The following is a 288,358-nucleotide window of genomic DNA, read 5'->3' as shown; positions in this document are numbered from 1 at the left end:
CTCTAGGTGGGAAATTTGTCCCATGGAAAAGGACATGAGCATAGGGATAGGAAAACTTTGTACCATTTTTGCAATGTCATTACACATAACTTCTTAGAAAATTGCTGAATAGAATATTGAAAACCTGGACCTGTATATAGTTTATATGCTAAGGTTTACTCTTGAAAATATAACAAAAGACCATTGAGAATTTTAAAGGTACTGTGGAAAATAAATATGACAAATCTCTATGATAAATAGGATAACATGTTACGTTTGTGAAAAAATTACTTGAGCATGATTAAATTCACCTAAGGTTCTAGTCTTGTATGTATAAAATATAAAAACACTGAAGTTAAAGACAAACAAGATGATTAATACATTAATCACTTAAATTTTGTTGATCCTTCTCTATGTATCTATGTTCATGTAATCATTTTCACATATGGTCAAGGTGCTTAGTTAAGTATGACTTGTTATGTGTGAATTCTGGAAAGCCTTCTGCTCACTGTATTTTGTCTTAATTTGAGCTCCAGAATCTTTTTTTTTAAGTTTTTATTTAAATTCCAATTAGTGGGGAGCCTGGGTGGCTCAGTCGGTTAAGCGGCTGCCTTCAGCTCAGGTCATGATCCCAGGGTCCTGGGATCGAGGCCCGCATGGGGCTCTCTGTTCAGCGGGGAGCCTGCTTCTCCCTCTCCCTCTGCCCCTGCTTGTGTTCCTGCTCTCGCTGTCTCTCTCTCTGTCGAATAAATAAATAAAATCTTAAAAAAAAAAAAAAAAGAAAAAGAAACATTTAAATTCCAGTTAGTTAACATACAGTGTAATGTATTAGTTTCAGGTTTATAGTATAGTGATTCAACACTTCCATACAACACTCGGTGCTCATCACAAGTGCACTCCTTAATCCCCATCACTTATTTAACCCATCCTCCCACCCACCTCCCCTCTGGTAACCATCAGATTGTTCTCTATAGTTAAGAGTCTGTTTCTTTTTTTAAAATTTCTTATTTAAATTCAATTTAGTTAACATATGGTGTCTTATTAGTTTCAGAGGTAGAGTTTAGTGATTCATCAGTTGCATGTAACACCCAGTGCTCATTACATCAAGTGCCCTCCTTAACGCCCATCCCCCACTTACCCCATCCCCCCTACCCTCCTCCTCTCCAGCAACCCTCAGTTTTTTCCCTATAGTTAAGAATATCTTGTGGAGGGGCGCCTGGGTGGCTCAGTCGTTAAGCGGCTGCCTTCAGCTCAGGTCATGATCCCAGGGTCCTGGGATGGAACCCCACATTGGGCTCCCTGCTCAGCGGGAAGCCTGCTTCTCCCTCTCCCACTCCCCCTGCTTGTGTTCCCTCTCTTGCTGTGTCTCTCTCTGTCAAATAAATAAAATCTTAAAAAAAAAAAGAATATCTTGTGATTTGCCTCCTTGTTTTTATATTATTATATTTTATTTTTAAGAATCTGTTTCTTGATTTGCCTCTCTCTTTTCCCCCCTTTGTTATTTTGTTTTGTTTCTTAAATTCCACATACGAGTGGAATCATATGGCATTTGTCCTTTCCTCACTGACTTATTTCACTTAGCATAATACACTCAAGTTCCATGTCATAGCAAATGGAAATATTTCATTTTTTATAGTTAATATTCCATTACACACACACACACACACACACACACCACATCTTTTATTTCATAATATAGTTACATATGACAAAACCCAGGATGTTTTGCAGCATGTTCTGGTAAGCAACTCTAATTCTTCTTGCTGAAGTTTTGCTGTGGGAATAGTGTCTCCCGTTCAGTCTGAATTCACTTACTGGTGCTCCATATTGTTCTTAACCCAACCAGATGCTCTAGAATGTGTTTATCAGTAAGATCATTCTTAATTCTTATTCTCCTTCCTCCTCTTACCCTTCTCCTTCTCCTCCTCCTTCTTCTCCTTCTTTTTGCATCTGCACACTCATTCAAGGTATGTTCTAGAAGAATTGGGTGTTGATCATTTGCAGGCTGTGAAAGAGTTTATTTCCTTCCAATGTGTTTTGTAAAATGTTGCCGGTGCTCTACAAACTTTTGAACACACTTCCTTATAGCAAAAAGTTTATAGGATGTGTATGTTTCATTTTTAAATTGTATATATATTCTGTTATTAGCTAATATTTCTAGGAACACTATAAACTTAGACTGTAGTTCAATAATTATGATTTTAGATAAAATTCCTTTTTCCCATAATCTTCTTGATTATTTTGTATGTTTTGGCTTATTTCTTTTCATCATTATTGTTCTCACCATGCAAAAAGAGTTTAAATTAGGTACAGTAAAGTGAATAGGTTGCAATTTTTTCATATTTAATACTTGGAACTATCCTTTTTTTGTTGTTTCTTCCCATAGATCTTTTCAAGCCACATGTTCATTTTTTAGGATCACTCCAGTTTCAACCAATTTGAATAGGAAAATTACTGTTTTTTACATTATACTGACAATGATTTGTGTAATGTCTTTAAACAGTATTACTTTAGATATCTTCATTCACAGATATAGTTAGAAAAATGTGAGATATTAGGGGCCACAGGAAAAAAAAATAGCATCAGTCCTGAAGAAGCACCATCTAAGGAGTCAAATAATTATGTACAATAAATGTAATATAATAAACATTAGAAAGAGATAAGTCTCAGGTAAAATGGAGGCATCCAAGATTGGTCTTTAATCCAACAAAAGACTAGAAAATAGTGCAGTGAATATGGACAACAAGACATTCCAAGCAGATGGAGGGACACGTGAATTAGAATTAAGGCTGTAAGAGCAGAGCACCACACAGAATTGATCAACTTCAAATATTTCAGTAGGACTCTAACAGGGGATTCAATGTGAAGACAGACAGAAGATAAGGTTGGATAGAATAGAGGCCAGTTCATAAGGAACCTTCTATAGCATGCTAAGGATGTCAGATCTTATCTTAAATTGTACTGAAAGTCATTGAATGGTTTTAAGTAAGAAGTTACTTCATCAGATTATTTCTTTTAAAAGGATCACAGTGTACAGTAATGTGAAGATTGTATCAGAGAGGAAAACAAGTTAGGAGATATTTTAGAAAATCCAGATAGATGTGTTCTATGGCAGGAGCCTGATGTCTGAAGAATGGGAAAAATGGAATAAATCAAAGAGATACAATATTTTTAAAGAATTAATCCTATATAAATATTTTTTAAAAACAAGGATGTAGATAGAGCCAGAGAATAACGGGAAAAAGTAGTATTTGGTTAAATTTTATGATAGGATATATTACATTTGAAGTGTCTAAAAGATATTCAAATGTAGAACAATATTTAAAGGAATGAATGAATGAATGTATGAATGAACGAATGAACCAACGAGATGCCTAATAGGCAGTCAGATATATGTGCCAGGATTCCACAGAATGTTCTAAGCTTCAAAAAAGTTTTGGTTGTTATTAACTTATTGGTGGCATTTCAATTAGTTGGAGTGGGAGACATTATCAAGGGAGATTATTGAGTAGTTACTGTGTGCCTGATACTATCTTAAGTATTTTTTGTTTATTTCCTAATTTAATTCTTATGATAAACCCTTTAATTTCCAGATGAAAAAACAGAATAATGAAGCTGATACTTATGTAGACAAAAGCCATTGAGATAGTTGTCTCTTTTCATAATCTGAGTAAATTTAGCCCTCTGGATATAATAAATAGACTATCCTGGATAATTTGATTTGGGCTTAGCTTCTTGGGGAACTTAGAATCTTCTGATGCAATAATCAATTTATAGGAGTTGTAAACTGGAAAAATATTTTAATCTGCAAGTCATTGTTAATGGTCAGTGTGCCAATTTTTGTTTTACTGTACTTTTTTATTAATAAGATTTTGCTCACAGATTCTATAAATGTGTTCTACTTATTGAGATATAGAAATACATAGATAGATTAATAAATTTTAACCTGATATAGATAGATGTTTTTACTCTCTATCATTATTATAGCTTCTAAGATTCTAAGGGGGATAATTGTTATCACTTGATTCTCCTGATATTTGGTTCACCAAACATAAATAATTACAAAATTAATGGGTAAGAGGAAGAGAAAGCAAGGGGCAAAGACTGACACTGGAAGCCACTGAAGAGCAGTATATGTCAAAACTGAGGAGTATGAAGTTACAGATAAAAACAACAGGATGGCAAACTCTAGCCCTATAGATTAGTCTTCTCTCAAATCACCCGGTGATAATGGAAAAGAGAAGGCTATAGTCCCAGTTCTCAACCTGAGGTGATGTTGCCCCATAGGGGACAATTGTGAATGTCTGGAGACATTCTGGTTGTCATGAGTAAGGGAAGGAGTACTACTGATATCTACTGGATAAAATCCAGAGATGAGGCCAATCATCCTACAGTGCATAGGACAGCTTCCACAACAAGTAACCATCTCATCCCAACTGTGAAGAGAACTCTATAGTTCTCTATATTGCTATAGAGAAACACTCTATAGCCCAAAGGTTCAATTTGAAAACAATTTGAATAAATGTTCAGTCCAAAATAAATGATTGTCATCAAAATTTTTCAGCCAGAAAATGAAGTTCTTTTTTGAAATTTTGTTTTAATCCTTTGTGAATTATACACCCCCTCCAACACAAAGATCGTTAGAAACTAATAGAAACTAAACCATCAGATGATACACTAATGGTGAAAAACATTTCTACCTGTAACAAAAATTATTTTATTATTTTGTTAAATCAGAGTTTTTAAGTGAAGTTTAGGAAATAAGTTTGAAGAAGATGATGTCAGGAATTATTCATATTTTCTTTTCTTTATTTATTTTTTATTAACTTCAATTAGCCAACATCATTAGTTTTTGATGTAGTGTTCATTAATTGCATATAACACCCAGTGCTCATCAGATCACATGCCCTCCTTAATGCCCATCATATTTTCTTTTATTAAGAACTGAAAGGACTACAAAGGACTGCAATTCAATAAGTAGAATAGTATGTGTGTGAGAAGTAACTGCAATACAACTTACTTGTAAGTCAATAAATTATACAGAAAGTTTCATTTTTGTTTTTCTTCCAGAGTCCAGCTATTCATTTCCATTCAAAAAGAACTACCTTCCTCCCCAATTCCCTTGGAAACAAATATTTTGTGTGATACCACCCCCAAATGATGGCTTATTTTTTAAACCTTAAAAAAATGCTTTTTGCTTAAATGGTGTAGTTCTTTTGCTTTTGTTTAAATGGTGTGTTTCTCTGCAGTCTGCAAATAATGGGGAAATGAGCAGAAGGATAATCATTTTGTTGTGCTTGGTTATTGAATTATTGTAATTATTAATTACAAATACAATTACAATATTAATTACTAAAACAGCTGTTCCTGGGTTGGAAGTTTTAGGCTGAGGGAATGATTGCTGCCAGAAAGGAGGCCCACAGTGAAGTGTAAGTGCACATGCCTCTTCAGGAAGGACCACTGTGGTATAATAATGAAACGGTCCAGGTGCCATGATGGGGGTGGGGGGTAATGAGAACAATATTCAGACACCAGAACTATATTATTTCTAGTATTTAAGCTCTTTTATTAAAAGTAAAACTGCAGAGATTAGAATCCTCTAAATATATTCTTAACATTAAAAAGAGACTGAACTATGATCATATTAAAATAGTTTTCTTATGTACGTACATATCTATCTATTATATATCCATCCATCCATCAATCCATCTACCCACCTATCTATATATTTTTGTTTTAACCACACAAATGAGAAACTGCAATTACTTCCATTTTTTTTCTCTTGAACTCTGAAAAATAGAGGATTTTTTTTTAATATAGCTCTGCTTTTTACTTGCCTTACATTCCATTGGAGTTATAAGGGATTAAAGGAGTTTTATGTGACTAGAGAAGCAAAGAACCACCTCTTTTGTTTGTACTAGTGAGAAAAAAATCTGAAAATGACTTATCTAGGAAAAAATTAAAATTGCCATCATTTCAAGTGATGTATTTCCTTTAAATAAAACTTATCTCTACTTTCCAAGATTTTTTTTTATTTTTTGGGTCCTTAGAAGTTAAATCATCTACTGGTAGTATTGACTAGACTCCTAATAATTGAGTTTGAATTTTTGTATTTATTGTTTTGTAAAATGAAAAACAGAATGGGAAGCCAGAAGAACAAGCTTTATTTGTTCAGAATTTTTTAATTTCATATTTATGTTCATAAGAAGGGATGTTTGCAATGAGGAGCCACAGAACTTCAAAATTTGAAGGAACGAGCCTTCAGGGAATAGGTTGCCTTTTGTTGCTAAGCTTTGGGGAGAGTTGGATATTCATTTCAGTCATCTGGTCTCTTCCAAGACCAGGGCTATGTTCTAGAGCCTTGATAACTAAAATTCTAAGATATATATTATAACTCAAAGAGGCTATAATAAATTCCTATAACAAAAGTTTGTGCTCTTTTCAATTTTCTATTAATTAAGTTGAATTTTGATTTTAAAAAAATGAGTAATTTTATTTAGCTCCATGAGAAGATAACTCTGCTGTCAAGAGACAAGTAATGCTCTCCTTTTGGCATCGCTTTTCTGCTTCACTGTCCCCATTATTTCTATTTCTCACTCTTCCCATGGGTAACATCCCATTGGGATAAACTTTGCCTCTTTTTGCTCAAGCCAATCCGAACAGTAATCTTGGGATCATGTAGATTTAGGTATTAAGCCTCTGGGAGGCAGAAAAAGGTATAAAATAATACTTGCATTTTAGGTGATTTATTTTAGAAAAATATGATGACCACCAGAACTTTAGAATCTTAAACTAAACTAAACTAAACTAAACTAAACTACACTAAACAACCATCAATAGCTAGTTGTTCTTTCTACATGGGACTCACCTTTCCCATGATCCCAGTTTTCTCACTGTCCAATTTCTTACAGCTCAGATGTTGAAAGTCTCATTCAGTTACTTTTAGTAGTATCATTTCCTATGAATCAAATTGAAAATAAAATGTGTTACAAATATATAGAACCATGGACTTATTTCAAATAAAAACAAAAGTATTATGTAGAAAGCTTTTATGTGAGTTTTATTCATATCATTAAAGCAGAGTTGCCCACCTAACTTAGGCCTAAATTGTCTTTAATGTAATTGTATTACCACTTACATAGGAATAGGAGATCAGGTCACACCTCATTTATGACCCTATTTATAGAGTTAAAAAGGGCACTTGTAAGTACAAAATCTGAACTTCATGATCTGCATAAAGTTATCTAATAAACACATCTGGTCATATTCAAAACCTCCAGTTTCTTTTGTTGTTTATAAATAAAATGGTGACGAAACAGGTTTTGCCAAGGACCGATATTGCCTCAAGAAGAATTTAGCTATCATGAGTCAGAGGAGTTAGTTTATGAACTATCTGTAGAATTTCCATTTCCAAAGGTACATTACACAAATCTCCAAGGTTACATGCTCTCCAAGGCACATTAGTAAATATCGGCTAGGTTTCCATTTTCCTGACAGAAACAATTACAAATGCCAGGCAAGAATAATTTCACACAGAGAGTTGAGGCAACTATCAGAATTCTCTTAGGTAACAGTTGCAAATGTTTATGCTAATATTATTTAGTTTTTTCCCTTTTAACTTAAAAAATATCAGGCTATCGAATTCAGTGTATTTCTTTTGTTGTCAGTGTAGGTCTAAAAAAAGAGAACGCACATTAAAAAAAAGGTTGGAAGCAATCTTATCTTCGATTCAAAACTGTATGTTTTAAAACAAAATACTGCAGTATGTTTTCACCAGGGAACTCTCGTATTCCCTGTTTCATTTCAGTAATGAAGAGAAGAGCTGCCATCTGGCCATTTCAAATGTATGGAGTTTGTGCTTCTATATATAAATGACAGCATATGGAAAGGGAGGCTTGCAATTGAATGCCCTCATCTAACACATTACTTCTAACTTCTAAAAAAGTTAAGGAAAACCCGAAGTCATTTCAATCTATCAAAAAAACCTTCAACATTCAAGAGTATACTTTTAGCTTACTTGATAGTTTTTAGCTTACTTGATAGTTTCTCTTAAAAATAATGACACATTTGTGTATTTTTTTATCCTCTTCTGCCCAAGACCCAGTGATACTAAATTAAAAATTTTAAAGGTATTAACATAGAAACATAAAGAGAATAGCAGATGGAAATTTTCAACAGAGTTTTGAAAAGCAGAGATAGAGCAGTAGAAAGGAATTTATCAGGGCAAAGGAAGCTACAACTAAAACCTAAGAAGAAAAGGTAAGAGAGACCATTCACCCTGCAGAAAGCTAAAAATCCAAACCAAACAACAACAAAAAACCTTGATCTTAGAACTGATAGGCAGCATAAGGTAAAAAATACGAGAATATATTGAAATATTGGAACAGCCAGTTTCCCTTCCAAGTCTGCATGCAGGCGCTGAACACAGGCCAAATGACAGAAGCTTATTCTTCAGAGAAATTGAGTTGGAAGGAGAGAATCTGAAAGTCTAAATGACCAGATCTTGCCTCTCATCCCAGATGTATAATACATATTCTTCCTAGTCTGCCAAACTCCCTGCCTCACTAAACAATTTTTTTAAGAAAAGCACCATGGAAACAGATATGATGTAAGAAACAGAAGAAAAAAAATTAAAAATCCTTAGTGTAATACAAGGAGACATTACATTCATTAAGAAAGCAATGTCCTTTTTTTTTTTTTTTTTGTAATTTAAGAGTAATTTAATAACCCATTTGTGGAGTTCAGTGTGACCTTCTAGCCATTTTTCCAAACCAACTTTAATTTTTAGAACAGTTTTAGATTTACAGAAAAGTTGTGGAGACAGTACAGAGTTCCCATATACCCCGTATCCAGTTTCCCCTTATTATTAATATCTTACATCAGTAATGTACACTTGTTACAATTAATGAACCAATATTGATACATTATCATTAAATAAAGTTCATACTTTATTCCAATTTCCTTAGGGTTTTTTTTCCCCCTTATTTTACTTTTTTTAAAATTTAAATTCAATTTAGTTAACATATAGTGTGTTATTAGTGTCAGAGGTAGAATTTAGATATTCATCAGTTGCATATAACACCCAGTGCTCATTACATCACATGCCCTCCTTAATGACCATCACTTAGTTACCCCAGCCCCCCACCCAACTCCCCTCCAGCAACCCTCAGTTTGTTAATTATAGTTAAGAGTCTTTTGGAGGCACCTGGGTGGCTCAGTCGGTTAAGCGTCTGCCTTCGACTCAGGTCATGATCCCAGGGTCCTGGGATCAAGTCCCACATCAGGCTCTCTGCTCTCTCTGCTCTCTCTGCTCTCTCTGCTGGGTGGGGAGCCTGCTTTTTCCTCTCCCCTGGCCCCTCCCCCCCGCTGTGCTCTTTCTATCTCTGTCTCTCCCTCTCTCTCAAATAAATAATTAAAAAAAAGAGTCTTTTATGGTTTGTCTCCTTCTCTGTTTCTGTCTTATTTTATTTTTCCTTCCTTTCCCCTATGTTCATCAGTTTTGTTTCTTAAATTCCGCATATGAGTGAAATCATATGATATTTATCTTTCTCTGACTTATCAAAAACAGTGTTAAAAGATGTACAAAAGGGACTGTAATAGTCAAAGAAATAAACTCTTTGAAATTAAAAATATGATACTTATTTTTTAAAATTTTATTTATTTATTTGAGACAGAGAGAGAGAGAACAAGCAGGGGGAGGGGCAGAGGGAGAAGGAGAAGAAGGCTCCCCACTGAGCAGGGAGCTGGACAAGCAGCTCAATCCCAGGACCTGAGCTGAAGGCAGATGCTTACCCAACTGAGCTACTCAGGCGCCCCAGATAACTATTTTTTAAAACATATGTTAAAAGCTAGGTTAGAAAATACAGTAAAAAAAATCACAGAAAGAGAAACAAAAAGTAAAGGAAATTGAAATTATTAGGAAAAAAATATTCAGAACATTAATCTGGAGGATCCAACATTTCTAGAAATTTAAGACAGAAAAAAAACCAGAGGAAACATTAAGGAAACATTTTTTAAACAAAGTAATACAAAGTTTAGATTATTTCAGAACAAAGAGATTTCTAGATTGAAAGTATGTATCAGATGCCCAGGAGAGTGAATGAAGATCTATGACGAATACAGGGCATTCTGTAATTAAGAACATAATAGGTAACAGCCAAGAGGAAGAAAAATCAAAATCAAAATTTACAAATATATAGTAATGAAAATCAGAATGACATTAACCTTTTTTCCTAATAATACTGAAAAGTAGAAGCTATTAGAATAATATCTTCAAGGAAATGACTTTCAACCTAGAATTTTATTTTTATCCAGAATATCAATCTAGGGTGAGGACAGAATGACAGAAAAGACTAAAAATAATTATTTCTTATACTTCATTTCGAGAGACACTGCTGGAGAGTGTCAGGCCAACACTCAGAGAGTTAGCGCTTCATTTTGGCTAACACCACTTCCTGCTTTGGAAAATTTTGATTTGATGATTTCCCTTTCTTTATCCAGCTATTTAATTTCTCATTCTGCACTGATACCTATCGTAAAATGCTCTGACTCCATAGACAAATTGGATTCAGAGAGACTATGTCCCCAGGATTTGTCAGTAAAGTGCTCTGATTAACTATCTGGAAAAATCCTTCCCCCTAGGCAGGTGTCAAATAGATTCATATATATTAACAGTGGACATGCATCAAATTTTTTTAAAGATTTTATTTATTTATTTGAGAGAGAGAGAGAGAGAGAGCATGAGCAGGGCAGAGGGAGAGGAAGAAGCAGACACCCCGCTGAGCAGGACAACTGTTGTAGGTCCACCCCAGGACCCTGGGATCATGACCTGAAGACAGATGCTTAACCGACTGAGCCACCCAGGCATCCTATCATCAAAAATTTTTTAAAGTATATTCTAGTAGCCCTTAAGAGAATCAAAGTACCCTTACCCTGATTCCATGATCACCAGAAAGACTTCAGATAAACATGTAGCTTTGTCTATGACCTTGCAGAAACACTGATATTGCAGTCTGCTTTATAGTATATATTTCTTTGTAAGTTAATATATTGGAATACTTGTTCATAAACATGTACATGAATAAAAAGAAACTCTCATGAGCCACAGATAATTTTTTACAACTATTATTTTATTTTTTCAACTTTTATATTTTAATTCTTCAAATGAATAGCTTAAATTCATTGGAGCTACATTTTTTTTATCAACCACTCTTCATTAGCTCCACAGAGTATATTAACACATAATATATTAATCTGAACAGGAATCTTTTCTTTAAGATTTTATTTATTTATTTGCGAGAGAGAGGAGAGAGAGCGAGCACACAACCAGGGAGAGCAGCAGGCAGAGGGAGAAGCAGGCTCCCCACTGAGCAAGGAGCCTGATGTGGGACTCGATCCCAGGATTTTAGGATCATGACATAAACTCAAGGCAGACGCTTAACAGACTGAGTCACCCAGGCGTCCCCGAACAGGATTATTTTAGAGATCTAAATGAGCTTGTAGAACTTGTAGCTTGTAGATCTAGTGTATATCAATCATTAAAATAATTTATATGCAGTGGACCTTTGTTGTACCTGCACAACAGGCCAAACACTATTCAGTGTTTTGTTTTTACTATCTAAGTTTGATCCTACCAGCAGCAACCCTTACTATGAATCTGACTTTCTGAGACTCACTTGAACAGTTTCTTTCCAAAGCCTGAGAAAGGGCCCTAACACTGTGTTATGTAATCACATATTTTGGTAAATTTTGCAAAAGCAAAATAGTTTAACAGCCATCTGATAAGAGAATTTTTTCTTTCCAACAAAAAATATTATCTGTCAAAGTTAGCCTGAGTGTCTTAGTGGTGACAGAGTGGCCTGAGCATCCTGGTGATCCAGATAAGGGGAAGTTGAGCTGAAGATACATCTGGTTTGCAGTGCCTTCTTTATATAGATAAACTATTGTTAACTAGCTATTCTGAAGTAGGATTGGCTTCCAGAAATACTCTCACTGCCCACTTTACCAACTCATGAAACATTGTGAGGGGAAGATCTTGGAGAAGACATTGAGCTATGGAGATGGTGGGGGAGGAACAAAGTTGGAAATGTACAAAGCCAGATGATGGTCTATAAAAAGTTCTTCCAAATCTCATAGACCATATAAAAATTTGTTGGAGGTTTTCCCATATTTGATAATACCAGTAATTATGAATTTTTAAAAAAACTAAATCACTGATAATAAAAAAATGATAAACTGAGAAGAAAAATTAAATTGCTCTTCTGTTTTCTTTATATATAATATTACAAAATCCTGGTTATAGTAAGGAATAATAAAAAGTATTTGAAACGAAACACTGAAGGAAAAATACTACAGAGTAAGTGAGGCAGTTAATTTTTTTTAAAATTCTATTATTTTTCTAAAATGTTGATAAAATATCAGATTATAAAATTTATAATCTGATATTTCTTTCTCATTAGAAATACACTTATTTTTGTATTTAATTCTTTATTTATAGTTTTGTATTCCTTTTCTTAAAGGAACACTCCAAAATGCTGTAAGCTTCAGGCCCAGAAGATCTGGACCCACCTCTGCTTATAAGGTAAGTGTTATTGTTACTATTATTATAACCATTATGTCTAGTTTAAGAATGAAAAACTGAAGTCTTGAGCTATAATGTAATTTCCCTCTGTTCACAGAGCACGTGAACTCAGACTCCATCCAAAGTAGTCTGAATACATAGTCTGTTCTTAACCAATTACACACTAACACCTCTCATACTATTTGTGAGGCAATTGCAGTGGGTCACATCTAGAAGTGTTCTCCCTATCCCCTTGGTTTCTCTAATATTATGTGGTCCAATTCAGCCCAATTAAAAAGTTGAATACCTATGATATATAACACACAGTATACTAAGTTTATAAAACTAGTGAACTAGGTGTATAAAAATAAACAAAATATCATTTATCCATGTTTTCTAGGAGTGAGCATCTTATCAGGCAAAGAGAACTATAAGGAGATAATATTCGTGTAATATCATGAGTATCTAACGAGATATTCACAAACTGTATTTGGAGTACATTGGAGGTTCGCTTGACTCAGTCAGAGTGAGGGATTATGATGGGGTAGAGCTGGATTTAGTAAAAAAAATTCATGCAATATATGACTCTTTGGTTGAATTTTAAAAGGCAACCAGGAGGTGGCCAGGTGAAGAAGAAAGGAGTTGGTCTTACAGGCAGATGAAACATCACGTTTAAGGGAAATCAAAAACGAAAAAGAAAGCGTAAGTTTTGTTTTAGACTTGTTATATGTGAGTTGATTTTAAGATAATCTACTAGACGTGTTAAGCAGACAATTAAAGATGACCTTTGGCTATAGCTGTAAGTTTGAGATCTAATGTTATTCTGGTAGCAGCTTAAACTATAATTGTAGAGGAATTCACCAGAGCAGCACATAAAACAAGAGAAGGCAATCTCTGAGAATACAGACTAAACATATAATAAAATATAAGGGAAACACAAAGGGTGAACCTTTAACAACATCATGGAAAGACTAATTCAAAAGCTGGGAGCAGTCAATGATTAGTGCAAAAGAGAAGGCGAGAAGTATCAGGAGGAAAGTGCATCCACTGAATCTGTATTTAGGCCATTGGTGACCACAGCTAGACTGTGTTAATGAAGTATGGTGGGGCACCAGATTCTCATGAGTTGTGATGAATGAATGAATTAAAAGTATAACTCTTAGTCTAAGTTTTTTGAAGAGGGCGCCTCAGTGGCTCAGATGGTTAAGCGTCTGCTTTCGGCTCAGGTCATGATCTCAGGGTCCTGGGATGGAGTCCCGCATGGGGCTCCTTGCTTGGCGGGGAGTCTGCTTCTCCATCTCCCTCTCCCTCTCCCCCTGCTCATTCTCTCTCTCTCTGTCTCAAATGAATAAATAAAATCTTTAAAAAAAAAAAAAAGTTTTTTGAAGAGAGAATTGGAAAATGTAGGGTAGTAAATATGTATGTAAAGTTCAAATATTACCCAACAAGAACACAATATTTACTTGCCAGGCTCCACTCTAGCCCCATCTGCTGTATAATCATCACATATACTTTGTATTAACTTGTTATATATGTAAGAAATATAAATAAATAGATAGATTTGTCTTTAGTTTATTAATTTATTTAGATGTCATCCACAAAAATCAAACATTTTCAATATCAATTTATTTCCAGCATATATATAGACACTTTTTTTCATTTTCACTGATTTAACAAATACATCTTATATGCTTATTATATATCAGGCAGTAGAGTATAAGTTCTTCAAACAATTATTTGAGCAATTATTCTTTGTTATCTGCTATGCACACAATAGAATGCCAAACTCAATCCAAAAAATGTGAAGGCTTTGATCTGAAAAAATGGATAAAGACAAAGCCTGAGATAATAAATCCATGGTGGATTTTAAAACATTAATTTAAAAAAGTTATCTTAATCTTTGTATGTGTGTTTCTTCGACTGGAAAAGTTTTTTTTCCCCATCAATACTATAGATATATCAACTCAAATAATATTTTTTTTCCTCTGATTTCCCCTGAGAATTTTCTGAAGTAGAACTTTTTTTTTTTTTTTTTTTTTTTCAGTTTTGGTCTTGTTCCCAGATGCTATCTTCTAAAAGTCAAACAAATCAATACAAAGCTTTACTTGAATAGTCTAACTTGAAGTCATCAGGAGTGAAATAACTAAGATAAGAGCTACCTGCTTGCCCCATGTAGAACAAATATTTTTCCACTTAGACTTCTGCCTTTTCAGTGTTTCATACATTATATATAGAATCTGCTTAAAAATTGTTTCAAAGACAGAAGCTACTGATTTCTTTATTTATGGTTTTACTGAGTTTGTCCCATTAGACATTAAAATTGACTGCTCCTATTTCTCCTCACCCTCCTCTCTTCATTTCTCACCCCAAGAGTTTTGACCTTGAGTTCAATTTTCAAGACACTCTTGTTAGTGATTCATAGTACATCAAAAAAGAAAATAGGTTAAAAATTTTAATAGCTATCTCTGTCACAATTGAATTTCATACCATTCTATCAAGAGTTAAATGAAAAAATAAGATTTTGATGTTCATAGTAGGAAGGATAATAGTTTTACCTTCTAGTGGCCTCCTACAGAACATGCTTAAATGAATGCATTTGTAATATGGAGTGAAACTTCATCTGTGTTCTGCATAACTGCATCTTGGCTTTAGATGATTGCACTGTGGGACGTGAGAAGGAATTTTGAAATGAGCAGCCTGTTTCCTACAGATAAGTTTATGTGTCCTCCTTATCATCATGAAAAGAAGTTAAAATAATAGCTACCCTATAAACAAAATGCAAAATTTTAAATCCACTCTTGATTCTACTGGCTTTCAGTTCCAGTTCAGGATTGTAACATTGCACTATGTAAATCTGTGCTGCATTAAGCTCAGGCAAAATTCTCAAAATGTTTTAAGCACGATTTATAACTTGCACTATGTTTCCGAATGTTTTCATGATTCTGACATCTGCATATTTATGCTTAAATAATCAGTGTCAGTATAGATATAGCTCTATAGAGCTGCCAAAATAATCAAGGTCAAAATATCAAATTTGAGAAGGTACACAATTTATTTTCCCATCCAAGAGCTTTCCTGACTAAAATAGTTATGTAGCTTTTTCTTAAAGCAATGTGGGGGCTGTGTGTGTGTGTATGTGTGTGTGTATGTGAGGGAAGGGATAATCATAGGTGAAGAGCCCAGAACTTATAGTCAGCTATCAGATCTCTATACCCTAACAGTCCTGTTCAGGCATTCACCTGTTTCTATTCTTACTTGTATGCTCTTAGGCAGCTGTACCCTGAGAAAACTTCATTTCCCAAAAGACAGAGTTATTGGGCCAGAGTATCTGGATATGGCAGTCCCCTTGATGCCTGGTATCATGATTTTCCCTTTAGATTCCTTTATGCCTGTTACTATTGCTGAAAACTTGCTTAAAAGTCTGACTCTGAGGTCCTGGATTCCTGACTGAGATCTATTCCCATTACGATCATATTCTGCCCTTGGTTTCCAGTTGGGAAAAAGACAAGTTAGAACTGCTTCTTTCTTACTCCCTTAATGTTTGTTCTGCCATTGGCCTTCTGTACCTGACCTCAAAAATTTAGAAGTCTTGGATCCTAATAGCTATAGGCTTTGTAACCAATTATTTTCCTTGAATGTAAAGCCTAATGCAGACTTCTGTTTGGTAGTAGCCATTCTGAACAAATTCAGACTTCCTCCATAGCATTCCTAGCAATGGGCACATTCTATTTCAGCACATCAGATGCTTAAGAGTTCATTATATTTTAAGGTAACTCATTCCTTCTTGAATAGTGCCTCCTTAACATAGCAAGTATAATGCTTAGGTTATCTAGATGTGCCAGTTGTTTTGTTAAATACACACTCTATGTATATTCATCCATTATCGATTTTTATATGCATCCTAACACACACACTGGAATGTGCACGATCCATCTATGCTTGGGCCTCTTATATGCAGATGTTCTGGGAAACTTAATGGATACCAGTTTTTAGGTGAGGAAAAAGAGTACTCTATTGGAAAAAGATGAGTACAAGTTGCAAAGAAGTCAAGAGAAGTAAGCATAGTTGTGATGTGATTTTGGAATATAGGTGAGTTTCAGTGGGGTGGAACCCGGAGCCGACGACCAAGAAAGAATTCTTGAGACATCTTTGGTGCAAAATGGTGGTTTATTAAAGCAGGGGAACGGGACCCGTGGGCAGAAAGAGCACTGAAGGGTAGCTGACTATATACTATGGGGTTGGGGGAGGTAAAGAAGAGGGAGGTTTCGAAACAACTTTCACATGTTAAAGAAGTCTCATGGGACAGAGGCCTTGCCATTGTCAAGTTAAGGTTGTTTACCCCTCTAGTAAGGCATTAACAGTAAGCTAGTTGGGAGCTTCCTGGAGGAACATTACACTCTGCTTGCTCAAGTATCTGGCTGCAGGTTATAAGGGCATTTAATTGTATCTACGTTCCCTTCTGGAAACTAGACCATTGATAGAAATGCTTTGATCTTGTAAATTGCTAAGACGTTTGTAAACTGAGGGAGACTCAGGTTTGCAGGATGGTGGTCTCTACAGGTTAACTATTTGTTTTTCCTTTCCTTAGCTTTAGGACAGCCAGGAGTGCATGAGGAATGTCACATAGATCCCTTGGCGGGGGCTGGGGGTGGGGGGGAGTTGTGGGGTTTCTGCTTTGTCCTCAGCTTGCCTTCTGTTCCCTCATCAGTTGCGGGACCTGAAGGTCAGAGTGCATAGTGCTAGGTACAGCATGGGACTGTAACTGAACTGCCCAGACATAGCTCCTTGGCACTGCCCATTTGCCTTGGGAAAGAGAGAACTGTATGATAAAACTGAAAGATCTGTGTTACCAGAGATCCACACAACTATAATGAGGACTCATCTCCCAAAGAACAAGTTTGAAAAAGTGGTATTATGTCCTGAATTGGCCAAAGTGATTATATATATTGAAGTCAAGGATAATTCAAAACCACCACATGGGCAGCTCAAGTTTTATATCTGCCACACAACTTACTTGTTTTCTAAAAATTAAAATGGCAGGCCTGCACAAGAAGATGTTTCAATAATGCCATCTATCAAGGCACGTCCTAGCTTCTGATGGGTAACTAAGAAAGGTAGACTAGCCCAGTTGCCTGATATGGGTAGCACTGATGCAGAGTTGTGAGCAGAAGAAATTGACAAGACAGGGGTAGCCAGGACAGGCAGTAGAGCAAACTGCAGGTGTGAATTCTTGCCCACCATACCTTCAACAACTTTTGGAATCCAAGGAAAACAGATCAAAGAGGAAGCGCTGAGGTCCTAGCTCAAGGAAATGATTGTTACTTATCCAGCAGAATCATGTACCAATTGTATGCATATGTATGTACACACACACACACACACACTTTTGTCATACCACTTCACTCTACTGCTCAAAATCTTGCAACAACTCCCAGTTTCACTTAGACTGAAAGCCAAGATTCTTCTGATCTCCTACATAAGTTGACCCTACTTACTTCTTTGCCTTCTATCTGCTCTTCCCTCACTGATTCCACTCCGACCCTACCCCAAGTCTTTCCTCAAATGCTCCCTCCTTATTGAAGCCTATCTTAACTCCCTTCTTTAAAACTGCAGCTGCTCTACCCCAGCAACTGTCTCAAATCCCCATTATCCTGTTTTACGGTTTTTTGTTTTATTTTGTTTTTACTGTTGTAGTTACCACCTTCTAAGATACTTTATTGTTGGTTCTCTGCCTCTTCCTAGATTGTTAGCTCCTTGAGGGCAGAGATCTTGGTTCACTGACATCTCTGAGGAAACTGAACAGTGTCTGGCCAGACTTAAGTGTTCAGAAAAGCATTTGTTGTATACATGAATAAACTAGAGCTAATGGTGAATGATTTTCCCTTTTTGGTGGCCTTCTGGGATGTCATAAATTTTCTTAAAGTCCTTAAGTGATGGAAGGAACTGGAAACACCAGGCAAGCAGCTTCAGCCATGGTAGTGGCAGCCCTTAAAAATGAGAGCCCAGAAATTTCAGGGTAGGTGAGAGGTTGGCTCCAGGCAGCAGCTGATCTGGAAAGCAAAAGTGCTTCAGGAAGAGAAAAGGCAGTCAAAGGTACTTGAGGGATGGGAGTGGGGGGTGTGGAGCTTTGTTCAATTCACATGCAATAAAATTGACTTGTTTATTGTGTTTACTGTTTGTCTCACCCCATTAGAATTAAAGCTCTAAAAAGACCAGGATTTTTGCTGATTTTGTTCACTAACATAGTTCAGTACAAGGACTTTGTATTTCCAAATTGGTGCTTAATACATGTTTGCTAAATTAAGACAAATACTGGATCACCAATGGAAATTACATTCCTGAATATTTTTTTGCTCTCTTGTGTGAATATCGTAACCAAAAGAAGTTATCTCATCAAGTTACAGCCATATGGGCTAAAAAGGGGAAGAGTTTATCTCTCATTTTGATATTAGTGGCTTTGTTAGACAGAAGAGAAAAATGAGCAAAATTAGAAGATGCTTAATTACTGGAGCTACCCAAGGTAGAATAATTTAGCAAAAATGCTGAGTACAAGAACAAGGACTGTCGTCTTAGTTTTTTTTTTTTTTTTAATTACTTTAACTGTTACATATGAAGAAAGAGAAAAGAAAGAAAGGGAATCTGTCCAAGGCCATTAGAAGGGAAATAATAAGTAATTAATGGGGCCAAAGGACACCATTAAGACTCTATATGCTACAGCCCACGATTCACCACAGCACATGAAAGCCCTGTTTGTCCATCTCTAAATACTCAGAATAGCAAGGTTTCTGGACTTAAAATGTTAAGCTCTTAAAAAAAAAAAAGTCTGACTACACACAATATAGGTAGCTCTTTAATTTATTATTATTTTAGGGAAAGTGAACACATGCATAAAGACTAGCCAAGAAGGGAAACATTCCCGAGGTTAAGTGCCACCTGAGCAAGACTAGGGTAGATGCTGAGTTAAAAGACTACACTGGTTCTGGCTCTCACAGTTGTAGGGTCATGTCAGCTTAAGGTTGAAATTCTCACCATCTGTAGATTGATATGATGGAGGATGAAATGAAAGAAAAAGTTGCAGTCTTGGTGTTACACAGTAAGAAAATAATTACAACAATCAAAATCTTTATGTCTTTCGTGTATCTCTACATTGGCTATATGACTGAGAGCCTGGAGTATTCTAAAGGTGCAATATACCATAGAGACATTAAGACAGGAATAAAAAGATATACAGGGGTCAATGGATTGATAGTGATTAGCTGGAATGTATTTAGATAGTTTACTTAGTAGAGTAAGCCCTATGCTGAACAAGACTTTTGGACATCATTCTTACTTATATTTTGCAAAATAAAAGTAAAGTCTCACTCTCTATACACCACACACACACACACACACACACACACACATGCGAACACACTCATTCCACTTCTAAAGTTAATATTATCCCAACAGGATTCTCCAGATTAAATTACAACATATTTAATCGGGGTACCCCTCAGTGCAGAGAAGCAGAAGAACCTGAGGAATTTGAATCTCTCATCCCTGAATGTAATGTAGGAGGTGAATATCTGGAAGCACACAGAATAGCATTCCAGGTAACTCTGAGAACAGTCTTGGAGGGCTTAGTGTCTAAAGAAATAATTTAAGTGATTGTTATTAAAGAATTACTGATTAACACAAATACCTCTGTGCCCTGTAAGCCAACTACGTTCTCTGTATTGGTAGAGTGGAATAAATCAGACCTTATTTAGATATATGTGAAGTATCACATTTTGGGGAAATGTGTTAAAACAGTGCTCTGTTCATGTTGCCCTAAATTGCTATAAAGAGAGCCAGGACTTGCAAAGCTAGATTTGAGGGTTTGGTATTACAAGACCCAGATGGCTGAAGGGTCAAAGAGAAGACAGTATATATTTATCATGAGGCACTTTATCTGCTTGAAAATAGGAGCCCTTTATAAATCACAACAGTGTTTAAAAGGATAGTTTTAGAAATAAATTATCTGGAGGTGCTTGTTGTTGAGATACCATAATAGGTTTTGATTAAACTTTCTAAAAGCATTAACAAGAAGGCTCCAAAATGCTGGTCTGTCTAGATGACTGTAGCAGAGATTGGTTAGGTTTTTATCAATCTCTTTTTATTTTCCTTCCTGGAAAGGTTATTACACAACTAGACTACATTCTTCTGCCTCCCTTGCAGTAAGGTATGGCTATGTGGCTGAGTTTTAATTCACAGAATGAGAATGGACATAGTATTTTCCACATCCGACCCTGGTGGGAGCATACCTCCCATGTGATTCTCTGTACTCCCCTTCTCACCCCATGAGATGCTGACGATCCAACAAAAAACATTGACATCAAGGACATGGCAGAGGCACAGTTGGGAGGAGCTGGGATGCTGAAATCATTGCATGTAAGATCACCCACCACAATTAAATGTTATGTGAGCTAAAAAGTAGGCAGCTAATAGGTTAGGTCTCTGATTTTTGTAAAAATTATGTGTTTAAAAAGGCAGAAGAAACTAGAAGGATGCCTATAAAAATTCTGATGGACAATTGTCACCGACAAGTTTGGGAAACCTATATGGGGTGTTATTCAAAGAGTACAGTGACCTTCTCCATCATATGATTGTATGGTGCCAAGTTGGGCAAGGTGAGGCAGTGTTGGTCCAATTGTGACTCTAGAAAAATCTATAATATCTCAAGTTAGAAAGCCCAAGTTTTCCAAGTAGAGAAGATGACCATTATCTCTAGGGAAATTACAATTTTGTTCCTGAGTTTAGCATAAACTACACTGATGTAGTGAATATTTAACTGGTTTTTACTATTCAGCATTTAAGTACCTTTCTATTATTATATGTCATGATATCTCTGAGATAAACTACAACATATTTAATCTTTACACAAGGGTAAAGTAAGTGGACCTTTTCGTCTCTCCCGTTCTCTGTAGTTGCATTTTGCAAAGGGCCACCTGCATCCTTCTTCGTACATGCTCTGAACTGGACTATGTCAGTATTAGTGAAACAGGTTCTAACTTACATCTCTCAGCAATTTATGAAAGCCTCCATGCCACTCATGTCCTATCAAGTGGCTACTTGACATTTTGTTTTTGCAGTATGCTTTACAGAAAATAGAAATGCAAATATATGTGCTAAATGAATCATTATTTATCAGATGCCAGAAGTAGAAGAATTTAGAGTAAGTGACATTCAAATATTTTACTGTCCTATAAACTGTTTTTTCATAATGTAAAATGGATTAACTGTCTCTGAATTCTGAATGAATTAACAAGAATGCACAAGAACTGTTTCCTCCATGCCCTAAGACATGAGAAATCATATATATTCATTTATAAAATAACACATTCAAAGCAGAGGGGAAAAAGGTATGTTTCTATTTGCCCCATTAACATGATTTATTTCTTCACTATGGAATTCTTTACAAGGACAGACATATTTATTATTTTTTTAATCAGAAAAAAAAGCAAGTCAAGCTTATCTTCTCTAGAATCACAGGCATAGAGTGTTATACTAGGTTAGAGTGAAATGACAATTTAAGAGTCCATGTTGAATTCTCTGAATAAAAATCCAAATGCAGGTCAACACTTAAAACCCATGCCACTTTACTATTGTGCAGGAATTTTCAACCCAATTTAGAAATTTTATCCTACCAAGCTAAAAGATGTTGCATTGGAGAATCTCCAAATAAACCTGTAATTAATGTTCCCGGAAATACAGATGCTTTATTTAGTGGGGTCTAACACAAACAAACAAACAAATACACCTTTTTTTTTTAATCAATCCATAAAATTGTAATATATTCCTGGAACATGTATTTTATGAAAATAGTCAATATCAAAGAGAGTGCTAAGCTGTGTGCAAAGGTACATGCTGTTACCATAATATTTTAGACATTTTAGAGCACATATCATCATGTAAGGGTAACTAACCAACAGTATTTCAGTGGTATACTGATGTTAAAGACTCACTCAAGTGCATTCAAATTAATGCTTACTGAAGTTTCACTTTGGAGGGGTAGTTCATAAGAAGTCTTAGAATCAAAGCACAGATAGCAACGAGAGAGACCCAACTATAGTTCCCCTCCCACCTTCACCTCTTCTCCAATTAATTCCCTGAATGGCTTCTTTTCAGGCTCTCATTTGTTTCTCTTTTTTTCACTTGAGATTAGAAGAATCTTTACCACAATGGTTTTCAATAATTAAAAAGCTTATCTTTCTGAAGCATATGAAGGCACCTCTTCTCTTGCTTAAATATGAATCTCATGATTAAACCTGTCAATAGTCTGAGCTAAAGTCCATATATTCACATGCCTTTATTTTTCGTACTTTGCTGGTTAAATTCTAGGAGCAGAATTGAGAACCTTTATAAAAATAAAAATAATTTCTGAATTTAAAATGATTAATCACTAAGGAGAAAAGGCTATCCCCTAAAATAATATAGCATGATAATTTAAATTCCGACAGTATATTGGAGATATTTTTCATTCATTCAGCATCCTCGGATCTTGTACACTAAAATGCTATACCTAGTTCATGCCAACAGCTTGCTATGAAAGAATTAAAGGAATCAAAATATATTAGGTTTCGTCCAGGAAAACAATGTATTGTTTAGAGCATGTCCTTCAGCATTACCTGATTCTCTTTTTGGTTTTGGTTTTGGTTTTCATTATCTTTGAGCTATTTTACAACTGTGTAAGTTGTAGAACGAGACAAAACAAAATCTCATGGTATACAGATAATTATTGCCCATAGAAATTCAGTTTGTCTAGTGAAATGCAAGTGATGATTGCTCTGTGGACATGAATCATTTTTGCTGTTTTGCATTTATTTGTAAATTCACTTCAACATCTTTACCTGAATATAGAAGTGTGGTACTTTCAATTCAGTTTTGTAGTATCTTACTGGATCCTTCATGAACAGAGTTAAATAAAACCATTGACGCATGGGCTATTTTTTGCTATTTGTGTGTCACAGATTCTTTTTGAATATCTTTCATCTTTTTATGAATCTGAATTGCAAGTCGCAATGATTTACCATAGAATGTGTTCTATAGAATATATCCCAATACATGGCCATCATTGAAGGACAGTGTGGGTCTTGTATATTTACTAGATCCAACATTTCTGTGGAGCATATATTCTGTAAGGGAAAGAGTTATCTTGAAAGAGTTTTATTTATTTTTTTAAAGAGATTATTTATTCATTTGACAGAGAGAAAGAGAGCACAAACAGGGAGAGCAGCAGACAGAGGGAGAGGGAGAAGCAGGGAGCCCCATGTGGGACTCGATCCCAGGACCCTGAGATCATGACCTGAGCTGAAGGTAGACGCTTAACAAACTGAGCCACCCAGGCACATGAAAGAGTTTAACTCAAGAGCAGAATATCCAAAAATCGCCAACACAGTCTTCATAGCATTTAATGAGAACTTTGTGTTCTTTTCTACAACTATGTATTAAAGTATTCTCTCCTTTCAGTACAATGAATTCTCTGAAAAAGTTTATTTCCTGAGGCAGAAATCCTAAAGAGAGTTATTGAACCTACAGAGACCATTGTTTACCATCTTACACTTCTAGGTAGAGATGCATTTTTCCAGAATTGTATTGGGTTAATACTAAGTTGTGTGTTTTTTGGAAAAAAAAAAAAAAAAACACACATCAATAGCTTCACATTCCTATAGAAGTTATTAAGTTTATGTGAAAAGTGTCTACAAGTCTACTTCAGAAATAGAGATTTCTATATCATTACTTGATGAAGATTTTAATAAATTGCTGAAGTTATAGTGCTGTTAATTATTAAGTTTGAGAGTAGCAAATGTAGAGGGCTTTATGTTTTGTCATTCAGTGAATCTCATTTATACTTCTCAAAAATTCATTCAACAAAATAAATGCATGATCTTTATATTTCTTGACAGAAAGATGTTTTTAACAATACAGAGAGTGCTTTCCTATAGCTTTTGTAATCTAAGTACACCTGCACTCCATAGGGTGCAAAAATCAGCCTTTTCCTAGACAGTTTGTGAAAAGTTTTTTCTCTCTAAATAACTATACATTACTAAAGTTGTCACATGTAACCCACCAAGTATTCAGTGTTTCATAAATATTTATGTAATCTAAATTAATACATACTATACGCTATTAGGCATCATAAAATGTTTTTTTTATGAAACCAATATAAGATTAAGGAAAAAGTCCTGAGGTATTAGTTTATTGAGCACCTAAAGTGTGTCTGGACCTGAATTAGAAGTGAATGACACAAAATAAAATAATCATGACTTTCACCTAACAGAATCTGAAGTCTATACCTTCTAGTGGGGAGAATTAAAAGTGCACAAACAGTATAATACAATAAGATACAGGTTTGTGTAAATGTACATATGCGTGTATTGGTAGCATGTGTGCGTGTGTGCATGTGCATCAGAGAGAGAGAGAGAGACAAAGAGAAAGTGCTTAAAATGTTGATACAGCCCAGGAGGGTGACCTCATCTTGTCCTAGAAGTTTGGAGGAAGTTTCCCAAAAGGAGAGAGTCTCAAATGGAGACTTTGAATTTGTTTGGGAGGCATGAAAGGATGGATGCTACAAGCATTATGAACACTACAAGCATTTTCCCTCCTGGAAGTAGGAGGGAAAATATCACACAGGTACACAGATATGGGAATGTGATGGCCAACAAGGCAACTGGACCTGGAGACAGAGGACAGATCATGAAAAAATCATAAAGGCATAGTGATTTTATCTTATGGTTAATGGGGTAGAATGGACTGTTTCTTTTCCAAACACAGCAACTTAGGGAAATCTCTTCAAAATATGTCCCACATCCTGAGATCTGACCAGTTCCCACCACTGGAATCCTTTTCAAACCACTCTTTTTCACCTGGATGACCACAATGGTTCACTCACTGGTCTTCCTGCTTCACTTTTGTGCCCTTAAAAGTCAGTTCTCCACACAGAACCACCAATGTCCTTGGCAGACCTGTTTTAGAATAGGTCATTCTTCTCAAAAACCTGCAATAGCTTCTCCTCTCTTGACACACAGTCAGCTAGAATTTCACAACAGGACTTACTAACCTTCCTAAATTATCAGGCCTCTAGTTGCCTTCCCCAAACTTATTTATTCCTGCTTTTCCCCATACTCACTCTGATCCAACTGCAGTGACCCTATGCCATTCTCCTGACATCTAAAGACAGCTTCCACCAAAAGCTTTGATCCTGGCTGTCCCCCTGCCTGGAATGGTCTTTGGCTAGACATCTTCCTGGTTCATTCAGACTCCTTATTTTTGTTTTTGTTTGTTTGTTTGTTTGTTTGTTTTAAATCAGTATTGATTTAAGGAGTTTCATAGCAGTTCTGTGTGATGATTTCAAAGAACAAGATAAAATATATCATTCAGCAGTCATTTTTTTTTTCATGCGGACACAAGGAAATAAAAGCCACTTTTAAGAAATGCAAAAAAAAAAAAAACAAGGTGTAGGATATCCAGCATGTATGTATCCCACCTCCAAATTGAAAATCATATTGCCAGTTGTCCAAAATGGCTCAGATTTAAAGTTTGTGCTATGAAATTGTGCAAATATGTTCTGTGAAGGATTGGAGAAAACCAATGCACTACTATAGTATTTAGCTTCCTAAATTAGCTCTACCCACAGATAGGCAACACATTTGAGGTTAGCCTCACTTAGCTATAAACCCCACCAAGAGAAGTTTTTAGTTTTTAAGTTTTACAGTTTGATTTAAAAACAAAACACAAATTTCAGACTCTCCTCAGAGTCCGTCTCTGACTACCTTTTTTAGAACAACAGTCACTTGGGTGCTCTTGATCCCCTTAATTTTTTGTATTGTTTATTCTATTTTTTCATTACCTAAAATATTTGATATATATAGTATATCTATAATGTCTACAATTTAAAAATATATTATATATCTTCCCCTGTAGAAAGTACTGTGAGGTCTGATATGTTAATTTTATCGCTCAAATCCAAACACATAGAAAAATGATTGATGCATAGTAGGTGCTCAATAAATACTTTGCTGAATGAATAAGATGGATTTGATTCATGATTCTATTATGTGAATGTTTGTTTATTTGAATATTGACATATATATATATACCCCAAAATTAAATAATCACAATTCAAACACCATTTCCTTCTTTTTTTTTAAGATTTATTTATTTGAGAGAGAGAGAGAGAAAAAAAGCATGGGGGCTTGGGGAGCAGAGGGAAAGAGATTCTCAAACAGACTCCATGCTGAGTGTGGAGCCCAAAACAGGGCTCAATCTCATGACCCTGAGATTACAACCTGAGCCGAAATCAAGAGTCTGATGCTCAACTGACTGTGCCACCCAGGTGCCCCATATATCATTTCCTTTTATTAAAACATATCTTACTTCATATTATGTTTTTAATATTATGCTTTTAAAAACACAAAGGGATTTTGTTAGTTATAAGCAATATGCATAAGGAAAGTAATCAATATTTTCCTGGTTGATATTGCTTTTAACTGACCTCTTACAGGGATGGACTTTCATGTTTTGAATATTAACACTCGCTGAGTAATAGACAAGCAGAGATGTATCAGAAATGGATAAAATTTCTTCATAAACCATTAGAAATGGATGAAATTTCCTTTGTAAATCTATTCATCAAATTTTTTGCTTTTAGAAGACTTAGGGTGTGATATTAGCATAGAACATTTTGTTAAAACACAGTAAATAGGGCACCTGGGTGGCTCAGATGGCTAACCGTCTGCCTTCAGCTCAGGTCATGACTCCAGGGTCCTGGGATCAAGTCCTGCATCAGGCTCCCTGCTCTGTGGAGAGCCTGCTTCTCCCTCTGCCTCTGCCTCTCTCTCTCTCTCTGTCTCTCATGAATAAATAAATTAAGAAAATCTTAAAAAAAAACCCACAGTAAGTAGTTTTATTTTCTCCATTATAAAGTAATAATTAATAATAATGGGACCAGTCTTTGAAGTAGTTCACTGGGTGATATTTACTCAGAGCACATTTCAATGATACTAAATGATATATTTGGAAAACTTGAATGTCTGAACTTCAAAGATGAATAATAATTTTACTTTCTTCTCCCTGGTGTTGTGGCTTGTTTTATATCATTGCTGTTATTTTCCCCCATGTTCTGATCAATTACCCTCTCAGGTGAATTGTGCACCACCAGGTTTACCTTTGCTTTGACTGTACTCTGTCAAAGATTTTGTTTCTGTTTAATATAATGTGTAGTTGTTTCTACAGATACCTGCTTGTTACAGTTTTTATTGTCTATTTATTAATAAAATGTTGTAATCAACTACAACTTTCAAATATCAGTACTTTTTTCATCCTTTTTTTCATTAATACATTAATGGCTGACCTGAAGTGGATTTAGATGAAATTCAATAAGATACAGCAAGTTCTTAACCTTAATATGTAATTAATGTTTACAACAGATAATTCCCAAAATGGAAGTCATCACCTACATTTGTAATCAGAGTATTTCCAGCAAAGTTTCGAAATTATAAAACATAAAGTTCTATAAAAATGTTTCTATTTTGGTTTTATATATGAAAAATTTAATGATAATAATTAAGACTCATGGAGCGTTTTCTGTGTTACACTGTGCTTGGTACTTCACTTAATTCCCATTTTGCAGATAATAAAATCAAGATGGAGTTAAGTAGCTAGACTAAGACCAAATAACTTGTTAATAGGACAATCTTGATATGAACCTTCTTGTGAACTTTGGCAGTATGATTTCAAAACCTGAGGTCTTAACCACAAACTCACCAGTCCGTGGCCTTTAGACGGTGTCATGAACCAACCAGGAGCTGACCCTTTATGGGTATAAGGAAGAAAAACAGGAGAGTCACAGTAGCTTCTGAAAATATGTACTTTTCCCTGATGATCACCAGTGTCCTTTAAAGATATCCAATGGCTATTGGAAATAGTGTATGTCAAATATCAGGCACAGGGTATTCAAGATAGATTAATTTCAGAGTTAACTTAAGGAAGCAAGACCAAAACTGATATAATGACTTATACTACCATTATCTGTTAAATGGAAAATTTTATATAGTCTCTCCATGCCACTGTTAATTTCTTCTATCTATTTTAAACAGAGCAGTAAAAGTGCACTTTAAGGGGTGCATCTGGGTGGCTCAGTCAGTTAAACTACCGAGTCTAGGTTTCTGTTCAGGTCATGATCTCAGGGTCCTGGGATCAAGACCCACCTTGGGCTCCCTGCTCAGCGGGCAGTCTGCTTCTCCCTCTTCCTCTGCCCTTCCCCCTGTTCATGCTCTCTCTCCCAAATAAAAAAAAAAAAAGTAAGATCTTTAACAATTATTCCTTCGATGTCTTCTTACTGCACTTAGGTTAAATATGCATTTCTTAACCTACAACACAAAGGCCTACCCACACTTATTCCTGCTGCTGGCTTCCTTCCTGTACTTTGGCACTCTGGCCTTCTTTCAATATACCAATATTTGAGCCTGATACTCTTTCTTCCTGGTCCACTTCTTACTTTCTGCTAACTTCTACTCAACATGCAAATTTAACTTTAAATGTGGAGCTTAATCTGAGTAGATTTCATGAACTATCTTTTCTCAGAAAGATTAGATCTCATAGTCTCCCACAGTACCTTTTTTCTTACAGAGAACTTATCAGGATTTGTAAGTATGTGTTTATTTGTATGTTTCTTGTTTAATTTATATCTCCCTTTCAAACATATAAGCTCATGCAGGCATAGTCTTAGAGTGTCTTGACTGTAAGCTCATAGAACTCACCATACTGCATATATCGACAAGTACAAATCCTTAGTAGGTGTTAAATAATATATATTCAATATTTAAATGGTGTAAGTTTAATATTTTAAGCACTCTAAACCTTTAGTATCATCTTTTGTTTATATTATATGTCTTTCTAACCTTGGTCTGCATGCACTGGTAAATAGAATCATTGAATACACCATAACTTCTCTCTTATGATTCATAATCTATACTGCAATATGGTACTAAAATTAGTTTTTAAGCAATTAACAAAGAGGATATTTTAACCATTCCCGTGTTGACTAGAAATACTGTCCCAATATCATCAGTATCATCTGGGAGTTTGTTAGAGACAACAAGCTTGGGATCCACACAAAACCTACTGAATCAGTCTCTAGGAGTGGTGACTAGATTCTGTATTTTAACTGAGCTCTTTGGATGGATCCTATGAACACTAATGTTTGAGAAGTACTGCTCTAAACAAATTTATGTTTTTATGAGCCTACTTATTCACATGCATTTATTAATTAAGCCATGCCTGTAATGTCAAGTCATGGCCCATAAGCTTCAGAATGTACTATAGAAAATAACTTTTCAATGAATTAAAGAACAGGAGCATTTTATTATCTGGCCTCTATCCATACCAAAATGAATGAGGGAACCAGTAAAACATAGGAGAAACATAATTATTTTGCTTAATTTCCTCATGTTGCCAGTTGATAGCACCTTTATCATTTCTACATGAGCTCCATCATGTGGCTGAGCTTTGATCCTTTTTTTCCTTCTAGTAGTTATACAGATGATTAAATCATGAATAGAAAAATTAATGCTTTTTCAGAGTTCTGTTGCTGAAAGCGATTCATAATCATGCTTCCTTTGTTGTTTTTAGTTGTTTCTGTTAATTTTTTTGCCATTATGATTTTAAAAATTGAAAACAAGATGGATAATTGGTGCTAGAAATGTAGGACTAATGGTTCTTTAGTGTCATGACCTTACACTCCCAATTGGGTTCTAGAAAAGTCAGATTACAATTCCTGTAATCACTGTGCTTTGAAATTGAAGGTTCCCCAAGTGAATGTCTTTTTTTAATGAGATAAATGACTTCTTTCTGCCTACCCACCTAACTTATATCAGGGAAAAAACAAATAAAAAGAGTGTGTAAGAGTTTTGTATTCTTTTGTGAAATGGTCAGTTAGATGTAACCATAGGAGGGAGAAGAGAGCTCTAAAAAACCCACATCAGGTTATTATACTCATAGATCTAGAAACAGGAGGCCTGGCACATCATGCAGGACCACGTAAAGAAACCACCAGGGTGGGCAGGAAGCAGAAGACAGGATCTGGGGGAGAGCTAGGGCTACAGCCTTTATTGGGCTTCCACAGAAAAGGTAAGGCAGGACAGGGTAAACATATTAAGACTGGCTAGTTTGAATAACTGTGGAAGGCTTTAGGTTATGGGGGTGGTCCCTACTTGTCCGGCACCTAGTCCTGGGATGAATGAGGTAGGGAAATATCGTTTCCTGGGGTGAAAGTACTTTGTATATCAAAGGCATGCTCTTGGCTGGGTACTTTTTCATCTCCAAGAATTAGCTAGCTTAGAGAGGGGCAGTCCTTCCTCGGATAGAAAGGATTTTTCAAATGTCAAAACATCGTAATATACAGAAAATTTAAAATATTTCTAATACATTGCATGTATGTGTGTATACCAACACCAATGTTTCTGCGTGACACTCAATCACAGAAATAATACAAAAGGACTCCAGGGCGCCTGGGTGGCTCAGTTGGTTAAGTATCTGCCTTCAGCTCAGGTCATGATCCCAGAGTCCTGGGATCAAGCCCTGCTTCAGGCTCCCTGCTCAGCAGGGATTCTACTTTTCCCTCTGTCCCTCGGGCCCCCGCTCCCCCCCAGACTCATGTTCTCTCTCTCTCAAATAAATATTTTTTAAAAATAGTATGGAAGCATATATGATGGAATTTATTCAAAAATATTTTTCAAAGGAAGAGGAATAAATCTAAACATATGAAGCACCAGTTATATAAACATAAGACAGTTATATAAATATAAGACAGTTTCTGCCATCAATTTGTTCTAAATTAATTTAAAAAGTTCAAAATTTACTATAAATCACGATACAAATGTGTGTTAGAGTGAGGATTTTGAACTTCTCCAGTCCACAAAACTTTTAATAGGTTTATAGATCTCATTAACCACTTAACCAAAACACTTACACCTCAATTGCTCCTTATCCTCTATATCTCATTCCTTTTCCAGTCTTCATGTGAAAATATCACCATAATTAGAGAAATGGTGCTTCATTGATGACACACAAGAGAAGTATTGTCAGCAAATATCTATAGTGAAACTTTAGTTAATGAAAGAAATAGAAACCATAAATTTGAAAAGACCACAGAATCATTCTCCATTGGCAAGGTATTTTCTGTATCTATATTTAAATATCATCTTATTATCTATTGCAGAAATAAATTATGAAACAAGCTAAATTCTATAATTCTATCTTAAACATATATATTTCCATTTTATCACAAAATGAAAGCTTTTGTGATGTTCTTCAGGTTTCTATAACGCCTTTAACACAGCTTTGCTTACCATTGTATGCTAGAAAAATGATTTTAAAATCAAATAGGTAGGGGCTCCTGGGTGGCTCAGTCGTTAAGCGTCTGCCTTCGGCTCTGGTCATGATCCTGGGGTCCTGGAATCGAGTCCCACGTCGGGCTTCCTGCTCAGCGGGGAGCCTGCTTCTCCCTCTCCCACTCCCTCTGCTTGTGTTCCTTCTCTCACTGTCTCTCTCTGTCAAATAAATAAATTCTTAAAAAAAAAAATCAAATAGGTAATTCATCAGTGTTACACAATTCATAGCACTTACCATAGCACATACCCTCCCCAATGTCTATCACCCAGCCACCCCATCCCTTTACCTCTGAAACAAATAATACATTATATGTTTAAAAAAAAAAGAAGAAGATAGCAGAAAGGGAAAAATGAAGGCGGGGAAATTGGAGGGGGAGACAAACCATGAGAGACTATGGAGTCTGAGAAACAAACTGAGGGTTCTAGAGGGGAGGGGGGTGGGGGGATGGGTTAGCCTGGTGATGGGTATTAAGGGGGGCACATACTGCATGGAGTACTGGGTGTTATACACAAACAATGAATCATGGAACACTCCATCAAAAATTAATGATGTAATGTACGGTGATTAACATTAGACAATAAAATAAAATTTAAAAAAGTCAAATAGGTAGATTTCATTTCTCTTGCCTTTGAAGGCTGATGGCTGCATGAATAATTAACAGTTCATAAATGAAGTAAAAAAAAGAATAATTTAAAATTTCTAAAAGATTATCATGTAGGAAAAAAACTAGGGCGCCTGGGTGGCTCAGTTGGTTAAGCGACTGCCTTCTGCTCAGGTCATGATCCTGGAGTCCCGGGATCGAGTCCCGCATCGGGCTCCCTGCTCAGCGGGGAGTCTGCTTCTCCCTCTCCTACTCCCCCCTCTTGTGCTCTTTCTCTCTCTCACTCTCTCTCTCAAATAAATAAATAAAATCTTTAAAAATAAATAAAAAAAAGAAAAAAAAAGAAAAAAAAAAGAAAAAAACTAAAATTATATATGTATTGCTAACCTGAAAACAAAGAGCCACAATGAGAGGAAAAGGAGAGTTTATTTGGGATCAAAGACTGCAATTTGGGGGAGTGTATAGAATCCCAAATATTGTCCCACTTATAGAGTGAAAGCGAGGTGTTTATGGGGCAGAGTGGCAATTATATGTGTTAAGAAAAGAAAAAAAAAAGCTAAACTACTTCTTGTGATCAGGATGTTCATTCTCCAGCTGACTTCTCAAGCAACTGCTTGAAACAATTGCTGTTTTGCCTTGTCTGCAGGTCGTGGCCCAGTTCAAACAAAGATGGTTGAGGCAGTTTCTCTGCCATGGCCTCTTCAGCTCCATATTAAAATGGTTCTAAAAATATAAATAAAATGAAATAAAATAAAATGGTTCTAATCACATCAATTTTTCACAGAATATGTAAATAATCTGTATATGTAAAATATAAATGTTATAATCTTCTCTTAATACCATCTGCCAAGAAAAAGAAGTAGTCACAATATCTCCAGGAACCACAATATTTCCAGAGTATCTCTTCTTTACGTTTAAAGTAGAAATAAAGAAGGAACAAACAGCCAAATGTCAATTCAGATTAATAGTAATCTAGGATCTTCGCTAATGTTAAATTCAGTGTATGTGGTGTCTAATTTATTTTCTGATAGTTTGTTTTTGTTTTTGAAGAGCATTATCTTATGCCATTTTAGTCTTTAAATTCTGCCTCATTTCCAATATTTTAATGTTTGCTTTTCCATGTTAGGTAAAGAAATGTGAGCTGAAAATAAGGACATGGAAGAAAGACTTCTTGACCCTCACATTTCTTCCTGCTGTAACTCCTTAGGTCTCTTTGTTTTCCATTAATTATGAGACTCCTATCAGAGATTCATATTCTTACCTTTTGTCTTTCTACAAACTCTTAAGTAAAAACATGAAGTATTTATAAGTCTCAATGTACCAAAAATAAATAATATAGAAAAAGCAACTGTCGGCACGCTGAAAAATTTCATATCTTTATGTGAATCCATTTGTAAATTCTTTCAACTGCAACCATCATTGGACATTATATTAAAATATAAGCTATTAGATTGCCAGATTGGTTAATATACTTAACATCAGTGACTTAAAATGCTCTCCAATAATATACCCCTAGAATTCTTAAAAAGAATACTCTATAATCTAGTACATTTTATCAGGTAAATACTATAAGAATGACATTTCTAAAATGCACTCCTTATAAAAGTAAAAATATTCCTCTTAAAGACTATTTTTTAGCAAGAGGTCTTCAAATGCAAGTTAATTTCTAAGTCGTGTCGTACATATATGACATATAACAGTTTAGACATTTAAATACTACACATGTCTACTTTTTAGAAGCATGCTGCAAAAATAAACTAAAAGACATTTACCAGTCTCAACGAGAGCAAAAAGGGAATTAAAATATATACAATAATTATTTTGTAACAGCAACACATTATAGGTTTTAATTGTGGTTGTGAACTTATAGTTTATTTGATAAATAAGAAATTTCCTTACATTTTCTAGCATAGTTTGGCAAAAGAAAAACATGTAAAATAACTCAAAGAAGTTAACAAAATTTAGATGAGAAATTGAATGTGCCCAGAATAAAGTGGGACTTAAAGAGTAATAAATAAGAAATAGGGATGCCTGGGTTTCTCATTGGGTTAAGCGTCTGCCTTCGGCTCAGGTCATGATCCCAGGGTCCTGGGATCGAGCCCCCACATCGGGCTCCCTGCTCGCAGGGAGGCTGCCTCTCCCTCTCCATTGGCCTCTCACCCAGCTCATGCTCTCTCTCACTGTCTCTCGCTCTCTCAAATAAATAAAATCTTTAAAAAAATGAAATAATTAAATATTTGTTGCAGCATTATAGAGCATATATTCACTGTTTGCTCTTTTGCAAGGATATTCATCAGTCAACTTATATATAAATTGATTATATTATTATTGCACTCAGAATAGTTTTAACCTATTGGCATCTAAATACTAATACAATTTAACATGCAGTATATAAAGTAATTGATAAAAAATTAATTATCATAGTAGTAACATACAAAAACCTTAATACAGATGTAGTATTCCCATATGTACTGGAGAATAAATTATGGATTGGTTTGCCATATTGCAAAAATCTGCACTATTATCTAAATTAAGAAATCAGAACAAGTAAATTGCTACATTAACCTTTTAGAATTACAATTTAATTATTCTCTACACACCAGTTCACATTTATGCAAGTTTTTCTTCTGAATTAATAAGTCATTTCATTTAATTGCTCAAATGGTGTTCAAAGTTCTGATTTTTACAAGCACACTAGTATCAGTTTATTTTGGGAAAATTAATATTTTAAAAATTCTTCTTTTCTAAAAAAGCTACAAGTCATTTGCCAAAAATCACTGACAGAGCTAAAGATAAATGCATTATGGTGTTTTACAATTTTTCCTGGGAATTAAATATATAATACAGACATGAGTTACCCCATGTATAAGAATTATGCTCTGTAGCCTTAAATTCCATACTATTTTAATCAAATATTTAGATAAAATTATTTATTCAGTCATCCCTTGTAATATTATGGTCCTATATCATATACCAGGAATAAATAGCCTCTCTTTGAACTGTTCATGTTTTGTCACTTTTTTCCACTTAGGTTTTTTTTTTTTTAAATTTTATTATGTTATGTTAATCACCATACATTACATCATTAGTTTTTGATGTAGTGTTCCATGATTCATTGTTTGCGTATAACACCCAGTGCTCCATGCAGTACGTGCCCTCTTTAATACCCATCACCAGGCTAACCCATCCTCCCACACCCTCCCCTCTAGAACCCTCAGTTTGTTTCTCAGACTCCATAGTCTCTCATGGTTCATTTCCCCCTCCGATTCCCCCCCGTCATTTTTCCCTTCCTGCTATCTTCTTCTTCTTTTTTTTTTTTTAACATACAATGTATTATTTGTTTCAGAGGTACAGGTTTGTGATTCAACAGTCTTACACAATTCACAGTGCTCACCATAGCACATACCCTCCCAATGTCTATCACCTAGCCACCCCATCCCTCCCACCCCCTCCACTCCAGCAACCCTCAGTTTGTTTCCTGAGATTAAGAATTGTATCATATGTTCTCACTGATATGAGGAATTCTTAATCCACTTAGGTTTTATAGTAATTACTAAAAAATTCATGGACATACCAGTCCTTTGCAACTTGACTACATTGCAAATAAAGCTTGACCCTCAAAAAGACTTACTGCTTGATTACTGGCTCCAATTTATGTTTTCATTGTTCATGAATCTCACACACACACACACACACAGATATGAAATTAAGAGAAACAACCTTCTTCCAACTGTTACAGTTGCTTCCAGTTCCTTCCATCTGTGGTACCCACCCAGATTGTAGTGGAAGGTATGTTTGGGGTAGAGTTAGACTTACCTGAGTTTGAATCCAACTCCTGTAAGTATTAACTTGGGGATCTTAGGTAAATCATTATCTTCCTTGAGATCCCATTTCTTCATGATAAAATACAGATTGGGGTGCCTGGGTGGCTCAGTTGGTTGAGCATCCAACTCTTGATTTCAGCTCAGGTCATGATCTCACTGTCCTGGGATGGAGCCCCACATGGGGTTCCATGTTCTGTGAAGAGTCTGCTTGAGGATTCTTTCACTCTCTCCCTCTGCCCCTCGCCCTGCTCACGTGCTCTCTCTCTCAAATAAATAAATAAATCTTAAAAAATAATTTAAAAAATATAAATAAAATTCAGATTAGAATAGTCCCCTTCATAGAATCATTATAAATTTGAGCTTGATTCACTTGAGAGCCTTTTGTCCTTGAGGTGTTTCCTATGGAATACCCAAGGCTTTCTTATGATTTCCATAAGTTTTGGGGAGCTTTTATTACTTCTACCTCTAGGAATCTCACTGCATACAAGTTATTCTCTTCTTCTTGACAGATTTTAAAACAATTCTTTATTCTCACTTCCATATTATTTGACAAATATTTTTAGTCGATTTAAAAAAAATAAAGATAACCTTAGTATGGTATTTTGTAATTTAATTTTGAACACCATATAAAATGTGCATAAGTGACTTCATAAAAAGGTGGGAGGTTACAATCCTTCTTAAAAATCTTTGAGTGCTCTGGGCGCCTAGGTGGCTCAGTCGGTTGAGCGACTGCCTTCGGCTCAGGTCATGATCCCAGGGTCCTGGGATCGAGTCCCACATCGGGCTCCCTGCTCTGCGGGGAGCCTGCTTCTCCCTCTCCCACTCCCCCTGCTTGTATTCCCTCTCTCGCTGTGTCTCTCTCTGTCAAATAAATAAATAAAATCTTAAAAAAATATATTTAAAAAAATAAAAAATAAAAAAAAATCTTTGAGTGCTCAAATATCACATTAATTTACTCTATAAGCCTTATGCTTCTGTTATTGTTCATCAGCTTGTTTTTAATCTCCTTTCTTCTCTTTTGTCTTTCATCCTACCAGACATTTTTATTTCCTAAGCAGGCAGCTATTTATTTTGTGTGTGCTTACCTATGCATGTATTTATCTTTGTATGAATTTATTCAATCCCTTCTAATCTATAACCTCAGTGCCAACATTCCTACCAGCAGGTATTTTCTGGACTAAACCAAGACACCTTGTTCATTAAAATAACCTTTGGTGCCAAATGTTACAGGATAGATTTTGCAATATTCCTACTGAATACATAAGACATAATTAAGATCATTATAGCAATATGTGGCATATAGTCATTATTCAAAGCAAGTTATCCCTCTTCTCATTTATAAATAAACCATAAAATCTATATAAATAAACCAGAGAATAGATGAAATAACGTATTTCCTAGGGATGAACTCATTCACAGATCACACCTTTTTTTTGGCCAGTAAATACTTAAGGGCTACAAACCATTTGTACTCAGTGAGCTGTGATTGCACATAAACATAACTCTATGAAGTTACTTCAAAAACAAATATAGTAAGTTTATTCTTTAAAACCAATGAAAATAAAAACACTAATTGATTTGAAAGATAGACTGAAGATGACTTCCGATTTCCCCCATCTCCTAGTATTGTACCTTTGTACAATCCCCTCCCCTTGGTTAAAAATGAGATCCATGACTTGCTTCTAACTATAGAATATAACAAAGGTGATTGCATTTTTTAAGATCATAACTTCTCTCTTACTAATGGACTCTGTTGACTCTCACTCTTGCTGGCATTGATGAAATAAGCTGGGCTATGCAGAGTTCAAGTGACAAACAATGGAATGTGGTTTGCAGCTAACAGCAAGCAAGGGACTAGGAATCTCAGAATGATAGTCTTTGAGGGTCTGAATCTTGTCAACAGCCATATGAACTTGGAAATGGATCTTTTCTCAGCCAAACCTCAGATGAGATCACAGCCAACACCTCCTTGATTGCAAATTTGTGAGAACTTGGTGGGGAAAACCCAGTTAAATCATGCCCAGATTCTTGACCTACTGAAACCGAGAAAATAAACTTGTGCTGTTTTAAGCTGCTAAATTAATGGTAATATTCTTATGTAGCAAAAATGAGATTCACAGTATCTCAGTAACAAAATAAGTATTTTAAAAATATTTTAGTGTGAAAAATTTCAAACATATATACAAAAGTCAAAACAATTATACAATGAATGCCCATATAAATACCTCAGCAATGCTCTCAACAACAGTCATGACTAACATAGATTATGGAGAATAACATTATACTATGAGAAGCCAAAAAAAAAAAAAATAGATGGCAGAGCTAATTAAATGTATACTTACAGTTTTTAAATAACCCAGTATTTCCTTTTTTTTTTTTTTTAAAGATTTTATTTATTTATTTGACAGAGAGAGACATAGCAAGAGAGGGAACACAAGCAGGGGGAGTGGGAGAGGGAGAAGCAGGCTTCCCGCTGAGCAGGGAGCCCAATGTGGGGCTCGATCCCAGGACCCTGGGATCATGACCTGAGCCGAAGGCAGACGCTTAATGACTGAGTCACCCAGGCGCCCCAACCCAGTATTTCCTAACACATTTTAAATTACTCAATTTTATTAATTTCCATGAATATTTTTCTCTCAAAAGGATAGGTTATTATTAGTAAATTATTGAAAAACTAACAAAAATATTTCTAAGATTTACAAATGCTGTTTGACACATACTTTGATAAGAAGAATATTAGAATCAATTCTTATCTTTGGAGAAAATTAAAATTCTACATTTTTTTCTGAAGAGAAAATTTTTGCCAGCATGGATTTCATTTCGTATTGAAAAGACAGAAGCAAACTGGTGATATTTTGCAATTATCAAAGTTGTTTATGAATAATTAACATTGGGAATACTGAATAGATATCAGCTATCTTACGGTCATGAACGATATAAGAATGTAATGCAATCACAATCCTCATGTCCTTCTGATCTCTTTTCCTCTAAATTTGATTTCTTTAGAAATCATGATTTTAAGAGAAGATGGTAGCATAATAAATGGATGCATAGATTTTGCTCTTAATAATGCAAGTTTAAGTCTAGCATATTGTAATTTTAATCAAATTTCTTATTTTTAATGTATTATTTATGTGTATCAATTACCTCAATTTTTATAAAATCCATTTTCTAGATATCTCTATTCTTGCATTGCAAAATTAGGTGCTGACTGGAAAATTTAACAAAACAGAGGAAGTTCAAATATATGGCCATATGTGTGCTTTAATGATTAACAGATTCTGAAAATGTCTGTTTTCCATATGGTTAAAAATGTAAAGAAGTTGTATATATAATGGATTTAAGCAAGTGGAGTTCAAGTATAAGTAAAACTGCAAGCAAGAATTCTAAAAGGAAAATGCATCTGATATCTGTTAAACAAACTAAAGTAAGCATGCTCAAAAGGCCTGAGTTAAATTCTGAAGAACCAAATTAAACTTTGCCCAAAGTTGCACCCTCTATCAGAAGTTCTGAGATAAGTAGCTAACAGTTGAGCGAACCAAAGAAGGACAGAGCTGAATTCAGATATCAGCAATACTGCTAAGGACCGAGTAAGACTATCATTAAGTGGTAATTCTAGCCTCCCTAGCTTCCCTAAGAGTTCATTTTACCTGCAATACATCAGCTATAGAGACTTGAGCAGAGGCATATTTAGTGAGGATTGAGGATGATGTTGAAACTCAGGCATTATTGGGATGCCTGGGTGACTCAGTCGGCTAAGTGTCTGCCTTAGGCTCAGGTCATGATACCAGGGTCCCGGGATTGAGCCCCTCATTGGGCTCCCTGCTCAGCCAAGAGCCTGCTTCCCCCTCTGCCTGCTGCTTCCCCTGATTGTGCTCTCTCTTTCTCTCTCTCTCTGACAGATGAATAAATAAAAATGTTAAAGAAAAAGAAACTAAGGCATTATTACACAATTAAGCATGACTGTAGATCATGGCCTCTATAGACTGGGTGCCCCTTCATTAATATCAGGACTAGGCAGATACCCTGAGCACTTCATTTGACTCACCACCAGAGGCAGAGAAAAAGAATAAGAAGAGAGAGAATAAATTAGTCTTAAATTGGTTGGGTTTGAATATTAAATTTGAATTAATTTTACCTAAAAAAAATTTAATCCAAAAGTGACAGAAGAGTCATGCTTATCAGGTAGAGTTTTATTTTCTTTTTTTTTTTCTTAAGATTTATTTATTTACTTATCTGAGAAAGTGAGAGAGCATGAGTGCACAAGTGAGAGGGTGCAGAGGGAGAGGGAGAAAGAGAGAAGCAGACTCCTCACTGAGTGGGGGACATGAGCCTCCCTCCCCAAAACCTGAGATCCTGACCTGAGCCAAAATCTAGAGTCAGCTGCTCAACTCACTGGCACCCCCTGTTTTTGTTTCTTTATTTATCCTCATGAGAAGAAATGGCAGTCCCAAAGCTAAGATGAGATTTTATTAAATTTTTATTTTAAAACAAATTTTAAGTCTACATTTATAAATTTTGACTATAAATTTTAACTTCATCATATTCACTAATAATGTGTATACTTATGTGTATGTGGGAGATAAATTTATTCAATAGTCCCACATCTCTGAGGCATAAATATAGAAGAGTTTTATTTTTCTCCACCCCTGTCTTTCAGTCATGATTTGTTCAATCTTCCTCTCCCATACTGTAGTATCATTTGTGGGAGCTCCCATTATCAAAACATTAGACAAGAATCTTTAAAGAATTATTATGCATAACAGTCAAACACTGGAAATAACAAAATGCACAATAAGTGACTGGCTAAGCCTTTTGTCGGTTTATCCAGTAATTGCATAGTGACTCTTGCGCAGGGCATGTGTGGAGACTTTGCAAGGCTCCTGTGGAGTTCCCCTCACCAGAGTCTCCTGATGTGAGCAAGGCTTTCACAACACACTGTCCCCTCCAACACTGGAGGAGTCACCTTTCTGATTGTTCTCTTCTCCTACAGACTGGAATATGGGGAGAAAGATGTTTGGTAGAGTAGAGCTAGTTCTACCTCCAAGAACGCCCTTGGGCACGGTGCCTGGTTCCCATGTTTGGCCGTTCCATAACGCCTCTCCTTAGACACAGAGGCATTTAACGCATCATTCTCAGTTTTGAACCTTGTACTCCATAGGGACAATAACATTCCCCTGAAGATTATACACACACTCACACATGCTGTTTCCATATGGTTAAAAATGTAAAGAAGTTGTATAGATAATGGATTTAAGCAAGTGGAGTTCAAGTATAAGTAAAACTGCAAGCAAGAACTCTAAAAGGAAAATGCATCTGATATTTGTTAAACAAACTAAAGTAAGCATGCTCAAAAGGCCTGAGTTAAATTCTGAAGAACCAAATTAAACTTTGCCCAAAGTTGCACCCTCTATCAGAAGTTCTGAGATAAGTAGCTAACAGCTGAGCGAACCAAAGAAGGACAGAGCTGAATTCAGATATCAGCCATGCAGTAGTTTTCAACCAGGTCTGATTTTGCCCCCCTCCGAACATTTTGGCAATGTCTGGAGACATTTTCGATCTTCCCAACTGAAGTGGACAGCGCTACCAGCATCTAGTAAATAGAGAGGGAAAAAAAAAATGTTGCTGAACATCCTACAATACACGGAGCACCCTCCACCAAAGCAAAGAATTATCTGGTCCAAATTGTCACAAGTGTCAAGGCTGAGAAACTCTGAGTTACGGGAAATCTCTGACTTCAGACTTTTTAGAGAAACCATAAATTCTGGAGAGGTTTAGAAAACCACACTCAGAAATATGGCACCTTGTAAGGGTGAGCTTATGTGAAATAAACATGCCATGCAATCAAGCTGCAGTTATTTACAATGATTGTAGGCACTGTCTTCTCAACCTTCACACATCAAGTCATTTCAATAAAGCCTGTACAGTTTTTGTGAGAAGTAATTACAACCAGAAGTGATAGCAAAACCATATTCTCAAAGGACAGTGTTGTATGGTAACCTAATGATGCAGATAGAATATCATTTACTGCATTTTAAAAGAATTATGAAGAACACTGCCAATGACATTATGTTATGTCCTTTAACATATGACATAATATTTTAAATATGAAAGAAATATAGTATCTTTAAATGATGCAAATATAAAACTACTTATTTTCAAAATTAATTTAAACCCAGGAAATGAGTGCATTTACTTATGCAAAATGTACAGATTCATTTCAAAAAGATATCTTTTATATTTTGACCAGCAATAAATAAGTTTTAGAAGGGAATATATACCCCTAATACACCAACTTCTGTCCCACCCGCATAAAGAAAATGTTATTCAGTAATTTCCCCTTATTGAAAAGAATATACCCAAAGGATTTTAATATTAACATATTAAGTAAATGCCACTTAAAATATACATCTATTCACTAATTTGACAAATATTTATTGAGTTCACAATTAAACAAGCACCACGCCAAGTGCTGAAGACACAGCAATGAACAGGGAGACATATGTCCTTGGATATAACTCTCTAGTGTCTACACTAAATTGTTTACATGTAGTTTTAATGAATACTGAGCCAAAATGAGCTACCATCATTAATTCCATCCACACCAAAACTACGTTATGTATAGTGACTACTAATTTCACAAGATCACTGAGAAAAACAAAATTTCAAATATGCATGGGTTTCATATTCTAGAAATGATATTTTATTTTTTAGTTTATCATCTAAATTGAAAATAAAGATTTTCAGCAATTCATGTATTTATATATATTTATGTTATATATAATGTATATAAATATAAATTTATGTATGTTTATATATATAAAAGGGTAATATTTTAATAAGTTTTATTAACAATCTTTCATGCTTAAAAATATAGATCTTGAACATGTACCTAGGAAGCAATAAATATTAGGTAAATTAAATAAAAGCATAGAGATTTCCATCTTACAGTCATTTGCTTTTGAGTCCAGATTTAAAATGAGTGAAAGTTTTTACCATCTATTTACTATTTGTTGGTCAATCTTAAGTGAATTGGTAGTTTCAGTCCGGCTCATTCCTCTCTAACTCAGGTCATGTTAAAAAAGAGTGACTGTCATTAAATTGGAACTAATTAAGACCCATAGAGGTCTAAGTATCTGATTAAAAGATGGTTGGGTCACATTGATAAATTAGCAGGTTAGCTTGCATGTCACTTTTAAGGTTGGATATCATGAAAATGTCACAGAACTTCTGCTTGGTAATTTCAGCCTCTTTTTAGAAAATTTTAAAAAAATTTTTTGAAAAACAAAAATGCCTAACAAAGAGACATATAAGAAAGTTTCGCAAAACAGGTAATGATGTGCTTGAAGCAACTTAGATACGTGCTATTCATCCTAGCCTATGAAGTCATAGTGCATTTGCATATATAATTCACAATACAAGTTGCTGAGGTTATAATGAGATATCCAGAATCTCTTTCATCTTAGACTTTATAGATTAGTAGAAGGAATAAGATGATTAAGTACAGAAAGGTTATATACAAAACTAGAATACAGGAATAATTGGGAAGACATGGTGTTACATAGCATCTCCTTTATTCATTTACTCAATAAGCATTTAAAAATATCCTATAATGTCATCCTTAACCACTAGTTCGTTATATTATCATATTTCTCAGAAATATTTTCCAGAAATAATAAACTTACATATGTAGGTGATTGTAAGAATTAATTACAACTAGAAATGATAGTTACACTATGTCTTAAAAATGACTGTTACATAATATGTATACCTAAAGCTAGTATTACCCTGTATGTTAACTAACTGGAATTTAAATAAAAACTTTAAAAATGATTGTTACATATATATGTACATATATACACATACATATTTATATGCATGTGTGTGTGTGTTTTGTGTGTGTGTATGCATGTGAAACAAATCAGTGAGATAACACCGTATCTATTTCTCTGAACACTGCTGCATGCTCTCATAGTGTGGAATATTTTGCTGGATAATGCTGGCCAAGAAATGTTTGGGATGGATGTTGTCATGCCTCTCCCAGACCTCCGCTTAGGACTGAAGGATTGCTGGGAAGGCCTCAGCTGTCAGCCTTCTAGGATGAGTCAGGCCACATCTAGACTTGGGAATATAAACCCCCCTGGCTCTTGTCCCAACTGGGCATAATCTTAAAGGGTCCTCCTCACTTCAAAAGCTCTCTGTGGGGCCGGCTGAAGTTTCTGTCAAGATTCATGACAGACAACTTCTCCCTTTGCCCACTCCTACTTCTTTCCCTTCCCTTTCCTGGTATTGATCCCAGAAATGTCCCCTAATTAACCACCAATAGACTAATCTCTGTCTCAGAGTCAGCTTTCTGTGGAAACTGCAACAGTTTTAGTGACGATACGGCCAATAATCTTCACTTCTTAGTGCTCTGTTGTGCTGTCCTGCATTGCATGAATTCACCACGGTTTGATGATGGCCTCTTTTAAGGCATTTCTTTACATATTTCTTAGAGAATTGTTTAGATCCATAACAGATGATAAAAGTTGTTCAACAGGTATTACACACAGACCCACAAGATGAAATAAAAAGTATCACAGTGGATGTGAAAATTAAGTTTGTAGGGTCTGGAATCTTTCAATAAAATCATTGAATAAGCAGTAGTAAAGATAAACAGGCAACAGGGATTTGTGGGAATCCTTTGACATTATGAAGAACATTATGAACATCAAGCAACTTGAGAGGAGTGACCAATACTTATACAAAGGAGAGTTGGAAGAAACTCCAGCTGGAATGACATCAGGCTCCAGGCATTTTGAAGAGAATAGAAGAGGGAGTTCAATGGGCCAGACCAGAAGAGGATGGCAACAGACTACTACTATTAACCCTAAATTGCACTGATTCAGTTCGTACTTCCATAGTTCTAAGACAGGATGACCTATCTTAAAGAGCATTTGTCTTTGTCATACAACTACTAAAACAAAACAAAACAAAAAACCTTAAAATTTTGGACACATTGACCAATATAACAAAGTATTTGCCTTCACAAAACCCATTAGTTCCAGCCCATTTCAAGACTAACACTTAAGTATTAAGTTCTCTTAGAAAATTATTTCATCTTAAATATGCATGTTCATTGTTTTGTATAGTTTCCATGTGGTAAAAATAAATATATTAAAACCCTTGGTATAACACAATCCGCTCAATATATGAAGCTCTCTTCACTAATGATGGAATTAAGTGATGCCAAATTACTGAAAATGTGTTCTTCCAAAAGCACCATCTGGATTCTTGACAGAGAATTGGCAGCAGGAAACTTAGTTCTTAAATTTAAGAGTACTCTTGGGCCTCTAATCTGGTTAGTCCATCAAAAGTTATGTTAACTAACAAAAAGATTCACTATGCTTTGGTTATGTAGCATTCTTTTGTCTTTTATTTTTAGAAAACAATGTTAGCTGTTAAGTGAAAGAGATGAAATTTTCAATCATTCACCATATTCTGTTTAGTACTGTTGGTCCCTAATATTTTGATATAGAAATTCTAATATATATAATACAATTAATTCATTCAAACTTTATTCATTTAGCAAAACTCCTAAACCTGTAAGATTTGAGATCACTTCATTTTTTGTTCAGCATTATAGGACCAGCACCTAGAACAGTGCCTGACACAAATTAAGCACTCTATAGATACTTTGAACTTATGAACAAAACCACAATGAATGAATGAATGAATGAATGAATGAATTCATCTTTCTATCTCCTATATTGAGCTCTGCTACTTGTGCATTACAAGCATTTTCTTTTCAACTAATTAATTTAATAAGTGAACATGAGATAAAAAATTAACTATGACAAAACAAACCTTGCTCACCAAGTATGAAGAAATGTCTTTAGGCAAGAGTTGAGCTGAAAGAGTCTCATTGATTATATCATACATGTGCAAAAGTTTCATCTTAAATTGCTTAGAAGGGTTCTAATTTCAGTTTAACCATATTTAGAAAAAACCTAACCATACATAATAATGTCTTAGCAAATTTTATTTATACAACGACTGTTTTTTCCCACAGGAAAAAAGAAATAGGAAAAAAAAAAAGAAAAAAAACCCTAAAGCAAATATAGTTTGAGTTTTCTCTAAAACAGAGGGAATTTTATATTGAGCAAATCTTAAGTAGAAATTTCTTAACTAACTATTGTATACTATGAGTTAATAAATCAAGGTCCAAAAAGTTATCTAAGCAAGGTAAGAGAGAAGGTTCTCCAGATTTGGCACATATTATGTCTCCTGACTTTGCAAGGTCAAGACAGAAATAGCATTAAAAAAAAAAGAAAAGAAAAGAAATAGCATTGAGAGGGACAATTCACTATTGCTACAGGCTCTTAAAGAAATAGTTTAAGAACCAGAGTTTAGAAGCTGGTCCTCAAGATTAAAAGTTCCAACATGATGATTCCAGAGCTTGTTTGTTCTCTAAGAAATCTATTTAAAATAATTAATTTCAAAAGATGTATACATAAATTATAATGCTAACTACTTATATTTCACTCACTGCCAATTATGTTCATTAAACTAAATTTACATTTACACTGTATTATTGTAAAAAGAAAGTCAAATTATTAATAAAAAGTTTAGGCAATATTGGCACAGTTTTCCCAAGACAGATAAAAGAGTAGTTAGTTTTCCCTTGACTCTTACAGTATACCTGTACTCTAGTGGGCCATTGTTTTGGTCCCTTGCCCTTTGGCAAGGTGAGGCTGAAAATAGCTTTGAATTCTAGCTCTTTGACAGTTTATTTTAAAGATCTCGGCAGGTTATCCCACCCCTCTTTTCTTAGATATGTTAAGACAATTAATTAAGATTAATTCCTTGCTAGAAACTATTCTTACATTGTCTTAAATGCCCAGGGCTCTAAAGAACTGAATTCTTCTTATACACTTTATTTTTATTGATTTCATTCTAAGTTTAACACTAAGTGTTAAACTTAGTTTAAAATTCTGAGATATTTTATATGTAAATTTCTTGGGGGTACTTTTAATATAATCATGGCCTCCACAGGGGCTTCCATTTAAAACCATAGACTTTCGGGCGCCTGGGTGGCTCAGTTGGTTAAGCGACTGCCTTCGGCTCAGGTCAGGATCCTGGAGTCCCGGGATCGAGTCCCACGTCGGGCTCCCTGCTCAGTGGGGGGTCTGCTGCTCCCTCTGCCCTCTTCCCTCTCGTGCTCTCTGTCTCTCATTCTCTCTCTCTCTCTCAAATAAATAAATAAAATCTTTAAAAAAAAAAAAAAAAAAAAAAACCATAGACTTTCTTCAGATATACTAACCTCATCTAGCAAAAACAGTTTATATTTTAGTTCCCTTATTAGTCCACAACAATTTATATTTATACATCTTACATAAGACATGTAAAAAAAGAAATTGTTCTTGTTCTAGCATGGCTACTTGTTATTTTTAGACTAATTTCAATATCTCTATTAGATTGTTAGTTTCCTAAAGGCAGGGACTTTGTTTCATTATATTATGCACTGTAGCACTAAGCAGAATCTCTTACTACCTAATAGTAGCAACAAAATGCAGAATGGAATTAACTGTTTCATCAAAATCATCCGTTGCTTTGACACATATGTGAAGATGATTTTTTCCAAATCCAAACAAGACAAAAAATGTAGTCATTTGCAAGTATCTTACGATTCTACATGGGCAACACATAGTTTTTGAACAATTTAAATCACTTCCACAAATTCTGTCAACCAATGTCTAGGAAAACAATGCATGGCAATGCCCTGTAGACTTCATTTGATTCTTTTTGCTTGGAAAGAAATGTTTCATGGTATATGGGTTTTTATCATTCAATAATCTGTCGATTTATTTATTATGTAAATAAAGTTAATTCTTATATTTAAATAAATCCATGAACATAGATTCTTTTTTTTTCTTTTTTTTTAAAGATTTTATTTATTTATTTGAGCCAGAGAGAATGAGAGAGAGAGAGAGAGCATGAGAGGGGGGAGGGTTGGGAGGGTCAGAGGGAGAAGCAGGCTCCCTGCCGAGCAGAAAGCCCGATGCGGGACTCGATCCCGGGACTCCAGGATCATGACCTGAGCCGAAGGCAGTCGCTTAACCGACTGAGCCACCCAGGCGCCCAATAAATCCATGAACATAGATTCTGAATGAAAGAGCAAGAGAAAATTAAAACATAACTTTGTAAGTGGGCTTTGTAAGTGTCAGGACTTTTTTCTGATCCTAGATACCCAAGTGCAGAGAAACCAATTTTATACTTCCTTGCAGAGGAAGAGTAAATTGAAATTTACCACTTGCTGAAAGGAACAAGCAGCAGGTCAATGAGACCTCTCTATAACAGGCAACCAAATAAAAGTCAGTGGGTGCAATTAAAAGCATTGAAATTTCAAGGGAACTGTGTGTATCTTTAAATAAACAAATCAATAAATGGTACTTATTTTGTGAGTTTGAACTGGTTCTAACTGAGCTAAAATGATCTAAGATACCAGATTGTTTATATATTTTAAACCATTTTTTCTCTAGTTCAAACAGCTACAAATTATATAAAATCTTTGTGATATTTTTATAACAAAATCTCAGTACAGACTGTATTAACTAGTGAACTTCCAAAAATATTTAATTTCACATCTACTTTACAGTTTGGCTTATACTGGAAGCCCCACAAACAGATTATATTATAAAAATAAAGCACCAACCAAATAAGCTTGCACTTGAAGGATTTTACTCTGAGAAAACAACCAAATAATTAACATTTATACCAATTAGAGTTCATAAATGACTTATATTCTCAAAGTACAGATATTGTGTAATCTTTTGATATCCAGTTCAGTGATATTCTAGACTAGAACTGTGAAAGCACAGCATTAATTAAGCTGATGGTGTTTCTGGACTTTACCAGTTTGGGGTTTAACGTATAATTCTATTTGTATTTAATCATATGTTTTGTTAGGTATTCTTGGTAAAAGAGATATTTTTCTGTTCAAATACCATTTCAAACATGACAAAGAATCTATGTAATAAAAGTATTCATATATAAAGCAGTCTTTTAGAAAACTTCCATTTTGAAATTAAAGAATAAGATGTCTACTTAGGGCCATTATAAAGTAGATGTATCTATAAATGAGGAAGAGTTAACCTCTTGTAATTATAGCTAACAGTCCCTTCTTAACTTCATACTGATTTTCTACAGAGTAAAAGAGAATGGAAGTTTGAAGGGAAAACCTGTTAAATGGATTCCAGTAATACTGAAATTGAAACAAGTTCAATTCTATTAGTGTGAAATCCTTTGTAAGGAAATTTGGATTCAACTCTAGAAAGGTTTAGATTGTTAACAGTATCAGTAAAATAGACCTATAAATATAAATTCAGGTAAAGAAGAAAATTTCTGTGATTAAAACATGTAGAAAAGTTCAAATATATTATGCTGGCAAATCTGGAGTAAAAAGTCTATGTAATAGATGGGTACCCTTTATGTGTCCCTTTTTAAACTTCATAAAAATTTTCAATCACATAGGAAAGAATCATATAATAAACACTCACATACTTATAATCTATTCTAGATTGATCAATTACAATTTGTTATATTTGTTTTTCCCCAAAAATATTTATAAATATATTACAGATATAATAACATTTCACCTCTAAATATTTCAGTGGCTAACTCCAAAAAAGATATATTTTTTATTTTTATGTTATGTTAATCACCATACATTACATCATTAGTTTTTGATGTAGTGTTCCATGATTCATTGTTTGCATATAACACCCAGTGCTCCATGCAGAATGTGCTCTCTTTAATACCCATCACCAGGCTAATCCATCCACCCACCCCCCTCCCCTCTAGAACCCTCAGTTTGTTTCTCAGGGTCCATCGTCTCTCATGGTTCGTCTTCTCCTCTAATTTCCCCCCTTCACTCTTCCCCTCCTGCTATCTTCTTTTTTTTTTTTTAACGTATAATGTATTATTTGTTTCAGAGGTACAGGTCTGTGATTCAACAGTCTTACACAATTCACAGCGCTCACCAAAGCACATACCCTCCCCCATGTCTATCACCCAGCCACCTCCTCCCTCCCACCCCCCACCACTCCAAAAAAGCCACAATATAATATTCACAACCAACACAGTTAAAAATAGTCCCTTAGTATCACAAATACTCGATCTATATTCAAATTTGCACAAGTCTTTTACCAAGTGTCTTTTACAGCTGGTTTGCTTTAGTTAGAATCCAATCAAGGCCACCAGTTCAATTTATTGTGATTTTTCTCTTGTCTTTTAAAATGTGTAACAGTTGCTTCCTTTCCTCCACCTGCTGCTTTCACTGTAGAGATCAGACAAGTTGTCCTTTGGGTTACACTGTTTTCTAGATCTGTTAGACTGTTTATTCATGTTGTTATTCTCTGTAGTTCTGTATACAGAATATAGACCTATCAAATAAATCAGACTCAGGTGAAACATTTATGCAAACTTCCTGTGTAGGAAGTTGTGGAAGCCAGAAGAGTGATAACTTATGGGAGGAGGGATTGGTGAGTTGGTGACTGTATGGGGAGATTTGTGTGGTGCAGATAATATTCAAGTTTGTTCTAGATGGTGGTTATACAGGATTTTTCACATGTGAACATTAATCAAGCTATGAACTTTTAATTTGAAAATGTGTGTTTTACGTTTTTTTTTTTTTGAAGGAAAAATGAATATCACACACTCTTCCATTCCGTAGCATCATATTCACGATGGACATAATGCTTAGTCATCCCAATACCATTGCTAGAATTATCCCATTGAAGTTGTGACAGCCTTAACTCTCCTTTGTAAAGTTACATATTTTTTTCCCCTTAGGAACAGGTAGTAATTTGTGGAGTGATGCTTTGGTGCCATAAAAATATCCAGTTTACCATTAGTCTTCCATCTAAAAATTTTACTAACCATTGATGTTCCTTGCCTAAATCTATGAATTCAATGCCTTTATTAAGGTTAACGAAGTGGTGCTTTTCCTCCTATGGAAAGTTCATATACAACTTTCCTCCTATTCAAAGTTCGTATACAAATACAAAAGCAACTATAAGCCACCACTTATACGTATCAATCAATCTTAGAAAGACGCATCTTACATGTACATACATGTACACATACAAGAACATATGTTTTAATTTCCCTCCTTATAAACACCCATTATATTATACTTTTACATTTTACATTTTTTATTCAATAATGCCTTATGAAAACTTCTCCAAGTCTATTGGTATGTACAGCTCCAATTCATCATTTTTTATTGATACAATCATTTATTCAACTATTCTTTATTTTTCCCACTTTATGTGTCTATCAACAATCTTGAAATTTATATACTTGTGCATACATGCTTAATCCTTGAGCAATACATATATTTTAAACATATTTTTGACGTTTTCATCTTATTTTCAATTAAAAAAGGCCATATGGAACCATCCACATTTCCTCTATCAGAGTTTGAGAAAACATTTTTATCTTTACTCAACTATTACAAAGTAATATTTTATTATTTACTTTGCCTGAACAATAGCTTCAGAACTTTCCATTTATTTGCAGAATATTTCAATATATTTGTTTGTGATTAACCTGGACATATTCCTTGTGTTTCTTTTCTTTGATTTATTTATACTTTTTTACTCAATTGATAGGGAATCTCTACAAACCCATTGTATAACAGGAGAAACTTCCCGTGTCTGATTCCATATTGCTTCTATTTCCCTTGCTGCTATGACCTATAGGTTAGAAACCTCAGCTTAGCCTTGCATGTAGGCACGTTAATCATTGAAGGGATTTTGCATATAGCTAAGATTTGCAAAAACTGCTCTTTACCTGAAACTTAGCTCACCCAAGGAGATAGGGAAGTAACCAGAACAGTCATTATCCCAATTCCTCCAAAACTGAAGAATGATCATAACCCAAGAGGGATTGAAACTGTGCCTCACAGGGTTAATGAGGTTGGCAGAAAATTTAATGCTTGTTTTTCAGAGAACAGTTTCCCCCTAATCAGCTATTGTGTCTTTTCAGACCCCACTAACAAATCCACTAGCTGTCTCTGCAGAAGCCTGGACTGAAGGTCAACTGATACGGTTCCCACCTATGAACAAGCAAGGCCTTGCATTGCTTATCTAAGAAAATGAGCCCAAGACCCCACCTAATTTATACCAGCTCTTGGAGCAGCTCCATAGTCCCTTCTCCTTGTCCTAAGTTAAGCTCCTGATATCAGGGGCTGAATTTTGCCTCATTCTGGTGTCAAGTTTCCACCCCAAAGTGAACATGGGATGTATGTTGCATATATGTTTGCTCAGTGAACATGCTCCATCTTTCCTCATGAATACTCAGAAGTGTCCTCACCCTTTTCATCAATTTGTTTATTTACTTTGCATCACCCTTCATCTATAACTCTTATCTATGTTTTGTTGTTTATTTTTTAATAATAAAACTCCTCAAAAGAGTTGTTTGTGCTTGCCTTTCCCAGATTCTGCCCACCTACCCTCTCACCCATAATAGTCAACTGAATATATTTTTCAAGATCACCAGTAACCTCTCTTTTGTTAAATCCAGTGATGATTCTCAGCCCTCATCTGACTTGACCTAAGAGCAGCATTTAACAGTCGATTCTCTGAACCTCCTTGATCACTTTACTTTATATGAGATAAACTTTTTCCTAGATTTTCCTATTGCTCACTCATTCCTTTTAAGCCTTTGTTGGTACCCCCCTCATCTGTCTGAGTATATTAGAGGGCCCAGGTGCAGTTCCCAGACCCCACCCCTTTATAACTATCCTTATTCCTTGGTAAACTCACAAGTTCATTGGCTACAAAATCATCTATAAATTCCATGATCCCTGTATATTTATTTCCCCCCAAAGTCTATTCAAATACACCAGTCAGAGTGGTCATTTTAAATATAAGCCATATCATGATATCTTTCTGTCAAAGTTCTTAAATGACCTCCTATAGTCTCAACTAGAGTCAATAGATTTAATGATACCCTATATTATCCTACCTGATCTGGTCTCCCTCTTGCCTCTCTGGCCACATCAACTAGTATGTGCCTCTTGGTCTTCCCTCAAATACTTCAATATTCAATTCTCACCTCCTCTAAGCCTCCACAAAAAGTTACCCTCTCAGTAAAGCCTTATCCAAATACCTTTTACAAAAAAAGAAGAAAAAAACAAACAACCCACCACACAGTACCATGACAATCACTATTCATTATCACACTGCTCTGTTTTCCTCCAGAATATTTTTCATTTTCTCTGTATGTATGTGTGTGTATTTTGTGTGTGCATACATTTCACTACTCCTTCCACCAGGCTACACATCCCATGAAAGTGAGGGCTTTATGTATTTACAGTTGTATCCTTAGCGACTAGATGAATGTCTGACACACAGTGGGTGCATTAAAAACATTTATCAAATGAATACATGAATGCAAGGAAGATTGGATCAAACTGTACAAAATTTTTGGTTTTGGGAGAAAGCAATTGGACTTTACTTAGTAACCAACTGGGAGTTCTCATAGATTTTTATGAGACTGATGCACTACCTACTGCACTAACGAGGCATCTTCTCATAGATCTTTAAAAAAATATTGACATATTATGCTTTAGAATATGCTTGAGAAAGATCAACCTGGAGTGCTCTCCAGGATAACATGACAGGCAGTGAGGCCAAAGAAATAGGAGGCAGAAGAAAATTTTGCAATAGTTTATTGACTAGGAAGAATCAAACAGGTGGGTTATTCGAATATTAATATATATAGGCAGAAAGACACTTCAGATATGACTTAAAAATCATTACTGAGATTTTTGATAACTGTACTAATACATATGTTTTAATGGATTTTTCAAAATTGTGTTTTACTTTTGAGATCAACATTCAGAGCAAACTCTTCCTGAAATTTTTGTGATTAATATCTCCCTGAATCCCATATGGTTCAGAAGTTTCAAAGCATTTGATAAAAATATCTATGGATTAGTTTTCTTAACACATCTGCCAATGTAGCGCAAAACCTCTGATTTCCAGCAGCCTATGCCCTGCTCAAGCAAGCTCTTGTTGACCCTTTCTCTTCCCTTCACCTTCACGACCTCCATTTTAATTGGGTTTTCAGCCCTGACAACAGACATCTGGTTCTCAGCCTGCCCATTAATCTGAGGGCTGCACTCCTTAAACTGATAAAGTCTAAAGCTCATCAAAGGGCAACATTTAGATGAACCAACAGAAAAGCTTTTATTAAATAAAGGCTAGAGGGATCCTATTTAAAAAGATAATAGAGCTGTCAGTTTTCTTGATAATTGATGTACTTTTCCATAAAAATCCAAACCCAAGTTATAGTCATAAACCAAAACGACTATATCTATCTATCTATATAGAGATATAGATATATGTATTTTGGTTTGTCTTTTAGTGATTTATTTTGAAAATACAGACTATGTGTGTGAGTGTTCTGAATATTTAAGTTCTGTGGCATATAGCCTGTGTTCTCAGTGAATGTCTAACAAATTGAATAAAACTGAGGTGGAAAAAAATGGCTAGCTTATCCTATAATATTAGATGTCAGTAATATTGAAAGCTCAGTCCCCTTCATTTTCATATATCATATTTCAAATTATCCAAAGGGTAGAATTTTTCAAAAAAGACAGTGGACGCCAAGAAACAAATGGTATAGGGCATTGGTTTCCTATCATGATATGCGTCTTGAGAAAATATAATTATTAGCTAATTGTAATTTAACACAGTAAGATTTCTACGTGCCTTTCTTTGTTCATTTCAATGCCACATTGTTCAGGTCTGTATTCTACTAGAAAAATGCCATAGTCCCACTACCTGTCTGGTTCTCTGACAACAAAACCTTCAGTATATACCAAACTGCAATTTCTAAAATTTGATCAGATGATCATATCATTCTGTGGCTTAAAAATCTCCCAGTAGCTCCCTTGAAGAGGTCTAAGAATATGAAAACTTTTTTGATAAGGAGATGAGTCTCATTCCAAATCATGCCAGTAAATACATAATGAAACTTCCTTAGAGATTCCTAAATGGACAATACTGTTTTACACTAACCCATACGCCATTCTTGTTCTGGAATGCCCATTTTGTTCTAGCTTAATTCTTATCATTTTTCCAACAAAGCTCAATGATCCACCTCTTCCAGAAAGATTTCCCTGACCCTGAAGTCAACGTATGTGTTCCTCCACTGGAGGAACTGTCCGCTGTCTCCTGTGACAGGTCCCTGGTCAGATCTCCATCACACCTTGCTTATCCTATCCTTTCAAAATGTTTACCTTGTCCTTCTCCTAAGTGGCCCTGCTACTTTATTCCTAAATCCTGGCACAGTAACCGACATCACAATAAACTTTGAATGTATTTTTGAACAAACTAAAGGCAGGATACTTGTTAATTAAAGGGAAAACAAAAATTCTTTTTATTTTTTTTATTTTTTTATTTTTTTTTAGGGAAAACAAAAATTCTTGACAAAATATTAAATGATAGGAAATTTAATTAATTTGATAATATTATGATGCTTTTAGGTTGGTGCCTGACAAATAGTAAGCACTCTATCAATGTTAGTTCCTTTACTTGTTTATTGATTCAATAAATATCCATTGGGTATCTACTACATGGGAAGCTCTGTTACAGATGCTAAGGATAGAGTAGTAAATAACACAGCTGAAAATCCTTCATAGAACTGACATTTTAATAGGGGGAGACAGAATATAAGAAAAGTTAGTAAAAAAAATAGATAAGTAAATAAGCAGTTTGCTCAATGGTGATAAATGTAATGGAGCAAGATAAAGTAGGGGGTGGCTTGGGGAGTTCCTCCCTGAGAGGCATTGCAGTTTAAACAAGTGAGGTCAGTGGAGAAGAAGATATTTGAGCAAAACTGAATGAGCTGAAGGGGGGGCCCGGCAGATACCTGGGGAGGAAGGACCCAGTTAGAATGAACAGCGAGGGCAAAGCCCTGAATATGGGTCATGGGCAATGAACATAAACGCAGAAAAACGTCTGCCCTTGTGCCAGGGGTTGGGGGAGAGATCAAGTTCCTGGACACAGTGAAGGTGTGGAGGCCAGAATCATGTGGGAACTTTGGGACCATTGTTAGAATGTTGGCTTTTACTTTAAAAGCCACAGGAAAAACACTGGAGGGGAGGAGTGGCCTGACTTCGATTTCAAAAGCATCACTCTGCTTACTCAGAAATATTACTAGTTTTTGTGGCAATAGGAACTTATACTTTAGTAATGCAGCTATTATCTCTTTATAAAGGATATATTCAATTTTTTATCTTTTCACTTAACAGTCTCTTTGCGATTTTCTACTACTTCTTTGGTTGCACCTTGTAAGTGTCCTTTGCTGCCCATCTTTTTCTCAGCTTCTACCTACTGGGGTGGCCCAGGGCTTATTCTGTATTCCTCTGGTTCTTTTCTTGCCTCTATTTACACCAGTGGTTATAAACTAGGGGGGTGACTTTTCTTGCCAGTGGATACCTGGAAATGTCTGGAAACAATTTTGGTTGTTACAACTAGAGGGGAAGAGATGCTACAGACACTTAGGAGGTAAAGGCCAGGGAACATCTTACAATGCACAGGAGAACCCCCCCAACAGAGATTTTATCCGGTTCAAAATGGCAAAAATGCTGAAATTGAGAAACCATGGTTTACATGTAATCCAGTGGTGTTCATATCCTGATAGCAAATTATTTTTTTATTTTTTTATTCTTACGTTAATCCCCATACATTACATCATTGGTTTTAGATGTAGTGTTCCATGATTCATTGTTTGTGCGTAACACCCAGTGCTCCATGCAGAATGTGCCCTCCTCAATACCCACCACCAGGCTAACCCATCCTCCCACCCCCCTCCCCTCTAGAACCCTCAGTTTGTTTTTCAGAGTCCATCGTCTCTCATGGTTCGTCTCCCCCTCCGATTTCCCCCCCTTCATTCTTCCCCTCCTGCTATCTTCTTCCTTTTCTTTTTTTTTCTTAACATATATTGCATTATTTGTTTCAGAGGTGCATATCTGAGATTCAACAGTCTTGCACAATTCACAGCGCTTACCAGAGCACATACCCTCCCCAGTGTCTATCACCCAGCCACCCCACCCCCCCCACCCCACCCCCCACTCCAGCAACCCTCAGTTTGCTTCCTGCGATTAAGAATTCCTCATACCTGATAGCAAAATTTATTTTTTTTAATTTTTTTGAAGATTTTCTTTATTTATTTGACAGAGAGAGACACAGCAAGAAAGGGAACACAAGCAGGGGGAGTGGGAGAGGGAGAAGCAGGCTTCCCACCAAGCAGGGAGTCCGATGCGGGGCTCCATCCCAGGACACTGGGATCATGACCTGAGCCAAAGACAGATGCTTAACGACTGAGCCACCCAGGCGCCCCCTGATAACAAAATTTAAATCCCATCAAAACCTGGATGATTTCCTCATTTCTATCCCTATCTTCAACTCCCACCTGTGCTCTAGACCCATATAATTTGTTGACAAAAAAGCAAGTCTATAGACATCCCAACCTTAACACATCTAAAATAGGATTTGAGATTTTCCCCCCAAACCTAATCTTTTCCCAGCTTTCTCATCTTAGTAAATGGCATCATCATCTGTCCAGTTGCCCAAACCTTAAAGCAGAAGTCATTCCTGATTTGTTATTTCTCTTATAACCCAAATCCAAAGCATTAAGTGCTTTAGATTCTGCCTTTAAAATATGTTCTGGGGACGCTTGGATGGCTCAGTTGGTTAAGCACCTGCCTTCGGCTCAGGTCATGGTCCCAGGGTCCTGGGATCAGGTCCTACATAAGGTTCCTTGCTCAGCTGGGAGCCTGCTTCTCCCTCTCCCTCTACCTGTCGCTCTGCCTACTGTGTACTTGTGCTCTCTCTCTCTCACTTGCTTGTTCTCTGGCAAATAAATAAATAAAAATAAAATCTTAAAAAAATAAAAATAAATTAAATAAAACAGGTTCTGAATCTGCTCAATTCTTACGACCTCCACCACTGCAAACCTAGTCTGAGCACCACCCTGCCCTAAGAATAAGGCAATGACTTCCTATCCTTTGCCTTTCATCTTGTCTCCTGATAGTCAAGGGGGCCCCACACCCACGGTGGCCAGGGAGATGTTATCACGATATAAGTTGGGTCATGTCCCTCACCTACTCAGAGCGATCCTGAGGCTTCCCATCTCTCAGCATGCAGTCTGACACCTTACCACCACCCCTGCCTGGCTGCTGTTCGTAAAGCCCAACCCCCTGCCCTGTCTAGCTCACTGCCATCTTGCCACAGATTGTATTATTGCTATTCCTCAAAATACCAAGCTCAGTGCTTCCTCGGGGAATTTTTACTTGCTGCTTTCTCTGACAGGAATTCTTTTTGCTCAGAAGGCCAACACACATTACTCTCTAACTTCATTCAAGTCTCTCCTCAAATGTCAGGTTAGATGCTCCCGGAGAACAGTCTGCCACCCCACACCACACCACTATTTCCTTACCAGCACCACCCCTCCCCCACCATCTCTCCTCCTAACACCACTTCCTCAGGTCCTATTTAATATTTACTTTCTTGTTTACTCTCTCCAACTAGAACATCAGCCTCAGGAGGCCAGGGACCATCTCTCTTTTCTTGGAAATACTCCCAGAAACTACAACAATCAGTTTGGCACATTATGGAACTCAATAATATTCGTTGAAGGAATAAATGAAAAAAAAAAAAAAAAGGCATCACCTTTAACTATTCCTATTTATAAAAACAAGTATTCTACAGATGCCTTAATTATGATTGTTTCTTCTTCTTTGCCTTCTATATCTTGTGTCCAGTGCTCACTCTGACTAAATATGATTAATAGCAATTTTCTTTTATATTTTAATCACTTGAAGTATATGGTAATTTATCCAAATCTGGAGATGGTAATTTATCCAAATCAAATCATCTTCCATGTCTCTCCCATGAGATAGGTCTCTGGCAAGTTCCATGGATACTATTCCATGACCTTAAACCAAAAACTATTTTTTACTACATTTTTGCTATCAAATTAAATAAGATTAAATTAAATTATAATTATACTTCAACATGAAAATGTAAAAAAATATTTTTAATAAGGAAATTGAATTTTCTTATTAAGATAGACTATAACATTTTAATCTTACATATTCCCCATAGGAATAGTTCCTTTGCACTTGATACTTAGAATGCTGCATATAATAGTCACAGCACAGAAAATTAATTGCGGCAAGATGAATGGAAGTAGCAGCATAGATAAAGAGTTATTAAGAAAAATACCCTTTTACAATTTATTGAACGCCACACATTATAAAAGAATTTTCAGGGGCACCTGGGTGGCTCAGCCATTAAGCATCTGCCTTCTGCTCAGGTCATGGTCCCAGGGTCCTGGGATCGAGCCCCTCATTGGGCTCCCCGCTCTGCAGGAAGCCTGTTTCTCCCTCTCCCACTCCCCCTGCTTGTGTTCCTTCTCTCGCTGTCTCTCTCTCTCTGGCAAATAAATAAATAAAATCTTTAAAATAAAAAAAAAAGAATTTTCAGAGGGTGTCTCACAAACTTTTTGTTCATGGCAATTGTGTCATAAAGTAAATTTGTAAGGAGAGGACAGAAGGAGTAGTCAGTGGGCAGGGTAAGACTCCATGTATTCTCCAGAGTTGGAACCCTTGATGAGGCAAATCAGAGAAGAATTTTTCTGCCAGTTTCCAATTTCGATGGCCTGGTGCTTGATGTATTCAGTGCTTCACCTGAGAGAGGGTCAATCTGAGAGCAAGTGGGACAGTGATGCTCAGTGAAGCTAAATTCAGGTGCAAAAATGCTTCCAGATATTTCATATATTTCTGCAGAGGGATGAACATGACTAAAACATTAATCCATGTGGGTGTGGGTGAGGTGCTTAAAGTTGCCTAAGAAAGTATATATAGAAACTCTCTCTCTGTATATATACTGCATGAGTTCAGTATATATTTTAGATGTTAGCCCCTTTTCAGATTACTTGAAAATATCTTCTCCCATTCAGTAGGTTGCCTTTTCATTTTGTTGACGACTTCCTTCACTGTGCGAAAGCTTTTTAGTTTGATGTAGCCCCATTTGATTATATGCTTTTGTGGTCCTTGCCTGAGGAGAAAGATCCAAAAAAACATTGCTAAGGCTAATGTCCAACAGCTTACTGCCTATGTTTACTCCTAGAACTTTTATGGTTTCAGGTCTTACATTTAAGTCTTTTATCCATTTTGAATTTATTTTGCATATGCTGTAAGAGAGTGGTCCAGTTTCAGTCTTTTGCATGTAGCTGTCTGGTTATCCCAACATCATTTGTTGGAAAGACTATCTTTTCCTTATTGTATATTTTTACCTCCTTTGTCATAGATTAATTGGCCATATAATGTGGGTTATTTCCTGGCCATCTATTCTGTTCCATACATCTGTGTGTCTGTTTGTATCCCAGTACTGTAGTTTTGATTATCATAGATTTGTAGTGTAAAGTCTGAGAGCATGAGGTGTCCAGATTTGTTCTTCCTTATCAAAATTGCTTTAGCTATTTGGAGTCTTTTGTGGCTCCATACAAATTTTAGGATTATTTGTTCTAGTTCTGTGAAAAATGCCATTGGTGTTTTGATAGGAATTGCACTGAATCTGTAGATTGCTTTGGGTAATATGGATATTTTAACAATATTAATTTTCCCAATCCATGAGCACAGAATATCTTTCCATTTGTTTGTATCATCTTCGATGTCTTTCATCAATATCTTACAGTTTTCATAGCACAGATTTTTTTTTTTTACCTCCTTTGTTAAATTTATTTCTAGGTATGTTATTCTTTTTGACACAAGTAGGAGTGGGATTGTTTTTTCTAATTTACTTTCTGATAGTTCATTATTAGTATATAGAAATGCAACAGATTCCTGTATATTAACTTTGTATCCTGCAACTTAACTGAATTCATTTATTAGTCTTAACAGTTTTTTGGTGGAGTCCTTAGGGTTTTCTCTATATAGTATCCTGTCATCTGCAAATAGTGACAGTTTTACTTCTTCCTTTCCAATTTGGACACATTTTATTTACTTATTTACTTATGTTTCCTTTACCTAATTGCTGTGGCTAGGACTTCCAATACTATGTTAAATAAAAGTGGTGGAAATGGGCATCCTTGACTTGTTCCTGATTTTAGAGAAAAAGCTTTCAGTTTTTTACTATTGACTATGGTGGTAGCTGTGAGTTTGTGAAATATGGCCTTTATTATGTTGAGGTACATTCCTTGTACGCACTTTTTGAGAGTTTTTATTATAAATGGACATAGAATTTTGTCAAATGTTTTTTTCTGCATCTATTCTGCATCATATAGTTTTTATTCTTCATTTTGTTAATGTGGTGTATCACATTGATTGATTTGCAGGTGTTAAACCATCCTTGCATCACTGTATTTAATCCTACTTTATCATGGTATATAAGCCATTTATTTTATTGTTGGATACAGTTTGTCAATATTTGTTGAGAATTTTTGCATCTGTGTTCATCAGGGGTATTGGCCTATCATTAATTAATTCATAATTTGTTTATTTATTTATTGTGTTTTTGTCTAGTTTTGGTATCAGGATACTGCTTTCCTCATAAAATGAGTTTGGAAACATTCCTTCCTCTTCAGTTTTTTTGGGAATAATTTGAGAAGAATATGTATTAACTCTTTTAAAAATATTTGGTAGAATTCACCTGTAAAGCCATCCTGGACTTCTGTTCATTGGGAGATTTTTTCTTTTCTTGATAAATCTAGCTAAAGGTCTATCAATTTTGTTTATCTTTTCAAAGAACCAGCTTAGTTTCATTTCTTTCTTTTTTTTTTCTTTCTTTCTTCTTTTTTTTCTGCCTTTCATTAATCCACTCTCATCTTTATTAATAATTTCCTTTCTAATGCTAACTGTGGGTTTTGTTTGTTTTTCTTTTTTTCGTTCCTTTAGGTATAATATTAGATTGTTTATTTGAAACTTTCTTTTTTCTTGAGGTAAGCTTGTATAGCTATAAATTTCCCTTTTAGAACTGCTTTTTCTGTGTCCCATAGATTTTGGAAACTTGTGTTTTTCCATTTTTATTTGTGTCAGCATTTTTTTTTTTTTTTGCTTTTTAATTTCCTCATTGACCCATTGGTTGTTTGATAGCATGTTGTTTAGTCTCCATGTGTTTGTGTTTTTTCCAGTTTTCTTGTAGTTGATTTCTAGTTTTAAACCATTGTGGTCAGAAAAGATGCTTGATATGCTTTCAATCTTCTTAAATTTATTGTTACTTGTTTTGGGGCCTAATGTGTGGCCCATCATGGAGAATGTTCCATGTTCATGAAAAGAATGTGTATTCTGCTGTTTGGGGGTGGGATGTTCTATATATGTATCTATTATGTACATCTGGTCTAATGTGTCCTTAAAGTCCATTTAAGGTCATTTCTTTCCTTGTTGGTTTTCTGTCTGGATGATTTATCCATTGATGTAAGTGGGGGTTTAAAGTCCTCCACTATTATTGTATTGCTGTCAATTTCTCTCTTTATGTCTGTTAATATTTGCTTTATATATTTAGATCCTCCTGTGTTGGGTGAGCAAATATTTACAAACATTATATCCTTTTGTTGATTGAATACTTTATCATGGTATAATACCCATCTTTGCCATTTTTGCAGTCTGTTTAAAATTCTATTTTGTCAGTGGTGCCTGCGTGGCTTAGTCATTTGAATGTCTAACTCTTGGTTTTGGCTCAGGTCTTGATGTCATAGGTGTTGGATTGGAGGTCTGCATTGGCTCCATGCTCAGTGGGGACTCTGCTTGAAGATTCCCAGCCCCAACCTCTAATAAATAAATAAATCTTTAAAAAAAAATTGTTTTAAAGTCTCTTTTGTCTGATGTAAGTATTGTTTTTCATTTCCATTTGCATAGAATATCTTTTTCCATCCCTACACTATCAGCTTGAAAACTGGATAAATAGAGCCTCTGTAACAAAGGACAAAGGGACAGCATCAAGATGGGTAGGAGTGGCAAAGGCAAGGTAACACCAAAAAAAGAACCCTCTCCCCAGGAGCAGCAATACACAATTGGGAGGGATCTCAAAAACATGAAATTTCTCCCTGAGGACCAAGAGATTAGATCTCCATGTCAGGCACTCCAGTCCTTGGATCTTGCACCAAAGAGATGAGCCTCCTAAAAGCTGGGCTTTGTAAACTAACAGGGAGTACATCCAGGAAAACCATAAATCTATAGAAGATGGAGAACCTGCTCTTAAAGGACTTGTATGCAGTCTCACTTTCCCTGGGACCCAGTGATAACACACCAGTTAGAAAAGAGCCTAGAACATAGGTGACAAAGATCCACTTACTTGTCCCAGGGCATCTGCCCAAGAGGCAGGAAGCTGCTGAAACACTCTCTGGGAATGGAGACACTACTGGGCTTCATTCTTAAGATCACATTCTGCCTGGCTAGTGCTGATGCTAATGGGTGCCATCTTGGAATTCTCATTCTAACCCGCTAATTCTGGCAGGTGCACCTGTTGAGAACCTGTCCACTGCTTCTTGTGGCATATTGGATTTCATGAACCAATAAAATCTATCATATTACCTTTATTTTCTACATTACACCAAGAACCAAGAGGCCACAACTATACGGAATGCAGATAATAGATAGCTTAGGATTGTTAAATGACCTGCTTAAAGTCTCATAGACAGTGAGTAATAGTCCTGGAATTTAATTCACTCTCCCCACCACCCCCTGACTTCTAGTCTATAGCATACAGAGTTACCCACTCTGGCAGCCTCTCCAATCTCTCCTCTCTATAACTCTGTCAGCCACTCTGATCTTCCTGCAGTTCCTTTAGCACACTACTTACTCCCCTGCCTCTGGAACTTTGCACCTGCTGGTGCAAGTAGAATGCCCTTCTACTGGATGTCCATAGGGTATACTCCTTTACCTTCTTCAAATTTTTGATCCAAGGTCACCCTCTCATAGAGACATTCTCTGACTACTCTAAATTGCAACTATTCTTACTCTTATTCACTCATTCTTTTACTTTTCCCACAACACTTATCATCTTGTAAGAGATTATGCCATTTGCTTATTTTGTTATTATTTATCATCTGTACCTCACAACTACTAGAAGAAGGAGATCAGATTTCTAAAATCTTTTTTCCCACTCTATCACTGTGGCTTTGAGCAGTGCTGAGCACAGAATAAGTGTTCAAAAGATACTTTTGAAATGAATGAATGAAAAAATCCTTAAAATACTAATAACAATGCTTTTTATTAAGTTAGTTTAATGCTTATAATTTTGACTGGTGCTAGAAAAAATTAAAAACAAGTAAAGGGAATTCTATAAGGAGTTAAAACAACATGGCCCCAATATTCATCTTTAGTATGGATTGGCTTAATTCAGTGAATAAATTTAGAACAGGGGTTCCTAACTTAATTTATGTGGATCTTCACGGACCTCTGAGGATGGAATTCAGGGGTCAATACATTATGAATAAATGTGTAAATTAAGCAATATGCTTTTAGCATATTTAAGCAGAAGAGTCCATCAAAAAACTGGCCACAAGAATATTTCTGAATACATTTCATCATTCCAGATACCCTTCCCAGCAAAACACTGCTCCCACTGGCCTAGCTTTATAAAAATTGGATATGCCTACTACACAGAGCCAGCACCTCACAGTTTTAGACATACTGTGTGCATTTATGTATGAAGTCAAATGCTATCTCTACTCTGATGGAAATTATGATATAGTTCATATTTATAAAAATGAGCCCTATTGTGGATAATTTTTAATAGTAAGAAAAATAAATATGCAGTATAGATATTTCATTGGCTTATCGAACATTATTCTTAATGAAGTCCTTTAAATATTGAAATTCCATAACTAGTTTAGTGTTCCATGCACATATAAAATCTGAATTAGTCAATGTGACTGTTTTGAAATTTGAGAGAAATCTAGTATTAGATTACAAATAAAAATACAGGATAGCTGTCTCTTTTTAAAATGTGATGCAGTACTAGCATAATTTAAATAATTTTCATTTAGAGGATCATTTATTTCCCCTAGGATTTTATGAATTCTCAGTTAATATTACCACCACAATGAAGATGTAGAGAGTGAGCTCTAGAGTCTTGGTCAGAATGGAATATTAAGTGAACGATTTTCATGGAATTAGGATTCATAACTCTATGGATTTGGCTACTTGGAGCACTCTGGCCTGTCACTCTTCATAAGTACACATAGTAGAAACCACACCGCCTCTTTTGCATAATACTGTACTTACATATTATGTTGGGCTTGGATTCATCACGTTTTTAAAGAAGTAAATAGAGCAAATATTATTTTTGATACTTTATAACTGTATTTCCCCAAAGTCCCATACTCGAATGTGACTCCTGTGGGTCTTAAAGACTGTGAATTGAATGTGGGTTAGAACTAGAATTGCACAGTGTGATGAAGCACCACCACGGGCAACGGGAGGGGACCAGCACAGCGGGCTGCTGGTAGTGGAGCATCCAAACCACCCAAGATTTCGGAAGACCAGAAAGAGCTGCATCCTTCAGAGGAAGCATATGGAAAGCCTGTGGCTGAGGTCAGGAATCATGTTGTGAGGCAGCATTTTCAGGACCATCTGTGTCCATATGCTTTAAGAATATGTCCCGGGGATAAAAGATCTATAGAAGTGTTTTTGGAAATTAAATGGTCAGTCTCAGGGACAGAAAAATCTACAAGGTATGGATTATTTCTGAAACATCATCTTGCAAAAAACGCTATGTGTTTTGTTTTGTTTTACCTTCCTGGTACCATCTTCCATCCCCTTCTGGAGTGCGAACAAATATATACAAATGAATAAGATTATTGTTTCAATTCAATCTTTAAAAATGGAAGAGACATGGGGCGCCTGGGTGGCTCAGTTGGTTAAGCGACTGCCTTCAGCTCAGGCCATGATCCTGGAGTCCCAGGATCGAGTCCCGCATCGGGCTCCCTGCTCAGTAGGGGGTCTGCTTCTCTCTCTGACCCTCCTCTCTCTCATGCTCTCTCTCTCTCTCTCAATAAAATAAAATAAAATAAAAAATCTTTAAAAAAAAATGCAAGAGACATTTGCCCACAGGAAAAAAATGAAATGTTGTATGCTATTCACAACACCCTAAATGAGTTTATTTCATTTTATTAGGTTCAGGAAATTCCAATTTAAAAAAAAAATTGTTGACATATTTAAAGGTAAGATAGATGTGGACAATGTTCAGGAAGGTAATAACAACAATCAGCAAATGAAGAAGGCTTTTCTGCCTTAAACCCATTTCCAAGGGACCCTAAATATGAATTGTGATTCAGTGTCCACGACTGATGTTTAAAAAAAAACAGGCAATAAGTTTTTTCTCTTATAATTTCAAGAATAGCTCATTTATTCAGAGGTCAGATTGTATGCCATCCTGGTCTTCTTCACAGAGAGTGGGAGAAAAACTTTCAGCTCATAAACATTTGCCACAGAGCCTTCCTTTATAACAGAATGGAGGATGTGGATTTGAGTAAACAACCTGATTTCCTGAAATGACATAATACCGAAACCATCACTCAGGATGAATGCTACAGTCTTTTTTGTTTGTTTTTTTGTACATCAATTAAGAAGGAGAAGAACACCAAATACATTTTAGAAAGATTTCCAACAAAAGCAGTTTAGTATTAATAAATAAACTGATACTTGAGTTTATTTACCTAATTGTCTACTTCATGTAGTCATTTTTGCAATAGGGCTGTGACATGACAGTTGATGTAAAGTGAGCAACTGACCAATCACTACCTGACCAGTCAGAAGTTTAATCCAAGCCTATTTGAATTAACCAGGGAGCCCATTTTGAGTGAATAAGTCTAATATTTCTAGGAATCAATTCTTGCTTCCTCAAAATTAATATGTAGGTTTGGTTAATTTCTTTGTTTCCTTCTAGCCCAAATATTCTAAAATTATGCAACTTCAGGGAACAAAAACAATGAAATTCAATAGTTCAAATAAGATGTAAAATATTTTGAGCCAATACATTTTTGAAAATTTTCAGTCCAAAGATTCAAAATACAAATAAAATAGAAAAAACAATCTGATTACTTATTAAGTAATCAACATTAACAAATTCATCAATTTCAGTTTAACCTGCAATTACAAAATGGAGATTAATATGACTTTGGACTTAGTGAGGAAACAAAAAAAGTAAATGTGAATTTTGACACAACTGGGGAAAATTCTTCCTTTGTACTTTTGAATTACAGGTCAATAACAGTAAGAATGGTAACCAGGCAAATAGAATTCTATTAAATGTCATGTTATTGCCCAATTCCATTAGACCACCTGAGATATTTAAAATAAGCCTGAGGCAGGAAAGGAGCAAAATTAAGTCATTTATCTTTTGACTAATTTGTTCGTGAAACAGACGGACTCATGCAGGGCTCCTTTCAGATAAAATATACCAAATGCTTTCCTGATGTCCAAAGTCATTTTAATCTACATATTTCTAGTTCATAATTAACTGTCAAAATTATGATATTTTATTTAAGAGGAACCCTATTGAGAAAGAATCTTATGTTAGAAATTTGTGTTTTTTCAAAATTAATTTCCACAATGCCCAGGATAGATAATAGAATACCTTTGAAATCAGACCTACACATGTTGACTGTGTTTACTCCCCACTAACAGAGTTTGTTTTGTCACCTACTAAGTAGAATCTTGACCCCAATTTATAATCATCCAGATCTCTGGAATTCTAACTATAGAAATAAATGTCTACAAACCTAGAAGTTAGGGGGACAAAGGATGAAGAAAATGTCATAACTTTGGTTTTGGATAATTCTTGTCAGTTAGTTGCTATTGGGTGAAAATCCTACTAAAAAGAAATGTAACCACAATAAGATACCATTTCACACCCACTAGAATGGTTGTTATTTAAACAAAACAAAACATAAAATAACATGTGTTGGTGTAGATGTGGAGATATTGGAACCCTAGTGCACCACTGATGGGAATGTAAAATGGTACAGCAGCTGTGTAAGATAGTATGACAGTTACTGAAGAAATTCAACATAGAATTACCATATGATTCAACAATTCCAGTTCCAAGACTCAAATGGATATTTGTACACTCATGTTCCTAGCAACATTATTTGTAATAGCCAAAGGGTGGAAGCAATCCAAGTACCCATTGACACAGGAATGGATAAAGAAAATGAGGTATATACATACCATGAATTATTATTCAGACTTAAAAAGGAAAGACATTTGGATATATGCTATATCATGAATAAACCTTAAAAACATTACCACAAAGGAAAAAGCCAGTCACCAAAGAGCTTCTTGTGAGGTTCCTAAAGTAGTCCAAGTCATAGAGACAGAAAATGGAGTGGTGGAGTTTCCAGGGAGTGGGCTGGGGCGGGGGCGAAGGTGGGGGTGGGGAGTTACTATTCAATAAGCAGAGTTTCTAGTTGGGGAACACGAGAAAGTTCTGAGGATAGATGGTGGTGATGGTTGCACAATAATATGAATGTACTTAATGCCACCAAATTGTACCCTTAAAATGACCAAAATGGCACATTTTATGTCATGTGTGTTTTTTAAAGATTTTATTTATTTATATGTCAGAGAGAGAGAGCACAAACAGGGGGAGAGGCAGAAGGAGAGGAAGAAGCAGATTCCCCACTGAGCAGGGAGCCCAACGCAGGACTTGATCCCAGGACCCTGGGTTCATGACCTGAGCCCAAGGCAAATGCTTAACAGATTGAGCCACCCAGGTGTTCCTGTCACATGTATTTTATCACATATTTTTAAAGGAAGAACTATAGCCAAGAAATTATAAAATGCTTTTAAAAAAAAAGACACAACCTAACAACATATACTGTTTCTAATACATACCTCATGTCATTATCCTAAAAACCTAAAATTGTTATAGATCTTTCAGATTCTTTTTTTTTTTTAAAGATTTTATTTATTTATTTGACAGAGAGAGTGAGAGAGGGAACACAAGCAGGGGGAGTGGGAGAGGGAGAAGCAGGCTTCCCGCAGAGTGGGGAGCCCGATATGGGGCTCGATCCCAGGGCCCTGGGACCATGACCTGAGCCGAAGGCAGACACCCAACTGACTGAGCCACCCAGACGCCCCGATCTTTCAGATTCATTTAAAAAGAATTTTTAGATGCAAAAACGTATGCAATAGAAAGAGTTTGTTTTGTTTCGTTTTGTTCATTTTAGGTTATAGGTAGTGCTTCCAAGGTGATCTTTACATTTACTAATTTTTCTAAATTTGTTTCTCTGCTTGTCTCAAGTTTATGAACATGCCCTTTGCAGCCATAGTTCAAGTCATCAAACAAGGCACAAGTGAAACATCTTGTTCATTCAAGGAAATATGTGCGTGTGTGGATGGCCTTCTTTTACAATGCATCGGTCTGCTCCCAGCCTAGTCTCTGCGTGTAGACCTATTGCACTCTTCCTAAAATTCATCTTCTGATTTGCAAAGTAGATAATGTCACCTGACTAACTTCAGACGTATATTAATGATCTTTTTAATTTATATTTTGAGAAGCTGAAAAAACATATATTGCCAGTAGGAAATCCGTTCCCTATGTAGGCATGTTTTACTGCCTGCAAGATGAAAAGAACAACTCTGTTTTTTCATGAAGCACATCTGATTTTTCTACATATTAGGAATAAGTAAATCTAGATAAATGAGCACGTAGCAGAAAACTGGCTTTCTCCTTTGCCCACCAGATACAAACTTTGCTTTTAACTTTCTCTATTCCTTATTCATTTTTTGATATACATGTTCAATAGGGGTTTAAATCCTTTCCCAAGCTTCTCCTTTATCATGTTTCTAATTACATAGCCTAATTGCTCAGAACCTTCTAAAGCTTGTGAAGTTTTTATTTTATTTTATTTTTTATTGTTGTGTTAATCACCATACATTACATCATTAGTTTTTGATGTACTGTTCCATGATTCATTGTTTGCGTATAACACCCAGTGCTCCATGCAGAACATGCCCTCCTCAATACCCATCACCAGGCTAACCCATCCTCCCACCCCCTTCCCCTCTAGAACCCTCAGTTAGTTTCTCAGAGTCCATCGTCTCTCATGGTTCATCTCCCCCTCTGATTCCCCCCCTTCATTCTTCCCCTCCTGCTATCTTCTTCTTCTTTTTTTTTTTTTTCCTTAACATATATTGCATTATTTGTTTCAGAGGTACAGATCTGAGATTCAACAGTCTTGCACAATTCACAGCGCTTACCATAGCACATACCCTTCCCAGTGTCTATCACCCAGCAACCCCATCCCTCCCAACCCACCCCCCACCCCAGCAACCCTCAGTTTGTTTCCTGAGATTAAGAATTCCTCGGGGCGCCTGGGTGGCTCAGTCGTTATGCGTCTGACTTCGGCTCAGGTCATGATCCCAGGGTCCTGGGATCGAGCCCCACATCGGGCTCCCTGCTCAGCGGGAAGCCTGCTTCTCCCTCTCCCACTACCCCTGCTTGTGTTCCCTCTCTCTCTGGGTCTCTCTCTGTCAAATAAATAAATAAAATCTTTAAAAAAAAAAAAAAAGAATTCCTCATATCAGTGAGGTCATATGATACATGTCTTTCTCTGTTTGACTTATTTCACTTAGCACAACACCCTCCAGTTCCAACCACGTCGTTGCAAATGGCAAGATCTCATTCCTTTTGATGGCTGTATAATATTCTATTGTATATATATACCACCTCTTCTTTACCCTTTCATCTGTTGATGAACATCTTGGCTCTTTCCACAGTTTGGCTATTGTGGACATTGCTGCTATAAACATCGGGGTGCACATACCCCTTTGGATCCCTACATTTGTATCTTTGGGGTAAATACCCAGTAGTGCAATTACTGGATCGTATGGTAGCTCTATTTTCAACTTTTTGAGGAACCTCCGTACTGTTTTCCATGATTCATTGTGCATAACACCCAGTGCTCCATGCAGAACGTGCCCTCTTTAACACCCAGCTTGCATTCCCACCAACAGTGTAGGAGGGTTCCCCTTTCTCCGCATCCCCGCCAACATCTGTCGTTTCCTGACTTGTTAATTTTAGCCATTCTGACTGGTGTGAGGTGGTATCTCACTGAGGTTTTGATTTGGATTTCCCTGATGCCGAGCGATGTTGAACCATTTTTCATGTATCTGTTGGCCATTTGGATGTCTTCTTTGGAAAAATGTCTGTTCATGTCTTCTGCCCATTTCTTGATTGGATTCTTTGTTCTTTGGGTGTTGAGTTTGATAAGTTCTTTATAGATTTTGGATACTAGCCCTTTATCTGATATGTCATTTGCAAATATCTTCTCCCATTCTGTCGGTTGTCTTTTGGTTTTGTTGACTGTTTCCTTTGCTTTGCAAAAGCTTTTTATCTTGATGAAGTCCCAATAGTTCATTTTGGCCCTTGCTTCCCTTGCCTTTGGTGATGTTTCTAGGAAGAAGTTGCTGCAGCTGAGGTCGAAGAGGTTGCTGCCTGTGTTCTCCTGTAGGATTTTGATGGACTCCTGTCTCACATTGAGGTCTTTCAACCATTTGGAGTCTATTTTTGTGTGTGGTGTAAGGAAATGGTCCAGTTTCATTCTTCTGCATGTGGCTGTCCAATTTTCCCAACACCATTTGTTGAAGAGACTGTCTTTTTGCCATTGGACATTCTTTCCTGCTTTGTCGAAGATGAGTTGACCATAGAGTTGAGGGTCCATTTCTGGGCTCTCTATTCTGTTCCATTGATCTATGTGTCTGTTTTTGTGCCAGTACCGTACTGTCTTGATGATGACAGCTTTGTAATAGAGCTGGAAGTCCGGAATTGTGATGTCACCAGCTTTGCTTTTCTTTTTCAATATCCCTCTGGCTATTCGGGGTCTTTTCTGGTTCCATACAAATTTTAGGATTATTTGTTACATTTCTTTGAAAAAAGTGGATGGTATTTTGATGGGGATTGCATTGAATGTGTAGATTGCTCTAGGTAGCATTGACATTTTCACAAAATTTGTTCTTCCAATCCATGAGCATGGAGTCTTTTTTCCATTTCTTTGTGTCTTCCTCAATTTCTTTCATGAGTATTTATAGTTTTCTGAGTACAGATCCTTTGCCTCTTTGGTTAGATTTATTCCTAGGTATCTTTTTTTTTTTTTAAGATTTTTATTTATTTATTTGACAGAGAGAGAGATAGCGAGAGCAGGAACACAAGCAGGGGGAGTGGGAGAGGGAGAAGCAGGCTTCCTGCCGAGCAGGGAGCCCGATGTGGGACTCGATCCCAGGACCCTGGGATCATGACCTGAGCCGAAGGCAGACGCTTAACGACTGAGCCACCCAGGTGCCCTATTCCTAGGTATCTGATGGTTTTGGGTGCAATTGTAAATGAGATCGACTCTTTAATTTCTCTTTCTTCTGTCTTGTGGTTGGTGTATAGGAATGGCCCTGACTTCTGTGCATTGATTTTATATCCTGCCACTTTACTGAATTCCTGTATGAGTTCTAGCAGTTTTGGGGTGGAGTCTTTTGGGTTTTCCACATAAAGTATCATATTATCTGCAAACAGTGAGAGTTTGACTTCTTTGCCGATTTGGATGCCTTTTATTTCTTTTTGTTGTCTGATTGCTGTGGCTAGGACTTATAATACTATGTTGAATAGCAGTGGTGATAGTGGACATCCCTGCCATGTTCCTGACCTTAGGGGGAAGGCTCTCAGTTTTTCCCCACTGAGAATGATATTTGCTGTAGGTTTTTCATAGATGGCTTTTATGATATTGAAGTATGTACCCTCTATCCCTATACTCTGAAGAGTTTTGATCAAGAAAGGATACTGTACTTTGTCAAATGCTTTTTCTGCATCTATCGAGAGGATCATATGATTCTTGTTCTTTCTTTTGTTAATGTATTGTATCACGTTGATTGATTTGCCAATGTTGAACCAAACTTGCAGCCCAGGGATAAATCCCACTTGGTCGTGGTGAATAATCCTTTTAATGTACTGTTGGATCCTATTGGCTAGTATTTTGGTGAGAATTTTTGCGTCCATGTTCATCAAGGATATTGGTCTGTAATTCTCCTTTTTGATGGGGTCTTTGTCTGGTTTTGGGATCAAGGTAATGCTGGCCTCATAAAACGAGTTTGGAAGTTTTCCTTCCATTTCTATTTTTTGGAAGAGTTTCAGAAGAATAGATATTAATTCTTCTTTAAATGTTTGGTAGAATTCCCCTGGGAAGCCATCTGGCCCTGGGCTTTTGTTTGTTGGGAGATTTTTGATGACTGCTTCAATTTCCTTAGTGGTTATAGGTCTGTTCAGGTTTCTGCTTCTTCCTGGTTCAGATTTGGTAGTTGATACATCTCTAGGAATGCATCCATTTCTTCCAGATTATCTAATTTGCTGGCATAGAGTTGCTCATAATATGTTCTTATAATTGTTTGTATTTCTTTGGTGTTGGTTGTGATCTCTCCTCTTTCATTCATGATTTTGTTGATTTGGGTCATTTCTCTTCTCTTTTTGATAAGTCTGGCCAGGGGTTTATCAATCTTGTTAATTCTTTCAAAGAACCAGTTCCTAGTTTCATTGATCTGTTCTACTGTTCTTTTGTCTTCTGTTTCATTGATTTCTGCTCTAATCTTTATTATTTCTCTTCTCCTGCTGGGTTTAGGCTTTATTTGCTGTTTTTTCTCTGGCTCCTTTAGGTGTAGGGTTAGGTTGTGTACTTGAGACCTTTCTTGTTTCTTGAGAAAGGCTTGTATTGCTATATACTTTCCTCTTAGGACTGCCTTTGCTGTATCCCAAAGATTTTGAATAGATGTGTTTTCAATTTCATTGGTTTCCATGATTTTTTTAAAATCTTTAATTTCCTGGTTGACCCATTCATTCTTTAGTAGGATGCTCTTTAGCCTCCACGTATTTGAGTTCTTTCCAACTTTCCTCTTGTGATTGAGTTCTAGTTTCAAAGCATTGTGGTCTGAAAATAGGCAGGGAATGATCCCAATCTTTTGGTACCGGTTGAGATCTGATTTATGACCTAGGATGTGATCGAACTGGAGAGTGTTCCATGGGCACTAGAGAAGAATGTGTATTCCGTTGCTTTGAGATGGAATGTTCTGAATATGTCTGTGAGGTCCATTTGGTCCAGTGTGTCATTTAAAGTCTTTATTTCCTTGTTGATCTTTTGCTTAGATGATCTGTCCATTTCAGTGAGGGGGGTGTTAAAGTCCCCCACTATTATTGTATTGTTGTCAGTGTGTTTCTTTGCTTTCGTTATTAAATGCCTTATATAATTGGCTGCTCCCATGTTAGGGGCATAAATATTTACAATTGTTAGATCCTCTTGTTGGATAGACCCTTTAAGTAGGATATAGTGTCCTTCTTCATCTCTTATTACAGTCTTTGGTTTAAAATCTAATTTGTCTGATATAAGGATTGCCACCCCAGCTTTCTTTTGGTGTCCGTTAGCATGGTAAATGGTTTTCCACCCCCTCACTTTCAATCTGGGGGTGTCTTTGGGTCTAAAATGAGTCTCTTGCAGACAGCATATCGATGGGCCTTGTTTTTTTATCCAATCTGATAGCCTGTGTCTTTTGATTGGGGCATTTAGCCCATCTACATTCAGGGTAACTATTGAAAGATAAGAATTTAGTGCCATTGTATTGCCTGTAAGGTGATTGTTACTGTATATTGTCTGTGTTCCTTTCTGGTCTATGTTGCTCTTTGCTTAGAGGACCCCTTTCAATATTTCTTTTGGGCTGGTTTCATGTTTGCAAATTCCTTTAGTTTTTGTTTGTCCTGGAAGCTTTTTATCTCTCCTTCTATTTTCACTGACAGCCTAGCTGGATATAGTACTCTTGGCTGCATATTTTTCTCATTTAGTGCTCTGAATATACCATGCCAGTCCTTTCTGGCCTGCCAGGTCTCTGTGGATAGGTCTGTTGCCAATCTAATGTTTCTACCATTGTAGGTTACAGATCTCTTCTCCCGAGCTGCTTTCAGGATTTTCTCTTTGTCTCTGAGACTCGTAAGTTTTACTATTAGATGTCGGGGTGTTGACCTATTTTTACTGATTTTGAGAGGGGTTCTCTGTCCCTCGTGGATTTTGATGCCTGTTTCCTTCCCCAAATTAGGGAAGTTCTCTGTGATAATTTGCTCCAATATACCTTCTGCCCCTCTCTCTCTTTCTTCTTCTTCTGGGACCCCAATTATTCTAATGTTGCTTCATCTTATGGTATCACTTATCTCTCGAATTCTGCCCTCGTGATCCAGTAGTTGTTTATCTCTTTTTTTCTCAGCTTCTTTATTTTCCATCATTTGGTCTTCTATATCATTAATTCTCTCTTCTGCCTCATTTATCCTAGCAGTTAGCATCCCCATCTTTGATTGCACCTCATTAATAGCCTTTTTGATTTCAACTTGGTTAGATTTTAGTTCTTTTATTTCTCCAGAAAGGGTTTCTCTAATAACTTCCATGCTTTTTTCAAGCCCAGCTAGTATCTTTAAAGTGATGATTCTGAACTGTAGATCTGACAACGTACTAATGTCCATATGGAGTAGGTCCCTGGCAGTCGGTACTACCTCTTGTTCTTTTTGTTGAGGTGATTTTTTCCATCTTGTCATTTTGTCCAGAGGAGAATAGATTAATGAGAGAACAAAATGCTAACGAGGTAACAACGTCCCCAGAAAATAGACTCTAAACAAATCAGAAAAGACCTGAAGCCAGGGGAAAAGAAAGGAAAAGAAAGAAAAAAGAAAAAGAAAAAGAAAAAGATAAAGATAAAAACAAACAAAAACAGAACAAAACAAAACAAAAACAGAATATGATCAAATATGATCAGGCTGGTGCATAGATCAGTGCCACACAGTAGATTTTGGGTGTATTTTGGTCTGTTAGAAGAAAGTGCCTCCCAAAATTTTAAGGAAAGAAAAACTTATATATGTACAAAAATAAGGGTTGATATGATGAAGGGATGGAATATGTCTGTAAAGATGAAAATTATAAAAAAATTTATAAAAGGAATTGATAAGAAGTTGTTTGAAAAAAGAAAGAAGAGGATTTAAAAAAAAAAAGGAGAGAATGTGATCAGGCAGGTGAGTAGAACAAAACCGTACACTAGAGATTTAGGGTATATTTTGATCTGTTAGAAGAAACTATCTCAAAATTTTAAAGAGAGAACAACTTATATATATATATTTTTATAAACTTATATATATATATATATATATATATATATATATATATATATATATATATATATATATATATATTTATATATGCCAAAATAAGCGTAACTACTCTGAAGGGATAGAATATGACTCTAAAAATGAAAAATAAAAATGTTTTTTAAAAAAGGGATTGATAAGATGTTGGTTGAAAAAGGGAAAAAGAAAAATTCAAAAAAAAAAAGACAGTTAAAAAAATTAACTTTGAAAGACTAAAGAATCATGGTCAAAAAGCCATGGATTCTATGTGCAGTATTCCCCCATTGCTGGAGTTCTGCCGTTCTCATTGATCGGTAAACTTGGTCTTGGCTGACTGTTCTCGCTGATCTTCTGGGGGGAGGGGCCTGTTGCCTTGGCTCCCAAATATCTTTGCCGGAGGCAGAATTGCCCCGCCCTTGCTTGTCTGGGCTAAGTAATCTGCTCGGGTTTGCTCTTGGGAGCTTTTGTTCCCTGCAAGCTTTCTGTACAGCTTTGGAGGATAAGAGTGAAAATGGCGACCTCCCAATCTCCGCCCTGGAGGAGCCAAGAACTCAGGTCCCCACTCCTCAGTGCGCCCCCAGAGAAAAGCCGTCAGTCACTCCCATCTCCCCAGTCTCCGGCTGCACTCCGTGCTCACCCGGCCTGTGACCGCGCATTTCTATCTCTGGCACCCGACCCCGTGTGGAGTCTCCAAACCCAGGAGATCCCTGTGGTGGGCTTCTGCGCCGCTCCTCCCGGGGGAGGAAGGGGAGTCTCCCCGGATCTGCCGCTTGTTGGTCCCTGCTGGAGGAGCAGTGGCCCAACTGTGCCGCGGATCACGGTTTATGGCAACCCCGAGCTGAGAGCCCACGCCTCGGCTCCGTCTCTGCAGCTGGCTTCCCTGCTCCAATACCTGGGAGCTCTGCCGCACTCAGGCACCCCCGGACTTTCTGTGACCACAAAGGTCCTGAGACCACACTGTCCTGCAAGTGTTCCACCCCGCGCTTAGCCACTGGAGTGACGTCCCTGAGCGGAGCAGACTTCTAAAAGTTCTGATTTTGTGCTCTGCTGCTCTATCACTTGCCAGAAGCGGCCGACAGAGGCCCCCTCCCCTGCCGTCTATCCTCCCAAATATCGCCTCGGATTCACTTCTTCACACATCCTACCTTCCAGAAAGTGGTCGCTTTTCTGTTCAGAGAGTTGTCGCTATTCTTTTCTTTGATCTCCTGTTGAGTTCATAGGTGTTCAGAATGGTTTGATCCCTATCCAGCTGAATTCCTGAGACCAGATGAAATCCAAGTCTCCTGCTCCTCCACCATCTTGCTCCACCCCCCAGCTTGTGAAGTTTTTAAATGGTTTTCTTTAATTATGATTCTTTCATGAAGAAAATGCAGCTAAACAAAAGTTAAAGCTGCACATTGAATATCTGTGTTCAAATGTCAAAAGAAGGAAATAAAATGTTTGCTTTAGAAACATAGCCCAAGAAAAGTGATTTTTATAATGATCTCGTACAGGCCACTTGATGGTATAAAAGACTCAAGATTCATGGTGACAAATTGATATAATGAAAAGATTCATATACAATATAAATAGTACAGTATATATGCTAGAGCCTGTTCTTTTTTGTTTCCATAATTTGCACATGCATACAGTGTCGGAACAGTAAGAAAGGATTATTGTATATTTTTGCTAGATGCTGTTTGCCCAGTATAGAAATTTAGAACCCTAATTCAGATCTGAAGACAAAGACAATTATCATCAGCAGCAAAGGTATGGTTGGCATCTTCCTAGTAGTTAAGCTTCTGTCTAACTGGGTTCTTAAAAAACTTCTGTCTAACTGGGTTCTTAAAAACATTACTGAAAAAAAAATTTAAAAAATGGTGTGCTGGGAAAACATTATTTTATATGCTTGTGATTTTTTTAAGGTTTTAGTGAACAAAACTATATATCTAAAAAATTATTTTACACATAGTACAGACAAAACTGTGTAGATTCAAGCCAGGTATTGGAATCAGAATTTGGTTTGCTTTGGAATGGCATAGGGGTCCATTTATTTCTAGAGATTCTAATGATAGCTGGAGGGCCAGCAACAGATGCAGGGATGCAGATAAGAAGCATGTGACAATGTTCCTTTAGGGATTGGCATCTGGGAATGTGAGCCCAAAAGGCAGAGAGAAGTAGAGTATGAAGTTGAGCAGAAAAGCAGAATGAAAGAGCATTAGGATTTGAGAAAAGAATGTCAGGATGAGATTGTCTGAGGCAGTACAAGTGGAAATCAAGGCATCATATGAACAAGTTTGATAAGGAAATAGAGAAAAGAGAACTGGGGCAGCAGTTAGTTAAGGTGTAGTGGGCAGATTCAGTTGTGATGGAGCCACAGAAAGGTACAAAAATAGAGTTAACTGGCAGAATTAATAAGTAACCAGGGACTACATAAGTATTGACAAAGAGACAAATCAGTGTCAGAAATGTCTACTGACAGGAAATGGTTTGCCTGCACAAGGAAACTGGAGGCCAGCTCCGAGGCTAGCCCCAGGAGCCTGAGTCAACAGTGCCAGACACTGCCCCGTAGGGAACTCTGATCTGATGACCAGCAGGGACATGAGCAGGGAAGCCGCCTTCCTGAAAGACACCACTGTGGGGCAGAGCAGAATGAGCCTCCCTTCAGCAGCAACAAACCACTGATGCACCACTGGATGGCACATTTATGCAAGCAGCAAGCAAAAAAATCCCTTCCTCGGGGTGGACTCATCCCCACAGTGGTTGGGCAGAGCTGATTGCAAAGCCCGCGTAGGTCCTTGCCCTGGTGTCTTTGTGCAATGCCCACCAACTGCCAGCCGTGTGAAGCATTCCTACCTCAGGTACAGTTCCTACCATGTGGGCTCTAAATGGGATCGACAGAAAGAAGGGCTTCATTCTTCTCTCACTTGTTTATTTAAGAAATACTTACTGAACATCTGACCTGGTCTAGGTATTTTGCGTGACTATAATCCAGGCATGAGTCAGATCAAGCCCTACTTAAAGGACAAGAACATGGCCCAGGCTAAAGCTGGTGAGGATGGGCAATCAGACATAACTAGCCTGTGGTAGAGTGGTGTTCCATCCATCCCGCACCATCCAGAAAACTATGTAGACTTCTGTATGTAAATGCATTACTAAAAAAGAGAGAGAATGCTGATTAAAGAATGAATACTTTTCTATTTCAAAATTTGGAGTAGAATTTATAAAACACAAAACTGTCAGAATTCCCACATTTAGACTAAGTATGTTTTAATTTACTCTCATAAATTACTGTAAAATGTATTATGGTTCTGGGTTCTGACATTACCTCTGTTTAGCCATTTAAATATAAGTACTGCATGTAATGCTCTTAGATTTCAGTGTTTGTAAGTTCCTTTCCAGCTCTGTAGTCCTTTGTTACAAACTCCATTTGTCTATCTCATGTCTAAATGAAAGATAATATTTATACAGCACTAATCATGCTGTCCTTAGTACTTAACATGTAGTGACATATTTAATCCACTCGAAAACCCTGTGAAAGGGCCAATTTACAGTTGAAGAAATTAATGGAGAAAGGGGTTACTGACAGCTGCGAAGTGACAGACGTGTGCATGCAGGAAACCTGTCCTCACTGTCCTTATCTAAGATGCCACTGCTCATCAGATTCCTTAGGGAGCAAAAAAAAAATTTATCCAAACATCAGTACAACTGGAAACCTAGGACGTAAAATAAGTGGAACTGCTGAGATGCTTCAGTAGAGGAAAGGGGTTTAGGGTGGGGGGGCCGGAAGCCTAGACTTCTTGCCTCTTTGTCTGCCCTCTCCCAACCCTCCATTCTACAGAGAAGCAATTAAAAATTACCAGAATAGATTCAAAATAAATGATCTCTAATTCAAGTGCCAATATTTTGACTCTATAACTTTAGAGAGCACACACATTCACTTTTGCTTAAAACCTACTTACTGCTTTTTATACATCTATCCGGGAAGCAAAACATATTAATCCTATTTTATAGAAAAAGATAGTTTTGCAGATTCTCCTTGTCAGCATGAAAGATGAATATTATTGTGTAGTTGTGCTTGCTACATTGCAATTACTTTCTCAGCAGTATATTAATTAGTAAACTGCAGTAGTCTAGAACTCTTTGATGCTAAGTAATGAGATTAATAATAGATTTCTATCAACCCTCCCAAAGCTACAACAGGCATCAAATACTTCTAATCTTTATTGCCTGTATGTGACATGAAAAAGCTCTTCATGGGGACCATCATGTTCAGCACACAATAGTATCTAGTGCTTACAAGGGTAACATCTATGGGAACAGCATCCCAATATCCCGCTTTATACCTGGTGTGCAATGGACCGGCTTGTTTCAGTTATGTACATAAAGTTGCAAGTGCTTTCCTGTAGGAGTACTTCCATGCTAGCTGTAGCCTGATGGATTGTAGCTTCTCAGAAATACAAGCCTGCAGGTTAGGAGGCGCTGGACACACAACAAATAACGTGTGTTGGGAAATATCTATTGTAAAAAGAAAATATCAAGAATTCCTCTTCTTGAGGCATTCATAATTTTCTGAAGAGAAAGCTGTTTTGTGTGGAGCAAAAGTAATGGATCATAGAGATATTATCTAAAAATTAAAGCTGGACTATGTATTATAAATCCTTACATGTACACAGAGAAACACTCAAGTCCATACTCATTGTGTATATGGTTCTTCTGCCTTGTACAGTTCAAGCATATTCGTTTCTTTCTTTAAATGTCTTAGCAATCCTTTATTTGACCAGTGGAATGTACCACCATGTCTACTGACACACAGAGCTTCCTAGTCATGTCAGAACCCCAATAGACTTGCCTTCTCCTAGGGCCCCCCTCTGGTGAAAGACCCACTATAAGAAATTGAACTCCTACATTCTGAATTATGTCTCATGACTACTTGAAACATGGGCAATGCAAACAGGAATTTTAAAGCTTTGCCCTTTTCAGTTTCTTACCAAAATATGAGGAGTGATATCTGTGTACTGTAGATGGTCCTGCCACCAATATCTAGAGAGTATCTCTGGGTATTTGTTTAAGATTATATTCACTGACCACTACTCATATAAATATATATAACTTATAAAAAATGAGTCCATTTCAGGAGATGCTTGGCCAAACTCTCGTTTGTAGACGTAATGCTCCCAAACATTCATAGTATGCTAAGATTTTTCTTTCTTATAGAAAACTATAAGAAAAAAAAACTATTATATATAGAAATATCTATGTTTATAAATATATAACAAATTGTGAATATTAACTACTGTTCTCAAATACATTCCAACAAAATTTCTAAGCAACTTTCTCAGAAGGATAAATTTCACTTTTGCACCAAAGGGAACATGTGATGTTTGTAATGTTCCAGAGATATATGTATGCACGTATTATCTGTTAATGCCAATACTATAGATTAGTGGAGATCTGCCTCCTGAGATGACCTCAAAGAAGCTGAAGGAGTAATGACTAGACCTTTTTGATGCCTGTTCTTTCTGTCCCAGAAGAGGCTATAATAAGGTTCAGAATATTACCCTGCTTGAAAATAAGTGCTCATATCATTGTGGGCAAAAGCATGGTATGATCACTGACTATAACCAGGGACTGTGAGCCATGAGAAATGCATGTGAATTGAAAGATTGCAGTTATGTGTGGCTTGGTGTGTGTTTATGCGAATGTGTGAGTATGTGTTACTATGAGTGAGTGTGTGTGAGTGTGCCTCTGTGTGTGTGTGTATAGTGAAATTGGAATAATAAAAACCATAACTCTTACTAGAATGAGAGAGTCTACACTGCCTTCCCTTTCTTCTACATCCTCCCTTTGACATGGTGGTCATATTATTGTCCCTTAAGATTAGACTGATACAGTTAATTTAATGAGAAAACTAACACCACGATTTTTCAGAGCTAACTTAGTATAATCTTCATTTACTATTATGCTTTGAGTTAGGTGCATTAAATTGGCAGTATTAAGTGCACTAGAGTGTTCTAAATGTCTGCTAGGTTGCCATGTGACAGAAAGGGACCTAAGAAAATTTTCAACCTGTGAGATTTGAAGTGCATTTCAAGAAAGAATGGGTTTTATTATCAAGTCACATTCCTCAGTTAAACAAAGATCCTCTTAAATTCCAACTGTTCTCTAAGCTAGAAGTTAGTCTTTTATAAAAGATTTTTGTTGTTGAATTCCCAGTATGGAGGTGTTCTGTGATGTCAAGTACAGTTTACCAACTTTAGGGCTTTGCCTGGGATGTATATTTACCAACTTTAGGGCTTTGCCTGGGATGATGAAACTGTGATAGAAGGTTCTAGTCCAATTTCAGGGCTAGGAAGAGCCCCTCTTTTCTCTTCCCTTGCATACTGATGGCTGATATTCCTCAATTTTATATGATGATTTCCTCTAAGGCAAGGTTAAGAAACTTTTGTGTCATTAGAATTTTAAATATTGAACATATCTTGAGCTCTAAAATAAATATGTATTTTGTTTAGTTTTCTATAGTTTATTATATTAACTCTATTTACACAGAAACTTCTTTTTAAAGAACTATAGATTAATATCTCTTAGAAAACTGATATTCTGAAAACTGAGTTTGAGAAATTCTCCTTTAAAGCTTTGTCTCCTATTGAAATGCAATTGAGATTACCCATTAAGCTGCACCATTTCACTAACTATAAGTTCTATTTATCAAATGTTTTCCTAACAAGTTTCAAAGAAGGGAGGAAGTGGGAATATGAGGACACTGATGTCGGTAGAGAGTTAAACTTTGACCTAGTGTATAGTTTTGTTTGAGCACATTCTTGACACATGTGGTCAAAAGAATATATTTTAAATCAAGGCACAGAGCATTTTGCTCCCACCAGGGGCTGTGGATATTTGGAAGCACATTCAAACAGATCATTGATGTACTGAAATCAAAGAATTCAGTGGTTTTCTGTGTGGTTTATTAGTATTTGTGTGAGTAACTTTTCTGCATATTAACATTTTTAAGATTAGACTGATACAGTTAATTGAATGAGAAAAGTATCACCTGAGAAAATTTTCAACCTGTGAGATTTGAAGTGTTTATGTAACAGGAATATCTTAGGTAAATTATAACATTTTGAAAGTAAAAATCAAGGACTTCTGAATTATGAGGTTTAGTCATGATCTTATAATCTTAGTTTCTGAATTATTATTACCACCACCATATTGTCTCTTCAGCACCATGATCGCTACACATTTTCCCTTGATTTCCCGGGATCATATAGTCAGTGGTTGTTATGAGGTGAATTATATCTCCCTGAATTCCTGTGTGGAAGTCCTAACCCCCAGTACCATAGAATGTGAATGAATTTGGTTATAGGGTCTTTAAAGGGCTAATTAAAGTCCAATGAGTTAACTAAGGTGAGCCCTAATCCAATTTGACTGGTCTCCTTATAAAAAGAGGTGATTAGGACACAGAGGGATGACCACGTGAGGACACAGGCAAAAGACAGCTATCTGCCCAGCCAAGGAGAGAGGCTTCAGGAGAAACCAAACATTCTGACACCTTGATCTTGGACTTCCAGCCTCTAGAACTGGGAGAAAATAAATACATTTGTGCTTTTTACCTCAGCCAGACTGTGGTATTCTGTTACGGCAGCCTTAGCAAACTGATGCAGTGATTATACAGGATAATTTCTACTGACCCCTCCAAATGCAATCTCTATACTTCTCTTGCTCTGCAGAAGCTAATCTTCATGAACCCTGATCAAGGCCTCCCTTACCCAGTGACTTCAAGCAGGGTTCAGGGAAGGAGCTGTGACCAGGAGGAGAGTAAGATATGACCATTATTCTCCTGGCTTCTGGCGGGTGTCTTCAGGTACCTGGCCCTCCTTAGAAACTCTAGCTCCAATTCAGCAGTTCTTATAGCTTCAGTTTACTGGCTCAGGTTTCTAACTAACTTCCCTTCATTTGCCCAAAATCTAAGGCTGGTAGGACTCCCGTCTGTAGCTCCCTGCTTGTGGTATTTCCCTGTACCCGCCCACACCTTTGTGCGGAGCCCCCTTATTGGCATCCTCAGTAACCCCATTTGAGCCCACCAGGCGCTCCTGCCAGGGCACTGAGGCAGCAGTTTAGTGGATGTGAAGGAAAACAGTCTACACTTAGCAAGACCAGATCAAAAGTAACGTTACCCCATTAGAATACATACTTTATGGTAATACATTCTTTTTTCCTATTCCTTTATATTGAATCTGATAGTGCCTTAAATAGATGGTACAATCAATGAGTAATTAGTGAGTAGCTATCTTACAATACCTTTTAAAGATGTTCATCTGCTAGAGTTGATGCTTTTAATCTCCTAAACATAATTGCAGGTTACTCTAAGGAATCAGAGAGGCAGAATTAATGTTAGCATTTCTTAATTCACATGGTCTCAAAACGTTTTCTCATTCGACCTCACCCTATTGATCTCTTTTTTTCCTACAGGGGTTTAAAAGTATTCACAAATCTAGAAATTGGAGAAAGTGAAAAATTTGGTTCAGTAAATGTAGTGTATATTAAATATCATTTATGTTGAGGAGATCCTTGAAGTTAAAACTATGTTAAAATTATTGTACTATAAATGGTATGAAATAATTACCAAACATACTCTAATACGCAAATAAATAACCAATTTTAAACTTAGGTAATTTCTTCATCAGATTTCAAGATTTTTAAAATTTTAGGTTTTTCATAAGCCATTTGTCAATATACTGTGCTAAATATTGATAATAATTGTACTTATGCTGCCATCTAGACTTTAAGGTAAAGCATTGCATGCAGACTTCTTAGTATTGGATGAGTTGATGCATAAAAGAGAAATGATGCAAAAGAGGATTATCTGGCAATATTTGGTTGCATTAAATTTAACAAACTGTTGAAAGAATTTTCATAAGAAACTTACAAATAAATTCATTTAATTATTATATAGTTTACTCAAGTTTAGTTTATTAGTTAACCTTTAATGGAAGAGGAAAGAAAGGAGAAATTTATATGTAAAAAGATGAGGCAACCCATATGATTTCAAGAAGTTTTAAGTAGAATAAGCAACACTGTAAATTAACATGATCAAGTAAGGTTTCTAGCAGATGTATTTACTCTTTTAACATTGATCTCTGCAATTAAAATTAATCTACAACCATTAATTGCTCTCTTATAATATGTGTGCCTCCACTGTTAAATATTCATAAATTTCATTGGGAAGCCTAGTGTGAAGCTATAAATGTCAGGCTCTGGAGGGAGTTGGCATCAGGTTCAAATCCCAGTTCTGACACTTACAGGCCATGTGAACTTCAGCAAGCTGTTCAGCCTGTCCAAGTGTCATGTTCCCCATCAATAACAAGGAGATAATAATACCTGCCAGGTAGGTTTGTTTTGAGGGTTAAGTCTGATGACATGATACCTATGCTAGACACAATGTTCAGGACATTTTACCTGACAGCCTAGATACCATCTGTCTCAGCATTCAAGCCAGGAGTCTCACTGAATTTCTGAGAAATGCCGCAGTCCTTCCCTACACTATCAGAAAGTTGCTTTTCATATTTAGCATGTATTATCTTTGCTGTTTAATTTTCTGCTTAGAAACTTCACCCACACTTAAAAAATTCAGATGTTGCAGAAGAAAAAACTGATTGATAATAGATACATGATAGGTAGGTAGATAGACAGACAGACAGATATAGATGTATAGTCCCTCACAATTCTACCCTCTCATCATCCCCGAAAGAAATCTACTATCAAGGCACAATGTGTATGGATCTCTTTATTTTTATTTTTCTATACATCTGCTGGCATAGATTTTATTATCTTTATACTAACAAGATTATTGTGTGCATTATATTGTAAGCCGACTCTTAACGGTAACTCCCTGATCTGAACTTCATTGGGTTTGACACCTATTCTAGCATGTTTTCACACCAGAGAATTAGATTTGATTTGAGAAATACTGAAAAATAATGCAAAATATTGCTGGAGATTTCTTAGAGAAATGAAAGTATCCCCAAAGTACCAATCCTCCTTCAACAGCTGCCTGCCTTCTCTTGCTTGCTCTCTCTCCTCCAGGCTCCACGGGTTCCAGGCTTTAGCTAACCTAACCTTGCCTCTGTTCACAAGTAACCACGTTGCCTGCCACCTTTTTCCTTCCTTAGAGCAATTTAGCTCTATCTTAGCTTATCTCAAAAATAGAAGATTTCCGGTAGATTCTGCAGAAAATGCCAAGGATCTCAGTGTCAAGGGTAGGGAATTGTAAGTATTTATTTTCTTGTTTTTATTACATTGCTTTTCAACAAACTTTTTCACTTAAAAGTATTTCCTGGGTAGTGTAACAACCAAGGTCTCCACCAGAAAAAGATGGTAGACTCAATGGATTTCACTTAAGACCTCTGTGTAATGAGAGGAAACTTCATGGAAGTCTGGAGAGAATTGAAGGAACACGCAGGGACAGTTAATGCTCCAGAGAATAGCAATGCTGAGAAGCCATGAGAAGACGGAGGCCACTTGGCCACGGGAAGCAATAGTATTACAGATGCCCAGAGAAAGCTTTGAGGCTATTCTAGCTTACATTTTAACCTTAGAGCTTGGCCAGTGCACAGGTTGGAATGAATTCCTTGGACTTTGTCTCATCCTACTTCTCTTAAAGAGAACCTAACTAGACAATGAAGCACAAAGCTGTGTAGAAAAAAAAGGTGAAGAGATAAGGGGAAGGAAAGGGAAGGAGAGGAATGGATGCTTCATATAAAGAATATACACAGATCTCCTTCAATACATGTAAGACATAGAGGATTTCTTCCCAGCAATTAGTTCTCTTAGGACTGGAAGGCAGAAAAATATAGTCTGTCTTCTGCTTATCGTCTCTTTTTTAAATTTTCCTCTTTAGTGAGCTCCAGATTATTTCAAAGAAAATAGGTCTGTTTCTTAATAGCATAAATTTAATTACTTTACATCCACTAACATGGGCTTGGTATAACCTAAAGTTTAATAAACTGAATTGAATTGAAATCTATATGAAATAGATTTATAAAGAATTCATGTATTCTTAATGTAAACAATGAAGCACAGCACTATTCCAAATTCCTGAACATTTATACATGCAGGTTATTGAACGTATAGTATATAGTGTGGCTGAATGCCACATGGGCACTCTCTTTGTAAATAATAGCAGTTTACTTAAATGTCCACTCTAAATGAATTATTTTTAAGAATGCATCAAGTAGCCATTGTTATGCATCAATGTCCATCCAAACTTAGTGGCACAATTTATTACTTCTCATAATTCCCTTGGGTTGTCCATCTGGAAATTTCTTCATCTGGTCTTGTTTAGAATCACTCACATGGCTGCAATCATCTGATGGCTAGACTGTGGCTGGAAGCCTCATCTGCATGTTGAGCAGTTGGTGCAGGCTGTCATCTTGGGCATCTTTGTTTTCCTTCACAGGCCCTCTTATCCTGCAATAGACTAGACTTCCACACCAAATGACAGTTTTGAGTTCCAAGAGAGTGAAATATCTAGCCTTGGGAGTAACACATTGTCACTTCTTCCACATTCTATTGGTCAAAACAAGGCAACACAGGTTCCAGAGAGGAAATAGGATCCATCTTATGAAGTAGTTACACAGCAAAATCACATTGAAACAGGCATGCTTGGTAGAGAAGATTTTGTCATCTTCGCAAACAATCTCCCACAAAGACCTTACTGGTCATTTAGCAGTATTATCCAAATTGATAAGTTCTAGCCGATCCTTTTTATACAGCTTATATTGTTCCCCACTCCTGTGAGCTTACAGTAATTCATGCTTATAGCTCAGTATTGACCACCATACTCTAAACTCTCAGTAAAATGATGAAATGCTTTATCTTTGTAATAAAAAATCTGATTCCATTATTTGGTATTTGATTGTCAACAGCAGATAAATCTTCCCTTCCTCTTCTCCCTCTGTTCCATATCTGGCCAAACTGATAGGAAAGCTCAGGTGTTCCCTCCTTTGATGGTAATAGGAGTTTCAACCGACACAAGTGTCTAATGACACAGGAGCCCTCAAACCTTGCCCCATACCCCAAACATCATGAAAATCCCAAGCCAGTCACATTTCCCTGTCTTCTCAAGCCATTTTGGATCCGCTTTGGAGGCCTGCCCTGTTCTCCCCTAGAAATCTTCAGTATATAAGTAATGAGAGCTTTTGGGGTGTGTGTGTGTGTGTGTGTGTTTCCAACCATTTTGATAGCTGAACCAAATTTTGAGTCTTTTTTTTTAAGATTTTATTTATTTATTTATTTATTTATTTATTTATTTATTTATTTGACAGAGAGAGACACAGAGAAGGAGGGAACACTAGCAGAGTGGGAGTGGGAGAGGGAGAAGCAGGCTCCCCGCTGAGCAGGGACCCCCAATGCAGGGCTCGATCCCAGGACCCTGGGATCATGACCTGAGCCGAAGGCAGATGTTTAATGATGGAGCCACCCAGGCGCCCCCAAATTTTGAGTCTTAACAGTGGCCACAGCTGTTGGCATTGTGAACAGTGAGATGTGCTGCTTTGTGCTCCATTTGCTGAATTCTGCCTAAGTTGGATATTTTGATAACTGACATTTAGGGACAAGAGTTTGAGATTGGATGCTTCTTATTGTGGCTCTGGATCATATCTCTATTACCAGACGAATCTGTGTGCCTTAGATTGATTCACGTGTCTTGATTTCAATATAAATTGTGACTAACCCTAGACTCTAGGAAATGACCCTTATCCTATGACCAGTTGGTTATGTGTCTCACCAGGCATTGGTCCCTGTTTATAGAGTGTTCTGTCCAATAAACAACCCACTGGACAGTCATTCATATGGAGGGAGAACAGCACTATCTGAAGAGCAGTCATTATTTGAAGATTTGAATTATTAAGGTCCACACTCCTAAGGGATAGATGTCTTATTAGGAATCTACAAAATGCCTTTGCTCCCTCTACTGCCTATTCCTCTATCTCCAGAAAACACCCTTATCCTAAGGGTTATAGGGAAAGCATATATAGCAACCTTGTGGCACAACCAATGAGTTTAACATTTCCATGAGGGAAACCTTTACCCCTGATGATGCGGATTTGAGGCTATACGGAGGAAGGAATTTATAAATGAGTGCAAGGTAGAGGAATTCCCTCAAAGTTCATCCAGTAAACTCCAGAGAGAGAGGTTGAGGGAGATGTTGAGGGAGATGGGACAAAGTAACAACAACAACAACAACAACAAACAACAAACAAAAAAACGAAAACAAAACCCAGAAACTTGCATACAGGTGAAGGAGGAAATTAAAAAAACAATCACAACAACAAAAAACCAAACCTGAAACAGAGGTCCACAATTTGACTGAATTAGAAATCCAAAATTTACTAAAAGAATTTATATAATAAAAAGATGAAAGGGTAATGATTGGCTTGGGCACATCTACAAAATACATCCTGAATTAACGTTAATATCTGATGAAATGCACCAATTGGAAAACCTTCATGGCCTTAGTCATTAGTGGGGCACAAATTACAGTTATATCTGGGATTCCACTAAATTTCAATGAGGTATTCCTTATAATCTTGGGGGAGTTAATGAATATGAAATAGAGGACAAACAAGTGTGCCTCACCTTGGCCATTGGAACTATTGTCTTATCTAAATTCTTATTATCATAATACCCATAGTCCTAAAACATTGGGTAGTGAAAACAGACAATGTGATGCAATGAGTAATAAATTAAAACCAAATTTTTGGCACTTACAAATTGACTTGACAACATCAGACTCTCTGGACCCATACTTTGCCCCCCATTAAAAGTTAATAAACTCAATGTAAAGTAAAATAGGATTTTCAAGGATTGAAACCCATCACACAAGACCTATTTAGAAAAGGAGTGATTATCTTCACAGACTCTCCATTTTAAGAGACCAATCTGGCCTGTTCTTTAACTTGGATATAATAGAGACTCACAGCGGATAGCTATAACCTTAATGCTCTGTTCCCACCCATTCAGGTACCTATATGATGCCAGAGGAGTTCACCACTCTCTTTAACCCCTTGATTACCTGGAAATTCCCTTGGGGTAAACTGAGTGAGCAGCAATGAGAGCTCATACAATTTACTGATGGAATTACCACTATGCCCTCTGGAGAGCTACTGCTTCTTATTCCTTAACTGGGATAATCCCAATAAAGGATAAACACAAAGGTCAGCAGTTGGCCAGATATCAAGTAATCATCTTAGCACTGATGCCCTGGCCAGCAATCAGCCTCATCTGCACATTTTTACGGATTCTTGGGCCATTGCCAATGATTTTGCTGTCTGGTCTGGCCCATGGCCGTAATAACAATTCTTTGTGTGAGGTTGCCTAATTTGGGTAAAGAATTCTGACAATTTGTTGCTGTATATCTATCAAAATCCAAATCAAGGTTACAATATCTCTGTATATATTCAAGTCGCCATACAAGTCCCCCTCAGGACACTTCTTATTCTCTCTGGAGTTCCACATCAGTTCCACATTATCAGTAGTGACTCATTTTATTTCCCAAAATACACAATGCTGAGTTCTTGAACAAAGCGTTCAACAGAACTTTCACTTGCCTTCCTGGCATTTGGCTGCAAGCCTCCTAAACACAATAATGACTTATTTAAACAAGTTCTTACTCAACTGAATAAGATATAGCACATTTTTATTATCAACCGAACATCTGGTGTGAATAGTAATAAAAGGCTGATTCCATCTTTTGATGTTTGAGGGCTGCCATCTTTTAAGCTTCACCCTGTCCTCTTCTCCTTCTGCTGAATATCTTGGCAAGTCGATAATAAACTTTCGGTGCTTCCTCCTTTAGTGCCTGTGGCAGTTTAAAGTCACACTGGCTTATGCCAGTGTGGGAACTCTCACTTCACTCTCACTTGCTAAACACCACAAAAACTCCAAGCCAGTCTCTTTCCCCTGCTCTTTCAAGCCATGCTCACACTAGCTTTGAAGGCCAGCGCTGCTCTTCAATGAACATCTCATTACGTGGGTAATAAACCTTTTCAGATCCTTTTGGCATGTGTGTGAGTGGCATCTTTAGCCTTGACATCAGATCAATTTTGGGGTAGAAGCAGGGGCTATCCTGTTTCTTCAGAGAGACTACAACAATCTTAATCTAATTTTTAGGAAGACAGTGTGATTTGGTGAAGCAACATAGACTTTGGAGTTAGACAAACATGGGTTTTATTTCTTTTTTTTTTTTTTTTTAATTTTTATTTATTTATTTGACAGAGAGAGAGATAGCGAGAGCAAGAACACAAGCAGGGGGAGTGGGAGAGGGAGAAGCAGGCTTCCTGCCGAGCAGGGAGCCCGATGTGGGACTCGATCCCAGGACCCTGGGATCATGACCTGAGCTGAAGGCAGACGCTTAACGACTGAGCCACCCAGGCGCCCGACATGGGTTTTATTTCTGAATCTGCCACTTCTTAGCTAAGTAACCTTTGAGCAAGCTGCTTAACATGTCTCCAACTCATTACAAGACATGAATAAGTATTTCCAAGATCAAAGAATGTAAAGCAGATGTGAAATGAACACTCGTGTAAATAAGGAAGGACTCAAGCAAGATATTCCTGTTTATATGTTTGTCACATTCATTTGATGTTTATATCCTGATTCTGCATGTAAAGTTGACCAAATTCCCAATGCCATGTTAAGAAAGAGATTCCATAGGACTAATAATCTTATCTTCATATGGTCACCAACCTGAAATAGTTTTCCTTTCTGGCCTTCATATTACCTATCCCATACCTGCCCGGTCTACTTAATCACTTCTATGTTTTCCTTTTAGTCCCCAAATGCAATAAATACCTTTTTTAAAAAAGATCTTTTTAAAAAAGATTTTATTTATTTATTTATTTGAGCTAAAGAGAGCAAGAGAGAGGAGAGGCTCCCTGCTAGGCAGGGAGCCCAATGCAGGGCTTGATCCCAGAACACCAGGATTATGACCTGAGCTGAAGTCAGACACTTAACTAACTGAGCCACCCAGGTGCCCCTAAAAAAATATATATATATTTTTTTTCACATTGTGCTTTTATAAAAGTGCTTAACTCACTTTACTTACATGGTTGGACTACCGCACAACTTTCAGAGACTATTATGATTTATACAAGTTAGTCAAGAAGCCATTCTCTAATGGTGGTAAAAGAAAACTCTTCTACTGATGTGATATAGAAAAATGACAAACCATGGGCACATCCTTTTGGTAGCATTCAAAAAGAAAGAGCTTATTGGTTAAGAGATAAGACTGTATTTTAATCCTTGTACCTCTCCTTATTAGCTAAGACTTAAGGCAATTTACTTAACTCTTTTAAATTTAGGTTTCCTCATCTGTAAAATAAGAAATATAATTGTGCCTACATAGGGCTGATTCAAGAATTAAGTGGAATAAAGCACCAAGTGTTCAGAACAAAGACTAGCAGGTAAGAAAATGTATACAAGTTGTCATTACTACACAGTGTGAGAATGAAAACTCTCCCTTAAGAGGAATGCTTACGAGCTCTCCCAGGTTTCCTGCTATGATACTGTATTTAAATAAGGTAGGAGGCTGATTCTTCTATATACACACATCTGATTACATCAGAAATACAGGATTAAAGTTATTTTCCTTCTTTAGTTTGGATAATGTACAGCTTTTCCAGGCATACACTGAATACAGACATTATCTGATATACTAGGAAAATAAGATACTATGGAATGCTCAAAGCAGTGGCATTTAAGGATGACTACTATGATTATAACACATAAAATGGGTGTAGTGGTTTTAAAAATGTACATACAAGGGCACCTGGGTGGCTCAGTCATTTAAATGTCTGACTCTTGATTTCGGCTCAGGTTGGGATCTCAGAGTGGTAAGATCGAGCCCCCATGTTGGGCTTCATGCTGGGTGTGGAGCCTGCTTAAGGTTCTCTCTCTACCTCTGCCCATCCCCACTTGCACTCTCTCTCTCTAAAAATAATAATAATAAAAATGTGCACACAAATACTTGAAAGTGTTTCCCTTCAAAAGATGACTTTCTTCTTCTTGAGCGTGGGCTGAATTTAGTGACTCACTTCTAACGAATAGAATGCAGCAGGAAGATGCCATGTAACTTCTGAGACTAGTTATACAGACAACACAGCTTCAATTTTGGGTTCATTCACTTTTTATTCGACCAGTTACTCTGGGGAAGCCAACTGCCATGTCATGACAGGCAGACTTCAGAGACACACCTGTACAAGGAACTGAAAGTCTCTGAAAAATAGCAAGAAAAACACTGAAACCTAAAAACTGCCATGTAAGTGAGGTTGAAAGTGATCCTCCACCAGTTGAGCCTTCAGATGAAACAACAGCCCTGGCTGGCAGCTTTACCACAACCTCATGAGACACCATGTGTCAGAGGCCCTCAACTCCATCAATCCCTGGTTCCTGACCTGTGAAACTGAAAAATAATAAATCTTTGTTGTTTTAATCTGCTTAGATTTAAAGGTAGCTTATTATATTGCATTAGATAACTAATACAGATGAACCGGAGGTTGCTGGATTAATTTAAGTGTGAAAAACTAGAAATTAGACCAAACAGAGGCAGTACAAAAATACTTTTTATGAAGATTAGAAATAATCAGCATATATATATGTATATAGTATATATATGTGCATACATTATATTAGAATGAAATGTATATTATATTCATTATCAGAAAAAGTTATTAGTAAATAAATTAATTTTAGTGTCTGACTGGGTGAAGTAGAGGTATGGAGTTTTGAGCCTAGAAGAAATCACAATTACACAAATTGCTGACCCAACTTGAATTTAAAGAATCATAGCAGCTCTCAGTTTCACATTGAGCTGAATCAGCAGCTCCAAAGACATAGGCAGCAACTTCAATAATTTGTACTGAAAAGACCATAATATATGGCAAATTACAACCATGAATTTGTGAACAAATATACCCCATACAATAGTAAAATGTTGCTATAGACTCAGATCGGGGACATTTCAAGGACTCACTAATATAACATTTATCTGCCTATTTTTAAAGGAAAATAATCCTGGATATTTGACAACAAAGGATATTCCATGTGTGAAAGTTATTGAAAATTTGGAGAATAATGGCCATAGTGCAAAAATGTGACTTGTATTAGAACATGTATGGTAACTTGACATCATAAAACTATAAAATGAATGATAAAACTTTAAAAGGAGTAACTTCTAATGAGGAAGAGAATCATCAGTTCATAAATTTTATGGTTCCTTCAATTAGGTTGTGGTTGATAGAGCAGGCTGAAGTTTAAAACTAAGGACTCATGACATCTGTAAACATGAGAAATTGCAACTAGTGTTGATTAGACAATCTCCCTTAACATACGCACACATATGGGCACCTGGGTGGCTCAGTTGATTAAGCGACTGCCTTCGGCTCAGGTCATGATCCTGGAGTCCCGGGATCGAGTCCCGCATCGGGCTCCCTGCTCGGCAGGGAGTCTGCTTCTCCCTCTGACCCTCCTCCCTCTCATGCTCTCTGTCTCTCATTCTCTCTCTCGCAAATAAATAAAATCTTAAAAAACAAACAAACAAAAAAAAAACATACGCACACATAAAATATACACATTCAAAAACAGCCTCACCATATTTTTGTGAACTGGATAGTCCTTACTAGGAAATTTAATATTTGTTCCTGGACAGAGGTTATTGTAAAAGTTTTCCATATCCTTATAGTATCATTTTTCTAAGTAGAGATTTTAAGAACCCATGCTCCTGGGGACTTCCAGCTTTTAGGGGCATAATTCTGTGCATACAGTGTTGCAGATTTTGCCAAAGTAACCCTACATTCCACAACAAAGAATAAATTAAATGCATTGAAGAAAATACCTATTTATTGACACATGACTGCCCATAATATTTTAATTCACACTATAAAGCTATTTTCCCATTGTACAATTTTCCATGTGAATATAATTTTCTATAATTTAATTTTTTAATAATTCTACCAGTTAATATGTAATCAAGATGGTTATTTCTTTTTGGTAAAGTTGGAAATAAATGTTACCATTTTTTTTCAAGTACTTTGTGGAGCCATTAGAATTATAAATAAAAATTATTTATGAGACAAATATGGAGAGCTCATATAATATAAAGGAAAGCCTACTTAAGATTCCAGAAAATTTAAAATCACACCATGTATGTCCTTTCTAACTTTTTTAAACTTCTATTTCTCATGAAGAAATATAATAAAATCTATGCAATGAAAAATATTTTTTTTCTTGTCTTCTTGGGCCTCAGGGTACATCATTGACTTTGCTGAAAATTTGAATCACATGTTAATGGAAGAAAAATGTCAAAAAATATAAGGAATGGTGGCAGCTACTGAACAAAATAAATCAGGTTGAGTCCTTGGAGATTGTAGCACAAACATAAAGGATCTATGGAAGGTTGAAGAATTTAGGATCTTTTCTTCAGACCTGGGTTTGAATTCCAGGCTCTCAGCTAAATACCTATATAATCTTGAATGTAACTGTAAAACATTCTGAACCACAATTTCTTCATCTGTAAAGTGGAGATATTAAGAGTACTCACTCCAGTAATTGTTGAGTATATTAAGGAAGATAATATATTTGAGGCACTTAGCATAGAACCTAGCGATCAGTATATTGCTGGCCACTGTGTGTGTGTGTGTATGCGTGTGTATAAAATTTGTTGGCTATTTAATTATTATCACCATTATTAGTAGCATAATTAATATTCTCACAATCACCAACATTAAAATAGATATTATTGTTGATATTGAATTTATAAGGAAGCTGAGGTGCTGAGAGTTAAGTAATTTGCTTGTATTTCCACAGCTAGGTAGTGGTAGAACCATGATGTGATTTCAAGTTTTCCTGACACAAAACTCATGTTGTTTTAATGTACCATAACACCTCACTCTCTCCTTTTAGCGGCAGAATAGAATCCATAATTCCTCCGTAGTATATAGCCTAGCCAGGCTGATGGTGAGGTTGCCAGAATAGATACAAATTACTCAGATAGTTAATCTTTTAAGTAGATAGACTTTAAACTACCCTGAAGAGTGACCAGAAAATTAAGGTAGGATTATATATAATATATATTTCTTTAAAGTCAAGATGAATGACAAGTAAGATATGCCAATTGTTGCACTGACAAAATAGACAGTATCATGGCAGCTTAAAAAAATCCAGAATATATATTTATAATAGTCTTTTTCACCATCTGTCTCACAAGTGTCAAACTTGGCTTAAGTGTCTCACACGCATAGCTGGTGACAGGCAGCTGTGATCCATCTGCATACAGGCCTCATGCCAGTGGCTTGACTGGGACTAATTTGAGGAGCCTCTGCTCTAAAATATTCATTTTATGGCTAATAAGTATTTATTCACATGTGTGTTTGTGTGTGTGTGTTCAAAATGTCTCATAAGACAGTGCCATCAGGAGAATAAAAAGAACTAGAATTTTAGCCTTCCTTCTTGCTTCTTGTAGGATACGGCTCTAAATATTGTAAGCACAGTTTGCTCAGTTTTAAAACAGTAATAATAAACTTCCCATTGGATTGTTGGATAAATGAAATAACACAAATAATTCACGAAGCACTGTGTTTTGCACATAGTAAATACTCATTAACTACCATTACTATTATTCCTACTACTATTATTGTTATTACAACTGGCACATAATGCAAGGAAAATTCCTTGAGATAGAAAAATACAACAAAATCAACTAGAGGCCAACTAAGTGGTTTATCATAAAAATAATGAAACCAGAGGAAAATAAGCGTATTGTAACTGAAAGTGTATAGCCTTTTAGGTATACACCATAGGAGAAATCACCAAAAAGTCAATAAAAATCAAGGCGTAAAAGACAAAACTTCTGCCCACCAAGAATTAACAAAAACGAAATTAAAAATAAATCTTAGTTGATAAAAATTATTTGAAACAATAAAAGAAATTCCTAATACCCTTAATATGTCTTTTCAGCTTTTCAATATCTTTTCAACTAAGTAAAACACTGAAAATTCCATTTGCTAAACAGCAACATCACATGAAAAGACAATATTCAGAAATATTAAAAATCACTGTTAAACACATGAAAATGGATATCCTAATTAATAAGGAAAGATAGTCAAATTAACCCAATGATAATTTATTTTCATTTTAGCAATTAGCTATTGTCAAATGATATCAAGATGGTTTAATATACAGTAGATCAGTTTGTTAACATCTGCAGGTTATGACTATAAATCTGGCAATATGTATCAAGAAATTTTTAAAAGTTAGCCTGGTGGGGCACCTGGGTGGCTCAACTGGTTAAGCCTCTGACTCTTGATTTTGGCTCAAGTCATTATCTCAGGGTGTGAGATCAAGCCCCACAATGGGCTCTGTGCTGGGTGTGGAACCTGCTTAATACTCTCTATCTCCCTCTCTCACTCTTAAAAAAAAGAAAAAAAAAAAAGGTTAGCTTGGTAATTTAACTCCTAGTAATCTACCATAATTTAATAGCAATTCAGACAAATGTCTGTTTCCTAAATGTTGATCTCAGTATATTTTCACACCAAAAATTAGAAACAAGTCAAATACCCATGACTATGACATTTACTTAATAAATCATTTCATATAAATTTACATTGTTCCATATTTACATTGCAAAATATAATTGCTAACAGTCATGAAAAATTATAGGTGAAAAAATATTGCAATATGAAAGTGCTGGGAAGAATTGTAAGACTAAAAGACCAACTTCCTCCTGCTCAACTCCTACTCACATCCTGTGATTTAGTAGCTCTCTGCAGAAGGGGAAATGACAATGATACAGGCTCTGGCCCTGGGGAGCCACACTCAGAGGTTCTCAGGATAAATGGAGAGCAGAGCTCAAGCCTACCTGGGCCCCATCACCAAAACCTCCTGCTCTGGGGCCTGCCAGCCCAGCCTCCACTAAACCCCTCTTGGCTCTCAGCAGCCTGGACTTCATCAGCTTAGGTGGCATGGCCCCACCTTCTCTAGGACCTGGCCATTGCTGCCAACAACAGGCGCTGGGCACATCTGTGAGGCCAGGCTTGCCCATCACTGCTGTCATTAACAGTGATTGTGGAATTGCAGATGATTTTTACTTTCTTACTTCACATTATTTATTTTAGACTCCTTATGAGGATCACAAAACTACTTTATAATTAGGTGAAATGGTGGGTTAGGTCTATAAAAACTATGCAATCAGAATTGGAGTATCATGGGAATTCTGTACATTAAAGATCTTTTTGAAAATTGATGTTGATGATTCTTATTGTCCGAGTTCTGATGTCTAAATGAGAAAGACTGTTGGACCCTAGAGGAATGAGTAGTCAAAAGGCGACAGAACAAGGACAGGTATATATGTCTTCATTTGTCTCCAGTGAGAGTCAGTTCGTCTCCAGCTTGAACAAAGAGGAAACACTGATGTTCTTACAAAGGGGGAAATGAAAGAAAATCTTTGACTATTTTTTTCTGAAAACCAACATAATGAATTGTTTGATTCTCATATGCTGCATAACAATTATATGCAGTGACAAATTGTTTCTTGAGATTGGTTCCAGGTGCTGCACCTGATGCATAATAAAGGAACTCAGAGAAAAATGAACAGTTTTCATTTTTATAAGGATAATGTAAACCAAATGATTAGAACATCTTAAATCCACTGCACTATTTTCCTCTCTCTCCTTTTCTCTGTCTCTCTCTCTCCTCTCCTGTTCTCTCCAATTAAGGCGATTTAGTCATGACACATTTTCCTTTTTCCAAAAGAAATGTGTATTAAATAACAAAAGAAAACTATTTTAAAGATGTCAGTTTTTAAAAGGTAACAGTAAATGACACTTATTCTTTTTCAGAGAGAAAATAATTGCTTTAGTTGGAGAAAAGGGGAAAATTCTACATTGAAAGAAGAAAAGGAAAGCTGTGATCTAAAGGGACTTGTATATCAGCAACGATCAAACACCTGCTGTGAAAAATATGATTAGATAGATAGGTAGATATGGATATAGATTAGATATAGTCACACACACACACACACACACACTATATATATATATATATATGTATATACACACACACATATACACACAGAAATACATATGTATGCATATGTATATACATATTTCCTTGATGTATGATACATATATATATAAATATATACATACATATGTTTACATACATATATAAAAATATATATTATATTAAATTTTATATTATATTATATCTTCCTTGATAAGTGTTAATAAATAGTAATCAGATGGAAAACTAAAAGGCCTCATTTTATAATCACTGGGGAGGACAACAGTATGATATTAAAGATATCTCATCATATGTGTTTGGAGAATTAACAAAGCAATAATCATTTCTCATTTCATTGCAGCATTCACCCTTCACCAGGATGACAATAAGAAATTATAACATGACTGTTTGCAAACGAAGCAAAAGCTCATTTGGTAAGGTTTAAAGAGTAAGGCAACAACACTAAACCATTACTTTTGTACTGGAACTCCTTGTGTGGAACTTATTCTTGTTTATGCTGTGAAATGCAAGGAAAAGAGGAGAGGAAGAGAAAGAGAGAGAGAAAGGCAATTTTTTGTGTCTCTATTGCCCTTCATTCATTCATTTTTATATTCATCAAGTATTCTTGGAGCTCCTACTACACACTGGGCACCCTCCCAGGCGCTGTGGTCCTTGCACATGAACTAAAGCACGTGGGAGTAATTACACTCCTCCACTCTGCTTGCTCTTCTTTCTCTGATGGGCACAACTCCTACAAAATTAACTCAGATAGATTGATAGGGAAAGTCACTGCTTTTAAAAATTCTATTTATATCTAAGTTATCCTCAAAGAGGAAGTGTGTTTCTAAAATCTTTGTTCTGGGGCGCCTGGGTGGCTCAGTTGGTTAAGCGACTGCCTTCGGCTTAGGTCATGATCCTGGAGTCCCTGGATCGAGTCCTGCATCGGGCTCCCTGCTCAGCAAGGAGCCTGCTTCTCCCTCTAACCCTCCCCCCTCTCATGTACTCTCTCTCTCTCATTCTCGCTCTCTCAAATAAATAAATAAATCTTAAAAATAAATAAATAAATAAAATCTTTGTTCTACTCCATACCACTTAGCCACTGAGTGTCCAGTTACTCTATTATTTGGATTCTGTCTAGCACAATGAAAACTTTATTTGGAGAAAGGAAAGATGAAGTTGTTTTAGCCTGCATAGATGCCCAAAGCACTTTTCCTGGATATAAAAGATTCAGTAATAAAATCAGTCAAAGAAGTGGGAGTATTTCTTTATTTATGTTGCTAAATTTTATCTTTTTCTTTTTTAAATAAAAACCTTTGGCAGATGAAGGGGGTGCCTGCCAAGTGATTAAAGACAAATGAATAAAAAACTTAAGGATTCTTAAAGAAAAAAAAATTACTCTGAAATATAAGTGACATTGCTATTTGCCATTGAAAATATTTTTGTTGTTTTATCAAAGCCTAACGATATTTTAGTAAAATATTTGAACCAGGGCTCAAGATAACCAAGCCTCCTTTGTTCATTTTTATATTCATTTACAAATATATATTTTTTTAAGTTCTTCTTGTATCTTCATTAATCTTCTAGGCAGTGGGAACAGAAAAGTAAAAAAAATAAATAAATAAAACTTAAAAGTCCCTACCTTCTACTTGGGAAGGACAAATAATAAACAGTATAATAAACAGTATTTCAAACAGTGGTAAGTGATCATGAAATAGAGTGCTGGCATTTACTCTTTTATAAAAGATGCTCAGGGAAGATGGCACTGCTAAGGGGATAAGTGAGCGGAGATCTGAAGGAAGTGAGAGAACATGATGTGGGGCTATCTGAAAAAGACCATCACGGGTTGAAGAACAGGAGCCTCAAAGCCCTGAATGAGGAGAGTCTTCAGTGTGTTCCTGATATAGCAGGGACCGGTGTGGCTGGAGTAGAAAGAACAAAAAAGAAACTGTGCATGATGAAGTCAGACAGATAGGTATTGAAGATGGAGTTCAGATCATATAGAGCATTTGATCATTATAGAAACTTAGACTTTTACAGTGAGCGAAATGAGGAATAAATTAGACCGTTTTGGATAGAAGAGTGGCATAACCAGCCTCCTGTGTTAAAAGATTCACTTGGGCTGCTGGGCTGGAAATACACTGTGCCTGTGGAGAGAGGATATTAGTTTGAGAGCCATTAGCTCAGAGATGGCATTTAAAGCAATGAGGTAGATTTAATCTTAGCATTTCTAGTTACAAAGCAGGAAGTCCCAAGTGACTATTGCTCTCAGGCTATCAACAAAAACATACTAGAGTTACATACTTTTTGTTTGTGTGTTTGTTTTTACCAATTAACAGCTGAAGATGCATAGAAATCCTAACATTTTGTTTCATTTAATAAGTCAGAAAGGTGAGAATGCATCAATATCTAACAAAACTAAATTTCAGTGATATAAACAGTCTACAGACAAATCAATGTACAGATTCAGAAAGCTCAGCTAACCCCAAACAGATAATGAGAAAAAAAAGCATACCGGTGTTTTATGTAAGTGTGGAATCACTAAGTTGTAGTGCTTGAAACTAATATTACACTATACGTTACCTAACGAACTTAAATAAAAACTAAAAAAAAAAAAAAAAGACATTCCTAGAGACACCATAATCAAACTGCTAAAAGCCAATGATAAAGATAAAAATTCTAAAGTAACAAGAAAAAAAATGCACATTGCATAAGGGAACACCAATGCAAACAGGTGTGGAGTTTTTGTCAGAAATCATGGAAGCTAGATGTCACAGAATGCAGAAAAAATATATGAAAAATTTCATATCTATTCATGATTAAAATTCTAAGCAAGCAAGGAATAGAAGGGAACTTCCACATGCTGAAAAGGAGCATTTACAAAGTATATAATGATGAGTATTGAACACTCTCCTTTCTCCAAAAATTTGGAATAAGACAAGATATCTGATGTTACCTGTGCTATTAAAATCATATTAGAGGTCCCAGTTACTGTAACAATGCAAGGAAAAGAAAGAAAAGCCATAACAAAATAGGAAGTTAGGCTTTATTTGCAGATGACATAATCATTTAGATAGAAAATCTTATGGAATCCATATATTAAAAAAAAAAAACCCTCCATAACTAATATGTGAATTTGGTAATGTCATAGGATAAAACTTTAATACATAAAAATTAGTTGTTTTTGTAATATTGACTGCTTTTTTATACAAGAATCAAACAATTATAAAATTGTAAGCTATTTATTTCACATTGGCTTCATGAGTATAAAATACTTAGGCATAAGTTTAACAATTATGAAAAACCTTTTCATTGAACAGAACAGAACTCTGCTGAGAGAAATTGAAGAAGACCCAAATGAAAAGGTATGCCATCATCAATTGCGAAACTTAATATTATTAGGATACCAACTCTCCGCAAATTAATCTATTGATAAAATTCAACACTAATTAAAATTTGAACATTTTTTGTGACATTAACAAACTGATTCTCAAATTTATGTGGAAATTCAATTCAGAATACCAAAATAATTTTAAAAGACAAAAGAGAATTGTAGGAATTAAGTTACCCAATTTCAAGACTAGCTTTAAAACTGTAGTAATCAATAGAGTATGGAATTAGTGAAATAATAGACATATAGATTGTGGAATAGAAAAAATAATCCAGAAATCAATCCATATATGTATTGCCAATGGATTTTCAATGAAGGTACCAAGGTAATTCAGAAAATAAGACTTTAAGATTTGCATATGTTTTACCTTATTCATATAGATGGTACTGAAACTCTGGATATTTGTATGGAAAGAAATGAATATCAAAGTATTTGCCTGTGCTATACATAAAACTAACGTAATTATTAACTTAAAATTACCTTAATTATCAGCTGGCTTTAAAATAAGATTATCTTGGATTATCTGGATTGGTCCAGTGTAATTTCAAGGGTCCTCAAATGTGGAAGACAGAAGCATACGAGTAACATCAGAGTGATGAATGTAAGCAAGACTTGACTAGTCATTCTTGGCTTTGAACATGGAAAGAAGCCATGAACAAAGGAATGTGCGCAGCCTCCAGAAGCTGGAAAAGGTAAGAAAATGAATTCTCCTCTAAAGGAATAAAAAAAAACCTTCATAGCACTTTGATTTTAGCCCAGTGAGACTCATTTTGGAATCTGACCTCCAAAACTATATGATAATAAAAAAATGGATCATAAGATTAAATGCAAATGCTAATACCATACAACTTCTAGAAGAAAATGTAAGAGAAAATCTTTTCAACCCTGCAGTAGGGTAGCATTTCTATACAGAAACTTCTTCTCAGTAATCCTGACAAAGTATATATATTTTTCCAAGTCCAGAAATTAGAGAAAAAAATCAATTGAAAGATTGAAAAAAATGTATTATAATTCTAAAAGTATGAAAGCTTACCAATCAACATAAAGACAAAATGTGAAGAAATCCACTAATATCAAAATGTGGAGAAAAAACAGAAAGCACTAACATATGGCCATAAAATTCAAGGCCAATACCTGTATGAACTGAATCAAGAACATGTAGGAGAGAAGCACTCACTCTGCTCATAGCAGGTGCCATGTTTTATATGTGTGTGTTTGGTTCTGTCTGTTGCTAACAGGGAAACAGTCTTGCACATAAAATAACTTTTAATAAGTTTAAGGGCATAGCATACCTTTTGCAAACCCTGAGTAGTGTTCTAAGAAGTAATGTATTTGGGGAGAATAATGTCTTTAAATTGGCAATTTCCGCAAGTAATTTTGTATGACATTATTAAACTTGCTAGGAGATCCATGTGTTGCATTATTTAAATGCTATATGGTAATATCCACAGGTGGTTTTCAGTGTTTGGATAGTCACTATAGACTTCACTTCTTTCTCACTCCTTTAAATGAAAGTATTGCAAAGTGAAAAAGATATAGATACTATTGTGGAATACTCCAATATGAATTGGAAACTATTCTAAACTCTAAATCATCAAAAGTAATACTAACTTCAATGGCAAAGCCAAATCAAGACAAGCAAACAACAGTTTCATTATTTAAAAAGGAAATAAGTTTATGTTTTGGGAGACAGTTTTCCATCGGGTTCTCACGTGTAGACATTAACAACAACTAATTTGCTCCCAGTGGCATTTTCAAGTATTTTTGTATAAGCAAGCAGGCAGGGAAGATAGAAATATCTTCCTCACCAAAGATTTGTTTTGCTTAGTTTCCCAGGATACTAAAGATAAGGATCTCCCCCCCACACCTTGAATAAACTTTGTAACATTCCAAAATAATAAAAATAGTTATCTCCATCAAGAGTTGCATATATCCTTATATTATCAGGGTAATAGAGATGATGTCTCTCTGGAAAGGAGGATGGACAGATCGGCTTACAGCCTCCCATATAAGATCAGGCTCTCTAATATCAGCGTTCCTCTCCTGTAACACACTCTATTGTATGCATACTCAGCAGCTAGCTTTTATCACATCACCCTGGAGGAATCAGGCTAGGGAGACTGACCCAACAATGGTACTTTGGCTACTACTATTGCTGTGAGTAATAAACTGGATTCTTATGCTTTCTATCAATATATACTAAACTGTGGCAAGCTAACTGATTAGATTGCAGGCAATGAAACCCTCAGATATTTTACATGTTCTCAAAATACAAAAAAACACGTATTGTAACACTCAATTTGAAGATTCTTTGTATTTTTTTTAATTTTAGAATAAAGAAAAGAATTTGAAAGGAGTGTGAGAAAGAGTAACCAATGCACTAGGAGTTCTACCAAGAGAGTGGTGTCCTGGAAAGACAAGTTCAACGAGTACACTCTGTAAAATGTTGCTGACAATCATGTGAAATATGGATGGAGATCTGATCACCAGACGTAGTAGTACAAAGGTGATTAGTTACTTTGGCAAGAACTCTCTCAGTGGAGAGATAGAAATGGAAGACTAACCAGTGTGGGTTCAAGAGGGAGGAGTAGAACATAGAGTAACCAAAATGGATATTCTCATTTTAGAGTTGAAGAAACTGAGGGTTAGGAAATTTGAAAGACTTTATCCCAAAAAACTTCTTCAGTAACTAACGATGTTAAGAGAATCTGGTTCTGCCAGATTCTCTTTCCATTATAGCATGCAGCCTACTATATGGAATGTTAGAGCTGTCAGGGTCTTAATTCTCCAGACAGATGAGAATTTAGAAGTCATTTGTGAATTAATAGCACTATTCTGAATTATGATTGAGATGGACTCTGCATTGGCTAGCTATACTTTTAGGTTAATGAAGATATATTAGATTTAAAATGATGGCTAGGTGATTTACATTTCAATTGACTCTGGGAATTTAGGGTTTATTGCCTGGGGAAAACCTTAATTCTCATATATTATGATTGACTGACTACTCCATTGTTAAGGGGATATAATTTGATTTTAGCTAGGTCTTACAATGCAATTTAGCTTTTTTTCTCCTTAAGTGTCCTTCTTTTTATGTTATTATTATTATTTTTAATGTAGAGTAGTATCTATTTTGGTCCTTGCATAAATTATGTGCCAGAATGGCCATCTCAAACCTCACAGCTGCTCTCCAATTCCAGAGAGTTTTGTTTAATGCAACATCTGCCTTGTCTGTCTTGTGCTTGCCCATGTATTAATACTCAGCTTTGTGCAGCTCACAGAATCTCTCAAGCATATAATAAATAAGTTCCAATGAATTAGAACCTTCTGCTTCAGCTGATATTAGTTTTTGTTGTTTTGTTTTTCTCTTGGCTAGTTTAAAATTTCTGCTGTTCTCTCAAAACAGCTCAAATAGTCAAGGATTAAAATTAGTTTTTAAAAGGTTAGTGTTGTTTTTTTTTCCTCCAGGAAACTTCAGCATCCCCTTTCATGTAATAATAACTGTTTAACAAGTTTAAAAGCTTGTTAACTGTTTAACAATAACAAGTTTAAAAACAAAAGATTAGAATATGATTATGTTGTCACCCCACTAAAAATGATTTTCATTTCATAGTGAGCTGGAATACACTATATTGAAGTTATTCTGAAAATCAGAATTAAAATTTTTAAATTTTATTATATTTTGATAAGTATATAGTTTCTCACTACACACTATAAAACAATTAAAAACCAAAAATATAGGGGCACCTGGGTGGCTCAGTCGTTAAGTGTCTGCCTTCGGCTCAGGTCATGATCCCAAGGTCCTGGGATTGAGCCCCGCATTGTGCTCCCTGCTCCACGGGAAGCCTGTTCTCCCTCTCCCACTCCCTCTGCTTGTGTTCCCTCTCTCACTGTGTCTCTCTCTGTCAGATAAATAAATAAAATCTTTAAAAAAAAAACACCAAAAGTATATAAAATATGGTTTTCCCTCAATGGAATTTCTATCCAAAGAGGAAAAAGTAAAAAGATGAGGAATACATTATTTTCATCTTCTGTAAGACAGATTCTATGTGACCATTACATTTTTTAAATCTCCAGGGAAAATAAATTAAATATTACAATCAAATTAACGTATAGACACTCCAATTTCTGTTTTATTTTGGTTTCATTTCTTTTTTTTGTTTAGGATGTTTTTATTTTATTTATTTATTTGACAGAGAGAGAGATAGCGAAGAGCAGGATCACAAGCAGGGGGAGTAGGAGAGGGAGATTCAGGCTTCCCACCGAGCAGGGAGCCTGACGCAGGGCTTGATCCCAGGACCCTGGGATCATGACCTGAGCCTAAGGCAGATGCTTAACTGACTGAGCCACCCAGGTGTCCCTCAAAGAGATACTTTTATTTTAGGGAGTAACCACAGTTTGTCATGGCCTCATGTGGTAATTCAAGATTTCACCTATCTTCCCCACAGGAAGAGAGGGAGGCTTCCCTGTAGGTATCCTTTTTGAGTCAGCCAGCCTATCTATAGAACACATACTTTTTTTTACTCCATGGCTTAAGTTAAAGGAACCAACTGTTCAGAAACCTTGTGGTTTCCTAGTTCTGACTGTGACCAATGGGAAACTTAATTATTGGGTCCAGAACTAGAAGTTCATGAACATTGAATCAAGGTTGGTTTTTTTTTTCAGTAATATTAATAACATTTTTATCTCTGTCTTCCATGTGCTCATCTCAATTTGTTTCAAACTCATGAAGGTAGAAAAAGATACTATTATTTGGTCCCCATCATACTCTACCAACTGTGTTTGAATAGCAACTTTCAAGTTTCTGTACTTAAATTTATTCAGTAGTTGTTCATGTGAACTCTTTGGCTACAAATGATAGAAATCTTGGTCAATCTATATTTGGTCATGAGAAAAAGGTTAATCAATCAAATTGCAAGAGAGTCTGGGATGCAAGCAGGTACTGGGAACACTGAAATCATGGATTTGAATCTTCTGATCTCTTATCTCAGCTTATTTTTATGTCGCCTTCACTGTAAACTCTCTCCACATGGTGGGAAACAGGGCCATGATGTTTCTGATGCTTAAGTCTGTACTTTGGTCTTTATGGATACCATAGCTGCAGACAGAGTAGCTGATAATAATAAAGTAACAATAACAACTAGTATTTACACTTTCAATGTGCTAAGCATTTTAGATACAGTAATTCTTTTTATCCTCACAAATGGCTTACAAGATGTTCTCAACAGCATTACACAGTTCAGAGTAACACAGTCAGTATTGGAAAGCAATTCTGAATGTGCTCAGAGTCAGCTTGCCAACCTACACTGCTTATATTGCTTCTCCCAATTATATACTTCATCTCTTCATTTGATTAAAAATGCAAAACTGACAAAATTTGGGTATTTTTTAATTTTTTCTAACAATACTGATTTCTAATATGGCCTTCACTGCATGAACAAATAACTATACAATTAAATGTCATCCCTAACTACATCTCTAATTAAAAGTTTGACTTTAAAACATACTATTTGGAAAAAAATGTTTTTGATCATTTTTTATTTTATGAAAACTCCATGCTGAGTTTTTCATTTCTCAAAATTCACTTGTTGCAATGTAGGCACAGTTGTTTACTGGATAATTCACTAGCATAGGTTATGAAAGTTTTCTCTCTGAAACTGGAATCCACATAAAGCAAAATATACAATTATGAATATATTTAATGGAAATGCCACAATGTATCACTTCTTTAATACTTGATATTCTACCATGAAATTGAGGTTGGCGTTGCCTTAACATTAGAACTTTGGCATTTCTGATTATAAAAAATGTTAGCAATACTTCTTAATTCTTAGTGAAAGGATATAGTTGAAAGAGAAAGAAGAAAGTTTTGTTTTGAATAAGAAGGATCCAAAATAAGAACACATTTATAAAAATAAAGTCAATACTCTCATGCATATTATTATATTTGGTAGAGTGAATATATTTTAATAACACAAATCAGGAAATAAGAATTGATAGCTATAAATATTCTTAGGGATAACAGAACTTTTGAAATGAGGACTGCCTAAAAAACTTAGAATATTTGTTGGCTATGTATGTGGTTGTCCATCAAGATTAAATGAAAATACGACTTATATTTTGGCCTTTCCTCTGAACTGGGGGAGAGAGCATTAAAATCTTCCAGACTAATAAGAAGTAAAATGCCTTTTTAAAAATAGGGTTTTCTTCAATCTTGATAGTATCAGTTAAATGTGATCATGAAAAATATTAATCTTATACACACCTTTTTGTTGGTTTCAGTAACTTTCCAGCTTGTGCCACTGCCTGTTCAAATTAGAATTTCTCTTTTTTCAATCTTTTTTTCATTCCCTTATTCTGTGCCTCCCACACAGGTCCACTGTCATAGAATTATCTTTTCTGTTACAAATAAAAATAAAACAAGCAAGAAAGATGTATAGAAAGGTGATTCCACTTATATAGCCTATTGAATTAAAATTGTCATGCCCAAGTGTGCCTTGAATATTTCCACAACAAAATCCTTCCATGGCCGTCATTCCTGAACATCCACATAGAGACTTTAATTCTTGCATGAAGATGAATTTGCAATATCAAGGCTTTAACTTCACATACTCTTCCAAAAAAAAAAAAAAAAAGCCATAAGTTTGTAATTTTTTTGTCCCCACTTTGGCTTTGTATATTTTAGATATGTGATGATGATATATTAAATGTTCTGTGATTTAATCCAGGACATACAATTACAAAGTTGAGTACAGGCAACATCAGTACAAAACTCTTGTAATTCCCTTTTTACTGCTTCAAACTCTCTATGATGTCAGTGTGTCAATTAATTATCCTTTAATAATTTCTCCAATTCATTTCCTTCAAGGAAGCTACTCAATATTGTACTCACTAAAACTGATTTCAAAAGTAACATTTTCATATGCTTTAGAATGTACTAATTCTGTAAAAACAAAACAAAACAAAACAGTCTTCCACTTTCTCAGTTATGCCAGGGCCATGGTTTGAGGGTTCAATATTTTTCAAGTAGCAATAAAGAGTAGCAGGACTGTCTTAAGCCAATTTGTTTTTTAATATGTATCTTTACTATTTAAGGAAGTGTGGGTTTGGGTTTTCTATCCTAGCAGCCAAAAGCATGCTCTCTGATTCTCAAGGTTCACTGGCTATCCCGGTATTTAACTATAAATAGTAATATGCACATTATTTAGGGAAGGCTTTCTGGATCTAAAATGCTGCTCTGCTACTGACATTGTTATGGTCTCACTCTGTTTGGCCAGCTGGGTCATTTCTGAAAACTTCCTTTTCAGATTTTAGAAGGAATTTTCCTGACTTCTTCAGTTAAATAATAATAATTGCATCACAATTCCAGACTTTAAGCTCTATTACAAAGCTGTAATCATCAAGACAGTATGGTACTGGCACAAAAACAGACACATAAATCAATGGAACAGAATAGAGAGCCCAGAAATGGACCCTCAACTCTATGGTCAACTCATCTTCGACAAAGCAGAAAAGAATGTCCAATGGACAAAAGACAGTCTCTTCAACAAATGGTGTTGGGAAAATTGGACAGCCACATGCAGAAGAATGAAACTGGACCATTTCCTCACACCACACACAAAACTAGACTCAAAATGGTTGAAAGACCTAAATGTAAGACAGGAATCCATCAAAATCCTAAAGGAGAACACAGGCAGCAACCTCTTCGACCTCAGCAGCAGCAACTTCTTCCTAGAAACATCGCCAAAGGCAAGGGAAGCAAGGGCAAAAATGGACTATTGGGACTTCAAGATAAAAAGCTTTTGCACAGCAAAAGAAACAGTCAACAAAACCAAAAGATAACCAACAGAATGGGAGAAGATATTTGCAAATGACATATCAGATAAAGGGCTAGTATCCAAAAACTATAAAGAACTTATCAAACTCAACACCCAAAGAACAAAGAATCCAATCAAGAAATGGGCAGAAGACATGAACAGACATTTTTCCAAAGAAGACATCCAAATGGCCAACAGATACATGAAAAATGGTTCAACATCGCTCGGCATCAGGGAAATCCAAATCAAAACCTCAATGAGATACCACCTCACACCAGTCAGAATGGTTAAAATTAACAGGTCAGGAAACGACAGATGTTGGTGGGGATGTGGAGAAAGGGGAACCCTCCTACACTGTTGGTGGGAATGCAAGCTGGTGCAGCCACTCTGGGAATGCAAGCTGGTGCAGCTACAATGTCAAAAAGTTGAAAATAGAGCTACCATACAACCCAGCAATTGCACTACTGGGTATTTACCCCAAAGATACAGATGTAGGGATCCGTAGGGGTACGTGCACCCTGATGTTTATAGCAGCAATGTCCACAATAGCCAAACTATGGAAGGAGCCAAGATGTCCTTCGAGATGAATGGATAAAGAAGATGTCCACACACACACACACACACACACATACACACACACAAAATGGAATATTATGCAGCCATCAAAAGGAATGAAGTCTTGCCATTTACAATGACATGGATGGAACTGGAGGGTATTATGCTGAGTGAAATGAGTCAATCAGAGAAAGACATGTATCATATGATCTCACTGATATGAGGAATTCTTAATCTCAGGAAACAAACTGAGGGTTGCCGGAGTGGTGGGGGTAGGAGGGATGGGGTGGCTGGGTGATAGACATTGGGAGGGTATGTGCTATGGTGAGCACTGTGAATTGTGTAAGACAGTTGAATCACAGACCTGTACCTCTGAAACAAATAATACATTATATGTTAAAAAAAAAAAGAAGATAGCAGGAAGGGAAAAATGAAGTGGGGGAAATTGGAGGGCAGATGAACCATGAGAGAATATGGACTCTGAGAAACAAACTGAGGGTTTTAGAGGGGAGGGGCATGGGAGGATGTGTTAGCCTGGTGATGGGTATTAAAGAGGGCACATACTGAATTGAGCACTGGGTGTTATATGCAAATAATGAATCATGGAACACTACATCAAAAACTAATGATGTAATGTATGGTGATTAACATAACATAATAATAAATAAATAAGTAAATGAATTAATAAATAATAATTGCAGATGTATTTGAATGTAGGGTAGGTAATGAAAAGGTGTAATGTCAAGGGTAATGAAAGGTGTTTGCACAGGGTAAGAGAGTAGGGCATGCTTTTCAGACATCAGTTTGAATTCGGTGGGCCATAGTCAGCCCTTTTAAAACGAAAGAATAGAGGGCGCCTGTGTGGCTCAGTTGGTTAAGTGACTGCCTTCAGCTCAGGTCATGATCCTGGAGTCCCTGGATCAAGTCCCGCATTGGGCTCCCTGCTCAGCAGGGAGTCTGCTTCTCCCTCTGACCCTCCCCCCTCTCATGTGCTCTCTCTCATTCTCTCTCTCAAATAGATAAATAAAATCTTTAAAAAAAAATAAAAAAATAAAATGAAAGAATAGAATAGAATAGAATAGAATAGAATAGAATAGAATAGAATAGAATAGAAAGAATAGAAAAATAGATCAGAACACATCCCATAAATGCAGTAAGGGTAAGGACTGTTTTGTGTTTGTGTGCGTGTGTGTGTGTGTGTGTGTGTGTGAGTGATGGGGTTGGTGTGGAGTGGGGAGGGAGAGAGAATAGTCTGGGTAGCAATATAAAAAATGTCTCTTAATTGTGGGTATTTTCAAATTTTGAAACATACTGAAGCAGGTAGCATCTGCTCCATTTAGAAACATTCAAATTTAAAACAAATAAATAAAATACTGCTTTAGCCACAGCAAATACATATACAGGTGGAACTCAGTCTAGATACAGGCAGTACGTGAATCCAAGTTGAATTTTTCATGTACAATACTAATTTATTTTCTAATTAAAGATAATCAAGAATGGATATTTTGGAATTGAATTACTTACATTGAATTTACCAGTGCTCATTAAAGCTCCAGTACATACTAAACTTATTGAGGCTATTATAGTTATTACTAGGTCATCTTTATTTACTTGGCTCCATTTCTCACTTCTCCCTTAGTAGTTTAGATGCATTTATGTAGTTTTATATTCAAAATCTTGTCACTAAGTAACAAATTGATAATGCCATATAAAAAATGCTGTCTTGTGAGATGTGAAACCTCAGAATTTTTTAAACTACTTTAAAAGCAAGGTAACCATAAAATAATGTGTTAAGATATGTTAAGATATGTTCAATGCAAGATTATGTACCCAAACTTTCTGATCTCCTGAATTCTTTCCTCTCAGTGAATACATTCTTTTCTTGCCCACAGGTAAAATAAATATCTTCTTTTTCCTTTGAAGAAAAACAACTTGCATTCAAAATACTTATCTGAAATATCTTTTATCAATATAAAAAACTCTAAATTCCCAAACTAAACTTCCATAAGAATTATAACTGATGACTGTTATTCGAGATAACATTTTACATCAAATACTCAGAAAATCTGAAAAATAAAAATCAATTCACTCTAGAAAATTCAAAAATAAAATCTCTAAATCTTCTCCCTTACTAAAGGAGAAGATATTTGTAATCTAGAAAGGAAATATCCTATTTTAACTTTTGTTTATTATAAAACTTAAAATATTATAAAAAAACAATGAACTTGAGAAATAGAACTGCATATCAAAGTATTTCCTCCTCGTGATAATTAAAATTTTGCCTTCTCACTTAATAGAGCCAATCCCTCATTTTAATAATTCACAAAATATACTGTTCCTTTGTTATAATGTAAACAAACACTTTTATTTTTTTTATTTTTTTTTTAAGATTTTTTAATTTATTTATTTGACAGAGAGAGAGACACACAACGAGAGCGGGAACACAAGCAGGGGGAGCAGGAGAGGGAGAAGCAGGCTTCCCGTGGAGCAGGGAGCCTGATGCGGGGCTCGATTCCAGGACCCCGGGATCATGACCTGAGCTGAAGGCAGACGCTTAATGATTGAGCCACCCAGGCGCCCCTACACAAACACTGTTAAATATAAATACTAAATTCAGGAGAATAAGAATAAGATAGGTAGATTAATTTAGAAGCCAAGAGCATGAAGACCAGTTACATTTTACAAGCGATCATCTGAACTACTTTGGCCATTCACCGTGGTATAGAAGCCCACGTTGCTACTTGGTCCACAAAGTCTTCCTTCGCAACTCTGAAGCAATCAAAGGCCAATATTTTCATGAAATGGATCCTGCCACCATCACTTTGGGCTTCATTTGGGACCCATCCACAGCAGTCTGGGCCATCTTCTGGATATTTGGAGGAAAATTTTGGTGGATGTTTTCTTGGACTGGTAGCTTTCTTTTTCTTCAACTCTTCTGTTTTTTCTCAATTTCATTCTTTGATGCTAGGGGTTCCTTGAATGATGAAGTTATTTTGCTAATCTCTTATTGACAATTATTCAGTTCCATCTGGCTGAGGCATGTTTTCATGGGTTTTTGTTTCTTTAGAGCATGTGAGAAGACTCCTTTCCCATACTGCTTCTTCTGGCTCTAACTTCTGCTATAGCCCACTTCTTCCACCCATCATTTTTTCTTTTCACTCCCCTTTGTGTCCTTCTCTTCCTCCTCCACAGCTTCCTCTTCCTCCACATCAGGCTCATCTTTCAATCTCATTAGAGTCAGAGTGAGTTCTGGGTGTTTGGGAAGGGGGGATAATTTCCCTACTGTTCCAGTTTTTAATGTGGATTTGTTTCCTTTTTTCATGGCACCAAAGAGAATCAATGTAAGCTTTTTAGCTTTTTTTTTTTTCTACATTTCTAATGTGATTTCCAGTCTTTTTTAGTTCTGGTATCTCTGTGGGATTTACAGGTTTTATCAACCCTTAAGTCTGTCCTTGTTTCCTCAGTTCCAAGTTCTCAAGTAGTTTCTTCCATGACAGACCATCTAACACACTCTTTGATTTTGTTTCTGACATGAAAGCATCTGAAACATCTGGAGATGGTGACTCTGATAGAGCTTTGCTTGAGGCTTTTAGCCTCTCAGAGATTTTAGAGAGTTCCCTTTCACTATCATTTTATTGTGCAACCAATGATTAAAAGGTCTCTGGCTTCTTGTCAATTTTTCAGCCTTCATTTGCTTCAGAGGCTTCTTCTCAACCAGATCAGTCAGATCGAAGAATCTGTCCTCATCATTACCATAAAAATCTTTGTCTTCCCAGTCTTTGACTGGGAAGAATCTGCCTCCTGACCCAGCAATCTCTAAGTATATAGGATCCAACAAGCTTCCAGTGAACACTATCTTTACCTCCTTTCTCTTTTTTGAGCCTATGACTTCAGCCATCAGTTGTTTTTTGGTTGAATCAAATTTTACCCTGCAGAGAGAGAACACCCGTTGTTGCTGCTTGACGAGTTTCTTCAATTGCCTTACTACTCACTTGGATCCTGTCTCTGTCTTCCTCTGATCCCTGCAGAATAAAGAGCTGGTGCCACTTCCAAAGCTAAGAACATGCTCCCTGTGGAGCAGATAATAGGTGTGCTGTGTCATTTGGATTTGTTTGAGAAAAACACCATCCCTAGGTTCTTCCTAGAACATAGAGATAGAAGACAGGTCCCTGGCGATAGCATTGCATTTCAGTGAAGGGTGCTCTGGAAAACATGTTGCAGCTAGGCAGTGGCCTGAAAAGGCAGCCGCTCATCCCTTTGGGTGCCATGGATGGTGCTGCTCTTCAGTGTCCATAGGCTGCAGGGGCTGGTGACCAAGCCTCCAGGGAAGGAGCTACTGTGGATTGGGGGACATGGCTGCTCTTCCCGTGGGACCCTGGGAATGGGGTCCAGCAATGCCATGGGCTTTTCCTTCTTCACTTCCTCAGGGTTTGAGGGACTGGTGGCCAGGCTTTCCCCATGTCATGAGTCAGCAAGGCTGACTTCTTGAGGTCACCATGGAGTGCTTTCACACTGGGGACTCTGACGACAAGGAGGGAATTACAATTGATTTTTGATTCACTGGTTCTCTTAAAAACAATGGAAACAATAACAGAGAAATCTACATTCATGTTTCAAGAAAAGATTTGAATAAGGCATGTATGTTGGGCTTTACTATGGAGTACAGAACCATGAGGCAGAACTATGATTATATATTCCATATTCATATTTTTATACAGGTGAGGTCAATCACATTTCATACATAATGTGACCTTAAAAAGGGAAACGACAGTTTTAACTTGATACGTGAAAGCAAAAGGTGGAATCTGTCCATTTACATTGTTGGTGGAAGGAGATGAGTTCTGTCCCCAGCCCACATATCAGAAACTAAAAACAGGAAGCCGTATCTTAAGTAAAAATGTTTTAAGTTAACATGATTATTTTCTGGGTGGGGGAAAGCTAACTCTGGGGTCTTAAGTGACAGCATTAGGCATAAACTCACTCTGGTGGCTATTCCAAAACATAATTTTAAATTGTTAGCCAGATCCTGACAATCCATGAGAAATCACAAACAGAAATGCTAAGCAAATTTATTTACCCTGGGCTTGGTCAAGATCTTGTTCACACTTCCCCTTGCTCACTAACACTCTTTTACACTTACCTCAAAGTGAGGCAAACTTGTCACATTCAAAGGTCAGAGCACCTGAGCCTCCAGAACAGCAGATGGGTGAAGGACGGACCCTCATATGAGGTCCCTGGATGATTGACAGCAGGTTGCTATGAGGCTGCTGTATGCCAGTGAGTGTGTACGTGGCCACGTGTGTGCTGGGGTGGATTTAGGGAGTTGGGGGATCTCTTCCCGTCCGCCCCTACCCATTTCTGAGGTTGCAGGACTCAACCAGAAGGCAAGTAATCCCATCTCTGCTCAACAATATCCTCTTAGTTTCAGGTATATATTATAGTAATTTGATCTTTATAAACATAATAAAATGATCCCCATAAGTTTAGTTATCATCTGTCACCATACAAAGTCATTACAATATTATTGACTATATTTTCTATGCTGTACATTATATCCCCATGACTTATTTCACAGCTAGAAGTTTGTACCTCTTATCCTCTTTACCTATTTTGCCTACTCTCCACTCCCTCCCCACTCTGGTAATCACCACTTTGTCTCCTTTATCTATGAATCTGTTTCTGTTTTGTTTTGTTTTTTCATTTGTTTTGTTTTGTTTGTTTTTTTTAGATTCCATATATAAGGGAAATCTTATGGTATGTATTTCACTTAGCACAATACCTTATAGGTCCATTCTAGTTGTTGCAAATGGCAAGATTTTATTCTTTCTTATGGCTGAGTCCATTGTGTATATATATATGTATGTATAAATATATATATATAATATATATCACATCTTTTTTTTAAAAGAATTTACTTATTTGAGAGAGTGAAAGAGAGAGCTAGTGTGTGTGTGTGTGTGTGTGTGTGTGTGTGTGTACAAGCAGAGGGGAGGGGCAGATGGAGAGGGAGAAGCAAACTCCCTGCTGAGCAGGAAAACAGATGCAGGACTCGATCCCAGGACCCTGGGATCATGACCTGAAACAAAGTCAGACACTTAACCGACTGAGCCACCCAGGCTCCCCATATCACGTTTTTTTTAATCTTTATCTACTGATGGACATAGGTTGTTTCCATATCTTGGCTATTGTAAATAATGCTAGTATGAACATAAAGTTGGATACATATATTTTCAAATTGGTGTTTTTATTTACTTTGGGTCCATACCCAGAAGTGAAATTTCTGAATCTTATGGCAGTTCTATTTTAAGGAACCTCCATACTATTTCCATAGTGGTTGCACAAATTTTCATTCCCACCAACAGTGTATGTGGGTTGACTTTTCTCCACATCCCACCAACACTTGTTATTTCTGTCTTTTTGATAATAGCCAATCTAACAGGTTTGAGATGATACCTTATTGTGGGTTTTGATTTACATTTCTCTGATGATTAGTTTTGTTGAGCATATTTTCATGTACCTGTTGGCCATCTTCATGTCTTTTCAAGTCCTATAGTAAGTTATGGAAGCACTTTAGGTATCTGGGATATTTACCCAATATTTGTATGATTTGTAAATATCTTCTCCCATTCAGTAGGTTGCCTTTTCATTTTGTTGATGGTTTCCTTCACTGTGCAAAAATTTTTAGTTTGATATAATCCCATTTGTTTAATTTAGCTTCTGTTGTCATTGTCTGTGGAGACTGGTTCAAAAAACTATTGCTAGACCAATGTCAAAGAGCTTACTCCCTATGTTTTCTTCTAGTAGTTTTATGGTTTCAACTCTTATATTCAAGTCTTGAATCCATTTTTAATTTATTTTTGTATATGATGGAAGAGAGGGGTCCAGTTTCATTCTTTTGCATGTAGCTGTTCAGTTTTTTACACACTATTTTTAGAAGAGACTGTCTTTTCCCCATTGTATATTCTTGCCATGTTTGTCATGGATTAATAGACCATATATGTATGAGTTTATTTTTGGACACTCTATTCTATTCTATTCTATTGATCTATGTGTTTGTTTTCATACCAGTACCATACTGTTTTGATTACTGTAGCTTTATAGTATAATTTGAATCAGGGAATATAATACCTCAGTTTTGTTTTTCTTTCTCAAGATTGCTTTGCCTATTTGGGTCCATCAAAATACTGATGGCATTTTTAACAGAACTAGAACAAAGAATCCTAAAATTTGAATGGAACCACAAAACAGTTCATTGTTAACACATGAAAAGTTAAGAATAAAAATTAGTTAACATATTAAAATAGTTCTATAAATCAGGGTTTGCTTATATGGAAAAAATCCAGAGTTTTGCTATATTATTTAAATGCTTGTTTTATTTTTTTAATTAATTACTTAATTTTTTAAGTATAAAGAAGATAAAAAGCACTCCCTGATTCCATTGATTGATTGTGACCCAAAATTTGAAACCCAGGCTTAGAGACCCAGCATGACCCTGGGCCTGCCTGCCTCTTACCTCCTTTTTCTACTCCCTGTGCTCACTGCACTCCAATCACATTAGCCTTTGTCCTCCCAGGCCTGCCTTTTTTTTCTTTTTAAACTTCAAGTTAGTTAACATACAGAGCAGCCCTGGTTTCAGGAGCAAAATCCAGTGATTCATCGCCCACATACAACGTACAATACCCAGTGTTCATCCCAACAAATGCCCTCCTTAATGCCCATCACCCATTTAGCCCATTGCCCTGCCCAACTCCCCTCTAGCAACCCTCAGTTTGTTCTCTATATTTGAGTCTTACAGTTTGCTTCTCTCCCTGTTTTTATCCTAGTTTATTTTTCCTTGCCTTCCCCTCTGTTCATCTCTTTTGTTCTTAAATTCCACTGTGAGTGAAATCATATATTTGTCATTCCCTGACTGACTTATTTCCCATAGCATAATACACTCTAGCTTCATCCACATCATTGCAAATAGCAAGATTTCATTCTTTTTGATCACTGAGTAATATTCCAGTGTGTGTGTGTGTGTGTGTGTGTGTGTGTGTGTGTATACCCTTCTTCTTTATCCACTCATAAGTCAATGGACAATTGGACTCTCCATAATTTGGTTACTGTTGATAATACTGCTATAAACATTGGGGTGTATGTGCCCCTTTGAATCACCATTTTTGTATCAGCATATTTGGATAAATACCTAGTAGTGCAACTGCTGGGTTATAGGGTAGTTCTATTTTTAACTTTTTGAGAAACCTCCATACTATTTTCCAGAGTAGCTACACCAGTTTGCATCCCCCACCAATGTGCAAGTGTTCCCCTTTCTCCACATCCTCACCAACATCTGTTGTTTCCTGAGGTGTTAATTTAACCATTCTGATTTGTATTTCCCTGATGATGAGAGATGTTGAGCAACTTTTCATGTGTCTGTTAGTAATCTGGATGTCTTCTTTGGAAAAATGTCTATTCATGTCTTCTGCCCATTTCTTAACTGGAGTATTTGTTTTTTGGGTGTTGAGTTAAATAAGTTATTTATAGGTTTTGGATACTAGCTCTTTATTTGATATGTCATTTGCAAATATCTTCTCCCCTTCCATTGGTTGCCTTTTAGTTGTGTTGATTATTTCCTTTGCTGTGCAGAAGTTTTTATCTTGATGAGCATCCAATAGTTCATTTTTGCTTTTGTTTCCCTTGCCTCCAGGGATATGTCTGATAAGAAGTTGCTGCAGCCGAGGTCAAGGAGGTTGCTGCCTGTATTCTCCTCTAGGATTTTGATGGTTTTCTGTCTTACATTTAGGTCTTTCATCAATTTTGAATTTCTTCTTGTGTATGGTGTGAAAAAGTGGTTCAGTTTCATTCTTCTGCTTGTTGATGTCCAGTTTTCCCAACATCATTTGTTGAAGAAACTATCTCTTTTCCTTTGGATATTCTTTCCTGTTTGTCAAAGATTAGTTGACCATACAGTTGTGGGTCCATTTCTGGGTTCTCTATTCTGTTCCATTGATCTATGTGTTTGTTTTTGTGCCAGTAACATACTGTCTTAATCACTACAGCTTTGTAATACAGCTTGAAGTCTGGAATTGTGATGCTTCCTGCTTTTCTTTTCTTTTTCAAGATTGCTTTAGCTATCTTTTCTGGTTCCATATAAATTTGAGGATTGTTTGTTCTACCTTTGTGAAAAATGGTGGTGTTATATTGATAGGGATTGCATTGAATGTGTAGATTGCTTTGGGTAGTATAGATATTTTAACAGTATTTGTTCTTCCAATCCATGAATATGCAATGTTTTTCTATTTCTTTGTGTCTTCTTCAATTTCTTTCACAAGTGTTTTATTGTTTTCAGAATACAGATCTTTTACCTCTTTGGTTAGTTTTTTCCTAGGTATCTGATGGTTTTTGGTGCAATTCTAAGTGGGGTTAATTTCTTGATTTCTCTTTCTACTGCTTCATTATTGGTGTATAGAAATGAAACAGATTTCTGTACATTCATTTTGTATCCTATAACTTTACTGTATTCATGCATCAGTTCCAGCAATTTTATGGTGGAGTCTTTAGGGTTCTCTGCATAGAATATCATGTCATCTGCAAATAGTGAAAGTTTGACTTCTTCCTTTTCATTCTGGATGCCTTTTATTTCTTTTTGTTTGATTGCTAAACTAGGCTTCTGGTACTATGTTGAACAACAATGGTGGGAGTAGACATCCCTGTCATGTTCCTGACCTGAGGGGAAAAGCTCTCAGTTTTTCTCCATTGAGGATGATATTAGCTGTGGGTCTTTCATAAATGGCATTTCTAATGTTGGGGTATGTTCCTTCTACCCCTACTTTCTTGAGGATTTTTATCAAGAAAGGATGCTGTATTTTGTCAGATGCTTGTTCTGCATCTACTGAGAGGGTCATATGGTTCTTATCCTTTCTTTTATTAACGTGGTGTATCATGTTGATTGATTTGCAAATACTGAAGCACCCTTGCAGCTCAGGAATAAATCCCATTTGGTCGTAATGAATTCTTCTCTTAATGTACTGTTGGATCAATTAGCTAGTATCTTGTTGAGAATTTTTGCATCCATGTTCATCAGAGATAATGTAATTCTGTAATTCTCCTTTTTAGTGGGGTCTTTGGTTTTAGAATCAAGGTAATCCTGGCCTCATAGAATGAGTTTAGAAATTTTCCTTCCATTTCTATTTTGTGGAACAGCTTCAGAAGAATAGGTATTAATTCTTTAAATGTTTGGTAGAATTCCCCCAGAAAGCCTCTGGCCCTAGGCTCTTGCTTGTTGGGAGATTTTTTATTACTGATTCCATTTCTTTGCTGGTTATGGGTCTGTTCAAATTTTCTATTTCTTCCTATTTCAGTTTTGGTAGTTTATATATTTCTAGGAATTTATCTATTTCTTCCAGATTGCCCAATTTTTGGAATATAATTGCTCATAATATTCTCTTATAATTGTTTGTATTTCTGCGGTGTTGGTTGTGACCTTCATGATTTTATTTATTTGGGTCCTTTCTCTTTTTTTATTGATAAGTCTGGCTAGGGCTTTATCAATTTTGTTAATTTTTCAAAGAATTAGTTCCTAATTTATTGATCTGTTCTACTTTTTTTTTATTTCTGTATCATTTTATTTTGGCTCTAATCTTAATTATTTTCCTTCTGCTAGTTTTAGGCTTTATTTGCTGTTCTCTTTACAGCTCCTTTAGGTGTAAGGTTAGGCTGTGTATTTGAGATTTTTCTTGCTTCTTTAGGAAGACCTGTATTGACCACCTTTGCTGTGTCCCAAAGGTTTTGGACTATGATGTTTTCATTCTTGTCTGTTTCCATGTATTTTTTTTTAATTTCTTCTTTAATTTCCTAGTTGACCCATTCATTCTTTAATAGAATGTTCTATAACCTCACGTATTTGTGGTCTTTCCAAATTTTTTCTTATGGTTGACTTCAAGTTTCATAGTGTTGTGGACTGAAAATATTCATGGTATGATCTCAATCTTTCTGTACTGGGTGAGGCCTGATTTGTGGCCCAGTATGTGATCTATTATGGAGAATGTTCCATGTGCACTCAAAAAGAATGTGTATTCTGCTGTTTGGGGACAAAATGCTCTGAATATATCTGTTAAGTACATCTGATCCAGTGTGTCATCCAAAGCCATTGTTTTCTTGTTGATCTTCTGCTTAGATAATCTGTCCATTGCTGTGAGTGGGCTGTTAAAGTCCCCTATTACTATTGTATTATTATCAATGAGTTTATTTAAGTTTTTTATTAATTATTATATATTTGGCTGCTCCCAAGTTGGGGGGATAAATATTTACAATTGTTAGATCTTATTGGATAGACCTCTCAATTATGGTATAGTGCCCTTCTTCATCTCTTATTACAGTCTTTGGTTTAAAATCTAGTTTGTCTGATATAAGTATGACTACTCCAGCTTTCTTTTGATGTCTATTAGCATGATAGATGGTTTTCTATCCCTTCACTTTCAATTTGGAGGTGTCTCTAGATCTAAAATGAGTCTCTTACAAATAGCATATTGATGGGTCTTGTTTTGGGTTTTTTGTTTGTTTGTTTGTTTTTAAGTAGGCTTCACACTCAGAATGGAACCCAATGTGCAGCCCGAACTCATGACCCTGAGATCAAGACCTGAGCTGAGATCAAGAGTTGGATGCTTAACTGACTGAGCCACCCAGGCATCCCTGGGTCTTGTTTTTTTATCCATTCTGATACCCTATATCTTTTGGTTGAAGCATTGAGTCCATTTATATTCAGAGTAATTGAAAGATATGAATTTAGTGCCAGTGTATTACCTATAAATTTGCTGTTCCTTGTGGATGGTCTCCATCCCTTTCTCATCTTTGTTAATTTTGGTCTCTCTTTCCCACTGAAAGGGTCCCCTTCAGTACTTCTTGCAGAGCTGGTTTAGTGTTCACTAACTCCTTTAGTGTTTGCTTTCCTTGGACACTCTTTATCTTTCCTTTTATTCTGAATGACAGTTTTACTGGATGAAATATTATTGGCTGCATATTTTTCCCATTTAGCTCATTGAATATATCATGCCACTTTTTTCTGGCCTGCCAAGTTTCTGTGGACAGTTCTGCTGCTGACCCTATGTGTCTACCCTTGTAGGTTAAGGACCTTTTGCCCCCAGCTGCTTTCAGAATTCTCTCTTTATCTTTGTATTTTGCAAGTTTCACTATGATATGTCTTGATGTTGACCTGTTTTTGTTGATTTTGAGGGGAGTTCTCTGTGCCTCTTGAATTTGAATGCTTCTTTCCTTCCCCAGATTAGGTAAATTCTTAGCTGTAATTTGTTCAAATTTCTGCCCTCTTCCCCCCACTCTTCTTCGGGGACTCCCATGATATGGATATTATTGCATTTTGTGGAACTGCTGAGCTCCCTAAGTCTATATTTGTGATGTAATAATTTTTTTCCTTCATCTTTTCAGCTTCATTATTTTCCATAATTTTATCTTCTATATCACCTACTCAATCTCTGTTTCTTCTGTACTCTTTGTGTTTACATCCAGTCAGTTTTGCATCTCAGTTATAGTTGTTTTTTTTGGGGGGGGGGTTGACCTAATTTTTAGGTCTTTTATCTCTGCAGCCAGGGTTTCTCTGGTATCTTCTATGCTTCTTTCAAGCCCAGCTAGTATTCTTATGACTGTTGCTCTAAATTCTTGTTCAGATATATTGCTTATATCTGTTTTGAGCAAATCCCTGACTGTGATTTCTTCTTGATCTTTCTTTTGGGGAGAATTCCTCCTTGTTGTCATTATGTCTAGGTTTCTGTCTTTTGCATGTTATGAAAGCTTATTATGTTTCCTGCTCTTGAGAGTAATACTATATTAAGAAGGGGTCATACACTGTCCAGCGCCTGGTGCTTCAGGAAGTGTTTCTGGTCTATGCTGTGTGCACCCTGCTATTGTGTTTTTTAGCAGCTCTTTCCCACAGGTCAGTCTTCTACAGAGTTCCTTCTTGCTTGCAGTGGGGGGTGTTTGGACCTTTAACTAGGCATGCTTTGATTTGTTTGTTAAGATAAGCCTGTTACATGGGAAGGGGAGGTGCTTATTTGGTCTTCTGAGGGAGAGGCCAGATGTGCTGGCTCATAGTCAGACCTAACTTTGCAAAGATGCCCCTGCCAGGTGCGGGGGCTGGGAGGGGGGGGTGTTTGGTGTAAGCAGTTCCAGCCTCCACTGGAGGCACTGTGTTTCTCTCTGAAATCCAACCATGCTGAGGGATAGGGCGGGTGTGGAAGTTGGTGTCACCCTGACCTCTCATCCCTAGGGAGGAGAACTCACAGCCTGTGATAGTTCACTCACAGTCTCAACCTGTCTGTGCCCAGCCATTGGCATTCCTGGTGCCACAGTTCTCCTGTGTTTTATCTCTGGCACACAACTGGGATTCAAAACTCCAAATCTTAAAGAGCCCAGCAAGGTGCAGACCCACTCCCTCCCCCTCCTCAGGGGAGAGACTTGCAGCACACCCCTCACTGTTCTGTCCCAGAAAAGCAGTTGCACAGTACACACACAGTGGCTGGAGTCCATTGTGATGCAGAGTGAAAAGCTGTGTAACCAAACCATCTGCCCTCTGCATGTACCTGTCGCCTGCTTCTGAACAGCTGCTCAATGACTCACAGTGGGCCCTTTGTCCTTAGGGAGGCAAATACCCTCCAAACATACTTCAGGAAGGGGAGCGATCTCTCCCAGTGCTACCCAGGGGATCCCCTCACTGCAGCATGTTGTGGGAACCCTATGCTCCTCTCTTTCCCACTCTCTCCTTCTTTCCCTGACTTCACTCTGTGAAAATGGCTCCTTTCCCTCCATAACACTGTGGCTTTTCTCTCCCCCAATTCAGGGCTCTGAACCTCTTATTTGCCACATTCTCTCCTCCCAATTGTGCAGATTGTTTTCTTAATCTTCAGGTCAATTTTCTTTGTTCAAAATGATATGATGTTGATCTAGTTGGTTTGAGGGATGAGGCAACCTCAGGGTCCCCCTACTACTCCACCATCTTAACTCTTCTTATCTCTGTTTTATTTTATCTTTGGATCTTATTTTATTTCTTTGATCAAGATTGCCCATATGTTCAGTCTATAGAAGTAAATTATCCTGATCTTTTTATCTGTATGACACCAAATTATTTTGGCTGAAATTCTTACTATGTTGACTGATAGTGTCAAGTAATGAGAGGTCATGTCAAATGAGAGGTAAGATTTATTGCTGACCATGTTGTATGGCTGTGTGGGCCAGGTGGGCTTCTACAGGATTCAGGAAGATTCACAAACATACACCATTCTTCCTGGGCATGTTTCATAGTGTTTCATCTAGTTCAGCTGGAGGGAGTGGTGGCAAACTAGGTTGTAAGCAAACTTATTTTTATATTCGGTCTAATCCTGCTCATGCAAATTATATATGAGGAAGAAATATAGCACAAACTAAGTGATATATGCATGCTAAAGTGTTATCACTTCTTCACTTGTGCATAAATACATGGAAAGTGATATAGAAGATAGAATGGGAAAAAAGAATAAATGCTTTTTTATTTATGGAAAATAGTGGCTCTGCAAGTGAAAAGAATCCAATTCAGTAAATGATCTGAGTCAATTTATTTTAATAAGAAGTCAATAGATGATAGATAGATAGATAAAATAACATTGTCTAATCACCAGCATTATAGTAAGAATACATTCTTTTAATACTTTGATCAGATTTAAATTCACACCAGGAACAAATTATAATTGTTCTAAGTTGAAATTTCATTATTGACTAGTATAAATTAATTTATTGTACATTTAATAGATACTATTAAATGTATAGATAGATACTATTAATTAATAGATACTATTAATCCTAATAAGGAACTGCTAATTTTTTTCTTTGATATACCTTTTTTCTTAAGTAATTTTTTATAATTAGTACCAAATTATAGTAATGAAATGTCTTACTTATGAAGAAAATACTGAATAATGTATTGACTAATAGCATATGTTGAATTAATTATTTAGTGTAATTTGAGAATAATATTTAAATTCATGTTGTTTTGACTTTGACAGTGAAATACATCATGTACAAAAAATACCTGGTATTTTTTACAGAGAAATTATGCATTTATATTTCAAAAGCAGAAATAGAAAAATTCCGAATTTGGAATTATGGAAAAGGTCTATATTTCTGCTAATTTAATATGTTTGGGACATATGAAACTAATTAGGTAAACACTTCAACCATTTAATCTAGCTCATGTTATTAAGTATTATCCAACTTAAAAGTATATCCTATGTTGAGAAGTTAATAAAAATAATAATCATCCTGATTCAGTAGTCACAAAGTTATAAGGCTGCCCAGAAAATTCTACCCTAGATTTATTTTAGTGTTGGTAGACAGAAATAAGTTGCTTTTACCAGATCCTATCATTTCAGTCTATGGATTTAAGGACTTTATATTATCATAGCTATATCTGCAAAACCTAAAAGGGGAACTACAATATGACAATTTGAAATAATTAGAGAACAAGAACTATGAGTATTATTGAGAATAACATAGCACATATGTAACCATACTCTAGCTGTAATTAGCAAACCAAAGGCATTTAGGTTAAGTGGAGGAACACTGTGGATTGAGTCGGCTGATGTTGGCATAAAGGACTGCAGGCACTGAACTGGGCTCAATGGTTATATAAGATTCCCAGGAAAAATGTGGCTGCTCTGGGAACGAAGCACAGCCTCGAGTAGCACTATCTAAGAGAAATATAATGTCAGCCACAGATGCAAACCACACAGGTAATTTCACATTTTTTAGTGGTCACACAAGAAAAGTTAAAATAAACAAATGAAATTAGACTTACTAATACATTTTATGTAACCCAGTATATTCAACATACTATGATTTGAACTTGTAAATTACTGAGATATTTTACATTTTTTATACTAAGTCTCTGAAATCCAGTATATATTTTACAATTGCAGCACATTTCAATTTGGACTAACAGCATTTCAAGTGTTTAATATCCATAGATGGTTGGTGGGTACAGGAAGTTCAGCCTCAGACTCTCTCCTCAGGCCTGGCTAGCTATGCATGCTCTTCAGTGTTTTGAATGAAGAATTCCTTAGGAGATTCATATATTCTCTTCATGAGAAAATGAGAAAAGCAAAAAATACCCTGATAGTTTAGAACAATGTATAAATATTACAAAAGCCTAATCCAAAAGGCACCTTTTGGTCCCTATCTTATTGGACCTCTCTTCTGCATTTGCCACCATAGATTACTTTCTCCTTCTTAAAACTACACACTGATAGTTCTCTCCTATTTCACTGACTAGTGCACATTTTGAATCTTAGTTGGACCCCCTTTCTCTGCTCTTCAATTTTGGTGTTTTACAGACTGTTTTTTGGCCCCCATTTTGTTCTCACCCTACAACTTCTCCCAGGAGTATCTCAAGCTCTTATACATGCTGATATTACTCAAATGTTATCTCTGGCCTTACATTTTTTCTTAACTTTTATTTCCAAATGCCTGTTGAATATGTCCACCTGGCTATTTTACAAGCACACAAACCCATCATCCTTCTTTCTACACCTACTTTTCTAGTCCATAGTTCATATGGTGTCATCACCATCCACTGAATTAGAAACTGATGGTGAGCCTTGACACTCCCCACTCCCTCACTAATCAGCAAATCCTGTTGATTTCACCAACTTAATATATATCAGTACTTCCCTCCCTCCCTCAAAAAACATGTGCAATTCACTTAGCTATTATCTATTTCTTGAAATGAGGCAAAATCTTCATCAATTCCCTATTCTACGAATCATATGTCCTCAAACCGATCTTCCCAAAGCAACCATGGAAAATGAAACACTGACCATATTTACTCTTGCTTAAAACACTTCAGTGGTTGCCATGAGTTAAAGAATAAGGTCCAGGGCGCCTGGGTGGCTCAGTCGGTTAAGTGGCTGCCTTCAGCTCAGGTCATGATCCTGGAGTCCCGGGATTGAGTCCCGCATCGGGCTCCCTGCTCGGCGGGGAGTCTGCTTCTCCCTCTGACTCTCCTCCCTCTCATTCTCTGTCTCTCATTCTCTCTCTTGCAAATAAATAAAATCTAAAAAAAAAAAAAAAAAAAAATTAAAAAAAAAAAAAAAGAATAAGGTCCAGACTCTTGGTCCTTCATATCCTCTTACTGCCTTGCTCTTTAACTTTATTCTTATACCACTTTCTGAACTGAACTTCACACTCTACCAATACAAGACTCTATGTAGCTCTCCACAAACATCAAGCTGTGTGAGTTGTGCTTACATGATTCTTTTTTTTTTTCCCCTTTCTTTATTCCCAGACTCATCCATTATGAGCCCACATATGTTTTACATCATTTCCTTAAAAGGCTGTAAATTGACCACCATCAAAAACTGTTTCAGACTGGGTTAGGTACTCTTGTTGCTATCTAAACATACCTCTAGCACAGTATTAAGCAGTCTATTAAATTATCTTCCAGATGTCTCCACCACCAAGTGGTATTCATCTTTGTATCTTTGATATCCAGCACAGTGCTTTTTATAAAGATTTGATGAACTCACTGAAATCAGGTTGAAAACACTAACATTTGTATGTGCACTTACATATACAAACATTGGCACACATGATGTACACTCAAGTAAAGTAGACATTAGTTCCTTTAAAAGCAGCAATGTAAAGAAATTGAAACATTTTAGTAAATTAAAAACTGAATATGTGTGAACAGTGAATACAGCTCCCTCAAAACATGAATTGTGTTCAGGTTGCCTTATTTGAAGAATATGTGAATTTCAACTTGAACTTCCCTTGTCAACACCTTAGGGGCTGTCTAGTTGTGGGTGAACAGAGGGAAGGAAGGTTACAGAGATTAGTGTTGAAATTGCTTCATATGATCCATGGCACCAATTCACTTCACCAATCCTCAGTTTTCTCATCAGCAACATGAAGAAATTAGGCCTACAAGCGTCCTCCTGAACCTTAGACTCTATAATTCAATACTGTGTCTACACAGGGATGGAGAGAGGAGGAAAACAGGGAGAGGAAATAAAACAAAACTTGCTTACATTCCAATTCATTCTACTTGGACCTATTAAAACATATACACATCATTTTAATTAGAACTATTTCATTAATTATAATTTTTCCAAATACATGAGTATTTATGCTCTATTACAGAAATAGTTATGAGGAAATGTGAAAATGTTTTATTCTTCTTAAGTCCAATAGGCATTAAATGATAACAATGTCCATAAATGTTAATGATCTTAGTTTCATTTTCCTTTTCCCAAGATAGAGTAGTTGCATTACGACAATATTGAATCTGGTATGTATTTAATTCCTTATGCAGTCATGCCCAGGAAATCAATGGGATAAAGCTGAGATGTCAGTGCACTTTAATTTGGCCAGTCATGTCATATACATGTGTTAAAATCTTTGTATTTTGGGGGCGCCTGAGTGGCTCAGTCAGTTAAGCGCCCACCTTTGGCTCAGGTCATAATCCCAGGGTCCTGGGATCGAGCCCCGCATCAGGCTCCCTGCTAGGTGGGAAGCCTGCTTCTGCCTCTCCCACTCCCCCTGCTTGTGTTCCCTCTCTCGCTGTGTCTCTCTCCATCAAAAAAACAAATAAAATCTTAAAAAAAAAAAAATCTTTGTATTTCTCTATAGGAAATTCTGAGTACCATTTAAAATATACAAACTCACTATGGCCTTCAGTGGTACCTGGCACCTTATTGTGTACATTGTTGATGAGCAATAATAAATGATTGTTTAGTAGCTCTGTAGGGCACACCGGTATAGTTTTAAGAGCATTGTCAATGACCAGGAATACACTGCAAAGCAAGGTTTATGAAAAGAGCAGAGTGTGATCTCTGTCATATAAGGGACTTTGCAGAGGAACATTAGTTTTACTTCTATATAAAGAGTGCATACTTGTTGAAAAGATGAAGACAGTACAGTACGGATAAAATAAAAATAGAAACTCACCCTTCTTTCTATCCAGTCTCCAAAATAACTTCTCTTATAATAGCATGATGTATAATGGTCTGGGTATTTTCTATGCCATTGTATTGGGATGTCAAGGAACTTTTCCTGTTTTTCTGGAGTTGTCAGTGGCTAGAGCTGAGGGCAAAGGGTACATTTAACAATTAGAGCAGATGTCTTAACCTCTCTGATCCTTAGTTTCCTCATGTTGAGAATGGGAATGATAATCAATTTCCTTCCTAATTCAGAGTTATTTTTCTTTTAATTGATGAAACATAAACAAAAATAGTCTATAATTATAAATCATTACACAAATAAGGTGCTATCCTGATTCCTAAAGAATGAAAATACATTTTGGATCCTACAATGCCAAAAGAGCAAGCAAGAAGCCCTGAAACCTATGAAAACCTACCTGGTTAAAAAATGTTAATGAAGTTGAATGTAAATTTTGTGATAAAATCAATGTCTGCTCAATAAAATGCCTGCTCATCTGAAGAGTGGTCACTAAATAAAAACAAATTTTAACATTTCATAAACTGTTCATGAAATTGCCAAACAACATGTTATATGACCATTAAAACTAATTATGGTTTTTTCTCCTGTTTCCAAAAAATGTATATTAAGTGAACTTCAGAATACAATAATATTCTGTACATTACCATCACAGCATAAAAGGCCTGTACAGACACAGAAAACAATGTGCTTTTAATAAAATAATTGTAATCAGCTTATAGAACTGGAACTTTTCAAAATTTTACATATTTTATGTCTTTTCATTTTGTTTTAATATAGGGGAATATAGGAGATAGAAGAAATCAATGGTCCAGCATTTACTATATTACTATGAGATAAACTAGAAGATAAAATCCTTACATATACTAATAAAAGAAATTTATCTCAATGGTCCTTGAGATAACCTGATGGTCTTAGGAGGTGGGGCCTTTGGGAGGTGATGGGAATTAGATGAGGTCATAAGGGTAGGACCCTTAGGATTGGACCGGTGCCCTTAGAAGAGTCAGGAGAAAGTTTACATTCACTGCTCTGCTCTCTGCGCCCCCCTGGGATGCAAGAAGTCAGCAGTCTGCAACCTGGAAGAGGGCTCTCTCCAGAACCTGAGGGGATTCTGGCACCCTAGAGACTCTCAGCCTCTAGAACTGTGAACAATAAATTTCTGTTGTTTATAAGGTAGCTAGTGTGTGGTATTTTGTTACAACCCAAGTTGACAAAGAGGATCCTATAATAACAAATCTCTAAATAACATAATGCGAATGAATGGAGGAAAAAGTTTCTTTCCCTAGTGGCTTTGGAGACCCAGGCCTGCCCCCACAGAGAGACTCATCTGGCAGAGAAGTCAAGATTTGGACATCAACAGTCTCCATCCAGTGCAGGGTGAATTTAGATGCAGGTAACTACACTGGTGCCATGGGGACTTGGGAGAGAGACTACCTGGGGTGGGAGGTAGGGAGAAATCTTCCAGGGTGAGGAAAGGGGCAATTTCCCTAGCAAAGAATACTGTCTTCAAGGAATGGGGAATTTAACTACAGACTTCATTCATCATGTTTGAAAAGCTGTACCAGCTGTAAGCAGTGGGGTCTTGGAGGGTAGGGGGTCATGGGGAAGAGACGTAGCCTGGTGAAAGTTGAGGCTGAAGAGATCAGAAAAGCCCAGAGCAGTGCATCTGGAAATTTCAGGATTATCCTGTAGGAAATAAGGAGCCACAGGATGGTTGGAACAGGGAGTCACCCAAGCAGCCAAAGAGAAGAAGCAGAGGAAAGTGTCACAGCAACGGGTGAACAAGACACTAGGGATTGGAGAGCATCACTTCCAGCCCACATCCTTTGCATCTAGGGAAACTGAGGCTCAGAGAGCTCTGAGAAGAGATTTGTCCATGGTGGTCATTTGGCTTCTGAGGTTGAATATGGGGGTGGAGGCAACCAGCAGAGGGCCTGCCTTAATTCTCTGAGGACAAGCACATAGTCATGTGGGTGCTGCTGGGTCTGAGGACAGCCAAGGTCTAGCACTGCGGTAGAAAGAGAGAAATGAGAGGCAGCAGCAGTGGGTTTTTTTAACTAATCCCTGCCACATCATCCCTTGCTCCCACCCTCTCTGGCCCCTAATTTCCTGCTACCTAGGGGAGACCCTACACCTGCCCCAGCCTCACGCAGCAGATTCACAGCCAAGGCACAGGACATGCAGCAGGGATGGCGAAAGCAGATTTCTGCTCTCGTGATCCCTGCACTTGCACTTCTATCGGACCTGTGACTGTTCATACTACTGCAGCAGTCCGGGGCCCATCTCCACAGACATCTCCCCACAACCCCATCTCCTCCGGGCCACAGGTAAGGTCAGCAGGTCCCAAAGGGAACAAAGGAGAAGTGATGCCCGCAGAGCCCAGAGGCGGGGGTCTGGGTGCTCAAGGCCCCACGCGGCGCCCCCTGCTGGCCACAGTTGTCCCCGCCGGGGGTGGTGCCACCTAAGCAAACACCCCACCTCGCCCCCCTACCGCTCCTACCCTCCTGCAGTAAGCACTGCCCACCGGCTATTTGTATGGTATTTTTTATCAAACGTTCAAAATAATGAGACCATATGCGGAGCTACATTATATTTTCATACATTTCAGTTTTATAAATATGAATGCTTCTGTTTAGATTCCCAAAGCTGCCATTTCAAGTGGAACCAAATATTCTCAAAATTTGCGAGAAACTGAAAATTTTATTATTCATAAATAGCCAACATTGACAGAGAGTGCATAAAATAGCCTCAGAATACTTTTAAAAGCATGGTTTTTTTCCCAGATACTTTTACTCTGTGAAACTGACCTCGAACTCTGATCTCTATAATCTGTCTAGTTTTTAAATGCATTAATGTTTAGTCTTTAGACTAGGAAAAAAAATCACTGTGAATGATAACTCCAAAATCAGCCTGTGACCCATTACATCTCAGTGGATTTGGCGGCCTGATCTTTTCTCATTCTGGTGTAACCCCAGCATCCTGCTTCATTTAATTCTTTAAACTTTAATTAAAAAACAGCAGGAAAAGCCAAGAAGATAAAGCAGATGAAAATCCCTTTATAGCCCGTAGTATAGTGAATAACAGTTTGAGAGAATGAGGGAAATTTTGTTCAAATATGAATATGATCCATGAAAATTTATTTCTTGTGGGCTATCATTTTGCAGAGAAAACCGTATCAATCTAATATCTGTCTAATGTACTAGAAATATCAGAATCAAGCTATCTGATAAGTCTGTATCAGATAGACAATGCTATTCTACCTAGTTCTTTTTTCTCGTTCGACAATATTTAAGCTTGTTGTTAAATTTACTCAGTTGTGGGGTATTAGACTCATAACTTGTAATGCATTCTGACCTGGCTGATGTGGCCATTTCAATAACATACCAAATGTGAGAACTTAGCTGTAGGTTTGTTGAAGGCCAAATCAACCTTCTAGCAATCTTCTATGCTGGCAAAGTGATCTGTTTGTAACATAATTATAACCTGAATTGGGAAGAGGATGTTAGTAAAAATGAGGCAAGTGTCTAGCCCGGTGCCCTGAATATAAGCTGCACTCAGTAAAAGTTTTCTCCATAAATAGTTGAGTGCATAAATAAAAAAGTATTTGGAGAGGTGGAAAAGATAGTAAAATAATGATTTTTTTTTTGTACTGGACATACCTCTGGAAAATCTGAATAAAAATTCTTTAATAATATCCATCTTTTCCACTAGTACATCTGGTGTGTTTGAAACTCAATTTCTTTATTTGGGAGAGAATAATTAAATGTGGAGGTTTGCATATTTGATTAGATTAGCTGATTTTCCTGAGCTGAGTGCAATTATAGATTATCATAAAGAGGTCATATGATAGTGTCTTGCAGGGTGAATTTTTAGAAGAAGCAAGCGTGCCCTAAAAGTTTGCAAACCAGGGGCAGAAAAAGTAGAAAGGGTCAAACAATGAACCACACATGTATAAATGTATTTGCCCAGGACTCTGCTTTTCCCACAAAGGAGTATAACAGCTTTCTATGTTTTCTTTTCCTCATGCTGGATTATAATGTTGCATTATCATTCTCCCAGTCATCCCATCACAGAACCTAGAGCCCATCTTATAGCTTCCATGAAATGCTTTCTGACTGCTTCCATTTGTCTTTCCAAAAAATTTTGGCTGAAATTTTTATACCCCTAAGCCCATAGTTCTTTAAAGAGAAATAGTGACCCTCTCTGGCTCATGTACTTCCTTCTCGCTCAAAATCATGTAAATTCAGATGATTGTGATTCACTCTGGAGTCCAAATACCTTTCAAGTACAGTTCCTCAGTGGATGGTTCTCTGTGACCAGTCTGTCTGGGCTCCACCTCACTCATGTTTGTGCCAGTAGTTGATCTTGATTTCCGACTTCCCCTTAGATTGAGCTGCATCTCACCATTCAGAAAAGATTTCTTCTACATTCTGCTTATTCTGTGCAGGCTATTCTAACCCACTTCCCTTCTATGTTCTTTGCCAGGCTCTGACATCACATATTTCGTATCACTTGCCTATTGCTTTATAATCCCCAGTGGTGGCACATTCACTTGGGTTTTACCCAGACCTCATATCTCTGCTAAGCTTATCTTGCTGTTCCTCGGGATCCTCCTCTCCATTATGATTTCTGTTACAGCCTCCTAAAATGAATCCATAAGCTTTAGTAGTTCTTCTTTTCCTTCTCAGATACTATTAAATATTGGTCTTCTATAGTAACTAGTGTATCAGTAGTGCAAGACGAGTGATGTAGTAATAACTAGTAATAACTAGCACTGTACCTTTAATCACCTGAATACCACCCACAACTACCTGAGAATTATTTAAATACCAAATAAGCTTGTCACTATTTTTCAAATATATACATAATCTTATGATTAATACAATAAAATGCATAAGTGATGAAATTCAAAGTAACTTGTGCTGTTACTTCTTTCATCAATGCACAGTAAGAGTACGAGCAGCTCCACATGTGTTTTCTGTATTGATATAGGCCATTAAATATTTTCCCAGTGTGGCCACTGACTGTCCTATTACTTGTCATTATTAGGGCACTTACTGCTGACGATTCTGCCCTGTAGCCAGCACTGATACCAAGGGTGGCGATTGACCCAAATGTCCACATTTGAAGTCTTTCTGGGATTTCTTAAACTGGAGCCAATGAGTGCGAAGCATTTCCTTCCTGGTGGTTTGAACTTCTAAGACCATGAGACATAATAGTTCTTTGTTCCTTCTCATAGAAAGAAGATAATCAGGAGTAAGAGAGAAGCAGGGATGGGAAATAACATGAGTTCTGGAAATCTGTCTCCCCACAGATACCCAAGAATAATAGTGAATATTTATGATACTCAAATTTTATCCTTTCAAGTTTCCAGGGTGCCTAAGTATTTAGAGCATTGTTCTTATCACTTGGCCCAAAGAGACAACCAATAAAATAATTCATTGAATTGGTGCAGTGCATGTTGTATGTGTATTCAACTGTTCTGCTCCAAGACACAAAAGTGGCAAGGAGCAGAGATAATGTGGAAGTATGTCTTCTATTTGACCAGAGCATATAAAGATAACAAAGAAAAAAACATGAAGACTTAGAACAAGTCATCCCAACATAAATAAAGAGATATCATGAGATCTCACTCAGCTCTTAGGAGTTGCAGAATTTATTGTGAATAGTCAGAAATCCTTTGGTGGTAAAACTATCTCACAATGTCTGGGGGAGTCTCATTTATAAGTCAGGCACACTCTTGTTCCCTGCAGTTGGGCTCAGAGAGCAGCCTAGTCTAATACACAGTTAACACATACTCCACCCATCACCACATCTTTATCATCTTTTTCACTCTAGACACTCTCATGATCCCTTTCATATTTTTATCGAAGTCATAAATTGAGTTAATGTCCTTACATAGAAATTTCACTCTAGGGGCACCTGGGTGCCTCAGTCGGTTATGCGTCTGCCTTTGGCTCAGGTCATGATCTCAGGGTCCTGGGATCGAGCCCCGCGTTGAACTCCCTGCTCAGTGGGGAGCCTGTTTCTCCCTCTGTCTCTCCCCCCACTCATGCTCTCTCTCTCAAATAAAATAAAGTGGTTTTTTTGTTTGTTTGTTTTTAAAAAGGGAATTCCACTCTACTCATTGGAGTTAAAAGGTTAAGACTCATCAGTTTGGGAAGTCGTTAGAAAAGGAGCTAGGGGCTGCTATTGGAATTAAAAATGAGAGAGCTACAGGGGTATGTTGCTTTTCTGGAGTCCAATCTATATTATCAGACACTTTTACCCAAATAGCAAGATTTCCTTGTCAAACACAGAAGGGTGATGAGTGATAGGCAAGAATCGAGATTGGCTGTTCTGTTAGCTTGAACCGAGAAGTGAAAGAGAAGCACTGTTGCTGTCAAAGCAGTGAGATTGGGGTTGGAGATGAATTAGACAAGGAGCCCTCATGCTCATTGGTATGACTAGTAGACAATGAGGTAGATGTGTGGTGTCTAACTTTTCACAGGTGACAAAGCAGGAGGTAAAGAATCAATATTCATCAGAATACAGATGGTCATTGAAACAACAGGACTGCAAGAGATTGCTTGGGAGAGCCCAAGTGGAAATGTCCAGGATTAGAAGGTCGATTCTTGGTAGCTCCTTATTTAAACATAAATATAAACAAAACATTCCTGGGGCGCCTAGGTGGGTGGGTCAGTTAAGCTAAGGTCATGACCTTGAGGTCCTGGGATAGAGTCCCACATTGGGCTCCCTGCTCAGGGGGAAGTCTCCTTCTCTCTCCCCCTCTTCCTGCTCATCCTCATGCTCTCTCTCTCTCTCTCTCTCTCTCTCGCATGCACGCTCTCAAATAAATAAATAAAATCTTTAGAAAAAATAAAAATAAATAAAACATCCCTGGAGCGCCTGGGTGGCTCAGATAGTTAAGCATCTGCCTTTGGCTCAGGTCATGATCCCTCTCCCTCTACTGTTCCCCTTGCTTGTGCTCTCTCACTCTCTCTGTCAAATAAATAAATAAATAAAATCTTTAAAAAAAAATTCCTTTGTAGGTTTGATAGAACTACTTACTTAATTATTAGTAAGTGTGCCCTTTACAAAGTTTATTACTAAAAAACCATGACGTTTAGTTCTGCCATGACTTACATACCTCTTTCCTTTTTGTCTTGAACCAGATGAACTCTAACTACTCATCATAGATAAAATAATGAATCAGATAAGATTGTTTCACCTTCTTCATCAGTTACTTCTAGTGCTTACTTTCCATTCATTGATACCCTCATTTTGCTTTCTTTCTGCCCAGAGGGACTCTAGTGAAGATAATAAGCTTTAGGAGGAGTTGATACTTTTGGTCTGATAGGCTTCTCTGTGCCCTTTAAATGATACTGCACAGAAAAGTGTAGAGTTCCCTGAGCATAAAACCAGTTCCACCAGCATCCTTCTTAGCTTATTTTATTTAAAGACATTCTTTGGATCTTTCTCTGTTTGGACAGATGTCTTTAGGTTTTGGGTATGAATAAAAGAAAGCTTTCACGTGACATAGTAGGCTAAATAATGACACCCAGAGCTACCAGAGCCTAATACCTTGAAGTTTGTGAGTGTTACCTTACCTAAAAAGTATAATTTCAAGTGTGATTGTATTACACATCTTGAGATGGGGAAATTATCTTGGATTATTATGGACCCTAAATACTATATTGCGAGTGTCCTTTTAAGACCAAGGCAGAGGGAGATTTGACACATATACAGAAGACAAGGTGATGTAAAGATGAACCATACAGAGATTTGAAGGTGCTGCACTTGAAGATCAGAATTATCATGGAATGCAGGCAGCCACTAGATACTAAGACAGACAGCAGGATTCTCCCCTACTGCCTCCAAAGGAAGCACAGCCTTGCCAACACCTTGATTTTGACCCAGTGATACTGACTTTGGACCTCTGGTCTCCAGACCTGCGATAGAATAAATTTCTGTTGTTTTCAGCCACCTGGATTATGATATTTTGTTATAGCAGCCCTAAGAAACTAATGCACATTGAACAAAACCTGCCTTTCTTGTGCTTCTCTTGTCTCTTTGCCAATCATTTACATTTAATTGCTCCTCTTTCTGTACAATATTCCACATATAATTATGCACATTTTATTTCAATTTCAAGCAGTCTCCATTTCAAATCCAGCTCTGCACTCTGTTAAATCCAAAATGTCGTCATGAAGAAAAAAAAAAAAGAAAGAAAGAAAAGAAAGAAAACACGAGGAGCCTTTTTTACCAAGCAGTTGCAAGCCACATTAGAAACTTAAACAAGTTGTTATGTCATTTCTAGGAACAAAATAAGTTTTTCCATTTTCTTAATTTTTTCATGATTTATGTGAAACAGAGTTAGGTCTTCAATAGGAGGAGAATTATTTTCTCCCAAGTTTTCAGTTATTATTCTATAATGTATGACTTTCCCCAGGGGGACTTGGGGACTTGGGACTTTGTTCATATATTTTGACAGCGAGGGTCACACAGATATCCCTGTGTCAAGGTCAGTGATGTTTGCCAAAGATTTTATTCTCTACCCCTTCCCACCACACACATTCTCTGGCACCTTTTTCATTAAGCAAGCCATGTCATGACTTCTGGCCAGTGAAATATGGGTAGAAGTGACACATGTGAATTCTTGTTGGAGGCAGTAAAATTTCCAAATGCTATTGTTCGGGGACTATCCTTTTCTGCAGCGGTAACAAAGGGACCTGTGGTACATAAGTGTATTTGCAACATGGAGCCTGGATCAGTCTGAGTGTGGGTCCTGTTAACCCCCATAGGACCCATACTGTCAGAAAGAATAAATTTTTGTTGTGTTAAACTACTGAGATTTTGCAGTGCCTTTTGAAGCATTCCTAACTAGTTATGGTAAGTGCAGAGTGTTTCTTTCTTGCTTCTACGTTTCTGGGAATAATATAGGGTCTTCTTTGACTTACACTAAGGTTACATCTCAATAAACCCTATTGAAAATATTGTAAGTCCAGACTATATTTAACACCTAACCCACTGAACATCATTAGCCTACAGTGGGCAAAATCATCTAACATAAAGCCTATTTTATAATAAAGTGTTGAATATCTAATGTAATTTATTGAATACTGTATTGAAAGTGAAAAACAGGGGCACCTGGGTGGCTCAGATGGTTAAGCGTCTGCCTTCGGCTCAGGTCGTGATCCCAGGGTCCTGGGATCGAGTCCCACATTGGGCTCCCGGCTCGGCGGGGAGCCTGCTTCTCCCTCTGACCCTCTCCCCTCTCATGCTGTTTCTCTCTCGCTCGCTCTCTAAAAAATAAATAAAATCTTTAAAAAAAAAAAAAAAAGAAAGTGAAAAACAGAATGGTTGTGGATGTATCGGTTGTTTGCCCTCACACTCATGTAACTGATTGGGACTCTCCAGCATTACAAGAGGACATTGTACCACATATCCTTAGCCTGCGAAAAGATCAAAATTTGAAGTACAGTTTCTATGGAATTCACATTGATTTCACATCATCCTAAAGTTGAAAAATCATAGGTTGAGCCATCATAAATCAGAGACCCTCTCTAGTTTCAAATAAAGAACTGCTAAAGAATTTAACGTATTTATAATTTCTTAGTAACTGTCCATGGAAAGAAATTCAGATTCAGAAGAAAACTCTCCATTAGCCCAACTTAAAGTCTGAAATGAGAAATAATCAATTTTAAGAATGGAAGTGCATAATTTACATGCAATAGTATATATAATTCTTTATAAATACGTTTTAATTGTGACTGAAAAACACATACTCATCATTCTTTTTTTTCTCTTCCACAAATTTAGACTATCAATCTCTTGCCAAACGCAATAGCTAAAAAATATTTTTATGGAATTATAATATAAAAGAGTTTTTTCCTTTAACCGAATACTTTGATAAAATTCAAAAATTCTCAGAATTTTATTTCCTTCAATAGAGAAAGCCTTATAAGTTTGATAAGAGTTTCAGTTTAAAAATATTTTAATTATGGTATTATAAAATAGCACACTTTATAATAAAAGAATACATGATCATGGTTAGTAATATATGCTTTGTGAAACAATCTTTAGGTCACGATATTTTAGAGACAAAAAGCTAACATAACTAAAATATTTGACCAATTAACTTAGATAAAACAATGAATTTATTAGAAAATCTTCACTTACTAAATAGAGAAGTTGACTTTTTTATGCAAAGAAAGGCATTCGCTAGCTTGTCATGTCTTCTGAAAAACAGATAATCTGTAATTTCTTGTTCCAGGAACTCCTCATTAGAGATGTTCTCATTGGAATTTTCCACCAGATGTGAAAGCTCACAGAATTCTCTGGAGAGGTTTATCATAATCAAAACTACAGCCACTTGGAGAATGTGTCATTATTCAAATCTTTAATAGTAAATACAAAATGCACACGATTGAAACAGAAAATAACAAGCAAAGGTCCCTTAGGAACCGGACTGCAGGGATCTCTGCTGGAATAGAAAAATTTAATGATCCATGGAAATAGAACAATAATCAAATTTGTAGATATAGGAAGACCTTAATATAATTATAACCAGAGGTACTTAGAAGAGCGTGGAGCATGGTTCTGTGGAGAATGGTCAACTCTGTAGATAAGCAAGTAAAATCATTATTTTGGAACTGATAAAAATTCTTCCCCTGTCTTATCTGAAAACCATATTTATCTAAGGTTTATTTCTATTAAAATTTGGCTGGAAGCCTGATCCATGAGTTCTTTTGTGACTGATTTGCACCAATTCCCAACCAAGTGTATTATAATGAGTATATTTAACAGTATTTCAAAGTTGACATTTATTTATTTTAAATAATCCTTAATTTATTCAAGGGCCAAAATGAAAAATCAAAAGGAGTGTCGAAAGATAAAATAGCTTATGCAAATGAAACAAATTGAGGTGAAAACAAGGTATCCCCTTGATACCCTTCATCTTGTACTTAAAATTAACAAATCTAAAGTCATTTAGTGAAACACATTTTCAGCTCAACAAAATTCATACATAATTTTCACTTCCATATGAAGCATCTTGTATTCAGTCAGTTTAATTATCTAAAACCTTTGAATGGCATTTTTTAATCCTTTGTGCTTCACTGAAAAACTTGGTAAAATATAACTAAGTGGTGTGTTCATTAAAATGTCAGAAATATTTTCGAGTCCAAATAGCACAGCATATTTTTCCTAAGTGTAGTAATAATGTAATAACTATACCAGGAGGGTATAATTAACAACCATTTAAAAGAACAATTGTCTTAAATTATTCAGGATCTTCATGCATAGCATCTTCATTAAGAAACAAAATTATTTTTAAGTTCATCCATAGGAAAAAAAAGGAATAATGAAAATAAACTTAATGAAAAATACAAGTTTGCAGAACTTATTTAATATGTTTTACACATAACATAGCTGAAATTATTTTGTCAGGGCACTTTGAATATCATTAACATTGACAGAATATTACAGTTTACACAGAATTTCAAAAAGTGTAGCAGTGATTGTATTCTACTTGGATCTTCACACGAGCTGTTGTAAATACAGAAATTGAGAGCCCCATTATGTTGCCATATTCTGTTTAATCTGTTTTAACTTATAGTAGAGGTATGACCAAGTTCTTGGGTGACGACATGTAACTCTATTACTAGGCCCTGCTCAAGAGCTCTAAGAATCATTCTCAACACTTATGTGTGAGTCATTTCGATGATCAACATTCCTTAGCAGCTACTGCTGTGGGTTTGTACAGGGGAAGATGTTATTTTGTCAGCACATGGACATCTTGCTAAAACTGTCCCTCCTGCCTCTACCTGCAAAAGGAACACTGGGCTTGTTGCCTCTCTGTTTACCCTGCCATAGGCATTACCCTATCATTAGGAGAACTTAATTCCCCTAAGTAAAATACATGTCTTTCAGTCTACCTTAGATAGTTGGATTTTGAAATGATTATATTTTGAAATGATGAATTTAAGGACAACAAAGGGTTTCACATGAACTAAACACTAAATGGAAAGGAAGAGATGGTCAAAGTAAAAGTTTTTAAAAAGAAAGATGTAACTATATATTGTTTATAAGAAATGGGTTAAAGATATTACCAAGCTGAAAAAAGGCAAAAGATGTAAACACCAAGAACAAGAAATGTTGATATGGCTATATTAAGGTAGACTTCAAAGTAAAAAAAAAAAAAAAAAGTAAACTTCATTTTATAATGACAAAATCATCAATTTATCAAGAAGATACACTCCTAAGTGCTTATATACCCCCAGAGCTTTAAATGCATTAAGCAAAATTTGGCAGAATTCGAGGGAGAAGTAGACAAATCAATAACCAAAGTTTAAGATTTTAATACCTCTTTCAGTGACTAATAGCACAAGTCAAGAAGGGGCACCTGGGTGGCTCAGTCGGTTAAGCGTTTGCCTTCAGCTCAGGTCCCAGAGTCCTGGGATTGAGCCCTGCATGGAGCCCTGCATCAGGATCCCTGCTCAGCGGGGAGCCTGCTTCTCCCTCTCCCTCTGCCTGCCACTACCCCCTGCTTATACTCTCTCTCCCAAATAAATAAATAAAATCTTTAAAAAAAAAAAAAAGAACGAATCAAGGAAAGAAAACAAATATATAAGACATTTGAAAACTACAGCCAACTAACTTTATCTAACTGAAATGTACAGAAAACTGCATCCAACAAAGAGTACACTTTTTTTCCCCCCATTGCACAGGGAATGTTCACTAAAATAGATTTTATGCTTGCCTATAAAACATGTCTCAGTATATTTCAAGGGTTTCAAATCACATGGAACATACTTGTTGACAAAATAATATTAGAATTAGTAACATCAAGATATCTAGCAGACAAAAAAGTAAAAACACCTCAAAAGAACCATTAGCAGAGAAAAGAAAGTCAAAAGGAAAAATATAAATATTTTAGAAGGATAATAATAAAATACAACACAAAAAAATATTTGGGAAGTACAGCTAAAGTTTAAGGGTTAGGAAAGGAGAGAGGCATAAAATCAATGATCTAAGATTTTACCTTAAGAAGTTAGAAAAAGGAGAACAAATCAAGTGGATAGTGCCAGAACAATATGATATTTTTATGGAGAAAAAAGACAACCTCAACCCCTACCTCAGACAGACTATTGTCTATACAAAACAATAATAAAAAGGTCTTATGGGATGCAAGATAAAACAAGAACTAAAATACATAACAATAATAACACAAAGAGCAGAAATAAATAAAATTAAAGTGTTCTAAGGTCCTAACACTGACAGGAAATTTGTACAATAATTTACATAAGACTGTAATAAGCCTGGTATGCATGGGATCTTTAGGTAAACTAATATATATGACAGTGCATAATAGTAAGTGTAGGTACAAAAAACAAATTAATAAAGAGAAAAATGGAAGGTTATAAATGTTGAAGATTCCAAAAAAGTCAAACAGAGACAGAAGAACTTAAAACATAAGGATCAAATAAAAAGCAAATAGCATGATGGCAGTTATGTATCCAATTTATCAGTAATCAAATTAGATACAATTAGACTAATTTCTAAGATTAAAAATCTAAGATTATAACAATAGATTTTTTAAAACCTCACCATATGTTATAAGACTCCCCTAAAACGTTAAGAAATAGAAAGGTTAGAAGTAAAAGGGTGCAGTTATATCATGTAAACCCCAACAACAATAAAAAAGCTTCTATAGTTATATTAATATCAGGTAAGACCGATTTTACATCAAGAATTATTGCTAGAGATTAATGTGGACATTTCATAGTGAAAAATTCTCAAGAAGGACATGACAATATTAAATCAGAAGGCATCATGTAACCTCAAAAGTATAAAAGGGTATGGAGATATTTGTTTCAAGATGATGGGTTAAAGCACCTGAAGTGCATAAGATGGTACTTAGTAAATGTCATTTGCTCATTCACTTAAAATCAGAAAATAGAATTCAGAAGAAAACTAGGTTGCACCCCCTAATATACAATGAGCTAGGTGTTAATGCTTCAGTCTCTCAATTTCCTCAGCTAAAAGTCAAGTGATTATATCTTGTATAAAGAAAGAAAAGTGGGCGCCTGGGTGGCTCAGTTGGTTAAGCGACTGCCTTCGGCTCAGGTCATGATCCTGGAGTCCCTGGATCGAGTCCTGCATCGGGCTCCCTGCTCGGCAGGGAGTCTGCTTCTCCCTCTGACCCTCCTCCCTCTCATGCTCTCTGTCTCTCATTCTCTCTCTCGCAAATAAATAAAATTAATTAATTAATTAAAAAAAATAAAGAAAGAAAAGTAATGGTAATGTTACAGTGTAGTTTGTAGAAAGAAACTTTTTTCTTTAAGATTTAATTTATTTGACAGAGAGACACAGTGAGAGAGGGAACACAAGCAGGGGGAGTGGAAAAGGGAGAAGCAGGCTTCCCACCAAGCAGGGAGCCCAATGCGGGGCTCGATCCCAGGACCCTGGGGCCATGACCTGAGCCGAAGGCAGATGCTTAACAACTGAGCCACCCAGGTGCCCCTGTAGAGTGAAACTTTTGATTGCTAAGGAGCTACTGCCCCACGGCCCTGCCTCACAGCCCTGCTAGGTAATCCCACTCTTCAGATGAAAACTTTGAAGCTCAGAGAAGTTACCTGATTTCCCCAAACCCTGGTATCTACCAGGGGTTCTGAATTCTCAATTCCTTAAATAAATTGTCTCAAAGTTTAATTCACATTTCAGGAAAACTTAATGAATCAGTTAAGTGGTTAGAATGATTCTTAATTTTGTCTCACAGAGAATGAGGATTTTAGAATTCAGAAGTTCAGTACTCAGTGTGTCTATCCAATCTCATTTTATAGATGTTGACATTGATTGACTGGCTTACAGGGGTTGCTAATAAATATTTGTCGACGGCATTAATGCAGTCATATTGAATAGCACTGCACAGAGAGTTCAAATTTTGCCACCAATTATCTATGTGATTTCTGATTTCAATTTCTCCAATTATAATTAGTTCAAATTTACTGGCTTCAAATACCCTTTTCAAATGTCTATGATTTTCTAAATGTAAATGACTTGCCTGAGGTCATGTATCCAACAGGAGATAGAGCTGATACTGGAACCTGCTGTTGAAACGAGTTTTCTCCTAAAATAGTTATTGTTTATACCAATTGCATTTTTAAGTTACAGAATCTCTGCTTCAGAGATCTGTTTTAAGTAGGGCACATGATATGATGAGCACTGGGTGTAATATGCAACTGATAAATTATGGAACGCTACATCTGAAACTAATGATGTACTACATATTGGCTAAATGAATTTAAATAAAAAATTTAAAAGAGAGAGAGATCTGTTTTATTGTATTGGCTACTATTGATTTGTCAAATGAATTTCAGTAACAAGACCCTGCAGTGTCATCTTTAGATTAAATACCACATATAGTACTCCAACTAGTCCATAATGCCTAATAGAAACCTACATTGACTATGCTCTTACTGTGTGCCAGGCAATACTCTAAGAGCTTCACTCTAACTCACTGAATCCACAAGATAACCTTGCAAGGTAGGTTCTATTAGTATCTCCATTATATAGGAAGAAACCTTAGGCTTATGCACACACGCACATACACACTTGTAACTTGCCCTAAGTTATCTAAGTTAAAGGGCTAGTAAGTGGCAGGGTGAGAATTTCTCTTATCATAGTGCCTTTAGTTATCTGTGTTAGAATCAGGGTAAAAGTAATATCTGTTTTCCTTAGCAGGAAAGAAAATACAGCTCATATTAGAAGAGTTTTCAAAATACAGGATTTGACATACATGAAACAGCTAAAAAACTAACAACCTACTTATGTCAAATTGAAGCTGTGGAGGCCTGAATGCAGGTTTTTGATTAGTGATAGCAATTCCCATATTTCTGCTGTACTTGTAATTGCAAATAGATGTGGGGAAGGAACAAGTCTAGATTAACACGAAACTATTTTTTTCTCCTTCCCATCCCCAAAATAGAGAAGACATTTTTCAAGAATGAGAAGAAATGAAGCTTTTAGGCTTAATGAAATCAAATGTATTCAGAAATCAAATGTAATGCATTGTTTTAACCATCCACGAAACTAGTGATTCTTTCCTCAACCGCACCTGACATTCTTTTCAAAATATCACCAAATGCTGACATGCCATCATTTGACAGAAATTGCTTGTCAAAAAAGAAATATATTCTTAGAGTGTCTTTCACTAATAACAGTACTCACAGCTGTGAGAACAAGGAAAAACCTCCCACCCTACCCCCCTTCCTCCTTTATTATCCATCCTTTTGGGAAATGTCAACTTGCAGAAATCTTTCATATGTAGAGGATGACTCTATCAAACCATAAACACCCCTGAAGTCATAACCCGACTCTGCCCACTGAAATATCAGTGAGTTAAGGATGAGGTGTGGAGTTCATGGTACTAGTACAAGTCTATTTATATTTTCAAAAGCCTACCAGCTAGGCTCTTTTCAATTTGCAATATTTTTGTTCACAGAGGACTTTGCAAGCTCCACTTTGAAACAAGCCATTAAATCATATGGGGATTATTGCATAAGTAATGAATGAACAGAGAATAATGGGGTCATTTAATTTTCTTTTAAAAGGAATGGACTCTGGATTAATCTTAGAAAGTTCTTTGGGGAGTAAAATTCATTACTTTGTCATATAATGTTCAGAGCCTATTTATGATTTTACAAAGAACCTACAGTGCAATTTTATAACCTGTATGCATCTAAGTATGCATTCATACTTTAAGTGTAATTAAGTAAATTTAATATAATCAACAACATACACTTCAAGAACACTAGACTTTTAAAGACACAATTTTACTGAATAAATAAATATATTTATTGTTATAAATAAAATTATATCATATTATAAAGCAATTATCTTATATTGCATTTAACTATAAAAGTTTTTATCTCAGAAAATACTTTATTTTTTAAGTGTTTTGTAGTGAGATGTCAGAGCAATTACCTGAAAATTTATGTCTATTCAAGCTCTAATACAAAGCTGTAATCATCAAGACAGTATGGTACTGGCACAAAAACAGACATATAGATCAATGGAACAGAATAGAGAGCCCAGAAATGGACCCTCAACTCTATGGTCAACTCATCTTTGACAAAGCAGGAAAGAGTGTCCAATGGAAAAAAAAGTCTCTTCAACAAATGGTGTTGGGAAAATTGGACAGCCACATGCAGAAGAATGAAACTGGACCATTTCCTTACACCACCACAAAAATAGACTCAAAATGGTTGAAAGACCTAAATGTAAGACAGGAATCCATCAAAATCTTAAAGGAGAATACAGGCAGCAACCTCTTCGACCTCAGCAGCAGCAACTTCTTCCTAGAAACATCACCAAAGGCAAGGGAAGCAAGAGCAAAAATGAACTACTGGGATTTCATCAAGATAAAAAGCTTTTGCACTGCAAAAGAAACAGTCAACAAAACCAAAAGACAACCAACAGAATGGGAGAAGATATTTGCAAATGACATATCAGATAAAGGGCTAGTATCCAAAATCTATAAAGAACTTAACAAACTCAACACCCAAAGAACAAATGATCCAATCAAGAAATGGGCAGAAGACATGAACAGACATTTTTCCAAAGAAGACATCCAAATGGCCAACAGACACATGAAAAAGTGTTCAACATCGTTCGGCATCAGGGAAATCCAAATTAAAACCTCAATGAGATACCACCTCACACCAGTCAGAATGGCTAAAATTAACAAGTCAGGAAACAAGAGATGTTGGCAGCGTTGTGGAGAAAGGGGAACCCTCCTACACTGTTGGGGGGAATGCGAGCTGGTGCAGCCACTCTGGAAAACAGTATGGAAGTTCCTCAAAGTTGAAAATAGAGCTACCATATGACCCAGCAATTGCACTACTAGGTATTTACCCCAAAGATACAAATGTAGGGATCCAAAGGGGTATGTGCACCCCGATGTTTATAGCAGCAATGTCCACAATAGCCAAACTATGGAAAGAGCCAAGATATCCATCGACAGATGGATGGATAAAGAAGATGTGGTATATATGTGTGTATCTATCTATCTATCTATCTATCTATCTATCTATCTATCTACACATATACATACAATGGAATATTATGCAGCCATCAAAAGTAATGAAGTCTTGCCATTTGCAATGATGTGGATGGAACTGGAGGGTATTATGCTGAGCGAAATAAGTCAATCAGAGAAAGACATGTATCATATGATCTCACGGATATGAGGAATTCTTAATCTCAGAAAACAAACTGAGGGTTGCTGGAGTGGTGGGGGGTAGGAGGGATGGGGTGGCTGGGTGATAGACATTGGGGAGGATATGTGCTATGGTGAGCACTGTGAATTGTGTAAGACTGATGAATCACATACCTGTACCTCTGAAACAAATAATACATTATATGTTTAAAAAAAAGAAAAAAAAAAAAAGAAGAAGATAGTAGGAAGGAAAACATGAAGGGGGTGGAAATTGGAGGGGGAGACGAACCATGAGAGATTATGGACTCTGAGAAACAAACTGTGGGTTCTAGAGGGGAAGGGTGTGGGGGGATGGGTTAGCCTGGTGATGGGTATTAAAGAGGGCACATACTGAATGGAGCCCTGGGTGTTATACACAAACAATGAATCATGGAACAGTACATGAAAAACTAATGATGTAATGTGTGGTGATTATCATAACATAATAAAATAAAAAAAATTTATATCTAAATGTGACAAACTCACACAAACATTCATAGACACAAGAGTTCAAATCAACACTATTTATAATTTTGAAGCAGGAAATAAGTCAAATCAATTAAATAACAGTGATTTTCATACAGCAAAAGGAAACATAGCCACTAAAATGATGCTATGAATCTATATTTATTGAATAGTCATTTTTATGACATACTACAGAATATTTAAATCAAATTTGTGCATTTATTTGTTATGTGAATATATAGATTTCCAATTACAGACTTATATCCATGATCTTACTACTTTTTACCTCCTGTATTAGTCAGGGTTCAAACAGAAGCACAACTAGTAGAAGGTGTATCTGTATATATATATATACACATATACTTATACACATATATATACATATATATACACGTATGTGTGTGTATACATGTGCATGTGATAAGAGAGAGAGAGATGCCAAGGAAGTATGGAAGTAGTTTCCATGATTGTGGGGACTGGGCAAGCATGTCTGAAAACTGTGGTGCAGGCTGTCTGGAAACGGAGACAACAAGCAGGCTGGAATTCATGTGCTTAGCCAAAGCTGCTGTCCACAAAAGAATTTTTCCTTCATCTACAAGGAAAATTCAGGCCTGACTTTTTATACTTTCCAACTGATTAAGTCAAATCTATCCAAATTATCCAGGATAACCTCCCTACTTACAGTCTACTGATAGGAAATTTAATTACATCTGCAAAATCCCATTACAGTAGCACCTAGACTGATGAGCAACTGAATAACTGAGCACCGTAAATAAGACAAATTGACATCTCAAAAAAACCTTCACAACTATTGGGGCACCTGGGTGGCTCAGTCGTTAAGCGTCTGCCTTCGGCTCAGGTCATGATCCCAGGGTCCCTGCTCAGCAGGAAACCTGCTTCTCCCTCTCCCACTCCTCCTGCTTGTGTTCCCTCTCTCTCTGTCAAAATAAATAAATAGAATCTTAAAAGAAAAAAACAACTCTCAAGCAACTATTGGATCATTATAATAACCTTCTAACTGGGCTACTTGTTTCTGCCCTTGGCCTCATTGACTCTGATCTTAATAGAGTAGCCATAGTAATCATGTAATAAAGGACAGATTATTACATTGCACTGCACAAAACGCTCCAACAGCTTTCCACTTAGAATGAAACTGAAAATCTTTACTATTACAAACAATTGTTGTGACCTCTTATTCCTTCTCTGACCATATTCCTTAGGTCTAACTATCCCATTCCTACCCATGCCCATTCACTCTGTCGCAGCCACGCTGGCTCCTCACTATTTTGTGAAAACAGCACAATGCCTACAGTGCTCTTTCCCCTGTGGACAGGTATTGGATGATTTTTTTACAGGCTCATCATTAGACGTGTTATAGTGGAGGAAATAGTCAATCAAAATAGGGCAATAAAAGTTACTCAAATTTAAGTACACAAAGAAAGAAAAGTGTGTGTATGTTGGGGGGAGAAACAAAATGGAGCAGACAAGAATGTAGAAAATAAATTATCCAGCACACAAGATAAAACAAATGGGGTACAAGAAACATTCAATACGATAATGCCAAATAATTTTCCAAACACATCATATTCAAATTGCAAAAAAAAAAAAAAAAAAAGATAAACAGGAAAAACTTGGAAGTCAACAAGAGAATAAAAACGTATTACATGGGAAGAAACAAAGATAAAAATTAGAGCAAATTCCTTATCTGAAAATACACAAGCCTGATGACAATTGAGAAATTTTTCAAGTGTTGGGAAATAAAAAGTCAACTGAAAATTCTATGTCCTGTAAAAATATCTTTCAAAAAGATCATATTTAAATAAGAAAGTGTGTGTACAAGCAAAACTAAGATAATTCATTAAAATATTTTTTTAGTATTGTCAGGGAAGCATCTGTTAAATGCTGCTGCTATATATATGCCTAATAAGCATTCCTCAAACTCTCTTATTTCCTCCTTATGCTTTTCCTTTCCTCCACTTCAATCAACAGTGTGGTTAGAAAAAATTGGAGAGAAAATATTTAGGTGCTTGACTTAACCAAGAATCTAGGTCACTTCTAATTGTTGTAAAGCAAGAAAATTGGGGGTTGAAAACCCGGTCACCACACACTTCACTAACTTGCAAAATATGCAAATCTGTCTTCCATTAGCCACTGTGATGGAGAAAATATAGTGTTTTTGGTAGCTTTTCTTTAAAGAGAGTCTGGAAAATAATTGACATTTTAGATATAAATAGTAGGTGAAATATTTTAACTAGGTCTTTCTTTAGTAGTTCATGCAATTATGAATAGAATCCTTTATTTCATGCTCATGTTATAATAACTAATATTACCACTGCCATTTTAAATAAATTTAAAGAAAAAATTGTCCACACATAATTCTCTTTCATATACTTTTTCTTCCTGTAATTTTTTTTCTGTCTAAAAACAACAAATAGCAGAATCCCCCTCTTCAATTCATTGGAGTATTAAAGAACCTCTCTCTGTTTCCCAGTGGAAAGCAGAGATTCACAACAGAGTGTGGTAATTCTTTCATTAATGTATAAGCTATGCCTCTTCTTTTTCCATTAAGAGATGCTTTTAGCATGAAATAGAACAGGATTTGGCTATATCAAAGCAAGGTAAAAGGAGCAGCAAGCACATACCTGTGCCTGTCACTGTTTACCTAAAGAAATCTTGGCAGAAAAAATATACTAGGGTAGATCATTGTATATGCATAAGGAAATGACAAAACTCGGGAAAAGGTAAAAATAAAGGTAAATATAAAAGACTTCTTATGTTAGCTATTTTAAAAGGTAATGACTGTATAATACAAATATAGTATCAATGTTTTCCAGGTTTATAGCACAGGAAAAAGAAAATTTATGAAAATGATAGCAAAAAAAGATTAGAAGAAAGATTTGGAAGTGTATTGTAAGAATTTTACACTGCACATGAAGTCATTTATTATTATTTGAAGATAGACCATGATTAGTTAAAGAGGTATATTTTAAACCCTAGAGCAACCATAAAACTAAAACTAAAATGAATTAAAAATAATACTAAATATAAATAAATACTAAATATAAAAATAAGTTAGGTGTCAATAGTAGAGATAAAATAGAATTAAAGTACTGAACTAATAGAAATCATGTAATAAGAAAGGATCAAAGAACAAATGAAACAGAGTAAAGAAGTAGGAAGATGGTAAATTTTAATCTAAACATACCAATCATTATAACAAATGTAAATGGTCTAAACATACCAGTAGAAAACTGTCAGACATTCAGATTGGATTAAAAATCAGGACACAGCTATATGCTGTCTATAGAAACCTTCTTTAACTATCAAGACACAGATAGGTTGAAAGCAAAATAATAGAAAAAGATATATGATATAATCACTATACAAAAGGGTGCTGGAGTAGCTATATAAATATACAAATCAGATGTTAGCACATGAACTATTACCAGACATAAGAGTCATTATACAATGATAAAGAAGAATATATCATGACTTTCTTCTCTTATATTAATACTTATTGTTAGCATTAATACCCAAAGTTAGAAACTTAGTACTGAATAAGCAAAAACAAAAAAATCTCTTTGTATCTAAGTTTTAAATAAAAAATGTAAATATGTAAAAATGTAAATGGAATTTCATATGATCTAAAGAAATTTAAGGTAGACTTCCCTTTTTCTTTTCCACACAAAGAACTGTCATCTTATCAGAAAAAAAGAAATTGACAATTAGCTGACAAATAAAAATAAGATCTAAATTTTAATTAAAAAAAATTTTTTTTAAAGATTTTATTTATTTATTCATGAGAGACAGAGAGAGAGACAGAGGCAGAGGGAGAAGCAGGCTCCCTGCAGAGCAGGGAGCCTGATGTGGGACTCGATCCCAGGACCCTGCGATCATGACCTGAGCCGAAGGCAGACGCTTAACCGACTGAGCCACCCAGGCGTCCCATAAATTTTAATTTTAAAATTTATGTATAGTTTTTCGTTGTTGTTGTTTTTGGATTTTTCTTAAATCTATCTATGATGGTTGATTTTATGTGTCAACTTGACTGGTCCACTGGGTACCCAGATATTTGATCATACATTATTATGGATGTTTCCATGAGAGTGTTATTAGATAAGATAAACTGAGTAAAGCAAACTACTCTACATAATGTGACTGGGCCTCATCCAATCAGTTAAGGACTGAATAGAACAAAAAGTTGACCTTTTCCTTAGTAAGAGAAAATTCTCCTGCTTGATGGCCTTTGAACTGAGACATTGACTCTTCCTGGTTCTGCAGCAGCTTCCAGCCTTTGAACTCAAACTGGGACATTAGTTCTGCAGATTTTGGACTTGCCAGCCTCCCTAACTGTGTGAATGAGTTCCTATGAATGAATGAATGAATGAGTGAATGAATGAACAAATAAATAAGTAAATCTTACTGGTTCTGGAGAAACTGACTAATACAACATCCCACACAACCTCGTGTCTTTTTCCTAAGGACTATAGTCCCCATATTTTCACATAGTGCATATTAGAGTACCAGTAGGGTTTCCAATTCTCAGGTTGAAAATTTATTATACAAGAGAAATTTAAAATTGATTAGGGACTTATTAAAATAGTAGCCTGAAAATGATGATTATATAGCCTCCTGTAGAAGTCAGGGCTCGGGCAGTGAAATGAATAATTTAAGTAAAAATTCATGTCACACTCAGTAATACTGGAGTCAATCAACTTTTGTTCTTTCAGCTTCTATTTCTATTTTTATCCCTATAATCTTGCAAATTGTTTTTTTTTTCTTTTGCTATTTTAATGAATGCTGGCACAAAGGTTCCATTTTAATATAAGTTTAATAAGGAATCCATTTTATTTAATGGCCAGTAAGATAGCATCGTTCCATAACTATGAAGTTTATACTTCCAAACTGTGATGGTTCTAAGTTATGTAAATTAGTTAATGAAATATTAACACAAATCTGCTGCTAACTTGTGTCACTTGGACTCTACATGGTCTCTTAACTTGTCTCAGTGTATTCAGTCTAGTTGCACTCCAACTAGCCTTTCACCATATGAGCAAAGTGCACTTTTCCAAAGGCTAGTGTGGTCATGTCAACCCTTTGACAAAGGTATCTTCCTGTTTTCAGGATATTCCAGGCATCCTCAAGCAGCCTCCACATTAGCTTATTTCCTCAGCTTTGTTTTCCTGCTCTCACTCCAGCTGAAGTTCTTTGATTTTTCTCATGAGAATGTTTAACTTCCCAAGCTCCCCAATTTTCTACCTTCTATCCCTCCCGCTTCTTCTCCCCAAATTATTCAACTTTCAGACCTTTCCTCAGTTTCCCTTTCCCAAGTGGCAGCTTTCCCACCACCCTGAGTCATGCTCCCATAGCATGACATACCTCATCTAGCATGGTTTTGATTTTATACTTCTTTGAGAGAAGTAAACTTTTTATACTTCTCTCTCTCTCTCTCACTGTATTATAAACTCTTTGAGGGCATCAACGTGCTTTTGTTATTTTTTATCTTGTTTTGACTTGCCAGTGCCCACACAATGTTTGGCCTGTACTAAATACTGGATAAATAAGTGTTAAGGTAGTAAATAAATAAATCACACCCGTGTACAATCCACTCAAATTTTGCCTAGTTTGCCTTAGCAATTCCAGAGAGAGGAAGCATATATAGAAAGTCTGATGGGGAAAACAAAACAAAGCAAAACAAAACAGCAACTCTTTTTTTTTTTTTAAAGATTTTATTTATTTATTTGACAGAGAGAGACAGTGAGAGAGGGAACACAAGCAGGCAGAGTGGGAGAGAGAGAAGCAGGCTCCCTGCTGAGCAGGGAGCCTGCTGTGGGGCTCAATCCCAGGACCCTGGGATCATGACCTGAGCCGAAGGCAGACGCTTAACGACTGAGCCACCCAGGCGCCCCAGCAACTCTCTTTTTAAGTACCCAACTAAAATCTGCTTTAGCTTATATGTGAAAGGATGCAGCATTTAAATTTTAAATAGATCCTTCCGGTTACTGTGTAATTCGAATAATTTTCGTGCTAAGTAAACTTTTTCTTATTAGACTTACTCTCCTCATTTTCCCTTGCTTCTGTCTTTTTTTTTTCTCTTTTTACTTACTCTCAAATATAATCAAACAAATTTAAAGAAAAATCATAAATACAAGGAAAAATGTGCACTCAATCGACTATGGGGAAAAGCCTAACTCTGAAAGGAATCATAGATATTGACGGGACGTAAGAATTAAATATTTTCACTAGAAGTTCATAACCTATAGGTAGTTAAACCATAGACATGAAAAAGAAAGCTACGGAAGCAATATTTTTCAAAGCCACTGTGTTTTAAGTTTGGGGGGGCTTTCTGATTGTGGTTGACACACACATGCGATAGATTTTTTATTTTGCAGGATGGGTAAAATAACTTACTTGCTTATAAATATGAGTTATATGAGCATGCTTCAAATGGAAAAACAGGGTATGTTTACACATCTTTTTCCCTACTCTCTTCCATTTGCTGACAATTAAATAAATTAAATGGCTAATAGCTCCCGTACATTCACCAGTTACTTCATGTACAATAGACGATTTTGAAGAGTGAAGACAAAAGTAAAAAGAAAACTGTATTGTAGCAGTCAGAAAGTGGGAAAACTAAATTGGAGTTTTCTAATGGAGAATTCTGGAAATCTATGGGAACCTGTACTGTCCAAAAGCAGCAGACTCCTCTTTAGTAGATACTTCTCATCAGCCTATTTGCTGGAACACATCTGTATCTTTGTGCAGGTGAGCCTGCTTCATTGGTTGGCTCCCATTCATTCAGAATTTGGTCTGTCTCATGGGCAAATTCACAATAGCTTTTCAGTAGGTTCAAAGGGCTATGGGCCTCTTCTGGATCACAGAAACTTCCTGCCTCTCCACCTTCATATTAATAGTATACAGCTTTGACTGCTTCCTTTTGTCTTCTTATTATATTTTGTTTTATTTTGATTCAGCCATGGTAAGTGTTCTTCCCAGGTGCCACTTCCCAACAGTGATAACCAGAACTTGGGAAGAGTTCTGGTAAATTGTTATTTATAGAACCTGCTCACTTAGATGTGCCTTACTGGTTCTCAGAATTGACTGCATATTTTAACTTCCTGAGGACTTTAAAAATCCTAATATTAGGTTTCCATCACTATAGACTCCCACTTATTTTACCTATGGTGTGACCTGGAAATCAGGATCTAAAACTATCTATATTCATTGCATATTAGTATCATCACCAAGAATCTCTTTTTCTCTCAATTCCCTCAACAAAAGTTATCCTTAATTTGGATATTTTTGAGTTAGAAATAAAGAAGGATTTGATATTTAGTCATTAAAGCTAATATCATGTTATTAATGAGCTTCTAAAAATGTATAACTTTTGAAAATGGAATATTGGAATTTGTGACATGAATCATTTAATTAGGAAATATTATAGGTAATGGGAAATGTTTCTAAAGCTATTATAAAAATGTAGGACTGAGAGTTTACTGCATGGGGAACCAGCAATAAAACAATGTCTTGATTAATTGATGGCAAACAATCTGGAGAATTCATTCAATAAGTATTAGGGCTAACATATAAACAACTGTAAATATTTTATGGGAAAATGTGCAGATTATTTCACACAGCAATAGCTACCCTTCATGTTAATTACTTATGAGGGTTGTTTTACTTAACTTTGTTTGATTTATGCCTGTACGTTTTTGTAAATTTCTTTTACACAGGAGAAGACAAAGGCATTAGAATTTAATAGTTCATTCCAAAAGGAAATGTTAAATTTGCACTTATATAGGACCAAAGGGTTTAATGAGTTGAAGAATGAATGTTGTAAAATATGTTAAAAAATTTTTATCATTGAAGAGTGGAAATATTTCTTATAAATAGAATGCCCTTGACTATGAATGCCTGCACAGAAACTCTATCAGCATTAAGCATAAGATTAGTAAGATTGGCCTGGACAGGTCTGCCAGCTTACAGAAATAGATACAATGAAAAACAAAATTTTAATCTAAACATAAGAAAAATTATGCATTTTTGTAATTATAAAGGTATAAGTAAAGTATAAGAATAAATTTTAATTTCTGATTACTATATTCACTATTGAGTGAAAAGGTAGCCATTCATAATTTTCAGTACAATCTTAAACTTTGACAAAAGTGAGAGAAGATATGTAAGCAATGCTGCTTCATATTTTAGTAGGTTCAGACAGGCTGTAAATATTCTCATTGCTTCTGTCTCCTTGCGGCATATTCATTATTTACCCCCAAATTTTTCACAGACCTTCTAAACACATTTTCCCCCATCTATTCTGTCCTTTGTTAAATAATTGAAAATAATTGTAGAAATTGAATTATGTCCTACAACAACAGTCCTTCACCAATTTATCAGAAGCTACGTTGAGTGTGCTTTTTAATTTTTTTTATTAAAATATGTTAACTTTTAAAGGAAAGAAGTTATGAGAAGTAGTCAAAAGTGAACTGAAGCCTGGAAATAATATTTCACAGCTGGGCCAGGCAAATCCCCAAGGCTTTCTGATTTTAATTTCCTCATCTGTGAACAAAGGATAAGTCTACCTACACTTCAGGGTGATGAAGAACAATTTAAAAATGTAAGTGAAGAGTGTAGTGGTGTCCGGTATGCAGGAAATCATAACAAATATGTTTGCTACTACCATTCAGTACTACTCTTGCTGTGCTCTTATTTACTACAATTATTTTGTTTTAGTCTAATATTCTCATTTATTTTTACAACAGCCATATGAACGAGGCCATATTAATTATTCTCATTTCACATAGAGGAAACTGACACTTAGAGAAAGCCAGTAGCTGCCTACAGAAATCTTTGAACTAACAGAGTTGGTGTTTGGCTCTAAGCCACCTGCCTGAAGACTCCGGCGTCACTATATGCTTCCATCTGTTATATTATCAGTTGGCTGAGTTGTTACTCTTGAAGTCCACTATCTGCGAGTTGTCTTGGAAGGTCCCTATTCCATCACCCTAGGCATTCCTTTCTCTCCTTTCCTGTGTTGACTCATCTACTTTCTGTATCCAATTCTCCTCTCTTCCCGTTCCACATCCATGTTTGGAGAAATGTATCTTTCCTGAGAAAGGGGTTGATATACACTTGGACTTTCTGAAAACTTTATTACAGAAATTTAAAACATGTACAAGAGGAAAGAATATCATGTAATGAAACCCCATATATCTGTAACCCAAATTTGATCATTCTCAACATATGACCAAACACCACCATGGGTTATAAAGCATCAGTATGCTAGTCCATCTTTAATACATAAGCATGTATCTCTAAGCTATGATGTTTTAAGTATTATCACAATAACGTACATTATATAATGCTTTAGCTGCCATTGTTAATCATTGTTTGGAAGAGGAAATATTTGAAATCTTGCATGATTAAACTGTCCATTTTAAGAACACAATTACTGGATAGTTTTTCTGATATACAACTCTAGAAAAAGAATTCTTTCCCATTCTTCTTATTAAAGACCTTCACTAATTTCTTTTATTAATTTCTGGTTTCCATTATTGCCACTGAAAAGTCAAATGCAATTCGCATTGTGGATCCTTTCTATGGACCAGGTTTTTAATTTGTGGAATATTTTTGGATCTTACTTTTATCCATGGTCTGCTGAAATAGCACAACTTTGTGCCTTGCTGGGTGCTTTTTTTATTGTGCTAGGGCTGCCGCATATAGCCCTCATTATGTTCAGGATTCATTTTTGTCCTCTTGGGTATTTTTTAAATTACTTTTAGACTATCTTTTTGACTCACTGATTATTTAGAAGTGTGTTTAATGTATTCTATTTTAGCCAGCAAAGGACGGTCCTGGCTTATATGTGAGGGCTCTGGTTCCAAGGACAAGTTCATTTCCAGTGCTATTCTGGTCTTCATTATTTACCTGGTCCACCAGGACAGCTTGCTGGATTTGTGCTGATGTCACCCATGGGGTAGAGTGCACTTCCCTAGACCCTGGTGTGGCTAGGTGGAAATACCAGGCCCATAGAGTGGTGAGCGCTTCTATGCACCTTCCCCAAAATCCAAACAGAGGGGCACCTGCTTTGGTGTCCCCATGGGGTAGAGTCTTTCCTTGAGCCACCAAGTGCAGTTAGGTAGGGTATGGGAGACTCTGGGATCATAGAACAGTATTTCCCCACATCTGCTCTCCAGCCAAGCAGTTCTTCTAATGGGCTTTCCTCCAGAGAGGGATTTGCCTTCCCGGGACACCTGGAGGAGAGCTGAGAAGCTTGGCCTACTGGAAAGCAGAGTTGTGAGCAGGGAACAGAGCACTCCACCTGGTCTGCACCTGGGCCATCTTTGTAGCAAATCAGATCCCTGCAGGAGCTGGTTGGGAGAGTGGGGATGGGTTCCCCAGCCCTGTTTTCCCAGAGGACCCTATTGTGGGTGGCACCAGCCTCACCTGCAGCCATTTGGTGAGAGATGGGTGCTCATGTATTTTTTCTTTTATTTCTGTTTTGCTCTGCTGTGTTTTGTTTTCTCTTTGTGAGCTTCCTTAACTTTATTTTCCAACTCTCCTATTGGAATTTTACAATTCTACTATTTTAATAATCTTTAACTTAGGAAAATTCTTGTTCTTTAAAACTTCTTTGAAACAACCGTTATATTATTGCTTTGTGGCAATAAATCCTTTTTTTATCTTTAAGGTGTTAAGATTCATACGACAATTTCTTCTTTCCTCTTAGCACTGAGACTTTTTATTTTCATTTTGCTCCTTGCTTATTTTGTTTTTAGTTTTTCATATTTCAGGCTTTCCTCAAATGTCCGGGGACCTTGGTTCACTGTTGACATTTGCTAGTGAGGAACTAAAATGACAATAAGAACTTCTGTGCACCCGTTAGCTTATTGCTAATGGGTTTGCCTGGAAGGTATTGGGCCTTTTTTTTTCTTTCTCACTTTTCTTTTTTCTTTCCTCTTGTTTTTTATTTTATTTATTTTTTTTAGGGACTACAGAATGAAAGATAAAATCCACATGATACTAGTTAGCATGATTCTCAAGATTTCTTTTTCCTTTCTTTTCTTTCTTTTTTCTCTTTTTTTTAGAGAGAGAGAGGGTGGGGAGGGCAGAAGGAGAGGGAGAGAGAGAATTCTAAGCAGGCTCCACACCCAGTGCAGAGCCCAACGTTGGGCTCCATCTCACAACCCTGAGATCATGACCTGAGCCTAAATCAAGAGTTGGTTACTTAACTGACTGAGTCATCCAGGGGCCCCTGATTCTCAAGATTTCTAAGAAAAATTTGGTTTCATTGTACTGAGGGGAATATACTTGGGGGAAAGTCTGAGGGTGAGGGGTGGAAATGGTTTTTGTTCTGGATAAGAAGCACCTTGAACCATTCTATGTAGCATTCATTCCAAAGAGTTAACAGGTATATTCATCCCGATGAGATGATCTTTTTCTACCTGTTGAAATGACAGAGTTTAGAGAAAGATGGATATGCTTATTGGAGCTCTGAGATAAAACTCACTCACTCATACGTTATTATTGGCATCTGTGCACCATTTTGTGAGGCATTTGGAAGATGATTGTGGCTCTCTGCCATGTATGCTAAAGGGCTTACTTTGTTCCCTATTTTCTCATCAATAAAACTTTTGATTTACCATGAAGCCAAGATTTGCTCTCTTCATCAATCTTTAACTTTCTATTTATTATTTATAAATACACTAATCTACATTTGTAGAACTACTCAGTTCTTCTGCAAAAGGATTTTCCAATTTCTTTCTGGGTCTCAAAGCCTGCCTGCTATTGTTCTGGGAGCCAAGGGTAGCCAATAGCCAGGCACCTATTCCTGCCCTCTATCAATACCAGTGTATCCTCATGCAGAGCATCAGTCATTCAGGTTACTAGGGAACATCTCTTGTTTTTGCTGAGTTGGCAGAGGATTAACTGTGTAGTCTGTTAACTGGGAGGTGTCTGGGCACCCTAATATTCCTTATACAGATTTCCACCGAGTCCTACTATTGAACATCCTGGAGGGATACTTGTGTCTCCAGATCCTAAGACTTATTTAGATTCCATGGCATGAATCACCTTGGCCTTTAAAAAATTTTCTCCAATCTGCTAAATCTGCTACCATCATATATCTATTTTCTAGCTTCCCAAATTTTATTGATATGTCTTGCCTTATGTGGTTCCTCTTCTATTGTCATCAATTTGAGGACTATAATTTTAAAATTATTTTACTGTCATTTTATGGGAATTTCATGAGGAATGGAGACAAATATGTGTTAAGTCTGTCATGTTTAAATGGAAGTGTATATTCATTTTCTGCATGAATTTGGGTATCACTTCAGTAAATACGATCTGTACTATATACTTCCTAAGGCTTATTATTGTGTTAATATTACATATTTATACATAAATAGATGGACATGCTCCAAATGAGCCTCATAGAAAATTCAAAATTTACTAATCCACAGTAAGGAGAATAGAGTAATGTTGAGATTTAATTATTAGAATTATTTCAAGAAAAATTTTTATCAAAGTAATCAACATGAAAGATCTACATTATGATATAATCCAAACAACTGATTCCTTTAGATCCCTGCTCTATACAACAGAATACACAGATTACTTTCATCTGTTGTCAAATAGAAAAATCTTTACTCCAATGCCAATAAAGATAGTAGAAAAGTCTTATTTTATATTTAAAGTGAAACTGATTCTAGTCTAAGATGTTATTATTAACCTACAAATTAAAAAATTTTTCTAAAAATATGGATAGTATGAATGTTCATAATTGATGGGGTTTTTTGTTTTGTTTTTCATAAGATTTGATGATTCCCACTGTCAATCTAGCTGTGCTGGTTAAGTATTAAGGAAGCATATAAGTTGAGACAGTCAGATCTTGTCAATTTTAATGCAGCTACTGTTAAACAAATATGACTTAATAAATAACTACAGTTCTCATCCTTATGGACATTTTGTGAATCTCATCAATTACAGTCACATGATTCATACGAGAAGCCTTAATGCTACACATGTTTGTAGTACCTGAGTAGTTATTTCATACTTTAGGCAGGATAACCACCAAAAAAGTTTGCCTAGGATAGCAAAATTAGATCATCTGTAATAAATTATTTCACCAACACCATATTTTATCAACAACTGAAGTAAATAAAATCATATACAACTATTTTCCAAATCTTATATCTAAAAGAAACAGGGGTGATTTTTAGTTCCAATGTACTCCATATTTTGCAAGCAAGTATTTTTAAGTTTAATTTTTAGTTTGGACTCTACCCCTTACCAAAAAGTACATATTGGATAATATATGCAATAAAGAGAAATGGATCAGCTCACATAGCTAAATAGTAGAAAGCCCAAAGATGACTGCAAACAGATTTGAATGTTGCACAAATCCGTCTCTCTCTCCTTTTTGTAGGGCTTCTTTATTCCCTTCCCTTCTTTTTGTAGGCCTTCTTTATTCTCCTTTTTGTAGGCCTTCTTTATTCCCTTTATGCTTTCTCTAAGTGAGGGAGGATATAGTTTAAACAGATACAAAATTACATCCTCCTAGCCTTGGGACAATGAGTTTTATTTTTTTTTAAGATTTTATTTATTTATTTGAGAGAGAGACAGAGACAGAGAGAGCATGAGCAGGTGGGGGATAGAGGGAGAGGGAGAAGCAAGCTCCCTGCTGAGCAGGATGCCTGACACGGGGTTCAATACCAGGATGCTGGGATCATGACCTGAGCAGAAGGCAGACACTTAACCATCTGAGCCACCCAGGTGCTCCAGAACAATGAGTTTCAAAGCTCTGATCTCCAGCTTGAGCTCAAAATACTGGGAATGAACTTTCATGGGGCTAGGGGTTATGGGTACCCTTATGAGCTGAATTGTCTCCCCCTCAAATTCATATGTTGAAACCCTAACCACTGGTACCTTAGAATGTGACTGCATTTGGAATTAGTGCCTTTAAAGAAATGATTAAGTTAAAATCAGGCCATTAGTTTGGGCCCAATCTATCATGATTGATATCCTTTTAGAAGAGGAAATTTGGACACATAGGAAGACACCACGGTTGCACATATACACAGGAAAGGCCACCTGAGGACATAGTGGGAAGATGGTCATTTATAAGCCCAGGAGAGAGGCCTCATATAAAACCAAACCTGCCAACACCTGGATCTTGGACTTCCAGCCTCTGGAACTGTGAGAAAATAAATTTCTGTTGCTTAAGTCACCCGATCTGTGGTACTTTGTTATGACAGCCCTAACAAACTAATATAAGTGCCATGATTGGTTGTGATCCCTGATGACCCCTGTGACCATGGGAACAAAATGTCATAAGTTCCTACTGGAGAGGCATGGGTATAGAGGTGGTAAGAATAAACAGTTCTACAAATAAAAATGGGGAGGGGGGCATATTTCTAGAAGGAGAAGGGAATCCTCAACAGACAAAATAATGGTATCAGCAAATCATCTAGTAATATTAAACTGTACATGGTATTATATTTATATATTTGAATTATAAAATATGTATGAGTAAAATAATGAAAAAATAAATGGAAGGATATTATAATGAACAACCATGTACTTACCACCAAGTTAAAGAAATCAAACATTACCAATATTTTGAAGCTCACTATGTGACTTCTATCCTTTGCCCTTTATTTCAACCCTCCCTTCAAGAAGTAGTCAGTATCTGGAACATTTTGCTTTTTATTCTCTTTCTTTTTGTCATAGTTTTAGCAAGTAGATATCACCCAAAATAAATTCATATACTTTTTCTTAGTTTTGCATCTTTTGAGATTTTACATAAAAGGAACCAAACTCCCACCATTCTTCTGCAGTGTTATTATGTTCTCAATATTGTATGAGCTGCATACATATTATTACATTTTTTTACTGTTACACAATAGTGAAATTATACACTATTTAATTATAAGATATATTCACAAATCTCCTAGGATTATATCTACTTTTCTGTTTTATAAGCAATGCTACTCTGATTCATATGCATGCCTCCTAACGCAAATATACAAGAGTTCTTTGCCATAAACATCTAGGAGTAGAATTGCTGAATATAAAGCAGTAGTTTTCAACCAGCAGTGATTTTTCCCTCCCCGAGACATTTGGCAATGCCTGGAGACATTTTGGAAGGAGGAATAAGGAATGCTGCCATCATTTAGTGGATGGAAGCCAGAGATGCTGCTAAACATCCTACAAAACACAGGGCAACCCCCCAAACGATGATCCAGCTCCAAGTTTCAATATTGCCATGGTGGAGAAAGCCCAGTGTGAGGGATGTGCACCTTCAAATTTATGGTCCTGCTGTTTTACCACCAGCCCACAGCTCAGAAGAGTTCTTTTGCTCCATATCTTTCCAGTACTTTATATTGACAGACTTCTTAGTTTTTAACCACCATCTTCATTCTCTGAAGTCATTGAGAGTCTGACTCCACTGTTATTTTCCTGATGACCCTCTTTGTGAATTTCTCCTTCTTTGGTTTTGTAACTTTTAGAATTGACTTTATAGAGGGTATTTTCTTAAAATACAACTTCCCATCTTTCCCAGGTCCTCTTTTTATCTCGTCTCATGTGGGGGACCTGAAGCTCAGGGCCTTCAGGGAACAGTAACTGTTACCAAGAGAACCAGCCACTGGCTTTGGTGTTTGTTACCTACTCCAGATTTATGCTTGCTTTCTTTTTTCTTTTCCCTTTATTTTTTTTCTTTTTTTTTTTTACTTCTCTCTTCTTTTTTTTTTTTTTCTTTTTTCTTCCCCATCTCTCCTGGTAATTTATTTTATTTTCCAGGCTGTGAATTTATAAGTATTTTTCAATAAGTATTTTATACTATACTTTTTTGGGGCACCTGGGTGGCTCAGTTGGTTAAGCGTCTGCCTTTGGCTCAGGTCATGATCCCAGGGTCCTGGGATTGAGCCCTGCTTTGGGCTCCCTGCTCGGCGGGGAATCTGCTTCTCCCTCTGCCACTCCCCCTGCTTGTGTTCCCTCTCTTGCTATCTCTCTCTCTGTCAAATAAATTAAATTAAATTAAATTAAATTATTAAATTTAATTTAATTTAAAAAAATATACTTTATCTTGTGTTTTTGGTATTTTATGCAGAGCAGATTGATGTAGCCTACAATAAATGAAACTGAAGTTTGGAATCATATCTTAAGCTTATATTTGCATTTAATAAAACTCAAAGGGACACACATTAATTGAATTTTTTATTAATTCCTTTTTTCTCCTAAAATCCTATGGTACTTACTAAAGGTAAATGTTTTAGTGCTTAATTACATGTTTATAAGGCATAATTGAAATTGTATGAATATATTATTTGCTAAATGTTAAGAAAATTTCCTTTACCAACCCTATCCAAGCTACCAATGAATCTTAAAAAATATGTGACATGTATCTTATACCCAATCTTCTCTCTTCATTCATTCTACAAACCTTGATGAAGGTTCCCCCTTCAACCTCTCTCCCTTCGATTGCTGCAAGCAGCAGCTTTCTCATTTCCTCCAACTAAGAGCTGTCTTCAGACTGTTGTCAGACTTAGCTTCCTCTGAATATTTTAGTTACCTGCGTGATAGACCTTGGTGGAGTCTGTTGTGTACCAAATAAAAGTGCCTTTTCTTTGTCATCTGGCCATCACAATTTCTCTGGTTTTAGCTCTCCACCCTTTCACCATGCACCACGTACTCTGGTTAAAATGAGCTTAATGTTCCTGTGTTTGACTTTGGGGGATGCACTCATGTTGTTTATGCTGTGTTTCATCTGCCTAAAATTTCCATCTCCCCAGCTTTTTTGTATCATCACTACTGTTCTAGCTAGATTAAGCTAAAATCTACCTTCTCTATGAAAGTGCTTTTAATCTTATGGCAGAATTGGTGACCCCTTCATTGGGTCCTGTGACATTTTGACATTTTATTTGATAGCTCTGAAACAGTATTTATCCTTTGGTGCTATGTTGGTATTTGATAAAATTAATAAATCTTTGTCCTCCTCCTCCCACATTTTCAAAGTTTGACATTTACTGAAGGAAGACAGAGGAAACAGCCATGTGGAAATCAAAATGTCAGCTTGGTTACCCTTAGAGCTGTTGGAGAAAGTGGCCTCCTGGTTTTGTACTCCAGCATTCCACAGACTTACCCATCCAGTGACAGCATTGGAACACCCAGCCCTGAGACATTGCCTAGGCTGAGAACATGTCAGAGCACATGCCCTCTTTTAGGTGACCAAGTCTCAGAGGAAGAGGGGAGGCTAAGCCATGTATCGTCTCTCTCAAAACTTAACTTGAATTGGAGAAGAAAATTAGGAGGTAGAAGAAAAGCAAGAGCATTTTACCACTGAAACACAAAGCAAGAGAAAGAGACCGCCTGCTACCCATGTTTGTTTGTTTGTCTTCTCCCCAGTATCATGTTTATTTCCAAGATTGCATTGCTTGAAGGAAGAGACATATGTATGCATCTTTGTAACTTCTATACAACTATTTATGTAATATTTTGGCTACTATGGGATTTGGAGGTAAACTGACAGATTTCAAATGCTGGTTTCTTTGTATGTAATATGAGGATAATATCATCTAAATTTTTTATGAAGTGTACATTAATATAAATAATACCCTATTGAATGGCATACTTTTAAACCTCATTTAATGTTAGTTACTATAAGATATATTTAATGGTTTTCCATGACTTATATGTAAAATTTTCCTTCTCCAACACTCCTTCGATCCATTCAAAATTTTCAATTAACCAGTCTCAAATGTTTTGTTTTCAAAATTGCTATTAATCAAATGATTGGGAAGACAAAGGACAAGGGCAAAAGAACCTGAGAAAAGCGAAGAAAATAATCCAATATAAACAGACAAAGGAATAGAAAATCTTCCTCACTTTTCTGACTTTAGGAAATGAGGTATGCTCCTTAAGTAAATTTCCAAGATAACTGAAGTTTAACTGGTGGTCTCAAAGGCTATTGAGGAGTTTTGCAAGCCTTCAGGATCCTGTCCTTTGCCACCCTCAGAAAACACTGATCTCTGAAATTCTCAGTGCAATTGACCTAGAGCTACAAAGCAATCACTGACAGTTAATTGGAATTCAAATCTCTTAATAGTTCTTTCTTCCTTTAGTGATTTATGCTATTATTTTAAAATACCACTCATATCAAAGGGAGACCTTAAGGAAGGCAGTCATTTATTTAGGTTATGTGTGCATTTTTATGAATCAGAAAAGGGATGATTTAAGATAGCCTGAAAGGTGTGTTTGTATTTTGGTGTTGGTTTGAATTTCAATTCCATGTGTGAAGGCTGAAGGTCTTAGGGGAGGGGACATAGGGTGGAGGAACAGACTCAAGAACACTACACCTCTCTCCTCAGTGTGTGGTGGGACAGAGTATCATCTTAGTGCTGAGGAAATAGAAAGAAACAGGTATGCAAGGAAAGAGACGAAAGGTTATGACAAGGAATTAGAGAAGGAATTCCTGCTTATTAGTCTCTCCTTACTGAGTCCATGGTGAACAACAAACCGTGTCTTTAGTTTCTCACTGGCTCCCTTTGGCAAGTACAAAACTACTCTCTTTTGACAAGAGTAGAAGCAATTTCTGTTTGCAAGTGGCAAGAAAATAAAGGCGAGTGTGCCATGCAATCACATAGTAATATATATTATAGATTTTCTTCACCAAATAGGATGTGTTTACCTGATAGGGAAAAACTGTGTAAGCAAAATTTAATATAAATTAATTGGTGGATTTTATAAGTTATTGCACTTTATGTTACAGTAATGCTATTTTAATCCTAGCATGTACGTCCATAAAAACAATTCACATCAAATCCTTACTATATAAGGGTCAAGGACTAATGACTTTGTCAAGAGAAGTTGCTTATGTTGAGTGGGGATCAGGGAGGAATTCACCTTCCCATGAGGGTTTAGTAATTTGATATTAGCTAATGAATATTTTACTGGCGTGGGGGTTGGAGGAAAGAAGTATAAAGAAGAAGGACTTTTCTGTCCTCTCAGAGGCCAATTCAAGGACCTGGAGCTTGGGTCTCCAATCGTCTCACTGATCAAAGAACCTGCATATAGTAACTGTCACGCACCCAAAGCTCTGCAGAGGTGATTGGCCCTCAAGTTTCTTCCCTGTGTTAGTTAGCAAGGTCGGTGAGGTTAACCCATAAGCTGGTTAAATATCGGTAAAGGAAAATTTTGATATAAGCTTAATTTTAGAGCATTGTAAATGAGGGTACATTTTCTTAAGCAAATGCTTAAATTAATACTGAATGAGTCGTTACTGCATTTTGAGGTAAGATCTGTATTGCATAGAATACATAATTCTTTATATTTAAATATTAATATACTGTAGATAACTTCCAAGTCTTATTCTAAAGCCTAATAAAACCCCAAAAGTTTTGTCTTAAATAAAAAAGTTGCTGTAAATTATTTCAGGTTTGATGCCTTTTTCAAGCATATTTCAAAAAGAGAGCCCATTTCCCTCTACATTTCTATAGCAGTGGGTTTTAAATGATGCAAAGAGTATGAGAAATATCCAAATGGAAATTCAGCCATCTTATGTGAAAATTAAATCTTTTTGTGTAAAATATGAATTAGAAAGGCAACATTTCACAGCATTAGTTTCAGTGTTTAATTCAAGTGGAAGAACCAGAAAGGGCTCATTGTCTTCAAGGGGAGGTGACCTGTAGGGGTTGGCCAAAAGGGCAACAGGACTTAGAGAGAAAGAGAAAGGCGATTACATTAATTTTAATGGCACAATAGCAGTTTTCAATAAGCTTTATGACAGCAGAAAAGATTGATTTTTTTTGCACTTTGTGCAAAAACGTGCAGTGTCCTAAACTGCATTTTGCCAGAAATCTAATACCTGTAATTTATTGTATCCCATATTCTCAATGTTAAAAGAGGAAAGAAGGCAAAAGTCTGAGGACTTAAAATATGATGGACTATAGATTCATTGCTAAAATTCAATTGGAGTCCTAAAGATTTCCTTTTAATTTTAAAATGCACTTAACAAAAATTAAAAAGTACAAGAATAGCTGTAAAATGGTGTCAGAACACTGTGTTTTCCACATTCTTGCTATAAGAAATGATATGAATTTCCAGAATCTGAAAATGAGAGCAAAGGGCCTATAGTTTAAATAGAAGACATGCTGTTCTAAAGAAAGGCTCCCCAGTCTATTTGCAAAATTTTTCTGGAATGAGAAGCCAGGAAGAGTGTTTTTCTTCAGTAGATTTATTTTTCAATCTAGATGTCAACATCACCTTACTGCTTCTTGGTCCTTTTTTTACCCTGTAGTCAGAGTGATGACAGCAAGGTCTTCTCTGCTAGTCAACATTGCTTTGGATACTACAAAATGTAGTTTTCTTTAAGAAATCTCTTCCACACACCAAATCTATGGTCTTAATAACCATAGTAGTGATTTCAATGAGGACTTTAAAAAATGGGGAGAAATCTAAGAATTGTTTCCAGGTTGCCATCAAATTAAGATGACCTAGAGCTTTGGGTTTTCCTCAAGCTTAGGATAAGTCATACATATAAAGCAACTACTAAAAGGTATTAAAATAAGATAATCAGTAGAAATTATTGTCCAGATAAGAAGTAATATTTTATTCAATGTAAATGGGACAGTGAAAAATTAGAGTCCCTTTAAAAGGAGAGAACTAAGATGATGAAACTTTGGAAGCCGCATCATATAAGGACTCCTTTGGAAACCTGAAAATACCTTTTCTTAACAAGAAAAGGATTTTCAAGGAAGGAGAGGCGTATCTGGCTTCAAATATATGACCAGCTTTCACTCAAAAAAAGGATTAGAATTCTGGTTAGCTTCTTAGGCAGGTCCAGGACAAAGAGGTGGAAGTCATGAAGAAGTAGATGGTTGTTCATTGTTGAAAAGGACGATAGGACAACTGAGGTTGCTTTGTAATGGAGGGGATGGTTTTAAACATTAGTGATCTACCCATCACTTCAGGGAGAAGCTAGATGTCCTAAGGTAGTGAAATGATTCCAATAATGACAGCACCGATGGTATTTGTCTTACCTTGTATCCCTATTACCTAGCCATCATTGCTTATCTTTTAGACTTATCAAAAGAAGGAATCATCACTCAGCTTTACCCTATAAAAATGTGTCTAATTATAATACATCCCTCACTTGTTTGTCACATTGTACACCAAATATGTATTAAATATTTAACAAATAGTTATCTAACAGCCAGTATGTCCCAGGTATTTTGCTAGGTGATAGGAATGAAATAGGAAACAAGATAAACGAAGTCCTTGGCCTTATGAAGATTCTCTTTTGCTGGTGGTAATCTCCAGTTTGAAAAGTACCAAGCAAGGATAGAGTATCTGTTGTGACTGAAGCACAAGATAAGTGTGCGAATATAGAACATTTGTGTTGGTAGAGATGGAATAAGAAGGGGGGGTCTGTGAAGTATTTCTGCTGAAGATATAAAATTCATATGGAGTCATAAAGGCTAAATAGTACTTACCTAGATGAAATGGATTGAAGGGTTGGCAGAAGAATAGAGCAAAAGTGTTCCAGGCAGAAGAAACAGCATTTGTGAAGAAGTCCCCAGATGTAAAGAGGGTGAAGAGATAAAAAAAACTCTGTGTGTTTGAGAAATTCAGTAACTATATTGCAAGATACTTGCTAAACTTTAAACTCACTGGATCAACTTTCTTTGCAACCTCTTATCACAGAGTCTGTCACATGAGATGTTAAATTATAAAAATGAATTAATATGTAGTTCAAGTAAGGAGTTGTTACTACCAGAAGTTAAATTCTATAAAGTTAGGCAGGACAGATTACATGAGGCCTAATAAGATCTTAAAAGTTTTTGATTGATCCTAGGAGAAATTAGGGTCCAGGAAATAGTTTTGATCATATAGCCAATCAACAGCTATTGCTTTTATAAAGGACCCTTATGTGGCACAGGGAGAGAGACTTTATTATATTATTATCAATTATAATACATCAATCCAGACTTTTAAAAAGGATTTTATGTCAATCATACTTTGTCACAGGCTTCTTAGTAAAAATATTCCTGGTATCAGATCACCATATGTGAGTTGGCATATAGTTATCTCTAATTCATAGAATTGGTTTTACTTCTTCAATTAAATAAAAATACAAAGAACTTCTTATTTTTAGTTGGGTTTTAAAAAAATATTTAACTTAATTTTGATTGTTAAAATGCAATATGAATATTTTAGAGTGGTTTATTTTAAAGTATTAAATAAAATAAATGCACTTATTTCAGGACTATTTTTAAAAACTAAAGTTCAGTTAAAAGAAGAAAATAAAGAGATACCTAACTGTACATATTTCATAGCATGGAGATGAACGAGCACTTAAAGGACATGAGATATCATTTCATGCACAAAACACACCATTTACTCAATGATACCTTAGTGCCTAGAAGAGTTAATTTACGTAACATGGGTGAATAAGTTCCTCATAGGAAGTAGTTCTCTCCTTTCAGACCCATGATAATATTTGAATTTAAAAAAGGGTGAAAGAAACGGACAGATGTAATCTGTCTTTTGTATATTGATTATAATTAGTATTAATCTTGGTGATTGCTACCGATGAAGACAGATTTATTCCTGTTAAAATGGAGAAGTCTTTGCTTTCAGAGTTTTTTTTATTTTCTTTTTACATATTTATTAGTCTTTCACAAAGTATTCGATTAATCTTCAGACTCAAATTAACAAACCCATCAAACATTTGTCTCATTAAATATAGGCACTGGCAATTCTAGAATAAAGTGATTCTTCACCAAATTCATTCCCAAGTCAGAATCATTGCTCATGTCAATTCAGTAATCCAGAAAGCTCTATAGTTGATAGACTTATCATTTGTATTTCACCCACTTCTAAGAGAGATTTTATCTGTTCACAGTAAATAACACACCCACCCCCTAGAAGCGTGCCTTTAATCTCCCAGTAAAACTATAGCTGAGGAAAGCATTTCAGTGCAATGGGGTGCAGCTGACAGAGGCACAACAGAAGAGTAATAGTCCAACATCCTGAGAGGTAACAAAATGAATTCTTCAATGAAAGCACAAGAAAATTTAAAAGTCTACAACACTATGAGCGAGTATTGATGGGGTACAATAGAATATGGGTGAATTATAAAAGAGGCACAGTTAAATTTGTATTATGAGCTGATCACTTGGCAGTTCAATGTAAAATAGTATAATAATTACCTTCCAAGCTTTAAGGGATTTTTCTCATGTGAAATAGGTAATACAAATCCATCCTGCTGATTTTCATTTATACAGACTCAGAAGATCCAAGACTGGGTGCAAGGGCCATCTCTATTCTCAAGGCAGTACTTTGTTGTTTAAGTAGTACCATTTTTCCTTCTGCCAGCTTCATTTATCATTCTAGAAAACTTAGTTCCCTTAAATTTTGCTTAATTCACATTTATGACCATAATGGGGTGTTATGGGGTGAATTGTGTGTCCCCCTCAACCAAATTCATATGTTGAAGTCCTAATCCCCAGTACCTCAGATTATGACTATATTTGGAGATAGATCGTTAAAGAAGTAACATTCAGGCAAAATGAGGTCTTGAGAATGGACCCGAATCCAATGTGACTTGTGTTTTTGTAAGATGAGATTAAGACACAGACACAAAGGGAAGATCATGTGAAGACACCAGAACAAGACTACCACCTACATACCAAAGAGAGAGGCCCTCTGAAGAAATCAACCCTTCCAACCCCTTGATCTTGGACTTCTAGACTCTAAAACAGTGAGGAAAAAAATTCTGTTACTTAAGCCACCCCGCCTCTGATACTTTGTTATGACAAAAACCCAAAATAGAAAAGTAATGCATAGGGGATTAGGAGAAATTCTAGAAAAAGTTATCTCCTGGTAGAAAGACCTCATAATCCTAAGAGTTATTGGTGCTTAAAAAATACACCATACTACAGTGAAAATGATGTGCTGCAGACAAATTTCTTTACGTTTGGAGTTTTATGCTTTAATAGTCTAAGACAGGCATGAAATTCAGTGATATTCAATATCTTTAGCCCTCTGGTTGTATATGGCTCATTGTACCAACAACTTTTGACATAGAATATTACATTTTGAGCTCAATTCTAATTTTTTAAAGAAATATAAGATCAAGGAAGTACAGGTCTGAGTTGAATCTTAAAGCAATTATACCTTTTACCTTCATGCAATTCTTAACTCAACATACTACTGATTAATTTTGTTCTAGAAAAAACTTAGACACCATAAAAGTAGGGAGAATAATTAATTTTTTAATTAGTTAAATGAGCCCCAATAAAGACATTGCCAAAATTCAATGATTTTAATCAAAATTTGCCACATTTTCTCTATAACTATTTATCTATGCATCTATTTTTAATGAACTATTTTAAAGATTTATTTATTTATTTATTTATTTGAGAGAGAGAGAGCGCACAAGCAGGGAGGACAGCAGAGGGAGAGGGAGAAGCAGACTCCCAACTGAGCAGGAACCTGATGTGGGACTCAATCAAAGGAGCCTGAGATCATGACCTGAGGGAAAGGCAGATGCTTAACCAACTGAGCCACCCAGGAGCCATTTAATGAACTATTTTAAAACAAATCCCAAATGTTATGTCATTTCACCCTTGCTATGTATCTCTAAAAATATAGATTTTTAAAATGTAACTATGTTTTATTATTGTTATCTAACTAAATTAAAATCATTCTAATATCATCTTAGATCAGTCCATAATCAAATTTCCATGGTTGTTTCAGAAGTGCCTTTCAGCAATTGGCTATAGGTTCAAATAAGGATGTGAAACAAGGTCTACACATTATATTTGGTTACTATGTCTCCTAAGTCCTTTGAGCTACAGCAAAGCATTCCAGCCTTCTTCTTGTCCTTATTTTTTCTCTTTATTGTAGAAACTGTACCCATCGTCCTGTACGAGGCATCATATTCTGATTTTTTAAAATATTTATTTCCTCTTGGGGTCATTTAATTTGATTCTTTAACATCCTCATTCCCATTTCCTGTAACTTTAGATTAGCTCTAGATTCAGACTCCATCTTTTGGGAAAAAGCACTTCATGAGTATTATTATGGGCATCACATTGCATCACATCAGGAGGCAAGTAACAATGTCTGTGGCCCCACTTTTATTTCTTGACTAGTGGTTTTACATTCTAACACTTGATCCTTCCATTGCAAGTTTTACATCAACCTTTCATCTAATAGTTTGATCAACTGATGATTATTGCTTAAATCAATTATTTAATTAGGTGTGGCAAATGGTTATTTTCTAATTTTGTCATTTCTTTAACAATTCGGCCTGAGCTTATTTGTAAAGAAAATAATTTCTCAGCTGAAACTATTTGGTTTCCTGAAATATAGTTGGTATGAAAGGGATAAAATTAGCCATAGGTGCCCTACTTACTTCCAATAGCCTCTAAAGATTTATTTGATTGTCATTCGGCTTTCTCTCATTTATTTGAAAATCATCATGAACTTATGGAGGTTTATAGATTCAGTATATATTATCCTTTTTGATGCTCAGATAATCACATCATTGGCAAGTGTTAGCCCTTTCAAGTTGGCACCTCTGTCCTTGACAAAAGCGATCATTTTCTTGCTCTTAAGCATAGGCTTTCCTAGGCTCATTTTCAAATTTCCTAGCTGGGACCTAAAATCAGCCATTCACCAAAGAAGCCATTATTCCCTTTAGGGGGAATGAAACTTAGAAGCTTTAATTTAAGCACAAAAATCAGGAATGATTTGTGAATGTGCCTACCATATTTGCTAAGGGGCATGCTGATATTCTTTGTGCTGGTCAAAAGCATTTATTATAAGTACTACAAAAGCGAGAACTTTTTATGCCTTTTAATTGGTTCTTAACTCAGAACTGTCTTTATCATCTAGTTACCTTCTTCTGAATGTTTTTCAGTATCATCACCTTAGACATCAACAATAGAAGTATACTATAGAAGTATAATACATAATGTAGAAGTACATTGTTAAAGTTGCCTTACTTAATTAAGAGTAAAAATTCAGGTAACGTATTATTAATGAAAGTTCACAGATGAGCAATAGAATCGCAAATAAGAAAGGGTATGGAAAGAGAGAGGTTGTAAAAGCAAATTTTAAATGTGAAGTGTCACTTGTACCCTTGGAAGATGGTAGAAATGATCTTCAATGCCCCTGTTCCTACTGTTTCTCTGGGCAGTGGCAGTGATGGTGGGAGTAACATATGTGATTCTGGTCTGGAATCCTGTTTTCTTTACAAAAGGAAGCATAGTTTCTATAATTTACTGACAGGAAGAACAACTTATAAAGCACCTTTTGTTTTGTTTTTCTTTTTTGCTATTCCAAGGGGAACCAAATAAAAAAGATTACCAGGGGGAAGCCCAGATAGTTTAGAACTTAAGGAGCTCTTAAACATCTGAAAGGAAACTTCTTTATGTAAGAGAAAGCTAGTGGTCAAATGCCCTGTCACAATCAGAAAATACACACATCCAGCAATATGGAGAATTCAGTTCATGGCTCTCTAGTATTTTATGTTGCTCTTTAGTAAAGAAATCAACTTACTTACTATGTCTTTTCAGCATTCCATGTCTCTTATAATAGTATATGAGACTTGGCCTTAATATTTTTTCTGGTATTTTTAACAACTATAATGTTCTCTTTATATTTTAATGTAATTTTCCAAAAAGTTTTATGTGTATATATGTATATACGCATGTATATCTATCTATCTATCTATCTATCTATCTATCTATCTATCTATCTATATGCAAACACATCCATATATATATATATGCTTGTGTGTGTGTGTATATGTATATATATGTGTGTGTGTATATATGTATATACATGTATGTGTGTGTGTGTGTATATATATATATATATATATATATATATATATATATAGTAAAAAACAATGATTAAATGATTCAATAGAACCAATCCTAAAAACAGGGTCTTATCCGACTTTTTTATATGTGAAATTTCTGTAATATGTAAATATGTAATTATTTGACCAGGATGTTTTCCCCCCTTAAGACACCTTCAGAATTCTGTGAATCATCATTTGTTTTATTTGCAAGAGATACGAGTAATCATATTTTGTGTTGTCTTATTAAACAATTTGGAAAACTGACTCAAATTCAATCACTGACTTACCAAAAGAAAATTACTTTTAAGATATCAGTCTGACTTTCATCCTTCAAAGAACACTTTGACATTAGATGTTGATAGTTTAGCAGAAATTCCAGGGCCCAAGGCTGTTTTACAGCAGCTGCTTTATTGATCCAGACCACGTTCAGTTATTTGTCATGGTCTTTTCTAAAAATCTAACTTGCTTGTGTTCAGAGGTGGAAGAAAAGAGCAACAAATGCTTGCTATTGCCTTCCAGCAAAATTAAAGTGAAAATTCTGCCATTATCCAGTGATGGGAGATTTTCACCATCTTTAAGTCAAATATTTCAGAAAAATACAGATTTCAAAATCACTAAGTGGATGAGCACTACAGAAAACAGTACATCATAGTTAATGATATGGGCTCCAGATCCATATAGACAGAATACCTTATTAGCTATGTGACCTTGGGCACACTCCTTAGCATCCATAAGCTTTAATTTACTCATTTGGAAAGTCAGTATAATGATAGAAGCTCAACAATAATATTTTTCTGAGGTTATTTTTGTACCATGCTGTTCATAAAAAGTTTTTGATAAATGTTAGCTACAATTATTCACATTATTAACATAGATAAAGTTATATTACTAATATGAATAGTAGTAGCTGGTTCCCATAGAAACTCAATTCATTGGCTTACACTAAGTTCCAGAAGAATGAGTTTTTTAAATTTTATTTTTATTAGTTAGTAATGAAAACTGAAAATAAAGAAAGGGAACTAAAATGTGTTTGATGTAATAAATGTTGTCTTAGAAAGTTTTCTACTTATTATCTAATTTAATTGGCCCCAAAACTCTGTGAGGTAGCTCTCAATTGCTCAAGGTCACAGATCAGGTTCCCTTTCATAGTCAAACTTACAGTAGTTGGTTGAAAGCAAATAATGCACTTAGAAAAGAGCATGTATATTCTCTGCCTTGTGGCTACCTTACACATGTAATTATTATAAATAGCAATGTAGAAGTCCCAATACAATCCACAAATTTCCTTAATGAAAATTCTCTTAAGTAGAATACATTGTTTCTTTTAAAGGTAAACATACTCAAGAGAACAAGTCAAAGATGAATGGATAAAGAAGATGTGGTATATATATACAATGGAATATTATGCAGCCATTAAAAAGAATGAAATCTCACCATTTGCAATGACGTGGATGGAACTGGAGAGTATTATGCTGAGCGAAATAAGTCAATCAGAGAAAGACATGTATCATATGACCTCACTGATATGAGGAATTCTTAATCTCAGGAAACAAACTGAGGGTTGCTGGAGTGGTGGGGGTGGGAGGGATGGGGTAGCTGGGTGATAGACATTGGGGAGGATATGTGCGCTGTGAATTGTGCAAGACTGTTGAATCACAGATCTGTACCTCTGAAACAAATAATACAATATATGTTAAAAAAAAAAAAAAAAGCAGGAGGGGAAGAATGAAGAGGGAGAATCGGAGGGGGAGACGAACCATAAGAGACTATGGACTCTGAGAAACAAACTGAGGGTTCTAGAGGGGAGGGGGTGGGAGGATGGGTTAGCCTGGTGATGGGTATTAAAGAGGGCACATACTGAATGGAGCACTGGGTGTTATACACAAACAAGGAATCATGGAACACTACATCAAAAACTAATGATGTAATGTGTGGTGATTAACATAACAATAAAAATTTAAAAAAATAAATAAATAATAAAATACTTTTTTAAAAAAGAGAATAAGTCAAGCAACAGATATTTGTTTTATTTCTAACAGAAAACTTGTAAGACCATTCTAACTCCACTTTACTGTAAGTAAATGCATAAATTATATATATACACATACACGTATGCATATGGTGCATATGTGTTTTTCTAAAGATTTATTTATTTATCTATTTGACAGAGAGAGACACAGTGAGAGAGGGAACACAAGCAGGGGGAGCAGGAGAGGGAGAAGCAGGCTTCCCGCTGAGCAGGGAGCCCGATGCGGGGCTCGATCCCAGGACCCTGGGATATCGACCTGAACTGAAGGCAGACACTTAATGACTGAGCCACCCAGGCACCGCTATGTGTTTTTTGAATGTAAATACTTCTGCACTAGAAATTTTTACTGAATGCTTGCAAGAGCATCAGGCATTGGATGGACAAATGTAAAGGGTCTTCTAACTCTAGAAAGCGTTACATGGAAAAGATGACCAGCAACATTCAAAGATATCTCAGAGCTAAAATTCTCTAAGACACACAGCATAAACCTGAATTGAAGTCATTTAGATGCTATGTTAAACTAAGCTCTCAAATGTGTAAATGTTTTAGATATTGGAACTCAATATCTAGTGCGAAGGATAGTACACTTCGAAGAACCCAGAAAAAATGGAAGCAAGTGACAGGCAAGAAAAGAAAATCTTTCTGTTTTGTAAAGACTTTCTTCAAATCCCTGCCAGGTAATGAGTTAAAGATTACTTCTGTGGTTCTAAAGATTTTTCCATGTACATATTCATATTGTGTTGCAATTATCTCTTTTGTGATTAATCCTTTGAAAATGCACACACACACACTTCTCTTTCCCAAGGATATATATAGAATATTTATTCTTAGGTATTTTGTAGGTTATAGGCCCTCAGGGTTGGAGGTCTTTATCAGAAAACAATACACAGTTGCTTAAACTAGCCTGAAAGTTTATTCTGCTTTTACTTCAAGCTGGTAGGGTGTCTGGGCAGCTCAGTTGGTTAGGTGTCTGTCTGCCTTTGGCTCAGTTCATGATCCTAACATCCTGGGTTTGAGGCCCCTGTTGGGGTCCCTGCTCTGTAGAGAGCCTTTTTCCCCCTCTGCCCTTCCCTCTTTCTCATGCTCTCTCTGTCAAGTAAATAAATAAAATCTTAAAAAAAAAAAAGAAAGAAAGAAAAGCTGGTTGGCAGGATGGGTTATATGGTGGTTGTACTCTACTCCATGAAGCCATCTCCAAACCCAGATTTCATCTTTTTTAAAATCCTGCCATCATTGAATGTGACCTTTCTCTTCATGTTCAGGGTCAGTTCACTCACTGTACCCACATTTTAGCCAGTGGGAAGAGGGAAAGAGGAGGTGGTACACAGTTTGCTTCCTTTTAAGCTTTTGTGACAGACTGCTTATGCGCCTCCATACACAGATCTTATTGGGCAAAACTTCATTACTTGGATATAACCTAGCTGCTCGGTAGATGGGCAAATGCAATCTCTAGCTAAGCATCCATGTGTCCTGGTAAATATAGGGGATAGTGTAATCAAATTAAGAAGGGAAAATGGACAATTAAAGTCTCAATTAGCAGTCCCTGCCACATCATATTGAAGGAAAAAGAAATATTTCTTTAAAGACAACATAATCCTCAAAGAATCACCAGGTAAAAATTACGATGGCTTTTTATGTTATTATGCAGAACAGTTTTGGGGTCCTGAAAATGAGTCTACTGTGTGTTCTTGTTCTCCAAATCCATCTGCCTGCTTTGAGACTGTCTTAGCTACACAAAGAAGTATGTGCCAAGGGACACATCAGAATGAAACAGATACAAATCCTGCCCTCAAAGAGCAGAAGATATAAGCGTAACTAATAATTGTCACAAGTATCAAAATTGTCCAAGCCGTTAGGCCCCAGATACTGAGAATGATACCTGAGGGAATGAGGTATGGGGAAAAAAGGAGGTTATATTAGAATAGCCCTTAGGAGATGAAACTGAGGATCATATCTGTCATTTCACGATTACGGTTCTCATTTTCTTTAAAATTAATTTGATTGAATTCATTGATTTCTAAAATTTCTTCCAGCTCTTCTATCCTATTAAATAATACTTTGATGTCTTTAAGGAGTTAGTGTATTGCAAAAGAGGTCAATTGCTCAAATCCAATAATTTCTATTTTCTTTAATTTTGCTATTTTACTAAAGCTTTTAAATATCCACAGTCTAATTCAGATTCCATAAGTTAAAACTAATGCTCCTGTAAATCATTAAATTCAGTGGTATTAAGATGACATAGATAAACACACTTCTATTTTTTAACTGTATCTTTATACTAGATTTAATTCCTTTTTTGTTGTATTCTCTAAAGTAAAAGGTGGTAAAAATAATTATATTGTCCACATATAATAACTCCATAATTTGGTTTCCACTCAGAGACTATTAGAATACCTGACCTCCAAGATGCTGTTAACGCAGTTTTGAAATTTAATTTTGATGTATTGATTTTTTCCTAGGGGATGAGAACTATTCCAAATGGAAAATATGATTTGTAGTTTATTTTTTACTAGTAAGGTAAAGCCTAAAGGAAATGTTAATAAAATAAGATTTAGTTATGAAGTAAAATGAAAATCAGAATTAACTTTTGTATATAATTATGTCAATTGATAAAAAAAAAAAAAAGGCCAGTTAAGGGCATTTTTGGCAGTCAGTTAATGCTGGAGGAGGAGAGCTAAGGATCTGCTTTTGTGTGAAATAATGTTTAAGAAAATTGTTTGACTCCATAAAACGAATCACCTCATCCACTAAATAGAGTGGATCTACAATATCATTTCAAAAATCCACAGTATTGTTAGCTAAGTAAAGAAGATTTGTAAATACTCTCTCTTATAAACCAACATAATAATCTGTTATTTTCTATAAATTATTTTAGTTCAAATGAGCAATATTAGGAAGAAAATCTCCAAACACTGAAAGATCAAAGTCATCTTTTTTGTCTAAACAGTCAACATTGCAATGGATTTATTGATACAGTGAGGCTACGGGTGTATCCTCCATCATTCTCTTCAGGACCACCTGCAATACACAAAATATGGTATGCATGCAACAAGTCTGTGTGGGTTTAACTTGAATTGCCTCTTGAAAGTCTAGATACAGTTTGAAATAGAACTCTGCATTATATTTACTAAAGCATAATTTGAAATTTTTTCTTTTTATATTTGTGTGTATCTTGCATGTACAGCTTGCCTGTATATTTCTATAGTTTTATGATGACCTAGTACTCATTTATCTTATAAGCCAAGGACAGATGGCTTTAGTAAAATGTTGTTTAGCAACGCTGAACTTTTATTATTCATACTGCTTGTTCTTTTTTTCTCTCTCTTTTAAAATAGTTTTCTACTGAACCCCCTATTTTGCTATATAGGGAGGGCCTCTCCCACTATTTTCTGGCTTCTCAGTATCATCCCAACTTCCTCTCTTTTTCACTATATGCTTGTAGTTTCTTATTCAATGTATGCCATCCCCATAGTCCTTTCTAGAGGGCAACAACAGTGCCTACCTCTAGTCTCAGGACCTTGCAGTGCCTGGCAGCTAATAGGTCTACTTAATAATGGTTCTTAAAATTACAATAATTTTAAGTTACAAAATTATGTTATATTATAGCTCAGGCAATACTTATTATTAAATTACAGGGCAGCTAAGGGAAACAATAATATAATACAGAAGGGAGAAAAATCTATCGTCTGAGATTGACCACAGAAGTTGAACTCCAAATTCACCTTGATGATGTGCTCACTGGGGATTTAAATCTGGAAGTATATACAGTGCTTATTCTGCTGTTTTCCATCCGTGTTGCTCCCAGGAGCGGAGCACGCCTGTGTTGAGGACAACATACAATTTTGTGACTTTATTAAAGCCTTTCCCAGTGCCCTTGAACCCTTTTGGGAGCCAGAGAAATCTGCACACAGCACTCTTTTCTTAAGGGACTGACAACAAAATGAAGAAACTTTGAGTTTCTGATTTTTATGGTCACAGAGTGAACTTTCCTAAATTCATTATTTATAAAATATAAATATGACATTTATGTGAGAAAGGTCAGAAACAATCATCTATACATATTCCAAGCAAATTAACCTTAAAATGTAATTTTTTACAAGTCAAAAAAAAGACTCATTGAATTTTGATTCAATATAAAGTTTTAATTTACTTAATTTATTTAAAATATTCTATCTATTTTTCCTCTCATGAAATACAAATAAAACAAAGCACCCTGTTAAGAGTCGAGTGGACCTCATTTTATTAAATTATATTACATTAAGTTACCACATTCAAATGAAGCTTACATTTTTCTCTTATCAATTATGTCTGGACTTCATCACTCCAATCTTTTTAATTATTCAATTGATTCAGTGTACAGGATGGAAACTATTCCAATTTCTGAATTTCACATCTGAAGACATTTCATTACATTTCCTTGATAGTGATTTCCTTCACACAAAATGAACTAACTGATAAAACACTTTAAAGAATTCTTTGTTATTCTGGCAGCTGGTCTGCTTGTAAAAATTGCAGTTAATCTTTATTTATAGCTTTGTTCCTAATAGTGTCTTCCTCTTGTGAGAAATCCCTTTAATTTCCTGTCTAAAGTATTTCCACAAATATATTATAAACACAAACTATGACTTGAAAAGCAGCTAGGTTTTTAGAAATTAATCAGAATGTGCAAATTGTATTTCAAAAATAGTTTCTTCAAATTCTAGTGTGTTAATTGCTGTGTAAAAACAGAATTATTTGGTCAAAAAGTACAAAACAACACCGATGCAGTAAGTCACAGAGGAATCCAGTGGGTAAAGGAAGATCATAATTGTTATGTACATCTTAATTCCAAACATCCACATTAGAAGAGTAGTTGTCTATTATGCAGTTCTCTCAGTCATGACTGAGTCTTACCTCGTACTTTCTCTCTGCTGGATTTCCCTACCAAAGCCTGCTTTCCAGTTGGTATTTGTAATTTCCCTCAAGCTACAACCCTTCCAGAAAGTATGCCTGAATACTTATCCAGAATACTATACACTAATGCCCCTAAAATCAAACAGTAAACTATCAACAAGGGAGACTGACCAAGAGGAATAAAAGCAATTATGCCAACACCCATCTCAGTGTGTAGGAGACATTGGAGAGTGTGAAGATCCTACCAAACCAAGATCTCCTGGCTTATTCCAGGAGAACACCTGCTACTTAGCTCTAAGTACGACCACATATTTCCATCTACCTAAGTTGTGGATACCAGAGCAAAATGAAAATGCAGTTTCTTATTCAAAAAACAGAGAAGAAATGTTTTCTTTTTTCCTGCAATTTCTCTTTTATTTATTATGGTGTTTTTAAAATGCTATCTATTGCTGCATTCTTTGGGATACAGAAATACTTGCAAGGTGTGAGCCAACCTTCCTAGTTTCCCAGGGCCCTGCACAGTGACTTGCTGTCTAGTATGGGTACCTGACCCTGAACCTCTCTGTGCTCCCGGCCCTACCCTCTGAAGGGGATGGTTGGTGGGTGGGGTCAAGGAAGTAGACAGCTGAGTCTAAGGTGGGGTGGGTGGAGGTGGGTGATAGATGGGGTCAGGGAAGTAGGCAGCTGAGAACCCATCCCGAGGAGGCCAGGTGGCAATGGGAGGGAAGACCACATTTGAGGTGAGACTCCAAGAACCTGGTGCATGCTCATTTCACTGACTTCACTTAAAAAACACAAATTCAAGGGGCGCCTGGGTGGCTTAGCCAGTTAGGCGTCTGACTTAGGCTCAGGTCATGATCTCAGGGTCTGGGATGGAGCCCCGTGTCAAGCTCCTGGCCCAACAGTGAGTCTGCTTGTCCCTTTGCCTCTCTCCCCCCTCATGCTTGCTCTCTCTCTCTCAAATAAATAAATACTTAAAAAAAAAAAAGAGAAAGAGAAATTCAAAAACCCACAAATTCAAAGATAAAGTTACTAAGACTTTCAAAGTAGCATCAAACCCAAGCACAGGACCCAATTTCCAGCACAGGGCCCTGGGCTACTGCTCTGTGCTTATGGCCAAGTTGAAAACTCTGGTTGTAAGTGTGACTTATGGGAGGTTTGTGAGGAAGAGGTGGGAGAAGGGTGAGTAGAAGAAAGTATAGAAGAAGGCTGTCCTTGAAATTCAGTCTTTTCTGGGTTTGAGCTAGGTCTTAAGACAAGACCCTATTCACCATTATATCCTATCTCATAACAACAAGCAATAAGCTGTGATTTTCTCAACCACAGACAGACCAGAAATTAAGGAATGGAATCATAGGATATGCCTGAGTAGACAGTTGGGCCACATGAGTCCATCTGCTTCAGCGTGACCACCAGTAGCCCTTGGGAGCTCTAAAACTCAAAGCTGCCAACTGGAACCAGAAATTATCATTTTCTCTTACCATTATCTTTGTCTGGGGGCTTTCTCCTGGTTCCTGGGCTGTTATAATCTCTTTGGGCTTGGGTTTGGCTCCTTTGTATGTTTTAAATAAAGTGTACATTAGCACTGGATATAGTAGGAAGTGTTGTCTTTCCAGAAAAAGCTGGTAGAGGTGGCTGCTTCCAATGACTTTTTTTTCCCCCCAAGATGAAGATGATCTTCTCCTCCTCTGTTTAAAATCTTTAGTTGTTCTTAAAATAAAGTCCATTTGCTCTTTGCTGATGGCTTTATCCAGCTATCTCCTATGTCTTCTCTATGACATTTAGGTTAGGAACTTCCTAATGAACCTCCATTGTTTGCCAATATCACAGCTTTCAGTTATGGAATATGGCTTTTAACTTATATATTGTCTTTCCTATTATGTCCTATTTATTATTGAATTTCTAGAGTCTCACAGTGCCTGCCACATGAGAAGCTCAGTAAGTATTAGTCAAATGAATGAATGTTGATCTTAGAATTTTGTCTGTGGGGAAACAAGTTGGGAAGCAACAAGCTGATGAGATTTTGGAGTAAGAAAATACCAAGAATATTCATTACAGAATGAAGTCCATCATTACACCAAAAGTAGCAGTGGGCGCATCTCCTTCTCCCTGTTCTTTGAACCTGGCATGACAGTTGAGAGGGGATGGTGATTGCATTTCCATCAGCCTAGCTTCATGATCTTTTGGATCCATTTCAGTTCCTCAACAGGCTCCATCAATGGAAAGTCTGCTACAACCACAGCTGTGGCCCTTCCCACTTTGAAGGCTGCTTTCCATTGCACTGAGCTGTATCTCGTAGAATGCACTTTAAAACATGAGAGCAGATGCTCTAACATCTGCCACAACCTCAGAGGGGATCTTTCCCAAGGATGCTCATCAATTTTAAAGCACTTTCACAGCAAAATGCAGAACAAAATTCAGAATCTGATGAGAGGGGTGGATGTAGCTATATTTCCAAGACCTTCAAAATCTGGGTCTTGTTTGCCAGTAGAGCACCCACTAGTAAAAAGTGCTTTCAAAGAAAAGCATCAATGATCATAGTTTCAGCTATCATGGACCTGGTTTTGACTCTACTAGTTCAAATCCATGGGGGAATAGCATGACACCATATTGAATGTAGATCATTCTTATCTGTTAGAGCAGTTTTTGTGAAATTTTGGTTTTCCAGGTCCTAACTTGACAATTTTTAGGGTATCTCTATATAGCCTGTCCCATAACTCATCAAATAAAGTCAGTAAATTAATTCATACTTGTATTTAAAAAAAATAAAAAGAAATGGTTAATATCACTGAAACAAATGAGAAAGTAAAATTGTTATAAATAGGAACTGGAAAAATAAATAAAATTAAAACAGTATTCAACTAAAAAATAAGCGTGGATTACAAAATTTAAAATAAAGAAAATAAAAATTAAAATAATCTGTCTTGATGTCCCTTAATTTAAGGCAAATAAGATATACTTTATCAATAATAAAACTATGTGTGTCTGTGTGTGTGTGTGTGTTAACCAGATCTGAGAACTGCATCTCACTCATGTATCCTTTTGTAAAAGGTAATATATTTGACCATCTCCTTGGATAGAGTTGTGGGAAAGAGGAACATCATTGCCTCACTCCTCAGGTTTACAAAAAGGAGGTTTCTCATAAACATGCTCCAACCTCTCTCCACTTTACCACTTATTCCACCATAAGGAAGGTGAAGAAACTTCTCTAGGTGAAAGCTTGTCAGAAAGAATCAGCCATGAGGCCAGTTTTTCTTCTTGGGAGCAGGTATGGCCTCAGAGATCTCCACCTGGTTAGGAGGGATACCTGCACTTTGTGGTAGCTCTTTTTTCTTCGGAAGAGCCAGTAACATCAGAGGAGTAATAATGCAGTTCTGCTAGTCTGGGGAACCTTCTCTCCTTCAGTGTTGCCTTTATTTACTCCCAGGAAAGAGTAGGTGAAGCCTGCCAAATTTTAAGGCTCAATATAAGCTCAATAAATTAGCTAATATTGTCTTAAATCAAATCCTCTGCTCTGGAGTAATAAAAATAATGTTTTGGCTTTTTCACCTATTGCTCTTTTATTTCTCAAATTGTTCAGAACCAGGACAAGAAAGAGGATCATTATCTTGAATGGTGGCCCTCTCAACCATTGGTGGTGACTCTCAACTTATTGGACAGTAAGAATTCCTAACCAGATGAGATTTCATTGAATTTCTTTATTCCAAGAAACCAGGTGAGATGATTTCTTGAATTTGATTTTATTCTGAATGTGTTAATTTATTTGATCATATCTGAAAGGTAATGGAAGAGAGATTTCTTATCTACTCCCTTCTAATTTAGGAACATATGTAAGAATTTATCAAGGTTTCACAATGCTTCTTTATAATGTTAAAAATATTCTCTGGGAATTTTCAGACAAGTTAATAATAAAGCAATTCAAAGAGTAAAAATGTTTAAAACAATTTTGGTTGATTGTCTATATAAATACAGTCAGAGGACTTCCTCCCAGGGCCCTGGGTATATACTGTCTGATACAGTAATGATAATTATAGCACTTTCTAGATATTAGTAGTGGTCTAAGCCTTAGAGTATCTCTTTAAATTTTGACAACAATCCATGAGATAGATATTCATATTCCCTTCTTTCAGCAGATTAAACCAAAGCTCAGAAACATGGAGTTGCATAAATCATAAATCATACAAATCATAAGTGAAAGAATCAATTCAAGTCCAGTTCAGACCTGCCTGACTCTAGGCCCACCATTGATTAGTGTGTTTTCTTCCTCCATGGAACTGAATTGGAATCTGAGATAACAGTTTGGCCTTCTAAGAGTGCATGGGGCAGACAGAAGTCTTAGCCAGGGCTTGCCATCTGTGATAAAGCATAATAGAGGGCCAGTGGGATGAAAGTAGACAGAGGGTTCTCCAGGTAGTAAAGACAGAATGAGCAAAGGCTTCAGAACATGGCATGAACCGTGGGACAGGCAAAAAATCCTTTTGATTTCACTAAAGAAAGTGGTAAGTGAATAGGTTAACTGAGATGATGAAGTGTGTGAAATCCAGATATAAGAGCTTAACCTGTTGTGGTATACGATGGAAGACAAATCAAGAGACTTGACTTTAAGTGAAATTCTTCCTTGAGCCAGGCAGGGAGTAAGTCACATTACAGATGAGGATTCCTTTAATGTCCATAGCACCTTATCAGGAAGAAATTTTAATTTCTATTTTATAGATAGAATAATAGAGTTATTAAATTGCTGTCAATTACACAAGTAGTAATTGACAGATCTTAGATTTAAAATATATGTCACAGTGACCCTAAAGCAAAGTAGAGCAGTTAGGAAGGGGAAGGAGAAGGGGGATGTTGCGGGGTGTGCAGATGAGTTGGTGAACTAGAGAACTGTTAAGGTTTAAGAAGAATACTTGAGAATTACAGCATAGTAGATCTGATAATCCCCATTCCCCCCCCACTACCACCACCACCACACTTCAAGAATTCATTCCTCTTTCCCTTCACCACTTAACAATGAAGAGGTTTGGAAAAGTTAACCTTGCCCTTCACCCCAGAGTGTCCCCTACTTTGGATTTATATCATGGAAATTTTATCTTCATTATCACAGTGACTGATTCAGGGAAAACCTCATCATGGGGAGCTCTGGCCACAAGCTTCAATTCAAGGGTAGTCCAATCAGTGTAATACTCAAGTTTTTATTCAGTAGTTGTGAATAGACTCCCTCTATTTCTCTCCTTGAATCTGAACATAGCCTTATGGCTATTAAAACAATCTTCCTATCATGGCGGAGGTCAGTCAGGGAATGAAGCTAACACATAGAACAGGGCAAATTTACTATGTGTGAAACAGCCTATCTTTGGGAGTTTGAGCTGCTTAAATCTTTATATTACCCAATCGATTCATTGTTTAAACCAATTTAGTTTCTGTTTTCTTCATTGCAATAAAGAATTCTGTTGCAGAATTTGAAATAATGCTTGTACACTTATAAGAAACAGACCCTAAAATGTGAACCAAGTGGGACGAGGCAATAAAATACCATCTTACCCAATGACCAACAGGGCCTTTATATTTTCCTCATCTTGACTAAACTTTATTTTAGACAGGCTTCTTCCCAGCTTCCCTTTTCTGAGAAGATTTACTTTAGAAAACTTAAAATTATAAATCCTTTCTCTGCCCTCTTAAGATGTAAATCTTTTGAAAAGTCTCTTTCCAGCTTTACAACCCAGGAGTGTCTTTCTCAAGTACAGAGATCTGTCTCTGACATATAGTCATTGAAGGAGACAGAGCCCCTATCTCCCGATTCCTTGGGAGGGTAGGGACCTAACTCTTGTTGGCCCCTTGCTCTAAGTTGTAGTACCGCCTCTTATCATGAAGATACAAGAAAGTTTTATCTTTCTTTTGGGTAAAGCCGGTTAGCAAACACAGATGGCTCCCCTTCCTCAGTCCTTAAAAACTCTCCTTTGTTTTGGCCAGGTTGAGCTCAGACCTAGTTCTGGTCTTCCTCCTTTCTCCCCTATTGCAATAACTTTGAATAAAATCTTTCTTATCTGTTTAACTTTATCTGGTGCAATTTTTCCTTTGATATCAGTCACTGAAATCAGCAAGCCTTGTTCAATGGCCACAAAAATTTTAATGAAAACTGTAGCCCATTATCGTTTTGGGATTCAGAGTGCAGCACGGAGGATTTGATAGCAATGTTTTAAGGATAATTAAGTGTGTTAGCTATTTTGTATATATTTTAGGAAGGTTTTATGAGAAGACAATATTACTTACTTTGAAACTAAAAATAGGGAAATAAGGAAATATGGAATTGCTAAGAGAAAAACTTTCTGCCTGAGGGCTGCAATTCAAGGTTATATATGGTCCATTAATTTGAAGACCCAGAGATAGAAAAGCAAACTTCTCCAAACAAAACTTAGATTTGTGTGAGACAGGCTGGTGGGAGATTTAACAAAAGATAAGGTTGGAACCTATGAAACTGACCCTTTAGGCCCTTTTCAAGCTTTTAAAGTATTATTTGGCTGACAAAAGAAACAAGTTGCAGTGCAGCCTGAGGGCAAAGGACTAGTTACCTGTGTTTCTCCAACCTACAGCCTTATTTCCAAGGCAGAAACTATGTGTTAAGAACCAGAAATAGATATTTCAGCTGTAGTTCTATAGAAGTTAAATCTCCCGGGGCGCCTGGGTGGCTCAGTCAGTTGAGCGGAGGCCTTCGGCTCAGGTCATGATCCCGGGGTCCTGGGATCGAGCCCCGCATCGGGCTCCCTGCTCTGCGGGAAGCCTGCTTCTCCCTCTCCCACTCTCCCTGCTTGTGTTCCCTCTCTCGCTGTGTCTCTCTCTGTCAAATAAATAAAATCTTAAAAAAAAAAAAAAAAAAGAAGTTAAATCTCCCGTTATTTGAACTTCAAATGTCTTTGTATGTGATGCTTTACCATGATATCAAAATATTATTTGATTTGCATATTCAAAGTACTATTTCTATTTTTTAATTCACATAATTGCAACTAAATTGTGCTATATTAATTTTATGTTATAAAATTCATCCCCATTCCTCAATGAAGGATATGAGTATTAAAATATTAAGTGTTTTGCATATTTAATTATAAAATACCCAAGTCATTTATTCAGCTATAATCTATTACGGGTAGAAAGTATATAATCTGCTTGATGATTTGCTTGATAAATGTATTTGTCTTTTTAATGAGCTTCTTTGTTAAGGTGGTTAGAATGATTAATGTGCCAGAGCACATCATCAGTAACCTTGAAAACCAAAAGTCAATATTTGGGAAAAATCCTTACACAGTGAAATGCAGTGCTTAAAACTGCAGAAATCTCCATGGGGATGCCAGCCAGTTGATTAGCAGACATGTTTGACATGTTGCTATTTAAACAGGATTAAGTGTACTGGGTAAGTGATGGGCAAAAAGGCAAGCAGGGGGAGGGGCCTAGGAAAAGCAATTATAACACGAGAATTGTTAAGCTCCATTATCTCCAAATGGATTTGATAGTTCAGATTACTAATTGCCCTGTCACTAGGCACAGAAAATACAGCAAAAGAGCTATAATTTGCTCAAAGTAAAAATACTTAAAAGCAAATATGCATTCCATAGCATATCCGTAATTACCTTTCATTTTAATCAATTGCTTGACCCTAAGGATTGCAAAATATATTTTGTGTTTTCTATGGATGAAAGATATGTGTTCTAGAATATAATCATTTTGTATCATAAGAAGTTACGGGAAATAAAATTCATAAAATACAAGGCAATGAAACAGAATGAGAAATTCATAATAAAAACAAAGATTAAACACTTCTTGTCAGTTGCTTTGCAGATTTCTCCTAAGCCCACAGTAATTCTGTGTAGCCAAAAAACATTGACCTAACACCACTCAGATTCACTTTCGCCAACCTCTTATTTCCTTTTTCACCTTTTCTGTTCTCCTGTTACTAAGTTAGAATATAAATTCTTCCATAAATAACATATCCCTCTGAAGATAAAAGAGAAGAGGATTATAAAGATAAAACATGTTCATATTTTTGTACAACCAATTTCCTTTACATTTACAATTTTATTTAGACCCCAGGCAATAGAATGAGTTGTAATTTCATGAATAACATATATAATCATAAGTGTTTAAATAAATTGCTAGACTCTTTTGAACTAAGGTACATAGGACCTATGAGATTATCTATTTTGCACAGCTTTTTGAGTTAAAATGTGTCAAAGTATTTTGCTTCATGTATTCAGTAGCAAAAGCTTGAAAAAAACTATGCTGACACAGTTTCTGTTCGCATCATATCATTTGAGCATAGCCTAAATCTGAGAGCATGGACTCTTGAGCCAGACTCCTTGTGTTTGAATCTTGGTTTTTCCCCTACCTGGTTGTGTGACCCAGGAAAAGTTAGTTATCATCTCTGCCTTAGATCCCCCCGTCTAGGGTACTATTTAGCCCATGTCTAAGCCAAACACCAGCAGGAAGTGCACCTGTGATCAAAAAAAGGTTAATGCGGCACCTGGCTGGCTCAGTTGGTGAAACTGGCAACTCTTGATCTCGGGATTCAAGCCCTGGTTGGGTGGAGAGATGACTTAAAAATAAAATCTTAAAAAAAAAAAAAAAAAGTTAAGTTTAAGTCTTCTGTAACTAAGCAAGGCAACATACCACACCAGGTGAAATCTTCAGGTACCTCAATAAAAGGATTTAGAAGAGACTTATTACAGGATTTAATTTGAGAAGAGGTCAAAGGAAGTGGAGTTCTTTTCTGGATCAGATGCTGTCAAAAATAAATGCAATTTGGGGCGCCTGGGTGGCTCAGTCGTTAAGCGTCTGCCTTCGGCTCAGGTCATGATCCCAGAGTCCTGGGATCGAGTCCCACATCGGGCTCCTTGCTCAGCGGGGAGACTGCTTCTCCCTCTGCCACTCCCCCTGCTTGTGTTCCCCCTCTCACTGTGTGTCTCTCTCTCTGTCAAATAAATAAATAAAATCTTTAAAAAAAAATGCAATTTGCTGTTTGGGTATCTTTTCTCTAGGAGTCAAGAAGGGCAAAGAAGCTACATTTGTCACTGAAGTAGCAATAGTCAGTATAAGCTGGAAATAGGAGATACTTAGTAATATTTTGTGGTTACAGAGAGTCTTTGCTTTTATTTGTTTATTTTTTCAGGCATGAGAACGGAATCATTTTCATAGTCACGGAGATTCCTCATTGAATGCGGATATTATATGAAACTGATCATGTTCATCAGGGAAATACCATTGTCTAATTGGTAGCAACGTGGTCAGCCACTAGCTTATACCTCTTAGGGCTACTTCTCTTTGTTTTTTGTTTTCTTGCTCCATACTTTTGGCCAAGGGCTGATAAAAGCAGGCTGTAGGATATTGCTGAGAATTTACTAATCAGAAAGCTGTGCAGGTAACATTCTCTTTAATTGAGCTAAAGTTAACCTTTTCTGTTTCTGTTATAGGGTAAGTTATCATCTAATTTGATGGTGGCTACACAGTAACTTTTAGGACTCTAGAATAAAGATTCATCAGCCAGCTTCAGGACAGACATTTCCCAGGGGGGAAAAAAGACTATTAGTCTTTGCAATAGACTGAAGCCAGGAGACTAGATGACCAAACCCTGACTGCAAAACATATATCCCACAGTCCAGAACAGTTTTTTCAGAGAGTCAAGTGTCTTTTTTTTTTTTAATTTCCTGGCCAAGGACTTTTACATATAAAACACTAAGAAGTGTTTCCCATAGCACACTTTCTCAGCTCATTGAAAGGAAATCAAGGGCTAATGTGATTGACCTTAACAACACTAGATAATATTGTAAACCGGTTGGTTTGATCTTCAGAGAAAAGTTGATGTCCATGGAAGAAATAATACCATGGGACCGCAGAATGTATCAGGAATATAAGAATCATTTATGGCAACAGGAGTGAGGTAATCTTAGGTACCTCTAAAAGAGCAGATTTTCTGATTGAAGTTAAACAGGACCTGCAAAGCAGTAAGCTGAGTGGGACATAAAAGGATAATCCTGATATTTGTTTCCACTCTTATCAAGCTATGTTTTGATGAGAGTGCTGGACTGATTTCAGTAGAAACATTTTGTTGACAGGAGGTCAAAGTCTACTTCAATGAGATTGAAAGTTGGAGTTAATGGCGAAAGAAAAATGTAAATACTTAGAGGAATGTGAAGAAGGAAATCAACCTTCTGAAAAATTTAAGAACAGTATTTGAATTTTTATCAGCAGGATCAGATGAAGGCTGGCACATTCAGCAATAGCTAGGATCAGATCAGTAGTTATGGTCTGAAAACATTTTACAAGGGAGGTTTCTCTTTCATTAAGTGGTAGTTAACAGACTGTGAGGATGGAGGTGGAAAGTTATGAGAGCATAGTGAGTACCCTCAATTAATCACTAGAGACCATAGAAGTATGTTAACAGACTGGATTAGTATTACAGGAAAAAGTACAGAAGTATTGGAAAAGGAGTATTATTTTAGCTTCTTGGTTGAAAAATGTCTATTTTGTTTTGTCATCTAAACCAAGAGCCTTGAAGTCAGATCTCCAGTGTTAAAGAAAAATTGCACCAGATAAAGCGAACAAACAGACACTGATTTTATTCTGATACTATCACCAGGAATAGGAGAGAGCACAGGCCAAGTTCAGATACCCATTTCCATGGAAACCAAGGCCTGGAAAGCTTTTATGAGCTAGGTTAGGGAGATCCTAGGCATTTGTGTTTGCTAACTGTCTTTACCCAAAAGAAAAGTCAACTTTCTCCTATCTTCACGGCACAAGGTGGTTTTACAACGCAGAGCCAAGGGACTTACCAAAGTTAGGTCCCTCCCATCCCACAAAGACTGGAAGACAGGTGCTCTGTGTCCTTCAATAACTATATTTCAAAGGGATGGCTTCAGGTCCATGATGAGAATGATATTCCCAGGTTGTAAACCAGCAAGAAACTTTTTAAAATTATTTACATCTCAAAGGGGCAGAGGAAGGATTTATAATTACAAGTTTTCTAAAGCAAATGCCCCTCAGAAAAATCAGAGGCATAGAATCAGAAAGAAACTTCTCTAAAGTTTAGCCAAACTGAGGGAGATGTTAACACGTTCTTGGTCACCATCTCCCAAGATTGTCAGCTTCTGGAGTATTCTATAGGCTACTCTCAGCTTAAGTTCTCTCAAAAGCATTTAAGTCTAATGAATGAGAGATGATGATCCTGTCTTTTTAAATTAAGGAACTTTAACCCAAAGATCAAGATTTTTCTTGGAGATCATTGTTAATAGTATCAAACCTTTTCCATTAGAGATGGAAGGGTAAATCCATCTTTCTCTCTTACTCTGTCCTCTCTCTCTTTCTCTCTCTCTTTCAGGCCTTGCAGGGGCTATTTATGTGACTGTCTTGGAAAGGCTGCTTCTTCTGGTTTAACGTTAACACTTTGTTTTTATAAGAATGATTTCTATCCATATGCATTTCCTATAGGATAGAATTTCCAACTGTATGAGATTCCAGTGGTGCCTGAGGTAGCTTTTTCTTAACTTATAAGGAGAGATCCTGTATCACCAAGACTTCCTTAGAAAACCACTGACGTTCTAGAGCAGTGCTCTCTAATAAGACTTTTTGTAGTGATGGGTATGCTAACTAATATGGTACCTATCAGCCACTCATAGTTTTAGAGCACTTGAAATATGGCTAGTGCCACTGAAGAACTGGATTTTTATTGATTTAAGTTTAATTAATTCAAATTTAAATTTAAATAGCCACATAAGGCTAGTGGCTACCATATTGGAGAGCATGGTTTGAGAGTTCTTAGGACTTTGCTAATTTTTAGGGTTTTTTTAAATGTATTTATTTATTTAAGTAGGCTCCACGCCCAGCATGGAGCCCAGTGTGGGTCTTGAACTCACACCCTGAGCTGAAATCAAAAGTCAATTGCCCAACTGACTGAGCCACCCAGGCACCCCAGCTAATTTCTGGTTTTAGAATTCCATCTATACTCTTTTCCTTCTCCTGAAGTTTGAGGAAAAAAGCAATGAAGTTTTTTGAGTGAAAGGCCTTACAAATTTTTTAAATAAATTTTCAGTAAAATGTAGTTTACAAAGAAAATCCTCAGTCCAAACTGAAAATAAGCAAAAAAAAGATCAAAACATTTTAAGATGTATGTGATGCTTGTATAAATTTTTGGGCTTTTTTGTTTGTTTTTGTTTTGGTACCTGGAAGGCTCAGTCAAAGTCAATTAAGCTAGTCATCTGAATTGATTTAACTCAGGGGAGTTAATATTCCAAAAACAAATTTGAATCTGTGATAATATTGCCTTCTGGACTGTGTCCAGCTTAGGTTTTAAATATGATCTATTAACTAACAAAATTAAATCACAATTATCCCATAGAGTCTCTAAAAGTTCTGCATAAGGTATATACATAGTTTTCTAAGAGGTTACAAACTAAAGGAATTTTCATTCCTTAGGCAGGAGAAGGAGATTGCTGGTTTCAGGTTGTTATAGTGATAGATATTGATATGGTTTCAGGTTGTTATAGTGATAGATATTGATATGTGAAAGGGAAAGAAATCATGAGGGTATAAATCAGATCCTTTAATTTATTCCATGAAGTATATTTTGGGGGCTCATGGGCAGCTCAGTCAGTTAAGCATCAGACTCTTGATTTTGGCTCAGGTCATGATCTCAGGGTCGTGAGATCAAGCCCCATGTGGGGCTCAGCACTGAGTGTGGGGCTTGCTTGAGATTCTCTCTCCCTCTGCCCCTCCCCACCTTGCCCCTGCTTGAACACACATGTGCCCTCTCTCTCTAAAAAAAAGAGAAAGTATCATGATAGACTCTGATTGACAACAGTGTATAAGCACAGATATCTAAAAACAAATGTTTTGTAGAAAATTATTTTACCAGTGTTTATTCTTAAAAATGAGAATGTTTCTTTACCTTGAAAGTAAAGTGCATGTATGTGTGTGTGTGCTAACGTACAAATACTGTAGAAAAAAAGGGTTTTTCTCAATAGTTTTTAAGTCATTAAAATTTAGGGAACACCAAAAACGTCTGATTATGTTCACTTTTCCTTCCCTCCCACCCACTTAATATTTTTGAAAAATAAGATGTTTTATTGATAGCCATTCATTCCAGAAAGCCAAAATACAGTTTAGGCATAAAAAGAGATCTTAACAATTTTAGTATTCTGAATTTGAACTTGAATTTGGAAAAGGCAAAACCAGAAGCTGTCAGAGAAGACAAGATGTGAACATAAGGCATTAGTAAATTATTATAAGCAATATTTAGAAAACATGCTACATTAAAAAAAAACAATGATTAGTAGGAATATTTTATTGTCTTACAAAATTAAGAAGTTAGTAGATTATTAAGAAAAATCTCAGTTATGTGGGCACAGGATAATTTAGTCTTTTAACAAAAAAATATTTGATTTTGTAGGGGGCATAATAAATGCAATAATTTTCATACAACAGATTTACTAATATCCTATTATGAACATTATATAGAAATGCACAGATGGATAAATACACATCTCTCTTATCACTCTATCATCCCTGGGATATTGACTTTCATTACTCCAAATGGAAAAGTCTTGTTTAGCCCTACCACCACCATGTTTCAGATCAAGGGAATGGGAAAGGGAAAGTGGAGAACGAATAGCTTCCTTTATAAGGGTGAAAGCTACAAGTTGCCTACAATAAGTCCATCTGCATGTCAATGGCCAGAACTTAGTCAGATAACCACTTTAAGGTATAAGGAGAATTTTGAGAAACATACTCTCTAGCCAGGTTTCATCTGCCCTTCTAAAACTATCAGGGGAAGTGAGAAGTAGGATGATGGTGGGATTCTACTGGAAGACAGCAGTTTGCTGTATTCCATGAAGAAGCACGGCTAAATAATTAGAGAATATCTATAAACTGGAGGGGTGAAGAATTTTTCCCTTCTTCCTTTCTAGGTCCTTTGGCTGGTCTAATAGTTAAATGGATATAAGACAGATTAACAGGACAAAAAACTCAAATGTTTAATAATATGAATAACTCCTGTATATATGAAAGAGACCCAGGAAAAGTTAGTTAACTCCCTGAAATGACTGAAGCCATTACCTTAAATATCATCTTCAGCTAAAGGCCAAGGAAGATGTTGGGGGTGGGGAGTCAGTTCTTGGGGGTTACCAGGAAAATCACAGTAGACGAAGGTAGGGTTGTTGTGCAGATTTAAGGCCAGAACTTCTTTACTGATTACAGTTTCTAGAGTCATCCCCCTCTTCCTGGTACAGTAAGGGAGACAAACTTTCTTTTTTTTTTTTTTTTAATATTTTATTTATTTTTTTTGACAGAGAGAGAGCTTGGTGGGGGTGGGGGGCATGCAGAAAGAGAGGGAGAAGCAAGCTCCCCACTGAGCAGGGAACAAGACCCTGGGATCATGACCTGAGCCAATGGCAGATGCTTAACCAACTGAGCCATCCAGGTGCCCTGAGGGACACAAACTTTCAAATGGAAATTTCTTTATAAATGTAAATATACCTTACAAAAGGGTAACTTCTATTCAGTTTTCTGGAGCTTTACCTCTATTGGCTGTTTCTTAAAAATAATCAGCTTAAAATAATCAGTATACTAAAGAGGCATATTTTGGGGTGGTATATTTTGCTCCCTTTCAATATCTTTCCAGTAGATGTACACAAATCCATCTCACTTCTTGGTGAGTGAAATTTCCCTTTTAAGGGAATTAACTTCTTTTTTTTTTCTCAACTACCATGCTTTTACCCAGTTCCTTTGCTCATAAAAAAAGGATTAAAGTGTAGGTTTAGCCATAAAATGATTCATACGTCATAGGTTCTTCACACACAATAAATGCCCAGCCATATGCACACTGAAGTAATTAAGGAAGTGGTGGCAAACATCCTGTGTTACTCGGGAGCAGCTTGGCTCTCAGTGGTATCATAACATGTCCTGCTGGGCTAAATAGACTCTGAGAAAACAAATGTGTTGGTGGGCAACGTGAGAATTCCAAGCCAGCTGACTATTTAGTGTTCCAGTACCCAAGCCAACAGTCTGTCTAAGTACCTCTTTGGGAAAACAGAACTCCACCTTGGGAGAAAAGTTACGTATTTTGCAAGTGAATTTCCAAAAATGAAAACTATGGAAATACTGTTTTAGAATCTGTTATTTTTCACTGTAACTGAGAATTTCCTCCTGGAGGGGATAATTTTGCAAAGAAATTTGAAGTTGACTTGAGAAAACAAGTCTCTCCTAAATATTTTTCTGTTTCCAGGATTCTTAACAGTCTTGTCACAAGCCATTTTCATATGCTTATTCTAAACCTCACCTATTGTGAGGCAGGCAGGAAGGTCCTTACTTTTTATTCTTATCTTTTTTCTGTGAAATATATTCCCAGAGAGCTATCTAATAATGAAGTTCTGTATGAATATAAAAGTACATAAATAACAGGTAAAAAATATACTTTAAATTATAAGCTCCATGAGGTTAGAGGGTTTTCCGCCCCCCATATTATTCACTATTTATTACAGCTCTTGAAATATTGCCTGATCCATGGTGATCATTCAAATATTGTTGAATGTATACCAGAAACTTTTAATATAAAACTTAGGTCCAGAGTGGCTATGGTTGGATTCACTCTTTCTTAGACTTAACAATTTCTCATGAAACATACTTTTTAAGAATGTGGAAGTCACAGGATTTGAGGTTCAAAAGTGGGATGGGAGGGTATGAGCAGAAAAGCATGGTATTGGGTATATTCATGACAAATGAACAGACATAGGAATGCTATATGCTCTATAGTGAACTATGAAAAACTTCTTCCAGCGTGTGAGATAGAAGAAAGTGATGTTGGCATTATATTCACACCTATGTCTGTAAGATAAATAACATACCTAGGTGGGGCCTTTCAGGAATTGTGAAAGTATTGGTCTCTTCCATTATTGAATCACTATAGTACTATTAAAAGATCAAAAAATTATCAACAGGTTTTAAAATGTGATATATTTTAAATGTTTATATTTGAGAAAATAACACACTTCACAAACACGCATGCAAGCTTACACACAGGTTTCTAGTATATGTGCCTCATTTGAAAATAAGAACAAAGTTTACATCTGGGTTCTGTCTTGAATATGTGGCACAGACCAAATGGTCCTTTGGTCCCTCTTTAGATAAATGCTGCAAATTCCTAACTCCAACTTTTCCTTCTTTCTGAAGTTTTTTCTGATGCTTTGGGCACATTTGCGTGCACTTTTAAATCTGTTCTTTTATTATTATTATTATTTTTAAGTTTGTCTGCATCACATCCAAATCATTTTAATTATTTATTTCTATGGCTGTGCTTCTTCTGATTGAGAAATCTTTGAAAACCGCTAGAGATTGAACATTTGTATCTTCTCGAAAATTCGTAAGTTGAAACACCTACTCCCCAGTGTGATGGTATTTGGAGGTGGGGCCTCTGGAAGGTGGTTAGATCATGAGAGTGGAAGCCTCACGAATGGGATTAGTGCCTTATAAAAGAGGTACCAGAGAGTTCCCTTTCCCTTTCTGCCAACTGAGGCCATAGACAGAAGATGGCAGTCTGCAACCTGGAAGAGGACTCTCCCCAGAACTTGACCGTGCTGGTACCCTAATCTTGGACTTCCAGCTTCTCTGTCTCTGAGAAAGAAATTTCTGTTACTTATAAGCCACTGGGTCTATGATACTTTGGTACAGCGGTGTGAACAGACTGAGACAAGCATAGAAACAATGAGCAGTATAAAATAAAACAAGAACATATCCAATGAATGAATGAATGATGAATAAATGAATCTTGGTCCCCTGTTCTTTCTCCTCTTCCTTATCTTTTTCAATTCTATGTACATTTCCAAAGAAAGATAATGCAAACAGTTAGTTCTTTCAAAATAGACTTTTCTACCTAAAACCCTGCTTTTATCTAAATATCCATTAATATGATCAGAACCATTTTAGTTTCATCCTGAAAGCTGAATTTTGGGAAAATATTTTTTCACATTTACCTAATTGGTCAGAATAGCACTTTAGCAAAATTAAGTAATCCCAGAAATAATTTCATTCAATATAGTGAAATGGATCAAGATGTGAACAAAATTTAAAACTGAAATGAAATTTTTCTGAGTATATGTTCATACATGATACCCATACACTAATTCAAGAAATGATATATTATGTTCCTCGGAGGAATTCCACAAAAATGTCATGGAGGTTCTGCCCCACTGTGGGAAGCGAGTAGACAGAGAGAACTTTTTCCTCTATATCCAGTGGTATACCTTCCTTCCTCTTTCCTTTCCTGATGCCTGGGACTACCCACCTCCACACTCTTTTGAATCCAAGCTCATTCGCATTCTGGGGAGTGTTTTTACTGTGACTTATTCATTCAGGTTTTTTATACATTCCCATATTTAGGAGTGGTCTAACAAAAACACCGATTTTGTTCTCATTAATCTATCCCTGACTAAACTATAGTTTGATTACTTAGGATTTTTGTATCCTCTCATCTCTTCTCTATTCTCTGATTTTTGTTCTACACTTTTTCTTTTTCATAGCTCTCATTTATAGTAAAACTGAGTACTGCACAGCAGAAAAGAAAATTTATTTGGCTCTCATGAGAAACCTATCTTTTTCAATATACCAGAAGCCTAGTGTACACTAAGTAGGTACACTAAGTACCTATTCTTTGTTTTCTATATTGAAACTGGGAATGTTTTTTTCCTACCCATGAAAAGAACAGAAATCTAAAAAGGCTCCAGTTCAATTTAAAACCCAGGATCTAAGCAGTTTGAATGGGTATTAAATGGAACAAAAAAGCTTTCCCTCATCTTTCTTGAGTTTGTTTTTATTTTTATTGTAAGAAGTTCTGATCGATCTATCCTCTGTACCATGGTAATCAAATATTGCTTTAGTCAGCAGGTAAAAAGAGAACAGTTTTTACAAAATGCCTTTATGATCAGTTCTATAAATACTTATAGTTTATCTTCCTTAAAACTGTGTAATGTCAGACTGCCTGGCAAATGCCGGCTCAGGCCAGTATCTGGATCTCTGCATACGTACCTATGTTAACTATTTGTTGGGGCTTATTCCCATGATGTTCACAAATTAAGCTGAGCTACACATTTTGTCTCTTTACTATGCCCTTCACTATATGAGCAATGAGAAATAAGTGGAACATAAATAACATGAAGCAAATATGACTTTAAAATTCATTGTAAGTTTTAGAATAAATTTACTTTTCTAGACTAATAAAGTGTTTTGTTTGCATCTTTATTGTACATACCAATTGATCAGGAATGCAGGGAGGAAGGGAAGAACTTTAAAGTATATTATCCGGCAAATAATATTTAGCATTTGCTTTGGGCCATAGTCTTGCACTGCAGCCTGGATTCCCCAGGAAAATAGTCTCTGAGATGAAGAGTAGAAGGAAGGAGGTGTACTATGAAAGGCTCCAGGAATCAATGTGTGTAGAAGGGAAGAACAGAATTGGGCAGAGGGAGAAGTCAAGCTGTAATGCCATCTCCATAAAGCCTCAGTTAACCTTACATGGAGTTTTATTTTGTCTTGGGGAGAATAAGCTGAACTTGGTCATGTCAATCAGTTGTTATGGAGAAGGATTGTCCAAGAGTGTGTCTTGGGCACAGTGGATCTCTACAGTTGAAGCAATCCCTGAAAGTGATTGACAGCTGAGGGCTGCCTGCCTTCAGGTCTCCCAGAAACTGGAGAACAAGTCCTTCACTCCTGAAGAGGGATCCGGGCAGCACAGCGTTCACTGCAGATGGGCATGCCATATGCCATGAATCAGTCATGTCAGTTGTCGCCGTTTAAATTCAAAAAGAAAAATGTAATAGAAAAATTGTGTTAGTAGTTTAAAATTCATGAAGCAGCATAAGCAAAGTTATTCTAGTCAACAGTATACCTATTATGCTAATTGTATCTTCTGTGGGATATTTTTGAATAAGAAGTAATTGTGTTATTTATGGAGTGAGCATGTTAGAAATTAAGGAATAGAAAGATGAATAAGCTAGTAACATAAATCTTTTTCTAACAGAGTTTACCACTAACTCTCACAGAGTTTAGGAGGGACAAGATGGTGACACAAATAAGTGTTCTATGATGATGAACACCGTTATGTAGAGTCAGATAGTGTGCTGGGAGTTAGAATAGTTCAGGTAGTTCACTGTAAGTGAAATACTTCATATCTAAGGTGCATTTGGACTGGGCTTTGAAGTTAGAAAAGGATTTGGTTATTAATAACAGATACTGGCTGGAAGAGACAAGGGATTGGGACTTAAGTAAAATGAGCAAATAAATGAGTTTAGAAAGCACTGGTTGTATATGGGAAACAAGAAAATAAATCAATATGGCCAGAGTAAAATGTGTGTGACTGGAAAAAGAGGGTGATAACATGGCAAACTCAGAATGTGAACATACAGGCAAGCCCTAGCTTCCAGATATAGGAACTTCAGTTTTTTCTGTTGTAATAAATGAAAATTTTTAAAAATGTGTGAAAACTGTCAACTTAGACTTCTATACCCTATAAAAATATCATTCAAAAAACAAGATGTTTTCAAATACACAAAAGTTAAGAGATTATCTCTCCAGCAGACTCTCATTACAAGGAATGCTAAAGGAGGTTCTTTAGGGGTGCCTGGGTGGCTCAGTTGGTTAAGCGACTGCCTTCGGCTCAGGTCATGATCCTGGAGTCCCTGGATCGAGTCCCGCATCGGGCTCCCTGCTCGGCAGGGAGTCTGCTTCTCCCTCTGACCCTCCCCCCTCTCATGTGCTCTCTCTCATTCTCTCTCTCAAATAAATAAATAAAATCTTAAAAAAAAAAAAAAAAAAAAAAAGGAGGTTCTTTAGGCTGAAGATAAATCATTCCAGAGAACAGGCTGTACCTGCCAGAGAAAAAGAAGTGCACTGGCCAGGATGAAATGTGGGTAAATATAAAGATTCTTTTTCCCCTCTACATTTCTCCTTGAGATTACTGACAATCAGAAGCAAAAATGATAACATATTGTGAGTTTCATTGTTATGCTGCCTATGGAAATAAAATAAATGACAACAGCACAGAGAATGGGAAGGACAATGGAACTATTATGCAGTTGTTAAGTTCTTATGCTGTAAATGAAGTGGTGCAATGATAATTCAAATTAGAATGTTTTCAAGTAAGGATACATTTTCTTCTTTTTTTTTAATTTTAATTCAAAAAAAAATTTAAGTAGGCTCCACAGCCAACGTGGGGCTTGAACTCATGACCCTGAGATCAAGAGTCACCTGCTATACTGACTGAGCCAACCAGGCACCCCAAGGATGCATTTTCTAATCCCTAATACAGTGGCTCACAAAGTGGAGCGCATTGACCAACAACATCACATTACCTGGGAACTTGCCAGGAGTACAAATCGCCAGGGTTTATCCACACCTCCAAAGCTAGAAACTTTGGGGGTAGTTAGGGCCCAGGTACATGTATTTCAATAAGTCATTCAATTTATTTAAATGCATCTTAAAGTTTGTCAATATGGATATGGGTACAGGCACTACACTTTCTGCCATTTGGGGTGTCTCTATTGGTTTAAATATTTTGGAATGTAGTGTAGAAATTATACGTTCATACCAATTTATTTGATATTTCTTTTTCCATAAATTTACTCTAAATTGAAATTTGCAAAGTGAACAATAACAAATGCAAAGATTTATGCACTGCACATAATTTATAATATCAAATAAAAGGAAACTATATTCTGAGAAGAAAGGAAAATGTTTGATCAAATGTGACACATTTGTGTCACAGCAGAATGTCAAATCATTCTGCTATTAAAGTGGATGTTAGACCTATTTGTGTGGATGTGGAAAACTGTCCAAAACATAAAATTCAATTAAAAATCAGATTGTAGGGCATTGGGGTAGCTCAGTAGGTTAAGGGCCCAGCTCTTGATTTGGGCTCAGGCCATGATCTGAGGGTTGTGAGATCCAGCCCCAAGCCCTGAATCAGGCTCCGAGTTAAGTGGTGAGTCAGCTTGAGATTCTCTCCCTCTCCTTCTGCTCCTCCCCATGGCTCACGTGGACTCTCTCTCTCTAAAATAAATAAATAAATCTTTAAAAAAAATAAAATAAATAAAATAAAACAAAAAACAGAGTGCAAAACAGTATGTATAGTGGGATTCTATTAATGCAAATATGCATTACATATAGTTTGGACAAATATATTACTAGGTTTAAAAATTATGGTTATAAAACATGAGTTTAACAAGGGGTTAAAAGAAAAAAAAAGGCAAACAATTGAGAAGAGCATAACAATGAAAGTTCTCAACTATATTACCTAATTCAAATTTCCCTCTGCCAAGGCCAAGTATTTTTAATGCTTCACTTATTAACTCTACAGTCATTATTTATAAATTCTAATATGCTTATATCCCTATTTCTTGGTTAATCAAATTTAGACAGTAAATATTGAATCTCTACTTTGAAAAATAAAGCTTTTGCTCATTTACATTTTCCTTAATACATTCTTCCTTCCTCTAAATTTATGAGTTATATAAGTGTTTTATCTCATATCAAGGATCTTAAAATTTTTAATTATATACTTAAACTTTTGATTCTTGACCAGTTGATTTTAGATAGCACTCTCTAATTTCCCAACATATAAAACAAAGAATTAGCAACTTAGACTCCCATCTATTTCCCCTTTTCACATTCCAATCTGTGCCAGCTATAGAATTATTTTCATACTGACAAGGTTTAGAACATTCACATTTTATTCTTAAACTATAATTAAGTTTTTATGGCTATGGGTTGATTTTAAAATTTGAAAAAATAATAAATGCCATCTAATCTATTGTGATTATATAGATAAAGTTCAATTTACAAGCAAGCAATGTGATGGGATGGGCATACGAGAAAGTAAGTATCACTCTATCATCCTATGACACTTACCTTGTGCCATTTAAAAAATAATGTTCTAAGAGTAATTGAAAGATCAAAGTTATGACACGTTTTAAATGCTTCATATTTTGCCCACAATTTTCTTGAATAGTACATTGTATTGGGGGAAGAGGGCTTATCATTACCCTGCCTTTTCCCTAAGCACCCACCTTTATTATATCCTTAATATTGTCACTTCTTTTAATTAAACTATTTATTGCATGGTGTCCACATTCTTCTAAAAGATATCCCTGTAAGAGGCATACATCTTCCTGCTAGAGCATGAAATACTTGCCTCTAGGGGATGACTGCATAGTTAGCTGTTAACCTAGGATTTCTGTTCCTGTTTCTACTGTTTTTTTGATCTTAATAATTCCTTTTCTTAAATTATTGTCTCCATTTCATTTTTACACAAACTTTTTTTTTCACAAAAAGTTCATAAAAGGTATGTTTTCTGAGACTATATACATATGAAAATTTATATTTGAAATTATGCTGACTTCCTGTAAAATTCCAGAAATTTTTATAATGATTTTATAATGATTTGTGGTCATTTTCCCTAAGTTTGCTGAAAATTCATTTGTATTGCCTTCTAACATCTAGTGTTCCTGACAGCAACTTAAATTTTGTTCCTGTACAGATAGAGTTACCAGAAGTCACACTGTGCCTGGGGTAGTCTTGGTTCATCCTTATTGTCCTGGAGTAATTCTAGTGGCACCTCTTTAACTATAAAATTGTCCAGGATTAGATATAAATTATAGAGGAAATTGTTTTTATCTTTGTATTTCTGAAAATTTATGAAAACTGTGTGAGTCATTTTTCATTTATTGAATTTGGCATGACCCTATCACTTGAAGATTTATCTTCAACTCTTAAATATATTCTTCTATTTATTATTATTATTGTTGTTATTATTATTATTTTACGCCATGTTCTCTGTTGTATCTTTATTTCCAATTTCTTGTAACTGGACCTCTTAAATTGATCATATTTGTCAGCTTTTTTTTTTTTTTTTTTTTACTGTTCTCTTCCTCTTCCATATTTTCTGACTTATTGCTTTCAGGCAAATGTTCTGGAAAATACCTTGATTTTTACCTTCATGCTTTTGATGGATCTTTAATTTTTTTTTAAGAAATCACATTTTAATTTTAAAGGGTTCTTTTAATTTCACTGTTTCTTTTTTCATGATAGATTTCTAGGTTTTCAATGAATTATATATTCATATCTCTAAAAGAACACTAATTACATTTTTTTTGAAATTCTTCTTTCTAGTCTGAATTACTGTTTCAGCTTAGTCATATTCTTTATTCATTTAGATCCTTCAACTTTTGCGCTGGTTTTCTCAAATATCTGCTGTAACTTTACATTTCCATTCTAATTTTAAAATGAAGATTATATTGACCCATATTAGCAGTTGGCTTGTGTTTTTTCATTGCTGTGTGGGTAAGCTTTCTTCTTCTGTAGCCCCCTCACCCCTCCACCTATGGAGAGTTTACTAAAAGGTCTGCTTACACAGGCTTCAATTGATATTCTTTGCTCTGTGGTGCATGGCTAGAGAACAGACGGATGAGTACAATCATCCCAAATGCTAGACAATTAATATCAAAAGCCCAATTCTTCCACAAAGGTAATAGAATGAATACAGTGTTCTGGTTTTTGTCTGGGGAAAATGACTGGACTGTGAGTGACTCAGCATGTAAAGAAAGGAAGCATTGTAAGCCAAGAAGGCTCTTTGTAGACTCCTTGACTAATCAGCTGTTTCTGGTCATTCCTATATTTCTTCTGCAATCCCTATCCAAGAATTCTGTAAATTGGCTCTCCATGGCCCTGAAAAGAAAACAAACCCATTTCCATTATGTCTTTCTCAAGGACATCTGGGTTTTTCCTCCTCTGTTCTAATTATATGTTAACACCCTTCCATCTACTTTCCATTTTCCACAAATCCAATTACAACCTGGATAAACTGATGGCATCCACCTACTTCTCTTCAGTATTATGCATTTGAACACTTTTTCACCTTTCATTGACATTTCAACGGGGTTTCAGTGGAGAGGAAAAGGAACATTCCACCTTGAATTATTCCTTTTTAATGAAGAATGATATTAATATTTGGGGGGGAACCCATATGTAAGGAAAAAGTTTTATGTTAAAAAATTTGTGAAGTTCTGTGTTAAATAAATTTAGGAGGCTGATTTACTGCAGGATTCCTCAGAGTCTTTAAGATTTTATTTATTTATTTGAGAAAGAGAGAGAGAGAGAGAGACAGAGTGTACACAGCAGGAGGAGGGTCAGAGGGAGAGGGAGAAACAGACTCCCTGATGAGCAGGGAGCCCAATGTGAGGCTCAGTCCCAACCTGAACTGAAGGCAGACGCTTAACGGACTGAGCTACCCAGGTGCCCCTCTCAGAGTCTTTAATAAGACATTTTTTAAGGTCAATTTCCAAGAACAAGATATGCTAAAATAACTCAAAATCTTGTTTACTCGTATGCAATGTTTATAGGGAAAAAAACGTTGGGTAAGAAACCAAAGATATTAGATTAACAAACTAAAATGCAACATGAGTTCCTGAAGAATAAGAAATCTCAAACTTAAAAAATATAGAACTAGGGGCACCTGGGTGGTTCAGTTGGTTAAGCATCTGCCTTTGGCTCAGGTCATGATCTCAGGGTCCTGGGATGGAGCCCCATGTCGGGCTCCCTGCTCAGTGGGGAGCCTGCTTCTCTTTCTCCCTCTGCTGCTCCCCCTGCTTGTACTCTCTCTCTGTCAAATAAATAAATAAAATCTTTAAAATATATAAAGAGAACTAAATAATTAGTAAACAATGAAGAAATTTGAGAATTTTGACATTTTTTACTAAATTCCTATTCAATTAAGTTTTACAAAAACCTATACTGGTCCTACAGATGTATTATGATTTAAAAATTAGTATTTTACTAACTTCCTACAGTTATGAAAATGTTTTATATTCAGTCCGTTTTGTACCATAAAAAAAGGACTAAATGACGATATGGATAACCTTGGGTGACTTGGGGATTGTTTTAAATAATAATCCAAGCTTTGGGATTCTATTTAAACTCCCCACACTTTTTTGAGATACTGTGAAAGTAGTTTCCTTATGAGATTTCTGTTTAGATTGGAAATTCAATGAGAAAACCTGGTTGACAGTATTTCAACATTTCTAACTCCCGCTTCGCTTATTATCTGAAAGCACTGAGGGATCAACAATAAAAAAAAGTAGTGAAAATGGAATTTTGCTTTAACTTTTTTAAAGTTCTAAAAGGTTTTGACTGAAGACAAAATTTGGAGAAAAAGTTGAAACCTATTTTAGCATATGTATTTATCTCTTACTGATCTACTTGATCAAAAACAAGCAACCTAGCAATAAATGCATGAAGTTGCCTATTTTTAAATTAAAGTTAATAGTTTAAATAAAATGCATAAATGAAATTTAAGTGTGGTACTAGAATCTTAAAATATATTATATCCCAAATCTTTTGACTACAACATAGTTGAAGTTTCATATGTATTTATTTGAAATCTGATCATTACTGGATTTAATTTATTCTGGTGTCTAAATGACAAACTTCTCTGTACCTAAAATTACTGGCAGCATCATTATTTCTGGTGCTTTAAGTTTCTCTGCGTGTAATATTATTAGAAAAATAACACTATTTTTTTTACAGTTATGGAATGAATAAGTCATGGGGATACAAGGTACAGCATAGGAGATAGAGTCAATGATATTGTAATAGTGTTGTATGGTGACAGATGGTAACTATACCTGTGGTGAGCAGAGCATAACATATAGAAAAAACAATAACACTATTTTTAACAACATATTAAAAATATTTGGTAAGAGATTCTATTTTGAGTAATTTTATCACTCACTCCCCCATAAATGCACACACACAAAGTAAATTTTAAAACTTTCTTCAACCCTGGATATGGAAAATTTAAAAGACTAACCTGGAAAGAATTTAGAAACAAGATCAACAGCAACATCGTGAACAACCACCACAACGGAAATGGAAACACAGGGCAGTGTAACTGTTTTGACTTTGTTCCCATCTGCTAAACGTTCAAAATATGTCATATTTCCCTAGACTAGCTCATTTTTTGACCACTGAGTAGTATTTTGTTGTTGTTGTTGTTAATAGAATTTTTATAGTACTTTTGATTTCTTGAAGTGCTTTTATATATTTTATATATTTAAAGAATGTTGGGCAAGCATCTTATCTCTGGATTATAGATGCCTCTCTTATGGCATAAACATTTTTTGGCTTCAGAAAAACCATCATGCAAAAACCAGGTTTTGCACAGAGGTGCTGGGACCATTCCACTCTCCCCATGGCTTCACTGCTTTGAATAGCTATGGTATCTAAATCTTAATGTATTCTTTTTTTTTTTAAGATTTTATTTATTTATTTGACAGAGAGAGAGATAGCTAGAGCAGGAACACAAGCAGGGGGAGTGGGAGAGGGAGAGGCAGGCTTCCCACCGAGCAGGGAGCCCGATGTGGGGCTCGAGCCCAGGACCCTGGGATCATGACCCGAGCCGAAGGCAGACGCTTAACAACTGAGCCACCCAGGCGCCCCTAAATCTTAATGTATTCTTAATACGTTGATTCCCTATTTCCCCTTTTCGGAATGCTGTCTGATTTACTGAATATGCTTCCTTAAAGACTTTGGGGAGGAAAGTGTCTTGTTTTATTCACATTATACCGTACAATATTTTGGAACACAGGCTCCATGGAAAAAAAGAGTCTATTATGAAGCTCGGTCATATGACAGGGATACCCAAACAATGCATGAAAAGCCTTGAATACAATGATGAGCACATGATAAGAAATCATTGGTAGCTGTTATCATTATTTATGTATTATCTTTCCATATTTACTCCTCATAATAAACAAGTAAGGTAAAAATATCTATCTTAAACATGAGCAAACCAATACATAGTTTAAGTTATATAGGTGAGAGTTCTCAGTTTAAAAGTTTTAGAATTTGGGCTTTAAAATTAAGAGGCCAAGCTCTTTCTGTAATGGAGGAGGGTTCCATGGGGCAGCAAATTTCCAACCTCTCTGGATTGGGAATCATCTGGAGAACTATAATTTTTTTTTTTAATTTCCAGATTTCAGCATAGAAATAGGGCGTAGCCAAAATATCTGCTTATACCCTGTTTTCAGACTTCCAGCCTTCAGAACTGTGACAGAACAAGTTTGTGATAATTTGCTATAGAAGCCCTAGGAAACTAATACACCCTCTCATGTGGCCTGGATATAGTAAGTGAACAAGTGAAAAATAATATTACGTACTCTCAGTTATCTTTAGGATACCAGAATAGAGATGAGCTGTATGTGAATAAAGAAGAAAATCTTTTACTTATGTTTACTCTCACTGGAGTTACTATGCTCTGCCTTTCAATTAAAAAGTTGTTTCTGATAAAGAATTATGTATAATAGATTTATAATGTGTTAAGTATCATGCAGAGTGCTGAGAACACCAAGATAGATATAGTAGTCCCTGCCCTCGTAGACTTCTGTGGAGAATAGACACAAAATAGACACAAAAACATTTGCTGTTTATTGAAAAAACTATGGTAATTTTAACTGCAGAGACAGGCACAAGATGGCTTGGGAGCAAAAAGGAAGAACACCTGACCCAGCTTGAGAGAAAAAGAGGATTAGAAAGAGGGCACCAGAAAGATATAATAAGAGATCTTATCAGAGCTGAGGCTAATACTTTGTCCTTGAAAAGTTAGATCACAAGAATGAGTGTCAAAAGGGCTCTCTTGAAGTATCTATAAATAAGATTTTTATATAACATTGATTTTTTTTTTTTTTTTGGTCCATACATTGCTAACTACCTATTCTTTTCTAAGGGTATATTTAAAATGTTGTTTCCATTCCAAAAAACCTAATTGCAATTTTGGCTTTAGCTATGTGTTTTTGGCACTGTTCTTTCTTTTATCGTCACAGTCCAAATTCCTACAATATACCGAACATATGAATATTTATGAACTAGATTAATGGCTTTTTGATAAGGATCATAAGCACATTTCCCACTATGAGCTGAGTCCATTCATTCATTCAAAATTATTTATTGAGCCCTACTATGTTTCAGCCATAATTACCTCAGAAGATACTGTTAGCACACATTATGAGGACTAAATAATTAAAGATATTTTATTTTTCCTAGGTGAGGCTGTTAAATATTTCATTCTCTGATTAAAATTATGGGATCTAGAATATTAGATAAATTTATGAAACTAATTATAGAATATTGTACATAAGGAAATTTGAAATTTAGTGCCCTGGATTTCTTCTTTTAACACAAGAGACTTAGTATAGACATAAAATGGTAGGTAGATACTAGAAATGAGAAAGATAAAAATGTGTCACCAAAAAATAATACAGCTATTTTAAGAACTGCAGAGACAGCTGTATGTCTGGTATATGATAGGTAGGCATTAGAGAAGTTTACTTCCAGAACACCCTGCTTATCCTGTGATTCTCTCTGAATATTAAGTGAGGTATAGAATAAACTGAAAAGTTGAATTAGCTCGAGAAAAGTCATGAGCCTACAATGTTGAAAATATGGTCCATATTTAACAAGGGAAATGCTTCTAGAAATAAAAGAAAATGTATTTGCATGCATCCTATGGACGTGGCAACTTTCTGCAGATGCTTCGTAATGTACACAGAAAGAAGAATCAACACCAGGGCACCTGGGTGGCTCAGTTGGTTAAGCGACTGCCTTTGGCTCAGGTCATGATCCTGGAGTCCCTGGATCGAGTCCCACATCGGGCTCCCTGCTCGGCAGGGAGCCTGCTTCTCCCTCTGACCCTCCCCCCTCTCATGTGCTCTCTCTCTCTCATTCTCTCTGTCTCAAATAAATAAATAAATAAAATCTTTAAAAAAAAGAAGAAGAATCAACACCAATGACAAGTCAAAATCTCAGTTATGGATGAAAAGACTAAGGTTAACCTAACCAAGATTAGCCCAGCCAATAAAATGTACTTAGACTAACGTAAATCTGATTCCTACCTGCAAACCTATATAAGTCTTAATTCCAAGAGGATCAAATATTTAAATTTAAAATATTAAAACGTAAAAATGCTAGAGGATAACCAAGTAAATTTAAAGAAAAAAATCTTTAGCCTGAAAGAATTTTTTAATGTGGTTTTAAAACTAGGAATTTTACATAAATGCAACTACCTAAACATTTAAAATTTCCTTATTTTTCAAATGGCTAAATATAGAAGAAATCATTCAAACTCATTATTAATCAGGGAAAAATTAACTTAAATCCAAAAATGGATAGCGCTACACATCCATCAAAATGGCCCAAGTGAAAAAGCTTGACAATAGTTGTTGCAGATATAGACCCATTAGAAATCTCATCATTGCCAGTGAGAGGATAAATTTGTACAGCTAGAAATAACAAACTAGAGATAACAAAAAAGCTAATAGTAATATGTATAAATGAGTTTTAAAATTTTCAAACATGTATTACATAGCAATGAGAATGAATGAACTATGACTTCATGCAATAGCATGGATAAATTTCATAAATATGATATTGACCAAAAGAAATCTGACACAGGGTGCCTGGGTGGCTCAGTCGTTAAGTGTCTGCCTTCAGCTCAGGTCATGATCCCAGGGTCCTAGGATCGAGTCCCACATGGGCTCCCAGCTTGGCAGGAAGCCTGCTTCTCCCTTTCCCACTCCCCCTGCTTGTGTTCCTGCTCTCGCTCTCTCTCTCTCTGTCAAATAAATAAATAAAATCTTTAAAAAAAAAAAGAAAGAAAAAAAAAGAAATCTGACACAAATAAATACTGTATGACTTACTTATTTAAAGTTCACAAAGGGGAGAAGGAAGGCATTGTGTTTAGGAGGAGGAATAAGGGGGGTGAGGAGCTTCTATGGTGGCAGTCATCCTATTTCCTGACCTGAGTATTAGTTACATAGGTCCATTCACTTTCTGATAATTTATTGAATTGCACACTTAGGATTTGTGAACTCTTATTTATGTAGGTTAAACTTACATTAAAATGTTTAAAAGAAACTTCTTTAAGGCAAAAATATTACAGGGAATAAGATGGTTAGTAAAAATGACTGTTATGTATTGAATTGTGCCCCCCCTCCCAAAAAAAATCTGTATGTTGAAACTGTAACCCTGGGACTGTATTTGGAGAAGGGTGTTTAATGAGGTAATTAAGATTAAATGAAGTCATAAGGGTGGGGTTCTAATCCAATCTGACTGTTGTCCTTACAAGACGAAGAAGAGAGATTAGGAATGTGCTGTAAGAAGTGAGAGCCAAGGAAAAAAGCCTCAGGAGAAATCAAACCTGCCAATATCTTGCTCTTGGACTTGTGGGCCTCCAGAGTTGGAAGCAAATAAATTTCTGTTGTTTGAGTCACCCAGTCTGTGGTACTTTATCATGGCAGCCCTAGCAAATGAGTACAATGACCAAGGGGAAAAAATATCAGTGTGATATAAAAAGCATGAACATTTCTAATATTTTAAATAGATTAAATAGATAGATAGGGAGCCTGGGTGGCTCAGACAGTTGAGTGCCCCACTCTTGATTTAGGCCCAAGTCATGATCTCAGGGTCATGGAATCTAGCCCCGTGTTGGGCTCTGTGCTGAGTACAGAATCTGCTTGTCCCTCTCCCTCCGTTCCTCCTCCTGCTTGCACACGAGCGCTCTTTCTCTCAAATAAATAAATAAAATCTTTAAAAAAAATAAATAGAGGGATGCCTGGGTGGCTCAGTTGGTTAAGTGCCTGCCTTTGGCTAGGCTATGATCCCAGAGTCCTGGAATGGAGCCCTGCCTCGGGCTTCTTGCTCAGCAGGGAGCCTGCTTTTCCCTCCCCTCTGCTTGCCGCTCCCATGCTTGTGCTCTCAATCTCTCTCTCTCTGACAAATAAATAAATAAAATCTTTAAAGATAAAGATTTTAGTACACACACACACACACACATAAATGAAAACTGAAATAGCATTCGCTAAGGATATTATTCCTATGAGAAGAAAGTATATTTAATATTGATAATAATGATTATTATTATAATTAAATAATTAAAAAAATAAACAACTTGAAAAAAACACTTAACCACGTGTTAGGCACTGTCCGAAGCTGTAAACATGCATAACCTCCTTGAATCTCATGAGCTACAGTATGTATCATTTTCAACTCTATTTTATGGGTGAAAAAGCAGAGCCAGAGGGACTAACTAAGGCTCCATATATATTGATTGGTGAAGCAGGGATTCCAGCCTGGGCAGCTTGAGTCCAAAGTCCATGCTGTTGACCACTTGTGTTACACTGATGTGTTAGTATTAGCAACGAAATGCCATTTTTCACCTATCAGCTATACAAAGATTAAAACACCCAGATAATGCCCAGTGTTGGCATCTAATGCACTTTCAGCAGGAATATAAATTGATCTGAGCTTTTTAGAGGGCAATTTTGCAATTTATATCAAGTCCTTTTTTTAGTCACATGGACAAGAAACAATGTAAGGACATTTATCACAGTGCTATTAATAACAACAATGATGTGATACAATGTAAATATTCATCAAAGGAGAATTTGTAAGATAAATTATGGTATGTACATTCAAAGGGATCCTTTGTATCTATTAAACATGATGTAATTGAGCTATAGCTATTGAAAAGATATCCATGACTTACTGTTTCATGTAATATTTGCTCTTTCAAATTTTTCTTCTACTACAGGCACTGTACCTCTTTTTTCTTCTTTTTTTTTCATTGTTTTTTTCCTCTTTTACAAAATCACTAAGGAACCTTAAAAAAAGACTAAAAGTTAGCCTTGTTTCAGAAGGTAATTAGTTTTTCATTCACTAATTAAAAAAATGTTTGCTGAATCCTCACTATCTGCAAACCCTTCTCAAGATTTTATGGGCACGGTACCAAGGAAAAAAAAATCCCTTACAGAACTTTCATCACCAAAGATATTCAAATAGTAGCTAAATAACAATTTGGAACAGGTGGTTCTTTATGTAGAGTAAATTCATTTTTACTTGATTAGGCAAAAAAATCTTTGAAGTTCTTTTCATCCCCAAGTGTCTCTAAATCTATAATTTAAAGAACACAGTTTCAAGTGTTAAATGTTCTTTTGCTGCTCCTTGAACTTCCTAGGCAATTTATCTGTCAGGAAAAGAAATTGAGCTATGGTTTAACTATGGAGTTATAGCTTAAAAATGTATTTTTAAAATAATCAAAGCTTGATAACTAACTCAACCATTAAAATGATAGATATGCAACTGTGAGTATATAAATATATATATACTTACATATATATAATATAAATGATATTCTTTTTTTCCAAAATGAGTCAGAAGGAGAAAATTGCTAGGTAATAAGAGAAATAGGTCCTGGGACATAATTTTGGAGTCATTCATCTTTTAGAAAGGGCTAAGTAAGTCTTAGTTTAGAATTATAATAAATAATAGGGTACTTGGAATATCAGGAAATTAATCAGTGTTCATAGGTTCTTTGGCATTAATTTATCACCTTAACCTTAGCTCCTATTTCTTTCATCTTTTACTTTTCCCCATTTTAAAGCTTTGTTTTGTTAATGAAAGAAGAAGTCTGAATGCTTCTTAATGGGTTAAATAATTGCCAATCTTCTGAGTTCCTTAAAATCTTCAGTATTGTTTTAAAGGTTGTATTTCAATTAATTACCCCTATATCAATATTTAATTAATTGTGATTAGTTGGCATTGTTTTAACAAAGATATAAATATAAAGATGGATTCTTCTTTTCCTAATTTCATTCATTCATTCATCTATTCAAAAACATTTATTGAATGCCTTCCATGTGCCAAGTATTTCTCTGGGCATACAGACACGAACAAAACACATGGTATCTGCCATCAGGGAGTTTTTATTCTAATGGGAGAAACATGTGATGAACAAATAGAATTCTGTTTGATAGGAATAATTTGAAGAACCTGAATATAATAACTTCTATTGATTTGATCATCCACTACAAGGTGAGCACATTAAATCTGTTATTTCACAATTCCTTACAAAACTTTGAAACAGGTGTTATTAGGATAAGTTTCCTTGGCCCCAGAGGCTAAGTGATGGATCCAAAATCCACTGGCAGAACTAGTACTAAATCCAAGTTTGTCACACTGATCCAAATCTCACATGCTTTCCACTATGCTGTTCGGCCTTTTATTTTAGAGATTAACCACACTTATTTACCTAAAATGTTCCTTTTTAAACATGAGGCTTCCTTAGCTCAGGCTGCCATAACAAAATACCATAGACTAGGTGGTTTACACAATAGAAATGTATTTCTCACAATTTGGGAGGTTAGAAGTCCAAGATCAGGGTGCCAATGCTGGGGAGGGCCCTCTTCCTCATTGTAGATGGCTCCCTTTTCACTGTATATCTTACATGGCAAAGAGAGAGAAAAATCTCCAGTCTCTTCCTCTTCTTATACAGACACTAATCCTATCAAGGAGGTACCATCCTCATGACCTCACCTGAACCTAGTTACCTCCCAAAGCCCCCACCTCCAAAAACATCACATTAGAGGTTAGGGCTTCAACATACGAATTTTGGGAGGACACAAACATTCAGTCGGTAATAGATGCTATTCTTTGAGATATTGTAATAAGAAAGAAAAACTACCATTAATACTTTTTTTAAATTCTAAAATCCATGAATCATACTCATTTTAGAAAAACACAGATATTGAAAATTAAAATAGAATTTGCATGCAATTTCATCTCCCAGATATGGCTATTAATAATAGTTTGTGAGGATGGAAAGATGATGATAGATAGATAGATAGATAGGATAGATGATAGATTTATTAAAGGAATTGGTTCTCACAATTATGGAGGTTGAAAAGTTCTAAGATCTGTGGTTGGCAAGCTGGAGGCCCAGGAGAATCAACGTGCCTTTCTAGTCTGAGTATGAAGGCCTATGATCCAGGAGAGCTGATAATGTAAGTTCTAGTTTGAGAGTCAACAGGCTCTGGACCCAAGAAGAACTAATAATTCAATATGAGTCTGAAGTCCAGAAAAGACTGTGCCCCACCCCCAGAAGTCAGGCCAAATGAGTTCCCTCTTACTCATGGAAGCATCAACCTTTTTGTTCTATTCAGGCCTTCAGCTGGTTCAGGGAGGCCCATTCACACTGGGGAGAGCATCTGCTTTACTCAATCTACTGATTCCAATGTTAATGTCATACAAAAACAACCTCATAGGAACAACCAGAATAATTTTTGATCAAATATCTGAGCACCTTATGGCCCAGTCAAATTGACACATAGAATTAACCATCACAGCAACTATTCTTAGTTTATTACTTGAGTGAAAGGCTGTTGAAAGATCAAGGCTGACTCTTATTTTATCAAAAAGATATTGTGGATCTTGACTATGAATACAGAAACTAGATCTCAGGAATTTAATCAGTAAGACAAGGAAAATGGAGATAGTATGTGCTGACAACTTAAGAAACTTGTCAGTAAAAGAAAGGAAAGAAACAGGTGGAAACCAGAGGAGAATATAGGATCAAAAGATGAGGTTGTTTATGGTTGCCTGTTTTGTTTTGTTTTTTTCAAAATGGAATAAAACTCACACATGCTTAAATACTTTTGGGACGTACCAAGCAAACATGAAAAGAGGTTGAATATTTAGAATAGAGAAGATAATATATCTAATGAAGATTATGATAAATGTCAAAGGGGAAGGGTTTCAAATCAATGGGGAAAGTATCTTCCTGAAACAGTAGTGTGAACACCCATTTCATGCTGCTGGGATGGAAAAAGTAAAGATAATACAGAAGCAGGCACATCTGTACCCTTGGTGTTTGGAAATTGAGACAATTTCTATTTGGTGGCTTTGGCTACATGAACTAAGATATGGAGTCGTACACTGAAAATAAATTCCCTGTGGCTCTCCAGGGTTGTAAGTAGCAGAGCTAGAAACAAAAATGCCACTTGTAAATAAGCATGCATAGAAATGTTTATTCAACATCGTTATGGTGACTGAAATATGGGGATTATAGTGAATGTCTGTATTTTAAAAAGCTTAAATAAGTTATGAACATTACGTCAAGAATATTACGCAGCTACTATAGTGAATGAGATAGAGCTATAAGAGTTGATTTGGAGATACTTTGATGTTGTACTGCTAAGGGGGAAAAGAAAGGCACATAGCCTACTTTATGGAATCTTTACTTTTTAATTAAGCGAACAATGGCAAAGAACTATGTATGTATAGGCATGTGTGTGTGTGTGTGTGTGTGTATTGTAATATGAGACTGGGGAAAGGAAATATAGAAAAAAGAAATAAACATGAGCTATTAACAATGATCGCCTTGCAGATATGAGTTGAAGGGAGAGGAGAAAATGGAGTGGTGGAGAAGTAGGGGATGGGGTGCAGGAGAATGGGAAAAAAACAAAAAGTGCTTTAAGGGAAAAATATGTGATAATAACCCACTTTTGCTACATCATTTACATTCTTACATATGCTTACAGGTACATTTCAGGTGCCACAGAAATGTGTTGAGATACTGATATCATTTTCTAACACATGCTTCGTGTTTTGTTTATTTCATAATAGAAATATGTGATTCTTTATATAATGTGAAAACAATCTATGAACCCATTATATTGTGGAAAATGCAATAAATGCTTGTTCCCCATTAATTGATGTAACACATCCATTACCTCCAAGAGTTACAATATTAGCCTGTTGATTTACTTGGGTTTTCTAGTTTCTTGCAACAATCATAGGGCCTGAAAATAATAATAACAATTTGACTTGCTACCTTCCTCTGTTATTTCTATGTCTTCTCTTATTGTAATGGCTAGAACATGCAACACCATTGCTAAGTGATAGTGGAGATAACAATCATGCTTAGCTTGTCCAACACCAATGGGGAAGCTATAGAAGCACATAATTGTTAAATGTTTCAATGGTAGCTTGAGATAAATCTCCGTATCATGTTAAGGAAGTAATTTTCTATTACCAGTATAGGAAGAATTTTCCAGAATGAATGTGCATTTTAACCATTATCAGATTTTTTTGCTTTGGTCCATTAACATATTAATAGGTTTCCAAATATTAAATATTTGCAACATTTCCAGAACAATCCATGCATTACCTTGGGTTATATTTTTTAAATGTACTGCTGAACTGTCCTTATTTATATTTGATTTAGGATTTATGCAAAAGTGAGATTGACTAATTTATTACAACCTTTGGCATCTTAAAAATATCAGTATTTGTGATTTACTCTATACAAAGGAAAGCAAATAAATTGCATAATCCCTTTCCAAATTGCCCGATCTCCTAAATAAACTGGATAAATTGATTCATCATCTTGCTCATCTGAATGCATGACTCTGGAGTTCTTAGTAACCTTTGACATTGTTGTATTTTCCTTGACATTTCATTAATGCAATGTAGATTAATGCTACTGTTTCATGTTTAAAAGACATCACTTGTGAAAGCATTAAGATGCAGGGTTTTGTTTTTTTTTTTAAGTTTTAACATTTCTAAGTCATTTAAAGGTTTTCAACTTCCCACAGAGTTTAATAGAATGACAACAACAAAAATATCCTAGGAGTTCAACACAGTGCAAAAGGTAAAAACTGGAGGTTGAGTAATAAATAAATGGGTGGTCAAATAGCCCTAGAAAAGAGCAAGCATTGCTAGTAAGGCAGATTTCAGAAAGAGTACCTTATCATTCCTTTTTTTAGTTAATTGAGAGGTGTTTTTTTCAAAAGTTTACCGTATATAATTCTCAGCGATCCGCAGAAGTTTGAAGTATAACATTTGCAGGGGTTCTTTTTATGGAGAAAAGAGATTATTTAAAACAATTTTCATTGGGGCACCTGGGTGGCTCAGTTGGTTAAGAGTCTGCCTTCAGCTCAGGTCCTGATTCAGTCCTGGGATCAAGCCCGCATTGCGTTCCCTGATCTGTGGGGAGTCTGCTTCTCCTTCTCCCTCCCTGGCTTGTCTTCTCTCTTTCTCTCTCTCAAATAAATAAAATCTTAAGAAAAATAAAATAGTTTTCATCTAAGAATATAATGTTTAGTAACATAAAAGAAAATTATGTCACAATTTTTAATAAAGATATGAAATGCTATGTGTTTGTTGTCAGATTGAGTGTGGGCATTAGCATTAAGCTGTGATGGGCTCAGTGCACTCCAGAGAGTAGAATACAATCTATTAAATCTGTTACCTAGAGTATCAGCCCATGCTCATTTGAAATGGAGTTTTCAAATAAAATTGATTTTCTAGTAGCCATTTGTCATTAAACCTTCAGATTTTTCTACAGAAACAACCTAGATATATTAAGCAGACACATACAAAATTTGAAGTTAAAAAAATAAAGATTTTTTTTCTCTTGAATTTGATGTGTAGGTCATTTTAAATTTAAACTACATTTAAATTACTGTTCTTCATTAATTTATTTCTAATGCCTATATGGGGCTGATGAAGAGGTCTCATATTTGGTGGGTCTCCTTTTCTTAAAGTTTTTTTTTTTCTTTTTTGCCATTTATTCCCATGTTTGAAATCAATATGCTTACAACTCCCCAATTTTATCTCATATTCCTTTTTTTTAAGATTTTTATTTATTTATTTGAGAGAGAGAGAGAATGAGAGAGAGAGCATGAGAGCAGGGAGGGTCAGAGGGAGAAGCAGACTCCCCGCTGAGCAAGGAGCCTGACACTGGGCTTCATCCCAGGACTCCGGGATCATGACCTGAGCTGAAGGCAGTTGCTTAACCAACTGAGCCACCCAGGCGCCCCTATCTCATATTTGAATTTTTTCCCCTGACCTTTATTTAGAGATCCAATTGCTATTTAAAAAAAAAAAATCTCCACTTGATTGTCTCATGCTTATATCAAATTAGGATTTCTATTGGCTATGCATGTAGGAGTGGCATTGTTGGTTTAAAAGGTACATCAGTGTTCAACTTTAGAAGATACTGCCAGTTTTCAAAATCAGATGCATCTGCTTACCTTGTGATTATCAGTGTATTAAAGTTCCAAGTGCTCCATTTGATATTATAAGTCTTGTTAGAATCATCATTCTAGTGGATGTGTAGCAACCATTATGATTTTAATTGGCATTTCCCTGATTCCTGATTAATAAACAGTTACTAAAATTTACTAATAGTAACTTTTAAGGTGGTTACTGGCCATTTGGTCTTTCTAAGAACATTATGAAATGTTTCTTTAAGTCTTTCTATTATTTTATATTTGATTATCTTCTATTGACTTATAGGAGTTTTTTAAATATATGTTCTTTGGATATATGTATTTCAAATATCTTCACTTTATGGTTTGCCTTTTTTCTCTCTTAATTGTATCCACTGAAGAAGAGTTTTTTTTTTTAACACTTAATTCAAGTATAATATTCATGAAAAGAAGAGCACTATCCTAAAAATAAAGATCAATATATTTTCACAAACTGAACACACTCATGTCACAATCATTCAGATCAAGAAATAGAAAATGGTCAACATGTTAGAAGGCTCCCTTCTGCCTCCTGACAGTCACAAACCCCAGACCCTACTTGCCTACCATCCCAATTTATAACACGATAGATTAGTTTTGTCTGATTTTATGATAATTTTTAAAATTTTAATGAGGCTTAATGGATCAGCTTTTTCCTTTATGGGTAGTGATTTTGTGCCCTGCTCAAGAAATCTCTGTCAGCTTCCAGGTTATGAAAATACTATCCTACAAGTTCTTCTGAATAGCTGGTTATGGTTCCTTACATGGATTTTTTAGTAATCTTTTCATATTCAATATCTAAATTAACTCTTGTGTAGCCAGAGAATATACTGAATGATTCCAATCATCTGAAATTTCTTCAGACTTGTTTTATGGTCCAGGAAGTGTTTATGGACATCTGAAAAGAATGTTTTCTGCCACTGTTGCATTTGGTTGGGTATGGTGTCCTATATGTGTCAAATCAGTTAGGCATGTTCATCATAGAGTTCAGACTTTCCATTACTTATTTTTTTCTGTCCTATCAGTTACTGAGAGAGGTGGGTTAAACATCTCTCATATGGATTATAGGTTTATCTATTTCTCCTTTTCATTCTGTTTTTGCTTTATATGTATTAAAACTATATTCTTAAGTACATATGAATTCAGAATGATTATTTCTTCTGGTAGGAATGTTACTTTTTATCCACTAATAAAAACAATGTCTTTGCAAAAAGTCTACTTTGTACATTAGCTTTTGTGCTTTCACTAGTATTGCATGGCATATTTTTTCTTTTTATTTTTTTAAAGATTTTATTTATTTATTTGAGAGAGAGACTGAGATAGAGAGAGCATGAGAGGGGGGAGGGTCAGAGGGAGAAGCAGACTCCCTGCTGAGCACGGAGCCCGATGCGGGACTCGATCCCGGGACTCCAGGATCACGACCTGAGCTGAAGGCAGTCGCTTAACCAACTGAGCCACCCAGGCGCCCCATATTTTTTCTTTTTAATTTCAACTTTTATGTATCCTCATATTTAAAGTGATTTTTCTTATAAGCAGCATATACTTAGGTATAATTTATCCCGTATTAACCAGATCACTTTGCTATTAATATTTAATGTAATTGCTGATATATTTTTGTTTCCATCTACATTTTGCTCTGTTTTTTATTTTCAACTAGTGTTATTTCCTCTTTTCCCCTCATCATTTGGTTTCTTTTTAATCAAGAATTTTTATTATTTTATCTTTCCTATCTTTGAGGTTGTTAGCTATACATTTATTTTACTGTTCTTTAATTGGCTATTACCCTGGAGTGCTAAGACACTGTAATGTTAAATATTAAATTTTTTGATTTCCTTTTTTTTTTCTGTGCTCACCTAATTATTTTATCATGTCTGTCTACTGAACTATAGGAATTTCTCAGTGAGCACATGTTTTCTGTCAATAATTGCAACAAGTGAACTTCTACCAGATAATTACAATTCATCTTTGGACTTCCAAATTTGAGACTCTTTTCCCTGCTAAAAATGCATGCTTATTCATGTAATAAGATCAGATTAATAAGAAATGTTTTAAAATAATGTTTATATAATAAATCATGACTTTTCACATACCTTAATAACCAGTTCCATATTACCACTTTTATTTTATAGAGTAAAATAAAACACAACATAGGAAAACTCAAAATAAAGTCATTATATGCTCACCAACAATACGAACCTCTCTCATATGCATCATTTCATATTTGCTGTTATCATTCTTAAGGGCATTAAATAATCAATCCTCTGTAATAAAACAATGAAACTGTTTAAAATTTTTTAACTTTTTTTCAATCAGTTGATTATACTGGCTTTCACATAATCCCCACATTTCTTAACTTTCTATTGGCTTAGTTTAACAAATTTACTGACTGTATTCCAATCCAATCCATTATTTTTTCTCAACAGAGCAACAAGAATGATCTTTTCAATGGAGTAAATCATGTTCTTTAATTTATCTGCTTTAAGCACTTCAAGGATTTCCAACTGACTTTTTTTTTTTAAACTATCATCTTTTTGGCAAAAAGTTACCAAAGTTACCCTGACTTTAGGAACTTTTTAACATGCTGTTTCCCTCTTGTTTTCCTCGATGGCTCTCTCTCTTCCTTCCAGACTCTTTGTAATTATCTTTCCCTTGACTGATGAATATAATTATTCTTTTTATCCTGTCACTCTATTCCACAATCCTGAACTGTTATTCATGGAATTTTACACAATTAACAAATATGTATTGATATCGAATTAGCTTGTTTAACATCTATCATGTGCACTAAGCTGCTAACTTGTCAATGCAGGTACTGAATCTGTTTTGTTCACATATATATATCCCTGAGCACAGCACCATCCACACAGAAGGATTCAAATGATTTTGGAGTTCTGTGGAAAAGTCAGGGCTGGAGATTATAATTTTAAAGTCCTCTCTACAATACCTCAAATATTGTGGATGGGTTAGCTACTTTAGGTAGATAATACAATGTCAAATGAATGCAGAATGCTGAGGATCATGGTGGCACTATTCTTTGTTCAGAGTAGGTAAGAGCCAATAAGGTTAAAATTGCATGTATACCTATAAATATTTACCTTAAAAATATCCAGGTAAGTAAATATGTGGAACTATTATTAAGATTAGCTCAGGGGCACCTGGGTGTCTCAGTCGGGTATGTGCCCAACTCTTGATCTCAGCTCAGGTCTTGATCTCAGGGTCATGCATTCAAGCCCTGCATCGGGCTCAATGCTGGTTGCAGAGTCTACTTAAAAAACAAACAGACAAACAAAACAAAACAAGAAAAATGTAGAACCTCCCAAAACTCAAAAATTTACAGAAAATTTGTTGACCATCTTTCAAATTATTGCTTAATCAATGGCTAATATTTTTATTAAAACATTTTATCATACCACCTGATGCATTAGTGAACTATTTATCCTAACTCTATAAGTTAGGATAAAGTCCAGTTGCTAAGTGACCAAATAAGAGACCTAAGTAATGTAGCACTTTTTTTTTCCTTTCTTACATAAAATAAGTCTGGAGATGACTCCAAGATCATTAGGCACCCTCTTTCTATCTTTCTGCTTCTTTATTTTCAAGATCACCTATGACCCAAGTTGGATGCCAGAACTTGAGAATTCCTAAAAGAGAAAGAATAGAAAGAAGATAAAATCTTAAGGAGCAACACTTGAAACTCTTCCTCCTAACTTCTTACATTTCAGTATTGACCCCTGACCACAAGGAATATTGGGGAATATAATCCTCTAGCTAAGAATTTTGCCACCTCAAAATAACATGACAACAACTAACAAAAATAATAACAACAAACTAGAGCTCTAATAAAAACTTAGAAGAGAGGTGCCTGGGTTTTTCAGTTGGTTGAGCCCACGACTCTTAATTTTGGCTCAAGTCATGATCTCAGGGTCGTGAGACTGAGCCCCTTGTCAGGCTCTGTGCTCAGCATGGAATCTGCTTGAGTTTCTCTCTCTCCCTCTTGTCTCTCCCCCAGCTCATGCTCTCTCTCAAATAAATAAATAAATACTTAAAAAACAAACAACAAAAAAAAAAAACTAAGAAGAGTAGAATAGAGGACAGGCAAATAATCTTGTGCACATAAGTACTAATGATTTTGAATGATGTCACTTTAGAAGTATTTATATATAACACCATATCTATGGCAAAAAAGGAATATTTCTTCAGATAGTGAGAGCTAAAGATACTGTTTCTTAAAGGAAATCAATTAAGTGTTTTATTTAAGTAATTTATTACTGAATTACTGTAATTTAGCATAATTTTGAAGTTAAGTGTGAATTATTTTAAACATTGAACTATTGCTCAATAATTTTAAATGATTTTAAAACATTTATGTGAAGTGAAAAATTGTGTTCTGTATTTGTAAAGCATTTTACTTATGATCTTATATTTGTTGATCACTGTATATTTAAATTTATTATTATTAAATTTATTTTAATCTTACTTTGATCTGCTGGGATTCTATCTAATGGTGCTAGGAAAAAAAAGATTTACATTTCAAATAATTTCTCCGTTTAGCAATGTTTAAGGATCTAACACTTCATGCTCTGTTTTAGAAGATCATTATAAGAGCCTCAGTAAAGTACAAACTTAGAGTGGTTTATTTGGCATCACTGGGTACCAAGTAGTACATTTAGTTAACTTCTCAGCAGTTCATTGGCATTTTGGTGAAAAGAGGTGATGAAGACTATTTAATTAACCTCAAATATTTCACTGGCATAAGAAACTGGATCATCTGCCAGAATCATTAGCAATTTATAAGCTGAGTTCAGCAGCAAATGGTCATAAATTCAATCACATGTAACCTTTCCAGTAAGTGACACCAGTCAATTGAAATTTATTATGGGGGAAATCACAGACTTTGACATTCACACTAAATATCCAGAGCATTAAGATTCTGCTTGCCAGAATCCTAGATATCACTTTGTAGATAATGCACAGAATTTTAAAATGCAGAAATGATGGATAAGAACTGAGTAGTTCCTTTGAGTGTAATCAAGAAATATGAGAGGTTCAATATTTGATAATGCTTCACTTTCTTCAATAGGACAAACTCATACTGTGGGACCCAGAATGATAACTGTGATTACTGAATAGTAAGTGTCATAAAACATTGCTGAGTACCTTCAGTATGGTGTATAGATAGTCTGGTGAGAAGCTTGCTTGGCAAATTTCCATTAGGTACTCATGGCAGATAACCTGAGAAAGTAATCAAATTTCATTCTCTACATCTTTAGTGGTAATGTGAGGTTATACTTATATAGAGTGGAATGTAATTGATTTTAGAAACTTGATTAAATTATCAATAGCATAGCATAAATATAGCCTTGATGATTTTAAATTGAAGGTACATTTGTTTCATAGTTTGAGGAATTTTGGAAAAGTGAGGAAGGAGAATAACCAGATCACCACATCTATAGGACATTAAAGGAATTCAATATTTGTTATTTGATGCAAACACTAATATGTCCATTTTGATTTGTTAAATTCAGCAGATGGCCAGAATGCATCATCAAGTGTAACCATTCCAGTAAATGACACAAGCTAATCATGGTTTACCAAGTGGGACAAAGTACCTTGACAATTATGTTTTTCAAACTTGAGGTTTCACTTAGTAGATAGTGCAATCAGTATTTGTGGACAAAGTATTAATAGAATTTTGGAATGACTCTTACACACATAATATGGAAAAGATTTAAAATGCTTTTGGAATTAACTTTTGCATCCTAACATAATATCTAATATCCCATTGAAAAAGCTAAACTTTTAAAAAGCTGTACATAAATATGTCATAATAGAGCTGGTCCAAGCTGATACTTTAGTCAGTTCACAGTGAATTTCCACTAGTAATAAATCTATGGGTAGAATTATAGCTCATTTAGATGTATATATCCAATTAAAATGTTGTAGTCTATATACAGAAAAGTTATTTTAGTTATGAGTTAGTGCATTTGTTTTTCTTGGTACAGCCAATTCTTCTGGTCTTGGCCAGCAGAGTTTGACCTATGATGGCTCTTTTATGTATGTGTAGTGTGGCTGTTAGGTTGGCCATCAGGTCAGCTAGTGGGTGGATGATCTAGAACAACCTCATTCACATTTCACATATTTGACCACTGAGTGTCAGTTGGGTATATCACTTCTTCTCCACATGGCACCCTTTCCAGATGACCACCTTGGATTTATTTGCATAATAAATAGAGGGTTCTCAAATATAGTAAACTCCAGTGTGCAAGTAATTTTCAAGTGTCTGCCTGTGTCGTATTTGATAAAGCAGGTTACCTTATAAGAGCATACAAAGCAGGTAGGGGAGGTTTGCTTATTTTTTTAAACCTGCTCCATGCCTAACAATTTATTCTCTGAGATACATGGACTCTCAGAAAAAGAGATTGAAAATCTTCTATCCTTTCTGAATATACACATAAAAAAGGACCATAAAAAATAATATCATACTGAAAATTATCTTCTTGATTTATTTCTTTAGAATTAAGTATTTACCAATCACACACTTATTGGTATCTTTTATCAAATAAAAAATAGGATACTTTGTATAAATGTAGCTTTGTTCATAGTCCTTGATCCAGACTTTCATAGTTTTCAACTGAATTATATACATTGACCTGAAAGGGAAAACACCAGAAATCTGAAATATATGTTAACCTGGGAAGAAACCAGAATACACGGAGAATTTTCATTTAAGCCTAAGATTAAATGAACTAAACAAAAAATCAAATTCAGTGAAAAATGTATGATATGCATTCAGAATTAAAATAAAATTATTTGCATTTAAAAAGTCTAAAGAGCCTCTATCCCCTCCTGAAAGTTTGACCCCGTGCTCACATGAAAGTTTGCACGAGTCTAAAAATTAGATAGCATACATTTGTTTAGATGCTACCTGTGAGGTAATAAAGCACCCTTTTTTCACTTAAAATTATTTTTCCCCCAAATTTACCTCTTGTTTGAGAATTATTTAAGAACTGAAAAATCTCAGGGAAAACCAAGGCAAAAAGGAAGTAGGAAGCATGGGTATGATAGAGCACTCCATACATCCAGAGAGGAATGAAAAGTCAGCCTGTGATGGTGGATTGTGTTCATTCAGATGGTGATACGTTTCTCAGCTTTCCTTTTGGTACAGAAGATCTTACAGGGATATACTTCATGAAATTTAGATTTAAATAATTAGATATTCATAACCAGCTATTGGCTGAAAAAGTTGCTTTGCCATCACCCAAGTGGGAATAAGTGTGATAAGCACTTCCTGCTAGTAAACACCAAGGTTGGGAAGCTGTCTCCTCATCTGATATTGAGTTAACTGTCAAAAACTTGGCTTATAATGAAGAAATAATCATAAACTAATCCATCAAATGCACTATACTCATGTTCTGCAGATGAATCTACCACACAACTATGACCACTTAATAGCCTTTAGTAGTAATTCAATCACCAAGCTCTTAAACCTAATATCCGTTGTTCTCCATGATCTAGCTTCATCTATTATTTCTAGTCTGGGATTTTACTATTTCTTCCATCAAACATCACTTTCCAAGGACACCAAACATTTATTGTGCCATGGTTATTTTTTTAAAGATTTATTTATTTATTTTAGAGAGAGAGAGAAAGAGGCAGAAGGAAAGGGAGAGAGAATCTCAAGCAAAATGCCCACTGAGCTCAGAGCCTGATGCAAGGCTTTGATCCCAGGACCCTGAAATCAAGACCTGACCCAAAACCAAGAGTCAGGCACTCAACCAACTAAGCCACCCAGATGCTGTGCCATGGTTAATTTTAATACTACTGTCCTATATCCCTTATAACAGAGTTAACTGGTTAACTGTCCACCATATTACAGTATTAGAATATTCTGAATTTGACTATATACTGTAGTCCCCTCTCCCCTCATCTGTGGGTTTGCTATCTAAGGTTTCAGTTACCTGTGGTTCATCATAATATGGAAACAGATGATCCTCCTGATGTATTGTGAGAAGGTTAATAGTAGCCTAATGTTACATCACGATGCCTATATCATTCACCTCATTTTATCTCATCTTGTAGGTGTTTTATCATCTTACATCATTAAAGAAGAAGGGTGAGTGCAGTATAATAAGATATCTTGAGAGAGAAAGAGACCACATTCACATAACTTTTCTTACAGTATATTCTTGTAATTGTTCTATTCTATTATTAGTTATTATTGTTAATCACCCACTGTGCCTAATTTATAGATTAAACTTTATCATAGATATGTACAGGAAAAAACACAGTATATAGAGGGTTCATTACTCCCTAGTTTCAGGTATCTACTGGAGGTTTTGGAATATATTCCCCATGGATAAGGGGTATGACTGTATTTACCTTTACCAGTGCGTTGCCTGTTTTCATGTTACTAATTAGCATCCTTTCATTTGGGCTTGAAGGACTCCTTTCATCATGTAAGACAGTTCTAGTGATGATGAATTCCCTCAGCTTTTGTTTGGGAAAGTTTCATTCTCCCTCATTTCTGAAGGATGCTTTGTCCCATAAAATTTTCTTACATTTAATATTATATTAATTAAATTAATGGAAGAAAAAATATCCCCCAGTGGTTACATCTAAAGCTTTCTACATATAATTAACTACGTAACATGGTGTCAAAAACTAAAGTATATTAGCTAGAATATCTAATCAATTTCATGGTTGCAATTCTAGACAATGCTTAGATAGAGTAGAGAATAGTGACTATAAATTCAGTCCTTGATCGGAATGCTCTTGTTTTAAAGATTTAAATACTTAAAATGATACAAATTTCATTTGAGATATTTAATTTCTTTTTTTCTTAAGTAATAAAATATTCATAAGTAATGTGGCAAAGGGAGTGATGGATGTCTTGAAAGAGATAATTCTTTTGAGAATAAGAATAGTTTATAATATCAATGCTATAAGCATGAAGACCAAAGGAAGGTAAGAAATATAACTTATGTCTTGTGACTTTCTATGCTGTTTATTAATATAAACTTGATAGCTGTTCTCAGAGTTTGAAATGATTTTGATGATTGGCTGTCAATCATATTTGAAAAACTATATTTCATACTGATGGTTACTATGTAAACCTGTATATTAGGAGCTTTTAAAATCCAGATTCTTTTGTTACAACCAGTAGCAGAATATGCAAGCTTAAGAACTAGAGATACCTAGTTTTCTCCCAAGTTTCCAGGCACTTTAGTGATAAAATTTTAACTGCTCTACCCTCAGTTCCTAGGCAATCACTGGAATTAAGAACTGATAGTAATTGTTGAATGAATTAGCAAAATATAGGAATCATATTTTTAACATCTCATCTTTCAATTACTAGACTAGCCAGACACAGAGTAACATCTTCAATTGTTATACATTGTTGCATGTTATACTGGTCTATTTTGAATGCTATCTTTAAATGGTACTTTTTAAATTTTTTTACTGACTTTCTACTTCTCTTTCTTTTTTCCGAAGTGAGATGTTCTTCTACATTTCATACTTTATATGGAGAGAGCACCAGTTACTCACCAAATGATAAATAATTCAGTCACTTTGGGAGTTTCTTCTCTCAAGTACTAGCAAAATTCATAGCTGGAAGTTATAGGAATAAAGTTTGTGGCCAAAAACTATGTTATGTGTTGTGTGTTAAGAGAATAACAATAAGGGGTGCCTGGGTGGCGCAGTCGGTTAAGCATCCGACTCTTGATTTTGGCTCAGGTTATGATATCAGGATCATGAAATCGAGCCCCATGTTGGGTTCCGTGCTGATCATGGAACCTGCTTAAGATTCTCTCTCTGCCTCTCCCTCTGCCCCGCCTAAAAAAGATAGAGAAAAAAAAAAAAGAAAGAAAGAAATAGGGGCACCTGGGTGGCTCAGTTGGTTAAGCGTCTGCCTTCGGCTCAGGTCGTGATCCCAGGGTCCTGGGATCGAGCCCCGCATCTGGCTCCCTGCTCGGCAGGAAGCCTGCTTCTCCCTCTCCCACTCCCCCTGCTTGTGCTCCCTCTCTCACTGTGTCTCTCTCTGTCAAATAAAGAAAATCTTTAAAAAAAAAAAAAAAGGAAATAACATTAAGATGTTCTTTGGCCAGGGCATACAGCCACACCCAATTATCTGTCATTCATCAGCTACCATTCCAGAAATAGCTCCTCAAGGTACATGTATACACAAAGAACTATAGCAGATAAATGGACAGGTTATTTGTAAAATTATTTTTCCAAAGCCCACTGAAGATTACCAATGAATGAGGCTATGGCATGTAAATACTGTAATAGGTACAGCCTAGAACTAACACTGACCAGACTTTTTTCTCCCATTTTCCCCTCATGGAGTTGAGTTCTCAGACCTCACTCTACTACTGCTGAGGAAAGGCCAGTTGAAGAGCAGCATGGCTAATGATGGCAAGTACTTCCTCAGCTCACAGTCCTGAGGAGCTGCCTAGTGTTGAGGTCATAAGAGGCAGCCCTCAAAATGTTCTCATCCTATCCCTAATGTGAGGAATATTCAGCATTTCTTTATCTTCCTCCCTAATCAAGTCAAATTGGTCCCCCTAAAGACCATGACAATAGTTTCCCAGCCTCATTCTGTTTCCTCTCTTAACCTACATTTAATACAACAGTTCATGCCCCCTCTTCAAAATATACATCCACGAATTATGTCATTTCCTTGGTCATTCTTTTTTGATAGTTATTCATAATAATAAAAATAAAATCTAAGTTGTTAGTGTTCTCTAGGCGGTATGACTAAGGGCAACCTCGAAATATATTGCTTACGACTACTCTTCCACTGGTCCCCTCTGCTCAGTGCTAGTATTCATTCTATTTCTTTTTTTTTTAAGATTTTATTTATTTATTTGAGAGAGAAAGAGAGAGAGTGGAAGCAGGGAGAGCGGCAGGCAAAGGGAGAAGCAGGCTACCTGCTGAGTAAGAAGCCCTATGTGGGACTCAATCCCAGGACCCTGGAATTGTGAACTGAGCCGAAGGCAGATGCTTAACTGACTGAGCCACCCAGGCACCCCTCGTTCTATCTCTTAGATACCCCAGTCATGCTCTTCTCTCAGAGTCTTTGCATCAATTGTCTCAGTCTGAATTGCTCAACTCACTCATGTCTACATAGTCACATGTCCACTTTCTTTAGGTCTCTGCTCAAATGTCACATCTTCAGGGAAGCCTACTTTGACTACCTTTAGAACTCCCTCATCTATCTCCATTCATTCCTTTATAGTTTAGACAATACATGCTACTATGTAAAATTATATTCTTTATTCACTGGTTTATTTGCCTATTATTTATTCTGCAAAAATTTGAATTCTGTGAAGACAAAATGTTTACCTTTTGGTGTTTATTATTATTTTTGTTTACAGATTTTTGTTCACTATAGTATTCTCAGCAACTCAAATGAACCTTGCAAATATTTCTTTCTTTCTTTTATAAATATCTTATTTATTTATTTTTGAGACAGAGAGAGAGTGGGGGAAGGTCAGAGGGAGATGGAAAGTCCCAAGCAGACTCCAGGCTGAGCGCAGAGCCTGACACAGGGCTCAATCCCAGAACCCTGTGATCATGACCTGAGCAGAAACCAAGAGTCAGATGCTTAACTGACTAAGACACCCAGGGGCCCCCTCACAAATATTTCAACCTAAAATATTTGTGAAATAACAGACCTAGTCACCTAGAAAGACCATAACACCAAGACAAAAGCTTCTATAACTACAACTCCCATTTCCCCAACTTTAGGGCACAGATGCTATATTCAGGTCTCACAAGAAAGATTATTTACTTATTTAGTGGCCTGAAATGGCAGTGGCATTTTAATTTTAGGTTATCTGTGTCAAGCTAATTTAGGTCATTTAAAATTTTTCTTTTTCAGCAATAATTTATATTAGATTGCAAAGAACGTTATTTCTAAAAATGGAGACGTATTTTGCGTTAATTATCCTTCTTATCAGAATCAACTAAATATTTGAAATCAATTAGTAACGTTCAAGCAATATGATTAAGTTGTAAATTCTTTTTTGTATTTACTTAAAAAGAATCAAATGGCTCATGTGTTACTCCCTACCTACACACTTGATAGCTATATGCAAAGAAACCACAGATTAAATTATTTCTAACATGCATCTATGTCTAAATTCTCTGACAAAAACTATAAAATAAATTATCATTTTAAACCTTAGTCTTGAAATATAGGAACTGATTGCAAGGTATTTTTAGAATGTTTTAACTTAAGAGCATTATTCAAAAATTTTGCTTTGTTAAACTATGATAATATACAGACTAGAGAGGAATATTTAAGTATGAGTATGTGCACTGTGTGTATATTCATAGGAAATGTTTTTCTGTGTATTTTACCCTCCAATATTTTAGAACAATTACTATTTTTCATTCTTAGCATAGGGTTGATTTTAGAAAATTTCTTCCCACTTTTAGTACTGATTTATTTGGAGACTTTAAGGACAATGAATGCAGAGCAATGTGTGTTTATGTGTGCATATGAATGTGTGTGAGTGTGTGTGTGTGTGCACATGCACCTGTTGGTAGAACAGGAAAGAGGTCCTGGGGAAAAAGTACTAAACTAGAAATTGCATTGTTGCGGTGGGTCCTGTATTGCTAGGCCACTGGGAATGGTTGTGAAGGTTGTAGTCTGCAAAACTCCAGGAGGCACCATTTCATCAAGTTCACATCCAACATGGCTACATGTAGTGTCCCTGTAGTAGGCAGCCATGCTTATTGCCAGGACTACCACTGAGTCATAGGCAGTAACTGGATTTCTTTGAATCATGTTTGTTTGCTTGTTTTCTGTAAGAAATGGTGTTAATAAAACATGATTACCTTATTTAGAAGTTTTTGGAAAGATAAAGGGGCACCTGGGTGGCTCAGTCAGTTAAGCCTCTGTCTATTGATTTCTGCTCAGGTCATAATCTCAGGGTCCTGGGATCAAGCCCCATGTGGGACTCCATGGCTCAGTGGGGAGTCTGCTTGAGGATCTTTCTCCATCTCCCTCTGCCCCTCCCCCTGCTTCTGCATGCTCTCTCTCTCTATCTCTCTCTAAAAATAAATACTTTCTTTTTTTAAAAAAAGAAGTTTTTGGAAAGATAAAATAAAATGTAAAGTAGGTCAAAATATTTTGAAGCAAACCTGAAGTTAATATCAAGGTTAATATACAAATGTCAATCACTTTCCTATGTAACAGCAATTAACAAATGGACTTTGAAATTAAAAACTCGATATCATTTGCTTTAGCACACTTAAAAATGAAATATGTAGGTATAAATCTAACAAAATATGTTCAAGATCTATATGAAGGAAAGCTACAAAACTCTGATGAACAAAATCAAAGACCTAAATAATTGGAGAGACAGTCCTTGTTCACGGAGAGGAATATTGTCAACATGACCATTCTTCTTAACTTGATTCATAGATTCAAGGCAATCCTAATGAAGCCCCAATGAAGTTATTTTGTGGATATTGACCAGCTGATTCTATGGAATCAAAAACTCTATTTATATGGAGAAGAAGAAAAAAACAAGAATACCTAACATAATAATGAAGGATACAAATAAAGTTGGAGGACTCACACTACCCAATTTCAAGATCTTACCATAAAGCTACAGTAACTAAAGCATATGATATTGGTGAAAGAATAGACAAATAGATCAATGGAAGAGAAGAGCCCAGAAACAGACCTTCTTATGTATACAATCAACTGATCTTGGACAAAGAAGCAAAAGCAATAGAGCGAAGATAGTCCTTTCAACAAATGGTGCTGGAAAAACTGAGGACCCACATGCAAAACCACAAAAATAAAAAAATAAATAAATCTAGACAGACCTTACAATCTTCACAAAAATTAACTCAAAATGGATCATTGACCAAAATGTAAATTGCAAAACTACAAAACTCATAAAATGTAACATAAGAGAAAAGCCAATTACTGTGGATATGGCAAGGACTTTTTAGATACGACACCAAAGTCACAAACCATGAAATAAATAATTGATAAGTGTACTTCATTAAAAATTAAAAACGTCTATGCAAAAGAAAATGCTAAGTGAATGAGAAGACAAGCCACAGACCAGAAAAAATATTTGCCAAAGACCCATCTGATAAAAGACTGTCATCAAAAATATGCAAAGAACTATTAAACTTGCCAAGAAAACAAACAACCCAATTTTAAAAATTGGCCACAGATGTTAACAGACATCTCACCAAGGAAGGTATACAGAGGGCAAAGAAGCATACGAGAAGATGCCCCAAAGCATATGCCATTAGGGGACTATAAAGTAAAACAACAATGAAATACCACTATACACCTGTTAGAATGGCCCAAATCTGACAAGATGACACTAAATGCTAGCAAGGATATGGACCAACAGGAACTCTTATTGACTGCTGGCAGGAATGCAAAATGGTACAACCACTTTAGAGGACAGTTTGGTGGTTTCTTACAAAACTAAACATATTCTTATTATACAGTCCTGCTGTATAATTATATAATCATGCCCCTTAGTATTTACCCAAAGAAGTTGAAAACACATTCACACAAAAACCTGCACATAGATGTTTATAGCAGCTTTATTCGTAATTGTCAAATCTTGGAAGTAACCAAATGTCTAGTAGGTAAATGGATAAATGAATGGAACAATGGAATATTATTTAGTGCTAAAAGGAAATGAAATATCAAGCCATGAAAAGATATGGAGGAACCTTAAATGCATATTATGAAGTGAAAGAAGCCAATCTAAAAAGGTTGCATACTGTATGATGCCAAATATGTAATATTCTGGGAAAAGTAAATCTATTGAGACAGTAAAATAACCAGTGGTTGACAGGATTGGGAATGGGTGGATGAATAGGAGAACACAAGGGATTTTTTAGAGCAGTTAAAATACTCTGCATGCAGCTACAATGATGGATACATGCCATTATACATTTGTCATAGAATGTACAACACCAAGAGTGAACCCTAATGTAAACTTTGGACTTTGGGTAATCATTATGTGCCAATTTAGAGCCATGAATTGTAACAAATGTACTACTCTGGTGGGGGAATTTGCTAATAGGAGAGGCTGTGCATATGTCCCCACAAGGAATATATGGAAAATCTCTGTGCCTCCTTCTGAATTTTGTTGTAGACCTAACACCACTCGAAAAGAGTAAGGTATTTGGCTTTTTTTTAAAGCAATAGAATAACCATTGAACGTTTTAAATTGGATAAGTTCGGATAGGTAGTTGAGGAGGCAAACATTGAATGACATGGTAAGTTTCTTATTTGAAAAGATTACCGTGAATATAGTATAAGGACTGCACTGGAAAAAGAATATATTGGATAGAGGCAAACTGATTAGGTGCTTATTCCAAAGACAGTAACTCGGAATGGGATATGGGGATAGGTTATTAATGTTAGAATGCAAGAGATATTAAGAGGTAATAAGGAAAAGAATTGGCCTTTGGTCACTATGTGAGATTTAAGGAAAAAACAAGGTGTGTGTAGCTAGAAGTCTGGTGATTCTGTATTCTGATATATGAATCACTGGGCAATGACCAGGTTTGGGGTAGGAGAGGAGGGGATGGATATTATGAGGACAGTTTTGGACATGCTGAGATTAGGGAATGGAAGTGGAATAGGAAATGTTGGTGTGAGTCTGGGCACAAAGAAAGGTTTTTTGTTTGTTTGTTTTTTAAAGATTTTATGTATTTATTTGAGAGAGAGAGATCACAAGCAGAGGGGAAGCATAAAGGGAGAAGCAGACCTCCCTCCCCACTGAGCAGGGAGCCCAATGGGGGACTTGATCCCAGGACCCTGGGATCATGACCTGATCTGAAGGCAGCCACTTAACCAACTGAGCCACCCAGGTACCCGCAAAGAAAGGTTTTGACAAAAGTTATATCATTTCAACAGTTCATTTACATGAACTTAGGACCTTCAGTAGGCACACAGATTCATATATCTAGCATTACATCTAGCATTTACATTTCCCTTAAAATGTAAAATCATTGGAAGAGGTATTAACTTATTATTGATAAAAACGGTTGATTAGTAATCAGAAGCATTTTCATGGAAATGACAACAGATGCATATTAGGTTAAAAGATGAAATCTGCCAAAGCAAATCAGTTTGGATGGATTCTTCCCTCATCACTGTCTGTTTTTAATGCAGAGTTTACATCTTTATCTTCTCAGAAACAGACTAAAATGCTAAAACCTAAAAGTGAATTGTAAGAGAAATAGGAAAGTAAGAGAATAGATTATAGATTGTTCCCAGTATATACCTTCTCCTCTTTTCTAAATCAAATATAAAGCAATAGTAGAATTGTTCGGGGGATAAGAAGACTTCCTGTACACTTAGAATCTTTGCATCAATATTTGAGGAGCATAAAATATCCTGTTATTATAAAAGTGAATAAGAAACAATCCTCTATGTAATATATCAATGCCATCTTTATATTATTAATTCATCGCAAGAAAAATATATTACATATGTTCTTGTAAACACAGTAATTTTAATATGATAGCATATTGAAATTCTGCAGGAAATAAAAAGACACACAATTTCAGAGATTTGCTTACATATCTTTGATGAATTTTGAGATCAAAACAAAATAACTATGTTAGAAGTTTTGTCTTGTTTATGAACCAAAGTTGTTTGGATGATCTAGTCAAAATATTTCATTGAATTACATATTGTGTTTATACAAGACAAAATAATAAAAATAAATTAAAATAAAATAAATCACAAGAGGCAAGCAACATAAAGATGCACCATAGCATGGCTTTTCCCATTATCAAGGAGAGAAGTACAAAAATGTTCAAGTTTTCACAAGTGGGCTCTCTTTTGAGTTCGCCTTGGTTTGAATCTGAATTTTTATCCTTGGGTCTTTTCTCCTCGTCTTCAAGGTGACTTCTTCTTTTAATATTAAAAGCTTTGCTCCCCTTTTATATATAAAAAAAGTTCCCCAATCTGGGGCGCCTGGGTGGCTCAGTCGTTAAGTGTCTGCCTTTGGCTCAGGCCATGATCCCAGGGCCCTGGGATTGAGCCCCGCATCGGGCTCCCTGCTCTGCGGGAAGCCTGCTTCTCCCTCTCCCACCCCCCCTGCTTGTGTTCCCTCTCTCACTCTGTCTCTCTCTGTCAAATAAATAAATAAAATCTTTAAAAAAAAAAAAGTCCCCCAATCTCACACCTCTATCCAGTGTTCTAGCATATACTCCATAAATCTAACAGCTGAGAAAAAAGACTGTGTTTCCCAGGACCATTAAGGACCCCTCTTGGCTCCCCAAGTCCAGCAACACGTTCCCAGGCAGTCCTTCTTACAGAGTCTCTCTGCTATGGTTTCAAGCATCTTCATTTTTACATCCTGATTGGAATTTTTTTTATCTTTTGAGTGTTTCTCTTTATTCTGTGTGTGTGTGTAATTGTAATGGTCTTTTCTCTCTCTTATACAAATTGCACTTGCTGCACTTGCTCAATAAAAAAAAAAAAAAAAAGCATTAATTTTCAGAAGCAGTGCGATCCAAACTCACATGAGGAAATAAGAAAATGGTTTTCTGGCTAGCTCATACCATGAACAGTGGTTCGTTCACATTATTCTGTATTTATTGTTAGTTCACTTCCTTTATTGTTGGCTAGCAAATGAGGCATTTTAGAATCTATTACAAATAGGAATGAGGCACGTTGCTGAGGCTTATGTAGCTACTACTCCGGCTGCACCTGCAATTATTTCTAATTAATACTACGTCCAATTCTTAGGGTCCCATTCCACGTTCAGGTTCTAAACAGAGGGGAGGTTTTACCCTTGTAGCTACATATGGCTTCTCCACACATAAGTGAAAATGAGCCTCCACATTCTTCAACATTTGAACATGTTTTCCAGGCTCTGTAGTGCAGAAGGATGTTTGGTAAGAAGCATGAAAGATAATTGGGAGCTTAAGTTGGAATCCTAACTGGCTCATGGAGGCATTACACATCCATAGAGTTGATTCATTCATTCTTTAGTCATTAACTGACTCACTCAAATTGTTATTTTGCTCATGTAAAAAACAAATTGCCTACCCTTAGTAGGTTGCTTGTTTATAAATGAGTTGCTTGGAGTAGAGTGTCTGCAAGTTCTCTTCTTTCCATGTTCTATGTGAATTGTACAGATTAATGTGCACACCTGCTTCAGGGCTTACCACACAGGTTGAGGCTCTGAATTTCTTTAAATCCCTTGTTTTATCTCCTAATGACAATAATGCTCCCCAGTTTAGCAAATCAAGCCCTACAAGTCCCGGGAGTATTCCTTTTCTGGTCAAATAATTTCAATTCTCTTTGGAAATTGATAGTTTGAATAGCAAAGAAGAGCAACAAGAATACATTTCCAAGCACTTTCTGCTCATACTGTGTACCAGCACAAATGAGAAAGCTTAGTGTTCAGTGATTCACAAACAATTTTGCTTAAGCAGATGTCGGGTTGACTGCATATAAATTACCCAAGACAGTTTTTAAAATTCTGGTTCTCAGTATCTCCGTAGATCTGGGGTGTAGTCCAAGACTCTGTATTTTTTAAAGCTCTTCTGATGCTAAGCCAAATTTGTGAACCTACACTCTACTCCGTTTGCCATCTAGAAGATCATACTGTTATAAATGGCTTCGACATGTAATATATATGCAATGAATTCCAAGGTTTTGTTGCCCACTATCAATGTCATTTTGGTCAAGTAATTTAACATCTCAGTGCTTCCTTTTCTTCCTTAATAGGTGTTTTGTGAGGATTAAATGAGGTAAATACATGTAAGATGCTGAGACTTGTACCCAAGATAGGAAGATCTTTTTATTTTCATTTTTATTATTAATCATTCATTTATTTTGTAGTCACCCGACATTTATTAACAACTTACAAAATACCAGGCATAGTGTTTCATGCTTGGGGAATATATACATAGAGAATATCCCCCTTTTGCTGTTATCACTAAGAATGTAGCATGGAAAATAGATTTAGAAATAAATAATTAAAATAGATGTATTTATAAATAAGTAATTAAAATAGACTCTATTTCTAAGAGTCAAACCTATAAAAGTTTTAGAAGGAAACATAGAGGAGAATCTTCATGATATTGAATTTGGCAATGATTTCCTGGATATAATATCAAAAGCACAGGGGTCAAAGAAAAAACAGATCAATTGGACTACATCAAAATTAAAAACTTTTTCCCATCCTCTAACTAGCTATTTCCTGCAATGCACTTAACCATACTCTGTCTGGCAAAATTTTTCACTTCTTTCAAGTCTTTGTCCAGACCATGCTTTGCAACTACTTTTTTCTGCAAACTGTCCTGCTCACCACTTTTTCTTCATAGCACTTTTTACCTCTAATATATATAATTCACTGAATTAAGGTATTACTTATCATCTGTCACCTCTCAGTAATCTGTGAGCTCCAAGAAACAGGAATCTTTGTTTATAAACCTATCCCAAGCATCTAGAAGAGTGGATGGCACATAGTTATGTTGAATAAAAATGTGTTGAACTAAAGATCTGTAGAAGTTGAAGAAAAGAAACAGTGACAGACACCTGGTTGATTTCCTATGGAAAATGAATAGTTCAAGAGAGATTTGGGTATATAAAAACCTGAGCCATTAGCCAGAAGCCTTCATTCTAGACACAAGAGGGATTGGTACTCAGCAGATGCTGGTACTGAGAAAACAGAGGACTGTATAAAGATCAAATTGGCAGTCAAATCACATCAGAATAAGGAAATATATTCTGTCCTGTTTACCTTCTGCCTCATTTGGGTGCTTTACACGTGTAACATTGAATTGCCAGTCTGCATGGATTTCATATGATAGGATAAGATATTTTGCCTCATTTAATTTCCTTCACAGGACATTTGGGATAACCTTTATCATCTAAAAGATAAACTAACACAAATAAACTCTTAGAAGAAAGGAAACAAAAGTCAGTCAGGGAATCTTGGATGTAAAATAATTACTAGATTAATTGAACTGTCTCTTGTTCTCCCATGTGTGAATGGCCATACTATCTGAATGAGAACAATGATGATTTTGGCTAGAGTAAAAATTCAGAACGATCCAGACAGGAAAACAATTTTCTGATTGTCCTACAAAGGAATGAATTATACATTACAAAATGATTGCTTTTACATTTTCCAGGGCAACATTATTCCATTGCAAGTCTGTTATTCAATTCTTCCGTATTCTTTAATAATAAAACCTGCAAGTTTATAAAGTTAAGTAAAGAATATATCACTATCATTTCAGGCAGTGTGGTATTACAAGTTACCAGAAATGCCTGGAAGCATTCCACTTGGGCCTCTTCAGAGACAGCTTATTTTCCATCTTAAAGGCTATAAAATAGAAAATGAACATAAGAAATGTTTCTGTTTGTTCCCCAGACATAGTTTAAAGCAAAGGCAATACATAACCATAAGATAAAACATGGCTGGTGATCTCTTTAAGGTATTCATATCTAGCAATATCTTTAAAGTTTCATTCATTAGGCAAATGAGAAAACCAGTCTATTATTTCTCTTGTACATTAATTTTATTCAAGCATATAACAGTCCAAATCTACATCATCATGTGCTCTTATGTCCTGTTATATGGAAGGCAAGTGAAAAATATCTCACTTCCTTTGGCTTACAGATCACTAACTAAAATCATAAGAATTTACCCAGTCCTTCTATCAGAATGTAATAAGGGCGTATTTCTCTCAGAATTTTTCTTTGTTCCCCAAATCTTTGTTTCTAATATAACATGCTTTAATTTGCATTGTTCTAATGACAAAAGATGTTGAGAATCTTTTTGTATACTTTTTTGCCCTCTGTATATCTTCCATGGTGAGGTGCCTGTACAAATCTTTTGCCCATTTTAATTGGGTGGTTTGTTTTCATATTGTTTAATTTTAACTGCTCTTTGTATATTTTGGATACAAGCTCTTTATCAAATGTGTTTTACAAATATTTTCTTCCAGTCTGTGCCTCGTCTTTGCCTTTCCATTTTATTAAACTGTGTTTCTCATGGAGCAGAAGTTTTTAATAAAAATCCAATTTATCAATTTTTTCTTTTGAATATCATGCTTTTGGTGTTACATCTGAAAACTCATTACCAAACCAAGGTCATGTAGATTGTTTACATTTAGGTGTATGATACATTTTGAGTTCATTTTTAAATAAGGTGTAAAGTCTGTTTCTAGGTTCACCTTTTTGCATATGTGCACCCAAGTGTTCTAGCACAATTTGTTAAGAAGAAAAATGTTTCTCTGAATTGCCTTTGCATTGTCAAAAGTCAATTAGCCATATTTATGTGAGTCTATTTCTGGGCTCTCTATTCTGTTCTATTGTGTTATTTATTCTTTTGTCAATATCATAATATCTTAATTAGTGTCTTAATTAGCTTTATTAGTAAGTCTTAAAATTGTGTGGTATGAGTCCTCCATTTTTTTCTTTTCTTTAATATTTTGTTAACTATTCTAACTCTTTTTTAACATGCAGAGAAACATTCAATACCTTTAATTCCATAGTCTTACAAAGGAATTTTCCATAGGCATGCCATAAGTAATTTTAAAAGAATGTAATTTTGAGTTGTTCCATGACTAAACTATACAACAGAAAAAATTAAACACTATCTGTAGGTAAGAATATTGGATGTGACAAATACATAAGATTCTGGAACTCTTAATTAAAATACATGCTAAAAGGTATATTCACTTTCCCATTTTTTTCATTACTAATGACTTACAACTGAGATAAAATCATCTGACAATTCCCATTGTGGTCTTTATCAAACACTCTTGATCATTTGCTCGTTTTTGTATGAAAGTAGAAAATGTAGAGAGGGCTTATGAAGTTCTTCTGCAAAATCATCACATTTGAAAGTAAATCAGTAAGATAATCAATATACCTGTAACTTCCAATGAAATTAATTTCTTTAAAAATGATATTTTAAGACACTTCATCAACATACTTTAATGAAATTATCCACAGTTTCTAATTTAAACGCAACAATTTTATTTCAATTATAAGGAAAGTTTCAGAAACAGCCCCTAAAATCACTTGTAATATGATATTTTTAAAAAGATTTTATTGTATTTATTTGAGAGAGCACAAGAGGGGGTAGGGTCAGAGGGGGAAGCAGACTCCCTGCTGAGCAGGGAACCCAATTCGGGACTTGATCCCAGGACCCCGGGACCATGACCTGAGCTGAAGGAAGTCGCTCAACCAACTGAGCCACCTAGGCACCCTGTAATATGATATTTTTAAATTCATATCAATAATATAAAAATGTATAAAGTAAAAATCAACTGACCTCATGAACACATTTCTTTATTTCAAAAATCACAGACCAGTACGTATGTATTTTCAAAGTAGTGACTTTATTATTTTAAAAATTTATCTATGTCCATAACTCAATAAACTAAAGAAAACCAAAAAACTTAGAAGTAAAAATCAACACAATGCTTAAAAACCTACTATCCAGGGGTGCCTGTGTGGCTCAGTCAATTAAGCGTCCAACTCCATCCAGGTCATGATTTCAGGTTGAGAGATCAGGCTCCATGCTCAGTGGAGAGTCTGCTTCTCTCTCTCTGTCCCTCCCCCTGCTTGCATGTGCATTCTCTCTCTCTGAAAAAATAAATAAATCTTTAAAAAAAAACCCTAATATCTAGAAATAAGCAATGTAACATCTCTCTGTGCCAAAATGTTAATTGAAGGATGGATGAGTACATCTACAGACAGAACAAATTTTTCAACCAGAGGTTAATTCTATAAATGGTATGTTTTAAGTTAAAGCATTAATTATAATTTTCTTGAATAACAGACAAAAACTGAAGAAGTTCCATAATTTTAGAGATATATTATTTTTACTCTAAGTTCTAAATCATCAAAGAGATCTCTAGGTTGAAGAAAATGTATTATGAAAACTGTTATGAGTTGGAAGGTATCTTTTAAGTGCATGTTTAAGTGTTACATATGGGATGCTTTGATTTTCCAATGAACGATGAATTGATTAACTTGCTTACAACAATTTTCCCTTCTTTCCTTTCCCATCTCCCGTTCTTTGCTTTATAATGATTTTATTTTCTCAGAGTTTGTACTATTTACATTTTGTTCAAGTATTTAATTTACTTTATGTATTTAAATTGTGTCATTGCTCATCAGTCCATATGCCAAAATATTTCTCATTGTCACTAATTTATTTTGATTAATGTCTGAGTTAGGTGGATTTAATCATCCAAGTGTTTTGTTCTAAAATATGTTTAAGGATACTCTATATTCCCAGAGTATTTTGTGTTTGAGAAAAAACTGGGGTTTTTTTGTTTGTTTTTAGAGAGAAAGAGAGAGAGAGAGAGCCTGTATGAGTGGGGGAGGGGGTGGAGCAGAGGGAGAAGGGGAGAGAGAATTTTAAGCAGGCTCCACACCCAATGCAGAGCCCATCGTGGGGCTCCATCTCATGACCCTAAGATCATGAACTGATCCGAAATCCGGAGTTGGACACATTACTGACTGAGCCACCCAGGCACCCCAAAACTGTTTTTTTTTTTTAGTGAAAACAGCAATTTGTCTGAATGTAAAATATCCTAGCTATACTTTTTCTTTCTCAAAATATAGAGATTGCTGCACTGTCTTCTGATATTGACTGCTACTGTGATGAAGTCTGACACCAGCCTGACTTGCTTTTTCTGGCTGTGTGAGAACAGTTCTTGTTTTTCATTCTCAACATTTAATTGCTTAGCAAGGATGTGTCTCAACCTTAATTATTCTGTGTCAAATTTTCTAGGCATTCCAGTTCATTTTTGATGTCCAGATTTAATTCTCCCAATATCTTAAGAATATCATCCTATATTATATTTCTAAATACATATTTTTCCATTACAGGATTTACTACTGGGGGACACCAATCATCCTTAAGTCAGGTAAGTTTGCTCTCATCTATCATCTACCTGCTAATTCCTTTAGTTTATTTGTTTATTTCCTTTAAAGTAATTGTTGGGCTTATCTTAAGTCAGTCATTACATTTTTAGCACAACTTATTCCATCCTATGTGTCTCATTTTTAATTAGTTTGTAATAGTTTGGTTTTGCTTTGCTTCTTTAACTCGGCTGTTTTCATAATACTCTCGATGTGCTATTTTATTATTATAACAACTTAAAGTGGTATTTATTGAACTCAGGTAATACGCTTTCTTCTTAATGATATTCAGTGGGTTTGACCTACAAAAATGGCAATGTCATGTAGTTCAACCTATTGAATTATGTCCCATCTTTTGGTTGTTGAAGTTGGGTTAAGTATCGATTTTTATAATTCTTCAACATGTGTTGACTTGGCAAGTCCTTGTGGCCTCCGTAGTCAAAGATAATCAGTAGAGATTTGCCTTATTTTCCCCCAGGGCTTTCTACTCCCCACCTTGGGCTGCTTCTCTCTACGTGGGAATATGTTAATGAGAATCTCAGTCTATTTTTTCTATACTATACTTTTTATAATATTTTTCTTCTAGAAAATCAGCCCTGTGGTCTGTGCATTTTCTATTTAGCTGTTCCTGTGATTTTTTTTTTGTACTTTTTTTAAAAACTTGTTTTGATTCTCCTCCTCTGAATTAGGAAAAATCTTTGAATCCACTTTTTTTTTTTTTTTACCATATTTCTTCTTGTTGGATGACCAAATGTTCCTCTGAATCCATTTCTTCCCAGAAACATCTAATATCCCCTAAGCCATTCATTATTTGTATCTTCCTATAAGTTAAATGTGTGACACTTTCATGAAATTCTTTAGAGTATATATTTACACCCTAAAGTATATGTTTATTTTGAAATGATTTTTTATAAGAATGGGATATAAAATGTATTTTGCTATTTCTTGCCAAAAGCTTTTCAAGATTGTTGGTATAACATAATCACATATATTTTAACTATTTTTCAGATCTTTTTAAAAGATAAGCTTCCTCTTTTTTAAAAATAAAGTTTCCTTTCTCTCTACAAAAAGATTGTATCCTCGGGGCGCCTGGGTAGCTCAGTTGGTTAAGCGACTGCCTTCGGCTCAGGTCGTGATCCTGGAGTCCCGGGATCGAGTCCCGCATCGGGCTCCCTGCTCAGCAGGGAGCCTGCTTCTGCCTCTGACCCTCCCCCCTCTCATGTGCTCTCTCTCTCTCTCTCTCTCTCTCTCAAATAAATAAATAAATAAAATCTTAAAAAAAAAAGATTGTATCCTCTCTCATTTTCATGAGTATTTAGAAATATATAATTCTTTTTAATTTTTTGTGATATTGCTGATAAAAGTCATGCTTGCCAGTTAGAGCTTCTGCTTGTTTCTTTTTAAGTTTAAAGATAGCCACCTCAAGCATTGAAATAAATTCCTAGAAGCTGCATAGTTGGAGGGTCTCAACTTTCTAGCCCAAAGAGTTGTTGCAAAGTTCTCATTTTTATTCTGTGAACATGGAAAATTGATCTAAGTTTGTGAAGTTCAACAATATGGATATAATGAGTCATCTTTTCTTCTCTCCTGAGATATTCACCATTCATAAGCTAAATGGAACTTAATGTTCCAGGCGTATAGGTATAAATGTAGAAATTAATAGATACAGTTATGGATGTAGACGTAGGTGTAGACAGAGATAGAGGCTGAGGATATGTGTTTTCCAAATCTACTTTTTTAGATATGCCTAAAATGCACATGAATTCAGAACACAGTATTTCACATTTTCTTTACCTAAACTGATTCCACATTTTCTTCACCAAACAATCCTATAGGATTCATTTGAGAAATCAGGATGCCAAAGAATGTGGTTTCAATATTAGTTCAAAAATAATGAGGGAAGAAAGTACTATGGGGTGGAGCATAAGCAAGAGTTGACAAGAAATAACCTGAAACATAGGGTATCCAGTAATTTAATCAGATTTTTTTTTTAACTAAACACAGATTTTTAAAGTTACTCTGCTTGTTTTTATGTATGTAAAGAGACATATACATATAAATAAGCATCAGTTCTTTCATCATTCAACAAATGGTATTTCATATTAATATTATGTTCTTAAAACTATATCTTTTTTTCATCTACCTTGTAAGTGAAGATGAAAATATGTGAGTATATTTAAAAATGGTTCCTAGTGAGTTTTCTCACTGGGGGTCTTATAACTTCCAATTATAACTGTGAAACATAAAATCATAGTAACCATTTATCTTTAAAAAAAATAATAAGTGCCATGAAGTTTCAAGAGATGGAAAGACATACTTTCATTTCTTTTTTTTTGGAGTGCACTGTCTTTCATGTTTCTTTATAAAGGTCCAACTTTCATGTAAATTTCAGTGAACATATTCCTTGATTTAGAATTTTAAAACTTTCTCTCCAAACAGAAAACTACCTTTGAAAATTTGCTTTTTGATATGTTTTCTTTCCTAAGTTGAGTCAATATAGAATTCTACAGTTATAAATTAACTATTTTACTTAATATCTGTCAACTTTATTCTTTTATTTTATATCACATGGCTTTCTGAATTGTACTTTAAACAAAAGAAATTGGATAAAAAATAAGTAATTAAAATTTGATCAGGTAATTAATTGAGCTTGCATCAGAAATATTTTTAACAGCTTATTATGATCACAACACTAGTGCCTAATATCTAAAGATCCAAATGCCTAACAATTAAAGGTAATTCAAGGACAACATAGATATAATTCAAAAGTAATTTGATAAGTTGGTAAGAAATTTGATGTGGAAATTATGATCCTAAGGAAGACTGAGAGATGAAAAACATATTAATTGGGGAATGCTTCATGAAGGAGCTATCATTTGAATTAAGCATTGATTATTGATAGATTTTGAAAGCAGAAAAGGGAAGGATTCCAAGGGATTTACAACCTAATATCCTAAGGATCTATAGTATTCCTAAATATAGTTCTGCCTCATTTTGAGCACCAAGAAAGTCAACATATTCTCCAAATAAATGAATCCCCTGAAGACCATTTACTCTTACCAGTTGTTAAAGTCATATATTGTTGGAAATTTGATTAGAAATCAGATCATTTGACTACCAGAATTAACATGTTAACTTTGAAGTCCCATACTCTGGATTTATATCCCTGTTGTTATTCATTTATTCATTCATTCATGAAATATCTGTTGAATGCTTAGTATATGCCAGGCACTCTTCTTGATGCTGGGGACATAGCTGTGAATAAATACTTTCCCTTATGTAACTTGAATTCTCATGTTAGAATTAGAAGGAGATAAATTCTTTGAAGGAAGTGTTTGTTATTAGTAAAATGAAACACAAAAGCATGGTAAGGAGTCAGGGCTGGGGCTGGGTGTTGGGGGGGAGAGGGGACTGGCAATTTTAAATAGAGATTTCAGACAAGGGCTTCCTAAAGTAACATTTTAAGCCAAAACCTGAAGGGATTAAGGGAGTTAGCCAAATAGACATATTGAGGAAGGGCATTCTCAGCAGAGGGAACAGCTTGTTCAAAATCTCTGAGGAAAGAAAATGCCTGTTCTGTTTAAGAAACAAGAGGGGCCAGTGTGAATGAACCAAAGGGAGCCTGGGGTGGTGGTGGTGGAGAGGGGTGGATTAGCAGAAATCAGATCTGAGAGATATTAATGATTAGATGGTATAGGGCCCTGTGGGAAGTTGTAATGGTTTAGGCTTTGCCTTTCAATGACATGACAGCTCTTGGAAGGTTCAGTGTTGATGAATGACATATTCTGACTTGTTTTTTAAGTATCACACTAGCTGCTGTGTTAAAAAAAAAAAAAAAGACGATACTGGGTCATGTGGGATAGAAATTGGCAAACTTGTTAAGAGATTATTTCAATAATCCAGTCAAGAGATTATAAGGATTTGAAACAGTCTGGAAGCAGCAAAAACAAGAAAAATAAGATATTTTCAGATATGAATAATGACAGGAGCAAAAGTATGACCTTGGAGTAAGGTCATATATTGACAACCTACTGATAATGGAAAAAATACTGATATGGTAATGTAGGGAAGGCAAAACTTTACCCACCTTAGGTTTGCAGCTGAAGCTCTAACAGAGTAACAAGAGAAAAACATTTTATTAACACAGGCAGCACATTTAATGCAGGAGAAATCAAACCAAAGTAACCCAAAACAGCAGCTTATACTTCAAACTTATATAGGATCTCCAACAAGAAACAATGAATTTGTAGAGAAATGACAAGACAAAGGGAAGTAGTTTTTGGCTTCCATGGGTGTCAAACTATGGGAAAGTAGCTAGAGAAGAAGGAACTAATGGAGTGAGGTTTATTTACACTTTCCTCTGGTGGCATCTTTGGGCTGATGAGTTTATCTCCGGTAAAAGGAGGATTCGTATCCAGCCTTTAGGCAGAAAAGGGGTCTTGTGGGAATAAGCTTTTAACCTGTAGGATCTGATGCTATTTCCAGGTACATAGTGTCAGAATTGAGTTAAATTACAGCACACCCAGATGGTGTCCAGAGAATCAGAGAATTGCTTGGTGTGGGAAAAACACCCACACATTTGATGACCAGACTACAGAAATGTTCTGTCTGTATGGGTGTGTAGAGAAAAACAGAGTTTTTTCTTCACTGACTTCACTACTAAAGCAAACAACCCTGTAGGTTTCTCTCTCATGAGGACCAAGAGAATTTAAATGCCCATGGCTAGTTTAATTTTTTGGTTCTTTAGGTCAAAACATAGCATCTGGATCAAGGAATATAAGTGCAAAATTTAGGGAGCTTAAAGCATGGTGTTTTTTTTACTTATAATACCTAATAACTTCTGCATGGAAATATATCTCTTACTCCTCTGTTAACTCAAACATCAATAGGTTTTTGTGCAGAATTTTTTCACTTTAGAAAAAAATTGGGTATTTTAAAAATATTATTTATATTGGTTAGATGTATTTTTGTGCATTGCTGCTTCTGTAGCAATTAGGATATGAATATGAATAGTTCAGGTTCTTGTCCATCCTGATATATGAGCTCCTGCCCTGAAAAAGGGAGCTTTTTTACTGGCAGTGGCAAAAGCTAGGCAGTGGCCCTGGAAGATCATCTTCCTTATCAACATGGGGCCCCTGTCGTTCCCTAGCAACAGGAGACTTTTACTTTTGCAATGGCAGCTGGACATCAGCTCTAGAGTACCAGCTCCTGTAAAGATACACCTCAACCTAAATTTGCACTTTATTCCTTCATCTCCCTTGCCTGGAAAAATAGTGTGATTAATCTGCCACTGATTTGGACTATGTTATTTCTTTGTGGCTTTTTAAGAGACATTATCCTGTATACTATTGGCTATTGCCACAGGGAAGCTGTGTTAAATAAATTGTTGGCAAAGACAAACTAAGTCCCCGAAAATCATTTGCCTTTCTTTTTTTTTTTCGTTATTTCTCCCATTTTTATGGTAACTACTTTATTGAGATATAACTCACATTCATCATACATTATCTTCATTATTTTTTTTATTATGTTCAGTTAACCACCATATAGTACATCATTAGTTTTTGATGTAGTGTTCAATGATTCATTAGTTGCGTGAGCTCATCACAACATGTGGCCTCCTTAATACCCATCATTTGCCTTTCAAAACAAAACAGTTCTATATTCATACAGTACTGTTTTGAAAAGACTCCAAGTTGCACTATTTTATTTCATTTTCTCACAGTACCCCTGGAGGTAAGGGGTAAAAAAAAGCTTGCGAGGAGGTGATCATTGATGGCGGAGCTGCTTCACTATCTCCAAGCTCTCAGACCCACCAAATAATGTATCGACTATTGTCAAGACAATTTTTTATAGATTATTAGTAGAGATAATTATGAAAAGCCTGAATAAGTTGTCTTCTAATTTACCTTTATGTAAATGTTTCCGTTAGTCTCAAACATTAATTTATTGGTTTATTCATTCAAAAATGTTTATAGAATCTCTACTAAGCATTATGCCTAGGCAGTTGTTGTGTAGACAAATGTTTAACAATTGGCATTCTGGGAGAAGAGAAGCCCTCATCTGAGGTATTCACAGTTTTTCTGTGTTATAAATACTTTCAGTTTGATTGATTTTAAGCTATCAACTTCATATTCACTGAATGCCAAGTTTAAGAGAAATGTGCATATTAACTCTGGAAAGCTGGTACAAGATTTGGCTCTAGCACAGTCTTGGAAGAATGACAATCCATAAGGAGAGATAAGATATTGAGAAGAAACAACACTGCCAAAACCCCACAAAGGAGCATGTAATAAATGAAGATTGCAGAAAGCGATTTAAGCATTTCAAAAAAAAAAAAAAAAAAGCTTAAATTCATTATCTGACTTTCTAACTTTGAAACAGGTGAAGAGTAGTATTTTACTAGTCGGCTTAAATTACTTTTCTAATTTCTAGCACGTTGCTGACTTGCCACAACTTAGGGATTTTTCTTTTCCTTGGACAATCTTTTCACTTTAAAATTGCTTTTTCTCATGTGGTAGCTTTTCTTATTTTTATTTCCACTTAGCCATAGAGAGTTATAAATTGGTGCTTTCCTGTTTGTCAATAAGAGCTCTATAAACCAGTCTACTACTAGGAAAGATATGGGACTGAGGCCTGAGATTGATTCTAGTTAGTATTTAGTTAGAATGATCACAGAAAATATTTCTTGACAAAAAGCCCATTTCGAAACCTTAAAAAAAAAAAAAAGTGAAATACTTCCAAGTCTTTTCTACCTAAAAGTATCTGCCAATTTTCAAAGAGCATCTGCAATGTAGCTCTATGGTTTTTCTATTTTCTGTGGCAGAAGAGGAGCGATAATATTTATCCTGTCTAACATGACCCAGTTTGATCCATCTGCTTCCCTGTCTAAATCTCTTTCAGAAACTCTCTGTAGAATTTACTGCTACCTTGGATTCTCATTGAATTATACATAAGAATATTTTCTCTCTACATGTCTGCTCAGTGTGGTGAGACTAAAAAAAAAAAATGTTTTCAGCAATGTATATGTAAGTTTAATGTTCAGCCAATTTTATTTTAGATCTTCTAAACATTTTATTACTTACACTTAAATATGGAGGGTTATTTGAGCTCTTTTTCATGGATTTCTTGATTGTGGTTATTTAAAATATATGTTTACGCAGCTGAACCTCACAAAAGAAGGAGAATAAACAGTAATTTTTTCACACTGTAGTCTGTTCTGGCTTGAAAAACACACACTATATTTTTAAATTTGTTGTCTGCTACTACACATTATCAGAGATTAATGCTTGTGCATGACCAAGTTTTCATATCCTATTTGGTATGCTGATAATTCAGGTTGTCTGCTTTATCATCACTTTAACTTGTCTAGGCCACCAAAGATCAATGGGAACTTGAAATTAACTGCAGGTAGCTATTCAAAAAGAATATTGCTGCAGATGTAAAAATGTGCATGTGGTTATGAAAAAGAAAAGTTAATTTCACTGTATTATATCATGCATACGTCTCTTAAAATTGTTTTATCAATATATGATATGTGGCAAAAAGAAGTTAAGTAAACAAGGAGCATTCTTTTCTCTACTTTCTGTCATTTCACATTAGTTTTAATGAAAATACTTTGATTCACTACATCCTGGGGAGAATAGGGAAAATATTTCCCAGTAGGTTTTGTTATTCAGTGGTTATTAAAGAGACACTGAATAGATGCATTTTTTTCTAAGACATTGATTTCACTATTATTATAATGCAGTAAGTGGGATTTATAGAGCAGTGCTTTCATCTATGTATTTCGAAGGAGGGCAAGTTTGACGAAAGATTTAATTATTTACTGGGAAAGACTAAGAGAATATTTTATACTTCATTATGACAAAACAATGTCTTAATAAAATAAAATATTATTTATTTCTGAGATACCAGTGAGCATGGAAAACATAGTTTATAGTACAATATCTTAATCTTTTAAGAAATATTTTACAATAGCTCTTATACAAATTAGGACAAAGGGTTTGTTACTTGTTCATATTTGATCTATATGAGTTAAAAAATTACAACCAGTAAGCTAATTTAAACTCCATATACATTTAAGATTGTAGAAATAATTAGTAATACTCAATGGATGTAAAGAGAAATTGCAAAGAAATATCACTCACACCTGAGTGAAAGAGAAATGCATTTGATTTGAATACAGAAAAGGGACCAAAGGTCCATACTTTTGGTATGGTATGGTACCTACTCAGCAATTACTCAGAACTACAGTTTATAAAGTCCACATGACTGAACCTGGCGTATTTTTTTTAAAAGACTTTATTTATTTATTTGACAGAGTGAGAAAGGGAACACAAGCAGGGGGAGTGGGAGAGGAAGAGGCAGGCTTCCCACAGAGAAGGGAACCCAATGCGGGGCTCGATCCCAGGACCCTGGGATCATGACCTGAAGCTGAAGGCAGACACTTAATGACTGAGCCACCCAGGCACCCCTGAACCCGGTGTATTGTATATAACTAACAATAGCAATAATAAGCTAATTTGCAAAACAAACAAACAAAAAGCACCACTAGATGGTTAGTAAATTAAGAATATGAAATGGATTGAATCTCTTAACCATCAGGTAAAGCCATTGTAATGATCAAGAGGAAACATAATGGAACAATCTTTAAGAACAAACTGATAAAATGTTCAGAAATCTTAGGTGTACAAGCTTATTAACTGGCTTCAACGTTCAAGTATATTAATAAGCTACTGTAGAGGCAAAAATAATTTCAAATCCTTTGTGCAGCTGTATGGGTTAAAGGAAGAAGAAAAAAATATGAGAATAGGAAGATTTTATTCCACTCCTCATGCTAAGAAACTTTGGTTTCTTTCAACCATATCTCTTCTTGTTCCTTCAAAAGAAACTGGAATACCTTACAGGTTGGATAAATGTTCAAATTCTAGGGCACTATTTCTACTGGAAATGGTCTCTGTGCATTAAAGGTCGTGTGTGTGTGTGTGTGTGTGTTATACACAGTCCCTTTGTGCATATGTCCTAATGAATGCATCACAAATTTGGATGTCTGCCAATTCATTTAGCCAAATAATAGCAAATAATAGCAAGCTTCTAAGAACAGGATTTGAGATCATGTATTATGACCATGTAGACAATGAGTAAAAATTGTGTTTTCCAACCATTATTCACCAGAATTTTGATGGAAAGGTATTAGCAAATAGCTAGATAATCATAAAGCAGCACCTTTTTCCTTATTTGTTATAGCTCCCTTAAGGAACTTAGGAGAAGTTAGGTTTCAGGCATTCTTAAGTCAGCCAACCAATACCCTCAATTTGCACCAACATTCTTCTTTTTCCTACTCCAAGCACTAATTTATTTTTTTTAAGATTTTATTTATTTATTTGAGAGAGAGAGAGAGAGAGAAAGAGAGGGAGAAAGCACAAGGGGATTGGTCAGAGGCAGAAGCAGACTCCCCGCTGAGCAGGGAAACCAAATATAGGACTCCATCCCGGGACTCCGGGATCATGACCAGAGCTGAAGGCAGACGCTTAACTGTCTGAGCCACCCAGGCGCCCCACCAAGCACTAATTTATACTTGTGTTAGCAAATACAGTGTGCTGAGTACATCCATGACTCAAGATTCAGTTGCACTAAATGATCATTAGGAGCTAGATTTCAGAACATGTTCTAAGCTTGAGAGGAGTTTAATTCCTCATTTTATCATCTCCCTAGCTTTTACATTGAAAGTGGATGCAGATGGAATTGCTGAAATCTGATACCTCAGCAAAATGAAGATAAGGACAATGTAAATAGTGAGTGGCAGAATAATGACCTGTTGGAATTTTGTTGGCTATCTGTTAACATCTCATCAAGAAGCCCAAAGCCTTGGTGGTGGTGAAGATTTTGGATAACCTAGAAATCATTTATGACTAATCTTACATGTAAGACAAAATGTATGAACAAAACATCTTTTGTGTATTCATTTTTTTAGGAAAGAAATGGCAAAAGGGATAGAGTCAACATATGGTAAATGGTTGCTGCTTTGATTCAGCCTCCTGTGAAAACATATGCAACTGATTGACACAACAGTGTACCCAGGGGGTGGGCAAGAGGAAAAGCGTAATTGCCCGTATGTTAACAGCATTCTACACTGGCAGCTACAGAGTTGGGATTTGGCTTACGTGGTCAGACTAAAGGGCATAGATTTTTGATTTTCTGTCTACTGGAGGTCAAGAGACATGCAAAGCAAAACAGTCAGCCCAGTTTTGGCAGGCAAGACCAAAGGGAAAAATAGAAGAAAAACTGAAGAACCTCTGAAAAGAAAGTGGTCATTAACTATCAAATAAACATTTTATTAGATTCTCATATCTCAGAGTTTTAATAAATATGTTATTTTATTGTAATAAGAATAGAATGTCAAAATAGGGCATAGATGCTACATACACATATAGAAAATAAGTTGTTGATGGAAAATGTTTACATTTGAGGGGCGCCTGGGTGGCTCAGATGGTTGGGCGTCTGCCTTCAGCTCAGGTCATGATCCCAGGGTCCTGGGATCGAGCCCCACATCAGGCTCCTGGCTCGGCCGGGAGTCTGCTTCTCCCTCTCCCTCTGCCTCTCCCACTGCTCATGCTCTCTCTCTCTCTGTATCTCTGTGTCTCAAATGAATAAATAAAATCTTTAAAAAAAAATGTTTACATTTGAATAGCAATCAAAAATAAAATTTCAATTCTCCTGTGCTCAATTTCTTTAAAAGGTTTTTGTACTGTGAAATTAGTTTTAACTTCTTTTCTAAATTTCTAATCTAGCAGTAAAGTCAATATATATCTTCTATTGGATATATATGTGTGTGTATATATATACTTGACATACCAGATAAAATACAGTGACTGCAAGAGTAATTTTACCATATTGGGATTTATTTTAGTCTGATCCACTTTATTTATTTTTTTTGAAAGATTTTATTTATTTATTTGAGAGAGAGAGAATGAGAGAGAGCGAGCACATGAGAGGGGGGAGGGTCAGAGGGAGAAGCAGACTCCCCGCTGAGCAGGGAGCCCGATGCGGGACTCGATCCCAGGACTCCGGGATCATGACCTGAGCCAAAGGCAGTCGCTTAATCAACTGAGCCACCCAGGCGCCCCTTGTCTGATCCACTTTAAACAGGAAAACTATTCATTTCTGTTTCTTATGTCTTGACTTTGCCTCCATTAACATGTTCTTAATGATTAATAAAATCAATAAATAATAACGGAGTTGGCATACCTTATATTTCAGCATAGAGTGATCATGTCATCTTTGTATATTTTTTCAGTAGAATATTATTTATCAATAGAAAATAGTCTTCTACAAAACCTTAATATACAAAACATGGAAAAATGCAGCTTTTTAAAGGAAACTAGCCCAGAACTCCATGCACTCAACCTCTTCCTCTCCATGATATGGAGTTGAAAACCTAGGCTATCCTAGAGAGGTTGAAACTAGCAAGTAATACCTCTCTCTACCATTTGAAAATATGGTGTTCTCTGTGTGCCCTTGGTCTCCTCATCAATAAATTAATATAAGAGGGTGAAGGAAGGGAGGCTATCAAAATGGGAAAATTTGATGTAAGCATGTTGTAAAATTATTTAAATATTATTATTATTGCATTTAAAATGTTGTGAACAACGACACTTTCTTTTGTTACTCTGATAAGTCCTTAGAATGCAGCATGGAAATAAAATGTGAGCCGGGCCAGTATCATTTTCTATATTCTTTGGCCAAAAGATGTCCATCATGAATTTTAACACATCAAGTACTCTAAAACAGCATTTATGAAATTATCTAAGCTTTAAAGTTGACACCTACATCAAGTGTCCTACTCAATATTCTCATGGTGCTATTGGATTACACATTAAAATTAAATACCAGGAAATATGACAGATGGGGTTGGCTAGAAGTATACTTCTACTAAATCTATGCTTTATCAAGTGTCATGGTCGTCTCTTTGGGACACAACAGTTTGTTAGTACAATTTTCTAACCCCGCAAACAATCATGAGCACAGCTCACTTTGACTAGTTTCCTCTATTTATTTTGCTTGAAGACAGAATAACAGCATCTTCATCATAACAGAGAAAGCAGAATGATTGATCAACATCTTCAAGCACCGAAAAGCTGCCATTTTACTTTGGCCTGACAATAGCTAATTTTTACTATGTGACAAAACTATTCCAAACCTCAGTAATTGGAAATGACAACTATTTATTTGCTTACAGTTCTAAAGTTAGCAATCTGGGCTCAGCTCAACTGAAATGGCTCCATTCTTCTCCAAGTGGTGGTAGCTGGGCTCACTCTCAACATTTGCAGTCAACTGGAAATAGTAAGGCCTCACCCATATGTCTGGTGGTGGAGTGACTGTTACCAGGGAAAATGGAGCTAAGTGTCTATCTCCCACTCCTCATCTAGCAGGCCATCCCAGGCTTATTCCCAAGGTGGTGGTCATAGGGTTCTCTAGTATGGCAAAAGAGGGCAATTGCCAAGGTATGGGCACTGTTCAAGCATCTTCCTGTGTCATGCTTGATAATATCTCACTGGCCTACATAAATAAATAAATAAATAAATAAATAAATAAATAAATAAATAAATTTAAAAAATTTTGTTGGCCAAAGCCAGTCACATGGTCAAACCCAGATTCATAGGGTGGAGAAATGGACTCCACCTCTTGATGGGAAAATCTCCAAGTCACCCTACAAAAAGGTTTTATACAGAGATGTAAAACATTATTGCCATTTTTACAATGGACCATAACTCAACTTCTAGATTTTTAATGATAGTAGCATAGATTAGATCCCAGTGACATCAAGTACTGTCTATCTAACCTTGGATGAGTTTCTTAACCTCCATGTGTCCAAATTCCCTCATAGATTAAAAGACATTTTTTAAGGATCTTCCCATAGGGAGATAAGTGAGGATTAAATAAGGTACTTCTTGTAGAAGTACGTTTGAAGAATACATGGCACATAGTGAGAGTTCAATAAATGTTAGCTATTATTATCTTAGCAACAAAAATAACTAATATGTGTTATCTTTAAAGCCTGGGACGCACCTTCTTATCCACAAAGTCTATTTCTCTCCATATGCACAGGTGTTGCTGCTATCTGGAGCTGGCCTTGCCCATCACCTCGTTATTTTTGACAGATTTTTTTTTTTTTAATAGCAGATCATTGTCTATCAACTGTTAAAACATGGAGGTTGTTTTTAATGGAATTTTTGTATTTTTGGTCCCTGGTTGACCTTTTTCTGTCCTTTGAGCTACCAAGCCCTTTCTAATTCAGGGTTGTCACACCTGATCTTCTCTGTTTGGAGCACTTTCATGCTATTCTTCCCATGGTTGGCTCCACCTCATCATTCAGATCCCTCCAGATATCGCTTCTTCACAGAAGACTTCTCTGATCCTCATGCCTCAAAGATTCCCTCTTCACGCATTACATTATCTCATTATCACTTGACCAGTTGTCTACACTACATTGCACATACTACTCTCTAAAATGTTTATTGTCATCTTCCCCAACTTGAATGTATGCTCCATTAGTGCATGAACCAGGTCTATTGCTTTGTAGGCATCCCTAGCACCTAGAAGAGTGTCCTGTATATAACAGGTTTTCAATAAAAAATTCACAAACCTATTGAGAGTATGCTACACTCTATTCCTATGTACCCCACTGGCCCTGAAACCACATTTACACCCTGAGATGGTTCTTAGTAAATGTCTGTTCAGTAAAGGAGGCAAAGCTTATTCAGCATGTCTGTTTATTGGCATTTTATGGAGGTCACTAGTTAAATTAGAGAGTTTTCTATACCAAAACAAAGAACTAAAACATCAAGCTGGAAATGATGTTAAGGACCCAAGGAAACTTGTGTAGCACAGAACAAAAGTAATGGATATGCTCGATAGCAGTAATTCAGTTAGGTCTCTATTATCTGTGCTAATGAAGAGGAGCAATGAAGCAGATGATCCATAACAACAGATAATGAAAAACTATTTGCATTTAACTCTGGGATGCATTATCCAGAGTCCCTAGCTTGTAAACAGGTCATGTTCCAAAAGGTCATTCGTAAATAGGTTATTTTGGTCTGAGAATACATTTTTCCAAAAAATAATATAGCTGATTTATAGTGCAAACAATATTTAGGAACTAAAAAACAGAACATGCTTTATACTATTTTGGTAGAAAACAAACAGCTTCCAATTTCTAAATAGAGAAGTTGGTAATCTGTCCTCACTTGCTGCAGACCTGATTCCTCTCATCCAATCCAGAAGGAGCAAAAACTTCTCTGCCCTTGCTACCTTTAGCCCCAAAACGAAGTCTCTGGTATTTATACTCCCAAGAAGGATGTAATGAGTGGTGGGGATAGATTCTGAAAGGAAGATGGGGGCTCTGTAATAAAGGTTACCAGAACTTCTCTGGAAGCCCTATGGAGACCCCTTTCGGAGGAGCCCAGTAGCACATGACCTCCTAAAAGTCAGGTGTCCAACACAGGGGTGAGAGATCTGTGACAGTTATCTTGACACTGCTCAATGCATCAAATTTTAGGCTAATTTTCGAACCTATAGATTAAGAATAGGAGATAACAAAGTTGAAATTTTATGAAGAGAGAGTGTATATAAAAGGAGACTTAAACAAGAATGGCAATGTTCATAATAACAAGAGAGTAAAATAACTCAAATTCTCATCACCAGAATGGATGTTTCAACTGTAAAATATAGACCAAAATTAAACACTGTGAACAAATAAACTACAGTGACAGACAACATTTTAGCAATGTAACATTAACAGATTAGATACCAAAATTACATGCATGATTATAGTTAAATACAATGAAAATATACTATACTTAGTTAAATACAGCTAAAATAACAATAAAATATATATAGATGCAATATAATTATATAAAAGGAATCAAGGGAATAATAAATCTTGAAATATAGGTGACAGCTATCTTAGGTGAGGGGAGAATGAAATTAGAAGATCATATGGCTAGGGCCGCCTGGGTGGCTCAGTGGTTAAGCATCTGCCTTTGGCTCAGGTCATGATCCCGGGGTCCTGGAATCGAGCCCCGCATCGGGCTCCCTGCTTGGCGGGAAGCCTGCTTCTCCCTCTCCCATTCCCCCTGCTTGTGTTCCCTCTCTCGCTGTGTCTCTCTCTCTCTGTCAAATAAATAAATAAAATCTCAAAAAAAAAAAAAAAATCTGTTCAGCCATATGATCTTTAAAAAAAAAAACAGATTATTATCAAGGACATATTAAGGCTTTGTCTTGAATGTTCCTTTTTTTTTTAAGGTTTTATTTATTTATTTGACAGAGAAAGAGACAGCCAGAGCAGGAACACAAGTAGCGGGAGTGGGAGAGAAAGAAGCAGGCTTCCCACCGAGCAGGGAGCCAGATGCGGGGCTCGATCCCAGGACCCTGGGATCATGACCTAAGCCAAAGGCAGGCATGCTTAATGACTGAGCCACCCAGGCACCCTTTGAATGTTCCTTTTTATCCCCACAATACTTACTATCTTCTAAACAATATCTTATTTATTTTATTTATTATTATATCCCGTATATACTAACTTTCCAAGTTATATTGTTCCTTTTAGTTCCGATTTGTTAAAGATTCTTCAGGCACAGAAAATTAATTTTAAAAAGAGTAGTCATGATAAGTTTATTGATTAGATGATATTTGAGCAAAGTTTAGAGGCAGTTAAAGAACTAGTCTTGAGGATATCTGAAGGATGAGTATCCCAGGAAATGGAAATGACCACAGCAAAGTTCCCAAAGGGAAGGGGAGAAAGCGAAAAGGAGAAAAAGGGAGAGAGAGATTGGAGATTTTGAGCACATGAGGGTTATTGTCTGACTTAGGTAGTAAAAGACTCACTCTGGATACTATGTTGAGCAGAGACTGTGTTGGGAGTTGTGGGTGGGGGGTGGCAAGTCTGGAAGCAGACCATGTAGAATCCATTAGGAAGCTATCGTAACAATCTGATTGAGAAATGATGGTATCTTGGAACATGGTAGTAGCAATGGAGATGTTATAAAGTGGTCAAATTTTGTAGGATGTGAGACAAAGAGAAAAATCAAATTGACCCTAAGATTTTTGGCCTCAGCAACTCGAGGAATGGAATTATCATCTGCTGAGATTAGGAAGACTGTTAGAGGAATAGATTTTTGAGGGAGACAATCAGGAACTCCATTTGGGCATATGAAATTTAAGATTTTTATCAGATACTCAATTCACATTTTAAAATAGGCAACATAATATAAGAGTCTGAAGTTCAAGAGAGAAAGAGATCTAGGATGAAGAAATAAAATTGAGAATCTTAAGCATTTTAGATGATATTTATAGCCTTGGACTTAGATGAAGTCATATTGTCATCCATTATTTACACTTATGGCTGGGAATTTAAATAAAAATTTTACTTTTATAACCACTATTCAGGTTGAAAAATTTTTTCACAGTGAATTTTAGTTTAGATAATCCTTGTCTGATGTCCCACATTAATAAGTGTCAAAAATTAGAACACATAGATAATAATATCTCTTTACCAGTTTTGCTCAGAATAAATGAAATACTTCACTTGTTTTTTTTTTTTTTACTCATTTATATTGCTTATTTATTTGTTCCTGTAATTTATATTACTTTTCAAAATCTAAGTCTCATTGCCCATGGCCCTTTGAATGCTGCCCATGATTCACTCTGGTAAAATAAAACTTTATATTTAGAACACACTTCTGTTATCTGTTATTTTGTTGTCTAATTCAAATTCCTTCCTCACTGGAAAGTGAACTGCTTCAGCTCTGTTTAGAGTTGTAATTTGAACTCTAGAAAGAAACAAATCCTTCAAAGCCATTAAGGTGTTGACACATAATCTTACCAGTAAAGAGAAAGGAAGTACAGCGGATTGACTGTCTTCTATTTACTTAGCTTATCGGCACTCTGTTAGTCTCAGGCCACTGCCATAGCATTTTACAGAGGAGGCCTTTGTTTCACTAATCTTATAACCAACCCACAATCTCCAGGGTATTAAATATTGTTTATATCCCCTAATACATCTCAATACACAAAGAGGGAGAATTTTAAAAATAAAATAAGAGCTTTTTCTAACAAACTATAAAGTTCCTGATAGCTAAATATCTGTTATGATTCCTTCTATCAAATTTGTGAATTTTGCAAAGATTCCTTTGGTTCAGTAATGTAATTTTCATATTGATCATTCTCCTTTAGTACGTTTTCAAATTCCTTTTACCAGTAATGCTGCTCCTTGACCTATTTTTCCTCCTACAGTGCTTTATATGATTTGAGGTTTTTTTAAAGACACTTTTCAATATTAATGGCACTTTTTGGTCCTTGATATGCTAATCTGTCCTGATAAATATGCTTTTGAAGTCATTTATTAAAATGATGTTGGTAAATAAATTTTTTTTTTAAAGATTTTATTTATTTATTTGAGAGAGAGAGTGAGAGAGAGAGAGAGCACAAGAGGGAGGAGCGGGAGAGGGAGTAGCAGACTCCCCGCCGAGCAGGGAGCCCGATGCGGGACTCGATCCCGGGACTCCAGGATCATGACCTGAGCCGAAGGCAGTCGCTTAACCAACTGAGCCACCCAGGCGCCCTGGTAAATAAATTTTTAAAAAATTTGCCTGGGATTTGGAATACGTTCTTAGGTGTGCTTGTTATCCAAATCTTCAAAATTAATATCAATAATACTATATTATTAGATTGCCATATAATAAAATTGACTGTCCAGACTACAATTATTTCTGTTTAGCCTTTCAAAATGTGGATTTCACATCAACTCCTTTATTTCTGTCTATTTCCTTTAAAGCAGTGAGCTAAAAACAAATGATGACTACCATTGCCATATATCGGGAATTTGCAGAAAAGACTAGAATGAAAGTCTGGAGAAATGAACGAACAGACATAACTGGCAAAGAATCTTTATACTTTTAAAATGTTAATGGAAATTAGATGTAGTTTTAGTGGTACTGTTGAATATAGAATGTGAGACTTTACATCAGTAGATTACAATTTAAAGTTATCATCTGTGTCACCATGAGCAAAGTGCCTCATTCCTTGGAGTCTTTTTTTTTTTTTTTTTTTAAATAAAGAGTTAAGAGAGTCAAACGCACCACACAGTATAATGTAGTAAAGAATGGCTAGGTTAGAGCGTGAAAGTGGGGAAGCCAGTGTTAAGTGTAGAGCTGGAGGTGGCTAAAGCTAGTGAAGACAGCTGTGAGGGCACATCAGCAAAAGATGAGGAGCCTAATCATCTGTCACTCTGATCTGGGTGCCTTCATTCAGAACTACAAGCAGGAAGTCAGCCGTATTGGAAACTGGTCATCCTAAGCCAAAGCTCTGATAGCAAAACAGAATGCCAAAATCTTGAATAAACAGTGCACTACTGACCACGCAGATGCTTTTGATAATGACTTGGTACAAGTCAAACTTGACTCCGAGTACAATGAAGAGGGCACACTGTCAAAGTTGCTGGAGCCAGCTGTGAGTTAGCTTGTATTCATGTAGTTTTGTTTGGGTGCTTATTTGGTTCCCTACAGCTAAGAGACCTAAGACATGCTTCATTTTAGTGTTGTTGTTGATCATCATTCAGAGGTTAGGCTTATAGGAAGAACATCCTGGGGCTCTTGTGTGAGGAACCAGGAAGTAACTCTAACATAATGTTTTACTTTTGAAAAATATGCCTTCAAGGGTTTCTGCTGGCCAGTACCAGACTTTGCCATATTTGTACACTTACTTTTCCTCTTTTCAAATGTACAAGTTACACAATTTTACTGGCTATCTAAGTTTTGCATGAAAGATACTTATGATATGGATAAAGCTTATACTATAATGAATACATAAAGAATGATTCTTAGCTTTAAATATGTCTTCTGCACTTTTGTTTCTCTCTGCCTATATTCTTCTTCTCCAGATATCTTCATGGCTGGCATTCCCACCAGGTAATTTCTTAAATGTTACCTTCTTCAAGGCTTTCATTGGCACCCTATTTAAAATTGCAATATACACCCTCATCTGGCACTCCTAATTTGGTAATTTATCTCCATTCCCTGATTTATTTAATTTATTTTATTTACATAACTTACCATCATCAAATATAATGCATTTATTTATTGTCTTTCACTCTGCTAAAATGAAATCTCTGTGAAAACATTTTATCTGTTTCATTCACTGCTGTATCCCCAGGACCTAGAACAGTGCCTAGCAGATAATAGGCATTTAATATTTACTTTGCAAAATAAAGAAAATGATATAGCATAAAGGCACCCAATACAAGGTATTAAATAGAATCATTGAGCCTTGCTACTCCAAGTGTGGCCAAATGGCATTAACATCAGCATCACTTAATAACTTTTTAGAATACAGAGACTCATAGCCCAACCCCAGAGGTTCTGAACCAGAATCTTCATTTTAACAAAGTCCCAAGTGAGTTGCTCATTAAGGTTTGGGCAGCAGGTGTAGAATAGGTACTCAATGAATGTTTCCTGAATCTAGGTGCAATATACTAACAGCTGTGGGATAGTAAAATATAGATCATTAATGGTCTTTTAAAATTAATACAGTTTAGATTAGTGAGCAAAGAAAATCAATAACAGAAGGGAGCATTGGACTTTAATTATTTAACATTCTACTATATAACATTTTGATTCACCTGGAAGGTCACATTCCAGTAGAATTATTTGTTAGGCCATAATCCTCTAATGAAGACTCAAAAGGAGATATGAAGAAGACAGGGCATATTAATAAAAAAGAATAAAGATCATTTGCCATAATTAGTGAAGCTAGCCACCCATCAGTCAGTCAATAAACCTAACACAAAACGTTGTAAAAGAGTTAAGGTGATTAAACAGAGGATTAAAATGTCATATTGGCAAATGCCATATGCTTTTATTTTTTGAACCCTTAGAGCCCTTGGGTTATTTTCTAAATCCTGTACATGTAAAAGTACAACAGAGGCACATTTAGAAAATAAATGGTTTCTTCTATCCTACTTGGACAGGTGCCTATTCTTTATTTGCTTTGTGTTTGCTCCTTGGAGTACTGAGAGCAGAGAAAATGGTAATAATTATAGTACCCAAAAGTGCTTTGAATGAATAAACAAATCAATCAATCAGTCAATATTAGGCTTAGATAATAAGGTGGGGGGCATCGGATATTATGATTAACATCAGGTTCTTCTGGGAAAGAGGACCATGGTGAGTTGTCAACCTGAACATGCCTGAGGGAGAAACTGCCAATGACAAACTAGGTATACCACAGCAAATCTCTTTCCAGGTGTACATAGGGCTGGCCTCCTCTCTATACATCCAATAACACGCTGGATAATAATTAAACCAAAGGATCATAAAGAGTTAAAAAACTGAGCCATATATAGGCTTACTCAATATTTCCATATTGTAAAAATCTTACTTTTACATTTGTACATTTTCATCATTTCCTTTTTTCTCAAACTAGCTTAAGCACATTTCATGAACTTGAATAATCACTTGAAAAATATTATTTGTGATTTATATTATTTACTGTATAATATGGTAAATGAGCATAAAATTTATATTAAGTTTTAATGTTGATTTAATTTCAATGATGAAGTGGGTTAGAAAGAAGAATAAATGAGTTGATAGAGTCTAAGTCTTCTTATGCCTTTGAGGTGAATCTTCACATTCTATATTTATATTTTTATTAAATAGGTCTTTCCTCTAAAAAATGTATAATTAGTCTTAATGATGCTACTATACACGTGATCAATGTATCTGCTATAAAAAGATAGGAACACGCAATAAATTAAAAATTGTGCAATATGTATTCAAAACTAGAATTTTATCATCTTATCAGTGAGAAAATTGTTACATAAGTGATTTTTTTACTAATTAACAATAAGAAGTCTGAGATAAACAATTTCTAGGCTGAGAAACAGAATTATGATCATCTGTGAGAATAAAAATTACTTATTTCACAAATATTTTACTCATTTGCAAGTGGTACTTTTTATGTTAAATCATTAGACAATGACTGTCTTCTTTGTTACTCCAAGAAATCTTCCTGGAAGAAGGATACTGAAAATAAACACAAACAAATTTTGCAGCCAAATCAACCTGTATTTAGTCATTTTTTTATGCCATATTCAAATTTTCCACAGGTTCTATTATAATAATATAAAAGTAGTCATTTTTATAGTAAATGTCATCATGTCCTATTTAAAAAAAATAGAATATAACTTATGTTTTGGCCTAGTAGAATTTTCAATCTTAAGGAATGCTTTCCCCAAGCCAAACTGCTACTTTTAGTAATTAAATATTAAAATAAAATTGGAAATAATAAGTAGAATAATTACTACTGGGATGATATTTAAAAAACCTGTACAGTCCCATTCTGTCAATATCTTTTTCTTCTTTCACCCTAAATAGATAAACTTTAAAGTTGATGGTAGACACTTTTGTTTGCCTACCCAAAATTATTTCCCTCACTTTCTTCTTACTAATGAAACCCATTTCATTCAGGTACTGCCATTTTCTGCATGACTTCATACAAGGTAGGCTGGCCTCAGCCACAGGCCCAGCATTTGGGTTCTGACTGACCTCAGTCAATCATTGAAGGTCTCACCTCCATCGCCAATGACCAGGTTGGATTTATTACAAGATGCAATTCTGGCCACTGAAATGTGAGGGTATCTGTTGAGATGCTTTTGAGAAAGGTTTCTTCCTTTTTTAAGAAAAATACAAAGGAAGATGGGGGACCCGGGTGGCACAGTCAGTTAAGCACCCAACTCTTGGTGTTGGCTCAGGTCATGATTTCTGGGTCGTAGGACTGAGCCCCTTGTCAGACTCAATGCTTACTGCAGAATCTGCTTGAGACTCTCTCTCTCTCTCTCTCTCTGCTTCTCCCATCTGGCTTTCTCACTCCCTCTAAAATAAGTAAATAAATCTTTAAAAAAATATTCCAAAGGAAGAGACAATCTCTTTTTTCTAAGCACTGGTATCCATGCCAAGTTTCTTCCCCCGCTCCCAAGACTGTGGGATCATCCTCCCTTGAAGAACCAAGGGGGCCAGAACAAAACATGAAATATCAAGGAACCAGTACTGTCTGTTGACTCCACAGGGTAGCTTTTCACCAGCAGTGCTGGGAAGAGCAGGGTTCAAAGCTTCACAGATTTGTTAGAGTTTAGTACTCTTCCTACTGAGATTTGGAAGTCAGATCCACTTCCTAGGATTCTGCCACAATAGCCCATGCAAAAGGAGCAGCCCTAAGATGAGTATATTAGGCTTTCTGCCAAGTGGGTGCTTCCATGATTTCTAGAAGGGATAAAGGAAAAAAAAAAAGAGAGAGAGAGAGAGAAAGAGAGAGACCTGCAATTATTTGCCTCCCAAGTATGTAGGGCAAGCCATGCTTATTAAATCTACCATCTATTTCAGATCAAGCCCTCTCCTCTTCAGGATATCACTTTCTTTAAAACTGGAGGGTAGTGTGGGGTAGAAGACAGAGCATGGACTTCAGAGCAAGACAGGGTTGAGGCTGGCTCTCCACTCTCCCACCTGCCTGATATTTGACGTTGTGCATTTTACTCCTCTTAGCCTCAGTTTGCTCATGTATGAAAGGGGGATCATGATACCTAACTTGTGAGGTCATTATAAGGAGTAAGATTAATGTATAAAGTGCCTAGCATATCAACTGGTATACAGGAAGCAGTTAAGAAATACTACTTATTATAATATGTTAAACCTGGTGATGTGTTTCTGTATCATCCTCTGCATCATAAATCTCTATGCTGTTATTCTCAAGGAAAAAAATATTTTTAAATTAAGACTTTATTTTTAGAGCAGTTTTTGATTCGCAATAACATTGAGGGGAAGGTGCAGAGATTTCACATACACCCCCTGTCCCACACATGCACAGCCTCCCCGGTATCAACATCCTCTACAGAATGATATATTTGTTACAACTGATGAACCTACACTGACACCATTATCAACCAAAGCCTATAGTTTGCATTAAAATTCACTCCTGATGTATATTCTATGGGTTGGGACAAATATATAATGACATGTATCCATCATTACAGTATCAGAGTATTTTCACTGCCCTAAAAAATCCTACGTTTGCCTACAAATCCTGGCACTACTAATCTTTTTACTATCTCAATAGCTTTTCCTTTGCCAGAATGTCATAGAATTGGAATCACACAGTATATAGCCTTTTCAGATTGGCTTCTTTCACTTAATGTGTATTTCAGGTTCCTCCCTGTCTTTTCATGGCTTGATATCTCATCCCTTTTTAGCACTGAATAATATTCCATTGTCTAGATGTACTGAAGTTTATCCATTCACCTCCTGAAGGGCGTCTTGGTTGCTTTCAAATTTTGGCAATTATGAATAAAGCAGCTATAAACATCTGTGTGCTGGCTTTTATGTGGACATAAGTTTTCAACTCCTTTGGGTAAGTGCCAAGGAGTGTAATTGGTGGATTGTATGATAAGAGTACTGTAAGAAACTGCCAAACTGCCTTTCAATATGGTTGTACCATTTTGCATTCTCACCAGCAATGAGTAAGAGTTCTTGTTGCTCTGCATTCTCACTAGTGTTAGGTGTCGTCAGCCTTCTGGGTTTTGGCCATTCTAACAGGTGTGTAGCGGTATTTTGTTGTTGTTCGAATTTACATTTTCCTGATGACATATAATGTGGACCACCTTTCCATATGCCTATTTGCCATCTGTATATCTTTTTTGTGAGGTGTTTGTTAATGGGTGTTTGGCCCATTTTTTAGTCAGGTTTTCTTCTCATAGTTGAGTTTTCAGAGTTCATTGTATATTTTGCATAACAGTCTTTTATCAGATATATCTTTTGCAAATACTTTCTCTTAGTCTATGTCTTATTCTTTTGCTATTGCCATTCAGAGAGTAAAAGTTTGTAATTTTAATGAAATCTATTCTGTCAATTATTTCTTCCATGGATTATGCCTTTGGTGTCATATGTAAAAAATTATCCCCATGCTCAAAGTGATCTTGGTTTTCTCCTCTTATCTTCTAGGGGTTTTATCATATTGTGTCTTAGATCTAGGTCTGTGATTCTTTTTGGGTTAATTTTGTGAATGGTGTAAAGTCTGTATCTAGATTCTTTTTTTTTTTTTTTTTTGCATGTAGATATTAGTTGTTTCAGCACCAGTTGTTGATCAAGGAGGATTTTTGAATTAGATTTTTTTTTAGAGAGGGTGAGGGCCAGAGGGAGAAGGAGGGAGAGAGAGAATCCTAAGCAGCCTCCATATCCAGTGCCAATCCCAGCACGGGGCTCGATCTCACTACCCTGAGATCATGACCTGAGCCAAAATCAAGAGTTGGATGCTTAACTGATGGAGCCACCCAGGTGCCCCTGAAGTAGATTTTTTGAGTGGCTAATGTGGGTCACTGCCAAATCCTTATACAGTAAAAGACCCCTATTTCATAAATTAAAAAACAAGCAGCATTACACAATAGCAACTACCATGACAACTGTAACATATGCAGGAAATCCAGAGAAGTGAGGACAGAGACAGAATGCAAGTGGAAACTTCATATGCATGATTCAGGTGACAAATCTAAAAGATTTGGGAGAAAGCTTCTCTCTGCCTCCCCTGCCTCTCTGGCTGGTATGGATATTGTTTCAAGAATAAATCTGAAGACTGTTCCATATTTGAAGGGATTTTAATGTTTTTCATTTAGTCTCACTATCTCTTTGATATGCTTTGAAGTAGAAATGAGCACCAACATTCACTGGCTTCTTTCATCTGAGGGCATCAGCACTGTATCTGCAGACAGGCTTTCATCATTTGGCATGGGGTTTATTCCACGCCTGCGTGCACTGTGGGTGGAGATATTTCTCTATTTGCATGAAATGTTGATCCCTTCAGTCAGGATTTGCTAGTAAGAGGACATATGCTATTGCCCTCTGCCCAGAACAGCCTGTTCCCCACAGTTTACTTAATTAACTCACATATCCTTCAGACCTCAGTTCCAATGACACTTTCTCCAGGAAGCCTTTCCTGATACCAGACTAGATTACGTCCCCTACCACATGCCTTCATAGCTTTCTAAACTCCATAACATTTATCCCACAGTGTGTGTGTGTGTGTATATATAGATATATATAATTTATATATATAGAGAGAGAAAGATAAAATTTATCTTTCTTACTTGAGGGGATAGGACTGGGTCTGTTTGTACCTCAATGCAACTGGGAAGACAAGTGCATGCCTAGCACAGAGTAAGTGCTGAATAAAGATTTTAATTGAACAAATAAAGAAGTAACATTAAATGAATATTTGTAAAAACAAAATGAATGAATGAATACCATACTTCCATTCACATAATAACAAAAACCCAGGCTCTTTTCCTCATGTTAGCATAATGTTCAGGAACCAGGGGCCTACGGAATTCAGTTCTGGCCTCACAACTTGTCAGCTGAGTGGCAAGAGGCAAAGTATTCAATTTCTTGGTGCCTCATTTTCCTGATCTAAATGAAGGAGATAATAAAATGTCTACCATACGGGTTGCTGTGAGGATTAAATGAGCACGTGGTATGTAATAAGACTACACAAGCGTAAACCCTACCACCACTTTTCTCTTTCTAATGTGGAATTCTCATGCCATTGTGTTCAAACTGGTACTTAAATGCACTTACCCTTGGCTTGCATTAGTATAAATATTTTATCTAATCTGTTTTATACAAATGCAGAGCTTAGAACTGCTATGAAACTTTTGCAAACGTGAGGGGAGTTGGCTTCAGCCAACAGGCCCAGAAGCATAGATCAAAAGAAGGAAAGAAACCTAGAACTTGAATGACAACATTAGGCCACTTAATTAATCAACAATGGATTCACTTTCTCAGTTTCTTGACATGTGATATGATAAATGCCCCCACATATAGGCCACTTTATGTTAGATTTTCTATAACATTTAGCCAGAAGTTTCTATCTGATATAATGGTAACAATCAGGTCATCTAGTCTTTGATCATTTCTACATTCAAGCTATTAAAATCTGATGGAGATAATCATAACATCTAAACTGTCACCTAATTTGTTCTGTCTAATCCCTTTTGGATTCTGCTTTTTTGCAATCTTTTTAGCTTTTCCTAGTTCTCCTCCTTCTGGTCTCCTACATGTTTATTCCAATTGTCTATAATTATCTGCTTTTTTACGATTCCTTATGTGTCTCCCCCACTAGAGTATAAGCTACATGAGCGCAGAGACCGCAAATGCTTTATTTCTTGTTGTATCCCCCAAGTGATAATAACACACCAAGCATACAATAAAGCTTACTATATGAATGAACCAGTTCATTGTATACATCAGAAATGACACATTCTCTATATTCCCAGGTAATTAAACTCACTCCATTAGGATGAAATTATGGAAGGTGTGTTTCTTCTTAGACCCTTATTCAGTTTCCCTAGCATGCAATTTATAGACATGAAAAACAATTTTTTAAAGCATAATTTGGAAATAGAAGCATGAAGAAGTAAATTGTAATTTTGAGAAAAATAAGGCAATCTAAGATTCCTAAATCTTCACTAGATAATGAGAGCTGCTACCTCACGTGGTTATTGTGAGCATTAGGTGGAACTGGACAAGGAAAGCATTTCAAGATGCAGTAAGTACTCCAGGATTGTTAGCACTAATTATCACCATGTGCAGTTAATATACATTTTTTTATTCAGGAATGCCAGAAAGTGATCAACCTTATTTCTGTGGTATTGGTGAGGAAATGGAGGCTCAGAAAATCAGCTCCTGGGTCCTTGACTGCAAGTAACCAGTGTAGTGGGTATTTATAAGCATGTTCACACAACTCCAGAGTGGATTCAGTTTTTGCCACATCACCGTGTGAATAGACAAGCTATAGCCAAAGTGATACACACAGTGGAAGTGCAATCATCTCAAAGGGAGTGAGTCTATCCTGTAAATTGAAAATTGAGTGAGTGAAACTATGTGTTACACAGGCAAACTATATTTAACAAAGGCATTAATGTGCATTTTTCAAGGAATTAAAGCAATTCTGAAAGATTGAAGGAAAATGTTTCATTAGTTCTCTCTGATTTGATTGTCTTGATTTAAGCTTACAGTTATTTCTTAGAGATATACAACCAACTTAATAATTTACCGGGAGCTGTTGTAACTTACAAGCTAGTCTCTCCAATTTAAACAGCAATCATATGTACCTTTTTATCCACTAGTTTAAGTTCTTCATTCTCAAGCTGGGAGTTTGTGTCAGCAATCATTTAGATCACTCAAATATAAGATTTGCTGATGTAAACAAATTTAAAGCTGGTTAATTGCATCAAATTTTTAAGTGAAAAGCATCTTCTTTACATCCCTCCAATACAATCAAGGAGGGGGCTAAGTACAGTTTGAATGCTCTTTTTGCGGTTCTTTGGTGACAAAACTGCTGACCTGGTTGTTCTTTCATCAGCTCATGCTGAACCCAAAATGAAGAAAATAAAATACAAATTCTGAGTCTTTATGTAAACATCCAGATGACATATTCTGCAAGGAAGGCAGTTTTGAATAATAAAAACTTTTGTACAGACTCACATTTCATCATGTACAAAAGCTTACTCCAAACATTATGCAAAAGGAGATTGAATGTTCTTTCCCAGATGTATCAAATTGTTTTGGATGACCCAGCCCTGAAATCTGCTATGATCAGTAAATGGAAAATGACTTTTCATTACTTTTCTAGGCTTTTCTTCCCAAGAAACCAAATCTCCAGATGTATTTATTAATTACTATACTATGTCTATATTTCTCTGACCACCCTAAAATAAGATAGCAAAATATTTTTTTCTCCATAAATAAGAAAAGTAAACTAATAGATCTATTTAAAGTACTGGTAACAGATTTTTTTTTTAAATCAATGTATACAATATGTGAATCTCAGTTGTCCTTGCTTCAGATAAAGGATAAACACCATCAAATTTAAACTCCTTCAAGAGCTCTTGTCTATTACACAAAACTTACCATTTCTCTCCTTGAAATAGTAGCCATAAAACAGTATCTCTCAAAAGCTAAACATCCTTCCTTTCTTTTTGGTGTTACTCAATTTTCTGGAAATAGTTTCACTTCTACCATATTCCAAGTCATCCTTTTTCATGCATTTCTCATACCAGTACTTCATAGCTCCTGTATCTATCGCTTCACTGAAATTCATCTTCTTAAAGTCACTGAAGTTCTCCAGTTTTTTTAAATCCAAAGGCCTCTCTTTGGTTTTCAGCTTACTTGCCACAATACCATCATTCAGCCAGAATTTTCTCCTGGATTGCCTGTAACCTTTGGTTATTTCTTCACTTTCCATTCCTTCAAAAAAACACTTAATTGAATGGCTACTCCACCAGTCTTTTTACTAGACACCAGAAAAAAACGAATGAGGAATGGTCCAGCTGTTCCAGAGTTTAAGTGAAGCTAACAATAAGTAATTACAATGTAATGGTATAAGTATTAAAAAGGCAGTATGTACAATGGCCAATGGAAACAAAGAAAAATCAATTTGTTTCCTTCATGATTTCTAGGTTCTCTTCACTTGCACATATTCAGTATTCATTCATTTTATGAAGCTTGCTAATTTTGTCTGCTCAGAATACTTGATCTGTAAATATGTATTTACAACTAGTATTTAACATTACTATCTGAATATGTTGTCAGCTTGAAGAGAACATATCATTCCTGAATTTTTTACTTATTTTGCTTTATTTTATTTCATTTTATTTGAGAGAGAGAAAGCGCGCACACACACGCAAGTGCATGCACGTGCATTGGGTGGGGGAGGGGCAGAGGGAGAGGGAGAGTAAGAATCTTAAGCAGGTTCCACACTCAGCATGAGCCATATACAGGGCTCGATCTCACAACACCGAGATCATGACCTGAGCCGAAATCAAGAGTCGGACACTTAACCGACTGAGCCACGCAGGTGCCCCTCATTCCTGAATATTTTTTTTAAAAAATATAACTCTTATCAAACTAGAAATATAAGGAAATTTCTTCTACTGTATAGAAGTCAATCCTATAAGAAATATCAAACACAATGGAGAACCAGAATATTCCCATTAACATAAGAAACAAAACAAGGACATGCACCATTATGGTTAATTTTAAATATCCCTAATTATCTTAAATATTCCAAAAGAAAAAGAAAAAGGACACAAATTGAACGTGAAGAGATAAAATTCAAAAGTCAATTGAAAAGCAAGGGGAAAAAAAGAACAAAAGAAATCAATAAATTACTAAATTCAAGACCACTATAAAGATATTATGAGCTCTCATATCTCAAAAATGTATTGCAAAATTCCAACCAAAACAATAAAATAATAAAATGCTAAAGAGCAATCCTAAAAAAATGGAAATACTAATGTTAACATTATTTTCAATTTTAATTAAACGTGTAAAATAATGCCTGAATAGTTTTCTAGGAATACATTGTATTTATGGATTGGAATACTCAATATCATGAACATGTCAGCCCTCCCCAAATTAAGGAAACCACAATTTAATAAATTAAATGAAACCACAATCAAAATTCTAATTGAATTTTTAAAATATAATAACAAAATGAATCTAAAGTTTTATATTAGAAGATAAATGTAACAGAATAGCCAACATTTTTTTTAAGGAAGAATAGATAGTATATACCTTGTAAGTTATCAAAATATACAATAATTCTTTACTAGTCTGGAAACTGTGACATAACAATGCAGATACAAGTGAATTCAAAACAGAGGGCCCAAAAAAGAAAGAAAAGAGAAAAAAAGAAAAAAGAGGAGGGGAACAATCAAGCAAGCTTAGGATAAATATGGAATTTCAAATCAATGGAAAATTAATTATTTAATAAAGAATATTTACACAGCTATCTATCAATTTGAGAGAAAAAGTAAGGTTAATTTCTATCTCACATCACATATAAAAACATTAGATATAGATTAGAGTGTCAAATGTACTATCAAAACCACATTTAATTAGTGGACAATTTTTTATTTTTAATAAAATATGAGTGGGAAAAGTCTTTTGAAGAAAGGAATAAAAGTCAAAAGAATAAATATGTTTGCATAGGCAAATTTAGAATTTGGATTGATGAAGATACCACAAAGTTAAAATATAAGTGACAAGTATCTATGAGGTTCAAGAATACATTTCATATTATGTAAAAAACTTCCATAAACTCCCATGAAAAACAAAACCAAGCATAAAATCAGTAGAATAAAGTGTAAAGGATGTGGGTAGCCAATTCAATGAGGAAGAAACAACAAGAAAAACAAATCCAGTGGAATGATCAATGAATATTCAAAAACATGTTCTATCTCACTGGTATTCAGGGAAATCAAATTAAAACCACAGTAACATATCTAGCATCCACTTTCTGTTGACTGATATAAATTAATAATTGTTTACTAATATTGATAATATCAGTTTTATATAGTTTACAAGGCAAGTTCTTACAGGCATATTAGAGGATGAAAGTTAAAATTTGCACACCATTTGAACTTAGAGTTTCACCTACAGAATCTCCCTTAAAGCACAACAAAGGTGCTATGACAAATATAAAACATCATTTGTCATTTTGATGAAATAGAAAAAAATCTAAAAACTCATCAAAAAGAAAATAATGATACATAGCCAGTTATTACAAAGAAAGAGAGAAAGAGCTCTGTCCACAGAGAGATGTATTGCAATTTCCATACTTGGAGTTATATTGTCTTACTGTGATACCCATGGAAAGCAAATCCTGAAGCAAAGGTGTATGTGTGTACGATGATGGTATTAAAGAGTGTAACTGCAAGAAATAGGAGTGAGTGTGGGAAGGAGAAGGGGCCAACCCCAGGATGCAGGGTGCCTCTAGGTATTTGTCCCTAGCAATTGCTTCATCTGTAGACACATTATTCCCAAAGAACTGACTACTTCTCAGAACAAGACTGTTCATTCGAGGAAGAAAGACAAATTTTATCTATGAACCCTCGTCTCCCACATGTCAAAGTTTCACTTCACAGGCGTCCTGAGATATATGTGTGGACACATAGAGAGACCTACGTTGAGAGGCATTAACAAGGAAGCCCAGAGACAAGGTGAGAGTTGGAGGAGGCAGTAAGCAAGTGCTGTTGGGTTGTATCTGCATGGAGTTAGTCATCCACAGAACTGGTTGTTTCAGCGAAGTCTGTCAGGACACCAGTGGCCAAGGGCCCAGGGGGAGGTGAGGCTGAGAGGACCAGAGTGGCACATAAGACTGCGTAATACATTAACACGTGTGTTGGATTATCACTTATATTCCAGATGTTTTGTCACTTAACTTAATGGTGTTTACCTCTAAGGATGAGAATAGATTTGGAAAGGTTAAGGTGGCATGCATCATGTGTTATGTGGTTGTCCATTGAATTACTTTATGTTTCTTGCAATTATATTTGCAAAAGACAATACATAAAATTTTACATGTTCAGATACCTAATGGTAGGAATGACTAGGGCAGCTTTAATTACAAAGTCAGTATATGTAAACCTTAATTTCCTATATCACTTACCCTCTATGTTTCCTAGGTTACTGGCATCATCATAGAACCAACCACCAAAAGTAAAAACCTTAGAGACATTCCCAGTTCATCTTTGTCTCTCACTTCACATGCAGTCAGTAACCATGAACCATCAGACAACCATCAGACAAACCTATTAGGGTCAAAGCAGATATTCGCAGTCATGTAAATGAGCCTGGCCAGCTTCCACTTTCTGCAGACTGTCACTGGATCATACTTTTTTATGTATTTAAAGAAATAATGAGTCACTCAGAAAGGAGGAGCAATGATCAAGAAAGAGCCAGAAGTGTCTTCACTTCTCTATTCCTCAGTTTTCCAATTGGAAAGTGAAGCCTAACAATAGTATCTGCCTCCCAGAAACTGGAAAAACAGAGGTTGACAGTGACTGTGAACTGCCTACAATATCCAGAAGGAGCTTTGTCCTGATCAACACCTGTCAGGTATAGTTCAATTATAAGAGTTACAATTACTACCATTACCATCCTGATTACAGATTTCTCACTCTACTCAGGGTCCTAGAGCAATTGCTTTATACACCACCCCTCCCCCAACAAACGTAAACATACATCACAAGAACCCAGTAGGTTAGCATTATTTTCATTTTACAGAAAAGAAAATGAGGGCCTGAGATATGTCATATCTTGGTCAAGGACAAGCAGTTACTGCAAGGTGAAGTGAAGTGAGATTCAACCACCACTGTGTCTGACTTCAAACTCTGTCCTTGAATGTGCATGGCTATTCCAGGTTAGTTATTATAGCCTAACCAATCAGCATTATTTAATCCTTGTGCCAAATTACCTCAGTATGGACAAATTATGTTGATTTTCCAAGTCTAGAAAGCTGAAAAATATAGATGCTGAAATTTGTTGGTCTCAAGGGTGCTCACTCCACCCCAGGGTCTGGTGGATGTCAACTGCTCTCACACATGCAATAGCATCCTGTTTCATTCCCCTTGCAAAAGTGATGATTTTAACTGTACAGGAGTAATGGTTGAGTATGGACTTTGGAGTCAGACTCCCTGTGATTGAATCCTGTCTTCATTTACTGTTTGCATGGCCTTGGGCAAGTTCTTTTACTTCTGTGTTGTTTTAGTTTTCTCATTTCTTAATGGGGATGGGGCCCAATAGCAATCTCTACCCATGATGTTGATGTAAAGTTTAACTGAGTTAATAATCGAGATAGACCAATTACTGGCACATAGTAAGCACTTAGCATAATCCTTAGTTATTATTGTCATCATTTCCTCTGTGACTCATTCTCTTGTCAGGGCAGTGTCCACATCTCTGTCAAGGTATTTTGTACTGACGTTTTTTGAAATATATCTACCCTCCTGGATTAGGAGCTCCTCAAACGAAGGGACTGTGCTTTGTACTCCTGCCACTCAGCACAGTTGCTAGAACATTTTAGGTCCTATGGGACATTGAGTGGGTGTAATGAGATAGGCTGTTCCTCTTATTTCATCTGCCCCAAAACCTAACCTACCTATCTTTTAAAATCCACTCAAGTGCTTCTCTTCTTGATTACTCCAATGTTCATCACTCAGTTGCTTTCCCATCTGGTCTTTAATCGTATGTAGTCATGCCATTCCACATTTTCAAATGATTGAAGGTTGCTAATTTTTGTAAAGCTGTCTTTTAAAAATATGCATGAACTATACTATAAAAATCACCACTTTGGTCAGTTGTACTCCTTCAGCTCCAACTCAGGTTAAAGGCCCATTCTTTAGAAAGACTTCAGTACCTGCAGGCCACAGTGGCGTGCATACATTACCTTCTCAAGCATGCTATGCCTATGATAATCACCATTCAATAATAGTTTGTATAATTATTTTTTCAAGGTTCATCTTATCCTCTGTTATTGTGGGCTTCATAAGAATGCAAAGGAATCGTCTGACTTACTCTTTTACGTATCTCAAGTCCAGTATAAAACCAATACATGAGATGGGATATTCATATATTGTCATTGAATGTATGTTCCTTGACTTCTCCCTTCTTATGTAACATTAAACATAGTAAACATTGAATCATAGTTGCCTAAAATGATACCCTGGCAAATGACAACTTTCAGGTTGTTTGTTTACTTGTTTTCTCTCAGAACCTTGAGTCTAAGAAAAATCTGGATTGGTTATAACTTTGGGGAACTCTGCCTTACCACTACCTATGTTTGAAATCAAGGTTTCCAGTAAAGTAAAGCATACTGTAAAAAAGATGTCTTCTTTCTTGGGGCAGTCTGTGTAGCCATTCAGATCAGCAATAAAATGATGGCACATTGTAATCTAAAATATTGATACATTTTCTAAGAAACTCAATTTTTTTTCTAAACTGCTAAATTGAACTATAGTAATTAAGACAGAAAGAATATTGTCATAATTTATTTCATAATCACAAGAATAATGCTGTCTTCTTCACATACTTTTTGCTTATAAATCAAACATTTTATCAGAGGCGTAGGACACTTTATGTGTGGGGAACTGTTTGTCGATCATCCATCTATCTATAGAGCTACCGAGAAATCTAAATGGTTAGGAAAAGATTCATGAGTAGAGTTAAGATTAGTTTTTTTCAATTCATTCATCAATTTATTAATGGCCTGTTACTACATAGACAGTAATTCAATTACATCAGCAGTTTGATTTATCATTGAGAGATGGAATAGTCCAACCAGAATATATCAATAATTTTCAAAATCAAGTATGAAAATGATTTTAAAAGATAATCAATATAATGAATAAATAAAGCTTAACTTGTGGAAAATTTTAACAGGCTTGCATTAATCTCAGAAAAATATTTTAAAAGCACAATTAAATGTACATAGTCAAGTTCTGCAAAGAAGCATGAACAAAGGACTAAAATGGGATTTCATTAAAGACCTTTAAATGACTATTTCTAGGCTAAGTAACACATTGTTATTCTGAGTCCTGATTATCTTGATTTAGGAATAAACTCAATCATCTCTAGCCAATGACAATAAGGTAAGAACACTGAATTTTCTCACCCTGTGTTTGTTTTACTGTACATTTTTACATAAAGTCATTAGAAATAAATATAAGTAAAGTAATATTATGCAGAGGGAAAAAAGTTTAACCTTTTGTTTATAAATTGAAGCACTGCTTTTTCTCTCATCAAAATTTGAACATTCCATTTTCTTTGAGCAAATGTGCCTATTTCCTGCCTAGGCTTCATACGGCTAAGAAAATCCCAGGGCCTGCAATTTTGAAGAAACCTAGTGGACCACTGACTTGGATTTTAAAAAGAATGAATTATTATGGGAAAGGCTTCCAGAGGGAAAGAAAGATAACTTCAACTGGAGTAGGAACACACTAGTTAAATTCTTAAAGTGAATGTAGCCAAGAAGAGAAAGTCAGAGCCAGGTGCTCAGCTGATCTGATGCCAGGTAAATCTCTTTTGTGATTCAGTTACTCCCAACAGCTCCTTTGGGTGGCCCAGTTTTATAATTTATGGAAAACTCTGCTGGAGGATGGGGATGGTTGGTGGGATCTGGGAAAGAAGGAAGCTAGACGAGAAGACTCACATTGACTCTGGCTGCTTAATTGGTTCATCTAAACATGTAAACAGATCCTCTTTCGGTCACTGGCAAATAGGATGAGCTGTTGACAGGTAGGACAATCTGAGATCATCTATGACCATTAGAATATTGACATCACATACTTCATGAAAAGTAGTAACATGCCTCATCTGAGTGCCAGAGTAGCAAGCAGAAAACTATCACTGCTCTTTATCTTATACTAAGATACCACGCCAGTATCTTGGCAGAAACTGAGGCCACTGCTCTGGTTACAAAGGCAGGGCATGGTAGGCAAGTTTTTTCATATATTCAAAAGGCATATTTTATACCTTTTATTCTGTATAAATACATGGGAGGCACATTTTGGAAAAATACTTCATAATCTCCAATATCCACATGTTTTCTATTTTCATTATTTCCTTCATATGTCATCTACTTTCCCCCTGTAGCAAATATTCTCTTTGATCATATGTATCTTAGTTTTGACTTTTAATAACCTCTATTTTAATGTTAGTTATCATGGTTTTTTTTTCATTTTGTTGATTGACATCAAACTGTTTTGAGAGGTTTTTAATACACTATACTAATTTACATTTATCTAACTAATCTTTCAATCATTGCCTTTACAGATTTAGCATTGTATATTAATGAAAGAAGGGTCACATAGTAAGGTGACAGATTTTTGGCTCATTTTTTGTTTCTATGTCTTTAATGCAGCAAAGGCCATTTATTAATCATCTTTTACAAGTTTGTTTTTTTAAGGGACACAAAAAAACATATCCCTATGAATTTTAAGAAATCTCACATTTTTAACACATCCCATAAAAACAATAAAAGGGATGTACAATTGAGATAAGAAATTAAATAAATCTAGAGCTATGATTTAATTTCCTTTATAAGTTCAGATCAGCAGATGTATTGTTTTTATTTTGTGCTGATTTTTCCTGTTCTTTTCACTTGAATCCTATTATATTTTTACTCAACTATGATTACATATAATATTTTAAATTATTTAATTGCAATAAATCTCCTCCTACACATTCTTAATTGACACAGACTATCTTGAGAAGGTTATGTAGCTTCTTTCTTTATGATTATCAAAACATTTCTTTAGTATTTGTGGTTTTAGCTATACGTGATTTTTTGATGCTTATCTTTTCATTTGATTGTCAAGATGACAAACATCTATACAAAAACGTGCATTAGATCAAAAATAGCAGAGGATAAGATTATGAAGCATTGGTGATTTATTTCTAGACTTGTAGGGCCACAAGCCTAGTGCCAGGACTCAGCTGTACAGTAGGGAAAGTAGCAGAGGGCAGAGTTTGTTGCTGGATCAGCCCAAATCACATGTCCAAAAGGAAGCCAGTTGGGTGGATTCTAATGCTGTAAGAGAGTGAGCCTGCTACATCAATTCATAAGGCTGAAGAAAATTACTGGAATATGTTGACAGGCAAAGGCAAGTTAACTAGATGGGTAGAAAAAGTAGAAGACTATAAAGATTGTGGTGCATTATGAGTACAAGGATCACGTAGCCAGAAGTGATTTTACAACCAAGGGAACACTGATGATGAGCAAGATACAGTATGTACTTGCAAGGAAGCTTTAAGGAAGCAATGGCATAATATTGTAATATTATAATATTATAAGGATTTCCATAGGTAAAGAGTTAAAGGATTTCAGTGCAACATGATCAAAGATATAGAGGCCTAAATGTGCATGACCTGTTCACAAAAAGTCAAAACTACGGGAATCTAAAAGAAAAAGAGCCTAGAGCATCAGCATGAAGTCATATTAGAAGGGACTACATATGGTACCAGATTCTGTATGCACCTTGGGACCATCAAAAACTTCTGAAAGAATGAATGAATGTCACTAGAACATCATAAGAGACAAAGAAGATACAATAGGAGAGACAGATACTGAGAGACAATCTTTCATTGGTTTCTTAGGTTCCTGTGTGTTTGGGAGCAGAGATACCTCCTTTGTCCCTATCTTTCAAGAATGTTTTTATCTTCTACTTTCTTGGAAGATAGAGATGGTGTCTCCCTACATGGCAAAGGTTTGGTTGTTTTGCTTGAAGGTCCCTTATAAAAAAGGTCAGTGTTCTTCCACTGTGAAACAAACCCATTGGTTCGTTGGAGCTTCCATCTGGATATCCTCTGCACCACACCCATGGGTCTGAGGAGTCAAACATGAAGTTCATGCTGTCCACTGTGCCCTAAGGAAGGAAGTCTTTTTGCTCTGACTCTAGAGTCTTTTGTCAGCATTCATCAAATTATCTCAGGCTATTTTCTTAGCTTGTAGATATGATAAGAATCTCAGAACCTTCACAGTACATTGCAGTATGGTGGTTTATTTATTTACTACATGGATGAGAAATGTGAGAAAGTTTGAATAACCCTGAAATTTCAGGGTTCCTTGAAAGATAGTATCTCTAACAACAATGTTAGGAAACACACAAATAGGAACATATTTGTAGAAAAGACAAAATTTTTTGTACATGTTTAGTTTGGGGTGTTAGTAAGATATCTTTGAAATTAGTTTTGATTAAATAGATTGTCCTGGAAAATATGAGGGGTATCTCATTTAGAAATATGTATTTAGTAAAAAAAATAAATAAATAACAGAAATAAAAGACAAAACCACATACATGGCTAAGATTATTCTTAAATAGAGATTAAAGAGAAATGATGGCTAATGACAGAATTCTGAAAAACAGCCATTAGCTGAAGCATGGGCAAATGAAGACATCTAAACCAGGAGAAATCAGGGAAATAGGAGAAGAGATAAGACAGTACAGTGATGTGAGTGAAGAGAGAAAGTATCTTACAGAGACGGTTAAGATCTTGAAGTTAAATAAGCTAAAAATTTGAGGATGTGGATAGAAGAGATAACTGGCATTGGTAATCTGTTTGTCTTTTTTTGGTGCTGTGTGGGAATTATGAATATGGCAGGCAGATCATCTTTAAGGCATATCTTTTTTTAAAAAAATTATTTATTTTAATTTTTAAAAAGATTTTATTTATTTATTTGACCTGAGCCAAAGGCCCAGCAACTGAGCCACCCAGGTGCCCCCAAAATTTTATTTACTTAGAGATGGGGGAGTGCAGAGGGAGAGGGAGAGAATACTTAAGCAGACTCCCTGCTGAGCAGGGAGCCCAACATGAGGCTCGATCCCAGGACCCTGAGATCATGACATGAACTGAAATCAAGAGTCGGCTGCTTGGGGCACCTGTGTGGCTCAGTCGTTAAACAATTGCCTTCAGCTCAGGTCATAATCCCAGGGTCCTGGGATCAAGCCCCACATTGGGCTCCCTGCTCAGCAGGAAGCCTGCTTCTCCCTCTCCCACTGCCTCTGCTTATGTTCCCCCTCTCGCTGTGTCTCCCTCTGTCAAATAAGTAAATGAAATCTTAAAAAAAAAAAAAAAAGAGTCATCTGTTCAACCAACTGAGCCACCCACGAGCCCCTTTAAGGCATATCTTGATTGAAATAACAGCACCAGGGATTAAAGTGACACTAGGGACTTTTCCTATATAGTTTCAGAGTATACACTTAGGAACCCAAAAGGGTAATGTTCTGAATTTTAGATAGAAAATCTGGGAAACCTAGGAAATATGCCCACAAACTGAAGCTCTAAACAGCATACTATATTCCTAGGTGGTGCTCTTATTCCCATGGATCCTTATAGTGAACGTTCTATAACGTTTCAAGAAAAAAAAAAAAAGTTGATTCTTTCTACATATACCTAGCACGTGCCTATTATTTCCTAGACAGAGTGCAGGTTCCGAGGATACAAAACTGAATGAAATATAATTCTCTCTCAAGGAGATATAACCACCATGCCTCATACAATGAAAGGTGCTAGATAACTGACTAAAAGAGGAAACTGTGAAATCATGGAGAAGGTTCTAACCGGAGATGTGAATAGACTTCTCAAAGGAGTTGATGCTCTCATTAAATCTTGATTCTCTGAGGATGAATATAGTAGGGAAAGCATTCCAAACCACAGTTACAACACATGAAAAGTGTCACAAGCTATGAGAGGGCTGACATTCAGAAAACTGGCTGAGCAAAGTCAGAACTTTTACTGTGCATGGGACAAAGGTAGAAGGTGCAAGCTGGGTAGTTGGTAGGAACCAGAACATGGGAAGTGTAGCAGGTCTATTTCTTCAAGAGGTGCTGAGAAACCCTGAATTTTTTTAAGTAGGGAAATAAATAAGAGCTGCATTTTAGAAAGATTACTATGACAGCACTGTCGAAAGGGAGTGAGAAAAACAGCAGGAGGAAGAATTAGGAGGTGATTTTAATAGTCTAGGTGAGAGATAAAGGAAGACAAAGCTAAGCAGCAGTGGAGCCGGAAAGATGGGCAGGTTTGAGAGGTTTTCAAGAGTTAATACTGGCAGGATGTACAACTGAGGGCATAGAGTGAAGAAAGAAGTCCCAGTAAAGGAGAGATCCAACTACTGACTTTCAAAATTAAAGAAATATCTTAAAAATAAGGAATAAATGTCAACATTTACAAATCCCTTTCCCATTTGGAGGTGGAGCTATGAGTTTTCTTCTTTGTCTTAGAGATGTGATTAATTACATTGACAAAGGTACTAATATTGAATGATACTAGAATAAACCCCCACATATTCATGGCTGACTTTAATTTGTCACATATTCATTGTCCGAGCCATCGCTTAAGGCAAGCATCATTAATGATGACACCTGCAATGTAATGCTCTCTTCTCCCATTATAAACATTTATTTTCATGATGGTTTGTCAATAATTTCACATGAAAAAAATATTACTTATGAAACCATCTTTTATCACTGTATTAAAAATGATCAAAAATGTAATGAAGAAACTTAAAAAGATGTATATACATATATATAACACAGATGTGCTATTATATACTGAATTAGCAAAACTATGTCATAGATGGTATAGAATATAGAGCAAGGGCTTTTAATGTTACATCTGTGCTTTCATCTTTCCCGAATTCCAATTTTGATGGCTGTACCTGTTTTCCCACTCTCAAAAAACATTTGACTGTGAAGATTGGAGTGGACTGAGAAGTGTGTGTGTGTGTGTGTGTGTGTGCCCACATACATGCATATACTATGCACATGCATATGTAGATATGTATATGAATATATATTGAAACTACGCAATTATAGTTATACTGCATGCAGCTTCCTTTAAGTCTTTTCCCTGATAGAGAGAGAGAGAATGTTGTCAGACTTCTTATTCCTTAATCAACATAAAAAGACAGTATGGATATGGAGACAGGTTTTCCTATTTACATTTGACAAACTAAGGAGTTGCTTTGGAAAGTTGTAATATGAAGCAGTGACCTTTATCCCTCTCTGACTTGTTACAAATTTCAAGTGCCTTTACTCATTCCAAACTTGTGGGATCTTCTTCATATGTGGAAATCTAGATTTCACCCAGGGGTTAAATACAAAACTGCTGCTCAAAATAAATTGGGAAGGAAATCAACTGCCTACAGGATTTGAGGCACCACCGCAATGCTCATTCCTAAAGTGGCCATGCACAAAGTGACTTTGTCAGAAAACAGCATCGCTCAGAAAATAGCATCAGGAAGTTATTTAATTTGAAGGAAAAGAATCACATCTCTATCTGCAATCGCACTGTGATGCCAAAAAAAAAAAAAAAACCACCCGCTAAAATAGCAGTGCATCTCTGAGATGCCGGGTTTCCGTTTCAACATTTGGAAATTAAATTATGTGTCATGCTGAAGCTTTGTATTTATCAATTACCTCACTAATTCTAAGCCCATGGCCTGTTTCAGAATACACATAGTGCATAGCATAATCTCTGCTGGGCAGTTTCACATGATATTCTTGTGGTTTAAATTACAAAAGATCATTCAGATAGAAAATACACAATGGAACGTTCTCTTATCATTCAGAACACAGACTCCATTCAAGCAATGAAATAGGTTTCAAATTCATTTCTTAGCATTTCCAGGTGTATTTCTATTGCTGTATTTTACAATTTTTGTCTAGTTTTCTGCCATCACCTCTCACATACAGCTTTATTGATTCCATGACAAATAAGTCACTCAGCTTGTAACTACCATGTTATTTGAAATTTCTATTCAAGGTTTTCTGGACCATTCTCCTTTACAAATAGAGTCACTTTCTTATTACTTATTCTACTGAATATAACAAAAGTGGATACAGAGGAAGTAATATTAGCTTTCCCAGGTGAGGAATAAAACTGACTTATGTTCTATCCCTGGTTCGGTTATGGAAGTAAAGTTTTGCACACTCAAGATTTGTGTATCTTGCCCCCCCTTTTTCCTATTTAAAATTTAAAACTACAGCACATTATAGTTGTGAACATGATGAAATCATTAAATTTTGCTACTTAGAATAAGAAAGTAATATTCACCTGTGAATGACTACCTTAGAGCAAAATTAAAAAAAAAAAAAAAGACCTGGTCACAAATAACTTACAATGTAATTTTCTAACATTTTCTGGCATTTATTTAATGTTGACCTCTATTACTGACCATGTCTACAAACTGTCTAAAAATGTTTTTAATGGAATGCATCTTTAATGTTCAATAGGAAGGATTGCTTTGAAAGTGAGAAATTAGAATTCAAGGGGGTGCATGGGTAAATTTTTTTTTTTTTAAGATTTATTTGAGAGAGCAAGAATGAGAGAGAGTACATGAGAGGGGGGAGCGGGAGAGGGAGAAGCAGGCTCCCCGCTGAGCAGGGAGCCCGTTGCGGGACTCAATCCCGGGACTCCAGGATCATGACCTGAGCCGAAGGCAGTCGCTTAACCGACTGAGCCACCCAGGTGCCCCGGTGCATGGGTAAATTAAAGAGAACACATGGAAAGGCAATGAACAAGGAGTATCCAACTGTAAGAGGAGGTCTAAATGCTGACCAAGAGCTATCCAGTTATGTGTAAAACATTTACTCCGCACCTCAAGAAATCAGGAATAGTAGCCAGTACAGGATGACTAAGGTGCCATTTCTGACCTCAAGAAGGTCATAGGTTAGTACACTTGTGTTTGTGGTCAGAGTTGGGGACAGATATTATCTGAAGATAATATTTTAGAATGCAATATGGTTTAAGCTCCCCAGAATTCAGATGAGTAAGGGAACCCATTAATATTTTGGAATACACATATGTGGCAACAAAGACAGATTCTAGAAGTCAGGAACAACAGCTGAAGAAGTCTTAGCTATGGAGATAGCCAGGCCAAGAGAGTCCAGAAATGTCACAAAGACTATAGATTTTATGGTAAATTCAGAAGGAAAATTAGGAATTTACCAAATTGTCAAATGTTAAGCAAGAGGGGAATATGATCAGGAAGGTAAGAAAAAAATTTTAATGGAAACAGCATGTAGAAAATTATGGATTTAAATAAGGGACTGTATATTCTGGGAAGAACATTTTCTGTGACCCAGCTGGAGCTGTGCTGGGCATGGTGAGCATGGGGAGGTGATGAGGGACTCATGAATCTGCCCCTGAGAAATATTAGTTTAAAGTTGGCTAGAGCATCTTACTAATCAGCACAGTGACAGGTTCAATTTCTATAGACTAGACATCTCTGTTCTATTTTACAGCTGTAACCTAACATTCCTTGATTTGGTTAGTTGTCTTCAAAATTGATGACTTTAGTCACAAGCATGGCTGAAAGAGCCCAGCTCAATACATCAGTTTAATTCCCTCATTAAAAAAATTAAAACAATAGGACATTGGTGTCCTCTATATAAAAAGGACAGACTACACATACATATAGATTCGTTCAACTGGGAAAGTACCTTAAAAATTTATATAGCCCAATTCATGTATTTTTCCAAATGAAAATGTGAATTGATACTTACAGTATTGAAATGACTTGCCCACTGTGACACAGTATTTGTGGCAGAGTTCTCATAGAGCTACTTAGATGCTCTCCACCTCTTACCCCAAATTAAATTCCATTCTGGGAAAGAATTTAAAATTGACTTAAAACTTAGTTTAAACAATTAAGTCTTTTCTAGTGTTTTTAAGAGAGTTGTTTAGACTTTCAGTTTCTTTGATCTTCTTTCTCTTACCCACAAGGTATGTTAGGTTAGTATGTCCTTGTGGCTGTGGACCAGAGTCATTCTAGAATTTACACAGAGCTCTCTCACTCCTTTAATCCTCACTCAGTACCTTTGTCCTCTTAATCATCACTAAACATGTCAGCAAGGTAACTGGCTCATTTGGGAGGATGATTTAACTCACAGGGTGACTTGGTTAGGGTCTAGTAGTGATCAATGGCTGAATTGACCTCATTTTGACTCCTGTTTACACTGTAGATCTCTCTCTGTCTCTATAATATCCTCCATGGAGCCTCTGGTCTAGGTCATCCATCTACAGAATCACCAAGCCCTCAACAAAGTGGGCCACATGGTAAACCTGCCCTCTCTCCACTCAGCCACCTTCCAAGTCCCTTCTTAGAACATGAGGCTTTCTCCATGCTGCATAGAAAGGAAGAGTGACTCAGGATACTCAGTGTCAGCCCTCTTTGTGACTGTGCCATTATGGCCCCCCTCTTATGCCACCCTCAAGATGTCATAGTGTCAGCT

General features: G+C 35.9%; 1 pseudogene; it reads right to left on the bottom strand.

Moving 5' to 3' along the window:
• Window positions 1–114,074: 114,074 nt before the first annotated feature.
• On the bottom strand, window positions 114,075–271,954 carry LOC118013791 (annotated as a pseudogene).
• Between the last annotated feature and the right edge of the window lie 16,404 nt (window positions 271,955–288,358).

The sequence above is a fragment of the Mirounga leonina genome, unplaced genomic scaffold (assembly GCF_011800145.1).
Source record: "Mirounga leonina isolate KUSES-001 unplaced genomic scaffold, KU_Mleo_1.0 Mir_154, whole genome shotgun sequence".
Lineage (NCBI taxonomy): Eukaryota > Metazoa > Chordata > Mammalia > Carnivora > Phocidae > Mirounga > Mirounga leonina.
The sequence above is the reverse complement of the archived record's forward strand: the minus strand, read 5'-3'. Positions and strand labels throughout refer to the sequence as shown.